This window comes from Rutilus rutilus, assembly GCF_951802725.1.
Source record: "Rutilus rutilus genome assembly, chromosome: 24".
In the NCBI taxonomy this organism is placed as follows: Eukaryota; Metazoa; Chordata; class Actinopteri; order Cypriniformes; family Leuciscidae; genus Rutilus; species Rutilus rutilus.
Window position 1 is genome coordinate 19073867 of NC_140228.1, and position 243793 is coordinate 19317659.

The 243793-nt window shown below is 37.0% G+C and overlaps 6 protein-coding genes, 1 long non-coding RNA gene and 1 pseudogene across 16 annotated transcripts; 3 read left to right on the top strand and 5 right to left on the bottom strand.

Annotated features, from left to right (window-relative positions):
• Positions 1–15866: 15866 nt before the first annotated feature.
• Positions 15867–16683, top strand: LOC311284315. Its single transcript, XR_014626193.1, has 3 exons — positions 15867–16180; positions 16264–16361; positions 16574–16683. It is a non-coding gene; the product is annotated as an uncharacterized lncRNA (long non-coding RNA).
• A 37117-nt stretch (positions 16684–53800) lies between these two features.
• LOC311284359 lies at positions 53801–58583 on the bottom strand (annotated as a pseudogene). The gene has a single exon. The product of its transcript is annotated as an uncharacterized misc_RNA (transcript).
• Positions 58584–74319: 15736 nt separating this feature from the next.
• fam49bb (family with sequence similarity 49 member Bb) lies at positions 74320–121686 on the bottom strand. Of its 3 annotated transcripts, none has more exons than XM_084398636.1 (12): positions 121411–121686; positions 104409–104491; positions 90132–90214; positions 87410–87531; positions 86632–86737; positions 81685–81824; positions 78645–78722; positions 77018–77134; positions 76850–76929; positions 76588–76714; positions 76321–76391; positions 74320–75175 (listed from the first exon to the last, which is right to left on the bottom strand). In XM_084398636.1, exons 3-12 carry the CDS (start codon positions 90202–90204, stop codon positions 75112–75114), a joined length of 978 nt encoding a protein of 325 aa, XP_084254762.1. In that variant the 5' UTR covers positions 90205–90214; positions 104409–104491; positions 121411–121686; the 3' UTR covers positions 74320–75111. The 3 variants fall into 3 exon arrangements, with proteins under 3 accessions (XP_084254762.1, XP_084254763.1, XP_084254764.1); XM_084398637.1 differs by lacking the exon at positions 121411–121686 and adding an exon at positions 120236–120302; XM_084398638.1 differs by lacking the exons at positions 104409–104491; positions 121411–121686 and adding an exon at positions 103497–103573.
• Positions 121687–122565: 879 nt separating this feature from the next.
• Positions 122566–125027, top strand: eef1a1l3 (eukaryotic translation elongation factor 1 alpha 1, like 3). Its single transcript, XM_084398646.1, has 7 exons — positions 122566–122774; positions 122846–123025; positions 123136–123432; positions 123705–123855; positions 123940–124196; positions 124275–124509; positions 124587–125027. The coding sequence occupies exons 1-7, from the start codon at positions 122631–122633 to the stop codon at positions 124697–124699; spliced, it is 1377 nt and encodes a 458-aa protein (XP_084254772.1). The 5' UTR covers positions 122566–122630; the 3' UTR covers positions 124700–125027.
• Positions 125028–125064: 37 nt separating this feature from the next.
• Positions 125065–215718, bottom strand: asap1b (ArfGAP with SH3 domain, ankyrin repeat and PH domain 1b). 7 transcript variants are annotated; one of them, XM_084398640.1, is made up of 30 exons: positions 215578–215718; positions 215168–215238; positions 213315–213441; positions 175355–175427; positions 173330–173475; positions 165431–165505; positions 164835–164884; positions 163055–163184; positions 161142–161227; positions 158476–158551; positions 157998–158084; positions 156933–157033; positions 156763–156832; positions 155166–155253; positions 154880–154928; positions 152599–152762; positions 147130–147263; positions 146275–146366; positions 145872–146058; positions 141342–141427; positions 139336–139451; positions 137761–137828; positions 137491–137598; positions 137175–137400; positions 132458–132625; positions 130685–130763; positions 130317–130375; positions 128439–128947; positions 128226–128348; positions 125065–126468 (listed from the first exon to the last, which is right to left on the bottom strand). In XM_084398640.1, exons 2-30 carry the CDS (start codon positions 215221–215223, stop codon positions 126394–126396), a joined length of 3408 nt encoding a protein of 1135 aa, XP_084254766.1. In that variant the 5' UTR covers positions 215224–215238; positions 215578–215718; the 3' UTR covers positions 125065–126393. The 7 variants fall into 7 exon arrangements, with proteins under 7 accessions (XP_084254766.1, XP_084254769.1, XP_084254765.1 ...); XM_084398643.1 differs by lacking the exon at positions 132458–132625 and adding an exon at positions 134695–134763; XM_084398639.1 differs by having other exon boundaries at positions 156933–157036.
• A 3706-nt stretch (positions 215719–219424) lies between these two features.
• Positions 219425–222980, bottom strand: gimap4 (GTPase IMAP family member 4). The gene is made up of 3 exons (XM_084398970.1): positions 222848–222980; positions 220697–221470; positions 219425–220458 (listed from the first exon to the last, which is right to left on the bottom strand). Exons 1-3 carry the CDS (start codon positions 222873–222875, stop codon positions 220433–220435), a joined length of 828 nt encoding a protein of 275 aa, XP_084255096.1. The 5' UTR covers positions 222876–222980; the 3' UTR covers positions 219425–220432.
• A 718-nt stretch (positions 222981–223698) lies between these two features.
• On the bottom strand, positions 223699–231716 carry chmp4c (charged multivesicular body protein 4C). The gene is made up of 5 exons (XM_084398971.1): positions 231211–231716; positions 227859–228036; positions 227232–227340; positions 224468–224594; positions 223699–224350 (listed from the first exon to the last, which is right to left on the bottom strand). The coding sequence occupies exons 1-5, from the start codon at positions 231452–231454 to the stop codon at positions 224289–224291; spliced, it is 720 nt and encodes a 239-aa protein (XP_084255097.1). The 5' UTR covers positions 231455–231716; the 3' UTR covers positions 223699–224288.
• An 8574-nt stretch (positions 231717–240290) lies between these two features.
• On the top strand, positions 240291–242540 carry zfand1 (zinc finger, AN1-type domain 1). The gene is made up of 8 exons (XM_084399293.1): positions 240291–240357; positions 240583–240625; positions 240894–240933; positions 241059–241186; positions 241400–241491; positions 241693–241814; positions 241911–242066; positions 242191–242540. Exons 1-8 carry the CDS (start codon positions 240303–240305, stop codon positions 242365–242367), a joined length of 813 nt encoding a protein of 270 aa, XP_084255419.1. The 5' UTR covers positions 240291–240302; the 3' UTR covers positions 242368–242540.
• The last annotated feature ends 1253 nt before the right edge of the window (positions 242541–243793 follow it).

Here is a 243793-nt window from a genome sequence, read left to right on the forward strand (position 1 = left end):
GATTCTTATTGGATTGATGAGTTTCCCAGTGAGTAAGCTTCTTTTCACTGCTTGGCGGTCTGGATTAAACTAACCTAAAGAATGCTAGTGACCAAGTGTGTGAATGCAGATCCACAGCTCTCCGGGTGTACTGAAGAAACTTGTCTAGACTGTAATTAGGTTAGATTTAAATAGCCTGTTTTATAGCTCTCTCAAGGAGGTGGCCATATGTTGCTGAGCTCAGAAATCTTGGCTTCCCATATTTGTGATGGGAGTGTTATTCACTTCGGCAAGACAACATTAGAGCCAACCAGAAGCATTTTTTTCTCTGGCCAGGATAGGCCTGCTGGGTGGTGTGATGTTTACATGTGGCCAAAATCTGGAGAAAGAAAGGCTTGGACAGCTCTGGCTCATTTCTAGAGATGTGAGCGATAATAAACGGCCTACACCAAACTGAAACATCCTCTTGGCCCACTTATTATGCATCAATGAAGAGCCATATCAGTTGGCGGTGTGTGTGAGTACTGGCAACATGTAAGAAAGGCCGGTTCTCAAGAAAAAGTGAGGGTACGCTAAAGATTCGAGCACTAAACAGAGTACATTGGGCCCTATTTTTATGGACTTTAGATAGTAGCATAGAAGTATATATAGTAGACATCTCCATAGTCTGTCTTTAGCATCCATCCAAGAATGGAATATAAACAGCTTGTCTTGGATTGAATTGTCTCGTCTTGTTTTAAATCTTATTGTCAATCTGTTTCAAGAATAACTGCCACTAGTAGTGATGCTACTAACAACTAAGTAGCATGACAGAACCTTAGCTATTTTCAAAACAGAATTTATTGTACACAGAGCTTTACAGTCGAACAATTATGTGATTAAATGTTCTAAATTATCATTTAGATCATTTAGGACGTCATTTTTCTGCACTGTAAAAAAAAAAAAATATTTTACAAAGTTGTAAATAAAAAAAAATATTCTTTACAAGAATCAAAACAAAGTCTTTACAAATGTTTCAAGAAAGATTTTAATTCAATGTGTTGCCATTTCTTTGTAATATGTGAAATTTACCAATTTTCTTTATGAAAATTATTTCAAAGTAAATTCTACGCCAATTTCTTTCTCTTTTTTTACTATGAATCAGTTCATTCAGATGGTTCATTTAAAAATCACAGGTTAATGTGCAGATTCTGCATTTTAGAGCTTTTTTTGATATAGTACAGTTTTTCTCCTCCAAATGAATGTACTAGTTCATCTCAAAACAATTAACACAGCAAACTAAACACACTCTTATGTTGACCAAACAGTTCAATTTTACTGCAATTTATTCTATTTATAATGCATTTATCAAAAATAAATAGTAACATCAAAACTATGTGTGTGTTTTCTGTTGATTTGATAACAAATTCAGCTGTAGATACACATACATGAATGAAAATACACATTTTCATGTTCTTTAATCATGTTTCATCACAAGTTTTTTACTGTCGAGGTAAGTTGTGTAACGATGAATTTTCACCCAAAAATAAATAAATAAATAAATAAATAAATAAATAAATAAATAAATAAATAAATAAATAAATAAATAAATAAATAAATAAATAAATAAATAAATAAATAATTGTACTGCAATCATTGAATCAATGAACTTTACACAGTATATCTTGCCTCTCATTTACATCTGGTCAAAGAATTTCATCAACATCATAGCATATATTTTTCACGAGTCGTGCTAAAAAAGCTGTGAATGCTGGATCCATCAACTTCTCCACAGGACTCTTCCATTGCTTGAAGAAGACTTACTTGGTTGTAAGGGTTGAGATCATACTTTCCATCTCCAAGAGGAGAATATCCTGGAAGGCGCACCATCCTGAAATGTGGATGATGCTCAAACCACTCTTGCACCAGTGCTGAATGGTGAAATTGGAAATTGTCCCAAACAACAACGCTCAATTTACTCCTGATCACCACGCGGAAAGTGGATTTCATGGGACATCCAGGGACATTTTACATTTAATTTGAAACCTGTCTGTACCCTATCCTTCTATCTCTCCTCCCTCCTCTTACACCTCCTCTTCCCCTCTGTCCATGTCTTCTTATATTTTCTTCTCTAGCTCTTTCCTCTAATACCATTGCCTTCCACTCTACCATCTCTTCTCCCTCTACTCCTCTTTCTACATCCTCAGCTCTTCTTGCTTCACCTAAATCCTCAACTCTTTTTGCTCCATCTTCTCTTCCTATACCATCCATTCCTTTCCCCTCATCTCTTACCACCTCTTCCACTGTTCCTCTCCCTCTCAATATTACCCTTCCTCTATCCTCTCCAAAATCTCCCACTCTTACATTTCTTCCTTTTCCCATTCTTCTTTTTTGTAATTTTTCTTTCACCCTTTTATAGTTTTTGCTTGAGATAGCTGTGTATTTGCATTTCCTGTGTTGTGTGTATTACTAACTCAGCAGATATTTATTTGGGGCTAATTGAGAACATTCCAAGTGCAATTGAGGATTTAGCAAATAACATAGTTTTGTTTATTGTGTTTGGAAAAATTGTGCACAAATGATTGTGCTTTATGTAAAACCAATAAAAAGAGCTGCAATTGTTTTTTCCTGATATATTAAAGTTTTGGTTGGCTGTATGAACTAATGTGAAAACATTTGAGAATTGTATGCAGTGTTTTGAAAAAAATTATGCATGTGATTTGCAATTTGCATGAAATTAAGAAAAATGTACAACCTGTTTAGGACAATTACAAAGTGTTCAGATCACTGTGTTAACTGTTTTGAGAACAGTGACCTGAGTTTGGATAAATATGTTAAATAAAAAATGTTGTTGAGTATGTGTGTTCGAGTTTATTTTTGACCTGTTTTCTGTTCATGTCTGAGTTTCTTTGTTAGGCTATGTTTACACGGAAATGATCTGAAGAGAAAACGCAAAAGTGATCACTTTTTATTCTGCGTTTAGACGAGCGTTATGGGGGGGAAATCTGCGTGCATATGGTGACGCAAAAGTGTGTGAAATTCAATGTAGTATGCACTCCAGGCGGCTAGGTGGCAATGTGAAGCACTGATCGGTGCCTTCACTGTCTAGCAGACTTTTGCGTTTGTACCGTTTAGACGGAAACGCGACGGCGGAGCGTTTTTAAGAGGGTGGTTTCACTTTTTTGCGTTTTTAAGCCCCAAAAACGCCGTCGCCATCTAAACGAAAGGCACATCTGATAAAATATTTTTTACGTTTTCACCCGCGAGCGTTCTCGTGTAAACAGGGCCTTAATCTTCTAATCCATTGATTGGTTCAGTTGTGTTCTCTCCCTGTTTGTTTCTATGGTTACTGATTGAGTTATGTTCAGCTATGTCTAGTTAATTAGCCCTCTCTTGTTTTCTGTCTATTTAAGCCCTTGGTTTCTTTCAGTTCATGCTTAGTTGGTTGTTCTTGTTCCTGAGATTCTGTTTTGTGAAGATTTGAGTTTATTTCTAAATAAAAACTGCTGCACTTAGATCCCGTTTCATCTCTGCTGCAACCAACGCTGACATATTGGTGGTATTTTGTTTAAACTGATCTGTTCAAATGGTGTTTAATACTGACAACTTAACTGAGGTACTTTTTTTGTGTCAGATAGATGCGTTATTTGCAAAATAATCGAATAAAATAAAAGAACTTTAATGTCGTTAGTTATAATATGAGCTACTAACAAAAGATTGGTCTCAAAAGGGTAGGTCTCATAGATTATTAAAAACAAAATGTTTCTGTAACAGTTCTGCCCTATATTTACTTGCACTAATGAGATTGTTAAATGAACATGGTTAATGAATCAATTTCTAAGTCCATACTGTACTGTGGCAGTGGTGTTCCCTTCACTTGCATGTGAAATGAGCTTTTAAATGTCAAAGGCAAGTTTTAACAATTAGCCTGTTAATAATTAGGAAACAGATTGTTTGGGCTCATTAAAACCAGACACATGATGTAGTTAACCAATGTAGACAGGAAAGAGAACTTTGGGCTATGACATAGCCTATAGTAAACCATGACTCAACTTGCAAATAGCACTTTAATGAATAAATTTTTTTTATATATATATATGAGGAGTTCAGATGCAAAAGCCTCTAAGTGCCATCTGAAATTTTCTTCTAGAATGATCATTTTTATCAAGCTTGTATATTTAAATTCAGTAATTTCACAAATGGCTATGAAAATGACCTGTCATTTGCATTTAAGTGAAATTACTGAATTTAATTATAGGAGCTTGATAGAAATGATCATTCTGTAAGAAAATCTCAGATGGCACTTAGAGGCTTTTGCATCTGAACTCTTCATATATATATTATACCTGACTCAAAACTTAGTGGAAACAGCCCAATAAATGACTTAGACTTTCTCAAACCTACTTTTGTTCACTGACTCCCACAGATCTACTCCAGGTTATAGAGCATTAAGAGTTAGTGAATGTTCAGTTGGAACTTCACTAGCTTCCTAAAGCCCACAGAGCTGTTGTCAGCATGCTAACCAACCTCTGCCTTAAAGCTCAAGGATCAAAATGGCATCAATGAAGTGAACAAACTGGAGCAAGATTCAATCATTACAGCTCCCAGCAATTTAATCCAAATCAACAATGAACATTTCAATAGTGTAGAGTTGAGCTATGCATTACCATTAAAGGGATAGTTCACCCAAAAATGAAAATTCTGTCAGTAATTACTCACTCTCATGTTGTTCCAACCCCGGAAGACTTTCGTTCATCTTAGTGTAACAGTGCAGCGCTTCTGGGTTGTACGTCAGAACGTGGGCTCACTATTGGCCAGCATCACACACATGACCAGCATCAGCCAATAGTGAGCCTACGTTCTGGCGTACAACCCAGAAGTGCTGCGCTGTTACACTACGTGAACTCACGTCAGAGGCCCACACAAAAGAAAATGAATAGTTGAATAAAGTCATTATTTTTGTTTGTTTTTTGCGCACAAAAAGAAAATCTCGTCGCTTGATAAAATTAAGGTTGAGTCACTGTAGTCACTGAGACTATTTTAACGATATCTTTACTAACTTTTCTGGACTGGCAGAATGAAATTACATGGAAGCCTATGAAGGAGTGAGCCAGCTCTCAGATTTCATCAAAAAATATCTTAATTTGTGTTCCGAAGATGAACGAAAGTCTTACGGGGTTGGAACAACATGAGGGGGAGTAATTACTGACAGAATTTTAATTTTGGGGTGAACTAACCCTTTAAGGCAGTAAAGGGAAGAATTAGCAATGGAAGGGGATGATTAACCTAATACCTCCAAAAAGCTTTGGAGAGAGGAACAAAGCTCATTACTAGAGCATAATAATACTGATGTACAGACTTTAAGTAATTAAGGCTACTGAGACATAACTTCTGGGTTTAAATGCTTTTATTGGACAAACAAAGTAGCATAAACACTGCAGTTCAGATCGGCCTTGACACATGATTATTTCCATCCACCGCTTCTGTAGTAATTAGAGATGACTTTAACCTACTGAATAGACACCCTGGTGTCCGCTAATGAAAACAAAGTCTTTTGTTATAGGAGAGTAACAGCATAACTAATTGAATTTCCCCTGCTACCACTCCAACAAATGACCATGTCACAGCCCTCTCTGAGAAAATTTGGCAAGCTCAAGATGTGCTATAATTGAGGTGGACGGAGGAACAATTACAGTAGTCTTATTCCCAAACAATCCATGATCTTCTCAGAGCTGAAGGAGACCTTTCACTGATGGGGTCACAGGGGCAAATAGTTGAAGCATAAGAGAGTTGTGTAAGAGAAACCCCAGTTTAAGATCAACATACTTTGCAGATACCATACCACAGATTCTCAAAATTTCTTGCTTTTGCCACATAGCAAGCAGACAGTCTTTGATTTAATAGCGTATTTAGGTTTATTACCATGTGTTTAGAAACTTTTAATGGTCGCAACATTTACAGGTTGTAATGTGTGTTGATAATAGGCTTTTTTACTATCTGACAATAAGCTTTGATGGTGGGTGATTAGCAAAGGTGAAAGGTCATCTAATTAACAACAATTACTTGGACAAGTGGTGAACATTTTCAAGCGTCTTTACTTCTATCGCCTTGATGTCAAATCAATCAATGAACATTAATCTATTTTATTGATGTAGTTTGTTTGGAATGATCATAAAAAAAATTTACAATAAAAAAAAAAACATTTTTATAAGGCACTTTAGACGGCTGTTTTAAGACAGACAAACATGTTAAGCTTACAAAACTTAAGCATGTTTATCAGACATCGGATTTAAAATGTATTTCTATTTAATGTATCAAATTTCAACACTAAGTCATGAGGTGTCATTGCTATAAAATAAATTACTGTATAAGCAGAAACCATTCATGCTGGATAGACAATTCTACTAACCGTTTAATTAGGCTATTTTTTTAAATGTCAAACAAATTGAGCTTCTCTGAAAACTGCAGGCTGATGCAGTTCTCTATCAAATTAACATAAATCAATCAAGCCTCTGATAAAAACCGTTGTAAACTAACTAAAGAAATTTTACAAGCAGGCTTCATTCAAATCTATGACCTATTTACTAGTCTACTGTCTGCTGCGCCTCATTAAAGACATAACTTAAGGGCTTCCCCTGGCTTCTTCAGGGTCAAAGGTCATAATTAAATTAGCCGCTTGGCTTTATCTTCCACTTCAACAAGAAAATCGAATTTGTTTTGTATGTATTTTTGAAAAGATTTTTAAATAGTGAGTGTTTTCAATTTCAAATCAGATTATTTTGTTAAATGTATGCTTCTTGCATCAAAGTACAGTCCAAAAGAGTGGTGATGTAGCTATTAGTGGTAAATATATGGCAATGCATTAAGTAACTTCATTCACATGCTGAATTACTTCCAGTAAATAAATCTGATCTTAAGCAAGTGCTTTACTTTAGATGTCTGTCAGAAAATTTTGAATCGCACTGTACATATGTTGACAGTTCAGAAATGTAATTATATTTTATGTGGGGCAATGGAAATACATATGCGCATACATGTATGTGAGTCCACTGAGGCAGCAGAAGTTCATGGTCACGGCACATGAAGCCAGTCAGATGGAAGCGATGGAGACGTATGGTTGAAACAATTATTTAATTCAATGCACTCATTACTGTATGTACATACATTGTACTTACATTTAAAAATACCTGCATGTAATTTTTACATGTACAGTAATCTGTGGCCAGTTGCATAAACTACTCTACGACTAGTCTTACAAGGTAGTAATTATTATTATTATTATTATTATTATTATTATTTTAAGACTCGTCATAACATTTAAGTCAATTACATAAAAACATAGATTGGTCTAATTTAAATTCGAAAAGTGGAACTGCTAGTTTGTCAGACTAGGTATTAGACATAGTCTTAACATAGTTGGTATGCAAATGACCACTGCAATTAATTTCTAATATTCTAGTGCGTCTATAATTACACTGTTGATCATACCCCTACCATTGTACCCACCCTTAAACCTAATCGTACCATCAAACATGCCCCTAACTTCAGAGACCCCATACAATTTGAACACAGTAATACATTGTACCAAACTAACATTTTTTTAAATATACAGTAAGTAGTAGTTAAAGAAACCTATAAAGTTAATTATAAAGTTAAATATAAACCTATAAATGATTAATATAATACAATATAAAAAATGTAGAACAGTCTGAAAACTCTGGGGAAAAAAGTTTGAAGATTAAAACAATAATCTACGAAATAGTTACGACTGCGCACAATTTGTAGGTCACTAATCTGAAAAGTGATTTTGTGACACTGATGGTATATGCTTAGCTGGAACTGTTTTCATCAAACTCCCAAAGAGAAATTCATAGTTGCAGCATTTTCATGGTGCACGTTCTACTGTTTTTCTCTATACTGTATTTCACAGACATCCATCAAATCAATTGTCAGTTTTGCAAGATCTCTAAAATTACAATTTCTTCCAGAAGGATCCCAAATGATTATGACACAAAGATGAATCTACACTAATTTATCTGTTTTCCAACCCAACACTTTAGGTTAAAAAAACAATGACAGTCAACCTCTACGATGAGCTCTATGAGTTATGGCTTTTCTCAAGTGTATGCTGACAATGTTGCACTAAAGCAATTATGAATGTTGTTGCATAAGGCCACTGGGGAGGGTTTGAAGATATACAGTCATTAGATAAGACAGGGACCTAATGTGCCGGCTCCTCAGGCGACATTCCCAAATCTCTCTCTACGCTTGTTCCCTCCATCTGCTAGGTGCTCTTTATAATGTTGCAAGAGTTTTGTTACACAATCATGTAATATCACACGTGAACCCATTTACGACTTCTGTTCTTACTTCTAGTGGGAAGTGCATGGTGAAGAGAGAAATAAAGAGAAGGAAAATAATGTGACTAAGAGCCCTAAAAAATGAATTCTGGAATGCAAAGGATGGATAGACTACCAGAGTAAAATAAAGCAACTCTGAATGCTGCTATATCATAATAATTTGTTGTATACAACATACAACAACCAATTTTGGTCCTCGAATTTGATTAGTTGTGGGAATTTTTATACCAGAGGTGGGGACAAGTGTCTGTCAAAGTAATTGATTCTTTGAATCATTCCTTCAAGTGATTTGTCAAAATTTTAATTCAACCTGGAACAAAACAAGTTACTGCTTAGTGAGTCATTGAATAATCAACTCAACCAATTAGTTCAAAAAACTGAATCGTTTAGGAACTAAACACCACTACGGTGTAGAACAAGCATTATTATGTCTGAAATTAAAGTTAGTCAGCATGTAGTGACAGCAGATAGAATTGTTGAACTATGAACTATAAACGCAATCACATGCAAGTGTACACTGTATTAAATATATTGCTCAATCATCACTGCATAGCAGTACAGCTCCAGCTGGCTGCAAAACCTTTAGAGTATATATATTTTTTTATATTTTTTTTATTATTAAACGTCATATTTTACAACACGTGTGCTTGCATAAAATGCTGAATTTCAGCTCTGTAAGGATTTTTTTTTTTTTTATCTTGACCTGACTTGCTTTCTAAGTTGTTGTGCAATTTGTCTAGTCTTAAAGCAATTCAATCCTTTGTGCACCACATGGCGAAACTCATACTTATGGGATCAACAAGGCATCAATTTATAACTTTTTGTATCAAAGATCAAGTAATAAGAATTTAGAAATCATGCTATTATACATTTAGTTTGCTTTTGCCCAATCTTTTAGTGAAGCAAATCCTAGATCTGCATGGTTACCTTATTCATGGCTGTGTGGAAAGATGATCCTGCAGCTGTTTTTACTAACACATCCTGTTGTGTCAGCAATGTTTCACTCTCTCGGAGTGTGTGTAGAAGAGCAGAAATAGGCCAAACATCACTGATACAACACAGGCTCAAAGATGAGAGGGGAGATAAACCTGTGTAATATACACAGACAAAGATAAAATCACAGACACATATGCAAACACATACTGTTGTGTTTGCAATATAATATTTAGTTTTGTTGTTTAACATGCATGCACAAGGGGCCAAAAAGTAAATGTAGTTGGACACTTATGTCACACTTTAAGTATGTATGTCATTATTAACAACATATCAAACCAAGTGGCATTTCTTTTAAATCAAGGTATCACAAGCACACTTTTCAAGATAAACATTTACAAGAAGGAGTCTATGCTTTCAATTATAAACTGCTGACACAGACATACTGTTTAAAATTAGAGATAAAGTATTTGGATACTCCATCAGAATCTTGCCTTGCAGTAGGTCATCCATGTATTTTCCATCCAGTTGGTTAATTACAAAATTTGCTTAGAAAAGTCAACTTTGTTCTGAAAATAGTTATAATACGATTTGTTTGCAGATGACACTACGGATTTAAAATCAGGATAAAATGAAAATTCACCTTTCTAAATGCATGTTTTATCTTATTGTGAACGATTCATCCATACATTTGGTTAATTTTTACTTTAGAGTTTTATAAATAATGTTCAATCAAAATGTCATCAATGGATTTTACATTGAAATGACAGACTTCACTCTGGTGACATATGCAGGACTTCTCCAATCAATTAGACTGCTTAAATCCCGACCCTTCGGCTGCATGCTAACGTTCAGGTCTGCCTCCATTCAATAGTGCTGTCCGTTTCTTGAAAGAATCGCTCTTTTAAGTTGGTTTACTTCCAGGTTGCTGATACAAGACGCACAGCCTGTTCAACTAACTGTCGAGTTTGCTGAGGACTACTGAGGAGTCGGACGAGTGAGTTGCCGAAACTATGCACATGCGAGTCTGAGGCAAAAAATGTAAATAGGATTATTATGACTATATTGTGCATGCTGATACATTTATAACTAAGCTATTTGTTAAGCTAAATCATGGAGTTTACAATATTAGTTTATTCTTATATAGTTCTTCAATACACGCTTGTGCATCAATGTCTGCATGTAGGAACTTACATATATAAAGTTACTCAATATGTGTCAGTCTATTCGACATGCAGGATCACAAAATGAAGCTGTGACAATTAAGTCAATGAAAGGAAATAATCAGCAATATGCATTCACACACATGACTTAATTTGAATGTCTCAGCATGATCATACCATGACACTTGGATGTCAGAAATATACATACGAGTGAGTGACGCCATTACGTGATTGAGTAAAGGAACGCTGAATCAATTTTGAAACAAACCATACAAAACAACCAGTTTGCAACCATTCTGCTTTTTTTTTTTTTTACATTTACGCATCAGAGTAAAAAAAGAAGAAAAGTTTGGTAAAAGCCAAACTGACGTTTTTCTGACTGTTCTTGTGAGAGTGAACAGAAGAGTGATCATGGAGATGTGGGAAGGGTTTTTCACCACAGCAGCTCTGTGGTTTGACAGTCCTCACTTTAATCCTGTTAGAGCTTTTCAAAACTGCTGCGTCCACTCAGATGAGCAGATAGAAGCCTGTCTGCCTTTGTGTGTAAATTCCACCTGTAAGGGAGGGTAAGAGAGAGAGCAGAATCACACAATGATTCTTCCTCCCCTGCCCCCTCTTATTGTCCATTTAAATGAGCTAAATCTGTGCCCATGATGGTGGAGTTGCTGGTTCACCATCAGGAAATCATCTATTTATTCAGTTTTGGGGGGTCCCAGAGACTCCAATGATGGACGTGTAAAGTTAATGAAAGTTACCTTCTTATTTTCCCTTCAAAAGGACAAAATGTTTCTCTGACTCTGTCAAAACCAGTTTGTTTGAGCAGAATAACCTCTTTTCCTTTCCAATAACCTATTTCTGTCAGTTATTTTAGTTTGAAGAGACACCCTTGTCCAAACAGCCAAAGGAGATTAAACAACCTTTCAATACGTACAAATTGAAATCGACAATATAGCAAAGAAACATCCCGGGTGATTTGAACAACCTTTAACAAGTTTATGCCCTGTGTCAAAAGAAATACACAATCTTTTTCGCTTGCTATCAGATTACTTGCCTTGAAAGGACAGCTGTTCCTATGAAGGGAATGATACAGTGCGTGGCTTGAGCTCTCAGATATAACAGCATTGTGTATTGGATTTCCACACAGTTGGTTGTTGCAGGGATTCCCGGAATCCGAGCGAGCAGCATTACAGGAGCCATGTGTCATTATTCCCGTGACCAAAAACTGGGCTTTAGTCTCATGGAAGCCTGACAGCCAATTATGGATGTGCTAATGGTTGAAGTGTTATTTCAGTTCACTTCACGACAAAATTAGCTTGCTCGAGGAAAACCGAATAATGACTCAAAAAACCTAATAGTCATGTCAGCAATATTCATTTCCAGGGAATGTTTATTGGCTGTTTTATTAACAATCAAAGCCCTGCTTAGTGGTTTTGTGGGCAGTGCATAGTGAGAATGATGTAACTTTATCAAGCAGACTCTAATGTAAGACTTCCATCCTTAATTGGCTTTAGAACAAGATCCCTCAAGCCTGGCTTGTACCCTGTCAACACATACCACATATAGAGCCAGCACAAGAGATGCTGCCAATGCCTGGACACCAGCCAGCTCTAGATCGCAAAGATTTTAAATGGGTTTTTCCTCAACTAAAGCCACAGTTTTTGTCCCAGGGGTGACTATATATATATATAAAATGTTATATGAAGGCCACATCTGAACTTTCACTCTTAGGGCCCTATCATACACCCGGTGCAATGCGGCATTAGACGCGACGCAAGTGTTTTATGCTTGTTTCAGCCCGACGCAGTTATCATTTTCACGTCCTGCACCACGTTGTTTAAATAGCAAATGCATTTGTGCCCATTTGTGCGCCCATGGGCGTGCTGGTCTGAAAACGAGGTGTGTTCAGGCACATTGTTGGCTCGTTGCTATTTTGAGGCAACTGAAATAGATTGCGCCATTGACCAACAAAAACCTGATCTAAAGTCAATGGCGCAATATTGTTTTGGCGCGTTAGTAATATGCGCCTATAGGCGGGTCCACAACGTGCGTACACTTTGTCTCGTAGATGGTATGCTCGCGCGCTTTAACCTCGCGCACAAGCAGATCCGTTTCCTCGCTGCAGAAGCGTTCAGTTTTTCCGCCTGCAAATTCCTCCATGTAAATAGCGAATCCGCTATGGCGCAAGTCCAACTGGCTTTTAAAGGGAATGGGAGATGAGACTCTGATTGGTTTATCGTTACGCCCAAAACACACCCATTATTCATTAAGAGAATACGGACAACCCTTTTAGACAATAAGCTGGGCGCGCCGACCATTTTTCCCATCGTTAAACTAGCAAAAGTGGATTCGGACACGCCCTATGTGCACTTGCGCCCTGCGCTTTAGACCATGCGCTTGGATCTTTAAAATAGGGCATGAAAGTCGGCATGAAACAGAAAATGTGCCTATCTATTCTTTTCTGTTGTAACGTACATCCGAAAGAAACCGCTTCTCGAATGAGAAATAAATGTAGGTCAGGACTTGATTTTGTCCATAGGGCCCTCGTGCCGTTGGTTGCACACATCATCAGAGAAGTGATGTCGTTGCAAGGGGGAGGGTAAATTAATGTTTTTGATTAAAAGATTACAAAGGTATATGAATTTTAAAAAGTTGTGCATGGATAAATCATTTATAATAAACACTGTAATATTTCATAAAAAATAAGATAAGTCAATTTAGATTTCATGGTGACTTCAATTAATAATAATAATATTACATTTTTAAAATTACACTATTCTACACAAAGAGTTAAATAATTAAAAATCATTTCAGTATGTACTGTGTGAAAATTAGTTATAGGCCAATCAGTTTTTACACAAATTATGACTTTTGTGTGCGTTGGAAATGATGTTCAAACTGACAATGTTTGCTAAAATTAGCTATTTTTAAAAGTTAATCTACATGTTTACAGAGAAGACAAAAGTGTCAGTAAGAGCATGCTTAAGATGAAATATGAGATGTGAAGAAAACATACAAATCAAGGTAAATTTTAAATGTATTCATATTTTAATATACATAAAATATTATTTAATTGTGTGTATTTAGGGTATATGAAATACTAGCTATGCATTTATCAAGACTGCTATTTAGTTCCAAAAATAATATTACAACATTTTTAAAAATGACACAATTCTGGGATGCCTGTATTTTACATTCACTGTTGAACAAATTAAGTAAACTAGTGAGAGTGTGAAAAGTCTGTTTTAAGAAAACATATTTTCTAGTGCTTAGCCGACATTCAGTCACAAATTCTTCCACATATATTTAGTATATAGTTTATATCCGTATGACGTGTTGGAATGATGACTATTGGCATTGGCACACATTCCCTGGTCAGCAGTGAGCAACACATCAGGCTTGTCACACATTTAGAGGGCAATCGTAATGAATGGCAAAGCTAATCCAGTGAACACACTGATTTATAATTGAAAAGTCACATTTGTCCTGTCTCTGGAGTTTTACATTAACAAATTAGCTCTAAACATGAAATGCATGACCTGAATTGGCAAAACTAAAATAGACTTGACCTCATTGATGCGCCAGACAGGTCCATACATTTTTTTTTAACTCATTATGTTATACGTAGACAGTAAAGCCTAGCTCGGTTTATATACTCTAATGAAGTTCAAACATAGGTGTAGGTATATATGTGTGCGTTCACGTGTGTCTGAGTGCAATGTGATCAGGCCTGCATGTGAAGTTCTGGCTGGTGAGCGCAACATTTCTCACTCTCCCATTAATCAGCCTGTGTGTCAAGTTTGACAGATGTGTCCTAACTTAGCAAGCTGCACTGCTGCCTCTGTTTCCAAGAAGGCACCAGAACCTTTCTCCTACTTTTTTGAAAAGGTATATCAAATTATGTCTATAGGATTATTGGTAACATTTTATTTTGTTGGTCCCTTTTGAACATTCTGTTGACTATAGTAACTTTGTAACTACATGTCAACTAACTCTCATTAGAGTATTAGTAGACTGTCTGTGTCTCCAAACTCTTTATTGTGATGCTCCCCCAACAGACATTCTAGTAACTTTGACAATAAGTAACTTTGCAACTACAAGTCAACTTATTCTAACCCTAACCCAACCAGTCTACTAATACTCTACTAATACTCTAATGAGAGTTAGTAGCTGTAGGTGCAGTGTTACTTATAGACAACCAAATGTGTTAAAGGGACCATCAAAATAAAGTGAAACCGGATTATTATTATTATTTGCTCATCTGCCAGGTGTAAATCGTTAAAGTTGGCATGAAACAGAAATTAGGATAGTCTTTTCTTACCAATCATGACATACACTGTTAGACTTTTCTGTAATTTCTACAGTTATTTACTTTAAATCCCCCAGTATTATACTGCTATTTCTCTTTACAGTAAATAACTGTGATTCCAATTGCATCATAGGAATTTTCTGTGACGTCTAACACCACATACAGAGACTTACTGTATTTTTTAAATTTGCTGTATACTACTGTATTTGATGTAACTGCCTCTCTGGCTGGCACCATTCCACCGTGCTTTTTATTTCCTAATTTTTGCCTTACACCGCGTGTCTACAACGCTATAATAGCCAGAGGCTGTCTATATTGGACACATTGAAGCGACCGGACCTTTAAATGCAAACCTGTTTATCCCTTGTAAGAACTAGCGCGAGCGCTTGGACTCGTATCGGACTACGTCTGAAATATAACGGCCGCGGCGCATCACTACACTGTTTGGGATTTGTCGTGTCGCGTCAGACAGACATCCAGTGTAGGTAATGGGGTCTGTCTTTTGTTGGATCGCGACGTTCGTGTCTGGCCCGGGGAAGAGACGGAATTCACTTCACCGAGAGAGAGATCAGCAAGCAAGGTAAAAAAAAAAAAGAAAAAAAAAAAAGAAAGAAAAACATTCTGTGTATGTTGACCATAGACTGGCTGTTGACAGGATTGTGACCAGTTTAACGCATGTTATAACGTTAACGCTAGCCTAACGTTACTCGTCGTCAACATGGCGGTAACGAACTTTACCATGGTAAACTGATCGAGCTAACGTTTCATTTTACACACCTTGTTAGATTATTGAATTGTCGAGTTAAAATATGCCAACGAGCAACGCGTTTACATTAACAATAAATGTGAATAAACTAATGTGAAATTCTGTTTATAGCCTAATTTTGGCCTACTGATGAGAACCTTTATAGTTTTAGCATTAGTTTGCAAACTATACCATATTATAGTTTTTTTAATGGAATTTAATATTTACTTCCATTTTTGTGTTTAAAGGCAACTGCAACAAAGCGCCAATTCGCGTCAGTGACTTAGCAAGATTCCAGAGGTAGGCCAGCCCATTTGTGATATATTTTGAGATAAGTTTGCTGAAATTATTAGCATACGCTATGTGAAAATTGCTTTTGAGCCACTGGTGCAGACTAGGTAGCTTACAATATCTTATAAAATCTCTATAAAATTGGCTAACTTTATATCAAATAAGTGACCTTTGCATTATGTCTAACTTTATTACACAGCAAATGAACCAATCAGAAGATGGACCATTGTCTTTGTTCAGTCTCACCAGATTTAATGTATCCAGGTAAGCACTGCAGTAAAACTCTCACTAATTCATTCAGACCAAATCTAGCATTCTAAACAACTTAAGTTTATATTTTTGCATTATTTTTATATTTTATTAGCCAGAAGACTCTACCATTGCAGTTCCACCTGACTAGGAAGGTCCTAATATCAGCGCACAGGTGGGTTAACTACTGTAGGAAGGAGAACGATCATCACACAGTGATTTCTTGCATGTATCTTACTGTGTATTTGTCTCAAACAGGTACTCCTTCACTGCAGACAAGCTGAAATGGGCTAAAATCATCTATTTCAGTCGTTCTTTCTATGGATCTCAGCATTTTTGGACAGAATTTAGGATTTGTAAGTATTAAAATTTAATCTGGCATAATTTAATTTAGTTATTTTGTATGCTATTTATTGGCAAAAGCTGTTTACAAATATATATTCTTAAGTTTTTGTGAAAATAATAATAAAAATTAACAAAAAAGGAGGTTAAAAATAATGTGACACTAATATTCTCTCTCTCTCTCTCTCTCTCTCTCTCTCTCTCTCTCTCTCTCTCTCTCATATAGTTTTGGAAGCGGGATCTCCTCTGAAGGACTGAGTACATTTGTGTTTGTGGGCACGCATGCAGACCAGGGAACACTCTGATGTTGTCAATCAAGTTCTGAACAGGAACCAATCTTTGGAGGAGTTCATTTATTCACAAAGGTGGTCAAAAACATTGTGTTGGCTTTTTAAAGATTATTTTGATGATGACTTTTACTCCTATGCTGTAGAAAAGATGGAGTAGACAGTCAGACATTGATAATAATAAGAAATGTTTCTTGAGCATCAAAGAGACTTCTTTCAAAAACATTACGACACTTAAATAGCCTACTTCTTTTGGCCACCAGTGTACATGAATCCAACACATTTTTGGAAATAAGTGAAATTATTTTTAAGGTGGGGTTATGTGTCTTGTATTGTGAAAAGAACTGTGTTTTGTCCTGTTTTGGACATTTCCTTTTTGAATGCTTAAAAATGTATTTATATTCTGCAGTTTTATGAATGTAATGGTTGATATTTCATTATAATACTTGTATAAGCTAAACAACCAATGACTCTACATTCATTTAGTCAAATGCTAATGTTTTGTTTATGGTTTTATGTATGTTCTCAAAAATGTTTGCAGTGAAGGACAGCACATAATGTGTTAATTTAACACGTTTACACATCTTTGTGCTAACCTCTCTGACATATTTACTTTGTTAAAATCATTAACACAATGAATGAGTTAAAATTAACACAAAAAATGTCGTCTCTAAACTCACCCATTAATGTGTAAAAATTTCACACATCATTTCCAGCATTGGCATGTTTATTTTGTGATATATATGAAATGTTTTAAATAAAAAAATGGTATTTTGTGATAACTTTGTCTAATTGGTTTGTATGAAAGTAGTACTTATGTAGGATAAAAATAAAATTAATCATATATCAAAATGATCAAATTTAATTTATATTTAGTACAAATAAAAATAATTACAGTAGTGTACTGATTAGCTTTGTTTTTACAGTAATGCACTGTACTGATTAGCTTCGTTTTTACAGTAATGCACTGTATTACACAAAACTGAAATACGGTTTGGTACTGTAACTCTTAATTACAGTAACTTACTGGCAACAGTGTTGCCAGTAAGTTACTGTAAAAAACCCTTGAAAAGTCTAACAGTGTATATCTGAGTGAAATGGCCCCTGGAATTAGAAAAATAGGACTTGGGCTTGTCTGTCAAAAAATAACATCCACAATACACGGTATAGTATTTACGAGAAGCAATGGTCCAGCGACACACATTTCCAGGAAAACCCACACTCCCGGATGTTTTGACTTCATCATTGCTTTCGAAAAAGAGGGAAAAAATGGTGGCCTGAGCAGCTTCAGCTTCCTGTCTATCAGAGATTTTCAATAATTTTATATTCTTGACTGATCTTTTTATTTTATTTAATTTTTTCAAATAATTTTGGCAATAGATAAACGGTTAAGTGAGTGATCTTGAGATGAGTCCCTAGTCGTCCGATTTGATATGCTAATGTAATAAATATTATAAACTTGACAGGTGATTTCTAAAAAATGTAGTTTGATCACTAGCTTTCTGAGTTGTTTAAAAAATGTACGCAATTATTAAAGTTTGATCAAATGTTGGTTTTTTGGAAAATTAAAGATGATACATTTTCACATGATTTGCTACATTAATTACCCCATAGCAGATTTTGACTCAGATCTCAGTTTGCAGTAGTTTGTTTAGGATATTTTAGGATACACACGTCATGAAGAGAGCAGACATTGTTTCAAGGGGGAGAGGAGGTTCACGTTTTTGATTAAAGATTATGAGGGCATTTGAATAAAATAAAAAAGAATGATGTGCACGGATAAAATACACAATAAGCACTGTAAAATTCTCTTAAAAAAAAAATCCATAACCCTTTGCAAAATCTGCATGGGGATATCGTACTTGCCAATTGCGTGGATTTCTTTTAAGATGGCGGGATTTTGCTTACAAAAATTTGCAAAACAATGGTAAATGTGACCCCACCTTTAGTCTGATCACTTAGAAAAGTGATTAAAACAATTAATGATTATAAAACAATGATTAAGCAAACAATTTAGAACAAAATCTTGCAGTAATGACTCTTTTACAAAGGTTTTATAAAGGTTTTCTCAGTACAAAATATTAAATTGACATCCAAAATTTTGAGTAAGCCATGGAGTGTCAAAAAATTTAATAATATTGACAAATTACTGAATTTTGTTTTTAAAACATTCTGTAGGAAAGGCGTACGAGTGCTTTTATGTCAAGATTTTGGGTAGCGATGCACATTTTATTTTTTTATGTTCTGAAACTATATGAACAACAGATATGTAAATGACATTGCTCAGGCTCACATATTAAATTAAATTATTTTATGGAAAAAAACATACTTTTGTAACAATTCCGACCCCCTTTTATGCATTCTAGGGTTACAACTTTGTTCAAAACCCTAACCCAAATATAGGTAATAGTGATGGTTGGCTTAAAACACACAGACATACACGCACACACACATTATTTTTTATGGGTACTATCCATAGGCATAATGATTTTTTATACTGTACAAACTGTAAATTGTAGCCCCTAACCCTACCCATAATAGAAAACTTTCTGCATTTTTACATTTAAAAAAAATTCTTCTGTATTCCTCATTGGGAACCAAAAAATTTCCCCACAAGGTCAAGGATTTTGGATATTGCAATCTTTGTGTGGACATTTCGTCCATATAATGGTTTACCTAAACCACACAGGCACACACACACGCACTTGCACACACAGACACACACACACACACACACACACGGGTCTCTAATTGGGAAACTCCTTATCCAACTGACAAAAATCCCCTCTGAATTATCTGTGTAGCAGTTGTCTGAAGCCACACTTAACTAGAACTGATAATGCTATGCAGTGTGACTATAGCCTACATGCTAACAATAAGCCTTATGCATGAGCAGTATTATTCATAACACATGTAGACTGTGATTATAACATTTCTTTGCTTCGTTTGGGCCGAGTTATGTGTTGCATGGTGAATGAGCTGAATAAAACAAAGAAAAAAAAGCCCTCCTCCTTTAATGTCGATCTCTAACCACCATTTCTGTGTGAGCCTGAACCACAGACACTTAGCATAATGCTAACGAGGTGTCGACTAAGGACTTCAAGGAATTATTATGAGTTTACCACAAAGGCCTGACCACAAAAAAACGCTGATTTGGCAGTGAATGAAAGGGGAACTACATCACTTAGCTAAGCCGCCTGTATGCAGGTCTTTAGGGAGGAAATGTCTTTATCACTAATTAGCAAATGCGCCACAGCACCATGGACAGCAGTTTCTGGTGTCCTAGTAACCAGTGCCGTAATACAAATTGCAGTCAAGGGCTCCAGGCAAAGGAAATAGGAAGTCACAAACAAATTTTCCCAGCAGGCAGTATAGAGTGATGCCTTCTGACTCATGCTGACATGCTGTCATTGATGTGACTTTTCAAGAGTGTAATGTTAACTCCATACCACCATAGATTATCCCCTTTGACACTTTCTCATAATTCTATATGACCATATCCTCTTTATATGTCATCATGTTTTTATTTTATTTTATTTTATTTTATTTTATTTTATTTTATTTTATTTTATTTTATTTTATTTTATTTTATTTTATTTTATTTTATTATTTATTTTATTTTATTTTATTTTATTTTATTTTATTTTATTTTATTTTATTTTATTTTATTTTATTTTATTTTATTTTATTTATGATGCATTCAATTCAGCATGTCTGATTAAAGTGGTGAGGCTCCAGAGGCTCCAACCTTGGAATATTTACCATTATTTTCTATTGCAATATACTAAAACTCATTATTTGGGGAAGATTTTGTTATTTCTGTTTTGAAGTAAAGAGAAACATTACATTTTTTTTAATAATTTAAAGATTTAACAATGCATTGCATACATAAAATAAATAAAAATGTTTTCAAATTAAATTAAAATAAATTGGAAAAAAAAAGACTTGTATGCATGGATTTAATTATAATGTATTTTTACTATGGTTACACATAAATGAACAAATGTGTAATTACATGACATACTTATCGACATGCTACAAAATTCAATAAACATATTTGAATATTTATGTAATAAGAAATACATAAATTCATACATATATAAATACATACTCCACTTAAGCGTATCTGTCGATCATCTTTTTATATCCTATGTGCAATCTTTTTCATCCATATTTATTTGCTTATTACACAAATGCAAAGATGAATAAAGTATAATATAATTAGAATATATAAATGTATTAGTATGTTAATAAGTCGAAAGTAAACGTCAACATTGTACAAACACTAGTTCTGTTCATACGAGACTTCAGGTATTTATTTGCACTCTGGCATATAACTCTTGGCTGACCGCTACATGATGGCTTCTGTTTGCAATAAGCACTTTCCCATTTACCTTTATAGCAACTCCTTTGAAGTATTACAACCCTTTCCTTCCACAATATACATATAAAACACAATATGCTTTTCTTCTCTGACTTTTGTCAGGCAGGAGCGCGGAATTGGGAACCTTGAGCGAAGCCCCCCTGCAAAGCTCCCTTCATTTCATAAAGCGGTGGAATTCTCCTAAATGAAGGGAAAAGCTCTCACTTCCCCCGTAAACGACACAACTGGGCCGTTTAACAATCTCTGCTCAAATAGCCTCCAACCAAAGTAAATAGCCTTGATTGCTGGTTAATTTATTAGAGACAAGCCGGGTGCTGAGATCAAACAGGTCGTGGTCGCTAGCAGCACCTCCACTGCAATGAATTTGCTGACCCTGCAGCCCTCAGCATTTTTCTAAAGGGGCATGTGAGAGACAAAGCCAAAGAGAAGAGGAGAGGATTGGGGTGAAACCCAAGGGAGAGGCTCACATGTGGTTTGGGTTTACAGTTTTTTTGCCTTTTAATGTTGAGGTCTCTTTTTGATCAAGCAGGGTCGAGAGCTACTGTTACATGCTAACAGGGAACAGAAACACTGTGGAAGTAGGAGTAATGATGCCATGGTGTCAGGTTAGCTGAGAGAAACCAATTTTTAGTTGATAAAAGGCACAAAAATGCCCAGGTGCTGTTGTATATCTTCACAAAGTGTTGGGTACAGACTCAGCAGGACATGCAAACATCCAACAGAGCTAATGTCTGACATACATGCACAAATACCACACACAACTACTGAAAATTCAAGTGTAATAAAGTTGTACAAGTTGACTGATGGCCTATTAACTTTGGAGCGTTTGGTCCTTGGTTTGCTAAAGCCATTATCTGGTTTCATTAGTGCTTGTTTTAATAGATGGGTTATGGGTTGAGTGAAAACACACGCACACACACACACACACACACACACACACACACACACACACACACACACACACACACACACACACACACACACACACACACACACACACACACAGTAGGCAACTATACAAAGACTCAGGCTTTCATTTTCAGCATCAGAAGTCACATTGTTTAGCCGAAGCTTGAGGCAGAATAACTGTAAACTTCAATTTTGTGGATCACTGCTCTGAATTTGCAATGTGTTATCATAAACAATGTTACATTCATGTTGTGTAAATATTAGCACTGCGAAGTTAACATGTTAATGTGTGTTCTTAATTTTCTTTTTTTTTTTTTTTTTTTTTGCATTGTTAATGCATTTATTTATTTGACATACCTAGTGTTGTGTGAGATTTTGACTGATGGAGCTGTTTTGAACCAAACACACAGGACAAATTAATTTCATAATTCTTACAAATCTTTATTCATACCCTTGTGGGAAAAAATTCACTTAATTGTATTAAATGTGTACTTGTAGTGCACTTCAAATCTTAGAAGTATATGCTATATACTTCTTTTTTTTTTTTTTTTTTGTGCATGCAGATAATATGATATTAATGAAATAAAAGGCCACTTAAGTGTAGTATACTTTCATGACAATTAATGTCCATTTAAAAGTTTTTACTTTGCAACATCATCTTTACAAATGTGTAATTACAAATATATTAAATGACATTTCAGTTTCAGTAGAAATGACATTATTGTTTATTTGTCAGTACATTTGGCTGTACAGTTTAATCATATTTTAAAGACAATATAATTATGAAATTACATATAATTACATATAATTATAGTTTTAATTTATTTTAAATGCAATTAGCTGAACTTTAGAGTGCTTTTTGATGCTATGTAGTGCATTTAATATGAATGTATAAAATATAATATATTGTGATTAACATTAAGTGTCCCGAAAACATTACAATCAGTTCACACTTTAGTAGACTATATTCTTTAAAAGTATATTATTTCCGTAATAAGTAGGGCTACTCTTTTTGAAAGTATGCTTTGAAAGTTGTGCTTCTTTTTCAAAGGCTGGAACTCGACACACACACGCTGCTGCACTCTACTACTAGAATGGAAATCAACCTCAGCTTCAAGAAAAGAGGTTTACGTATACTTCAGTGTCTAGTTTGTCCACTTTCGACCATTTCTGTCCTGCTTTCTTCGAGGGGACATGTCTATGTGTGGTTAAATGTAAGGGCTTTTCTTGATCTTTCGATCTAATAGATGAAATAAGCTCACGCAATTTATATATAAACACGATAGGAGATGACGGAAAAACATACGAAGACGAGCAGCAGCAGTTTCTGCTCTGCAAGACTATGCCAAACGTGTTAGAAATCAGAAATGCTAAGAGAACATTGTGCTTGGTATGTTTTCTTCAAACCAAAGTTAGGTCTTCAGCCGACAGTTTAGATCCCGTCTTGCTAGTGCGCTTCCCATAATGTTAACGCATTAGTTCAGTAGGTGAAGAGCACCGCCTGTTGTAGTTGTTCAAACACATTCGACCACATGAGTGTCTAACACCACGAAAGCAACCTGGTCGAATGCTTTTACGACTACTTCAAAAGTGGACAAGCTCAACATGTTTTAGACCCCATTTACATTTGTATTTAGCGTCATCCACTTGTGATTGGATTGACGAAAACATTTCTTGATACCAGGTGTAAACAGGGTCTAAAAATCCCATGGTACTTCTCATAAAACAGTAGGGATGTAACCCTGGTGTCTTGGTCAAATTCCCTTAATTGGCCCTTATCAATCATGGCCTCCTGATAATCCCCATCAACTGAATTGGCTCTATCACTCTCTCTCCACCTATACTGTAGCTGGTTTGTGGTGCCGCGCAACACGGCATTGGCGCCGATACACTGTGGCTGCTGTCAAAGTCCAAGTGGATGCTGGTGGTGGTGGTGGTTGAGGAGAGACCCCTGGTATGATTGTGAAGCACTATAAATGCCTCCACTCATTCATTCATTCGGTTAATTTAGTGATAATGATGAGCTGGATAGATCATCCAGCTTATTGCATGGCTACCAACCAAATACATAAATAAATGTACATTAAATATTGATTTAAGTTGAAAAGGGAGATTGTGGAGACCATAACTGTATTCAACAGAATATATATAGTGTTAAAAACACATTTTAGACAGTATTGCTCATATTGTTTTAAAATGATGTCTCAATTCAGATGGGCCTTGCCACTGGCACACAGTACTCATTGTTTTACATTAAGCTACACCTATAAAACATCTTCTATTGCTCCTTAAGGGGAACCTTTCAAAAGGTTTTATAACCAAGTGATGTCATTTACAGTCAACAGATGATCATCGTTAAGAGCTGTGAGCTGAGCAGTTCATTGAAAGATGCAATGCCTGAAATACAGAAAATATTTTCAGGTATAGTAATAAATTAAATTAAATGAAATTGAACCATTTTCAGTTTTCAATCAGTCTTAATCAGAGACCTGGCCGACAGATACTCCGGAGGAAACTCTGGCACAGAATGAGTCACTGAGGCCCGCAGCCCTACTGTAAATTACCCAATACCACTGGAGGAATGCTGATAGTAAAAATTCCAGAAAGCAGCTGGAATGATGAGAGAGTTAATATGACTTGGCCATATGTGGGCAAGATGGGAAATGAAGCATTCTGCTTTCACAGGCCCAAGGAAGGAGAGTGTTCTGTTTCCCCTCGCTGCTGTTCAATATCAAAGCCCTTTGTCCCTCTTAAAGGATCTTTTCCTCCTCTGCTGTCATGGTTATTTGCTCTCATTGTGCTGGATAGGTTTCAGGAATAGGTAAACGTACTTATATGGTGATACTTTTGCAGCCAAGAGCTTTGAAGGGGATTTTACTGAAAATGAGAATACTTTGTGCTTCTACGCTACTGAAATCAAGGATTTCCAAAGTGATACAAACATCCTCCTTATCTAGTTGGCCTGTGAGGTTTTTAAAAGATTTGTTAGCTTTCAATTTCTGTGTATATCTTACAATAAGAGATTTTCCATACAAGTATAGAACTTTTATGAAAGACTAACAACAACATACAAGGGGTTAAAGATTAAATGAATACCCTTGAGTCTTCAAGTAAAGTAATAATGAGCACTGTTTTAAAAGAAATTATGGGGAAAAAGCACAACATTTCTTCTGTCCATGACTAATGATACTTTTATGACCATTTTGTCAGCATAATAATAATCATAAAGATTCCTGGTAACAGTTTGATATTCATGCATTACGCTCCCACAGAAAACCTCCTTAGCTTTTCCCAGCATGCATCTCATCAAATATACAATCTTTTAATAAATAAGTAATCGATCATTTGCACAGCAGTCATTTAAAAATAGTTTTCAGATCATAGCAAAAAACATAATTAATTTTAGACTGTGAACCTGTGTGGGATGCATTTGCATAGGATGCATGCTAAAAACAATGCTATAACAGATGATACAATTATTCACACTTGAACCAACTGTTGAACTTGTCCTTCTTATTCTCTTTTCCTGCATGATTACATCCAATTGATAGAAAATATACACTATTGTTTTACACTAAAACAAAAACAGAAATGGCCTGTTAAAATAACATCCTTAGAATATGATGAATTTACTCAAAGTGCCTAAGATGTCAAATATATATATATATATATATATATATATATATATTGAATCCCATCTGCAAACAGTTTTTTTGTGCATGTGTGTAAATGCAACAAGTTTTTACTAGTGTTTATGCTTACAACAATGTCAGTGCGAAATAAATAAATAAATACTGAAATAAATACTTAAATACAGAAATACTAATCAAGACGTACAGTACTTAAACTAAAAGCGAAAAAGTGAACTACTGTTCACCATCCCATAATCTTGCTTTCAAGTTTTCCATCTGAAACTATAAAAGACATGTGTTTGCCTAGACTAACCCTCATTTCCCTCCTGTGCACCTTCTCATTACATGCTTTATAACAGTCTGTGTAAAGTCAAACCACTTGTCGGCCTTCAGTGGTTTAGGTGACCGTGTCACTGCGACTCTAACACTCTGTTTGGGGAGGGCAAATAGGAGTGCAGTCCTGACACGGCTGGATTATCACCGGGACGAGACCTTTAAAGAGGAGGACTGGTCAAACAACAGAGGAGGAGAGGAAGTAGACTCAACATGAGTGGAGCAAGGGGTAATTAGAGCCATAAATATTAACCCACACAGACACACGCAGTTCCACAGCCAAACACACTTTTGCCGATATACACTGCAAAGAATAATTTTCTTTCTTTGTGTGTGGAATTTTGTCTTGCTTTCTGTTAAAATATCTAAATATTTATTCTAATTTTTATTTCAGTTGACTTTGGGTTGGTTTAAATATCCAGCATTACGTTAACTGCATGAGGAAAAGGGAATGGAAACTAACTCAGGTGTTTAGAGGAAGAACATGACATACATGGACGGAAATGTTGCATGTTCATTCCGCTTTTAAGAAGCTTTATTACACTGATCTGTCTAAAAATGGAAGAGGATGAGAGAGGGCGGACGTCCAACAGTCTGACTCCCAGAACCAGTCACAGCCCTCTGGAGCACATCATATGGTGTTTGGAAAGAGTTAGTGCAGTAAATTAAACTCAGTGAGGAATCCTTGCAGTATTCACATCCAGGAGTGTGACATGTTCTTACTGATAAAAAAAACTACTGCCAGAGGAAATAACTGCCAGAAAAGTGTGTATGCAAACCAGCCATGAAATTGCACAAAACCCAAAGCTGTTCACAATGTTAGCCAGGACCGCCACTAATGGGAAAGGTGGGAATGAATCTATGTGTCTCATCCAGGGAATGTCCACAACTATTAAAGTAGGATTGATGTAGGATCCAGTTGTTGAAAATGTTGAATAGACTCCAAATCCCTGAGAAGGGGAATGAGACACTGCATCTGAACAAGACGTTATGCCTACAGCGTGACCAGTGTCTGAAGCACGTGTCTAAATGCGGCAATTGCATTGGCCGGCAACAGCCTATGACGTCACCATAGGTATAAAAGGGCACCTGTAATCCACTTCTATGACTGAAAGGGATGTAGCAGGCATTCCAGAAGCATGGCAACGAGACTCAGTGTCTCTCGAATGGGAACTCGCACTGCGTCTGGGGAACGAATACCCACTCTGCCATGCTGAAGAGAATGCATGCCCTATCGGCTGTGAATAAGCATTTAAAAACTGACTCTACCGACCTAGCTGATAGAGTCAGATTCCCCAAAGGTATGCACCAGCGAGCTGTCAGTGACAATATTCCCTACAGCCACTGCCCAAGCTACATACCCTAAATGGGGGAAGTCCCGGCCATACGCCTTCCCTCCTTTCCTCGCAGGGCTAAGTGGTAGGGCTTGGCCCAAGGGCAGATCTCAAAGGCTTGGAATCATACCTACTGAAAAATTCCTTTAAGGGAATATGGCCAGGCAAAAAAATAGACCCTGGCCTGTCACTCTTAAGGAAAAAGCCTATAACCTGTCTGTCAAGCAGAATCTCTAGATGCAATACTGTCACATAGGCCTCCAATGAGAAGGCATTTCAAAGAGGCAATAACCACTCCACACCAGATTCTAGAGATGAAAGTCCTAGAAAGTAAAGACTCAGCATATGACCCTCCAGCAAGGGGAGTAACTCTACTTAGCCCGAATAAAGGTTCTACGGGACCTATACAGCACATAAACAAAGCTCTGAGGGAGTGGAATACTCTATATAATGACCCTCTAAAATAAGGGAAGTACTAACCAAACTTAACCTGAAGTAAGTTTATCAAGGAGGCTCACAGAGAGTCATTCAACTCAAAATTCATCTACAGATCTCATGGGAGCGGAGTACTCAGTATAACAACCCTTTATATCAAAGGGGAATACCAACTAGGCTTGACTTGAAATCAGCTTGTCGAGGAGGCCCACAGGAGGCCATCCAACTCAGCAGCTATTCACATAGCTCTAGCTGAGCGGCTTCATCAAGGAGGCTCAAGAAAGCCTACCAACTTGACGGTAATGCTGTACATAGCCCCAGGGAACAAAGCACTCTGCATATCAACCCGCTCAAATGAAGAGAGTACTACACAAGTTCGACCATGAAGACAGATTGTCCAGAAGGCTCACAGAGACTGATTCAACTTGACAAAATTGCTGTAAGGGCTCTAGGGAGCAGGGCACTCTGCATAATGACCATCTAGAACAAGGGTAGTACCAAACTCAACTTAAAGTCATACTGTTTAACTACTTGATATTGAAACTTAGCAGAGCTTCTAGGGAGCAGAGTACTCTGTAAAACAACCCTCTAAAGTGAGGCAAGTACTAGCCAAACTCACATTTACCTAAACCAGATTTACCTTATCAAGGATGCTCACAAAATAGCCCTACCATTTCATACAAGTCAAGTCAAGTCACCTTCATTTATATAGCGCTTTTAACAATATAGATTGTTTCAAAGCAGCTTTACAGTGATAATAGGAAATTAAAGTAACAGAGATTGTTTTGGCTTTACAGCTGCTCTAGAATAAAGTTATTGTCCAGCTAAAGTTAGTTTTGATTGATTCCCTTCCGTTGCAAAGATCATTAGTTATTAATGATCTTACACGCTTACACGACACCTGCTCATTTGCACAACAACAGTGCCTGGTGGCTCGAGAAAGCAAACCTTGAAATAGGTTCCAAGGTGCAAGCATTGAACATTTTTGAAAAACATTATCATCTCCGTGTAAACTTAAATTGTAAACTGACAGAGTGTGTCTGCCTCCCGGACAATGTTAGGAAGACTGTTCCAAAGTTTAGGTGCTAAATAGGAAAAGGATCTACCGCCAGCAGTCGATTTTGATATTCTAGGTATTATCAACTGGCCGGAATTTTGAGATCGCAATAGATGTGAAGGACTATAATGCGTTTAGAGCTCGCTCAAGTACTGGGGAGCTAAACCATTTAGTGCTTTATAAGTAATCAGCAATATTTAAAAATGTATACGATGTTTAATAGGGAGCCAATGCAGTGTTTATAGAACCGGGCTAATATGGTCATACTTCCTGGTTCTACTAAGAACTCTTAACTGCTGCGTTTTGGACCAGCTGTAGTTCGTTTATTAAGCGTGCAGGGCAACCACCCATAAGAGCATTACAATAATCTAGCCTTGAGGTCATGAACGCATGAACTAATTGTTCCGCATTTGTCATTTAGAGCATTTGACGTAATTTAGATATATTTTTAAGATGGAAGAATGCGGCTTTACAGATACTAGAAACGTGACTTTCAAATGAAAGATTGGTATCAAAGAGCACACCCAGGTTCCTAACCGACGACGAAGGTTTGACAGAGCAGCCATGAAGTGTTAGACAGTATTCTAGGTTATTACGTGAGGAAGTTTTTTGTCCAATAATTAGAATCTTTGTTTTTTTCAGAGTAGTAGTAGGAAATTACTAGTCATCCAATTTTTTATATCAGCTATGCATTCTGTTAATTTTGTGAATTGGTAAGTTTCGTCAGGGCGTGAAGAAATATAGAGCTGTGTATCATCAGCATAACAATGAAAACTAATGCCATGCTTCCTAATGATATCTCCCAAGATAGATGCACAAGGTAGCATGTACCGAGTGAACAGCAATGGTCCTAGTACTGAGCCTTGTGGTACTCAATACTGAACTTGTGTAACGGTCAGATAAGAATGATTTAAACCATGCTAATGCAATTCCACTAATGCCAACATAATTTTCGAGTCTATTTAAAAGAATGTTGTGGTCAATGGTATCAAATGCAGCACTAACATCGAGTAACACTAATAGAGAGATACAACCATGATCGGATAATAAGAGCAAGTCATTTGTGACTCTAATGAGAGCTGTCTCAGTACCATGGTACGGTCTAAATCCTGACTGGAAATCCTCACAGATACCATTTCTTTCTAAAAAGGAACATAGTTGGGAGGATACTGCCTTTTCTAGTATCTTTGACAGAAAAGGTAGATTCGAGATCGGCCTGTAATAGACTAATTCTGTAGGATCAAGTTTTTTTAACAAGCGGTTTTATAATAGCCAGCTTAAAAGTTTTTGGTGCGTATACTACTGACAAAGATGAATTAATGATATTAAGAAGAGGATCTATGACCTCTGGAAGCATCTCTTTCAATAGCTTAGTCGGTATAGGGTCTAACATACATGTTGTTGATTTAGATGATTCAACAAGTTTAGACAATTCTTCCTCTCATATAGCAATGAATGAATCAAATTTTTCCTCAGGGAGACTACAATGCACTGTCTGGTGCGATACTGTAGTAGACGGTTGCATCGATATAATTTTCTCTCAAATATTATCAATCTTGTAAGTAAAAAAGTTCATAAAGTCATTACCACTGTGCTGTTTGGAAACGTCTGGGGTTGAAGCTTTATTTCTCGTTAATTTAGCCACTGTTTCAAATAAATACCTAGGGTTTTGTTTGTTTTCTTCTAAGAGGGTTGAAAAATAAGCAGCTCTGGCAGCTTTTAAGGCCTCTCTGTATGCAATCGTGCTCTCTCTCCATGAAATGCGAAAAAAAAACCTCTAGTTTGTTTTCTTCCAGTTTTGCTCCATTTTTCTGGCTGCTCTCTTAAGGGCCTGAGTGTGCTCGTTGTACCATGGCGTTGGACTATTTTCTTTAATCTTCTAATACAAACATGTACATGCAAGTTGTTCACATATTATGGTAGCCCTGTTTGTGCTAAATAGAGTGAATTTACACCTTTGCCATTAATATGTTTATAAGCAACTGAAAAAAGCACAAATGTCAGGGCATGTCAGAACATCTCAAGGACCCCAAAAACCTCTCAGACCCCAGAGGGTTAAGTGCAAAGGAGCAACTGTGTCTAAAGTGCTGGAAAAGAGAGAGTCAAAAGTTTATTTCGCAATATCGAGTTCTTCTAAGTTATCTGGGATGCTGAGGAGATTAAACTGATCAGGAATATTATTAATAAAGCAATCTTTTGTGGTAGAAGTGATAGTTTTAACATATTTGTAACACAGAGTCGGCTTTACAACCTTGGCTAAATGGACTATACACAAGACTAGATAATGATCTGAGATGTCATCGCTCTGCTGCAGAATTTCAACGCCATCAACACTGATTCCATGTGATAATTTTAGATCTAAAGTATGATTACGATAATGAGTGGGTCCTGACACGTGTTGTCTAACTCCAAGAGAGTTTAGAATGTCTCTAAATGCAAATCCCAATGCGTCTTTTTCGTTATCTACATGTATATTAAAATCACCAACAATTAGGATTGTATCTGCAGCCAAGTATACACATAACTCTTAAGGAGTAGAGTACTCAGCAAAATGACCCTCTTGAGCGAGGGGAATACTAATCACGCTCAACCCAAAAAAGATCATCACTAAGAAGAAGCTCTAACAAGCCTATCTACATCCTATGCTAGAAACAGCTGCATCAAGGAGGCTCAGAGCCATGCAACTTGATACCGCTATCCAGTCTGGGGAGCGGAAGCCTCAACAGAATGACTATCAAGAATGAGAGGAGGCCTAGCAATACTCTACTCCAAAGACAGCCGCAAAGGAGGCTCACGTAGACCATTCGTGCAACTGTATATAAAAAGGGAACTTTACGGAGTGAAAAAACTCAGCAAGACAACTCTCTGAAGTGAGAGGAGGCCTGACTACACCTTATACTAAGGACAGCTCTATTGGGAAGGCTCACACAAATTATGCCACTCGATACTGCTATCCAGGCTGAGCTTAGAGGAGCGAGGGCCTCAGCAGAATGACTCTCGAAGATGAGAGAAGGCCTAACTGCACCACGTACTAAGGGCAGCTCTATCGAAGAGGCTCATAGAGAGCCATACCACTTGAGACTACTATCCAATGGGGAGCTCAAGGAGGCCTCACCAAAATGATTCTCGAGAAGCCTAGCAACACTCTAAAGATAGTAGCCAAAACGGCTCAAAAAGAGCCCTACTGCTAAGTGTCACTGTCTCAGAACGAGGAGCTCTAAAGAGTAGAGGCCTCAGCAGGATGGCTCTCTAAAATGAGAGAAGGCCTAACTACACCACATACTAAGGGTGGCTCTATCGAAGAGGCTCATAGAGAGTCATACCACTTCACACCGCTATCCAATGTGGAGCTCAAGAGGAGGCATCAGCAGAATGATTATTGAGAAGCCTAGCAGCACTCTACACGAGGCTCAAAAAGGGCCTTACAACCTATCACCACTATCTAAAAGGAGGAGCTCTAAAAGTGGAGGCCTCAGCAGGATGACTCTCAAAGAGATAGGAGGCCTACTCTGTGCTAAAACCTTCAGAGTTCTGGAGAGCAGAGGCCTCAGAAGGATGAATCTCTAAAACGAGAGGAGGCCTAACAACACTCAACCATAACTAAGCTTGTCAAGGAGGCTCACAGAAAGCCTTTAAACTTGACTCAAAAAACGGAACTCTAGCTTTCTGGCCGTCTCTGGTCCTGTGACTAATGCCGGGGACACACTTGAAACTAGCTGAAACATTCTAAGACTGAACTGAACACACTTACAGACTGTTTCCAACGACTGCAGCAGACTTTAAACACCAACTGTGAACAACGACTGAACGCAACTGTCTCTGACTCGGCGTGTTTGGGCATGATCATTCCTAAGTATCAAATTACATTCATAATCGGCCTTAAGTGTGTCCCCGGCTTAAGAGACCCGGTGGTCCCGGACTGGCTAGCTTTCTGAACTTGTCTCTGGTCCTGTAACCAAGAGCTTCTTACCCAAACAAACTACGCACAGGTCGTGTGTGTCATCTGGAGTCAGATAACGTGGACACGGATCCACACCTGCTGAAACTTTTGCATAGCCATAATCATTTATTACCGACACGTCACAACAAATGGCCCCTGAAGACGAAGAAGAGGATGACGTGTTCCTCAGGCGCCCTTTTATATTCACGGTCGCACCGGTGGTGACGTCATTGGCTGTCGCAGGCAATTGTCGCGTTTGGACAAGAGACACCAATCATACTGGAGGTGTTCCCCATTGCGCCTTGTTCAGACCCAGTGCAAGTTCTCATTCGAAAGGGAACATTGACAAACCTTATAATTAAATGACTACAGTTATATGAATACATAATTGTATATAATCCAGCTAAAACAGAGTTCAAAGAAATGATAACGAGGAAAAAAAACATAGAAATATTGTGAGAATGACTTAACCAAGATTCAAACATTTTGCCCACACATTAGCTTCACCACAAAAAGTACACAGCCATGTCCCTGTCTGAACTTTAACAAACAAAAATGTGAAGGGCCCAGATCAATTTACAGCCAGGGGGCCCAGAATTTATAGCTATGGCCCTGATGGTAGCAATATGTTCTCAGATTTTAACATTTTCAAATGGAGTGAATAAACATATGCTAAGCACATCAGCCGAACAGCATTTGAAAGTGAAAGTGACATGTGAAGGCCAAGTATGGTAACCTATACTCGGATTTTATTCTTAACCCATCCAAGTTAGTGCTGGAATCTAACCAGCAACCTTTGGGTCACCAGTCGGACTCGCTAATCATTAGGCCATAACTGCCCTTTGTGTCGCCACTTAAAATCCCTGTTGGGTTCTTCCACGCTGCATGGCTGCTATAACGTATATTTAAAAATTTGGCATATGGTTCAGAAATTGCTTGGGCTTATCTCCAAGTATGTCCATCTGCTCAACCGTCAATGTCATGGCTTATTGATTTTAGATGTGCTGGTGATAAACCAGCTGTGATGTTCTTCCAGAATAACAATAATTTCAACCACTACAAGGTTCTGGAGATATGGAGACCAGCTGATTCTGAAGTTTTCAAAGAGAACAGAGAGCAGTGCTCATGAGAAATGCAGACCTTGCCTCTTTACACGTTTATTTATCATTCCTCTCTCTTTCAAGCCTGTCAGAAAGGTTTCTCTGTAATGGGGTCATCTCATTTGGATGGAATGAGGACATTAGGCACTTAAAAAACACTTCACATATGAAATTGCATTTGATTTCATTTCCTTGTTGTGCATTTTATTAAATTACTATTAAAAAGTTTAAGAAATAAAGCCAGTCAGGGTATTCAAACAATCAGAGCAATGTTTTTAAATTTTCACAGAGCAACCATTTTTTTTAGGTTGCAATGACATGGTAGCGATAGTTTCTGAATTGTGGCGTACATTCAAGTAAGACAGGTTATTGGAAAAGAAAAAAGAAAAAAAATCAAGGAAATCAAGTGGGGACTTGGTTATATATGAATCAGTTGTTGATTTGATTTTGAAATGTGGGTGTTGCACTGAAAAATAATTGCTAGCTTGAAATCGATTGTGGAAGGGTGGGGTTTAAGTGGACTAAATGATTGTAGAAGTCTGGCATACATCACCAAAGAGAACTTGCTTTTACCAGAAAAGTTATGACATTTTGAATAATAATTATGAGGTAAAAAAAAAAAAAAAAGATGGATAAACTTACAAATGTTTTACAGTTGTTCCTGCATATTAAGCTGAAATAGGGTAAAAAATAACACACTTCATCTAATAAATCTTGCTTTAAAAATGTTTTAAATAAGATGTTAAATAATTGACAAATATTGATAGAATGATAATTGTTTGGCAGAACTCAACAGATTAAATGGTTACTTTTAGATAAAATTATCCCAGAACAAAAGATTTGTCTTTTGGTTTTGTGAAGATACACAGAGCAAAATATCAAAAATCTCTCTGCACCAAAACCGTCTCTCAGCTTTTCATCTCAGATAAAATACTAGACTCAGATTTAATCAAGCAGAAAAGATAATGCCATTCAAATGCCAAATAGGATGTTAATTTGTACAAAGCGGCACAGACTGACTGTGAAAAGTGCGCTACAAAATCTTGCTAATTGCATTAGGACATGCAGGTTGCTTTGTGGGACGGGTGGCGAAGCCAAAGGTCACTGGCAGCTTGTAACAAACGCCACGCCACATTACACCCAACAAGAGAAATAATCAGCCTCTTCACCAGGGCCAATTAGCAAGCCATACCTCTGATTGACTTTTAGCAGCGTTGACATGGCAACACAAGCCAAGCCTCTGCGTCTGTTTTGGTCTTGATGACACAGCCCTTTTTGATCATTAACATTTGTATCATTATATTAAAGAGACTGCCTATTGTACACGTAGGGCTTGAACGTCAGTGCTGGAAATGCCTGTTGCAATAGTTGGAGACCATATTAGAAACCTAAACTGTTTACCAAAGATTTCATCCTTAATTATAAAACAGAACATTTCCAGTCCAGGATGATGATTGGACAGTACCACGTTTCAACCTGAAATACATGATATAGTAAGAGCTTTTTATAAAATAATGTTTTAATGTACATTTCACATATATTTACATTAATATTTAATAACATTATAATAATAATTATTATTATTACTATATTTATATTTACATAGCAACATTTTATTAAAGCTAAAAGCCACTTGAGACCATGCAGTATTGTATATAAAGCCACAGCTGAGAGGGTCATGTTATATTTTATTATATATACACTACTGTTCAAAAGTTTGGTAAGATTGTTTTTAAAACAATGCAGTGCTGCATTTATTTGATCAAAAATACAGTAAAATCTCTAAAATATATATATTTTTTTAAATCACAATTTATAATACAATTACAATACAATTTAAAATTCCTTTTCGTTCAAAAGTTATGACGGTGTGAATTTTAATACTGTTGACCCAAAATTAGATTCGATTTTTATTTTATTTTTTTGCTATTAACTTTTGAATGTTTGTGAGATAATCATAATCTAAAGGCCTGACTTCTTAACTGGGTATTTAATTGGGTTATTGTTAGTTTAACTGCTTCCATTGGTCCCCTCATTTGTAGGTTGCTTTGGACAAAAGTGTCTGCTAAATGATTAAATGTACATGCAAATGTAATTCCAGTATTTATCACATTTGAGAATCAGGAAACATTTGAGAAGATCGGGACTTTCTTTATCCATTTTGAAATCTATATCACAGATTTCCAGACCCACAGAAACAGTCTAGTCTAGAAGCTGAGAGGTCAATTATCTAGCAAGAGCTGCAATATCACTGGATGTGAACAGTGGCCCTTAGGAATTTGATGGCAATGTGAAAAAGGACTGGTTTACAATCCCAGGATCCCCTCACTGGTTTTTGGTTGGGCATCGAGAACCCAGCAAAGTGCCAATCCCGAATTGGGCACAATGCCCAAGTATTTATAGAGCCCTTACACATGAGGAACGATTGCAACGGTTAGTCATGTCGCATGTGATAAAGGACCCTTCGTCGATCAGATTCAGCAGGGTTGCTGGGGAAGCTGCACAATTGTTGAATGAACTACTTTGTTCTGGCTGCTGACAAGGCAGAGATGGTGTGTGATAAGCCTGTAAGCCCAGCTCTGCGTGTTCAATAGGTCTGCTACTTCCTGCTAAATAATAGTGCTCTACTCTGTCCATGTATATGGGCTAGTCAAGTAAAACCTATTTCCCTCCGCACCATGCCAAGTGCAGTATTCCAAGAACAGACTTTTTCATTCAAGGAATGAAAGGATATGCCGTTTCATATTTTTGTCAGCACAACTTTGAAAGCTCCAGACAGCTGAGGAACACAATTCAAGTTATGTGTTCATGAACACTTGTATAATATATTGAGTAAGCTTTCAGTCAGGGAAAAACTAGTCCAAATGAAAAAGCTTCTGCTAAAACGGTCAAAAACTTAAACCATTTCTTTAAATAAGATCACAATTTTCTTAAACAATAAGCTCCGTACTGCTTCTGCTTATCTGTTGTACTCATTAATAATGAAACTGCTGGCTTTTATCATTGTTTTGCAGTGATACAGTACAGTACCTTTCATCTACGTATCACATCAACTGACTCTTTTAAAATCAAAGTGAAGTATAAAAGTTTATGGTATTACAGCACTAACATGACCAGCGGAAAGTCTTACATGAATTTCCTGTACACTTCTTGTAATGCCATCCTACCATCCAAAGGTCTATTACGGGAAAGCATGTGGTGTGTTTTATTATCTATAAAACAGTGGTAATGGTGACATTCTAAAGAGGCAATAAAATAAATGCAAACAGGAAGTGGGTTTGGCAGCTAAAGAAATCAGTTAATCTGTCTTTGATCTCGCCGGCACATAAATTGCTCATAGGGCAAATATACTGAATTAATATTCTGCTCTGTTAAATTGGGTAAGTCAAATTTAAATCAATGAGAATGTTGGGTAATACTTATATGATGGTCACCCAACAGACATACTAACTATAAGTAATTTTGTAACTACATGTCAACTAAATCTCATTATACTACAGTGCTGAATGTTTGAATCTGACTGGTTGATGAACGTTCTAAGGTGTGCAATTATTTTCAGGGATACGCACAGCTAAAGTATTGACAAAAGTAACTTTGCAACTCCATTTCAACTTATTGTACTAACCTGAACCCTAACACCTAACCTAACAGTCAAATAACAGTATAGTAATACTCTAATGAGAGTTGACATAGTTACAAAGTTTGTAGAATGCTTAAAGTGGACCATCGAATTAAAGTTTAAGCTAAATTAACTATTATATTATTTAAAGCTAGAAAGCAAAAAAAAAAAAAAAAATTATATATATATATATATATATATATATATATATGGCAACTTGGTATGCTTCATAAACACCGCATAAGTAAATAATTAGACACAAAATATTAATCCGAGATGAAATATTTGGTCTTTAATCACAATGTAGAGAGAGCAGTTGCCAGAGCAGCAAGTTCAAACTAGACAGTACAGTCATACCACCTATTACACAGCATTTCACCACAAATAATTATGGTGATAAGAGATATTGATTTGAGATGAAATTGTTTTAAAATCGTTCCTGTTTGTTATCTTATAATCCAACAGTGTACAATGCCAAAGTTCAAGAATGCCATTGAAATTCTGCAGCGGAGCGATGACATCTCAGATCATTATCTAGTCTTGTGTATAGTCCATTTAGCCAAGGCTTCAAAGCTGACTCCATGTTACAAATATGTTAAAACTATCACTTCTGCTGCTAAAGATTGCTTTATTAATAACATTCCTGATCAGTTTCATCATCTCAGTATCCCAGAAAGCTTAGAATAACTCGATATTGCGACAGAAACTTTTGACTCTCTCTTTTCTAGCACCTTAGACACAGCTGCTCCTTTGCACTTAAAGAAATTTAAAGAAAATAGTCCAACGCCATGGTACGACGAGCACACTCAGGCCCTTAAGAGAGCAGCCAAAAAAAGGGAGCACAACTGGAGTTTTTTTCAGCATTTCATGGAAAGAGAGCACGATTGCATACAGAGAGGCCTTAAAAACAGCTAGATCTGCTTATTTTTTCAACCCTATTAGAAGAAAAGAAAATAAACAAAACAGTGGCTAAATTAATGAAAAATACAGCTTCAACCCCAGACGTTTCCAAGCAGCACAGCAGTAATGACTTTATGAACTTCTTTACTTACAAGATTGATAATATCAGGGAGAAAATTATAACTATGCAACCGTCTACTATCGCACCAGACAGTGCATTGTTGTCTCCCTGAGGAAAAATTAGATTCATTCATTGCGATAGAAGAGGAAGAATTTTCTAAACTCATTAAATCATCTAAATCGACAACATGTATGTTAGACCCTATACCGACTAAGCTATTGAAAGAGATGCTTCCAGAGGTCATAGATCTTTTTCTTAATATCATTAATTCATCTTTGTCATTAGGATACATACCTACAACTTTTAAGTTGGCTATGATTAAACCGCTTGTTAAAAAACACAACTTGTTCCTACAGAATTAGTCAATTACAGGCCGATCTCGAATCGACCTTTTCTGTCAAAGATACTAGAAAAGGTAGTATCCTCACAACTATGTTCCTTTTTAGAAAGAAATGGTATCTGCGAGGATTTCCAGTCAGGATTTAGACTGAACCATAGTACTGAGACTGCTCTCATTAGAGTTACAGTACAAATGATTTGCTCTTATCATTCAATCGTGGTTGTATCTCTCTATTAGTGTTACTCGATGTTAGTGCTGCATTTGATACTATTGACCACAACATTCTTTTAAAATAGACTCGAAAATGATGTAGGCATTAGTGGAATTGCATTAACATGGTTTAAATCATACTTATCTGACCTTTATCAGTTTGTATCAGTAAATGAAGAGATGTCTTATCGATCAAAAGTTCAGTATTGAGTACCACAAGGCTCAGTACTAGGACCATTGCTGTTCACGCGGTACATGCTACCTTGTGCATCTATCTTGGGAGATATCATTAGGAAGCATGGCATTAGTTTTCACTGTTATGCTGATGATACTCAGCTCTATATTTCTTCACGCCCTGACGAAACTTACCAATTCACAAAATTAACGGAATGCATTGCTGATATAAAAAAACTGGATGACTGGTAATTTCCTACTACTTAACTCTGAAAAAACAGAGATCCTAATTATTGGACGAAAAACGTCCTCATGTAATAACCTAGAATACGGTCTAACACTTGATGACTGCTCTGTCAAACCTTTGTCGTCGGTTAGAAACCTGGGTGTACTCTTTGATACCAGTCATGTCGTTCATGACATAGAAGCTAGATTATTGTAATGCTATTATGGGTGATTGCCCTGCATGCTTAATAAACAAACTACAGCTACTCAACTCAACTACTCAACTTGAGTCAACTACTCAAGTTCTTACCAGAACCACGAAGTATGACCATATTAGCCAGGTTCTGTCAACACTGCATTGGCTCCCTATTAAACATCGTATACATTTTTAAGTATTGCTGATTACTTACAAAGCACTAAATGGTTTAGCTCCGCAATACTTGACCGAGCTCTTAACGCATTATAGTCCTTCACGTCTATTGCAATCTCAAAATTCTGGCCAATTGATAATACCCAGAATATCAAAATCGACTGCTGGCGGTAGATCGTTTTCCTATTTAGCACCAAAACTTTGGAACAGTCTTCCTAACATTGTCTGGGAAGTCTCGGAAATCTAGACTAAAAACACATCTCTTTGACCTAGCGTACACATAACACATTATAAACTTCTATAATTCAATGTTAGGCTGCATAGATTAGGTCAGCCGGAACCGGGAAAACTCTCCATAAATCCTGATGTACTCGTTACATCATAAGAAGAATGGCGTCTACACTAATATTAGTCTCTCTATTTTTCCCGAGGTTTACCGCAGTCCGCCGGATGCAGGCTGTATCCAGATCTGATGAAGGACCTGCGCCTGGACACGAAGACAACGCAGTCCTGAAGTGTCAACTGGTCTCTCCCCTGTGAATGGCCCCTTCTCCTTCCCTTTACCTCTGTACAGACAAAATGTTGTCAAAATAGTTCCGGTTTACATGGCTACTCGGAAGTGATAAATAATTCTGCAAATGAGGGGGCCAGAGCGCGTTAAGGGTTTTCTGTTAGAACGGTGTCATGTTAGCGGCCCCTACAGTAAGTTAATAACTAATGATCTTTGCAACGGAAGTGAATCGATCAAAACTAACTTTAGCTGGACAATAACTTTATTCTAGAGCTGCTGTAAAGCCAGAACAATCTTTGTTACTTTAATTTCCTATTATCACTGTAAAGCTGCTTTGAAACAATCTATATTGTTAAAAGCGCTATATAAATGAAGGTGACTTGACTTGACTGTACAAGACAAAAGTCTCAAAATGGCAGCACCTGCATTTGTATGAAACAAGAGAGAGCGAGTCCACGATACTGGATGACATGATTAAATAACAAAATATTGATTTGACTGAGTTTTAATATTTTATTAGCTCATCAAACGTACAAATTTAATATTTCCGGTAACTTGTCTTATTTTCCAGTAAATATTTCTAAACAGTCTTAAAAAAGATACATTTACTAGAGTAGTAAAATTGAATGAAGTTATTAAAGCCAGATTTAATGTAAGTAGAGACGGTTTTCTTTCATATCATGATGATCATCAGAGTAAAGATGCTGGGTTTAAGCAGCCTAAATGATTGGTTAAGTCTGGCTTACATCACCAGAGAGAAGTCTGTTGTTTTACCAGAAGACTGAGTTATGACATTTTGATAAAAAATTATAATGTCAAAACAAATAAAATAAAATAAAATAAAATAAAATAAAATAAAATAAAATAAAATAAAATAAAATAAAATAAAATAAAATAAAATAAAATAAAATAAAATAAAATAAAATAAAATAAAATAAAATAAAATAAAATAAAATAAAATAAAATAAAATAAAGAATGATATACACACATTAATTGTACACAATAACATTAATTTAGAAAATAGAAAGGTGAATTTAAATTTCATGTTTACTTTAATGTGTTCCTCTATGTTCTATAGCAGTTTTATGCACAAACCTCACTCAATTTAAGTGAACAAATCAAGCAAACAACAAAACTTCATCATTTTAATAGAAAACATATAAATGTATATTTTTGTTTTGCTGTTTATCAAATAGCCTCTCCAGTCACAATGTGCTTAAAGTTGAATGTGCACACTCAATATTCAACAAACATTAAATCTTAATTTTTTTCTTGAACAAGTTATATGCATTCATGCGCAATGTATTTCAGTGAGAAAGACAGACAGTATACCTGAAATACCAAAAATATGTCCTGCGGAGTATATAATGTCTGTAAATTCCACAAATAGTTTAACAAGGGAAAAATTGTCTTAAGGCAAACTGTTTTACCTTGAGCAATTCCTTTGCATAACTTTAAAACTTGTCTTTATCCCTTATGACAACTTTCATCTGTAGCCCATGTGACTCGAGACATCCTTTAAACAACTGCCTGATGGGAAAGTTGTAATTAATGTCTAAAAGTATTTTTCTGTTGTCCAGGTGCTCCATAAATCAATTACAACATAACACATATGTGGTGCCACTGTAAATTAGGGGTTGAAATTATTTCAAAACCACTCATTTTGTCAAAAGCAGCACTGATGTGAGGAATGAGAGGCCTCTTCGTTTCATTCTGTGGCTCGAGAGGCGTGTTTGAATTTTCTCACAGTTAGATCAGAAGGCAGATAAAGACATGAATGATGGTCCTTGCGGAATATCTGACTGCATGCCTACAGCTAATAACATAAATCATCACAATATATATATATATTTTAGAATTAATAAACAGGCCTTTGAAAAGCAAATACAACTGATTCACTAGCACTGAAAATGTTAAGGTGTGACCCTACTGATCTTTTGTATGTAAATCATTTTGTGATTGTGATATGGGATTATAATACAGTATGACATGCGCATGTGTATTGGGACAAAGACACATGTGCTAACCTTGTGAAAAGGAAAGACAAAAGGTAGATAAATGGGTTGGTTTGGAGTCAGTAGCAAAACAGGACAATGGCAAAAGGGATTCCATGATAGGATCATCAATCACATGAATGTGCACACATGTACATGCACACACAGCCCTCTGAAAGACAATGCATAATTACACTGCATCTCTCAAGTGCATTTTCACTTCCTTGCAGGGCGCAGTGCTATGCTACACCTATGGCCTTTTAGAAGTTATGTGCTATAAATAAAGCCATCTGACCAATTGAAATAGTCACAGCGGGGGCATTCCAACTAGATATGCCACAGAATAAAGTTCTACCACACAGAACGGTGTGTAAAGTATGCCCTCGTGCTATCGATACGCAGAGCCAGGAGATCCGGTTGACTGTTCTTATACATTGTGTTCATGTAATAAATATTCACAATTCATCCAAGAATGTAAATTCTGTCATCATTTACTGTTTAAACAGTATAAAAAAGGTTAAATTATTCTACAATTTCCCTCCATTTTAGGGACCAAAACAATAATTAAAACAATTTATACAATTATTTTGGCAAGTACATAAACGTAAATGTGAGCAGAATTGAATTTTCATTTTGTAATAAAATAAATAAAATAATAATTAAAATTTAAACAAATAAGCATAAAATTGGGACGTCAAGTGCTTTTTCTCACTTTCCTACACAGTTTTTGCACTCATAACAAGACAATGGGTTGTGAAAAAAGGACTGAGGATAGACACTGTGACTGGGATACACTAATGCTTCATAAGAACGTGATTATATAATAAATCATAACTCTTTTGCCACTATGATGTACACTGTCAGAGAGACCATGTTTCCCAGGTGATCTTGCATCTGTTTTGATAGATAGATAGATAGATAGATAGATAGATAGATAGATAGATAGATAGATAGATAGATAGATAGATAGATAGATAGATAGATAGATAGATAGATAGATAGATAGATAGATAGATAGATAGATAGATAGATAGATAGATAGATAGATAGATAGATAGATAGATAGATAGACAGACAGACTTTGAAACTCACTTTCTCATGTGTGTGTAGATGCCATCTGAAGGTCGATAGTCTCCTAGCAACAGTGCCAACAGGAGCGCAGTGACTGGCCAGTCAGATTGTGTTTACTGGTTTCTCTGCTGACAAGTGTTTGGGTGCTGAGGGCAGAAATTAGGCCATGTCTAGTGACGTGAAAGAGACAGGGCGAGATGTGGGCTTGGGTGGGAGGGAGGGAGGGAGGGGTACTGTAGGTTAGAAGCTGAAAGTGAAACAGTAAAGAGAGTGAAAGGAAGACCGAAAGTGGAAAGCCCGAAAAGTTACAGAGGCCGCAGGGGTATTTATTTAAAATAACAGGAGGATGAAGGGGACAGATAGTGTAGTTGTGTGTGTGTGTGTGTTAGAGCAGTTCATTGGGTTAGTGTGTCACTGTGTGTTTCTCAGATTGAACTATAATCCTGCCCATATCGGCTTATGATACCGCTGTGATCACGCAACAACATTGTTTTTGTTTTGATTCATGTTTGTGACTGTGCGTGCGATTTGTTTTTTAACCGGTTGGATTAAGTCTCTGAGGAAACAGTTTTTGAGAGTTTTTATGATCTCAAAATGAATAATAATGTGATTTAAAAGTGATTGTAGAGTACCTTCTGCGATGAAGATTTTAAGATAAATGTTTTTGGACTGATATGCGTTGCATTCTTAGCTTTAGCTTTTTTCACGCCCTAACATGTTTCAATTAGTTTTTCATTGACAGTGCTTAGAAGCACTCTTTTGTCATGCTCCAACGCTATCTCACGACCAATTCGTACGAATTCGTACGAATGATAAAAAGTTGGCTAATTCGTACTAATTCGTACGACCTGACTCGTACGAATTTGTACGATTTGTCTAAACCCACGTTTATATTCACTGTAGACAGTGCATGTAGTTACGCAAACATACTGCATACACTTGTTTGTCGACAATCAAACACGAAGTTTGATAAGTGAACTGCTACTGCAACATCCTTACATATAGCAACAATCCATCAAGTTACAGTCAGCTGGTTATAAATACCTACACAATTAACTAGACAGGGGTCTTGTATCCAGAAGCGGTTTTATTTTGTGAAACTGTACCAACAGACACATGAAACTAGCACATGTAGGAAGTTGCCACGTACAATGGTCAATTATATTCTGTAGTTTATCTTTCATTATTCAAAAACATTTTATTGCAGACCAAACAGAACCAACAGTATGACATCAAATATCTTAGATAATTTGTTGTATAAAAAATAAGATCCTTTATGATTATACTATTTGGGTCACTTTTGGCAAGTGTGATAAATGCCATTTGAGTTCTACCAGCTCATCTTAAATTCAGATCATTGGTTGGCATCTTCTTATACATTTTTCATTGTTGGGCTCCTGCCCTTGTTCTTTGGGCTGTGAAAACCCTTTGTGGAGCTCCTTGGTTTTCAGCTCGGATATTAATCTTTTAATGTGTTCCTCTCTCTCTCTCTCTTTCGCTCACTCTCTTCACGGCCTCCACCTCAGTATGAACATAAAGGTTACGGCGTTTTAAAGTGACAGCTTCCCCCCCTTCACCCCACCATCTATCCATTGCACATGTTTAGGCCTCACGCTTTGATGGCCGGCTGTTATTCCAGGAACGAGAGGGTTGTGAGGCTACAGGACGCTCTTAAATCTGCAGTGGTGAGAGAGGCCCTGTTTCCTGACTCTTCCTAGAATGGCTTTCAAACGTGCCTGAAATGCTCCAGTGCCGACGGGGGAAATGGGTGAGCGGAGGCATGATCTTATCTGCACCGTCATAAAGCTTTCACACCAATTAAGTGGGAGAACCGTTTCCTTGTCACTCTCTGTGTCTTTCTCAGGGCTACCGCCTGCTTTAAAAAGAGCTTTATAGGATGAGTGGAAGAAATCCTGAGGGATATAGGGAGTAAATGTGCAGTGTCACAGTAAATATATCCATGATGCACTACTGAGCTACCTGCCGTTTTGGGGAAAGTTACTTTTAAAAGTAATGCATTACAACAGGGGTGCCCAATCTGTCCTGCACAGCTCATCTCCAACCCTAATCAAACACACCTGCCTTTAATTTTCAAGGGATCCTGAAGATGTTAATTGGTTGCTTCAGGTGTGTTTGATTAGGGTTGGAGATGAACTGTGCAGGACAGTCGATCGGCAGGAGCAGGATTGGGCACCCCTGCATTACAATATTGCATTACTCCCAAAAAAAGTAACTAATTGCGTCACTTTACTTTTGTGTTACTTTTTCACACCTGGGCTGGGCTTGCTTGTTTGTATTTTAATAACAACAAAAAAAGTTATATTTTTGGCAAATGTTAAAGCTCTTTCACACCAAAAGTGAAATTAATAAGCCTCAGGTTGAAGGAAATGGCTGTTTAGCCTTTCTGGATCAAAGAACAATAGGATACAGGAGAAGGAAGTTCAAAACTCTTATTTCTAAATCTAATCTAAAGTAATTTTTGCTTATTGATATGGTTGAATTAGATCATTGAAGGTCAGCAGCAAATACATTGGTTAATAAAGTGAGATTAAATACATAAAGTATATTTGTGTAATTTAATATAGTTAATTATAAAAGGTCTGCGTAAAATTCTGAGATTGCATTTTACTGTTTTTATTCATTTTGAGGAATACTGAATGTTTTCATGTTTACACAGCGCACACAACACCTTCTCACTTTATTTCTCTCAATTGGGACAGGGGAGCTGTCAGTCAATAAATGTGAAAAAGTAATTAGCGTTACTTATTTGAAAAAGTAATTTGGATATTTTGTTGTAAATTGAAAAAGTAATGCGTTACTTTGCTAGTTACTTGAAAAGGTAATCTGATTACGTAACTCAAGTTACTTGTAATGAGTTACCCCCAACACTGGTTACCGGTATGCACTAACTTTAAAGAGTGTTTGGCCTGCATTGATATAAAACGCAATGCAGGAGGTAAAGATACAGTAAACTAAACACTGAACTAAATACTACAAACACATCTTTATTAAAATAATTTGACATATCAATATATAAAAAGGAAACAAAAAAAGTATGATTTGATCAAATATACAGGGGTACGGGAAGAGAGAGCTCACAGAATGATTGTCAACTATTAAACACAATGTTTGGCAGTACATTAAGGACTTCTTTGAGGTTGTGGACTTCCTGTTCTCTCTGAGACAGAAAGTAACAGGTGCTCCTGGCTCATAAAGGACATAACGCAGTGAAACATGATTGCTTCGCACACCCACAGGCACTAGATGAGGCTCAATGGCTCAGGATATAGATTCTTAATGGGGGAGACAGCTGTTCAAGAAGTTTAATGCAATTAATCATCAAGTCCTAATCAGAAAGCTCTTGTTCATTCATAAATACCTATACATTACATTTACATTTTTCTTTGTCTTATTGTTATTTTGTAGGAGAATATAAACTTGTCTATTAATTTCATAATAAGATTAACATTTAAACTATCATTTTGATGTACATAAATACTACTATAATAATTCTGTTTTAATTTTTTGAATGGATGGAACAAGTATAGAAAATGTAAATAGAGTATATACATATAAAGTATATGTATATATAAAGTGTATATATATATATATACACACACACACAATTTTGTATGTATAATCCATTTATTATGCAATTTTTCTGAATATGAACTTACATTTTTACTTGTTTTACTACTATACATAATTTTGCTGAAAAAAAAAATAAAAAAAAAAAATAAATAAATGGACGTTTAATATCAAGTTCCACTGTGACAACTTACCCCACACAACGTCAACATGTGTTCAGTGAACTGTTTTTCCTGGGCTGTAGCAGTGATACTGTTCAATAGCTTGTGTCTACACAGAAAATGACACACATAGAAGAATATTCACTGGAATAAAATATATATACATATATATATATATATATATATATATATATATATATATATATATATATATATATATATATAGTCAGTTACTGAATGTATTGTTCTGTTTATTCTTTCATTCATTCAATGATTAATTAATTTTTGCTCTTTTGGGAGCAAATTTATTCTAATGAATTATGCATGTTATGCAAATAGACAAAGCAGTCACAACGGCTTTTTAAACAACTCTGCTGAGATTCATGATTCATCTTAGCAGCTCTGTTCAGGACACAACCCTCCAGACTAATGCACACTCATTCATAATGCCAGATAACAAGCTGAAATGAAACATGCTGTACTATTCCGATTAAGTATCTGTCCTCCATCTATTCATGCTACGGATGATATCTCGGCTGCCTTGGAAACCATTGACTCAGGTAAAGAATTCACCTTCAAAGAAAACAGCTTGGTGTTGTTTCTGCCCGACCTGCCTGAAGAACGTTAAAAGCCTGAGGAGATCCTTCATTGCCCGATTTCAAAGAGACCGTGACATACTTGAATGTTCAGGCTTTCTCATGGGGAGCACTTGAGGCTCATATGCAATGAGAGACACTGATGGAGGCCTCTTCATACGCCACAAAGGCAGAAAGAGAATTCTGGGTTTTTTACAATGGCCAGACAAAGACAAATACTTTAATACTATACTATGTATTTGTATTTGTAATACTTATTACAAATAATATAATTTTGTAAGTAAGAGACAAAACAGAGCTATCATGTACACAAACAGAAAGAAAAGCACTAAATGAGCAACACCTCAGTATTTTCAATGATTAGCATTCTTATGGATTTTTACGTAGAATTACACACGTAGGCTATATACATTTAATTATGTTTGCATAAAACATTATAAGTTAAACACCTCTGATAAGCATTCAAGAAATGGCTACATTGCTCAATGCTGCAAAAACACATTGTAAATAGAAACCTCTGAGGCAAACACAGATAGGCCAATTAACGCTATCTCAAGACCAATATGCAAATTTGTACGACCTCACTCGTACGAATTCGTACGATTTGTCTAAACCCCAGTGATAGGTAGGTTTAGGGGCGGGGTCAGGGGTAGGTAATTCGTACGAATTTGCACAAAATGGTAAACTCATAAAATAAGTACAATTTAAGTGCTATCTCACGACCAATTCGTACGAATTCGTACGAATGATAAAAAGTTGGCTAATTCGTACTAATTCGTACGACCTCACTCGTACGAATTTGTACGATTTGTCTAAACCCACGTGATGGGTAGGTTTAGGGGCGGGGTCAGGGGTAGGTCATTTGTATGAATTCATACGAATTGGCCAATTCGTAAAATATGTACGATTTTGCAAAAATCTTACTAATTCGTACGAGTCAGGTCGTATGAATTCGTACGAATAAGCCACCTCCTAGAATTTGTACGTTTTCCCGTGAGATCGGGCTCAATTAGCCACCTCGTAAAATACGTACAAATTGCTGTGAGATCGGGTTGGATAAGCACTGGAGCATTTGCCATATCTGTTTCGTCAATATGCTATTATTATGGAGAAAACTGATCCTAGACCAGCGGTTATGGGCAGCAGGCAGTGGTTTGAGTGAGAAAATCCCATCCTCTCCAGTCTATGGCCAGGGGAAGACTAAGCTCTCTGCTATTATTATCTTTATGATCAGTCATATTTATTTAATGGAGTTGGTCCGTTTGAAAGGATTATATAATTTTAAACAAGACTAATCTTTAAAATTTTACAATGAATAAAAATGTTGTAATTGTTTAAACATGTACTCATAATACATTATTTGCTAAGGGACACAGCAGGGGTTTTTTTTTATACTGTGACTCAAAAACAACAACAAAAAAAGACACCATGAACACAAACGCACCATAAAATGATCATAAAAGTGCACTGTAGTTGATTTATAGTTAAATGCTGTCAATACGTCCCTATTGTACGTTTCAGCTTGTATCCAGAAGTACCAACAAGTTTGTTTTTGTTTAAATGTTACATAGAAATACCTACCATACGTATAAACAAACAAAAACATTTTTTAATGTTTTTTATTATATCAAAAGTGTGTGTATCTTTTGAAATGCCTTAATACCAGGATCAAACTACCAACAATAACTGTGAAATGTTGTTGAATGTCACAGAAAAAAATATTTAATATAATCACAGCCACAAGTTAGTAACGGTACAATGCTGCGAATTAATGTTTAATATCCTGTGAGCGAAATGACACATGGTTGTGTTACTGACTGACCCTGAAAGGAAGCTTGGTAAATTGATTATTCCTTTCAAACAGAGTGTGTAATCTAAAAATACGACTCAAAAACAAACAGATTTTTCAGCAGGTGGTTTGTTTATCTGTATTTACCTTTTTATCTGCTGGCCTTTTCACCTTTCCTTCTTTTCACTGCTCATCTCTCTCATTTGGCTGTCCACTCATGCATGGGTAAAAACGCGGTCTGTCACTACTGTTGTCAAATAAACTCATAAATGGCTCATTACTGAAATAAAGCAGAAAATATCTTCCGTCATACTCAGCGATTATGTTTGTATTGTAAACAGGCTTTCTGCTTTGTGGTTCCATTATCACTCATTTGTTGTCAATACAAACACACCTTGTTTGTGACCCATAATCACTATCACTTTGTTCCAGTTTCCGGCTTTACAAACTTTATATCAACACTGCCAGTAATCTAAACTCTACACAAACATGCCGTGCCCCCATTTAAGACATGTAGGTGAGAGTTGAGGATTTACAGTAGGCCAAATGACAGCTAAGTGTAGAGACTCGTGCTCTGGTAAGAAAGCTTTCACACTTTCATTGAAGCTGTGTTATGATCTGAGGTGAATAATGACTCATGTACAAACAAACTGAGCACTCTCTCACAGGTGCCAGTTCAAGCTGTGAAAAGATTCAGTCTCTAACAAAATTGTTCACCAGACCCTCCAAGACTCGGATCTGAATCAATACTAGAGCCCATAAGACCCAGACCAAGACCAAGTCCAATATCAGACATGACCCAGAGTAGCATGTAAAATTTCTAGGGACAATGGAACGGTCGCAAAATGACGTCAACACTCTGCGACATCTTTTTTTAAAACTTGATTCAACATATGCAGTCTACTCCACTTTACTGCAACAATTCCATCATGCAGATTTGAAGTTAGCATTCTTTTTTCCTTTTTCTTTTTTAGCATGACATTAAGGACTTTTTTTTCCCTCAAATAATACAAATAAATTTTTTTTCAAATAATACAAACAACAAAAACAAAGACAGATAAGCAAACAAACAAACAAACCCCAAGCGCTGCAAGTTAAATAAAATGTACAATATACAAATGTGTCTGTTTAGAGAAAACATAAATCAAAACAAGAGAAGTTAGCATTCTTTTAATTGAACTAAAAGGTGGAGTATCAAACTTCTATAAGATCCAGATTCAGAAAAAAAATATATATATATATATATATATATTTAAGATCCAGACCAATTATAATACAACCCCACCCCATTGATCTAGATCAAGACCCAGATGTAATTTTAATTTCTATAGATAAAATTATATTTTAAATTCAAACAATTTAAACATGCATTATGTTTTCGCCTTATTTTCCATATTGAATTTTTCCCCTAAAACTGGCATTTTACATATTTATAAAGAAAGTTATATTATAATAATGCCTAAATAAAACAGTGTTTTAAATAAAGAAATCAATCAATCAATTAATCATCAATCTGACACCAAAGGTATAGAGTTCCAATTATTAGTAATAGACTGTAGTCTTGTTAAGGACCGCAAGCTCTGGACCAAGGTCACATTTTAGTGGTCTCAGTTAGTCTCAAGATCTGTCACATTATGTTCAGTTAGTTTCATTATCATGGACTTTTAGTTTGTTTTCATTATGTTCAGTTTTCCCGCTCCTCATTGTTAGTTAATGTGTCAGCTGTGTTCTATCAATCATCCTCATTTGTGTTTGCTATACAGTAAGTCATAACCCCTCACATTCATTCTCTGTCCGATCACCGTTACGTTTAGTTGTGTTTGCTATCACCTATCTTCGTGTTCCTGCCGGAAAACACAACGTGAAAAGATCACACTCTGTTAGTTCAGGGTTTCCCAAACTAGGGTTTGTGAGAGAACTGCAGAAATACATTTTCAAATAAAAACAAAATAAAACATAATATATATATATATATATTATTTGTTTACCTGCACATCACGAGACCATGCATGAACATGCAAATGTGTTCAATTATAAATGATTGAAATCTCAGGGAGTAAATATTTTATGTCAAAAGGGTTCTGCTGACAAAACATTCGGGGTCTGGTTTTTAACCTTTGACCTTTTGTGAACACACCTGATAATTCGAAACACTTTGGCGTTTTGTACGTGTTGAATTTTTTTGGGCATTTTTTTGTTTGTTTGTATTTCCAGTGTGGCGGTTAAGAATGGAGGTCAAGGATCGTTGGCAGCATTTGTTGTGTATAAACAAACTACTTGCATGTTACATAATGCAAAATAACAACACGGCTGTCAGCACGAGATCAGCCAGAACACTCAGAGTGATTGCGTGTAAGGGAGCATCTCTGCGTGCATCTGCACATGCTCACACACACATCAAAGTCTAGACACCTGTTGCTGCCCCATTGATGTGAACTCATCCATGTGATCATTAATCACAGCAGAGAACAGTGCATGATGGGACAGACAAACTGTCATGTGATAAATTTGCTTTGTCAACCTTCAAAGCCAAAGCAGTGCCACTGGAATCTGCGTTCTGTTTTTAAACAAGGAAAAAGTGTTTGTTTTGAAACCGGTCATGCAGATGCAGAGTGTACAAAATATTTAGCGGCAGCTGGTTGTTAGTTTACTAGTGGTCAGTTGAAATAAATGCAGACATGTTATGACTTATTTAGCTTTCGATCTGTTTATGCCTTAATAATACAGGTATAACATTAAATAAATAAAAAGGTAATTTGTTGGATAAAGTTTGAAATCATATTGTGAGATAAAAAGTCGCAATAAAAAAATAAAAAATAAATATATATATTGAGAAATAAAGTCAGTAAGATAAAAAATAACATACGAGATATAAAATCACATTTTGAGATGAGAAAGTAGCAAATTACAAGAAATAGTCACATCTGCAAGATATAAAGTCGCAATCACAAGAAATAAAGTTACTTTTTTTATTATTTTTTCAGTTTTTCTAAATCTTGTCCAATTTTATGTGGTAATTGCTAAGCCAGGCATCCCTTTTAATATTGCTCATTTTGGATTTGAACAAACATCAAATATTATTATATTTCAAATCAATATTATTACAGCCATTTTTACATGAACAAGAGGCATTCAAAAATGTTGTACTGCTAGACAAATGATATAGGTCCGTAAAGGATCTACACATTTTCTTTAGGTTTTCTGCACCGTTTTGTGGGGGAAAATCTGCGGAATAGATTTAAATACGCTAAAATAATGCTAAACTGAGTTGCGCTAACATCTGTAACTAAGTATGATTATTCATTTATTTAGGCCAGTTTAATAAATAAACCTTATTTACTTAAGACAACGAATTTGTAAGTTTGTCCATGATGGTGGATTTGAGGGTGCAGATTGTTCAACTAGTGAGTCAGCTTCTGTGTCTTCTGCATTCCAGAATATTCCCTTGGGATTTGACCCTTGAGTTCAAAAAAAAAAAATTCTCCATCACGCCTTTGACTTTGGGAGGAGTGACAGCAGATATTGACTTTGAGCTCTGCTGTATGAATACATGCGTGACTCCTCTGCCCTCAGAAGCCTCTGATCCTTCACGCTGAAAGGGACACTAAAGTCACACCAAATCTCCCTGGAGAGGGATACAAAGGGACTCTGAGGTCAAACTAACAGTCTCTGGAACGACATACAGCGATAAGGCTCAGTCGTCTCAGACGAAATCAACGTTGCGACGGAGCTGTGGCCTACGACATCACCGGGAGTGATGAATAAAACATCCGATGAGCGTGTCGACACAGCATTGACTGCATTATTCATGCTCACTGCTGCTGCTGTGTGTGCATTTCTGTGTGTGTGTGTGTGTGTGTGAGAGAGAGAGAGAGATGCAGGGATGAGGTGTGGCTGAGATGCAGCATTAGATGAAACTACCACTTAAAAGGTGCCTTAGTTGTCTTTCTTTTAAAAGTGTCTCTCGCTCTCCTTTTCACATCTTATTTGACATTTAGTCTGTCTCACTAGTTATGTGCGTTTAGCTTTCCTATATCACACTTTGTCTCACACTGTCCCAAAAACATGTGATTCATCAGAGACAAATCAGTATGATATGCTCACAACAACAAGCCTCAGACTGTGATGCTCAAAAACTAATTCAGAAATTTCATATCATGTGTGAGATAAAAAAAGTCACAATAAAAATTTTTTTTTTTTAAATCAATATTGAGATTTTTAGCGGCACAAAAGCCATGCATACATACATACATGTTGTTGTTTTCAAATATTTTTTCAATACAGTTTTAGAAATTTTTTGTTTTTTATCAAACACACAGAAGCATCACACAGACATCATGATTCAATTCATTTCCAATTCAAAAGCTCTTTATTCAATTCCATACGAACCTAGTTCAATTCAATTCCAGTTTATTTTGATTTGATTCAATTCCATTTCATTAGGGCAGGGTTTCCCAAACTGTTTGTGAGGGAACTGCTGGGGTAAAAATAAATATAAATAAAAACAATCAAAAATAAAACACTTACCGGTACTAAAAAAGCTGAAATATTTGATTAGTTTGGAGAATTGTAAACATGCAAATGTGTTGTTAAATTATTGAAATATTTACTTTAAATGTTTTTTGGCACGTATTTTATGTCAGAAGGGTACGAAAAAAAGAAAAAAGTTTGAAAACATCTGCATTTTAGTAATATCATTTGATAATGTCAAATCAGTATTTTTTTTTTATTTTTTTTTATTTTACTATTTATTAAAAGAAACCGATCAAAAAAGTCATTAGTTTCAGTAACCAAGCTACACTGGTCATGCTGTATGATAACTACAATCAGAATTTTGAGATTTACAATTTGAAATATTCAACCACTAACATGTACACCTATACCAATACATCAACAAACTGACTGTTGTGAAACATAACTGACAGCATCGCTAATTTATTTATCCATCCTATATTTCACACATGATTGCCTTGGCAGCGTTAATAAAACTGTTTAAGATATATCACATGAGGCCAAGTGAGGACAGATCTCATGGCAGCTGGCACTGTAATGTAAATGACAGAATATCAGTGCGGTGTTACGAGTCCCTATATGACTTATGGAGATTTCACACTGATGTGTGTAAAGCATCAGTTTCATTTGTGTGCGTTACTCTGCTGAGTGACTGAATGGATGTGTAAGTGCTGAATCAGTGTTTTCCAGGCTCCCGACTCCCTATAGACCAGACCAGAGAGACTGACAGAGAGAGAGACAGAGTGAGAGAGATGGAAATAGAGAAACATATAGAAAGAGTAAGAGGAAACAAATGAACAAAGTTGGTGTGACTACTCCACCTGCAGGCCCCAAATGTATATTTAGGTAAACGTATATTTGTGAGGAAATTCCTCCTATTAGTAGGTTGTAACACAAAAAAAAGAAGAAAAAAATGATACCCTCCCACTGTACAAACAGCATGACAGCGAAGCAGGTCTTACATGCAACACTGGCCATTTATATAGGCAGTGTAGGAGTCTACCTAACTCTAATAGACGTAATTGTCCCCATTTGACAATATTAATTTTACTGTAATATTATATTACTGTTACTGTATTTTTTAATAAATGCAGCCTTGGGGAACATAAGACTCTTCTTCAAAAGCATAAAAAAATCTTATTGAACCTAGATTTTTTGAACGGTGGCGTTTACATTCAGCCAGTTTTAAATTGAAAAATAAACTCATTCAGGAGAAACAAGAACTGCTTTGCATTGCAACAATAATGGCCAGCTGACTGTTAATTGTCTCTTATACACTCACCAGCCACTTTATTAGGTATCGCTTGCTGATACCTAATGGACGCTATTTTGCCTTAAGAACTGCCTTAATTCTTAATAGCATAGATTCAACAAGGTGCTGGAAACAATCCTCAGAAATATTGGTCCATATTTACATGATAGCATCACGCAGTTGCAACAAGTTTGTTGGCTGCAATCCATGATGCGAATCTCCCATTCCACCAAATGTGCTCTGTTGGATTGAGACCTGGTGGTGACACTGGAGGCTATTTGAGAATAGAGAAATCATTGTCATATTCAAGAAACCAGTTTGAGATGATTTGAGCTTTGTGAGATGGTGCGTTATCCTGCTGGAAGTAGGCATCAGAAGATGAGTACACTGTAGTCAAAATGGACATGGTCAGCAACAATACTCAAGGGGCCAAGAAAATGGTGGGGGATCCATTACACCACCAGCCTGAACCGTTGATGCAAGGCAGGATGGATCCATGCCTTCATGTCATCCAAATTCTGACCCTACCATCTGAATGTCGCAGCAGAAATCGAGTCTCATCAGACTAGGCAGCATTTTTCCAATCATCTATTGATGAATTTTGGTGAGCTATGCGAATGTAGCCTAAGTTTCCTGTTCTTAGCTGACAGGAGTGGCACCGGTGTCTCCTCTTCCGCTGTAGCCCATCTGTTTCAAGGTTCGAGGTGTAGTGCGTTCAGAGATGCTCTTCTGCAGATCTTGGTTGAGTTACTGCTGCATTTCTATCAGCTCAAACAGTCCGGCCATTTTGCTCTGACCTTTGGCATTAACAAGGCATTTTTGCCTGCAGAACAGGATATTTTCTCTTTTTTAAACAATTATCTGTAAGAGAGATGGTTGTGTGAGAAAATCCAAGTAGATCAGCAGTTTCTGAAATATCCAGCTCGTCTGGCACCAACAATCATGCCACGTTCACTTAAACCACCTTTCTCAGTTTGAACTTCAGCAGATTGTCTTGGCCATGTCTTCATGCCTAATTGCATTGAGTTGCTGCCATGTGAATGTAGATTTCAAGTGTAGTGCTACAAATAAAAACCTTCCAGAGTAGGGTGGCCTCAATTGTCTGTGGGGGTCGAGAAATCTAGAAAATAACCTGAATACTGGTCATACTTTTAGTCACATATTCTATAGTCAGATTAGAAAAAAAGTGTATCTTTATAGTAATATGACGCATCCAATTGTAAACTCACTGCAAACACGGTTGTTAGCCTGTTTAAAGGTCCAATGGCGGTCTCCAATAATACGGGTGAAGGTTTCTGCGCGTTACTGTCTTTCCTTTTACGCAACACAAAAAGATTTTCTCATATGTATGTTATTTCATCTGACTCCATAAACGAAAAAGGTTTTAATGATATCTGAGCATCATTAAAAGTGAGCGAATGTTTGATTACTCTTTTTATCTCTTTAAGTATATTTTACCCGTTCAGATTAGGAAACTGTGTCGCTCAGAGGTAATTGCTATATACCTGAGATCGGTCACATTCATGTTTACACAATCAAAGATACTTTGGTATAGCCCCCATGGAACTGCATACACTTGAATTTAACTTAACGCTTACTTCAGTAGAGGTATGGCCACTATTACAGATATAAGCTGACCAACATTACTTCTCTTATAATAGCTTTGGATTGGCCATGCCGTGGTTTCCTACATACTCTTATCTAAAGTAACATTAAATTAAAAACAGAGGTAAGACACAAGCAGCATTTGCTGTTCTAAACGGAAATTCACTTCTTGTCTTTGCAAACCAAGTACACTTGAATTGGTGCCAAATATTAGTCGTCACTAATCTGAACTCTAATTTTTTTTTATATTATAACAAATTTTTATAACTAGAGAGAGTTCAAATGTTAATTCTCATGAGACCCTTTTGTTTTCTCAAGGGGTAGCCCAGACTTGCTCGCACCATTTTGGCACCATGGGCCACTCACAGGGTTTCCTGCGGTGTCACTTCAGTCTTTGTAAGGTGGGCAGCTTTAAGGGGCTGAGAGTTAAGATAGTGTTGGTGGATGCTTTTACTGATCTGATGAGGTGTCTGAAGTAGCAACATTGGAATAGCGTGATGGAGAAGATGAGTGCGCTTCCAACCGCACAACCTTGAAGCACCCAGTCCCACCAGGTGTATGCAGTCTGTGTCGATCGGGTAGATGACCTAGACAGAATCTGTGCAGTCTTTCATGCCAAGTTTGTCTCCACTTGCGCTTGAGAGAGGTGGTATTCTGTTTGGAGGATGACGCTCTGTACCAAGTCCATTGTGTCGACCAAAGCTTGTGTTCCGTGTTCATAAAAGGTGTTGTCCCACCATGGGGAGACCTCTGCGTCCTTTGGTATCCTTCCGAGGATGTTGATCTGGCCCATAGAAAAGTCCTCTGTCACTTCCAAGCAAAAGGAGTGATTAGCAGGGCAGGTCAGTCCTCCATATGTGAACGAATTCATCTCACTGATGATGCACCACTGTGTACGAGACACTTGAACAGCATTTGAATAGCCATGCAACGATTCAACATTTATGAGTTTGCTATCATTGGGAAAGAAAGGCTGCAATGTGTTACATTTACAGACAACACATGACAACAAGTGCGACTGGTAAACAACGTCTCAGTACCCTTCAAAGTCATATATCCAGTGAGGGGATCCCATTTAATTACCTGATCTTTAACTACCACACCAATGGAGTGAATAGTAGTGGAATTTGGATAAACTTGATCTGGGTGGATTAAAGGAAAAGTGGCAAAAAACCCAATGCAACCAATACATTAGTTTCCAGTATACATCATAATTGTGGATAACAGTTCTGAATATTTAACATTTTTCATTTTTTCTGAAGAGAACCATCTATGAAAGTCTAAAACCTCAATTAAATCATTCAAAACATGTCTCGGGGTCTTGTGAAGACGAAGGTCTAAAATTTCCTGTCTTGTTGCAGTGAACAAATCTTGTGCATATGATCTGCAGTCTAAGTCACATTCGATGGTACGGGTCTGGTTGAACAATGTGTGGCTGATCGTTAGAAGCGCCTGCGCTTCGGATCAAACTACTTTGATACTCTTATCATCGCTATTGGTGATGTGTTGGAAACCAGCGGCCATCTGGTCTGTCAACCACGTGGAGAATTGGGATTGTTTGGCTATTTTGTAGATGTTGGCTGCTGAATTAATTGATCCGAATAAGCCTGCCATACTACTGAGCAGGTCTCGTTTTGAGCAAGTAGGTGGAATATGGGACGGCAAGTCTGTCTTTGTAATCAGAAATTAAGTCATCGATTCGTGACTGTAGCCATGCATATGACTCATCATTAACATTACAATGTTTTGTATAGGCAGAGAGTAGGTTGGAAATGTTGTAAGCAAATTTACATCATGTAACAAAGTCTTGTTAATGTTTCCTCTAATCAGTCCACCAGGAGGAATTGAGTGCAATTCTGGACACTTTTTGGGTTTAGTGTATCCACAGGTGGTCAAATTAAAACAATACGTAACAGTCCATGAACAGTTGTTTGGATTGCTGAAATTGTCTATGCTATGTGAACATTCTCCATTCATACGTTCCTTCCTTTCGGTTGGTCCACTCAAAAGTTTTTGGTTTTGGCTCGTTAGGTGTGTACGATGTGAGATCGTACATTAACTCTGTGAATCTCATATGTGTGTCATTATGTGTTTCTGTATATGTGCACCTATATATGTTGCAGGATCCAAATGTTTTACATGATAGCACAATGTTGGGTCTATGCCATTGTTGTTGTTTTCGTGTAGAGTGTACATGCTGCCTATTGTGTCACCTGGATCTATTTTAAGTTGATACCAGGCAGTGAGGTTGTGCATGAATTTTGGTGCTCGAGTGTATCCTGAAATGTTTCCTGTAGGTGGGTGGGTGCTACCTGAACTACAGCAAATTTGTGGTGTGCAATTTGGATCCGGTACTATACCGGGAGGCCATAATCACAGTCGTACCCAAAGATACAGCTCTTTGGGTACAACTGTGATTTTTAGTGTGGATGGCATACACCGTATTTCCACACCCACCTACTACATTTTAGGTTGTGTGCGAGTGAAATTATTTGGCCCAGTCTGACGCACGTGGGCCCGGACACTTTTCTTTCATCCGGCCTCCATGGGATCGCTGCAGTCGACCTGGAAGGCAGGAAGAGAAGACGGTGACAGTTATTTATTCTGTGTACCTTTAAATGATTTGCACTGAGACATGTGGTACCATCGCAGTTTCCCTTGTATGGTTGTGGCCACACAGCTGTTGCATAGCTTTAATTTCATATGGGCCATGCCATCGGGGTGTGAATGCACCTTGCTAACGCGAACGCGTACCATTACCATGTCTCCTTCTGAGAATTTCACTTCAGAGTTTGGGTTGAATTGTGCATCATTTAATAAGTCTGATTGCTGTACTTCGTCAATGAGTAGCAAATGATCGTCAAATGTTCACTCGGTCGTGATAAGTATATCGTCAACGTAATGAATCGCGTTTCTGGTCCCTGTCAGTGAACTGAGCGTGTCTTCTAATGCCCTGATCAGCGCGTTTGATTGGGATGGACCAGAAACCGTTCTTTACATCGAGCACTGTAAACCAAGAAGCTTGTGTTGAAATCTGCGATAATAACATAGATGGATTTGCCACTATAGGTGTAGCCTTGGGCAAAATTTTGTTGAGACGCTGATAATCAATACAAAGACGCCATTTACCGTTCGATTTTAGTACTGGTAAACACGGAGAGTTTGTGGTCGAACTACATCGCCGGACTATTCCTCTGATTTCAAGTTGTTGTACAATTTCATGAACAGCTGACTCGGCCTCTAGTTTGATGCGGTATTGTTTTTGTGGGGGAGGGGGCTCCCCTTCAATGCACACAACAGTCAAAGTCAATGAGGCCGCAGTCATGTTCATGTGTAGCCCAAGTGTAATCGTGTTTGTTTACCATCTGTTGAATGGGATCTGGGGTGGATATGGACATTTAGCTTGTTCTGTTTTTTGGTAGGCAAAACTCAATTTGCTTTTCAAAGCATAATGCATAATGTCCATTCCCAGCACAGTCCCTTCACTGTTATTAGGTAAATACCAGAGGGGTTCTTTCAATACTGTCACGCCTAAATCAAGTTGAATTGGCTGTGTTTTTGTCGCAATCATTAACGTGTCGCCGATGCCTTTGATCTGAATAGTTTAGTTGGTTAAAGGTAATGGAATGTCTGTACAGGAGCAAGATGCGCCAGAATCAATAAGTACGTCAGCTAACCTGCTCCCTACGGTGATGGAGGCCACGTATCCCTAATGGTGATGGTATTTTTCAGACGTTCCGCTCGCGTTGTAGGCCGCTCCATTTTGACTGTTTTGTTTTTTCTCAGTGATGAATTGTTTCAACAGTTCAGAGTCGTCGCTAGAGGGAGTTTTTTGGCAATGTGTTGAGCGTACTCTTAAATCTCTTTCTCTTTTTTGGCAATCTCTCATGAGATGGTTAAACTTTTTGCAATAGTGGCATTGCATCTTGCTTGGAGATCTTTGGTTAAATGTATCTGGGCTGTTCCCTTCTGTTAACCACTGTGCGGACGCAACGCTATGGGGTTTTGATCTCCATCTGTTTTCTATTCTTGAACCCCAGTCTACTATTGCTCTGAACGTGTTTTCAGTCGGGTCGACGCCATTTGATAAAGCCTTTTGAACTGGAATGCCAGCATTGTTCTTAACAAGTTGTAATAATGCATCATGGTCGCGGTTTGCATTTTCTAGGCCTGAGTGTTCTCTGTATGTTATCCATAACCGCTCAGCGTACGTTTCAAATGACTCATTACTCGCTTGTTTGATTTCTAATATTTTGCTCCAATCTGCATGTGTCGGTCCCCTCATGTCTAATAATGCCTGTTTTAGACGCTCATAGATAATTTCATCTCTGCAGTTAGTTTCGGTCTGAGCTCATCAGTAGGGTTGAAACGGGCCTTTTCTCGCAATAATTCCTACGACTTGTTTATGTCTAGAGCATTCTTCGCATGTTAACGGGCGGCTGATTGTTGTGATTTCATCATCCGCATTCGTCATGGTTTTAAGCACAGCGATTTTGACTGATTTATTTGGCAAGTCATTCGATTTTGTTCGAGTCTTTACTGGGCTTAGCAGGTTTGGTTCTTCAGGCCACAGGTTCACATGAGCTCGGTTATGAGTTTCTCTCTGTGGCCTGTATCCTAACGTGGCATCATCATCGCTATCATTTTGAGATCCAGTGCTGCTTGTTTAACTGCAGCTACTGGAAACCCTGATTTAATCGCAGCAATCTTCGAGAGCAGATATGTAATTACTGCCGGTTTGAAGTTTTATTTGAATTTGATACATTTTTGTTGCCATTTCTTCGTGCTGTCTAGCCACCCCTGTTGCTCGTACGCGAACATTTCGACTTGTGTTCTTAACTTTTGTAATTTGTCAGATCGCAATCTTTCGATTTCTTTGATATTTGCTATTGTTTGTTCGTTCTCGGATATGGTCTCGAGGTCGTTACAACGAAGCAAATAAACAATTGCATTTTCTTGTATTTTGAATTTAGTTTTGCACCCTCTGCAGATTACCATGATATTATTTTGTTGTTGCTCCACTTTAACTTGAATCCCTTGTCGCTTAACTGAACAAGGAGGTTTTGTAATTGCATGCCTAGAATCTCCATTATCTCCTCATACTGCTGCTGTGCTTTCCCTCGAAAGACGTGTTTCCCGTCTAATTCTTATGCCCATTGCATTTTTCAGTTCCGGTCTAAACAGAGGATATTCCGACCCGTACTAAAAATGTGTCTATATGTGAAGTGCAAACAATTTTTCCCTCAACACTCCAAAAAGGCAAAAAAGATTGACTTCACCACAGCAGCTGGAGATAGATGAGAAGGAGATCAAACCTCATGTCCCAGGCAGGGATCAAGTTGAATGTCGTGCTGGAAAGACGTTGCTTGTCTTGTTGCGAGATCACGTCGGGGTTACAAATAAAAGCTGCAGTGTTGCTTTCAAAATATGAGAGAATTAAAGAGTTTATCAATTAATAGTTGCTTCATCGGTTTGTTGGACCACAGGTTTGGGAAGTGTTGCAGAAACCTCAGAGCCACATTGCATGATACAGTACATAAATGGGCTCAGCAATATTTCATAATACACACAACGGAACCATAAGGTGGAAGTATGTTATCATTTAGGCATGAATTTCACAATTCACTGTCTTTTAATAATTGTACATACGATTAAACTCTGCTTGCGCTTCAGTTTTTGAATCCCCCTCCCTCACTTTTTTTGAATGATACAGTTCCTTTTCACACTTCCCCCCTGTGGTCTAACATCCTCTTTTCTGATAGAAACTGTTAACTTACAGGACACAGAGCCAGTAGTGAGACAACCACCAAACAGGAAGGCCCATCCACAGGCCAGACCCTCTCCGGCTTTAGGGAGCTGGCTTCTTTCTGATTTCACACATCCTTCATTACCTACAGTGGCCCATTCATGAAATCGGATGTGACCGAGATCCAAAATGGCTGCCCAAGTGCCGCAAGACACGGTTTGCACAGTCATCAAGGCCTCTCCCAAAGATTTATATGCTTTTGACAGACGAGTAACTGTCGCTGCCTTCTTCCTAACCACAGTGTGTGAAGAAATACTCTGACCTTTACCCACGATTCAAGCCACTACTACGACATCCGAGCATTTAAGAAAAAGCTAATATTGAAGGAACAGCTTGCATTAAATGAGAGGTCTCAAACACAAAATGCATGGGCACTACAAATATACAAACAAATTCAAATTCATAGTTATTGGTGCAGTTATTGATGGAAGGACAAACCTTTAGAGTTGAGTGGCTCATCTCTTCTTCATTCGTTGCATTCACACTGTGGTTAGGAAGAAGGCAGCGACAGTTACTCGTCTGTCAAAAGCATATAAATCTTTGGGAGAGGCCTTGATGACTGTGCAAACCGTGTCTTGCGGCACTTGGGCAGCCATTTTGGATCTCGGTCACATCCGATTTCATGAATGATGCCTCAAGATTGTATTCCTTGAGAACTGCAATTTTCTCCATGTGGATCAGGCAGGTACCTGTAACAAGAAACCAGAAATATCCGGCTTCAGTTATAGTCTATAAAAGGATGCATAATCAAATTATATATGATTTTTCTGGTTAAAAAGTATATATATATATAACATTTTAGTTTTTTGTTTTTTTGAAAATTACAGATCGTTTCGCTAGATAAGACCATTATTCCTCGGCTGGAATCGTGTAGAGCCCTTTGAAGCTGCATTGAAACTGCAATTTGGACCTTCAACCCGTTGGTTCCTGTTGAAGTCCACTAAATGGAGAAAAATCCTTGAATGTTTTCCCTCAAAAACCTTAATGTATTTTCAACTGAAGAAAGAAAGACATGAACATCTTGGATGACATGAGGGTGAGTAAATTATCAGAACATTTTAATTCTGAAGTGAACTCCTTCTTTAACACTTCAGTAATGTTTGCCTATTTTTAATTTAATGCAAAAAAGCATTCTTCATTTATACTATACTATCAACATATAGCCTACTATCATGTTATTTATTGAGATACAAAAAATAAGAAACATTAACAGAGACATTTTTTGGCATATTGATTAAACATGGAGTGCATAAATTAAAATAAAACGAGTCCTGCATTAAACAAATAAATACAGTAGCAGTTTCAAATGAATAGGTGAGAAAAAAACCTGAATTGTTAATAGCAATTTTTTGAATGTTTAATGAACTTGCTTCATAATTACACCTTTACTGTAACTAGAACATCTGAGACAGGAGGTGTCTGGGTGGGTCTGTCACAGCTCCTAAAGTTTTTCTTTAAACACAGGCCTCCTTGAGATAAGATTACAGGGCACAAACTGAGCGTGACCACTTATATTTCCTTAACTAAATGACAAACTGGTTGGGAGTAGAAGCAGCAGCATAGATGACAAATTCTCAGGGTCATGGATGAGAGGCATCCCTGACCCATGAAAGGGATGGAGAGGATTTAGCTCTTGTCGCATCTAAATCAATATGGCACACATGAACTGAACACACACACACCCCTGTTAGCAAGCTGGCAGGGCGTTTGCATGTGTGCTGACAACTGGTGTGAAAAAGGCATGTGAGGTCAGGCAGGGTTGAGCCAAGACTAGTTGAGCCTGGCCAGGTTTAGAAAGATCACTCATCTGAGGACGTTCTAGGCTGGTCTTTAAAGTCTTTGAAGAAAACTCATACTCTGGCAAGATGGATGGTGGGAAAGATCTGAAGTTCACCCTCTGTTTCCTGAAGGAGGAAGAAAACTTGTTATTGGACTCGCAGGGAACAGATCTTCTTTAAAAACTGTATTAGACCAAGTCAAGTCTGTGATTTACCGTCCATTGCCATTTAACTTATCGCTTGGTTTATAAATGCCTCAATTAAATTATTCATATGCAGCTACCGACCTTTAGCAGAATGAAAAATAATAAAGCGTGGAAGTATTTAACACTTTTGTGACCTTCTGGAGGACAAAAGCAGTGAGATTAGAGGCCTTAAGGAAGCTGTGAGGTATATTGGCTGTCTGTCGAAAGCCCACACGCACTGTCATTTTGGAAACTTTTCCTGCTTCCCTAGACAGAGATAATGATGTACTACTGTTTACCTGAGCTGTAATTAGTCTGGGCACATCGTTAACTGACAAAAAATTAAGCTAAAGAGAGGCACAGCAGCAAACACACTGACTAACACAAGTATACACAATCAATCATTGGCCAAAAAAACCCACTCTATGAATCTAAATCTGTGTAGACGTTATATTTAATTTGACACAAAGAAAAATAAGGCTGAAAAGGACAGAAGTATTTTGTAAATGCACCTAAAATGTTTTTCCAACCATTTCTCTGGTGACTAAAATCTTAAAAATGAAATGTTTAAGACTTATTAAACAGACTGTATGTCTGTTCCTCACACCTTTGTTTTCATTTCAGTCCAACTAAAGGTGAAGAGTGTAATTTCTGTGCCACGCTCAACATTAAATGGAATTTGAAAGAAATAATGATTGGTTTCAAAATGGTTTCTCTGGCAGAAAACTGTCCCTGTCTGCTATTGGTCAGATAATCAGTTGGCCCCGCCACAAACTCACACCATTGGTTGCAATGCTTTTCGGGTTTTTATTATTTACGTTTTGTAAAATTAGATGTTTTAGACCTAATGAACAGATGTAATATCTGTCCCTCACACCTTTTTTTATTTGCATCAAATTGAAGGTGAAGTGCGATTTCAAACAGAACACTCACCCCATCTGGTTGGGCCAAGACTGCTGCTATTGGTTTAATAGTATTTTGATAATGCCACAAACCAGAGTGTTTATACTTTACTAGAAAATTAAATCTTTCCCTGCCATCTTAAAAAAAAAAAAAAATTTTTGTCATTTTCATAAAAATGTCATAGGCCCCAGGATATTTTTTTGTAGGAATATCTGAACATGCAATATATCAAAAGAAAGAACAGACCCTCTGCTTTTAAACAACAACAAAAAAATCTGTATTATTCTAGCTTTTGTTTTAAAACACTTAAATGTAGGTAAGTTTCATTAAAATTCAGAATGATGATCAAAACATAGATGGTCTATCAACACCCCCGAAGCTTGCACAGTCCTATACCTCGTCCTGGGTCAACATTTCATTCTGTAATGTTAGGCAGTTTTGATTTATATGCCATTTAATGTTGATGATCGCGTTATTTTACATATGCATCTGCTTATATACTATTGAACTGCTTCTTTTTTGCCTGTGTTTTGATCCAGGGATTCTGTACTCTTTCAGAAGATGCCTAATAGCGCCCCCTAGCTTATAACAGTGAAAACAGGGAACGACGTACAATTCCGTCAATGCCGAGATGCGTTGTCTCCCAAATTATTGAAAATTCCGTCAATGGCGGGGAAAGGGTTAACCTAAAATGTATTATTTTAACACAAAAAATTTCACACTTCACCTTTATTTATTTTTTCGCTGATTGAGGTCCTATACCGTAAAAGGAACAGAGTTTGAATTAGCCAGTCATGATCATCATCTTTGCTGCTAGAGGACCATCTGATCTAAAATTCCAGATTATGTGAACCAAAAGCAAGATTGTAAATTTTCTTTATACCATTTTATAACATTATATCACCCTCTCCTCAAAGAAAACCACAATTGTGGCATTCCTTACTGGTACAGAGTAAAGCCGTTGAAGTTTTGACATCATTGATTAACTGTTGCATGAAAGCTTCACTGATTAATACAACGAATTACAGGAAGTGGGTCTGCAAGTGTCAGAGCGTTGAGGGGATATCAGCAGATAGCCGTTGTCATTCTTAGAAGAGTACACCCAGGAGAGGTGGGGTTGCAATGTGTAAGGGCATTGTGGTTTGGCTGTCAAGGTTGGCTCCCACAGTCTCTCTCTCTGCTCTTCAGCAGAATTCCCCCAAAATGAATTTCAGTGAAACCAGAGGCCGTTTAACCTCTTTATTGGTTATGTGGGCTCTTCACCAATAACTGTTTTTCTGTGAAAAGATGTCATCTGCTGTTTGCTATTATTTCATTGTGTCTTTCTGGTGGGATTCAAAAGTGTTGAAATAAGAAGTTTTGTGTAGAGGTGTTGAAGATTGAAAATTTACTCAGATGACTTAACATTCCCCAGTGCATTGTACTTTATAGAGCAAAGCATCAAGCTACAACAATTTCAGCTTTGACCCCATTACATGCTGACCTTTCGAAACAGATAATAATTGCTGAAGTACAAGATCCCCCGCAGAACCCCTAACCCCCTTCCCCAATGTCAAAAACATAGTGCGATATCTAGTTTATCAAAAGATAATTAGCACTATGCTAAGCTAGTAGACTGAGCTGTTAGCTTGTTAACCAAACGCTAACTAAAAACATAAAGAAAGGGAAATATTTGACCATTACTATTTTACTTCAGTAACATAATTTGATATGTAATTTAAAAGACTAATGGCCGGTTTGACAGACAAGGCTTAAGCTTAGCCACAAACTAAAATGCATGTTTGAGCTGTCTTAACTGTAAGAAACTATCTCTGACATATCTTAAAATACGTCAATGTCATTGTTTTGTCTCAAAATTCACACCAGTAATGTTTTTTTTTTTTTTTTTTTAAGGAACATTTATAAAAGCTACTTAAATGTCCCAATTAAACTACGGCCTAAGACTGGTTTAATCTAAGCCTTGTCTGTGAAACCGGGTCATATTTTCATAATTAATAATAAATACTGTGCACACCATAGCAATTTTCTATCATTTCTAATCAGACACTTATAGACTATAAACAATTTATCTCAGCCAAAAGAGTGCAACAGTCGGGTTCCATAAATTTTTTCCATAGAGGAATTACTTTTTAATGACAACTTACAAACATTTAAAAACAGACCTACTAGGAGTTATGGGGTTGTTAATGATTGGTTGGTATATGGTTTTGTTGAAGCCTTTATACTGCATTATTTTTATTTATTTTTAAAATAATTGTGTTTGACTGTGGAATGCTCTCTGAAAAACTACATTCTGCAAAGAAATCTATACCAATAAGAGAATTGCAACAAGCAAATTACGTAATCAACGTAATTCTCTTTTTAAAGCCGTTGAGTACAGCCTTGAACCTTTATCTTTTTGTTCAGATTTCAAGTCCTTTTTTGCATCAAATCAAAGTTTGTAATGTTGTAATTAGCGGCCAAGCACCGAAGGTCCGATGGCACCTATTGTGTCCATTAGTTTTCTTCTTATTATTATTCCGCTTCTTCTTCTTCTTCTTCTTCCTCCACTCTTGAAGTCTATAGCAACTTATATAACCGTATGGTAAAATGTTGTGAAATTTGGCACACAAATAGAGGACAGTCCAAACATTCACCAAAGCAAATTTGGAGTCTCTAACTCAATCCCTCTAACGCCACCAACTGTCCAAATTTTCACTTACGTTTAAGTAAATTTTTGAACCGTAAGGGCTAGAAACAAAATTATTTTAAAAAATGAAAAAAAAATTGTCCTCTGATTCCTTGGCTCAAGCTGATTTGATTGCACCCTATGAAGCCATTTTCCGAAAAATGTCCCGCCATTTTAAACATTTCAGAAAAACCTACTTTTTCTAACTCCTCCTAGACAGTTTGTCTGACTTTCACGAAAATCAATCCAGATCATCTTCAGACCATGCTGGCAAAAATGTATCAAAAGCTTTTTGATAAACCCAACCATTCTCGAATAATGCGTGAACACATTTGACGAAGCGCACACCAAAGTGGACGCCAGGCTATATCTCTGCAACATATTTAGACCAAACTTGGTACATATCATCACAAGCATAACCTGAGGCCACTTGCAGCGTTTCAACACAGCACCACCTACTGGTCTGGAGATATGAAAAATGCTATTTTTGCTTATAACTTCTGAGTGGTTTGCCCATAAAATTGGTCTCGTTAGAATTGGTACTACATGCCCGGTCGAATGATACCCACTTTTCCCATATCGGCCATTTTGAACGTCGAGCATTTTGAATTTTTTATTAAAATGCTGTATTTTATGAATGCATCAGCGTATCGTTACGAAACTTGGTATGGGTCATCAGCGTCATGCCCTGAAGGAGCCTGAGATGTTTCAGGTCAGCGCCACCTAGTGGTAAAAATAAACATTTACATTCTTGTAACTTTGGATGAGGCTGACTTATTTTCACAGCAGTTATCCCAGATCCTCTTCAGACCATGCAAAAAAATAAATAAAAAAAATAAATAATAATAATGTATATATATATATATATATATATATATATATATATATATATATATATATCAAAAGCTTTTCAAATGACCAAGCCATTCTCGAATAACATGTCAATGAAATTGTAGAAATGATGCCCAGCTCATTCTGAGGCAGAAACTCTGCAACATTTTGGCATATTGCTACCAAACTTTGTATGTGTCATTGTCATCTCACACTGACCACTCTATAATAATGTGATAACAGCGCCTCCAATTGTTCAAAAGGGATAAGGAAGTTAATCATACTACAAGTGATTGTATTTGTGATATCTCTGCCATTTTGACTAAAATGTCTTTAAGTACTCATTGTTACTGAAGCTCACAGCCATGCTTGCATGTCTCATTGGTCCTTTTTGGGCTTGACCCCAATTATTGCAGCTTGCAGCTATATTTCACCTTGTAGCTAATTGGTTTGGTTCATGGCTTAAAATCCAACACAAAGTGTAGATTAAGTATATGCAATAGATATTCTATGCAAATTAAAACTAAATACAGTAGCAAAATAGTAAAAACACCCATCTGTAATGTTATCTGCAGCACTTGTCATGTGGAGGCCAAAAGCGGCGGAAGGGCCGTTAGCCAAGGTGGTTTTATCACAGTCCTATTTGAAACGTCTGTGCTACTAGCACTTGGACTATTCACATGATAAGACTCTTTAGAAAGCTAGATATTCACAAAACTGTGAAAAACAGACTATGACTTAGTTACAGTCCCAGTTGTGGAATCCCATAAGTGAGTGGGTGTTAAAGGAGAGTCTTGTTGAAGTGTAAATTGCACCTCTGTCTATATGCTGACAGCACTGGCACTTTGTGAGGGGCCCCATGTCAAACCACATCCTCTGTGGCATTCAGTGTCCACTCAAACAACAGAGACCATGCCAAGTCTCAGTCACATCACATAATTATGAATTGAGACCAACATGACCAACATGACACATAGACAGAACCTCTGGTCCCTACATGGGCACATGTCCTCAAAAGGTGCATTTACACGGATGGCAATTAACTAGAGTACACATTCCTACTTGTCTCAACTTTGCTGCATTGCTATTGTTTTGTTTTTTTAAATGACAAAAATATGCTATTTTAATGGAAAATGAATGATTTCTAGGGGTCTATTGCTGCTAATCACTATCAGCGTGAACATCCCTTAAAGGGATACTCCACTTTTTTGGGAAATAGGCTCATTTTACAACTCCCCCAGAGTTAAACAGTTGAGTTTTACCGTTTTCGAATCCATTCAGCCGAGTTTCTGATATTCAGAAGAATATCAGTAACCAGACAGTTTCTGGTCTCATTGACTTCCATAGTATATATTTTTTCCTACTATGGAAGTCAATGAGACCAAAAACTGTCTGGTTACTGATATTCTTCTGAATATCAGAAACTCGGCTGAATGGATTCGAAAACGGTAAAACTCAACTGTTTAACTCTGGGGGAGTTGTAAAATTAGCCTATTTCCAAAAAAAGTGGAGTATCCCTTTAATGCGGCCTCCTAAATTAAATCTCATAAGCAAGACTTGATTTCAATAGTTTGACATTAACATGTTGCTAAGCTAACATTGTTAATTTGCATAGATATACATAGAACTCAAAAATGAATGTTTCTTTATTTAAATTGAATTTATTTGAATCATCAGTAATTAAATATAAGTGATTTAGTAGCTCATTAGGTTTTGGAACTGAGCAAATATGTTCGTACCCGATTGAAAATCAATCAGTAGGACCCTCTCCACATCAGACAGATCTGAAAATTATGAATGGGAACACGTTTTATTTTCCTATGTCTACCCATGTGAATGTGACTTGTAGAAGAACAAGACCTTCCTCTTCGCAAAGTCTTTTAATAAATACCAAAAGTTGTGAGAGTTGGCAAGTAACAGTTTTGTGGTTTACCAATTTCTTGTGTCATGAGATAGCATGTCCTTCTTCTTGGCTTGTGAATTCTCAGAAACCGTATAGTAACAGTTTCATATTCCCTTACCACACGAGATCACACCAATCCATGACATTTAAAAATAAATAAATAAATAAATAGGGAGAGGAAAGTAGGTTTATCATTTTTATCATTTTAATAATAATAAAAAAAATCTAAATTCTGTCATCATTTACTTTAGACATAAATTATTATTTTAAAAACCTTGCATACAAATGTAACAGTCGCCCGCTCATTTAAAAAAGAAACAATAGAAATAGTAAAAAGTTCATACCTTAATGCTTAGGGTAAGGTGAAACCTGAAGAAAAAGGTCCATATGTCTGCTATGAGAAGATAGGCCTGTTTGAAGACAGTTCACTACATCAAAAACTGTTCTGAAGGTCACTGATAACAACGATTTTGAAGCCATTTACAGAATTAACAGCCACCAGAAGAACTGCAGTATATTCCTCCAAACACTTTAGCAAAGCTACTCAAATGAATAATGTTTAACAGGAACTTTGCAATTTAAGTTTTTATCTATTAATTTCAATTGCTTAGTGCTAATCACACTTACCTCGTGTATTGTAGTTCATTTTTTCGTAGGCCATTCTCCTCTGACCTCTAGCATCACCAGGGGCACAGTTTGGGGGAGGTAACCCCCAAGGGAGAAAACATCATTCTGCACCAACATAAATTAGAAAGCTTTTTAAACTACTCATGACTACCTTTACCAGAATTTATCACGTTCTATTTTATTTATTGTGGTACATTTTGACAAACTTGCAGAATTTATAATAGATTATCTGTTAAAGGAACACTCCACCGTTTTTTGAAATAGGGCTTATTCACTTTCTTTCCAACATTTAGATAGGTGGGCAAATGCATTTTTGTCTCAGTGCATGCGTTGTTTTAGTTTGACAGGGTCGGCTCTAGCTTAGCTTAGCATAATGAATGGAATCCTTTGTTGCCAGCTAGCATGTCCTGAGTAAAAGTGATATAAAAAATTATAAAAACCCACCTAATTACTTCTTGTGGCCTGCGTATTCACAACAAGTACAAATAGTGATGCAGATTAACACTAGGCGATTTCCTAGGCAGATATTGAGTTATATATTAAGGACTATATTAAGGGGAAGCACAGGCGAAGCACTGCTACTTGGGCGTGATATCTCTGCGCCCAAGTAGCAGTGCTTCGCCTGTGCTTCCCCCTAATATAGTCCCATGTCAATATCTGCATAGGAAATCGCCTAGTGTTAATCTGCATCACTATTTGTACTTGTTGTGAATACGCAGGCCACAAGAAGTAATTAGGTGTTTTTTTTTTTTTTTATCACTTTTACTCAGGACATGCTAGCTGGCAACAAAGGATTCCATTCATTATGCTAAGCTAAGATAGCGCCGACCCTGTCAAACTAAAACAATGCATGCACTGAGACAAAAATGCATTTGCCCACCTATCTAAATGTAGGAAAGAAGGTGAATAAGCCCTATTTCAAAAAACAGTGGAGTGTTCCTTTAAGGGAATATATCTTTCACTAAAGATTCATATTACAACTGTGGCATGTTGTATAGTTTCTGAATGTGTAAGGTTGCTATTTTTCATTACAAATGCTAGATAAAAAAGAAAAAAAAGAAAAGAAAGAAAAAAGTTAACATTGGCCTTAGCATGGTAGTGAGGAGCCATCAATGATCTTACCTGTAATCCGTATTGTAACAAATGCTATAGTTAAACAATTACAACTACTATGCTACTTTTTAGGCCAATTACAAGTTAGAATCAAGAGGACATTCTTGAATTATTGACTAAACGATTGGTTTTCCCCATGTGTAAAATGTTTTCTGCTAATAATGACAGATATTAGCAAAAACCTGGCTTTTAGATATTTCAATAGATGACAGGAAATTAACATTTTCAATATAAGAAAATGTTAAGTAAAGTTAGTTTGACCTACCATGGCACTTTGATTTAGAAAATTGTTAGGTGCTTAAATAAAATACATTATCCTATGTAAACAATTGTTAACTAGGCTATTACTTTATTGCAGTTATGTTATCAATGCATGTGCGGATGATACCACAAAAGACCATTTTGCAAAATAAATCAATAAACAAACAATCCAAATGTTCAAACCAAAACTATGCCCTTGATCTTCACCAAGGCATTTTTGCCCACAGAAATGCCGCTCACTATATTTTCTCTTTTTTGGACCATTCTCTGTAAACCCTAGATATTGTCGTGCATGACAATCCCAGTAGATCAGCAATTTCTGAAATACTCAGAAATACAACCATGCCAAGTCACTTAAATCACCCTTCTTCCCCATTCTGATGCTCAGTTTAAACCGTCTCAACCATTTCTAAATGCATTGGCACATAATTGGATGATTAGATATTTGTGTTAACAAGCAGCTGAACAGGTGTAATAAAGTGGCTGGTGAATGTGTGTGTCTGTCTGTGTGTGTCTATCCGTCCGTCCATCCATCCATCCATCCACACACATAAAAAAAAAAAAATTGCTGATACATTTCATGGCAACCCAAAATTTCACACATCAACCAAACCAAAATGATATGTGCATCATCTTTTCTCGACAGCATTTCAGTGGTGCAACTGCCCCACCCGACACGACCATTACACGACCTGCTTTCCAAAACTCTTTTTCAACATCAGCACTCTTTGTCCCTCAATCCAGAACTGCTGCATGGATACAGGACACACCCTAAACCTCTCTCTCTCTCTCTCTCCAACCCCAAGAGTTTTACTGACAGAATGCAGAGAGCCCTGCAGTGTGTTTCTCCATCCTCTCTGACCTCCATACATGCCCCTACTGCAAAATGACTACGACCACACCCTTCTCACAGCCTGTAAACCCTTGAGTGCAAGCATGTTAAAACCGTCTGATTTCATTCCAACATAAGTCAATAAGAACAGAAAAGATAGATCAGAGCAGATCTTCAATGGTAACACATTAACAGACTACATTGCAAAAAAAAAAAAAAAAAAATCAGTTCCAATCTGATAGGGTGAAGTGATGCGGTAATCTTTTTGACCAATTTTGATCACAAAGTCTAGACACATTATTCGCCATTTCCGTTGTTTTCTAACTGTTTGCACAATTAATATTTTTCCGTGGTAGTCGATTACTGTGACATAATCCATTTCAGATACACCTATCCCTAAACTATAGACTTATTAATATTTCAGGATAAAAAAATAAAAAAAAGCTTCAGACGATCTTGTGAATAAGCTGCACTGTTGACCAGACTTTGTGCCAAAATTCAAACATGACTATGTTATGCATAATGCCACAGCTTAATTGCATATCACCAGATGTGTGCTAATCATTAGCATACACCTTAGCAACACTGCATTTGAAAAAAGTAAACATTTCATAATAAAAATGAAAGCATTTTATTTCCTCTTAAGATCATGTTGTCATCACATCTGACACAGATTACCATCTATCACAGTTTTTGAAAGCTAGTTTTCAGATCAAAAAAAGAACAAAAACAGAAAATTATAACACCTATGAAAAAAAAGACTTAAATCAAGAACTATAAAAAATATAAACCTTGACAAGATCTATCAATTAATCTCCATTTTTCATCTCCAAGTACCTTTCAAAACATAATTTAAACGTTTCCTTTACACAAAATCAAACACACAAATGAATTTGAAACATTAGTTTTCTTTTAAATAGAAGAAATGTAATCATTTTGCCATGCAGTGGATGTAACATTAAATATTAATTCAAACAAAAATAATATATTTCTCTCTTTTTATATAATTGTGTGTATTTAGATCATATAGATAATATATAGATATTTATATTCAAGTCAAAACACACCCTCCCTTTATAGGGAAACAAGCTAAATTAAAACATTTACCACAAATATAATCTAACAATGCTTTCATAGCTGCCATCAGTAGCATGGCTGTCTTTTAGGAACATTAAAAACAAGGGATTTCAGCAAAACCATTTTGGCACAGAAAACCACACATAACGCCAGTAGCATCTGCTTTGTAAAAAGACAAGGAAAGATTAGAGAAGCTGATTTTTTTCTGTTTCATAAAAAAAAAAAAAAAGGAAAAACATTCTGTGCATCGCTTTAGTCCAGGAGAGAGAGTGTATGTGCATCTCCTGAGCATTTGCTTGAGGCCAGTGGTGTATGTCCCAGAGTTTGTTGCTACTGCAGCATGCTTTTAATGGTCTTAGTGGTTGACTCGTCATTAAGATGTTTTGTTGTGTACCTGCACAGAAGACATTAAGTATTAATTATATTTGCTGCAGTATTTTGCCACACGTCAAGCCATCTTCAGCACTGTTGCCAAACAAGTATTATTGTTCAGCAGAGCATAATCATGATCCAGGATGCATGAAAGTGCATATCGTCCATAAAGTGCATATCTCATGACACTCTATGTGGAATATTCCTCACATTAAGCCACCAAAACAAAATCTAAATGTGTCTTCATGGTTTTTGTAACAAGTGCAGTTGTGTGATGGACACTGACTCTTCCTACATATGATGCTGAGAGTGACACAATGACAAGTACTACTTATTTTAAAGGGGCTATATGTCTAACCCTCTTTTTTTAAATAATTTTTATGTATGAATCACTTTTTTATGTATTAATCTGAGATCTTGTGCAAACATATCCACATCACTATGATCAGATGCTTCTTAACTGCTGTTTTCTAATTGCTGTCATTTTTGTTGCGTTTGTTTTGTTATTGAGAGTTATTACAGCACATTTAAATGTTGCTCTCAGCAGCATGGACGACATCAGGATGTTTGTTAAAAGTATATAGCTGTGAAGGTATTTTCCAACCTTTTTAGTTCTAAGTGAAAAAGTACAAAAAAATAACTTTGTCGTAAGTATGTGGGGACCCTGAATCACATTCAGTCTCTTGTACGTTGCATATGCACGAGTGCGAGCACGAGCAGTAAGTCGCTGGCTACAGTTCACATAACGGCCACCGGTGTCGCTAATAACAAGGGTTTCTGAATTATACATATAGCCCGTTTAATTTAAATTAATGTAATTTGAATTCATACATAACTATTTAAATTATAATAATAATTATTTGTTTGAACTTAAATTTATATAATTTCATTTATTAGTATAAAAATACCTTTATGATGAATAAGACTTGTTTTAATAGCATTCATTATTAGTATAAAAACATCTATTTAAATTATAATAATTTTTTTTTGTATTTTAAATTGATTTAATAACAAATATTTATCATAAAAATTACTTTTTAAAATAATTTTTAAAGCAAAATAAAATAAAAAATAAGGCAAAATAGCTCTTTGTAAACAGGAATGAAAAACTCAAATGGTGAGATTAACTGAATGAGCCACTGAATGTTGGCTTGTTGAACACAGTACCTGAGAGCATTTAGAAGACCTTCCACACTGTTTGGTGGCTGATCTCTGAGCACTTTAATGCAGCCTTTCATCTGTTTGGGGGGGAAAAGCCATGGTTAGAGTGGCACAGTAATGACAGCACTGAACCTCATGAGTCATGACGCTGCGAGAGAGCCATCACCACGTTTTCTAAGCACTATGATTATGAGTCAGTCCTAGTGCCTAGAGGGAGGGGAAAACAGTTAGGAGATGGGTTTGCAAGTAACGGGAGATGATGGTTTCACTCACGTCTATTTTGGAGGACTTTGCGAATGCGCCGACAGGATGGACGTAGTCGTAAAGTATGATGACCCCGACCATGACACGCAGACAGAAGGAAACGGTTTCATCACTGCTGAAGCGGCTGCGATACTCTCTATATATCCAAACAAAATTAGAAAATAAGCACATTATTTACCTACCAATTTCTAGTGGATTGATTCTACTTTAGTTTTTAATAGACTGCAAACTTTATGGTGTCATCGGACAGATGAGAAAATGGCAAACTTACGGGGTTTCCAACATAACTTTGCACACGCTTGCCATGGTGCTCAATACATCTGTGGTGTTTTCAATGGGCAAGTTTTTATTCTGTTGGGCAAAAGGCAAATAATTAGTTATATATACAAGTTATATTTTGAAAATATCACTGAGAATTGATTTTAAACATTTTTGTTACCTCAGAAACAAATTTTGTTGTGCCATCACTTAATGTCTTCAGCATGGGCGTGGCATCAGCATAAAAAAGAGATATCCGATTGGCCAGCTCATTATTCACTTCATTTTCTCCCTCTGCCTATATAGACAGATACCAAAAACATTGTTAATGGAGTTAAGCAAAAAGGAACACTAATTTTATTTTAGGAAGAACAGTTTAGAACAGATTTTTCTTTCTGACCCCTTTCTCAGAAGTTGTCACAGTCAATGCCTCATAAAAATGATTAATAGTAGACCATAAAGGGAACAATGTGAAGATGGATAGGCATCAAGAGGCTTTTTCTCCTGTGCCCCAATTTCTAAGGTGAAAAAATGTGTCAAAAATGCTAATACATTATTAATGTACTGCATATTAAAAAATTTGTCTTTAAAAAAAAAATGGATGGATGTTTCTCAACCCTTTTGTTAAATGGGGAGGGAGTGTATATCAGTCAAAGTTTTGCAAGTCCACAAAGCTGGCATTATAACAACTGAATATCCTTCAATACCATAAGTCATTTTGGTTAATGGGATAGATAGGTTCTGTCGAGAAACAATGATTTGGGAGAAAGGTGGGAAAAGTAAAAAAAGATTTAAACAGGAAGTAAAGTTTTAGTTATTTCTCAAAATATGTGATACATAATTGTAAATTCTTTTCAGTGCTATTAAATCTGTCTAAATCTACTGATTTAGCAGTTACTTGAAACCGCATTTCATAAAAGCAAAAATATCAGTTTCACAGTGGGAACAGCCAGACAACAAATGTATTTTTTATTTATTAAGAAAGCAGTTTAATCTTAAACTGCATTCACCTGCACATTCGGGTGTGTCAGATCTAAAAATATTAAACTATAGTCTAAATTGGGGCAAGTGGCAGATGTGGAGATGGGTTTCCAGAGTGATGTATTTAGCTTTCTTTCAGTAGTAGGGCCCTGGGGAGCCACAGTGGGGCTTCTGAATTCAGTCTGGGAGAATATGAGGGGAAACCCAGCGTCATTTCACTAAACAAGGTATGAAGACTGCATGGTGTCCCCCAGGGCTATGTATGTGGCCCGATCTCAGATCAGATATTTAGTCCTAGGAGGGCAGGACGTCTCTGGGGAGGACAGGCACAAAAGCTGACCACAGATCAGGTGTCACACTATATTGGTGCACCTCAATGCACTTCAGTGAGCATCTCAGAACTCACTCGCTCTCCCAGTGGGAGACCATTTTCTGTTTGGGTCCTCAACAGTCCCCTGAGGGCTGGTGTGTGCAAGTGGCTGAGTGCTTGAGTTTTGTGTGAGAAAGGAAAAAGGAAGTGTGTTAGTTATATGGAAGGAGTTTAAATAAAATCAAGAGTTGCTTCAAAGATGCACTTTTAATTTAAAGATTTTATAGATAGATAGATAGATAGATAGATAGATAGATAGATAGATAGATAGATAGATAGATAGATATTTGAATATATTTGATTTGTGTGTGTGTGTGGATAAAAAGTTAAATGGGGAGAGAAATGTAGCACAGAATGATGATTAGAAAAAGAGAAAGAGGGAAGAGGACGAGAGAAAAGACTACAAGAAAGTCATAGCAATAGAGAGGTGACAGTTTAAATTTTCGAGAAAACTCACAGGAACGTTATTGATCCTCATGCGACTTAGAGTCCTCCTGTAATAACTGAAGTCATTCTGAATAGCAGGATTTGTCATCTGAAAAAGAATGAACACATTTTGAATTTCTATCCATTAAAGAACCTTGAAAAAAAAAAAAAAGTATAAAAAAAAAAAAGTACCACAAAATATTAAGTATTATATATTAAAATATTATATTTTTTTTCGTCTGCTAGGCGGTAATCACAAGTCTGACCCTTTAGAAAAGTAATAGCTCATCTCTCAGAGTAACACAATGAAGTTTAATACTCAAAGTTATGGGTTTATAAACAACCCGTAATTCCAAGTATGAACAATATTAACAATGATGCTTACTTTAACAAGAACCATTAATAAAATTAACCAATTAATACAAAAAATTGTGTATGTAAGGATGCTTCAAAGGGAGGCAAATCTCCATGCAGTTGCTGGTGTGGCAGGACTGAGGTAGACAAATACAGGCTGGTAGCCTAGAAGGCAAAGAACACTTACAGGATTAGCTAAAGCTTTACTTAAATGACTAACAGTTCCTTTAGGTAATCAGAGCAATCTTTATCTGTCAGGACCCATGGATCCCCTATTGAAGTATTGTTTAAACCTGAAGAGTAACGCAGCAGACTCGCAGCTTGTGACAGATGGATAAATATGCTTTAATGAAGAGTCATGCTCAGTTTAGTGTTGGGTGACACATTTTTGTGACAAAGGAGGGGGTGATAATCAAGACGACAGACCACAAGCTCACACCTCAATTTTATTCAGAGGCCCAAACAAAAATATGCAATATTGTACAGTTGCTGTTATATATATGGCCATAACTTAGGATGAAATTATGATGGCTTGTTTAATCTAAATCAATAAGATCTTTATAACAGTACAGACTACTTACATGAAATGCATATAAATATGAGTTGTCACTCTATATCTCCCAATAATGTCTTAAGATTATATTTAAATGCTTAGCTTTAAGATCAAAGCTCTGTAGTTTTTATTGTGGGGGCAAAACATAATGCAATGCAATACAATAATAACTGAGAGATCTGAAAGTCTGATGTAAAATATTTCATACATTTTTCTTCTAAAAAGGATGTATGGATGATCAAGTAGACCTAAGTTGCTTCAGTCCAGTAATTGTTCATCTTGAACGATTGATAAAAAATATCACAGCAAAAAGACATGTACATGCGTTTACTTGCTATTTGTATAAACTATCAATCAGAGGGGATGTGGCAGATTGTGTACAACAGGTTTTTCCAAAGTTGAATTACAAAGATGAAAGGAATAAAATGTTCTCAATTGACATCCTTGTCCACAAAACTAATGCAGAGCTGGTATTCAGTCCATGAACCGTCAGACCAGACAGATAGACCCTTCCTATCCCATCCCTGCAGCGTACGGCACTACGGCATTGGCGGGCTGAAGTAGGTCACTGCGCCAAGCTGAGAGGAGGGCATGGTTGGATGGAGGTTGGCATGCCACCTTACACCCCCTACTTTCTCACATTTAGCAACCCCATCTGGGGGGGGGGCATTTTAATTGGGACATCCCAGCTCCGTGCCGCAGGGCGTCGGGGTGTATGTGAATGCTTGCATTAGAAAGAGCAAGAAAGGCGCTAGTGTTGGTGCTGAGACGAATAAGAAAACGGCTAGACGAAACATGATTTGATTTTTTTGGACACATAACCGGGACAAATTAGGTGGTTTACTGTTCAGTCATTTAGGGTTGTGTGAGCGTCTGAGGTTCTGACATGGTCAGAGGAGTGAAAATCCGAGCACAATTTAGCTCAGAGTGATGTCGTCTTGACATAAGCACTTTTAACTGTCCTCCATTCTGCATTATAAATTTGATGTAAAAGAAACAGCAGGTGTTTAAGCAGAGGATAAGAGAATGAAAGAGAGCCAAAGCTCAAAAGCTTCTATGATCTTAAATGTCAATAAAGGTTTGGCAAGCACCTGAGGGAGCAAAAACTGGCTGGTGCTATTGGAAAGTAATTATTTTCTCATTAGCTGGTTTCTAATCACAATTAGCATGTCATTAGTGAGAAGGGGAAGCTAGTTAAGGCATCACATCCAGGTCAGTCTCATCTATCTCATGGTAATGTGTAATAGCAGGCTGCATGTTAAAATTCTGCTGACTTACATGATGAGCTCATATTTTAATCATGCATTTCATTTCACTAGAGAACATTTAACTAATGAATAATTTCTACTCATTGACATCAAAATGGGTGAATCACATGAAAACAGGTTTAGGTCACATTTAACCGCAAAAATAAAATACATATATATTTTACATAAAGAACTGAAGAATGTTTTTAGATCCATTAAGATTTTTTTTCATATTGAAACTTTTTAATGACAAGAATAAGGGATATTTTCCCCCCAAATACAGATTACCTTATCACATCCGAACGTTTTCATTTTGAAAAAAGTTTGAGGTTTTTTTCATAATTCTTCTTACTCTCAAAAGCAATTTTCATTAGATTCTCATTACCATATTTTTTTTTAAGTCAGTATAAATTAAAGGCAATATAACATTAGTATGTTATATTGCCTTTAATTTATACTGACTTAAAAAAAAATATGGTATGTGCTAGTGCATGATGTATGAATATTATTAGAATTTTTTTTATTATGATGATAAGGATTTAGATGGGTGCAATGTTATTATATCATGACAATACATACATAATTTTAATAAATACAAAAGTTAATGGTTCAACAAGTCTTCATTTCCTTTAATAAAATATAATTTCTTATTTCTATGACTCAAACATGTTATCGAAAGGTTTCATGAGACCCAACTGACTTTTGACTATTGAATCAGCTGTCTAATATCAGTGCACATTAAATTCAAGAATTTCAGATGCAAATTGATTCAATGATCTGAATTGATTTTATTCAGTGCAAATAAATAGGATTTACTTGTATAATGCATTATAGTTTTGCTTTTATGCAATGTTTGCAAAAATATATATTTTCCCATTAGGTAAACAAAGGAATATTTATTGAGATATGGTCCTCACCTTGAGCTCATCAAAACGCAGTGTGAAGTGTAGGATCTCAGCGAACTGTTTGGCGAGGGCCTGCTCTCTCTCCAGATGCTGTGTGGGGTCATCGTATGTCTCACTAGTGAGTGCTCTCAATAGACTGTGCAGTGCTGCTTCTGTAGAGTCACACAGGGGTCAGTTCAGGTTCATTTGGTCTTCACTGAGTAAAAACTAATGGTTCCATGCAGTATAAGATTCATTTGAGCAGCTTATTGATTTAATAAATTACTTATAAATAAATGGTTTAAAATTACATGTAAAAATATTGTTAAATATATATTCCGGCAAGTAATTAGAACCCATTCAAGGGTGGCTGTTTATGATTGGCAAATAATTGGACTCATTCTGAAATCTGAACAATATACTAATATATTTCAGTTTTAAAACAAATTTTGCATAACACAACCCCTGAATAAAACACATTTGGCTGTATGTCAGATTCTATACAATTTTCAGGTTTACTAAATGGTAAAACTGATACAAAACACATGCTAAGAATGTATGTGATATGCTGGCATATTGATTCATACTAGCTGCAGACCAACAACAAGAATCAACTTTGGCAACAAACAACATAAACATCTGGTATCATACATAACCTAAATTAATAAACTAATAAAGGTTCTTTAATATATAAGATCAAACTATTTGCTCAGATGCACACCAAGCGTGCCGCACAAGCCCTGAAAAGTGAAGCCAAAACGTCTCGATCGCCCCCCGGTGACTGGTCCTAGTATAGGTTATAAGCCCCGCCTCCCCGTGTTATTCAACGGGACGTGAGACCAACTAAACAATTAAATACACTTCAAATATCTTTTTTCCAAAGGTGGTTTCTTTCATTTGCTGTCGTTTATATCACGCTGATGTAAGTTCAAGTGTCTGTTTCAAAAATAAGTTGGTTTTTAGTTAGTTACGTGATGCGGTGGTGTAACGTCATGATTGACAGCTGTGATTGACAGGTTCTCTGAGCGAAGTAGTCACTGCAGCACCAACGGACATTTTTTTCGGGATCTTCGGAGGACTGAGGAGATTGTATTTACTTTATATTAACAAGCCTCTTGTCGTACTGCAATAAAAAAAAATTAAAGTGTGCAGAATGCACTCTCCCTGAGTGCATTCTGCGAGAGTTGAGGGCAGAGCGTTGATTCCGCGGCTTTACTTCCTGCTCACTACTGCGCAGGTCTGGTCCCGAGATCGCTACAGCGCAGACTCAAGTTCCAATATGTCAGCGCCATATCGGGACACTGGCAGCTTCAGTTCTCATCAATGGAAGAGAGCGAAGGGGAGTCGTCCATCTTTTTTTACAGTCTATGATGCACACACATAAGGTCTCCTCCATAAGGGCCTAATCTGAAGTTTCTAAGATGTTCTCCACTAACACAAGGTGACGTTCTGAGCCCCAGTAGATGCCTCAATGACTTAAGAGGCTGTTCTTAACCCACAATTCCCATTCTCGTTCTCTCCATTACTTTATTGAGGCAATACAGTACACAGCAGCATGTTAGAGCAATTACATTACATAAGAGTCAGTCCAGCAGCCATAAAGAGTTTATGGTTGAGGTACAGTATGATCTCAGTCTGGCCACATCGACCCAAGGTCCAACTACTTTTTAATTCTGATCTCATTTACAAGTCTTAAAATAATATACATATAAACAAAACCAAACAGAGGTGCCTTTACAATGATTCATGTTTTGCTGTTGCTAGTATTGCGAAATTGCTCAAGTAAGTCATGCTGCATCTTTAAAGAAAGCAATGGAAAGAAGAAAGCAATGGTTGGGTGATGTGGCTTTAAATCCATGCATCAACAACAGTTGATGAACAAGTGAGCATTCAGGTTAAGTCTGCTCTAAAAGTTAAAACAATATTGGGGGTTTTCAGCTTTATTTTTATTGGCTTGTTTGGAAATTGCAGCAATCATTCCCGTCTGAAGAGGGTATGACAAAGGGTAGCTTTGTCAATAAACCTATTTTTCCCATATGGCTCTGAAAAACCAAGAGATTTCTAGATGTAAAGTTTTACACAGTCAAGCCTGTACACTCATACAGGCTCCTCTCCACAACGGAGAGAGAGAGCGAGAGAGAGAGAGCTGGTGACTGGGGGGGGGGTATTCAGGCTGGTGACTCAAGCGGCAGCAGTATGTAGAGTAAATTGAGCAGATTTGCCGTACGGTAATGACCTCCGTCTGCTTTAGTCAGCTTGGCAGGGCAGAGGAGCTGATTAAAAATGGCCAAGGAAGCACACTACTCTCATCCCAGTCAAAACAGAGCTAGAGACGAGCGGCTTTTAAGAGTGCATGCTGAGAATGGAGCGTGAGGACGAGGCCGGCAGATGAGAGGAATGAAAGGGTGGGGTGAGGGAGTACACGTCACATCTCATCACATCATGAGAAAGCGAGAGAGATGACACGAGATACGCGGGCAATGTTAAAATGATAGATATACTGAAGAATGACAGTAGTTTAAGATGAACCAGTTAACTTATATAAAAACATAAATAAATAAAAGTTAAAACAGAAAAAAAATGGCAAGAAATTGCATTAACTAAATAAAGCATAGGTTGTAAATACATTTAATTTTTCCAGTACATAAATTATTCAAAAACAAAACTTTAGTAGATTATATTTAGTCATCACTTTTTAGAGTTAAAAAAAATTTAATTACATATATTAAATTATTATTTCTTTACATACAGGTTCGTCGTCATATGAAAGAACTACATGCCAAGTGATCAGTGTAGATTAGCAAAGCATGTCAGGCATGAGAGATTGCGCCAAAATTAGTGTTCAGTGTTCTGGAGCAGAAAGAGCGGGAAAGCAAGATGACCCAGTTCGGCGAGTTATGTAATGTATGGCAGACACTTGGCGAGGGGCTGCGCTCATTGACTACTGGTTCAAAAGCCATTTCATGGACTTAAAGGACAGGGCTTCAGGGCAAGATCACCTTCAACCCACTTGGTCTTATTAAGTCGCTAACATTCCTGTGTTTTGATGGGCAAAACAGCTAAGGAAGCCATTAGATATCATGATCATTTTTGTCTATGCATTTCAGTGAGAGGTTTGTAACATTTATAGCATTTAAGCCCATCCGTCAGCTAGTGTGTTCCCCCAACCATTGTTACCCAGTGTTTTGCATGAGATTATGAAAAGACCAGCTGTGGTACTTCCCAGGGGCAGCTCAGGTGTTAGTGTGTTTGCACACAAAGTGTTAGTGTGTATTTAATTTGTAAGATGTTTACAGCTTTAAAAACTTGCTGAAACAGATACTGCCAATGGCTTTTAAGCACATTGAAAGAGACCGTTCACCTAAAAATGACAAAACTGTATGTAGGGCTGCATGATTAACCAAAAAACAAAACTCACGATATGGCGTAGTAAAATGATCAAATCACAAAGACTGTGATTATTATTGTTATTATTAGTATTACTTTATAGACATATTGATACATAACCACAAAACTTTTGGCCACATTGTGTAGCCCTACAAACAAGCGCATCAAACTTTTTTAGTATTATTTTTAAATCACATTCTATAATTTTTCATCAGAAAAATCACCATAAGGCCATTTTTTCCCCTAAATCATGCTACCTGCATAAATTGCTTTCTTCTACACAACATAAGAAAAGATGTTAAGCAAAATGTTTATTTTTTGATTTGTTGTCAAAATGATTTCTTGTAGACGGGCAAATGAAGACAATTAATTTCAACAGTACTTATGGTGCTTTCTTGACATTTTTTGCAACTCTGTGCCCATTTGCTTTCATTATATGGAAAAGAGCAGCCTGGACACTCTGTTAAACATATCCTTTTGAGTTAAATTGAAAAAAATCATCAACTTGAATGACGAGGGTAAGTAAATGACGGCAGAATGTTCACTTGAAATGTTGCATAACTACTAGGGGTTAACGATACATGGTTATATCGAGATAAAAATGCAACGATATGTATCGTTGATGTAAACGATATGATTTACGATATAGAGTTAGTTTTATCCAAGGCTCAGCTTACTGTATTTATAAAGTATAGGCTAATTTACCCAAATTTTGGTAATTCTGTCATCAAGTAGGCCTACTCCCCCTTAACACAAGTGAAGATATTTTTTATGAAACCTATTTCTGTCCCTCCATTTAAAGTCCATTCCCCTAAAACTTAAAAGATCCAAAAAATGTCACAAAGGCATCGTAAATTAATTAATTGAGTGATCTAATCCAAATTCTTCTGAAGAGACACAATAGCTTTATATGATGAACAGATTTACAACGGTGTGCATACTGTAGTAAAAACAGACACTCAAATGCTTGCATGACGTGTGAAAACAACATGAGAGTGAGTAAATGCAGAATTAAAATTTCTGGATGAATTAACCATTTACAGTTTGGGAATAGTCATTTTGACATGCTTTCTTGCGACTGCTATTGATTGCACTGACCATCTGAAAGGCACTCCTCAAAGTGAAAGCGCAAACATAATTTAAATCACCATATCACATTTAGGTTTAGCAGTATGATTATTCAAAGCGGTTTAGATGGTTTATTCTTATATATAGTGCATTAATAGCCGGAGAGACGGGACATAGCGAGTCTGTGTAAGAGATCCAACAAATGCCTGCATTGAAAGCACGAGTACTGTGTGAGGAAAAAAATAAAGTTTACAGAGTTTCAGTGACATTACTACATTAAACTTCTACTGTACATATAATGTTGAATTTAATGTATAATAATGCATTGGGGGAATATTGGTGGGTCCTGATAATAATACAATAATAATAATAACAACAATAATAATAAAAAAGAAATAATAGTAAAAAAACTCTTTATTTTGGCTTAAAATATTGTGATAGTATCGTATCGTGAGTTTTATCAAATCGTGACACGAGTGTATTGTTAAACCCCTAATAACTACTTAGAAAAATAGGCTAATATACCTAATCTCTGTGAAAATTGGTAGAACTTCTTTAGTTTGCCTACTAGTGGCACCACAGCAGCCCACGCCTGGTCTTGTAATGCCTCGTCATTAGGGTTCTGGATTGCCTGAAAAAACAAACATCACAATAACACAAACATCTGGCGACTTATAAATAATGTTTCCACAAGTCTAAATGGAACATATTATTTTATGACATCATGAGAATTGTGTACGTGGGATGAAGCTTTTAAATGATGTGCTCTTGAGGGGGGCAATTTGAGGATGTAAATGATGATCAAATCCAAAACCAAATACACAAGATGTTTTTTCTTTCTTTTTTTACATGAAGAACATCTAGTTAATGCTTTCTCTCTCTACCTCAGTGTACTTTCCAATTTCCAAATACATGTGGCTCATTAAAATAATTACTGAGTGTGCTGACATAAAAGGAATGCACCGTGTTCCATTGAGCAAATTAGAAAAAAGAAATAAAAGAAAACATTCACTTTCATTCTTCAGAAGACACCAGTCCTTAGCAACTGTATCTATATAGCAGCAGTATCCATGGCAACCAGAGTATCAATCACACTGACACTCACTAGTACAGAGGCGTGATTGAGCGGAGCAGAGAATTTCAAAATAACGCACACACAAGATGAGCTGTTTTAAAGCCACCAATATTGTTCCCTCAACTCATTTTGAGTGAATTTATTGACTCAAGTAGACACATTTTATTTGAACAACTGTATGTATGTGCATACATAATATGAGTCAAACATAACAGATCTTGTGTGTACCTCTCGTATCTCTTGGCCCGCGCCTTTATATGCCTGTAGTTCGTCAAGTATTCCCAGAGCATCCTTCAGGACCACATCCACTTCTTCCCACGTTTCCCGCTCTGCTTCTGTTGGCTGGGCATCTGGAGGTAGAGAGAGAGGTAGAGGTAGAGAGAGAGAGAAAAGGGAATAAATTAAGTAGACTTCAAGGTCTTTAATTAAAAGGTCTTTCAAGGTCACATTTCGTCAATGTCTGACACATTAAGAGTGAACATACTGTAGGTATGCAACTCATGAACAGGAATCAGAGCTTTATACCTTAGAGATTGAGGCAAGGATAAAAATGAAGGATAGAACAAAGAAAACGGATTACTTAGTGACACTTTGTACACTAGACTTAAGCATTTTAGTTGCTGATACTATGGGCAAATTCCACTATCACTGTGCCCTACCAACTCCAAATAGTGAGTACTCTGAAGGAAGAAGGATATTACTGTAACATTTGGTACATCATACACATTCACTACCATTTAAAAGTCTAGGAGACTGCAAGATTTTTTTAATTTTATTTTTTTAAAGAAATTTATACTTTTTGTGACTCGTTAAATTGACCAAAACTCAAAAAAACAAAAAAAAAAAAAACATTAAAAAAATATTTCTATTTAAAAAATTACAAAAATTCTTTTACTTTCTCTTAATATTTAGAATAAATTGCTGTGTCGAGCAGGACGAGTGGCGTGATTGATAATGAGCGACACCTGCGCAACGCAGTATCTCGTATCTCTCGCGGAGGAGCGGAAGAATAAAGGAGGAGCGACGACAGTGAAGATCGAGAGAGGACAGGCCTGGATTTATGTTGTGTTTTGTAATATGTGACAGCAGTCGTCCGTGAGGGGCTGCTGCCTTTGCTTTCATTTTGTATTTGTTTATTTTACGTTTATTAAAGTTTTTGAATGTTTGCCGGTTCCCGCCTCCTCCTTCCCACAACATCTAACCTTGCTACAATAGCAATTTTAAATGTATTAAAATAGAAAACATAGTTATTTTAATCTAGACAAAAACATAAAAAAAGATAAACATAAAATAAGACAAAACATTGTTTAGAAGAAAACAAGAACTGCGCTCTTACTAATGGCTTGCCAAATAGATTTGTCATTTATGCAGTGCAGCGATTTTCACTTAAATTATGTTGCACGTATTAGAAGATTATTACAGAGGCAGCTGACATTAAGGGAAGATTTTGCAGCTTTACTTGCAAATTACAATTCCTGTTCATCAATAAGGTGAGAACCAGACCCGTTATAAAAATTATTTGAAAGGTGTACTATCCAAGTAGTAACAGAAGATGCTTGTTGTTGTAACGGTGACAGTAACGCAGCCTAGTAGCTACACTAGTAGCAGCCGTTCCGTTCTGGCGTAGTTACCATTCACACTACATGGTACCTCAAGTTCAAATGATCTCGTGCCCAAGCCCACCTCTTCAAGCAGGCCAGGGCACGGTACAAAGTGATCACACTAGTTAAGTGAACTAGACTTAGGGTGCCAAACGTGCTCTAGAATGGCTCCGATCGCCTAGTGTAAGTACACCCTAACAAACCATTTGTTAAGTGATTTGCTTGCTCACATTTGTTTGGAATGTTTCCTCCTGTAGTGCTCTTCAAAGTTGCAAAAACAGCATCTGAAATTTGCTCATAAGTTAACTACACTCAATAAGTTTAAACTTGGAACATGAACATTGCATATACATAGTCCAAATGTGACATCACTATCAGCTTGTTAAAGTGTTTGTCAGGCCATACAGACTCTTCTGTAATAGAAAAAAAATGACAGTATTCAAATTTTGGGGTGAATTACTCATTTAACAGAGCCTAGCTGGGGCCTTAAAGAGTATTTGAGTCAAACCTCCACAGCTGAGCCAGTTTCATATGCTCAAAAGGCAAACTGTGGAATTTTAAATGGTGGAAACTTCAGGCCCACATCTAAAGAGAAAACTCAATTAGACATTGGCAGCTGTTAACTACAGCTGGCTTCAAGTGCAATTTAAGAAATGAAGGGCCACCTCCTTTCTCACCAAGCATTCAGATGCCACACATTAAGATTGCAATAGTCTTTCCGATTTTATGTTCACATCAGTAGGTCCTGTTCCAGTGCTCTGTGTCTTGGAGTCTCTCGCACTCCCATCCTCTTTATTAGTGTTACATAACTTTTTCTTACTCGTTCTTATAGGTGTCTGCCTGTTGACCCATGAATGAGCCAATGATTTCGAAGTGACTTCATATCGCCCCCTGTCTTTCTTCAAAGAAACAGCTACTGTGATTAAAAATCGAGACAAACATTGTAGGGTGGAAATGTTCTGTGGGCGAGGGCAATAAAAGCCAGGAAACTCTTGTTTTCCACTGTCTTCTTTTCTTTGGTTCATTCACCTTCCTTTGCTTTGAAGGGAGTTTTTAGGTTCAGACAAATGAGATGGTAGCAGATTGTTTGTGGTTCATGAACCAGTCTCCAGGGGAAAGGAGTTTTAGATAGTATCAAGTTCCAAAGAGGAACTGGCATTATTTATATGATGACCGGGTGATGACCTACACATCTTAATGGCAAAGTTGATGACAAAGTGCACGAACATACCAACAAGGACACATGAGATACTAAAGTAGTGCATATTGTGAAGGAAGCTTTAAGAATGGAAGACTGTTTACAAGTAATAAATGAAAGAGAGTTTATAGAAAGGGGAGAAATATCTCACTTTCAAAATCGAGGAAGAAGTTGGGCTCTTGTTCAAGGTCTGTGCATGTCAAAACTTTGAGGAGGTTCCCCATGACAACGTACCTAAAGGGAAAGAGAAAGAGACAGAGTTAAGTGACACATTTTGAACAGAAAGCATGATTCTGGCGGTCAGTTTAAGGTGGGGGCACTTAAGTGCTCTACTTTGATTCCATAATGGAGCTTATCTCCCCTGTTATCGGTCAAGAAACCATCGCCCCTCCAACCACCAGTCGACGCTCCTTCCCTTTACCCCACAGCTTCCACTCTCCAGACGCAGTGGTTTTCCTGTGCAGGGCCTTGGGTCGACCAGATGTCACTACTGTAACCCCCCTCCTTCAGCACACACACAGAGTTACGGGAATCCCTGCGCTTAGGTGGCCAGTGCCAACTGTGCATGTCATGCCTACTGCTCACGTTCAGTTCCCTATTGAGGGGCCCCAGGCGTTCAAAGTCAAGATTTAGGAAGTAGACTAGTGTTTTTAGATGTAAAAACAGCCCTCTAAAAACCATTCATTCTCTTGGGATAACTGAGGCCATTGGGTTTAACATTTTGCTTTTGCAAAATGTGAATAACAGTAGACACTGACAGTAGACAGGGGTGCAGTACAGAAGCAAGGCCAAACAATCCTTCCACACAGCTAAATCGAGGAGGGAAAAGTCACATTCCATTCAATAAAAGGGTACTTTTAATAGAAGACAGGACTTTATTTACTGAGTTACTGACTTATTACTGAACTAATAAAAAGTATAAATGGTACTATCTTCGATCCCAGTTTAAAGCACAAACACATATTGAAGCCCAATATACTTCAGGTAGAGTACAGTGTGCATTCGATGCGCATGAAGTCAATTTTATCATCAGTATATGTGTGCAAGCCAGTGTTTGCCTTGTTTGTCCACAACGAGATAACGCTATTTTGGCCCGTTGTTTTACAAACAAGAAAGAAACGGAAAAGACGGAACAACAACATCTTCAAACTTCTGGATGTCGTGTTGATGCGCACAGTCATAACTTCTGGAGAGCAATAGTGCAGACATTGGACAAGAATTACATTTTCTAGTGCGTTTCTTGTAAAGCACCAGTGTTCATGCACGCTATAAAAATGTACATTAAATGCAGGGTTTTTCCTACTTTGTAAATATTTTGCCAGCTGCCAAAATTAATCTTTGTCCTGCCAAACCTGCCGTTCTTCAGTACCGGTACCCGCTTATAGTCAGCTTCTTTAAAATGCTCCAGTGAGTGTTTGGGTTACACTTTATTTCGATAGTCCACTTTAGACATTCTACTAACTATAAGTCACTTTTAAAATACATGTCAAGTAACTCTCATTAGAGTATTAGTAGACTATAGTAGACTGTCAGTAGACTGTTAGGTTATGGTTAGGTGTTAGGCTTCGTGGACTATCGAAATAAAGTGTTACCAGTGTTTGTGTAAGTGCTCTGTCAAGAGCGTCAAAGGTTTCTATTTACAACGTGTTTTTGCAGCGTTGAACTTTGTAGCCAATCACAGACATATCTGTTGAGCGTGCAATTGCCAATCAGATGTTTAAGTTAGTCAGAATCCGTTTAAAATGGTGGAGGTTTTGTACAGCGCGAGTTCTGCACGCTCACGAATCCTTTCATTAAAACCAAAAAAAGTATAAACACGGTGTCAATGCAATGCAAAACAATAGAGCTGCCACTTTTTGTATGTAATATATTATTAACAGAAAGAAGCTAAAAGAGTTAAAGCTGAAAGAAGATAAAAAAATTAAAAAACATGTTATTATGACTATTTTGGAAAACCTTGCCTAAAACTGAAAGTGGACTTCTAATATTACAGATCTTTACAAAATCGCTCCAACAGTTATAAAAGCACTGTGTTTTAGCCTGTTAGAAAGTAAACTGTACAAGGACGATTCTGAGAAATCACACAGAAGGAAAAAATCCTTCCTTCCTAGTATACCAGTGTCCTCTAAAACAGTCACCTGACATAACCAGATAAAACACTGAGAATTGTGGTGGAGGCATTTTCCCATCGGCTTACAATGATATTTCTCGGTATAAAAGTTATTTTTACCAAGAACTCCAGTGGTCCTGTAGGTAAGCCTCTTGCTTTAAGTGACAGGAGTATCTGATTTGAATCCAGTAATGTAATTTTTTTTTTTTTTTTATACATTTACCAAATGCACAATTAAGCTGCAGATAATCTATTAAAACTACGGCAAAAAAAAAAAAAAAAAAAAAAATTGTGTGTGTTTTTATTATGTTTATTTAAGACAAAATTTGAATTTTAATATCGATCATAAGCAAGTAATAATTAATGATGGCCCATTGAATTATTAGAAAAATAATGCACACCCCGAGGTGGTAATGTGGCCACGATGCAAAGCAGACACATTTTTTGTAGGATTAATTTCTTATACATCTCATCCCAAGGCTCCATTGAAAATTCCAAAACATAATTTTTGAGCTATTAACGGAGGCTTGACTCTTGAGCCATTGATATACAGGCTAATTTCAGGGCTATCTGGGCGTGTGCTTTGAATGCATGCACAAAGAAAACTTCTCACATATCATGCGAGTAACGAATTGAGTTCTCTTTTGCACCTTATATAATATAATATAATATAATATAATATAATATAATATAATATAATATAATATAATATAATATAATATAATATAATATAATATAATATCCTTACTACACTCACACACAAAGTATTGACACAGATGTACACAATGTCATGACTACCTAATCCGTATTGTTTTGAAAGCTTGTCGTAAAGGTAGCTGCATCATACATACAGGCTGAACAACAAAAAAGACTGGGTTGTGTTTTCTTTCACCTAGTACAAAAGATGAAAGAGGAGAAGCAAGCAAACAAGAGGGAAAGGGTCAATCTAGGCCATGACAACAGCAGCGTATTACCCATGATTCCTGCGCCTCTGGCGGGAAGGGAGAGGAGTATAAAAACACACACACATAAGCATGCAGACAGCTAGATGTAGGTCACAGACATAAGTGTTTATGTGTGTATATGAGTGTTATATAATCTAGCTGATGGTGAGACAGGACACTTCTAAAAGAGATGCAAATCTGGACAGCATGGGAAAAACAGTCACTCCTACACGCCTGTCATTACAATTAACGTTAGTCATAGGGGCGAAGTATAAATAGCAGATCACTGAATGTCTTGGAGTGAATAAGTGAATTATATTGGCTGTTGGTTTATGTAACTGGTTAGTATGTGTTGAGTCATATACCGTATATTTTCTTAACATGCAAGAGTTTAGGTTAAACGTATAAGGGAAGGTGTAAAACTTCCGTCCTTTAATTCATCACCATTTATTTTTACATTTTCACTATTTTTAATCATGAATTTAAGAACAAATATTCCATGTATTCTCTCAGTTGATGTAGAATTATAAAGTAAGGCTGAAATTATAAATTATAATGAACTACATTGACAGCCTTACTTAAAAGTAAATGTCAATTTAACATCTCAATTTAATGTGACTAATAATTAAAATAAATAAATAAAATCAGCTGAGAAACAGTGAAGTGCAATACAATGACCAAATATGTGATGGCCAAATATTTTACAAAAGACCAACAATTATATACAGTATATAAAAACAATAACATTTAAAAAGTAAATCTTCTAATATACTTCTAAAGTTTTTTGTCTTGTCAATGATTTTGTCTGCTGCAATGATTTCTTTGAATTAACTTTGATTTAATTTACTATTTATATACTACTACTACTACTACTACTACTATAATATAATATTATTTATGTTAAATAAATAACATTAATTGATATATTTATTGGCTTAATTAATTTACATCATGCAATTAATTTAATTATTACATTTGGTATTAATGTAATCAATCTGTTCATTTAATCTATCATATCCCTTATAATAATTCATTTAAAAAAATTCATTTCATTTCATTGAAATGAATTGTAGCTATAACACTGCTGGAATTGCTTGAAATTTCATGTCAACTAGTCTCGTGCATGTCTGGGCTGGGAACACAGCAGAGAGATGGAGAGGGCGTATGTAGAGTGACAGGAGACAGGCTGCTGACAGGTGGAAAGTTGAGACATGAAGAGGTAGACAGGTAAACAGGCAAAGATACAGTGGGCATGAGATTTGACGAGGAGTGACGCAGGGGTTGAAGTCAGGTGAAGTGTCTGAGTTGGGATCGTCTGTGTGTGAGGGTCTCAAACAGTTACAGGGACTGGAAGATACTGACAGTAAACCAATGATCAAAAGCACTCTAACCCATACTGACAGAAGAAAAACTCATCTGAGCCAGCATACTCTAACTGATTCAGACATTCACACTTTACAAAGAGACACATGGACACATGGTGAGGGACAGTGACACGTTAAAGTTACACAGAGGATCATGTGGAGGTCAAGGCTTAGCAAAGCTTAGGATTAGAGTTCAAGGTCAGAGGTGTGAGTCAATCTCACGAAACAACCGCTGAAGCAGTGCAAAATAGTAGTCTTCCCTTCCCCCAAAGGTTACGTTTTTAGGTGTGCAAAAGTATGTTACAGAGAGCGTTAATTTTATGGACAACCAAAAACAACAGAAAAACCCAAAACTAGAGAAATCTGAAGAACAATGAAATCCAAAAATCACCTTATTAATATAACATAACATAACATAACATAATATAATTAGTGCTGGGCAACGATTAATTGCATCCAAAATAATATATGTGTGTGTACTGTGTATAATTATTAATGTGTATATAAATACACACATATGCATGTAAATATTTAAGAAGTATTATATTGTATACTATATATATATATATATATATATATAAATATTTTATATATAAATAAATACAAAATTCTTAAATATATAGGCATACATGCATGTGTATTTATATATACAAACAGATATATGATGTAAACACAAACTTTTATTTTGGATGCCATTAATCGTTGGCCAGCACTAAATATAATATAATATAATATAATATAATATAATATAATATAATATAATATAATATAATATAATATACCGTAACATAATATAATATAATTTAAACTATATATAATGCTTTTGCGCCCGCTTTACTGTGTTCATACTGATGGAAAGTTACTAAAAATAAATGTGATCTGAATCCAAGCCATGCCAAAGATGTACTGCTGCCAAGTGCGCCAACCCCAAATCCCAGCCAGCGCTCCCTCTAACCATTAGGGGGTCATTCCAAGGACGCCCATCTCAAAAATCCAATATTGCACCAAATTTTCACTGACAATCATATTTCGTATTAAAACAAAAAAGCAAACAAAAAACGTAAAATATTTATTTAGAGAAAGATCTTTTTTTCATAGACAAAATACATAAAGTCAAAAGTTTTCATTTGTGGTAATGATATCATTGGCTTAAAGGTCCTAATTACTCCTCATGACAACAACAGGGTATGTGGGCCACACTGAGGCAAGAGTGAAGATTATATTAGGCTCAGTGCATTTGCCTCTCAGCTTCATTCACAGCGGTCCCAAAGGGTGAAGGCGAGCTCCCCATACGAGCGCTTTCCGACAGAGAGAGGCTCTGACCTGGTTGTTTTCTTTTGGAAGCCTCCTACTGGGAGATTGCGTGCTGGAGGAGAGGAGCTACGATGGGATCTGGAGAAGGAGGGGGGCAAAGGGGGGTTCATTTAAGCCTGCTGGGCACTTACCATTCACTACTGCATTTTGATTGGCTGCACGCAAAAGTTCTCCTTCTCCTGCACTCCACTGTATCCATGGAGCTGAAAAAAAGCTGGTGCTACCAAAAACACGCCGACAGCCAATCAGAAAGCGAATGGCGAGGTGGAGGGGAGGATGAGGGCACTGGAACAGTAGTCCCGACTTAAGAGCTTGCGTATGAATATATGAATAGGGATGAGGTAATGCGCCAAAATGCACAACTAGCGCAACAGCGACACACTGATTAATCACGGAATTCAACCAATAACTGACATTCCAGTCTGAGGATGCAGAAATACATCATCAGTTATCCTGGTAAAAATTTAAAATAGAATGAGCTGCTTTTATGCCCGCTCCAATATTTCACAGTAATCTAAATGCATGTATGCAAATCAACCGATAACATATGGCAGGCTGGAATTCTGCAGGAGCACTGCAGCATGGGAATCCACGTGCTCCGCCATACTACGCTATAGTTGTGGCGGCATAGAAAAAAAAAAAAAAAAAACAATCTCCCCCTCCGTCACGTGGGCACGGCCGTGGAGTGGCTAACCGGCTGCCTGGGGCATCGAGGGGGAAGGGAGCGAGTGAATTAGTGTGTTTTCATGTGCTTGCTTATTTGAGTGAGTGGATGTAATAATCCAGTTATGTATGTGGTGAAGTATGTGCAGAATTGATCCTAATGGGAGAATATTGCCAGAAGAGCGACACTTAACGTAGCAGCCTTGTCTAAAATCAAATTTATAGAGGCTTAGCCAGAGATTTATGCAATTCAGGCTTAAAATACACATTTATTGACGATCAATTTCCAAACGCCAAGTGTGTGTCTGTGATATCTGTTAAGGTATGCTCAAGTATGAGTAATGTGTGCATGCCTGTGATGCATCATGCAGTGTCACTCTACAGCAGCATCACTTACATCCTTGTCTGCAGTTTTAACTTGACCTAAATTTCCCGGGGCGTGCCGCCACATCGTATTAGCCGAAAAGCTGTGCTCTGATTTCACCCCGAACCCTTGAAACCCACCCAGTCAAACAGAAAATGGGGGCGCAGATACCCTTCTTTCAGCCTAAAAATCTTGCCTGACCTGCCTGACCCCACCCGGCTTAGTTGATGAGTTAAATAAAATGAAGGAATCAAAAGGATGATGGATGAGGGGAAGCGTGCATTTGTTTTTGACTTGTAGCTCCGCCCACACTGGCCACACTGGAGTAAACAGCCGCTTTAATGCCCTCTTTAAGCACAAAATCAAAACAAACTGCTGGATAAGCCAATGAGGTTGCGGCGCTCTTGAGGGATGTAAGCTATTGGTGCCTCTGGTTTGAATTTTACTGCAACAACACTGTCAAATGACAACCGTGACATTTGTAGCTTTGATGTAACCTGCACCATGACAAATAGTGACACACAAACAGCGTGACGTTACTGCTGCTCACTTACAATTGTTATCATTTAAAGAATTTGCATAATTCTCAAGTAGGTGGTGGTGTATGGTGATAACCGAAGAGGTTGAGAGTAGGATTTTTGGTTAATCTCTCCTACAATAGGACCTCTTAGGCGGCGATGTACCTTTCACGATCAAAGCCAGAAACCATGGCAACCGAATATCATAAGCCAAAACAGGGCACCTCATCTGAAATGTTGGGAGAAGGAATTTTAAGCCTCCCCATTCCAAACGTTCAAAGTCTGTTTAATCGACAAACATGCATCACTTCCATTTCTGAAGCTGTTGAGATTAATGTAATCTTTCAAAGTTCCTTATGTTTTGTAAAGGAACAATGAGTTACACCAAAAAAAAAAAAAAAACGAAAACTGATAGACAGAACTTAATGCATCCTGCCTCCTAAATGTAGGTGGTACGTCCATGTTCGCTTCAGAAAACAGCAGATCTGGAGAGAATTCATGTGTTGGTGTCCTTCATTTACAGTGAAGGTCTTTAAGATCTGAGAAAGTCATTTGGCGCAAGACAAGCGCAGGACGTTTAGCCTCTGCATACAGATTAACACTGGCTGTGGCACTTTCGCAGCCTCAAGATGGAGATCTTGGCTAGGAAGTTTGCATGTGTAAGAAATACAATGTCTGACCCCCTTTTTGAAGCACTGATGTCTCTCTTGGCTATCAAATAAAATAAAATAAAGACATTATTTGACAAAAAGAAAATGTCAAATGGTTGTTTCAGTTTCTTTCGGTTTGCTTAATTCAGAGTAAGTGTGTGGCGGTCAGGAGAGTTGTTCGTGCGGAGTGTGAAGGGTGGGGCACTGTCAAACTGTGATGGGATTTTTGGGGTTGTGTGCAGCATGAGTTGGATTTACGCTAAGAGGCTTGAGATGGATTTTTAGGCACAGAGCACCCTCTGCTGAAAGGTGTGTGCAGTCGACCACTCCCTATTCTCTGGAAAATAAAATAAAATAAAATAAAAATGTATTGCATCAAGAAAATGCTAATACCCACAATTCTTAATCTAGGACTGATGTAAATTTCATAATAAGGTAAGAAAAGGGTAAAAGAAGGTGAAGAAGTTTATCATGAACAATATTTTTTTAATATTAACCATTGGGGACTGGACTGATTAATTGGGCACCAAGACCAAGAGTATGTATTAAGAAACAATATAGGAAGCCTGCACTATTTTCATAACAGACTTAATGATGGCTTCATAAAACTTTAGCAAAAATGGTCAATGGAGAATGATCTTGACATTAACACAGCAGGGGAATGACAGCGTCTGTAAAACGTATGTGGTATGCATGGGTGGGCGGTAAGTGCAGTGTGTATATGACACACGGTAAATGAAAGGGGAGCTAAACCAATGAATATTTAACTAATCCTTCCTCTCCCTTCAGCTGCATCAACATGTCTCTGAGAGCAGGCACTGACTGACTCACAAAACACACTGCCATCCTTCTCATACCTAAAAGATGTCTCAGATCTCAGTGGATGCGTCTACTCACTCAGCACCACTTCATGTCTTAAAAGGGCAATTATTGCCAAAGGTCAATGGAAAAGCAAAAGTGCACTTAAAAACACAAGTGTATCCAAATGCAAACTGAAATATGTATATTTAGCTTTGTTGAATGGAAACTTCTCTTCATTTACTTAAGTTACTTTCTACTTTGTAGTAGAATTAAAAGGTTAGCTCACCCAAAACCTAAAATTCTGTCATCATTTACTCACCCACATGTCGCTCCAAACCCGTAAGACCTTCGTTCATCTTCGAAACACATATAAAGATATTTTAAATAAAATCGGAGAGATTTGCGTCTCTCCATTAACAGCCCACGTAACTACTACTTTGTCGCTTCAAAAAGTTCCTAAAGAGATCGTAAAACTAATCCATATGAATGGAGCGGTTTAGTCCAAATCTTCTGAAGAGACACGATTGTGATGAACAAATTTTATTTATGTATTCAAGGATAAACATTCATTAACGCATGTATCAGTTATGGTAAACGGAAGCTCAAGCATATTCGCATGACATGCGAGAATAAATGAGGTTCATTCTCGTGTGTTACACAACACGTTTGAACTTCTGTAAAAACCAATGAGGTTTGTTCTTACGCATCAAGCAAGTACGGTTGAGCTTCTGTTTACGTTTGCTGAGCAATGTTAATGTGAATAAAAGCCTAAATCCAATCTGTTCATTATATAAAGTGATCGTGTCTCTTCAGAAAATGTTGGACTAAACCGCTCGATTAATATGGATTAGTTTTACGATCTTTTTTATACGTTTTTGAAGCTTCAAAATGGTTGTTGCCTAGCCGCCAACGGAGGGACAGAAAGCTCTCAGATTTCATCAAAAAGATGTGTTACGAAGACGAACGAAAGTTTAAAGGGTTTGGAACGACATGAGGGTGAGTAATTAATGACAGAATTTTTATTTTTGGGTGAGCTAACCCCTTTAAGTCGTAGGACCCACAGCTTTGGTCAAATGTAGTCAACTATAGGCATCATTTGAAGTTTTGCCCCCCAAAAAATTACTTTTATTGTCAATTTCACTTATTTATTCTCATCATTAGTTTAGTTACCTACTACAGTATGGAGTTTTCTTCAGCTTGTCATTTGTTTTGCTTGTCTGACAGAGAACTAATGTCTTGTAGATCTTGGGAAAGATGAATTGTTGTGATAGTAAAGACATTCTAGGGCCTTTCTTTCTAGAGTTGGTCACTAATGTCCCCTCTTCACTGCCCAGCTAGTGACAGGTGGTAGTAGGCCTACAATGACATTCAGAAATACCACCCATACATTTATTAAGTTCAAATCGGATTCAATCATCTAATTCAAGTCAATCTACAGTATAATTTTTAGGAATGAATATAGTTACCAAAATAATACACAAGTTGCCTCTTTCAAAAAGTGATGAAAGTGTCTAAAATCCAGAAACAACACACGTGTAGGACAATAACTTATAAGTTTGCAAATGGCGCCACCTGCTGTACAAAATAAACAATTACTTTAACACTCCAACACCACCAAATGCGCATTACACCAACCATTACCATAAATTTAAATTAGAAATACCATGGCAGAAAGCTCAAAATTGAATCAAAACTGAATCAAACACACAGATAAATATGGAAAACAACAGAGTTTATTTACTACACACTAGATTCAATAGTAGATTTTCCCTGTAGGACAATAAAAGAGGCAAAACCACAAACCATGTCCAGAGAGCAGAATATTAGTCATTTGGGATGGACCTTCTTTGTTTTGTTTTACTACCCAGACAAATAGCAAGGCATTAAAAACATCTTCTAAACCACAGAAATGGAACCTGGAAACCACACAGAACACCCTAGATTTGTGTCAGGGCATTCACATTCATCCTAAAACTATCTGCATATTCTACTCTGTCAATCAGGGTTCCAACACTTTCCAACACCAATGAATTTTCATGATTTCTAGTCATTCATGGCTCTTCCAGTCAATCAAGCTAAGAGATTTTTTTAATCATTTCATAGAGATATAAGAGACAAGTATAGCGGTGATTTTTAGTTGAAGAGATATTTTACAACGAAGCAGAATCAATTACACGACTGGTCAAATGTTTGGGGTCAATACGATTTTTTTTACGTTTTTGAAAGAAGTCTCTTAGGCTCATCAAGCATAAAAATACAGTGTAAAAACAGTAATATTGTGAAATATTACTACAATGTAAAATACTTAGCATTTTTTAAATTTTAAAAAAATGAACAGTGTTGAAAACAGTAGGCCTATAGGGCTGCTTCATATTTTTTTGGAAACCATGATACATTTTTCAAAACAACATATATTTGAAACAGAAATCTTTTTTAACATTATAAATGTCATCACTTTTGTTCAATTTAATGGATCCTTGCTGAATAAAAGTATTAATTTCTTTCAAAATAACAATCTTTTAAGATTTTATTTATTTTTATTATCATTTCAGACCTTTGAAATTCCCTGGACTGTAGGAAGGCAGTTCAAGACACCAGTTTAATTATAACTAGTTAGTATACATTACACATGATGTGGAAGTTTGATTATTATCTAAATAACCAGCAATCCAAACTCATTTCTAATCAAAATGCAGATGGACAGACTTGTAACTGTCTAACTGATACCGCCAGACATCTGAAAATAATCAGGCATGAATCATACAGTTATTCCAACAACAAACAGCTCAGAGCAATCGTGTAAATCCTATTAAAGTGGTGAATCCTCTTGTAGAGGCAGTTTTCAAGATTACCAGACAGTGGCAGCATTGGCTGATATGCAGGGGGAGGGGCTGACACTGTTAAAGATGACCTCAGGCTCCACTGTTAGGCATATATAATCCATCCTCGCCTTAGAAAACTACAAGGCGTTTTCATTGGCTCCCAGCCACAAGATTTGGAATAATCCAAATGCTAAAATAAAATTTCATTTTATGAACTAGGTGTCTGCTTACAGATAGATGTCAAGATGAAAAGGGTGTGTTCTCTACCTCGAAGTCAGCAATTAAATGTGCACCAGCTTGTCAATGTATCCATGGAAACAAAGGCAAAAATAAACATGGGTGGTTAGGGGAAGGAAATAATAAAAATAAAATAATTTGGGGGAGGAAAAAGACACAAGCTAAAAAAAGTCATAAGGGCGGAGGCATGTTGTCATCTAAAATAAAAGTTGTGGTAGTCTTTTCTTCCCTATTGTGACGTACATCCAGGTGAAACAGATTCGCGAGCAAGAAAAAAAAATGTGTGCCACACTTGCCCATCGGCCCATCTGAATCGTTGATCGTTTGCTATTGCTGAGATCTCATGCAAGTGACCAGACAGACAGACAGACAGACAGACAGACAGACAGATAGATAGACAGATAGATTTTTTCCAGCTTTGGCAAGTTAAAGCTGACTGAATGGTTAAGAATAATGGGTGATATTCATTAGTTATTTGTTTATGGGTCATTATCCAGCTTTCTGCACACTTTAAAGAGATAATTCAACCAAACAATTAAAAAAATTCTGTCATCATTGACTTCCTTCCATTTGTACTATGGAAGTCACTGTGGACCAGCAACTGTTTGGTAGCCAATATTCTTCCAAATAGCTTTTGTTTTCAACAGAATAAAGAAACTCATACAGGTTTCGTACAACTTGAGCATGAGTAAATTATTACTTAATTTTTTATTTTTGGGTGTACTATCCCTTTAAATCTGGCACAAAGTTAAAGCATTGCACTAAGATTGCATTTATTGTAATTGGCCAGTTTGTTGAGATTGTTTCAGTTATTTACAGAAAATTACTTTTATATTTAAAGGTGTTAACTATATTAATCTTACACTGCAAAGTACAAAGGATTCAATTAATCACAACAATTTGTGACAATTATTTAATGAACGAAGCACACCAAAAAATGTAAGATAAAGCCCTAAAACAGACAACTGATCACCATAATCGCAATTATTTCTTTGACAATTAATCGTCAGCCAAATTTCATAATCGGGACAGAACCTAGCCCTAATAATCCCCTCTTTCATCACACGACAATGCATTTCTAATGTATAACATCTTAACATTCTTGCCCACCCGACTGAAAACTGGCACGCATTCAGTACCCTCTCCATGCTCTGAGAGAAACCACAAACAGCTATTCGCTTGGCTTTAGACTCTCCTCCATCATGCATATAAATGGGGCCACCTTCTCTAAACTCTGACACTATGATTACATAAGCCGCCATCCTAGAGGAACAGGAAGCTGCATTACTCAAGCCTTCTTTATGTCCCACAATGCCATTCACTTCCGCAGTGGCCTTGTTACACAATCTGGGCTCACATCTCTGTTGGAAAAAAATGCAAAGCAAGACGTTCTCTCTCTTTTATTAAAGCTTGAAAAACAATTGTGACAGAACTACATGCCATCAACTGCTGGGAAAACTGCACTGCTTTCTCAGATGTCAGAGTATATAGTTGAAGATGATCAAGTATAAGTGTATAAAACAAAACAAAAAAAAACTGAATCAAGTAAATCATAAAACAATAAACACACAAAAATATTTGCTGTTTGTGTCCAAAGCTTAAACGAAAGAACCCAAAGCTTATCTCAACGCTCAAACCAATTACAAATACTAAGACAGATGATAAACTCAAAGACTGCTTTGCACCTGCAACACATCAACAGCCGTGAGAACAGGAAAACTCCACATACCAGAAAACACTGAAACAAGAATGTCCCACACCCCAATCCAGCAGCCCAGAGCAGAATCATATGAGAGCTAGAGCACCAGGACACCCAGAATGCTGAACTGACAAAAGAGACTCATTGCTAAAATATCAGGGGAATGCAGGAGAGAGGAAGTTGTTTCTGGACAACTGAACTGTGGTGTCATTCAGATGTGAAGGTCTTGCAATACACTTAATAAAAACAATTTACAATGAAAACCGAACACCTTTACATGTTCAAGATACAGCACATGAACACTGTTCAAAACAAATGTAATGCGATAAAACAGTCAAGTCATTTTGACGGTCACATTTTTTTGTTGCACTGTCAGTAGCTCCACCCACAGTAAAATCTCATTGGTTCAAACTCCTGCTCTGCGTGTTTGTATTTTAAATGTCAAATATGTTTTAACTGGCTGTGATTTTGTTGCAACAAACTTGATGCTTTGTGCCTAGCTAGGAAGATGTGTAATATGAAAAGCAATTACAGCACAGTAACTGTAATATGGCAGTGATTTTAAAGGGGTCATATTTTACCGTACCATGTTAATGTAAGAGCATTTTTAGAATGAGCTGATTTTTGTGGTTTAGTTTCAACAAATTCTTCATGTTGGTTCTGAAATTTAGATTTAGTAAGTGTATTTATTTACACTACCAATCAAAATGGTCTTTGCATTAAATTGATCAAAAGTGACACTAAAGACTTTTACAATGTTACAAAACATTTCTATTTAGAATACATTAGTGCCTTCTTAATAGGCTAATTATCCTAGAAAAAAAGATTACAGTTAATACACAAATTTGAACAAAACAGTTGCTACAGTTCACATCAGTTAAAATAGTAAAATAACTGCACAGTAGTTGTAATAGAGCTGTGATTGTGTGTTGAGATGCTTACCAGCAGAAAAGCAGAGGAGGTGACAGAAGGGAGGCCTAGCCAGGCATTCGCCAAGGTCGCAATCCTACAGAAGTACTAACAATCTGCAAAAAGAGAAGAGAAAAATTATTTTTCATTATCACTGCTAAAAATAAAAAAAATAAAAAGAAACAGAGCTGTGATATCAATCACTGAATGTGCTTTTAAGCAGCATTTCTCCTTTTCAATTCCTCTAAAAATGTGTCTGTTACAGTCTTTCTCCCCATTATTTCACAATTCAAAGCCTAGAATAATCCTTAACATACTAAAGCCAGACTAATGTATTCTCACAACCTAATCACACAGTGTGCATTAAGTTCCTGAATTTAAACTTGCTTCAAACGTCCTTCAATTTCATGTAGGTTTGTTATACCACGCCTGAATAATTAGCCCATAACCACAGAAACAAACAGAGTGTCGTCTTGTGTCAAAGTTATCAATTTTTTTTTAAAAACTACTGTGCGCAGCTTTGGTCTAACGGCTGCAGTGAATCAAGCCCTCATCATACCACAAGACTCAAGCTTGCAGATGTGTGATTTGATCAGGGCAGGGGATGTGCTAGATTTGTAATAATTACGTTCTTAACATTCAAGCTGACTTTGTCCCCTCTTCATGTAATGCCTGTAGGCTGAAAAACGGCCCTAGTGGTAAAGCGCTGGGAGGTGTTCTGGCCACTTCCTCTTGTGCAACACTTCCTCCCATTCACGACAGACTTCAGCTTTCCATTGTGCTTGCTAGCTTCACCCTTACCTTGTGTCAGTGTAGACCATATAGTGCTGTTATTTTACAAACCCTAACCCTACTAGACATCAGTGTGTAACATCCTGCATCGTTTGTGCTAAGAATGTGGATTATGCTCAAATCATGAAGTTTGTTGAGAAGAGTGTTTTATAATTTTTCTAAACAATCAAATTAATGATTTTTGCATGGTTGATAAGAAAACACACACACACACAATTTAAGAAGGGACCAGAGCCATGTCGAGACCAGAATATCATAAAGACTACTGAGCTCATTTGACTTGGGCTAGCAAGAAACCATCCAGAACACACTAGCAACCACCTAGCAACTTTCGAGAACACCCAACTGCTACTTAGAAACACCTTAGCAGCAACCATCCAAAACACATTAGCAACCACCTAACAACCATCCAGAACACCCTAGCAACCACTAAACAACATAAACATCCAGAACACCTTAGCAACCACCTAGAAACCCATTCAGAACACTTCATCAACCAGTTATTGACAGCCTACCAACCAACTAGCAAGCAACAGCCCAATAATCATCCAGAACACCTTGGCAATCACCTAGACCTAGCAACACCCTACCATCCAAAATGCCCTAACAACTGAATAACAATGCAACAGCATAAATCTGGTTTATATTCATATCCTGTTTTTTTTATATATATATATTTATATATATATATATATATATATATATATATATATATATATAAATTATACCATTCAGTTTCTTTAGTGGTTCTTGAATGTCTTTCTAAAGCAGATGTCTGAATTCTTTCTCAGAAGCACTAAAAGAACGATTTTTAAATAAATATAATTTAGTAACTTAAAATTAAACCAACATCATGAAATTCCTTACAATCCTTTTGTAAGCTTTTATTCACTATGAAATTAAAAATGTAAATGTAATATAAAATGTCAACTTAGTTTTAGTTCATTAGGACACTAAATCAAAATCAAAACAATACACACCATCCCATGTATTCACATGGGCTTTTAAAGAGTTAGATTACACAAAATATTTTGTCATCATATATTTCACCCATGTCATTTCAAATAAGTATTTTATTCATCTTGGCTTCTCCAGGCTTGCTGCTCTAGTCGGTGTTACCGGTGTTACAACAGTACACTGATTACATTCAGAGTCACAGCACAGTGCAGCAGGAGTCAGATTTCACTTATCACATGACAAGAGGGATGCAGTGTTGCCAAGTCTGCGGTGTTCCCGTGAAATTGGGCTACTTTCACACTGTTGCCGCAGGTGGTTTTTGTAGGTAAAGTCTCGGAACGAGATTTTTACCAGGAGATCCATCCCCCTGGAACGCCATTGGGCTAGTTTTGGCCATGATTGGGCTAGTTTTGATTAGCAATTGGGCGGGGTTTATTGTGTAGACCTGACAACTCTGGAGAGATGACTGACAAGACAATGGCAGAGATCTAAATTTCGTTCGGATCGAGCTCAATCGGATCGATTAAGGTATTACATGAAGGCTTTTCACTCCGATTGAGCCGTCAATCCGATTACTAACGGATTATTTGGTTGCATGTAAACGTAGCCAGTTTACAATTAAACGGCTTCATTCATATGAGCTATGTTTACAGTGCCTTGATGAACTTCTTCCTCAAAGTTTTAGTTGTGTGGACTTTGAATGGAGGGACAGAAATCTCTCAGCTTTCATTTAAAATACTTTCATTTGTGTTTCGAAGATGAACATGATTAAATTCATACAGGATTGGAACGACATGAAAGTGAGTAATTGACAGAATTTTCATTGTTGGGTGAATTATCCCTTTAAATCTGAATAAAACATTCAACCTATTCTGAGAAGTGTGAAAAGCAAACGTCACCAGAAAAACATCCAGGGCTCTCTAAAAATGCTTGACAAACTAGCAACTGCGAATTCCTGACCATGTGTAATGTTACTCTTTGTAAAATACTCTTAGCTTGACAGATTTGTCAGAAGGTCAGATAAAGGCAGTTAAAACTCTGCTTGCACAAGAGTCATGTTTCCTTGAGAGGTGTCATCATTCCATCCCTCCTAAAACACATCTGAGGTCAGTAGGTTCAAACTGGCAGTTTCTTTGCCACTGAAATTGCAAAAATGTCCATTTGCTCGTTTCACAATCTTCAGTCAGTCTAACAATAATCCCCAACATGATAAAAATGCTGAAAATTGCTCAGTTTAGATCCAGCAATGAGAAAATGTAACTCAACAGAGCAGATCAAGCCATGAAAAAGAGCATGCCTAACCAACCATGCTGTATGTCACGACTACACATTGGTTCGGTGGTCAAACAAAGGGTTGCAAGGACATGGTCATCTTGCTTTAATAAAATGGAAACCAGTTCAGATTAGACAGATAAGACGGATTCACTGGCATTGTTGTGATGCTTTATATTTAGCTAACAAACCATCATTACAGGATATAACACGATTCTATCATGCGTAGACAAAGATGGATTTCTGAGTAAAGAAGGCTGCTGAGTGGTAGAGGAAGTTTTTAAACTAACAGCTCCAGATATGGTCTCTAGATCTCTACAAAATCTAAGAGAATGTAGATTTAGATAATTTGCATGCATGGATCACTACATGGGAAAGTCTCTGAGGCTTATCTAATAGATTTTTATCTTTAACTAAGTTGGCACATTGGGTGTGTTGGTTAATGGGTTTAATGGGCCTGTGCTTTAGGAGACACAGTCTAGCCTAAAAAAACCCACATTAATGATGTTAAACGTTAACCTTGCCTTCTTGCTTCCATACTGAGAGTTGAGGAAATGGTCTATATAATATATGCTGTGACATATAAGTTGGCCTATACAAAAATTACACCCAATTGAGTTAACAAGCCTGTTCATTTCCATTAGCCTAAACTCTAACAGATAAACCAGGCATCCAGCACAATCCAAATATCATCCAACATCTGTTCATTCCTAACAATGTTGATGGAGAACAGCAGCGAAATCCAGTCACTGCAATTAGCAGAGCAGTGGGAAATGCTGGAGTGCAACTGGACCATCAGCTGCCCATTGTGTCGATGCTTTGAGAGCATGCTCTACTCTGCAGGACAACTAGATCTCACATTAGAGTGAAAATCATTCAATGGACTGCCAGAGGCGTAATGCAGATCATGCTTTGTGAGCTTTGCATGGATCACATTTTCTCTTGCATGTCTACAGCATTACATACATGTAAACATTATGAAGCCAAATACACATACTAAGTGTTATGGTCTATGTATGCAGCATATTTTTCTTCCACAAGGAAAATTGAGAAAAAATCTTTTGTAATGGTAGATAGATCAAAAATATTTTAAAAAATGCTTTGCAAAGCACACCAGTCTTGCTTTATTTGCTCTCTAAAAGACAACACAAAACATCTCTAGTTTCTTAGCGCACAATTCTCTTGAAATACTTACTGTATAATAATAACAACAACAACAATTATTATTATGCATTGGTGTCAAACTAACAATGAGCAACAATTTTTACTGTTAATGTTGATTTACAAATACATTTTGTTTTTACCAATTCATTAATCAATAATACATGTTTGATTCATGTCATTCATATACACACACACACACACGTTAATGTTTATGAAAAACAGACAGCAGGGTTTTAACGTCTCTCCCAACATTTCCTTCACTCTGAATATTCATTTTCACCCTGAAATGTCACATTACAAAAGTAAAGTGCATTACAAACGGTGTTCAAGTCTAAACACACACCATATAGAATATATATTTTTTCCCCATCCTGAGTCTCAGTTTTATGCCAGCATACTAAATGAATCATCTCCATCATTGCATAAGCTCATTCCTGTGGATGACTTTATAATCATCGTCACTTGATCGAGCCTGGGAATGCTGCGTTACTATGGCAGCTGCTGAGATTCTGACACCCTAAAGGTCTAATGAGAATTCAGAACTCAAAAACACGGAACATCATACTTGGAACGTCACCAAGGCAACAGCTTGGAACCCCTTGCTGTGAGGGGCTGGAGCTCTGGGAGAGGACGGGAATCATTATGCCTTTTATTCGACGAAGTGAAGCTAATCACTCTGGAAATTGACTAGTTTAGTTTACATAAGAATCACAGTGTAAACGCTACTGAGTGAGTGAGTGCAACAGAAGGCAATTTATTAGCATAATACAGAGTTGGCAAATCCCATGAAATAATATAATTAGTGGTGGTGTTTGCTTATAACATCACTATACCTACTGGTCACATTTACACAGTAAAAAAAAATATTTTCTTAAGTTGTATACAGTACCTGTTAAGTTTGGAAACATTACATTTATTTGTTTTTTTGCAAGAAGTCTCTTAAGCTCACTGAAAATTCAGCTTTATCATCACAGGAATAAATTACATTTTTGAATAGAAATATTCAATTATTTTATACAATTATTTTAAATTAAAATAACATTTCACAGTATTCCTGTTTTTACTGTATTTTTGATTAAATAAATGCAGCCTTGGTGAGCATCAGACACTTCTTTTAGAAACATTAAACAATTGTAAGGTTTTAAAAATGTTGACAATATTTTTGGATTAGGTTTTAGAAGAAAACACTATTTCAGTCTTTGTACTTCAAAATGTAAAGTTTAATTTGCTTCATTGTAATTACTAGTGCTCAAATACATAAGTAAATTTGAATGGAAATTCCAAAGTAATATGTACTGTATTTTGTCATCTAATCAACTGATGCAAAAAAACTGACAAATGCAAATAAAATCTATGCTACTTCATAGCTGAGAATTCACTCTTTTGACATTAGAATTGGTGCACAGAGAGAGTCCACTATCAGGTTTGCCCAACACAAGTTTTTCCTCAACGATTTAGGAGACCTTCCTTAAGGAAATAGATTTAACTAACCATGGTAAATGATACATGAACATTCAACTAATAAGCCAACTTTATTATATTATTTAGTTTTATTGGTAGGTACAAAAGAGAGAGGACATTTTTTTTTTTTTTATTAAGAGTAGAGTTGCACGATTAATTGTTAAAAGATTACAATCTCGATTCAAACACCCACGCGATCTTATTCCTAAATGCAGATCCAGCAGTCTATTTAACCTTTGTCAAGTACGATCACAGCAAACATTCAAATCTGCGTTCGTGCTGCCGATGATCCAGAGAGCAGTATCATTATTTCTGTGTTACAATTATATAAATCATCAGAGGTACCGGGATAAAAGTTTATAGCTCGGATATAAACACTGATGTCTATGGTAGCGATCAAAATACACTAAAAATCACCTTTTCAAAGTAATTTGATGCTTCACATAAAGATTGTATACATTTTTCAAGAGATTTGTACAAAAAAAATAAAAAATTATAATTATGAGTGAGTCATTGAATCATTCACTCAAACAGATTTAAAAAGTAATTCATTCAAAGTAAATATTATTTAAATAGAATAAAAGCAATTAACATTTTGTCAATTTATCCAAAATGTAACTCAGGGGGAAAAGGATCAAGAAATGATGCAGCCGGATTTAATCCTGTGCCACTCGTTTGAGCGCCACAGCTCATCTTGGAAGAATTACACACAGATTGCTGAAGGACAGAAGGATTTTATTCACTGTGATCCATATAAAATTGGCCTAAAATCTAGCCAATATTAAAGAGTTATCTAAAAAAAAAAAATAAAAAAAAAAAACATTTCCAGGAAGCTGAAATCATTTACAGAATGGTTTCTTCTCTATGCCTGCGGTTCAGAGAACAACAATACAGATGATTACTATTGCAAACACATGTATATGAAATGGAAATGGAAAATCAGCATCTCTAATAATTTCTCTCATCGGCTTGTTTCTGTCCGGTACGGTACTGTTACGGTACAGGAATAGCTCACCCAAAAATTTTAATTCTTTCATTTATTCACACTCATGCCATATGATTTACTTCAGCAAAACACAGAAATTCAAGTCATTATTGACTGAAACTTTCACTCCATCACAGAGTTTAACTCTAAAAGCAAATCAGGATGGTATTCCAGAAAGCAAGGTTATCTTACTGTCAAACGGTAACCTCTCGACTGATTAATCCAAACCTTGCTTCCTCAAGGTATGCTGGTTCCAAAACCGCGTCTGGGACTTAGTTCAGCCAACCCATGGTTGAGTATGTTAACGGTTAACACACAAGACATTATCAACAGAGCGACGAATCACCATGGAAACGGACGCTAAGAAAAAGGGGTTTAGGGGTAGGTTCAGAGTTAGTACCTAGTTGTTACCCAGTTATTGTAATTACTATAACAAGTACATAGTATATGTACATGTGGAACAGGACTGTAAAATAAAGTACTACTTTTTTTTTTTTTATAGAAATACATGATCTATAGCATAAAAAAACTTCAATTTTTACGGCAATGTTTATTATTCAGATTATTCGCTAAGAATTGTGTTTTTTTTTTTTTACCACCATTCTTCAAATAGGCTACCCCAATGCATATCACAATTGATGAACTCACATACAGAGTGCACAGAGTGCTCACAAACAGTGTTGTGTGTTACTGGCCACTGATTTACTCAACTTGCGTAAAATGCAAAACACATTTCTATGGATGTATTGGATATAATTCGGCGCGGTGATGAACAGCAATGCATTGTTACAGCAATGCTGTAACTGCGGTTGCCTATGCTGCTGTCGTGTTCTTCGCTGGATGAAGGTAAGTTGCACATTGAATTGTGTTGGTAGACCATAATGTTTACATTATGTAGTCATTCACTCTGGATCTGTGAACTGGATCAACCGATTCATTGAAATGATCTGATTCAAATGAATTATTTGTTCACAAATCGAACACAAGAAAAGAGCAGATATCAAGTGAATAATGACTTTTGGTCTGTTTCTTTCCATAAAGACATACAGCTCAGAAGTCACATGGTCTACTATTTTGGTAAAATGCTTGGTGTCTTTTTTGAAGCTTAAAAGCTCTAGTCCTGTTCATTGTATAGTTGCATGGAAAAAAGCACCCAGTACATCATACAAAATGTTGTCCTTTTGTATCCCACAGATGAAATGAGGTCATATGGGTTTGGAAGAACATGAGTAAATGATGACACAAATTTTGGGAGAACTATCCCTTTAAAGTGCAGAAAGTACACACAACTGCACAGGCCTAAGCCTACGCTAACTGTAGGCTTTTATTTACCCAAGACAGACCTTGTCTAGAAGATAACAAATGCAGAGAAACTGCTTGCAGTGGGAGGTTGAGTCATCTAACAACATTATTTACTGCCTTCACAATTACTGTCTTTACCCCCCACACCCCTAGTGCTGTCTATTTGCTTTGACCCGCACTAAAACAGTGTGGTTACTGTCCCTGAAGGTGAAATCGAAGAGGTCGGTGAGACAGCAGTATGGGTTAGAAGGAAGCTGACATAGCAAATATAAGCACAACGAACAGCTGACAAAAGCAACAGTAAGTAGAGACACGCTCACATGCACGTCATCCGTAACGGTCCTCAGTATATTATATACGACATAAGAAAACCTTTTGAAAAATGATCATCTACGTTTCTTACACAAAGCATTTGAGTACCAGAGAAAGCATGTGTACCTCTAAAACCTCAACCTGGATTAGGGTGACTCCTAAAATGGACCATAGAATGAAACTGAGTCTGACAAACGCTTAACTATGAAGATTATCTTGCAAACAACTGAAGCAAAGCAACTGGTTCCATTGAACAGTCAGTGGTGTACTAATATTTAGTTGAGTGGAAATGATACGACCAAGAATCAAACAGGTTGAAACTCATGTTCTCTTAGGTGGACTGTGACTGTATCCTGATGATACAGAATGAAAAACCAATCAACAAGGTGTGTGTTATTAAATCTCCTGATGATAACAGATCAATAAGCACTTAAACACCTAGTGAGGCACTTTCTTCGCAATATGACCAATACAGAATCAATGGGTGTTGGATTTTTTTCTTCTTTAAAATGGTTTCACGTTTACCCTCAAGTACATTGAAGTTTGAAATAAATAAATAAACAAACAATGTACTTTGTAGGGCAATCTGAAAAGTTAGCATAACCGCTGCTCCCTCAACATCGTTTTTTGGATTATTACAGAACGTATGCTCTGTGATTTGCTATATGTGTGGTTTTAAGTGTGGTTATCATGAACTAAATGTATGCTACTATGGAAGACCAAGGGTAAATTTTAATAGTACTCAAACAGTCAGAATATTAAAATTTTACCATTTAAAAATGAGCTGTTACAATTTTTACATGTCACTGTTTTTGTTAATAAACAGAAATTTACATCTGCATCCTAACACAAGCTACTACTATTACTGTCAACTCAAGCTACTCTCAAATGTGCATTTTTAAGAGACAAAACATGTAATATTATTAATATTGCAGCCTGCACTGAAAACTGTGCTGAAGATACGTGTCAAAGTCAGGCAACACAAACACAAAGATTTGGCATTTATCGTAATAAATTATTATCAATATCGACTGATATAAAAAACATTTTATCGTGATCATTTTGTGGGCCATATTGCCCAGCCCTAATACCCGGACAGTTAAAACTGCATTTTTTCCCTTACATTTTATGGTTTTAGGTTAAATACTTTACTTAAGTATTTAAGTATAAATTTGTTTTATTTTTACAAATACTAGCAGTATTTTTACATACTTTTACATTACTAGCTAAAATTATTTGATGAAACATTCTAGTAAGTGTGAGTCTTTATAGGGACCTCACAATCCGAGTCACGATCCAATTCCAAAACCATTCTTGATCTACTTTTTATTAGTTTACCGACTTGAAAATCTTAAAAAATTTTCTTTATTTAACTACGTATGTAATTAGAAGTACTTTTTAAAATAATTACAAAAGTATAAAATACAAAAAAAGTATTAAAACAAATGTTTTAAGAATTTAAAACAAACTAATATATAGCTTTAAAACAAAAGCAAGAAGTAAATTAAAAAAGAGGAACAAAGACACATTACAGCAATAAACAAAAAGTGCTTTCAGAATCTGAACGTTTTCTAGTCAAGAGCAGCGAGTGATTTTTCTCTCTCACATCTTTACTGTTGTTTGATTATTACTAATGACATCATCGACAGCGGGAAATCTAATAAGCTGCATTCACACTAATGCAGATCTCTTTTGAAATGTAAGATGTTTTTGTCCTGTCTGTTTAATCTCAAGACATAACTGACTGTGTTAACGTTAATTCCGCATCATTAAAGCATTTTGAGATGCAACTATAGTACATTTAACCACATTTAGTACGGAGTCGCACACACAGACACGTACACAAGCACTATTCACAAAGCGAAGTGAGCATTTGAAATTTTAAGCAGCCTTCTGTCAGTAAGTTTCATATTTTTTATATATAAGCCTGCTGCATTACAAACTACATAAACGATGCCTCCGTAGAGCATTTGAGGAAAACACCAGCAGGTGAGACTGCACACTGCAAGCGTAACATGTCAAGCAACTGAAGCAAATGAAGCCAGCAAATGTCTTTGTAATTCTCTTCAACCTTTCTGAACTTTATGAAAGATTATTTTATGCCAAGTTCGAGTGGTGTGTGAGGAATTGGAAGCAAGCAGAATAGGTTTCTAAAGCACACACGCGGTTAAATTCTCAGTATCGATCCAGAATCGGTGGAGAGAGATTCACGTTGCATCGATATTTTTCTCCCACCCCCAGTAAATTCACACATAAATGTTCAAATGTCTTAACGCAGATTAGTAAACCTTTTCTTTTGGGCAAAAGAGTAAATGTGAAGCCCTGGGGTGGACCATCTAAAACCAGCCAAAGCCTCAAGCATGAAGAGTCATGAGCTGACTAATAAGGCAAAAACAAGCTTGACTCATATCCTCTTTAGGCCCTGGGACACCTCAGACATCACCTCAGACAGCAGTCACTATGCTGCTTTTATTCAGCTGTATTTAAGTCACTCATGTTTTCTGACTGAAAGCAGAAAGTCTAGTATTCTGCTTTACTGAAGATTGGCATGTTAAAGGCAACAGATGGATATCGTTGGGTTTCCTTCCCAACTGTTGGCAAGTCATCTGTGCCAGTTGCCCTGTTCAGCCATCCTCACCATGGAAACGAGTGGGAGGAGACGCAGTGGGCACACAATATATGTAGAGTGTCAAAGTGACACAGCCGAAGTGAAATCTGAAAACAGGCTCATTGTTGCCAAACAAAAGAAATGACAGAACTGCAATTTAATTGGGCAATTAAACTCTAATTTCCCATTTAGCAATTTTCTGCAGGTCTGACTTTTACCAAAAACATTTAACTAAATCTACAACATGACATTTTATATTGTGTCTGTATTTTTATCTTTAAAGTCATGAATTGGCATCTGCAACATTTAACTTAAGAAATGTATTCTTTTTTTTAAGGAATACAACACAAGGCAGGGCTTAAATGTGTTCACCAGGATTTGGTTGGGTTGTGAAAAATAGTCTATAATAAAATTGGTTTAGATTTCTCTCATCTCCAACCGTGCAGCTTTAGATAGACCAGCAGAAAGAAGTTGCTGGAAATTGCCGTAACTATAATTACGAGGTGGCAAACTGTGACTTTCAACCCGGAGCTGTTTACGTGTTTCTAGGTCAATGTATCAATGATGAAATGAATCTGCAGCAGTCAGGTGGTACAAGTAAGAGCTCTGTAAGTAGTTTACGTTCAATATTATTGTAATGTTATGTGCTTTGAGACATGAGGTCATTTAAAGCCGTCTCTCGTCTTTGCAGACTCTGCTGTTCATGTCTTCTGGAGGAGGAGTGGCTTTGGAGAGCGTTCTGAAGGGAGAGTGGGACCTCATGCTTTCAAAGCTTGCTATTGCTAGCCTCTCTGAAATTGCCTACCAAAACAAACACGAAACACTAAAAGGATCACACCCTGATTTTGATGCATCCGCCCCAACATTCACGTACACGCTATGCATGCAACACACACAGTGAACGACTATGGCATAATCTGCCGATGTACAGTACCTGCCGCCTGAAAGTATGAGGCCATCAATAGCCGCTTTTCCACTGTCGGGCCAGTGCGAGTCATGGCTTTCAACGGGCCGGGCTGGGCTAATAGCCTCAGACCTGTAGCACCGAGCCCAAAACCATGCTGCGCTTCACTAAAACCAGCCCGTTACACACCTCTCTGGAACAACGTCACACAAACTCATAATTTCACCCAGAAATGGAAGTTTTATCAGAAAACTAATCAGAAAGAAATCACTGGAAACTAGTGAAACACCTCTTAATGTTGTGGCGGTATTACCATCAAGAGGTGCATCAATTTTTGGTCAAGATCTTGTGGCGAGTCAAGCACGCTGTAAAATCTACTCCAACACATCCTAAAGACTTTCAATGAATTAAGGTCTGGACTCAAAGGTGCCATTTCATGTGTGAAAAAGATTCTTCATGCTCCCTCCCAACCATTCTTTCACAATTTGAGCCTGATGAATCTTGACATTGTCATCCTAGAATATGGCCATGATGTTCCAACATAGTCTTTTAAGAAACAAAAAGCTGAACACTTCATCAATTAGGGTTAGAAGAACTGTTGCCAAACATATGACATCCTAGAAACATAGCCTAATCAAAGCAATAATGATTGACTCTTAAGCATTTGCCCATTTAAATCCAAACAATCCAAATCCAAATTTTGTTTTGCAAGGCAGTGAATTTATTCATATTTTGAATCAGTTTTTATTTTTATATTTTCCATTTTTATTTTAATCTTAGTTAAAGGTAAAGTAATAGTTTGTGTGTGTGTGTGTGTGTGTGTGTGTGTGGGGGGGGGGGGGGTTACAGTTTTTATTCATTTCTATTTCATTTTTAGTTATTTTAGTACATCAAGTTAAATAAGAATAATGAAATGTTGCCTTGGCAACTAGCTTAGATAAAATTATTTTATTTCAGTTAACCATTATTTTATTAGTAGCGATGGAATTTTTTTGTATGCTTTTAGTTTTGGTTACCTATAATAACCCTGAGTGGAAGAGAGATTGCAAAGTTCACGCCTCCTTAAATCAATAGTAGTTGGAAAAAAAACTTATTTTCTTTTTCATTTACTTTCAAGCACATTTGTGTGTGTCTAATGTTTTCATTTCTATTTAACACTTCAAAATTGAAATTTTAGAATCCCGATATGGCAATCAAGGGAAATCGCACTACTGAGCTCAACAGTTACTGGTTGACATGTGGAGACATGACATTAAGACAGACATTACATGCTTCTGCAAGACAGAGTACAGAGATCACCTGAGGTTAAAAAAATCTATTCAAGTCCACAGGGGCATTTATATGTGCTTGTGAGGCTTAACAACACATATCAGTTAATGACGTAACACTAAAACATCATTCAACCTTCAACATTCTTTAAAAAATATCTACAAAACGTAAAAAGCATTACTAGACAAGCACACACATACAAAATATGATGTTCATTTCCAGTGGTAAAGGCCAATGTGAGGTAAAACAGGAAGTTTCACGAGCCAGTTCAGAAGAAAGATTAGCTCTAACAATAAGCTTCCTTATGTCTTTCATAGGCAAATTCTACAGATTAGCACTCTTAAAACAACAGGCCTACAGTATTGAGAGATCACACTTATCCCACTATAAAAGTTGCTATGGTTTAATTAACTAAACGCCCAACACATAATTCTTCTTATAAAATTGCTTAAATTAATGTTAAAGAAAATGAGGAAAGAGTACACTGCTTCAATTACAAAATGTACATCGGCCATCACCGATTTGTACACTGCATTCTTGTGAGAGTTTTACAGCACCAATCCTTCACTAACCTCCAAACTACACAAAACACTTTTCTTAGAACTAACATTCTTACTGGAATGAAAAGATTAGCAATAAGTGCCAATTACAATAATGTATGCACACTGGGGCTTGTGAAATAAAAAATGGAGTACAGTGACTGTGGGTGCATCTGTTAGCTTTGAGGACAACTATATAGTGCACACCTGAAATTACACTACAGTCAAATGTTTGGTGTCATGTTCTTTTTTGTTTTTGAAATCTCTTACTCGCCAAGGCTGCAGTTTAATAACAAAAAAATACAGTAAAAACAGTAATATTGTGAAATTATTATTACAATTGTACAATAAGCATTTTCTATTTTAATGCATTTAAAATGTAATTGATTCCTGTGATGGCAGATCCGATTTTTGCATTTAACTGATGCATTTAGTTTATTTTATGAACAAAGTTCAAAAGTCTCTACTGTCAAAAATCTAATTTAATTATTGAAGTATTTTAAGTATTTACTTTATTTTCTTTCTCACTGATTGCGAAGGAAGTGTCTCAATGTATTTTTGTTTGGTCAGTGACAAACTACTGTATATTTAAAAAAGGGATCAGCTGTCCCAATGCAATTTCCTGTTTCAAGTGGAAATGCATCAACACCAAAAAGAAAACAGAGCTCATCATCATACCATTTCATGGGGTCTCTAACAATAAAAAATGATTCATGAGCTTTCCACAAAAAAAAAACAGGTTTGAATTCACTTAGTTTCGTCAACAAAAAAAAATAATTCTAAGGAATTTCCACTTGCAGCTAACCTGCAGATAACAATGAAATATGCACTGCGCAAATATTACAGCTGATAGTTTAGCCATGAATCAAGAGCACAGGGAGCAGTATAGTTTAAAAACCCAACCACTTTAAAGGGGCTATATGTAGAATTCAGAAACTGCAAGAAACTAAACGTGATTTAAAGTCCCCATACTCGCGGACAAAGTTCTTTTTCGTTCTTCGCTTAGAGGTAAAAAGAAGTACCTTTTCAGCGATATACTGTTAATGAACATCCTGACGCCGCTCACACTGCTAAGAGCGACGTTTAGATGAATATGTAAATATGTGCAGCGCGCTTTCATCTCAATAACAAAATGAACAATAAAAATTACAGTGGTGAGAAAACAGCAGTTAAGAAGCATCTGATCATAGTGATGTGGATATGTTTGCACAAGCTCTGCAATTCAATGGCATCATGTCGACAGATCACGTAATTAAATTAAGGCACTGTTAGGTTAGTTTTTATTATAAAGTAGCCTATATTTAATACTATAGACTATAAACATCTGGCTATAGCCTATATCAGACAACAGTCTGAATTAATCCCTTTTCTTTACATGACACATTGACATTACAGTGCATGGCTCTTTCGGCATTACCCTGAACACTGTAAAACCGTCCTGAGTAATACATAAAAATCAGTCTACTACAAGCTTTAAATGACCTAGGGAGTCTGGGTAGGTCTCGTATTAATAACAAGCTGTTCACACACGGACAATGAAAAAAGCAATTAATACATGAATTTATTTATTATACTGTATATAGTCCCTACAGTTAAGGTCAAAATTCATTCAAAGCTTCTTCAATTGTGGACTGTTAAATACAATTGTATACCATTAATCTAAATGCTTACTAAGGCAGTCCTCTCTCAAACAAGCTAATGGTCACACCTATCACTTCCACATCAGATACAGAAGCAGATTACGAGTACCTTTATTCACGAAATCTGTCCGTTAAACAAGCAGACCCACAATGTTTACACCTCATGGTCTGACATGCAGGCAAAGCAAAGCATGCTATGCCTGAAACCTGGTCCAAGTTTTGGAAAGAAGCCTTGATCAAGTGACTTGATCAAAAATAAAGTAAAAACAGTTTTCTATTTGAATACATTTTAAAATATGTATTACTCATTTATTCCTGTGATAGCAAAACTACATTTTCAGCAGCCCAGTTGCTTCAGTGTCACATGATCCTTCAGAAATCAGTCTAATAAGCTGATTTGCAGCTCAAAAAAATAAAATAAAATTCTCATCATCAAAGTTAAAAGTTGCGCTAAATACGTTTTGGAAACCGTGAAACTTTTTTTTTTATGATTCTTTGAGTAACAAAGAAAAGCATTTATTTGAAGACTATTTTTAAATCTTACTTCTGAACAATTTAATGCATTTTTGCTGTTTTTTTTTATTTTTATATGCGTCTATATTGTGCAAGATTATATCCATCATCACCAAGCCCATTATATTTTTATCAAACTTACCTAAATGATGATACATCCAATTTACTCCCTGCACAACAGTGATATAAAATGCAATCCCAGCAGGCAACATTCTCCAACACAAGCAAACAGGTTACACATTAAGAAAAAAAAAATAAATCACAATATAGCTATGACTTATAATGTAGGCTAAGTGTGCAAAAACTGTCAAAAAACACCACAGAGTCTTCCTGTATGCTTGACTTCAAGCCTCACCTACATACCATAAAAGGAAAGAGAGGTGATCAGATGTTAATCGAATGATATGAACGCAGTAGCTCCACATGAATAACTATCTATTGATGACAGATATTTATCCAATGGTATTCATTTGGAAATGCCAGCGTAATACATGAGGAGGTTTATAAAGTGCTAAGACTATATTCATCATTTTGATTTACATACCAATAAATACCTACATCAAATTAATGATTTTAATAAGCCAATCAAACAATTCTGACATCTTAATCAGTTTGGAAACAACATGTTTTGCAAGTACTTTCATTAAACTGCATATGGATAAATGAGCCCTACATTGAACATTTAGTGCACTGCATTTGAACACTAGATTACAATATACAGTAACCACTTGGAATCTGTGCAAAAGCATCAGATGGACCTTTGACTAATGAATTTTCACGATTGGTCAATACTTTTCCAAATAATTTTATATTAGACATTTCTAGCCAAAGAAATGTTGTAGACCTGAGCATGACCAGAAAATGTGCAGTTAGACATTTACATGTGTTTTTTAAGATACAAAATAAAATTCCATGACGTTTCCTTTCCTATCAAATTTTTTAAATATCCTGATATTTCAGGGTTTTCCATGACAATGGAAACAGAACAGCAATAGTATCTATTTCTGCTTATGAAAAGTGTAAACCCTGTGTTGCACAATGCATGGCAGAAGTTCCACAGCATTGCATTGTATGACACAAATCTGCTTTACTTCTTTCCACCCATAAATGCATTTTAACATCGTCATACAATAATATTTCATTTGTTCCTGTCTATACGCTTTCAAACAACGGATAGCCACGGGTGCCATCGTGCTGAAAGCACACGTACCGCTCAGTCACATGCTGTACTACAGCAACCATGCATTGAGTTATGAATATACACAATAAAGCGCAGTACGTGCAGCATAAAGATATAAGAGTGGAACGAAAACGCACCTTTGAATTCGAAGCAATGAGGGAGAAAACGTATGGAGTCCAGGTAGCACACTATAAGCTCCAGGGAGAAGGCTTTAGATCTCTCTCTCTCCTTCTCTGTATCTGAGCCTCTCTCGCTCTCTCGCTCTCAGCTGTCTTACCGACTGTTATTTCCGGGTTAATAAAACGTCATTGTGTTCTTGCATTTTAAACCAAACGCTTAAATCAAGCACCACACATCATCATAAAATATGAAAACCAAGGACATGACTTTAAATTCTATATATTCTCGTGTGCATTAGACACGCGAAGATTTGTTTTAATATAACTAAAGTTAATGTAGTTGTTTCAACACGCCCCCTGCCGGCCAACGCTTATGCGACACACCTGACGGATGAACTCATTCCTGTTATGTAAACCTGTGCAAATGCAACAAGTTTTCTGTCACCCAATCACACATAATGTCATATTCACGTGACGAGCCATAGGCTACTTGAAACTTTGATATAATTCCCATCTACAAAATAATAATAATATTCTACTACCGGGCAAGGTTTCAACTAATAAAAGAAACATGGACGTTTAAATCTGAATGTAGGAATTTGTGGTAATCAAAGTTGCTTGTTTAAAATATACTTTTTTCATGCCATTCATTACATTTACAGCCATCATGTATTTATAAACATTTCAATAAAAAATAAATAAAACAACCTATTAAATAGTCAATCAGTTACAATAAAACAGTAGCAATGATCACACTTTTTTTATTTTTTATTACGACGCTTAATCCGAACCTGAAATAAAAGCATGAGAAATACATTATTTATTAATAGCTATAATGGAATAAAAATGGAGCTGGTATAGCCGCCACTGCCGTCAAGAAATAAAAAATAAATAGGCTAGATGAAAAATGACAGAAAGATTGTGAATGTTACAGTTATAAGGAAATAACAAACTATTTACTTTGATTTATGAAGAAGAAGAATTTTAGTAGGCCCATGTGTGTTGAGAGAGAATTATGGATATGATATTTTTATAATATAGTAAATTGTAGCTTTATATGTGGTCTTTATTTCAGCGGTTATTGATCACACCAGGACTCAATCACCATCATCCATAACTAATCCTTCCCAATTAGTTACTATATAAGCTCCACTGTGGTTTGAAATCACGCTAGGAACAAGGCATACGTTTGAAGTTCTGTAGTTGTTGTCTAAAACTTTAATTACTTTAACTATAATATGGCCAAAGAAAGGATCCACATTAACTTGGTTATCATTGGCCATGTGGACAGTGGTAAATCGACAACCACTGGTCAACTGGTTTACAAATGTGGAGGAATTGACCATAGAACTATTGAAAAGTATGAGAAGGCTGCAACCCAGGTTAGTATAAACTTAAATTGCCTATTATGATGTTTAGGTGGTAGACTTTCACTTCTCTTTTTCTTTTGAAGATGGGAAAGAGTTCCTTCAAGTATGCCTGGGTGCTGGACAAATTGAAAGCAGAAAGGGAACGTGGCATTACAATTGACATTTCCCTGCTGAAATTCAACACTCAAAAATACACTTTTACCATAATTGATGCACCTGGCCATCGTGACTTTATCAAGAACATGATCACAGGAACCTCTCAGGTATTGATGCTATTCAGATGTTGACCTCTTGAGTGTTTATCTGGGTTTCTTTACTGGTATTACCTATACAACCTAGTTGAATAAAATGGCAATCTTTCTTTACTACTCAGGCTGATGCTGCTCTACTGATTGTCTCTGCTGCAAAGGGTGAATTTGAGGCTGGGATTTCTCGCAATGGTCAGACAAGAGAGCATGCTTTGCTGGCGTACACCCTTGGGGTCAAACAGCTCATGGTTTGCGTCAACAAAATGGACCTGACCGAGCCACCGTTCAGCCAGAAACGCTACGATGAGGTGGTGAAGAATGTTTCTGTGTTCATAAAGAAGATTGGCTTTGAGATTGGTGCTGTACCTTTCATACCTGTTTCTGGCTGGATTGGTGAGAACATGATTGCCCCATCTCAGAAGGTGAGGCCACTCTACGCACCCCATGAAGATCTAGACAAGAGTGCCTAAATCCTGTTCCTGGACTACTACCCACCTGTAGAGTTTAGCTCAAACCCTGCTTCAACATACCTGTCTGTAATTATCACATGCTCCTGAAGATCTTCATTAACTGGTTCAGGTGTGGTTGATCAGGGTTGGAGCTGAACTTTGGAGACTGGTAGATCTCCAGGAACAGGATTGGGCATCCCTGATATAGAGCTGCTGATCTTGATTGCTTGTATGTTCTGTTTCAGATGCCATGGTTCAAAGGGTGGAAGCTCAAGAGGAAAGAAGGCCATTCAAATGGTCGAACCTTGTTGGAGGTGCTCGAATCCCTACTTCCTCCAGTGCGTAATGCGGGCAAGCCACTGCGCCTTCCCCTACAAGATGTCTACAAGATTGGTGGTGGGTTAAACTGCCAAGTGGGCAAGGTCTCAATTTAAATCCGGATGGTTTGGATGGTACCCTTGACACATGCTATGCCCCCAGGTGTTGGCACTGTCCCTGTGGGTAAGATTGAGACGGGGATCCTGAAGCCTGGAATGGTTCTGACCTTCTCACCAGCGAAGTTGACTGCAGAGGTCAAGTCCATTGAGATGCATCACCAGGGGCTTCAGACTGCCCTCCCTGGCCACAATGTGGGATTCAACATTAAAAACGTCTCTGTAAAAAATCTTCGGAGAGGTGACGTAGCAGGGAATGCACAGCAGGACCCTCCGTCGGATGTCAACAGTTTTATTGCTCAGGTAGTTATGCTTGTTTTGACATTGTTTTGAGCTTTGGCTAACAAACTAGTGATTTAATTCTCTTGTGCATTTCAACAGATCATAATGCTGAACCACCCAGGCAAAATCAAGGTTGGTTACTCCCCTGTACTGGACTGCCACACGACCCATGTTTCCTGTCGTTTTGCTGAGCTGAGGGAGAAACTAGATCGGCGTACAGGGAAGAAACTGGAGAATTGGCCCCAGTACCTGATGTCAGGAGATGGTGCCACAGTCAAACTCGTCCCTAACAAACCCCTATGTGTGGAGAGCTTCTTTCATTATCCACCTCTGGGTAAGGTGCTGGATTTAAGTGCTCAAAATACTGCTGAAAAAAGCCATGTTTTAAAGTTACTTTTTTCTTTCTATCAGGTCGATTTGCTGTAAGGGATTTAAAACAGACTGTTGCTGTTGGGGTCATCAAATCTGTGGAGAAGGTGGACCAAGCCAAAAAGACGTCACAAAAAGCTCCTGTATCAAAATGAGTTAATCATTTTGTCCCTTTTATAATTTCTTTACCAGCAGTCTGGTATGTGAGCCAAAAGGTTCTCTTTAAGTTGAGTATTTTTGTATAGTTTTATGGAAACGCACTATGTTGCCTTAAAGTGAAGTCTTTTTAAATGTGTTGCTGATGTATTCAATTGTTTGAACAATGTGAGGCCCAATATGAGGTTTGGTATGGCTGTAGATTTAAAAAAAGCATTACTTTTTGTTGCTGGACTGCAAATAAATTTAAGTTTTCACTTCAGTTTGTCATGCTTGTGTGGTCTTGAGTCCACTTGGAGTTGCTGTAATCTGAATTGGTCACAACTTGACCATAATTGTTAAACAGGACACTTGAGACTTGGAGTCTTGTTTAACATGAAGCCATTTTATTGATAATGGAATGAGGAACATGTTTAGACAGTGGACACCGTCCTCAAAATCTGCAGTTTAAGACACCTGTAGAACATCACGCTTCTCCCATCTCTTCCACATATCCTAGGTAGGTGCAGCAAAAGGGGTTAATCTTTATTTCAGAGTTAAGTAACTCAAGTTGTAACTGTGCTAACTTTGACTTGAACTTCATACAATGCTCATTTAAGTTGATGGATAAACCTGACATGATAGAACCTTGATTTGTTGCCTCAAAGGATTGGATTGACCAAATTTCACATTAGAAACTGGTTGTCAGTCCATTAAAAAAAATTGAGCGGCTAATGAAACTGTTCTTGAACTATGGGTTACTGGCAACATGGATGAAAATGGCATATATTCCAATTAAAATACAGTACATCCATGTCTATCACTTAAATTATAACAACTATAAACTGAGTAAACGACTTAACCTATTTTCAAAAGTATTTCAAGTAACCAAGATCTCTCAAAACAATATTAATGACAAAGGATGACCTTTGTGGAACACCACTGGATTACAAAGCGCTGTCCTTCAGTAAGACGGTAGTAAATGTACTTGGATAAAACACTGATATGGGATCACAGAGGAACATCCTGTTCACACAGGTAATTGTGTAAGCATTGCAGAGGTTAATTATTTTACACTAGGTAGCAAGAACAAAGAAACAGCAAACACAAAATAACATTTCACTCTGACATGCTTTAGTGGTGTTAGGAAATGTGAAGGTAAAAAACATGTAAACGAAAACCAATGTAAAGTCCAGTTGTTCCATCAGGAAGAGAAGTCGACTTCTATCTGTCCCTGCTATAGATGATAGCAATGATGGACACATTAATAAAACTTATTTGAACAAAACTGGCCCCAGCCGTAACGTACTGGCAGGTAGAGTACAAGTTCACAAATTTACTTTTCAGACCAACACAGGTTTCTACATTTACAGAAAAAAATGATCACACACTCATCCTTGTGTGAAACACACACGCACACATTTATGTACAATCTTATATACAGAGATACAGTATCAGTAATAGTGGAGGGAAAGTGCTGGTCTTTTAAGTGGGTGCAGTCTAGCCGTTGTGCGGTAGGCTTTATAAAACGGTACGGATAACAGCGGTACAGTTAGACATTTTATTTACACTGTCTCTGACGATGGTAAGGTGATGTGTTTTTCATTGTGGTTCCATCTTAAAACTTGCATTGTTGATTCAGCAGCTAAGTCAAGTGCGTCCCATAGCCAGAGGTATTGCACTGGTTGGGAGGTGGAGAACCGACGTTTGTGTGTCAATCAGACAAGATATGAACAAAAGACATGGGAAATACACCTTTCCTCTCTGGTTGCCCCTCGATGTGCCCAATCTGAGGACAAAAAAGAAAGGTTACAATCATGTGGCTCTAAATAAAGTAAGGAAAAATAGATGAATATCTGAAAATGAACGCACACCAGAGGATTACCAATTCATTTTCAATAATTCAAAGGCCAGAACAATTCTGCTTGTAGCATGGTTAGCACATGTACATGTCCATTTAAAGAGTTTATGACGAGCAATTTTTCAGGTTTTCATCCTTTAAAGGTGCAGTCTTGTAAGAATGACAACTAGTGGTCAAAATAGGTACTGCAGTCCAAATTCAAAATATCGGAGATCGTCGTTTCTCCCGCCCCCTGCTCCTCAGACTGGACGGCACTCACACGGGTTGCCAGTTTGAGCACACGCAACAGGAACTAGCGCAATGGACAATGACAATTGGCAATGTGCAGTATCACAGACCAAAACAAAAACAAACATTCCAGCCTGGAAACGCACATTTCAAAGTAAAATAACTGGCTGTAGAAGTTTTTCAGAGAAACGAGGTCGGCCGTCTGGCAGTTTTTGTGCGTCGGCCGACTAAGTTTTCTCAGTGTTTTCCACACGGTTCCGCACAGTCGGCTGAAATTAGTCCTCGTTGGCTTTTTTCGGTCGATTCGACATGTTGAATCGGCGTCGGGCCGTCGATGACAGAGAGAACTCTGATTGGCTGTTCAGCTTAGTGACCGAGTCAGTGCACGAGAATAATAGCAAAACGGCGAGCAAAGTCAAAACGGTACAGATAGAAGGCTGTTCTAATGTAACGTCATCTTACCTGAGTGTTCCTTGGCGAATATTACAATATTAACATGAGCCGAGTGGAATAAAGAAAGTGTTTAGCAGGACTGATATTCAAAACGGTAAGCACGCACTGCTTTGTTTATGGTTTGTGTATCTGCAGCGTCGGTTCCCCCTTTTGAATGACAAATATAGATGAATATATCTTCAGAAATAGACAGTTGTCTCATTAACGCGCATTCTAGCTGACAGTCGGCTGTAGTTCTCTCGGTGTGTTCAAGTGCAGCTTTTTTTTTCCCGACACAGGCGATGCGAGGCGACAACACAGTCGGCTTTCATCAGCGCTAGTTCTTTAGCGTCAGTTTGGTGTGTCCCGGGCTTAAGAGGCCCATCTATCACTGTTTTCCATGTTTGTAGAGTTAGTTTGTGGAGTAAATATATAGGCTATAATCTGTGTTTAAATGGCTTCTTTTTTTTTTTTATGGCGGGTACTGGTGTTTCACGTGCGTTTGGCCAATCAGTGTACACTAACGTCATTGGTAGTTCCTATAGTGCTGGTTTAGACCCTACTCTGAAGTAGGAGCTAAATTAGTTCCTCCAAAAGGAGCTCCTAGAACAAAAAATCATTCCTAATTCCTGTGGTACGAACATGCCAAAATCCGGGAACTTCCGCCAATAGTTCTAGGAACTATGAAAAGGTTCCTCCAGTGCGAAAGCCCCTATTATTAGAATTGTGAATTGAATTGATTCTCTTTTAACGCAAAAAAAAAAAAAAACAGCCTTAGTAGAACTACTTTTAATGTCTACAATTAAGTGCCTCACTTACTTAACCAAAATAAGATCAGAATAAATGCGGTGATGTGGTCAACAAACCTTACACTATTTAATAGCCATGAACTATGGGAACTATTTCATAAATCATTAAATCAAAACATTGGAACGTTTGTCAAACATTTCGAATGAAGAATCTGTTGCTTCTCAAGTCTCATGCTTTGTTGCATATACTTGAAAATTTGGAGCGGTTACACTTACCCACCACTCCTGATCCTCTTCCCCGGTTACTATGATGACCTCACCCTCAACGAAAGTGAGCTCATCATCGTTATCCGCCTGACAATCATAGATGGTCTTCACCCTTCGCATTTTACTCTTAATCTGCAAAAAAAATGCAAGACTCGCTTGTTAAAAGCACCGTGTTACTGACTCACATGTACTTATCTGAAGCTTCTGAGACTGAATCCTCACCGGATTTATTTTCCGGGGCAACGGTACAGGTGTCTCCTGTGCTGATGTTGGACTTCCATTGGTGTCTTCACTAGACTGGACCGGCTGAGGTGACAGTTCACCTTGTTGGATGATTGTTGGAGTATCTGGGGGTTGGGGCTTAGGAGCCACTTCTCCAGGAGGAGGTTTATGGAGGATCTCAGTGGTTACAGGTTTGGGTGGGGAGACATCTGTCAGTTGGGGTTTGGGCGGGAGATCTTTCAGCTGAGGTTTAGGCGGTAGGTCACCCAGCTGGGGTTTAGGGGGAAGGTCGGACAGCTGGGGCTTTGGAGGTAGTTCTCCTGGTTTAGGGGGTAATTCTGAATGCTGTGGTTTAGGAGGTATATCTCCAGGCTGAGATCTATCAGCTAACGGAACTTTCGGTGGGGTGTCTGAACTCTGCAGAACCTTCTGGAACAGCACAGGTTCAGGAGGCTGGTTAGTTTTGTCCATAGATGGGTGATGGATGGTGTCTATCTTACGCAGGGCAACTATTGAAAAACAAGATAATGTCAGCAGATTAGTTATGTTTTTATTTTTTTTGATATAGTTTAAGACTATTTTGGAAGACAAATGAGGAAATATTTCCCTCACAAGATGTTGAGCAGAGCACACTAGAAAAGGGGTGTCCAAAAAGTGTAAAAATAAGTGTTAAAATTTGACATTTGTAATATTACTTCATATTTTATTCATTTCGTTTTCTAGGTTTTTTTTTTTTTTTACTTTTGTTAGTTGTAAAAGTGCATTTATTCTGTGAATAAAAATGTCATTCATTTCTAAGTGTAAAACTTTCAAGAAAACACTTTTGCTTTTAAAAAAAGTTTCTCAGCATCACCATCAGTGTTCAGTGGTAGTTCTAAGGGAATATTTTGTGCTGATGTGAAACAATATTTATTGTGAAAAATTGTATAACTTAATTTACTAATAAATTCTATATAAAATATATAGAACATTTATTTGAAAAAGATAAAGAACAAAATACACTCTTAGCTTAAAGGAACATTCCACCGTTTTTTGAAATAGGGCTTATTCACCTTCTTTCCTACATTTAGATAGGTGGGCAAATGCATTTTTGTCTCAGTGCATGCATTGTTTTAGTTTGACAGGGTTGGCGCTAGCTTAGCTTAGCATAATGAATGGAATCCTTTGTTGCCAGCTAGCATGTCCTGAGTAAAAGTGATAAAAAAACACACAAAAAAAACACCTAATTACTTCTTGTGGCCTGCGTATTCACAACAAGTACAAATAGCGATGCAGATTAACACTAGGTGATTTCCTAGGCAGATATTGACTTGGGACTATATTAGGGGGAAGCACAGGCAAAGCACTGCTACTTGGGCGCAGAGATATCACGCCCAAGTAGCAGTGCTTCGCCTGTGCTTCCCCCTAATATAGTCCTTAATATATAAGTCAATATCTGCCTAGGAAATCGCCTAGTGTTAATCTGCATCACTATTTGTACTTGTTGTGAATACGCAGGCCACAAGAAGTAATTAGGTGTTTTTTTTTTTTTTTTTTATATTACTTTTACTCAGGACATGCTAGCTGGCAACAAAGGATTCCATTCATTATGCTAAGCTAAGCTAGCGCCGACCCTGTCAAACTAAAACAATGCATGCACTGAGACAAAAATGCATTTGCCCACCTATCTAAATGTAGGAAAGAAAGTGAATAAGCCCTATTTCAAAAAACGGTGGAGTGTTCCTTTAATACAAACAAAATTAAATTAAAATACATACCTGAATGCAAATAACTATACAATTATGATGATTAGGATTAAAGTTACTGACTAAATGAATTATTTCAACATTCAGATGTTATACCATTGCAATTTTCATAGGCAGAAAGAATGTCACCTACCCTTCTGAGGTAGTTTGGGAAGGACCCGTGGACCAAGTGTGGGCTTTGTGGTGTTGAGACTAGAAATATGGAACATATGTAAAGCTCAAAGATATGTTCGATAACAGGTTGCACGCTCTGTAAAATCAGCCATAAAGTATTAAAGAGAACTGTTTTGCATTCCCAAATACACGATGACAAATTTACATGGACATATTCAAATGAATCACAAAAGGCCATGTATAAATATGCAGTCTAAAGTTTGCTGACATTTTTAATGCAAATATAGTTCTAAAGTTCAAGCTTGTTCTACAAAACTGAATTCTTAATCAGGTATGTTCGGATTGTTTTATTTGCTACGTTAGAAAAGTTGTTAGAAGATGGGTTACCTTTGATGGTGCGGAATGCCTTCAAATCTGTTAGTCAAAGGGGACATCTTGTTGACAGGAGGTGGCGTTGAATCACTTCCTGCAATGATGAGTTTGAGTTTAAATATATTTTAGTGGCAGAGGCCTATAGAGACCTCCTAAGGTGACATTAGCAGAAAAAAAAGAAAAAAAAAATTGGTGGGAATTTCTGACAGTAAAACTAGATATACACTGCCGTTCAAAAGGTTGTGGTCAGTAAGATTTTTTTTTTTTTCAATGTTTCTGAAAAGAGACTCTTGTGGTCACCAAGGCTGCATTAATTGATCAAAAATCCAGTAAAAAAAATAAAAAGTATATTGTAAAATAGTATTACAATTTGATGGCAAAGCTGAATTTTCAGCATCATTACTCCAGTCTTCAGTGTCACATGATCCTTCAGAGATCCTTTTAATATGCTGATTTGCTGCTCAAGAAAAATTCCTTATTATTAATGTTAAAAACAGTTGTGCTGCTTAACATTTTTGTGGAAACTGCAATACATTTTTTTCAGGATTCTTTAATGAATAGAAAGTTCAAAAGAACAGCATTTATGCTGTTTTGATCAATTTGATCAATTAAATGCATCCTTTATACACAAAGCTTTATCCACATAAAAGTTTGTGTACAGATGAAAGTCTCCAGGAAATTTTTTCAGCAAATGTCACAACTTTGTATTTACTTATTAAAGCAAACTTCTTAAAAAACAAAAAAACAAAACAATTTTATATATATATATATATATATATATATATATATATATATATATATTAGCAGAGGTAACAGCACCAGGCCATGCTCAATAATGGTCTTAAATGCATCTCACTACATCTCAAATTATGTAATTATGTGAATCAACTGGCAGTTAATTAATATGGGTTATATCGATACAGATCATGTGAGGGGATATACAAGATGCAATGCATTTTAACATGTCTTTCACACAATAATATCTTCCAGACCATTATTTTACCATGCCTTGCTCTTTGTCTTTACCCAAAATGTTAAGCATCATGCAAATCACTAGGGCAGGGTTCAATACAGAGGTCAAAATATTATGGATGGGGTCATTAGGCTGAGCCTTTCATTGGCAACAATGTCCTCTCAATATTTAATTTTTTTTCATATCTAAAATGTTATAGAGTTTAACATGTAATGCCACCACAGAATGAATGGGATGCAAATGATCTGGTAATATACTGCAGAGATCAAACCAAAAATAAACACATTCATCTTGGGAATGTTAAAAGGTACTAAGGAGGATTGACTTAAAATTGATCAAAAGACCATTTCTTGGAAGAATTTAATCTAAAAGACACTAAATTGATGTTTCCACTAAAAAAAAAAAAAAAAAATCGGTAACACTTTAATTTGATAATCCACTTTAGACATTCTACTAAATGTAAGTAACTTTGCAATTACATGTCAAGTATAAGTCATAAGAGTACAGTATAAGTAGACTTAATTTGATGGTCCCCCAAAAGACATGACTATAAGTAATATTGCAAGTTCATGTCAACTTATTCCACTAACGGGAACCCTAACCAAACAGTCTACAAATAATCTAAAGAGAATTAGTTGACACGTACTAGCAAAGTTACAATAGCTTAAGTGGACTATAGAAATAAACTGAATCGAAACCATTTCATGTGGATCTGAGTGAATGAAAACCTGGACAAAAATAAATAATAATAAATAAAATTAAAACAGAAACCCTAGTAATCCAACAACTAGGGTTGTTGCTTAAGTGTATCCCACCTTTACAGAGCGGGGTGTATGACAGCGGGGTAGGGGGGTCTGAAAGCGTGCGTTTGTGTCCCGGGGGAGGGGGCGGGGGCCTCTTCTTTGACAGAGTGGAGTTGCCAATAGCGGGGGTCTGTGTGGCAGGGGCAAGGGTGGAGGTGGGCAGGTTTGACAAGGGAGGGGCTGGAGGGAAAACAACAACATAAAACAACAACATGCACTGATGTCAAGGTGAAGAATGGACACTGTCATTTAACATGGGTTCTTTGGAGGGTGCGGGAGGAAGGAAGACAATAGAAAGGGAAGAAAATAAAGAGAAAGAATGATGGTGTGGGTAACCAGTAGGACAGGACAACAACTGTCACTGAAAACGAAGCAGACCAGATAAGTGAGGCGCTTTAAAGTGGAAGTGGAGAGACTAGAGGAGTGACTTCAGTTGGAGATGGGCATCAAGGGGGTTAGAAGAGGACATCAAGACACCACAAAAAATTCGAGTGAGCTCTTTTCTACATTATAGATTTTAAAAAGACAGTCAACAGCCAGTGAAAAGCTCAGTCAGAGATGCTTTGTATGAGAAATAAGAAAATGCATCAAGGTAACAACTTCAGCAAATTCTGGGCTTTGGTTGTTACTATGGAAAGTCAAATTAACTATTTACATATAATAACCAAACTGTAGCAGAATCTGAAGGCTCCAAATGAAAGTATATCAAGCAAAAAGGGAATCAGATGAACTGAATGATTGGATTGACCTGATGGTGGATTCAGTGATCACAGTGTCCAAAACCAGAAATATGTTGCATTTGAAAGCATAAAGGCATCAAGGCATGTACAAATTAAATGTATGTGAAACATGCTATCTACTAAGATGCTTATATCTAGTTGGTTTTGAATGCAACATATGCATTCACCACCAGCTATGATTACAACAATTCTGTATGTGTGGATTAGTTGGTTTAAAACATAAAAAAAAATTGTCTTGAAATAAGTAAATTTATTTATAAATATTATTATTAATATTACAAATATATATGTTTAATTTTGACAATCTGTCAAGCTAATTTGCACTAGATAAGGGTTGCAGGACTCAGTTCCTGGAGGGCCACAGTCCAGCAGAGTTTAGTCTGCTCCAACACACATTCCTGGGCTGTATCATATGAAATTACCCTGTACTCACATTGGACCAGCGGTTTGGAAAATGAATGGATGGATGATTCAGCTGCGGGTGCCATCTTCTGGCGAGACCAGGGAATTCATTCGGCGTTACCCACACAGTGGATTATGGGTATTCTCTAGCCGTTGAGTGTACATTGGTTGTACACTCGTTATTGCGGTGCATTATGGGATTGAATGAGTGCACTCGATAATGTCCACAATGGTTTCGGACACCACAACAAATGGCTGTCCCCTCTAATAGTGCCCTATTTAGGGTATGGGGGTGATTTCAGACACAGCCCTTTAGTTTTCAAATGAGCCTGACAGACTTGATGAGCTGGATCAGGTGTGTATAATTAGGGTTAAAGCTAAACTCTGCAGGGCTGTGGCCATCCAGGAACTGAGTTTTGCAACCCTGTTCTAGATCATTCAAATAATATGAAATTAGTTTCTTTAGGAGGTACAATACCATTCGATAATTTGGGGTTAGTAAGATTTTGTCATGTTTTTAAAAGTCTCTTATGCTCAACATGACTGCGTTTATTTAATCAAAAATACAGTAAAAAAGTAATTTAGCTAAATATTATTACAATTGAAAATAATAGTTTTCTATTTTTTATATATTTTAAAATGTAATTTATTCCTGTGATGCAAAGCTGAATTTTCAGCATGATTACTCCAGTCTTCAGTGTCACATGATCCTTCAGAAATCATTCTAATATACTGATTTGCTGCACAAGAAACATTTCCTAAAATGTTGCAAACAGTTGTGCTGTTAAAGTTTTTTCTACAAACCGTGATGCATTTTTTCAGGATTCTTTGCTGAAGAGCACTTATTTGAAACCGAAATCTATTTGACATTATAAGTGTTTTTACTGTCACTTTTGATCAATTTAATGCATCCTTGCTGAAATATAACTATTAATTTCTTTAAAAAAAATATCTTTAGCTTATCTATAGCTTTAATTTAAAAACATTAATTTCACATTGCAGTAGCCTTCAGTTCGGACACAGTTATAAAATGTCATAAGATCAAATAATGAGGTCATTAAATAGATGCAGAAAGGGTGTATGCAAACAAAAAAATTAGATAGTCACTGATGTATGGTCGAGTGCTAGCCAGAGTAGCATAGTGGGAATGAGAGCCAAGGAAAGCCAGAGAAGGAGCTGTAAGAGAGACGAGACAAAGAGAGAAGAGAATAAAATAAAAAATAAAAGAGAGAGAGAGAGAGAGAGAGAGAGAGAGAGAGAGAGAGAGAGAGAGAGAGAGAGAGAGAGAGAGAGAGAGAGAGAGAGAGAGAGAGAGAGAGAGAGAGAGAGAGAGAGAGAGGAGAAAAGATGGAAAAAGACAAGATAGCATTTTACATAGTTTTGCCTGTTAATACCATGCCATATCAGAAAGTCAAACCATAAACAAAAGTATCAAATGGAAAAATAAAGAAAGCTGGAGTCTATGGCAAAGCATCAGAAAAAAGGTTAAAATCCCGACACATATACACAAATATTACAGTTACAGGCATACAGTTGTTACAGTTTTGTTGTCTTTTCAGTAGAATATAAGTAATTAACATATAAAAAACATTTAAATAGCTCTCTGGATAACTTGATTGTTATTGGTCAAGCATTGCCATTCTACAGAATTGGTGCAAACTGCTATCCCACAAAAAACACATTTAAAAAGCATTTAAATATTAGATGTTTTCTAAAATCATTCTATTATTTTTTGAATCCCACAATAATATTTAAAATATCAGCAAGCTTAATATATATATATATATATATATATATATATATATATATATATATATATATATATATATATATATATATATATATATATATATATATAATTTCCATTGTTGTTTTAAAAAATGTATTTTTGATAAAAAAAAAAAAAATAATAATAATAATAAAATATATATATTTTATATTTACTTTGTAAATCATGAAACTAAGTTGAAAAATGTGTCCCGCATTTTCATGTCACTACCGAAACAGTTTATGTTTTAGTCCATTGGCTGAGACATTTTTGTCCCCCTCTCTCATAGCTACATGGTGACATAGATAGCTACATACAGTAGATAGGTCTCATCATGTTGAGGTAAATATATTCAAAAGTCTGAAAGTCACTACTAAACACCTTTTTTCTGCAATTAAGCACACTTTTTTGGGTGTTATTCCATAAAATTTAGTTTTTATGTGCGTACAACTGTTCAGAACTGTGCTAGGTCCCATGTACTAATTAGCATTTTTGAGCTAGGCTCAAAAGTATCTAAAATTGTCACTACCGAAACAGAAACGTGGTGAAGTTTCGGTTGTGACATCATTGTTTTGGGGTTATTCGATAAAATGCAGTTTTTGTGTGTGTACAACTGTTAAGATTAGCATCAGTGAAGTTTCAGTTGTGATATCATTGTTTTGGTAGTGACAAAAGAAACACATAATTGTTTATTTGGGGGAAATAAACTAAATTTTACTACAGTTATGCAAATCACTAGTATTTTAGTATGTTTTAGTAGTGTTTTAGTATGCAAGTTCAAATTCTGTAATGTGTTGTGGTCACTACCAAAACATTACTGTCACTACCGAAAACGTGCAGTCATGATCGAAACATGGGATGTTTTAACAAAAATAAAGTATACTGAATTATCAACTAAGATGTTATAATAGTGTTCGGTTCAATGTATATTCAAATTAATGAATCCTTAACTTTGAAATTAGTATGATAAACTTTATACCTTTTACAAAAAAAGATTGGATTCAAATGCAACAAATCTTGAAATATGAATTACACTTGAAATATTGTTAAAATTGTAATTGGTATTGATTTACCTGTGAATACTTTTTAATAAAATAGCAAAAAATATATTTACAAGGTAGATTAATCGGTCAATATAAACCTTCTTATTAAATTATGCTATTGTGTTTCGATAGTGACAAATTTGGGGAGAGGAAAATTATTCAAAAACGTTCTGAAAATACAATGAGAATTAACTGCACAATTACTAGAAATGTGTACCGTAGATATTATACAATTTGCATACATACAAAATGTATGATGTTTACAACTCTGACTTTGAACCAGTTCTGTAGAATGGCCCATATATGGAGTTCCAAAAATAATAACACAGCATATAATAATACTAAAAATAACACTGCAAGTTGCTATATAAGGAGTACAACTACCAAAAGGATGTTTTTTAGAATTGTTGTATTTCTTGTTTAACAACTTGCTTGCAACATTTAAAAAAATCATATTTAAGGTATGATTCAAAGTAATTTATGTTGTAAAACAAAACGTGAAAGTCTCTTCAAAGGTGCTGCCTAAAGTCCTTACTCTTTAATCAAAAACCCACTTGAAACTCCACATAAAGGAACAAAAGTGCACAATTTTCTCCAAGTTTTAACACTACAAACTGAACTAAAATGACAGAAGCTAGGAGTTTGGTTCATAAATGTATACATACAAATATAATTATTGAAATTAACACAATTATGGAATTCACAAGAACATGTGATTGGTTAGAACAAGTTTTATGTTCTGTGGCATCTGATTGGCTGTTGTGTTTCTGGGTTACCTTTGCCTGCATTCCTGGGTGGCAGAGGTGGAGCATCTGCGACGGGAGAGGACGGGCAGTCAGTGGAAACGCTGTACATCTGATTCGTGAGTGCAGTGTATGAGAGGCGCTGCTTATCACGCTGGCCAATGAAACCAGGCAGAGAGAGCTTGTCATGAGGAGAGAGACTGTATGAGTGACAGAAACTCTGCGGACGGGGAGAACGATCTTTCTTAATGGGACTGGGCTGGGAATGAAAGACAATGAGAAAATCTTTTAGTCTCTGAGTCAGAGAAGTTTGAATATTTTAAGATAGGTTCAAAGGGTAATGCGCTACTTTGTCGTCCAGATCATCGTCACTCTCGTCAAGCTCTTCCAGTCTGAGATTCCAATCATATTCCACATGGACTTTAGTATTAAATTTTCCCGCAGCGGCTTGTACTAGCTGAAGCACACAAACACACAAACAGTTAGATCTTCAAAAACAACCACATCTTTACACCTTGGGGCCTTCAGCACATCTATAATACCCCCTATTGATCTTGAAGAACATCCATTAACAGTTTTTATAGGAAAGATTGTATCTTCTGACCCAGAAGTTACTCACCGCTTCCTCACACTGGATGATCTTCATCCGTCTGGCCACATCCAGAGCGGTTTCTCCATTCTGATTGGCTGAAACATGAAGTCACATTTTTAACCGGACCATATTATATGGTATTTCTGGTGCTGCTCTTTCTTGGTTCTCTTCCTATCTCTCTGACAGACAATTCTACATTTCAGTACAAGATTTTCGCTCACCTACTGTCCCCCTGAAGCAAGGTGTGCCCCAGGGATCTGCTTTCGGGCCATTATTATTCATAATTTACATAATACCTCTTGGTCAGATCTTCCACCGTCATGGTTTTAATTATAATTTTTACGCTGATGACATCCAATTATATACCATCTGTACACCGGCTCCATCTGTCACAGCCGACAAAATCTCTGCTTGTGTGCATGAAATAAAAGATTGGCTTCATTCAAATTTTCTAAAACTTAACATGGACAAAACTGAGATTATTTTTGGAATCTATATTTGTGGACCTCCGTCACTCACTAGCAAAATTCCTAAAAATTTCACCAGTGAGATTGCTGGCTCTCACATCAAACCATCTAGTACTGTTAAAAATCTTGGTGTAATCTTTGACTTCTCTCTCTCTTTCCAGGCTCATATTAATTCTATTGCCAAATCAGCATTCTTTCATCTACTTCGCATCGCCCAGCTCTGTCCCTTCATCACTATCAAAGACGCTGAAAGTGTCATCCATGCATTTGTCACATCACGTCTTGATTACTGTAATGCCCTTTTCATTGGTCTATCAGCTAGCTCCATTTCCAGATTGCAATACATTCACAACTCTGCTGCTAGAATACTTACCCACACCAAGCGTTCTGCCCATATCACCCCAATTTTGTACGATCTTCACTGGCTTCCAGTGGCTTATCGTATTAAGTAGAAAAATCCTCCTGCTCACTTTTAAATCTCTGCACAGCTTGGTTCCCCCCTATCTTTGTAACCTGCACCACCCCTACACCCCGACTCGCTCTCTACGATCCTCTGACTCTAGCCTTCTTGTTGTCCCTCGGCATCGCCTAGCTTCAATGGGGGGCAGATCATTCAGTGTTGTTGCACCCAAACTATAGAACTCTCTCCCCCGACCACTCTTAGGTTAGTTAGGTTAATAGGTCAATAGGTTAATACTATTTCTGAATTTAAAACTATGCTCAAAACTCACTTATTTTCTGAATGTTACCATTCTTAAGTTGTATTACATTTCGTTGTGTCTGATTGTATTCTGCTGTGTGTTGCCCCATCTACATAATTCTCCTTTACTGTACTTTTACTCAAGCTTGTATGTATTTGGTGTCTAAGTAAATATACTGTATATGCAAGTAGTGATGCAAAGATATTAAAGTTCTATAATAAATAAACCAAAAATAAAACACTAAAATCAATCATTTGAAATGCCACAAGTAAATTCAGGCATCACATCACTATAATATACAGTATGAAAAATGGATATTCCTTTTGAGATTTGCTAAAGATTACATTTAACAGCGTTTTTTAACTATTTGCCTAAGCATAAGTATATAAGTATAATAAAACATGAACAAAATAAAAACAGCATGTGTAACTCACTGATATCAGTAGCTGGTTTGCCTCTCAGCAGTAGTTTGAGGCATTCATGTCTCTCATACATGCAGCAGTAGTGCAGGGCCGTGTTTCCTCTCTCCGTCTGTTTATCCAGATTCCCACTGGACAGAGACATGAGGAATCAAATTTTCCTTGATCTTATGACATATAAGAGTGTATTGTACTATAAAAAAAACACACTGTACATGTTAGAACTGAAAACGTCCAACATAAAGCAAAATAAACGTATTAAACCAATCTGCAACAATTTTGGTGGTGAACATGTTAACAAAATCATCTGAGCACAGATTTTCAAATTCAAATCTTTCCTTGAGGCTGTTACATGAACAACATTTTCACTCTTAATGAGCTGCTTCATACCTTCATAATCTACATGAATTTGGGTCAGCAGTGACTAAACTGCACACATGGGGAGAGAGCAAGTCAATGACCTAGTTCTGTTTACCTAGTGAGACTACAGAGAAAGTAAGAAACAGAGAGAGGCTACACATCTACACCAGTATATCCCGATAGGCTACTTCATCCAAATAAATTAGGGGTGTAACGATACCCTCATGTCACGATTCGATACATATCACGATACTGAACTCACAATACAATATTATTGCAATACTCCAAGACATATGGTAAAAGGTTAACAATTTTTTTTTACTGTTGATTAAAGGGCTAAATTTGATATTACATTGCGGGTGTAAACGAATTAGCTTGGACTTGGTGCTGATAAACCAAAGCACAGGAAAATAGTGACACCAGAATATAAATATTGATGATTCTGAAACTGAAAATACAGAATTATTTTTGACGAATATGCTTGCACTCTGTCACTGACTAGATATATTTAAAATAATGTAGGCCATTTTTTACTGGTAACATAAGATATTTGGCATTATCAGGACCCACAAATACTATGCTAGACCTAACAAGTCGTAGTTGGCAAAAATAACCGTCAATTCCAGTCAAATTAAGTGCTGCAAACATCAATGACAACTTTAAATCATCAATGCTGGCAAATGACCATGGTATAAGCGACATAATCCATGGCTAGCTATAAACAAACTAGTATTTGTTTTCATACTATGGAAAACAATGGGGGCCAGCAATTGTTTTTGGTTACCAACATTCTTCAAAATATCTTCTTTTGAGTTCAACAGAACAAAGAACCTCAAAGAGGTTTAGAACAACTTAAAGGTGAGTAAATGAAGACAGAATTTTATTTTATTTTTGGGTGAACTATGCCTTTAATATTACATCATCAAACTAATCACCCTTACAACTGTACGGAAATCGCACAAGCATGATTTCACTTCATTTTAAAATAACCCCCTGAAAATTGAGCTAATTTGGAACTAACTCGGACGGGGTATATTTCAAATGTGATTAGGGTGAGGAGTGGGGAAAGGAAAACCTGAAGTGGGGTTGGAGCAGAGTGAGCCAATGCGTTCAAAGAAATAATACAGTCCCAGTTGTCTGAGTTGGATTTATTTCCCTTCTGCTGTCATATTTCTCTTGAACCAACCTTCAGTGCAAACCTGGAATCGTTTCAGTGTTCCAGTTCTCAGAGAAACTAAATTATGATTATTTACTAGGATGTGAGCGAAGTATAGTTCTGGCTCAGGCATGACGTGATCTTCCAATGTTGTTATGCAACTTTAATCCACACAGCAGAGAGCAAATTGAGCCAAAGCTGAACTTAAATTACTCTACTATCTGCATAATAATCCCTTCAAAAGTTCTAGAGCTTGTACATGAACACCTGTCACCCTAAGAAAAAAAAAACACATTAAAAACTCATCCTGGTTAACCATCAATCTCTGCATTATAACAGTGATGGAACAAAACAAGAGGTGACTGTCTGACAGCTGAGGACACAAGGTAAGGAGAAAACGAATGCTGAAGATCATTCACTGCAAAATACATAAAACTGATAATCCAAACATGGCCAGCAGTGTATCCTCCCAGTTATTTTGTGGTAATAAGCAGGTATTTAATACCTGTTTTGGACGAGGAAGTCGACCAGGTGCAGAGAGGTGTGGTCAGCTGTCCTCACGGCGTAGTGCAGTGCAGTCTCTCCTCCTTCCTATAACATACAAGAACACACACACACAAATACTCATTCAGCATGTGTAAACCCATTTTACTTTCTTAATAATTGTCTCGTCTTATGGTGTAAAATATGAGGGATTTTTAGCATAACCAGTAATAAAATTTAAATAAAGAAATCTATCAATGTATTATTTAAAACTGCTCATTTAATATACATTTAAAAAAATGTATGATCCATTTTTATTCAACTTTTACATTTAATTTAAATTGTATGTATATAGCATGTATGTATGTATGTATATATATATATATAGCACAATTTGTCTGTGCATGTTATATTAAAGACAAAAATTGGTAGCTGATAATTAATACAACAAAGATGCATTAAACTGGTCATAAGTGACTAGTAAAACCGTTATAATGTTACAAAATATTTATATTTCAAATTTTTTTAAACTTTCTATTCATCAAAGAATGTATCATAAAAAAATGTATAATGGTTTCCACAAAAAAATATTAAGCAGCAAAACTGTTTTCAACATCGATAATAATAAAGAAATGTTTGTTGAGCACCAAATAAGGATATTAAAATAATTTCTGAAGGATCATGTGACACTAAAGACTGGAGAAATGGCTGCTGAAAATTCTGCTTTATCACAGGAATAAATTTAATGTAATATATATTCAAATAGAAAAAATATATATTTTAAATTGTAATAATATTTTACAATATTACTGTTTTACTGTATTTTTTATTAAAGCTGCAGTCTGTAACTTTTTTTTGTTCAAAATGTACAATATATATATATATATTAAGCGAGTACATCCATTTTCCAAACAGTGTTTTTGTCTTATCCTGAATCACTACGGTACACCTATAAGTGTTTATATTCAGACTATTTAGACTGCAACAGTTCGTACCACATGTATTGATGACGATGATCCACTAAAAATATATGGCTGATAGTGTCTCTGACATGGATATTATGGATGGACACTGCTTCATGTTTGATGATTCATAAAAAGATAAACCAAAAATCAGCTGATGCCCTAGCCAGAAGCTACATAATAAAAAGCGAAACCGAGATGATTTTAGATTGAGGATGTTTTTGCGACTGCACCCACTCAGGAGCAGCTGTTCATCTCAGAGTCAGGCAGCAGCACTATCAGTAATCATCTGAAGGAACCAATGGTCTCTCAGTGCTGAAAACTGGGAGAAGATCAAGGCAGAGGATTCGAGTCACGTCCAGAGTGTCTGCTTTCTGATATCCACCAGACCTCAAAATCTGTGCTCATCAAAGGCTCTGATGTGAATGGGTCATCCATCATGTCAAGTCATAGTTCGGGTCACACTCTATTCCTGTGGACCTACTATCTCCTCCCAGAATCCTTGGTATGTTCCATATTCAAGCTTTAATAAATCAGGGCTCCAGACTAACTTTTCCACTAGTTGCACTGGTGCTACCAACTTTCTCAATTGGTCGCACCAGCATATGATTTGGTCGCACCTTTTTTTTTTTTTTTTTACATGCCATGGGATTAATCAATGCATGCTGATGAATAGTGGTCTTAATCTGCATACCCTAGTTTTGCACTGATGTAAAAAGACTGACATGACACAAGACCTCATGTTAGCAAAATGTTTTAATCTTTTAAAGCTACAATATGCAATAATTTTTTGCCACTAGAGGGCGCTACATTCCAAACAACAACAACGGCGTAGCTTGATGACGATGTGAAGGAGTGTGGAATGATGGGAACTGTCGTTTTAAACTCCACCGTGGAAGTAAATCAGTCAGACGGGAATCGAAAAATCATGTTCATGGATGAGGCTAAGTTCTATTTTTATAATGACATGCTTTTTGTGGCGAGGGGGGTGTGGTTCAGCACGGTCTGTAATGGGAGAGAGAAGAGACGAGCGGGACGCAAGTAGGTCAAGTGCAAATGATGAACACCTGTGTCTTATTGCTGTGATCCGCGTGGAGAGACCGCTTATAAGCCGCGCGCTAGAACGAGAGAGAGACTGGAGAGAAAATTGGAAGCAGAGAAAGAAAACCGGTGGATCCGAGCTCTCATTTTTGAACTGTTTTGTGCCGTCGCGGTTGCCACGGTGAATGCGCGTTGTGCACGACTTTTGTTTGTTTTGCTTTATTTTAATAAAGTACGAGTCCCAGTCACGCCAACCCCTGTCTTCTTCCTTCCTGACTCTTGAACCGCATCACACTTTTATTTCATTAAAATGAATTAACCGCAAGAAAAGTAAGGTTTAATACTAAATTGGTTATCATATATGTTACTGTATGCCGAATTCATTGATGTGATAACGCGGCGCAGTTTTACGTGTTCTAAACAATTGTTGTAAAAGTACATTCGAACATACCCACATCATTTGCCAAAATACTGATTAATCTTTATGTATAACACATGCTATATTTATTTACATGGCCATAAACTCCAGACGTGATAAACAATGTCAATAAACTAAACACAAATCTAAAGCAATAATACTTCCCTTACATAAACATAACTATTACCGAATGCTACATTTGGAAAATATAAAATTAAGCATGCTTTGTCGACAGAACCAGCTGCAATCGGTACAGAATAATTGTGTTCCATAACGACTGCAAGAAACAAGCTAACGTGTGTTGCTTGGTAGACGCTACAACTACAACTTCCGCATTTGTCCAGGACTCCACGCAGTACGAGCGGAAACCGAGGGTAACGGGGATATGACGCCATTGACTGGCGACTCCCAGCTCCCCCCTGCTCTAACGCCCCGTTTCCTTGGTTAAAATCGCAATTTGCTCACGATTTAAAAATAGTTGGAAACATTTGGGATATTGTAAGTAATCAACTTAACAAAATATATAACACTGGCCTTGAGATTATGGGATATTTTAATGCAAAATTCTTACATATTGTACCTTTAACTCTCAAAAAAACTATTAAAAAAACATGTATGTTCTTTAATGTTTGATTATAATTTTACTGTCTTCACATAGGGATGGGAATTGATTTTATCAATATCAATGCCACTGACGATTCTGCTTATCGATCCGATTCTTTAACGATTCTCTTATCGATTCTTGATAGCACTGTCTGGAAAAATGTAGTCATATGCTTTTCAAAAAAACAAGTGGTTTTATTTATTTTAAAGCTTAAAGGTTGTATCAGTGATTTCAGGCCCAAATTTTTTTTTTATCACATTCATCTAATCTTTCCTAACGATCCGCTAGCTGCCCTCCCCATAAGCATGCCGTCAAAAAACGCGTCTCTGTAGGCAGCCTAGGCTCTGAGATCTGCACACAAAAACAATTGGTTTCACCAACCACTCAAAACCAAAACAAATAGTGTTCCAACCAATCACCGACAGGGGGAGGGTGTTGTGAGGTTTTGAGCCAGCTTCTTCTTCAGCTCCGACTTCGCGTGCAGCCGTGCACGAGCACAAAACCTCACAACACCCTCCCCCTGTCGGTGATTGGTTGGAACACTATTTGTTTTGGTTTTGAGTGGTTGGTGAAACCAATTGTTTTTGTTTATGTAATAAATAGAACCTTATTGTAAAGTGTTACTGATTAGTTATACACCGATTCAGACGTCTCCTGAGTTCACTGTTGGAAAGATCAGTTGTTTTAACCATTCATTAAAATTAATCGGTTCAAAGGTTCGCGAATTGGACGTGTCATGCGTGTTGTGTGATTATCCCAGCAGTTAGGACATGGACATCCAAGATTTCTGTCAACACAGAAACCATTTCATCACTGGATAGTTTTTTCGTTTAATTAAAGTGTTGTTTTATGTCAGCTGAATGTCCGGAACGCTTTTCAGAGAAGATAAGGCAACTTATTTAGCACAATTCACACCCAGTGGTAATTCAGGAAAAAAAAAAAATCTCTGAATGCTCCACATGAAACTTTGGTCTTCTGACCTTTTACCACCGTGTCGATTTATTTTGATTAATATGTGCGAGGGAGAGAGAGCAAGACAGCGCTTAGTTTGGAGACGGTGAAGTCTTGTTTACACTTTCGCCTGGCTCCGAAGACAGAGAGATTATACGCGAGATTATTAAGCGCGCGACCGGCTCTCTCTCTCTCTCTCTCTGCTCGTTCTTTCAGTTAAACGTGCCCTGTCACAAGCGCAGCAGTTCATCTACATTACTCACCGATCAAATAAGACTTTGGCGGGACAAAAATTCACTTTTGGGCGCTAAAACAAGTTCACTGCAGGAAAATTCATGCGTGAATTTAACTGAGTAGTAAGCTACATGACCATGCACTCGCACAAATGCGACCACATAAAATTTTAACTCGCACATTCTCCAAAAAATTTTTTTTTTGCAAAATATGCGACCATTTTGGTCGCAGTCTGGAACCCTGTAAATCCTTTCAGAGGCCACTTAATTGATTTTTCAGCCAGTAAATGGAAAAAGTGTCTATGTGTTAATGATAGATTTGATCTCAGATGCTGTCACTCACCTGTCCTCCTTCAGGTAGTGGTTCCATAAGTTCCACCCCCTCAGCATACACCTGGATCAGGCCTAGCAGGTCATGTGACCTGACAGCTTCAAACAACTCACTCATCTTGGCTGCTGCTGAGCTGCAGGTTTTTCTTGCAAACTTATGATCTACATACTTCGCATTGATGAACTCCTTACGAACAGTCCTAAGCTCGACGTAAGAGAGGGAGAAATGAAAACAGTATTTAACATTAATATCCAAAACATTCAAAAATGTTTGAGAAACTGCAACCACATGAAACAAATAGTTGAAAATTTATTTAATTTACATCAAATATATTATAACAATTAAATGTAAAAAAAAAAAAAAAAAAAAATCCATGCATTTCCCTACGTTCAGCACGTTTGCCAGGCATACTTACATGTCACTAGCAGGAGTGGGTTTAGGAGAGGGGCACGGAAGACTTCCCTCCATTATTTCATTAAAACTACTGTTCCCCACATTCTTGGCCAGCTGAAAGCAAAAAAAGAAGAAAACAAAATGAAAGATGAATAAACTACAACATATCTAATTCATAAACATATGATTCACTTAACTATTCAATATGGAATAAGTACATTGTCATCGGTCCACTGCACTGACTCCAAATCTTTTATATGAAAAGGCTTTTATATTAACAGTATATATATTGCATTTACCCCGGTTATGATGTTGCTTACATAGCAAATAAATAAATAGAAAAACTTTTAAATAATAATTATTGATTTATACAGAAGTGTTATTTTAGTATTATTTATATACTATGATAGTTTGTATTGATATTTACGTATAAAATTTTGTTTTTTATTATAACTATTTAGGTTTCATTTATTTTTTATTTGTTTTAGTTTTCATTTATATCCAGGTAGAAATTTTCAGAAAAACTTTCAGAAAAACATTTTCCATCTAATATTTATATTTTATTTCAGATATATTTCAATTTACAAATGTTTTTGAATGTTTTAGTTAATGATAACCTGGTAGAGTAATATATTTTGCACAAAGAATTTCAATTTTACTTGATACATTTTAATGTAGGAGGGACATTGAAACATTTAGCTGAACTTTAGCTTTTTTAACTTTGGTTAAAGTATTTTTATTTTTTTTATGTATATTTGAATTTTGTCACAAAAGCACTTAAACAATAATTGTCAGACCCTCTGCAGTACCTCCCTTGGGATCCCCTGTTTGATCTATACTGTGTTTGAAAAGAAAATGTTTCCACCAACAAACACACCAAGAGTTCAGAGGTTCCCAGTTTGTCTAGCTCCATAGACTGGATGCGTGAGATGTGAACGCCCATCTCCCGATGAATGCCTGAACATTCGATGCACGTCAGGATTCCGAGGTTAGTCGACAACCATTTGGGATCTGAGAACATAAAAAAAAAAAAGAACATGGGAAATTAGGAGGCATGCAAAAGCAACCAACCATTTTATTTATTTATTTTTTGTGCAAAATTATTATTATTATTTTTTTATTCTTTACCACAAGGGGTCCTCGTTGGACTCATGATTTAATGTTCTAGAACAGACTTGGAAACCCTGGCACCCAACTAGAATGTTTTAAATGAGTCACTAATTTAAACAGCTGATTCAGCTCATCAAGTTCTCAATGTGTTGAATAGGGAGACATTTAAAGAATTCTGGGAGGTGGACCCGAGGACTAGAGCTGAGAAACACTGTTCTAGAACATGGAGTTCTAAATATTGTAGGAGTTTAACTCAGAGTGGCATGTTATCAGTATATGAGAAATTATTTATTCGCGTGTCAGTGTTGACGACAGGTGTGTATGTGGCTCCATGAGCGCCAATGATGTCTCCAGTGTAGAACCAGTGACAGGGCGACAAAGATAAGAGGACCGACACATCAGCTAAATATAGATACAGGTTTTCTTCAGCAGCACTCTCTGCATGCTCAGTAAATCCCAGATGTACTCATTCTTTATTTCTCTCATTCATTTCTTCTCTGAAACACTCACAATCAGGCAGCATCAAATGCATTCATTCATGTTTTAGAAGTGATTCATTGATCAAACCTGTGCTCAAACAGATGAATCACTGTGTTATAAGTCATGTTACTTGACACAGATTAGACTGTTTAACTCTCAGCTGAGGGGCTAAACAACAGCTCAACACAGATATATAAGAGTATTACAGTCATGGCGTCACAGACAGCCTCCTGTCCTGCATTTAAGTGTTTGAATCACTGAATCAGTTTGCTAGATTGATTCATTTCAAGGAGTTCAAACATTGATTAATTTGAGTCATCAGTCAAAATTCCCACTAGTCCCACTATAGTATCACTATTATTATACTTGGTGGTAGGGTGTTTTTTTTTTGGGGGGGGGGGGGGGGGGGGTTGTTTTTTTGACATGCAACTCAACCCACATTGTTTACATGAATGATACATAAAATGATCTGACTAATTTTATACGCAAGTGCATAAAATAACCACCCATAACACCTAAACAACTGAGCAAAAGATAGACCTGCTAACAACTTTAGTTACTGCATAGCAATATAGCAATATAGCAATGTGATAACCACCCAGAAAACCTAAGAAACGGAACAGGAAGACTCATTTTATACGCAAGTGCATAAAATAACCACCCATAACACCTAAACAACTGAGCAATAAATAGACCTGCTAACAACCTTGGTAACAACTTGGTTACTGCATAGCAATATAGCAATGTGATAACCACCCAGAAAACCTAAGAAACGGAACAGGAAGATAATTTAACAACCACCCAGAACACATTTGTTAAAACTAGGGGTGTCCCTGACTATGGATTTTCATAGTCAAATCAGAATCGTCAAGTCTTGCCTTAGTCGAATCATGTGTATGGGGATGGGGGTGGGGCTGGGGGCGGGGCTTTAACATTTCAAAGCTGCGATGTACAGAAAAATCACACAAAGATATAGAAGAAAATGTATAAAAACATTTTGGATTAATAAAACTAAGAAATAACATAAATAACTCCAGAAAGGCCACACTGCAGACAGGATTTGCATTTCACATGCAAATCCAATTAAATCGGCTAAATTACCTGTGCGAGCAGGCTCTAAGTACAGCACAACATCGATGCACCGAAAAAATAAACAATTAATTTACAAAATTAAATTAGAACAGAATATACCTTTCTAATAAATAAAAATACAAAACGAAATAAATCAGAATCAAGTCACAAGATGAGCAAATGTATGCAAAATGCCTAAAGTGCAGGGGAACATATATTCAAAACACAAGCCACAAATAGTTAGATTAGATAACCCTGACAGATTAATAAATAAAATAAAAATAAAGAAATTATTAAAATAACGATAGTAGCTAGAATTTTCAACTTTGTCTTTTTAACTGCAGAAACAACAATAAATGTCAATAAATGAAACAAAAAGTATTTTTAGCTAAACATGTTCACAGCATCCAAAAATAAAATTAGAACCGGCTGAAAAGTTTTTAAATCACTTGTACCCTACCTGATCGAGATAAAAAAAATCCAGTCTTTCTCAGTCTGTGTCCGTTGGAGTCTTTTGTGCGCACGGATAAAATACACTTAACGTGAAAAACGTTTAACGACTTAATCTCCTAAAATAGTTCAATTGAAATATATAATTATGTAAAGAAAACGCTTTACTATAGGAGGAACACATTGCGTTCATATTCTGGGTTCATCTGCTTATCTGCACATAGTATGGTTTCTTAATAAAGTGTGTACTGTGTACATGCATTAAGCCACGCTAAAGTGCCTTTTAAGCGTTTTAAAAGCTTTTTTCACGTTAAAGGTATAGTGGAGGATTTTCTTTTTCCGGGTGGATCATCAAGACTATTGGTCCTCCTAGTTGTCAATCATTCTGGTGATATGTTTACGTAAGGCCGTCGTACGTGCTCGTCCCTAGGTAGTTTTTCGCTTTCTGCGCATGCGCACTTTCAGGTGTATATGTGTGGTGAGCCGTTTATATACTGTCTATGGTGGTGAGCTACGGTTTCAGCCATTCATTGAAGCTCGCCGTTCTCACCGGGTTTTTTCAAAATGTCTGAGGGTCGCAAGAGAAAAAGTGTCTACGAATTGTATGACAAGAAGAGAAAGGCATCTGAAGAAAGAAACAAGACCAGAGTGTTTTTGGGAGAATATTTCACACACTGGCGTGCGCTAAAAGCACAGGTTGGGCTTCCCACTGATGCCTCAGTCGCAAAGTTTCTACTCGACAGGTAAAGTTTGGCATGCTATTTGGAGAAATCCATTTAAAATCACTGCTAGTAAAAGTTAATGTAAGCTATGATTAGCGATGCTAGCCCTGGCACAAGTCACGCACCGACAGCGACTTGTAAACAGAGCATGCACGAGGAGAACTAGGCTCGTGCATGCTCTCTCGTGCACACGTTCAATAGGCGTTCCCTCTCGGGAGCAGGTACAGTGTTGCGCATGTGCATTTTTTCAAAAAGTGGAGAGGGCGGTTCTTTTCAAAAATTCGGGAAAATACTCCACTATACCTTTAAGCATTTTAGAATATCCCGTGGAAAACCAATTTGTTAACGTTGGCCGGCTGAAGTGCGATCATGGTTTTCCTGATGCTAAATCCAGCCTTGGAGAATATCCTTTCTGATGGTGTACACTTTAGATTTCCTTATCCCAGACATTGTTAAAGATTTAAATCCTTGCCGCCAAGACGCTCCTCTGTCGGTCACGGATTGAAAGTGAAACTTAAATCTGTCACGGGGTGTTTGGATTTATTCACGCACGTTAAAAAATATTTATTAAAAGCTTCTTTCTTTGCACATTTTTATATGCAGCATTATCAAAATAGGCTGAATATTAACGTATTGACAGAAAACCGGTAGTTCTATGTGAAATCAGACATTGAGCGCCCTCATATAGCCAAAGTGGCATGATCCTCGTTTCATAACACCTCTGCGAAGATTCGACCGTGAGATCGGTAGTCAAATCAGGCTGCTCCAATCGAAGCATCGAATCTTCGACTATTCGGGGTCACCCCTAGTTAAAACATGCTAAAAACCACCATAGGAACACAGCAACACTCTAATATCCTGTTTCCTGTGTTTATTTAGCACATAATGCACTGGTTATCAATATAATAGGCCTAGATTTAAGGAAACTAAACAAATGTTTGAGTAAAGGAATCACAGAAGGTCATATTTCCTTAGGTTAGAATCAGGGTTAGAAGTTTATTCAGTTGATAGGGCCCTGGGAAAATGAGTCCTTACCTTTTAAAAAGTTTGCTGGGTTTTTCCGGCATTGAAAATATTTTTTCCGGCCGTCAAAATCAATCTTTGTCCTGCCAAAGATTTTATTGTTTGTGACAATACCTGCCTTTCTGCAGTCCCGATTCTCTCTGATAGCCGGCTTCTTTAAAACGCTCCTATGAATGTTTGTGTAAGTGCTTTGTGAAGAGCGTTAGCGGTTTCTATTTAAAACGTGTTTTTGCAGCGTTGAGCTTGGTAGCCAATCTCAACGCTGCAAAAACACGCAAATGGCAAATCAGATGTGTTTTAGTTGGGCAGGATCCGCTCAAAGTATAAACACATTGTCAATAAAAGATTCATTGCACAGCGTAGCTTCATTGATTATAACAGGCTTTTTCGCAAGAGTGCAGTTTTGTGTAGCTTGTATTTACTGTAACTGAAGCAGTTGACAGCTTCAGTTATTATTCAGTCACAGATGAGCCAGCGAGATGCGCACAACAATTTGTCCTCTTTTGAACTCTGATATGCCTCCTATTATGTTGTGTGGATTGCAATATTTTATGTACTGCTGTGCTATTCAACTTTCACACTCTGCTCTTACACACTCTCCTCTGTTTTTTGTTTTTTTAGTTTTCGTTAGTTATAGTTAGCATTATAATTATCATCCTTGGTATGAACAACCATTTATACTGGCACTATTTAGTAGCGATGGTCATCTAAAACGATAGCATCAAATATATTTTCATTAATAACCCTGAAAATGTATTAAAACACATTTATATGTATAAGTACATATTTCCTAGATTTATGGATTATTCATTGATTTATCTATTACAACAACTTAAAACAAGTATAAAGCCTCATGACCCTTTACTGGGCCTCTTTACATCCTCTTGTAGAGAGAGAAAACAAAGAACGAGAAAAGGGCTGATCAAACAATCCCTGGAGCAGCAGTCGCCCTATCAGAACATTCAGCACAGCTTGCATGAGCCAATTACATAAGAGCGTGATGTAACAACGCTCGTCTATTCTGACTGCCTGATCCTCACACTGCTGCTGCTTCATCATGAGAGAGACAGACTCATTTCACTGGTAATGGAGTAATAGAAATAGAAGTAGGGATTTAAGAAAAATAGAGACAGATTGCTGGCAGAACACAAGTGGAGAAGAGACTGAGAGGAGAGAGTGAAAGGAGGCAGAGAAACCCAGACAGACAGACAGACAGACAGACAGACAGATAGATAGATAGATAGATAGATAGATACTGTATATGGCTGGATAGATAAATGGATGGATGGCCAGACGGAAGGGCGTCTCTCTCTCTCTCTCTCTCAATATATATATATATATATATTGAGAGAGAGAGAGAGAGAGAGAGAGAGAGAGAGAGAGAGAGAGAGAGAGAGAGAGAGAGAGAGAGAGAGAGAGAGAGAGAAAATGTGAGAATTTAAGCATTTTGCATGACACTTTATGAGTTGAGGGCATCACAACATCTGTACCTGGAGCTCCACAATCACAGCACACTTCATTTCCGGGCATGCGTAGCACATCGTCTATTATGGCTTTAGTGAGATCTTCCAACCCATCATCTCCTCCACCCTGCTCTCCTCTGAAGGCCATGTTTAACGCCTCCTCCTTACTGTTAGTTAACACTGAGATCCATCTGTAGAGGCAGAAACACATCAGCAAAATACTAGAAGCAGCATTCTATTTTGTTTGTTTAGTTGTATGACATCCAAATAAACTGAAGAGCACAAAAACATTTTTCTTCGAATAACATGCAACCAGAAACGTATTAGGTAAGTAAATTGTATCCAATTTGATTGCATGGTGATTGTACATAGTTGCTACTGTAAACCCTCAAAGTTGCTTGTCCCACCCTCTCCATCTCTAATTGGTCCATTGTTTCAAAACTGACACTGATTTGCTGCATAACAAAAAGATGGACTATTTCTAACTTGGCAAGCAGGGTCTTAAAATGCTCTGCCACATGATGCTGAAATACCAGTGCGCAAACCAGACAGCGTTTCGCCTCAGAAAACAACAGCTAAATCCTAAACCAACATGTAAGCCCTTCTTTCAGACCCTTTCCTTTCCATTCCTATGTTTGTCCGGTTTCCATTCATTCCTAAATAAGCTGTTTTACAAAAGATGGGGCGATATTACTGTGCACAAAAGCATGCCATGACCCCTTATTAGCTAAATGAAAAGGCCGGCTTTTGGCTTTTAACTTTTGTATTATGTTGCAGGTCAATTTGACCCATTTCGATTTTTAAGTTGTCTGAAATACAATATAAAATATTATTTTCTTGACATATTGTACCTTTTTCTCATTAAGTGTCAAGAACATGCATGCAAAGTGAGGATACACTGATGTGTTTTAAAGTGTACACATCATTTCTATTATGATTTTGATGTTTGCGGGTCAATTTCTATGTGCCAAGGCAACTGTACAGACCCAAAATAAAAACATTTCCTGGTTTTATGTTGGTATGGTGTTTTTTTGTTTGTTTTTTTTATTACCCCATGATAGCAAAAATGAGCTTTTCCACACTTTTTAGTACTGAAAAAGACTTGTCATCTTTTATTTTAATCTATCTGAAAGAATATGATTTTTTCCACATAAAATTGTAACCACTATTTTTAAAACTGTCACCTGACTAATATTATTATTTGTATCATTACTGAAAAATTGTGGGAAAAGCAATTTTTTTACCATCACAGTATAATAAGAAACCAACATAAATTTAATGGTGTACGTCAGGGCTCTTCAACTCCAGTCCTGAAGGGCCAGTGTCTTGCTGAGTTTAGCTCTAACCTTATCCAAACAACACTTGAATAAGCTATTTACGGTGTGCAGAATTACGTACAAATTGTAGATGGGTGTGTTAAATTGAGGTTGGTACTAAAGTCTGCAGAACACTGGCCCCACCAGGACTGGAGTTGAAGAGCTCCGACATACAACATGGAATCAAATTTATGTTGGTTTCTTATTACACTGTGAAGGTAAAAAAAAAAGAATTGCTTTTCCCACAATTTTTCAGTAATGATAGAAATAATACTATTAGTCAGGTGACAGTTTTAAAAATAGTGGTTAACATTTTTTGTTATTATAAACCATAAGTTCTGATATTTATTTTTTGAAATGTGTGAAAAGTATGTTTGCAAGTTATGCTTGTTTTTCATAGTGTGATTTGGGGGAAATTGTATTGAATCCAATGTGGGTCAATTTGACCGGCTCCATAAAAGTTGTACCCAGAATGAAATGACTGCAGAACTGACATATAAAGGGGTTATAGGGCCTCATTTTGATCAATGCCTTCTAAGAGTGCTATATAATGGTTGTTAAATGGCTCGTGAGGGAGTTTTCTGACGGACACCAGGGAGTTACGGGGTACGAAGCAAAGCCAGCAGTTATGGTGCATGCTTTGCTTTTTGTGAGAATGTTTGCATCTAAAGGAGTCTGGGAAATGTCATTGTGGTGTCAGTGACCCCAATGAGTAAGTAGCAACTTCAGACAAGTAAACGCCACTGCACAGACTACTCACCGCACAATACTCATCAAGTAAAATATGTAGGTGAGAGTTAAAATCTTAATAAACTTGCTACAATTACTTGTTATTAACTAATTTGCCATAAAAGTATGGCAGTTCCAGGCAGATTGCTATAACTGTTAAATTGCAGAGGAGTAAATACCATAATTGGCATATAAACCATTTCTTAGACATCACTGCATTCACAAAGAAAATCCCACAAAAAAATACAAAAAATAATTCTTACATCAGAAATTCCTGCTCATCTTCAGCCTGGAAGTGATATGTGCGGTTATCTGAAACATATGACAAGTAAAATATGAGCCGTTTCCACATGAAGTGACTTCCACTAATTAAACACCAGAAGACAGACTTCGAGTCATAATTCACAATAATGGTACAATTACACAACTATTTAAAAATGAGTTTGACGATTTTCTTCCAAGATTCGGTATGGTAAAGTAAACAAACACATTATCGTAAGCTACCAAATCACTCATGTGGTTTCCCACAAGAATCTCTTCTTGACTCACGGGAAATGAGATCGAAGCACTTCCTGTCCTCACCGCTGGGCTTGACCTGACATGTGAGCAGGTTGAGTTTGACCGGCTGCCTGTTTGACTGAAACAAAAAGTGACAATAGGAGAAATACATGTTTGACTACTTCATATTCCTGCTATAACTTCCAAACAGCATCAAAAAGCGTTTAACTCACAAGCTTACTTGGGGTCTGCAGCCCAAAGAAGTTTTACAATCAAGTTTGTCAGTCTGTCCGGGGTACATTCAGAACAGAAAGTGTTTCTGCACACCATCTGCACTATTTTATTTATTTATTTATTTACATTACTGGTCTATGTACACACATGTGCTAGATGGATATCTTAGGCAGTCTAATGTTTTGCAGCGTCTCGTACCACATATACTAAGTCAAGTCAAGTCAAGTCACCTTCATTTATATAGCGCTTTTAACAATATAGATTGTTTCAAAGCAGCTTTACAGAGATAATAGGAAATTAAAGTAACAGAGATTGTTTTGGCTTTACAGCAGCTCTAGAATAAAGTTATTGTCCAGCTTAAGTTAGTTTTGATTGATTCACTTCTGTCACAACGATCATTAGTTATTAACTTAGGGGCCACTAACACACGACACACGACACTAAGTGCATAGATAAAAAAAAAAGATAAAAAAGAAACAAATCTTTACAAAACCCTTGGACGTAACTTGCAAGGTTTGTCATTAAACTATAGGAAACCTAATACAGGCTCAATCGCACAGAGTTGTGCATACTGGCTATTGACTGAACAAAAGTGTCGAAAAAACGCAACGCATATGTGTTATATTACACTGTCACTGACAGAGTCCAGTGCAGACAGACTGTTATGCATATGTCTTGATTTGATTTGATAATGAAATGTGAGACACAGGGCATCATGAGTGAATAAAACATCATGTGGGAAAAGAAGAAAATTGATGACATATGATGCGGAGAGTGAGAGCATGACCTTAGACTGAGAAAGAGATGCTAACAATGCTGCTTGTTCAGTTAAACTCTGGTCATATTTATCGTTGCTCTGTGAAATTTTGCTGGCAAAATCCACTCATTTCAATAGGAATCTCTGCGAAAGGGAGTTTCACGTAAGGGCGAAAAAGTTCCCCACACAGTTTTGGTAATGCAAATTTGCTAGTTGAACAAAAGAAAGCTTCTTGGTTTGAAAGTGACTTCTGTGTGAGCTGTGCTTCATGTATTACTACACTATTGACAATGCACTTTTATTGTCTGAGAAATGTAGCCAAAATTTCGATAATGTAACTGGTACTGTGTCCAAGACATTGATGTTTAGAATGCAGTAAAAGCCTTAGCACACCACATTTGACAGGAAGTGAATGAAAAGGATGATATGGAGGAGGCAAGATAGTAAATTTGATAAAGTGGTCAACACTCATTTTCCCAGTGGGCTGTTAAAGAGGGACAGCGGGATGTCTGGGTTGTTATAGAAACATCCAGCAAAAGTTCAGAAAGCTGATGAAGTCTTTTCACTGTAAATGTTAGACCTCTGTTTAATAGGCTGATTATAGGATGACATGGTTTATAGTGAACAGAGTAAATCACATGTGTCTGAGATACTCACAGTGGCATGAGAGATGGTGAGAATTCCTCCTTTAACTGAGCACTTCCTCCTCTGCCACACCTTCCTCAACCTACAACACAATTGTACTTCTTAACACTACTTATAGCAGACAGCAGGAGCTCATATCGATCAAAAAGCTCATATAATTGAGGGTGTGTGTGTGTGTGTACCCATCACTCTTCTTCATTAGATAGCCTTTCTTCTCACAGCCAAACTCTTTGTTTCCCTGCAGCTGGTGCATACTGTAGCCACCCTGCTTGCTCTGAGAGTCCTGCTCGAGTACAAACACACACATACACACACGTGCTTTAAATAGCTACATGCAGACACCAATCCAAACAGATTCTGTATACACAGCATTTTTGGAAAAGATATGAACAGATCTTAAATATTTTTCACCAGATTTGCAACCTTTTAAAAACAACAGACAACCAGACAACTGACAACCACTTATTTAATTTGCACGCACATAATGATCTCCATCACAAACACAGGTCATGCTGTACATGTTGAACACTTACTCTTCTAGACTTCAATCCACACAGGAAGCGGGTGAGAGAGAAAAGAGGGTGTGAAAAGCATGTGTCGGTACTACTGAATCATATAAATACACTAATGCTAACTTACAAAATAGCTGCTCCTATGACTTAATGTAAACTTCTGCCTGTAAAGTAAAGTAATCACTGTAAAGTTACAGTGATTACAAGCAAATTTGCTGTCATGACAATGTGTTAACAACAATTATTCATTAGCTAACTACCAATTAATTGTCATTTATTTTAAATGTCATTTATTAAACATGATAGAGTCAGCACCTTTTCTCTGAGCAACCAGTGGGGCACAACACTGGTTACCAGCAAGCCCTATTTCATACTGGCTACCAGCATGGTACAGCACTGGGCACTCCCTCTCACACTCTCCCCTGTACAGGTCGAGCATTAGGGAGGGTTATATATTAGACCCACAGATGTACTGCACAATTCAACCCATCATATTTCATTCTGTATGGTGTCATGCCACTGAAAAATGAACTATAACTGTATATGTGTACATTATTCTAAATATGAAGTATATACACTCTGGCAAACCATATGTAAATGTAATCATCACTATTGAAACTGTTTAATCCCAAACAAGTCACTTGGTTGGCTTTCACAAACTAGTTTGGGCAATTAATTGAGAATTTGCCTTGGTCCTAAGATAGAGCCCTGAGGCACACCACACCATACACCTACCTCCTTTTGTTCCAGCTGTAGAGAGGATTTAATGAGATCCCTTAGTGCAGTGAGCTGCTTTTTCTCTTCATCTTGTGTTTGTTTTATCTAAATCACACAAAAGCAAAAAAGAACTTGTTACACACGTACCCACACACCATTAGGGGTGCAGGAAAAACAATGATATTGTAAAGTTCTGAATTATTTTACCTCATAATACAGTTTTAATATTCTCATGCCAAGAATCAATTTTTATTTGGACCAAGTCCAGCAAGGTAAAACATGGCAAATATTAGTCAATGCACAATTATTTTTATTTGACCAACAATCTTAGGGAAAAATATACAGTATATAACTGTGCACAGCAGCTATAAGAGAAACAAGTGAGTATAAGACTGCAATATAGTTTTCTCAGCCAGATCCCATCCATAACAAACCAAGCTAAAATGTTTTTTACTCAATCAAATAGTTTTAGGATAAAGTAAGGTGAGGTACATACGTTGTAAAGATCAGCTGCTAATTTCTCAATGTACTGCTTCAGCTTATCTGCTGTCTTCAAGCCATCTTGGAAAAAGCTGATAAAAAAAAATAATAAAAAAATAAAAAAAGAATTAACATTCTTTTTCTATTGCAACCAGCTATCATTAAAGATCATACATATTCTGTCAATACAGTCAGGGGAAATTATAGACAATTTCACAGTCTATACAACACAGAAACTTGCAAACATCAAGAAGAGATGGAGTTACTGAAAGTAACTTTGAAACATTCAAAGCTTTGAAATAAGCAAAAACATGCCGTTTTTGAGTAACTGTGGTGGAAATGTCCAGTTTTAAATACTGGCAGGTGACTAATATAGTGCCAACACTAACAAACTGCCAAGAGTGTGAGTCAAATTGGATGAGTCAGTGGTTCAGACACTGCGGCCACACGTTCTGCTATCAAGACCCATCTGATGTTTATGTATGAGATTTGAGCATGATTCTGCATTTAAGTGACCTTGGGGTGTAGAGAACTAAGCAAAGTATGCATAATGCCTTCGCTACAACTTCGTTAAAATGTTTTAATTGCGATTAAGTAAAAAAACAAAACAAAGGTAACACTCAACAGTCCACTTTAGACATTCTACTAACTAAAAGTAACTTTGCAACTACTCAACTACCAGTCATTAAAGTATTAGTAAACTGTCTGACTAATATCTGCTAACATTTTATTTTGATTCCCCCAACAGAAATTTTACTGACTAGGTAACTTTGCATGTCATGTCAACTTTCTACTAACCCTTATACCTAACCCAACCCTAACCTAACAGTCTACTAATACTCTAATGAGAGTTAAAGCCCTGCATTTCAGCCCGAGCCCGACGGGCCCCGACTTTTTTATGCCCCTAGGGCCGGGCTTCGGGCCAATTTTCACGTCATAGTTCACATGCGGGCCGGGCCTCTGGCTTTTTTTGGGATATCCTTCTTTTTATATTTTTAGACATTAATTAAAAAAATATGAGAAGTTGACGTCGACGATAGAAAAACAAACATAGAAAGACGTTTAATAACCTCATAACTTTCATAATATTATAATTACACTGACATATGATTGACATGACAGTCGCACGCACGCACGCACACACAGAAGGTTTCCCGTCAGCGCGACCCACGATTCACCTCATGTGCAAATAATGGAGAATATGAGAAAAATCGCGAGTGATAGAAGAGGACTGGGTTAAAATCTTCCACTGTGGATGCTATTCTTTTTCTCCACGATGCTCTGTAAGAGACTGGTCTAACCTTTCGTTTGGTTTTCGTTTACACTGTTGGAAACTACTGATGTTTTTCATTTGATTGGACTTTATTTTCGTTCAACTGTTGGAAACTACTGGAAAAAAGAATGGCCATGTTCTGTGGTGCATTTTTGAGGTAAGATAACCTGCAAGTTTGTTTTTGATTTATTTAATTTAATTTGTTTAGATTGTAGGCTGCTGCTCATTTCGTTTGCGAGCGCTGTTGCGAGCAGCCTGAGCCTGCCTCACTATTTCAAAAATTTTTACTCACTGTGGTTTAATAAATAAACATTAAACTAACTGTCTGTGTGATATGCTTGAAGTGTTTTTATATCTATGGATTTTATTGTAGCTAAGTAAAGTATTAGCGTTGATTTGAGAGGCTAAATTGATCAAACATGTTTTACTCGCTGTTGGCTCGGCTTGCTGCTGGGAATTTTATTATTTTATTTTTTTTAAATGCTCCAAACATTTGTCTAAATTAACTTAATAAAGAAATGAAAAGAAAAGAAACATAACTAACAAAACGGACATATTTTAATGGCAGTCTGCCGCTGTGAAAAAAAAAAAAAAAAAAAAAACCGGGCTCGGGTCGGACTCGGGCTGATAATTCTGATGAGCTGTCGGACACGGGTCGGGCTAGGGCCTGAGCGTCTCGGGCCAGGGCCGGGCTCGGGCCTAGATTTGAGGCCCGTGCAGGGCTCTAATGAGAGTTAGTTGGCATGTAGTAGCAAAGTTACTTATAGTTAGTAGAATGTCTTAAGTGGACCATTGTTTTTTGTTTGACACATTCAGTTACTTTTAAAAGAAAAGAAATCTGAAAACTTAACTTTTAAAGTTAATTATCTATTAAAAGGTAATTTCCCTTAATTTACTGATAAACGGGTGCTCCACTAGAGACGTCAGTGCTTCTGATAAGTTTTCTTAGAAACCACATAGAACACAGTGAAACTGTTAAAACAGCATTAAACAAATACAGCAATAAAAATATTTACTTAATCGCAAACATTAACTTTGTCTTAATAATGACCCCTGAAAGTCTTTAAGTGCAAGGTAAAGCTTGCAGGTTTCTGCTGATGCATCTATAGGTCAATGACAACACTAGCTCAGAATAACCTTAACCTTTAGAGTGAGAGGGAAAAAAGTGCAACACTTTCAGTTCTTTCTTTCAGATCATCACTTTTTTTCAGACCTTCAGGCCAGTGACACTTGCAAGGCTACATGGATCAATAACACTTTCAGTTAACAATTTTCTCACATGTCCCATACACATTTATTGTAACAGTTCTACAAACTAAATGTATGATGTATGGACTTCTTATTTAGTATACTGATATTGCAAATATCTGTCAAGGAAAAACACATCTGAACGCAAAAATGTCACTTACTTGCACTGCGCGTGGTAATACTTGATCAAGTTCTGAAGAAGGTCAACCCCTTTTTTGGTCTTTATTTCATTCACTTTGATCAGGTACTGCAGAAAGAGACATAATTTGATAACAACACAAGTCAGTATCCCAAAAGTAGAACCAAAAGATATTCAAGGATTTTGAATGCTTAAGTGATTTGACATTTTATTTGTAATACATGACAAATCTACAAGCATCATTCTGGGGACACATATTTAGATGTAAATATTTGATTGAACGATTATGCATAACTGTTCTTATTTCAATAGCAACTGAAAAGGGACAAAAATCTTATCTTCTAAATCTGACACGAACATACAGTGACAAACCAATCCCACAAAACAAATGAATTAAACATCATCGTAATCCCGGTTTATCCCAGAGGGGTATACTCCAGAACATTGCAAAGTCTTGCCAGCTAACAATTTTTTGGCTATGCTCAGAAACTTAATCCGTCCTGTTTGGCCCCTTGCATGTCAGAATATATATTGGGATGAAATGGCACACATTCCGCTCATCTTAGAGTGATTTTATTTGTGCACAACCTTTGAGTCACAGTTGTTTCATAAACAATGTGAGTCATATTATTTAGTTAGAGTGTGAGCTTATCTTTGTTATATTCAGTATAACGCACGTAGTACGTATCTGTATGTGTTTGCTAAAGTTGTCATGAGTTTGCCATTTCCTTTGATGCTTCCTGTATCTGAATGAGTCATCTCACTATATAATGAATTATTCATTGCTCTCATATTTGGATTTTCATGTGTAACCACCAAGAAAGGACAACAGGAAACAACCAAAAACAGAAGACTGCTAAATTATGAAAAAGTCAAGACAATCATAAATAATGTCATTGATTTTCAGTAATATGCAAATGCCTCTTCTACATTAGTGCTTATTTATAAGGTAAAATGGGTAATTGAATTAAAGTATTAGATTGTATCATGTGATTTGGTCCAGGAGCATTTGAAAAGCAACCTAATAAACCCTTGATGCACAATTAAATTAATTCAAGATGCAATTCTACATTATAAACCCAATTCATTAACATGTTAAATAACCCACAGCTATCCTCCCTAATGACCAAAAACAACATTGATGATAATGAATCCATAAAACAAGCTATCACAATCTGAGTCATCTGCTCAAATGCTGAGGGAATCATTAAACTGTAAGATAAACAGGCCATTTTCACTAAAATTGAAGCATTACAAACTCCTGATTTATATTAGGAAAACCAATCACAACAGCTAGTGATGTGACTACTAATACAGCAACCTGTAACAGTCAAAGATCCATTTAAGGGCTCTGATTGGCTGCATCTGTGGTTTTATGAATGTTAATATCATTAACAAAACCTGTGGTCTTATGCTGATGAAAATTGCTATATAGACAGATCTGTAAGCTACATTATCAGTACAAAGTGTTTTGGGTTGTAAGGAGCACTAGTAGAAAATATCACTGACCATGGCTTGTACATGTATGTAATGTGTAAGCCTTTAATCTGGAAAAGATATTTAAAAGCACCACAACTATTGAAATATTCCAATATAGGCTACATGTATTCAGCATAATCTAAAAACAAGAAACAGGAAGATAATTTTTCTGCTATTCTCTTCTGGAAATATTAAAGATGCTCACTTGCCATTTAATATGCTGCATTTTAGTGACATTGATCCAGACCAAAATTATACAGTATGTTAAGTGTCCAAAATTGTGTTTCTTGAATAGCTTGACTTTTCACAACTGTCTGTATCTATTACCATTCAAAATGACCTGAATATTAATTTATATATCAGTAAACAAAGTTACAAGTTTATATTCCGAATATGATATGGCATGTATAGCATGTTTCTGGTTAAATAAAAGGACAAGTTGAGTGCACTACAGACCTCACACATCTGTAGTTGGAAGAGCCTCCGTTCTTTCTCCATCTCCTCTGCGATCTCAGCACCAGTGATCTCTGTTCGGATCATCCCGTGCTGCTTGGCGTGCTCACGTTTTTCCTTCTCGATTTTTGTACTGAAAGATTGAAAGAAATTTGTATATTTAGCACAAATTCATCGGAGTTGGTTGGCAATAAGAGTACTGTGTTTATTTCACATCAATCTCACATCTGCGGGGGAGAAAATTATCTCGCTCATGCTTTTTGATGATGCAGTTAAATTACTGATAATTGCAACAGCCCACAGACAAAGTAATCGGTCTGAATGGACAAAAGTGTATAAAGACACAATAGCTCAGTGGTTTTCAATCCTGATCCTGGGTGCGTCTCAATCAGTTCCCTAGTTCAGTAATCAGGGCACTGATCAGGGAGTCGGGCATTTTAAGGGCTGTCTCAATCGCAAAATCATTCCAGTGCACTGAAAATGTTGCTCCCTAAAACGTCCCACAATGCACCGTGAAAACCAGTGATCATCGATGCTCTCACTATGTTCCCTTAACGGAAGTTAGAAACATAAACCACATGAGCCAACTCTCTACACAATGACACAAGATATATGTTCTTTAAAATACAAACCATTATTTCATTATATTTCAGCTTAAACATACATCACTAGTAATGAACAATCTAGCTAATAATTATAATTTATTTACGGCAGAAACGTTGCATGTATATATAACAAGCAAAGTATTTATCATAATTTAAATAGCATTAAAAAAAAAGTTCAGCTTTTGTTCATAAATACCAGTAGTGATGTTGTACACTGAGGACAGTGTTCATGTTGCTAGAAATAGAGTCATCAGTGTGCCAATGTGTAGTGAGCCAGGGTCCTTAGACTCCTTACTGTACTTACCAGTGCCTGAAGTCGTGTAAAGCTTTGTGTTTTAAGTTGAGTAGTAAACAGGATAACAAGTGTTTCCTCACCTTATGTGGTATATATTACAGCATTTCATTTTGATCAATATTCTATTGTAATTTGTTATTTCATGTTAACTATTGTGTTTACTAATGTTAATGGGTACAACTTTATTGTTAGTGATGCATTTTTTATTTTATTTTATTTTATTTTTATTGTCAAAAAAGGTTTATGGTTGTTTTAATATTGGTATTGTCATCACAAACACTAATACTTTACCTCACGGTTGCCATGGGAAAAAAAAAAACATGTAATTGGCAACACAATAGTAATTTAATAATAGATATTATATATAGCTAAATAGATTCATAATTATAGCCTAAAATATTATCTTACGATTTACATCAAAGCTGATACATTTTGCCCTTTCTTAAATTCTTTCTCCTTTCTCCTATCTGTTGTTGGAAGTACGGCAAAACTCCTCAAACAGTAAATAAAGTAAAACAATTACAGTCACAAAATACATTTTCTTTTCACTCCGTTTACAACTCTACTAAAATTCACCTTTTCATTCAGAGCTTGCGAGAGCTGCGAGTTGTGTGTAATGACGCTGTAAACGTGCTGGCATAGCAACGTTATACGTTCAGTTTCCCTTTCCACACGTTGTCCTACAAAGGCCATCTCGTTTAATTCTACTGTACTGTAGGTTGAGGACACTTTGCATATGTCAACCTACAGAGAATGTGTCCTACCTAGGATACAACCTTCGAAATGAGACACAGCTAGTGTTTCAGATAAACACACAGTGGTGGGTCCCCAGGACCAGGACTGAAAACCAATGACTTAGCTAACATTCATTGAGCAAACTTACAACTTCGTTTCGTAGTCCTTCCAAGCCTTGTCAAAGGGTTTTTTCAGGTCCTGAAAAAACACACACAAAAAAACCTAATGAGCCAAGTGCAGTAGTTAGAGTGCCTCGTTTTCACAACAAAGTAGATGTCAAAGACTAGGTAGTGCACAAATCCATCTGCATCAGCGTTGAAGGATGATATCTTTCCAGCAGTAAGGTAAACTGCACATTAGAACCACAACAGCCTCATTACATAATTGTTTTGATAAATATCTAAAGCACCAATTGTAGATATGACTATTACAGTTACTTTTGGTAACTGACAGATCCCTTAGTGGGTTCTGATTGGCAACTGGTGTCTGATCTTCTGATAGACAAGACATCAAAAATAGCTACACTTAAACCACTCTCAGATTCAGTTCAACTGCAGTGGGCTAGTCTAGTTTGTGATGTAATGAAGCTATTTACTAGAACAGAGCTCAGGTACTTCTACAGGTCTACGACATCTTCTTTCAAGATATTATTTATGTTTCTGGGTTTGTATCCAAGTGCATTTGTATTTAGCCTCTGCAGGTCTGACGTTCTATGAGACTTGGTCTGAAAAAAATATTTCTCACCCCCTTCACGCCTTTCAGGTCGCCTTTCAACAGAGAGTCCAGAGTGAAGATCACATTATGACTCAGATTCTGGAGCTGCAGGAAGAGACGGTGAAACAGAGCAGAGACTGTGTTAATACGATACATGACACTTGGCACAGCATAAGCACAGCACAGAAGAAATAAGAGAAAACATATCAAATACAGCCATCCACACAAAGAGCCTGTTGAGAGAGAGACGGAACCGTATCAGGATGAGCAGACCAGCATTGTCATCCAATACTCCGGGACAGATCTTTTAAATTAATCAACATTAATGTTTCAGACCCAAGAGGCCCGATAGTTTGGAATCAAGTAACAAGATGAGACCCACTGACGTACTACACTGTCTTATAAGAGCTTAAGATAGTGATAATAATGATAGATTGAGGACCAAGAAAGAAAGATGATCAAAGGCGGATAACTGATATATTGTGCATGAGTGCATCCCAAATAAAATATATTATGGCCGACAACTTAAATGACAATCACTATTATAAATCTATATAATTGTGTCTGCTTTTAAACAAACAGCATTAAACAAACGGTAAAACATTAAAATATAGAGCAGGGATCCTCAAAAAGCAGACCACGGTCCGGTTCCAGACCCTGGCTTGGTTCCAACCAGGCCGCAAGACATCATGACAACGGTAGCACTATTTTACATTTTCTACTGTTTAAAGTGAGCAGCTTCATAATAAACAATGTTATAAAAGGGAAAATAATTGTGTATACAGTATCTTTCTGTCACATGGCCTTCAGTGCCATACATGGGTATCTAAATGCAAAAATAATAATAGCCAGATAAAACATCTGATCTTACCCTTTAATATTCATATCCAATTGAGCTAAAATGATGAACTGTACCAATTTTTTTTATTATTAATCTTAGACACCACTGCTTTGGCTCTGAAGGCCCAATATACACATCTTTGATGACTATTTTGACTGTTTATGGGTTTTATTTTATTTTATTTTATTTTTACAAAGTACAACTGCTGCCCAGATTTAATTATTTATAAACTAGATTACATTAAATATTAAACATATATATATATACAGCGGGGGAAATAAGTATTGAACACGTCATCATTTTTCTCAGTAAATATATTTCCAAAGGTGCTATTGACATGAAATTTTCACCAGATGTTGGTAACAACCCAAGTAAGCCATACATACAAAGAAACAAACAAAAATAAGTTCAGAAATTAAGTTATGTGTAATAATGTGAAATGACACAGGGAAAAAGTATTGAACACATGAAGAAAGGGAGGCGCAAAAAGGCATGGAAAGCCAAGACAACTGCTGAAAACTTACAGTAATTAAAAAGCAATCCAGCCCCCTGTCAGTGGAAATTAATAACAGCTGGTTCAGTCCCAAATGATGGCCTACAAAAAGGTCTCATTGCCAAGGTGTCACACAAGACACATCTCATGATGGGTAAAAGCGAAGAGCTGTCTCAAGACCTTCGCAACCTAATTGTTGCAAAACATAATGATGGCATTGGTTATAGGCGCCATTCTAAGCTTCTGAATGGTCCAGTGAGCACTTTTGGGGCCATAATACGGAAGTGGAAAGACTTGTGACTTATAGTGGAAATTTCACCATAAATTTGCCTCGACCAGTGCTCCTCGCAAAATTTCTGATAGAGGAGTGAAAAGAATAATCAGAAGAGTTGTCCAAGAGCCAACACCAAGTTGTATGGTGTTTTTAGGGTAATGTGCACTGCCATTTCTCCTCCAAATATGGTGTGTATTATGGCATCCAAACAGTTAAATTTTGCTCTCATGTGACCACACTATATTCTCCCAGTATTTCACTGGCTTTTCCAAATGTTGTGAAGCAAACTTTAAATGAGCTTCAACATGCTTTTTTTTCAGTAATGGAGTCTTGCGTGGTGAGCGTGCATACAGGCCATGGCGGTGGAGTGCATTACTTACTGTTTTCTTTGAGACAACAGTACCTGCTATCTGCAGGTCTTTTTGAAGCTCTCCACAAGTGATCCTTGGCTCTTGGACAATTCTTCTGATTATTCTTTTCACTCCTCTATCAGAAATCTTGCGAGGAGCACTGGTCGAGGCAAATTTATGGTGAAATTATTGTCTTTCCACTTCCGTATTATGGCCCCAAAAGTGCTCACTGGACCATTCAGAAGCTTAGAATGGTGCCTATAACCAATGCCATCATTATGTTTTGCAACAATTAGGTTGCGAAGGTCTTGAGACAGCTCTTCGCTTTTACCCATCATGAGATGTGTCTTGTGTGACACCTTGGCAATGAGACCTTTTTGTAGGCCATCATTTGGGACTGAACCAGCTGTTATTAATTTCCACTGACAGGGGGCTGGATTGCTTTTTAATTACTGTAAGTTTTCAGCAGTTGTCTTGGCTTTCCATGCCTGTTTGCGCCTCCCTTTCTTCATGTGTTCAATACTTTTTCCCTGTGTCATTTCACATTATTACACATAACTTAATTTCTGAACTTATTTTTGTTTGTTTGTTTGTTTGTATGTATGGCTTACTTGGGTTGTTACCAACATCTGGTGAAAATTTCATGTCAATAGCACCTTTGGAAATATATTTACTGAGAAAAATGATGACGTGTTCAATACTTATTTCCCCCGCTGTATATTTAATATTTAATGTAATCTAGTTGCTATAGTTGGGTTAGGGTTATATAGGGTATATATATATATATATTCCCAAAAATTGTCTGGACCTCCGCACGGAAGGAAATGTAGAGACCGGACTTCTTGGAACTTCATTGAATAACCCTGATATAAAGTATAAAAGAACTGTTAAGCACTTTTGAAACATGGCATAGAAAATAACATACTGTTCGAAATGGAAAATGTTCTTTTGTTTTCATTATTGGCAAAATCAGATGTCAAATATGAAAAAAGCAACTGCTCCAGTATATTGTGTATACAAGAAGTTATTGACACTTTTTGACATATGCTTGGATGACGATTTATTATTTCATTTACTTCATTTCTATTAAATAAAACATAAAATATTCCAAATGGCATTTTGACACAATTGAGAGAAAAAAAAAAATCATAAAATGGAAAATAAAAAGACCAGTGTGCAAAGTAAAAAAGTTAACTTCTAAAGTCACCTGAGATGTGTGTGTTTAAGGTCAGAGTGCAGATAGTGAGATAAATGTGTTTAAACAGAGTCTTTTTCTTTAGTGTGTGTGTGTGTGTGTAGTATCTGATGTGATGAATAGCTCGTCTGGCTGATAATGCTAGTGGCAAACAAACACCAATATAAAATATACACTGCCCCACAGAAAGGCTGGTTAACAAACCAACAAAGAGCAGTCCTCATTGAATGTCTTCATCATTTCATATAAATGTGAAACTTTCATAAATGAGGTTTGTTGTGATCGGGAGATAAACCACAACGTAGCACTTCTGTTCACTTCCTCTCTGCCTCACTATTCTTCATTCTCTCTTAATGGATGCTCTTGTTTCAGAGTGATAAATACCTCAGCTTAGTGCCAAAGCAGTCTAAAAGCACCGCAGCCAGACAACAAAGTGTCTCTTTTGAGAGAGAGAAGAGATAGCAGAAGACCAAAACTCTGCAGTTTAACTCTGTTTCATACAGATAAGTTATTGACAGCTGAACTATTTTAAGTTTGAACGAGTATTTCAAGCCTCAGTTGCAGGAAAAAAACAATTTGCCACACAGCACAATGTGAATGCTGATAGCCTGCTGTGTGTGTATTGGTCCATCAGCGTTCCAGTGAGGCTATGGTCCTCAGGAGGGTGTTGTGGAAACGGAGAGGATATACTGATGACACAGGAACCAAAGGAAATGAATCAGGGAAATGTTAATGCTGTTGTCAGGAGAGGATGACAGCAAGACCGAAAATACACACACAGGAAACCGTACGTTAGTACACTGGACTGGTGGAAAATCATGAACACATTCCGTACAAAAGTTAACCAAATTACCAAGATAAAACTGTGGTAGCTTGGTATAAGATGCCTCTTTTATCTGAGGTTTGGAAAGTTTTTAATACAGGACATTTTGCAGTATTATATCTTAATGTATTATGATTTCATTGGTTGTTTAATGGTCGACAGATATGGGTTATTTTGACGGCGGATGCTGATGAAGATTTCTTATAAAGCAAGGTGGGCGATAGGGCATAGGGTTGGGTATCGTTTGAATCTTAACGATTCCAATTTCGATTCTGCTTGTCGATTCCAATTCTTATTGATTTCTAATTTCGATTCGAATAAGGTAAAAAAAAAAAAAAAACTTAGATATTCACATCTAGTCTTTTGCAAAACATTTAATTGTAGCTGAAAATCATCTAAAAATCAACAACTAACATACACAAGGAACGTTTGCCTGTGGTTTAAAAACACCACAGAAAAACAACTAGCCTAACTAATAAATTTCAAGCATTATTAAAGACAAGTAAACACTTGGTAGTTAAAAATGAACAAATAAAAAATCTGCAATCGCAACAAATAGATACCCCTGAACAAAGATACAAATGAAATAAACAGTACAGTAATAAACAGATTTTCAGGTTTTCAGGTACAGAAACTGTAATCAAATGTAAAATAATGCTGCACTTTATAGATAAAATATACATTGCAAATATAGCTATGAAAGTTATTCAGTCAAGAACTAGTGAATTTTCTCTTTGTCTTTTGTTTTTGACAAGTGTTGTTATAGAGACCGCAGCTGCTGTCATTTTAAGAGTTGCCCAATATAGTTACACACGCCTGCAGCACTGAAAACAGTGTGCACGTCTTCTCACAGTTGAATGGTTTAAAGTCATATTGATATGCTCACAAAGGAATCGATAAGAGGAGCAAAAATTTTATTTTATAACAAGTATCCGATTCCTGACCTCAAGTATTCGATTTCAGAATTTTGATTCCTAACCCTAATAGGGAGTGGGGGGGAGAAATCGATACAGCATATTATTGCGATATTTTGTGTGGGGAGATTGTACATAGACGCCAAGAATCTATATTTTCGAGGCCTGAATTTTGACTCAGTATAACGAGTATTGTGCATAATTTTACAAAAAGCTTTATGCGTATAATGTGGGAAATAATTATAATTTCAAATCTTTCTTTCAAACTGTAATTTATTTTTTATTTTATTTTTTTACATTTTCTAATGTAAAAAAAGAAATTACATTTAAAAAAAAAACATTTTGTATTTTACTGAACATCTGGCGCTGTAAAAATAATTAAAGTAATCCAGCTTAAGATGGTTTGTTGGTCTTAGTTTGTTTCCAATCTGGTCAGACTGCTCTGGTTTATTGGATGCAAGTGTGGTTTTGAGCACTTGTCAGCTGTTAGTTCCATCTTTTTAGATAGACCAGCTGAAAACCAGCTTGTTTAATATGCTTTTCATTAGGGTTATGAAACATTAAATGTTTTTATTAGGAATAGGAATTTATTGCATACTGTATATAGTATTACTGTATATATACACTCACCTAAAGGATTATTAGGAACACCATACTAATACTGTGTTTGACCCCCTTTCGCCTTCAGAACTGCCTTAATTCTACGTGGCATTGATTCAACAAGGTGCTGAAAGCATTCTTTAGAAATGTTGGCCCATATCGATAGGATAGCATCTTGCAGTTGATGGAGATTTGTGGGATGCACATCCAGGGCACGAAGCTCCCGTTCCACCACATCCCAAAGATGCTCTATTGGGTTGAGATCTGGTGACTGTGGGGGCCATTTTAGTACAGTGAACTCATTGTCATGTTCAAGAAACCAATTTGAAATGATTCGAGCTTTGTCACATGGTGCATTATCCTGCTGGAAGTAGCCATCATAGGATGGGTACATGGTGGTCATAAAGGGATGGACATGGTCAGAAACAATGCTCAGGTAGGCCGTGGCATTTAAACGATGCCCAATTGGCACTAAGGGGCCTAAAGTGTGCCAAGAAAACATCCCCCACACCATTACACCACCACCACCAACCTACACAGTGGTAACAAGGCATGATGGATCCATGTTCTCATTCTGTTTACGCCAAATTCTGACTCTACCATCTGAATGTCTCAACAGAAATCGAGACTCATCAGACCAGGCAACATTTTTCCAGTCTTCAACTGTCCAATTTTGGTGAGCTCGTGCAAATTGTAGCCTCTTTTTCCTATTTGTAGTGGAGATGAGTGGTACCCGGTGGGGTCTTCTGCTGTTGTAGCCCATCCGCCTCAAGGTTGTGCATGTTGTGGCTTCACAAATGCTTTGCTGCATACCTCGGTTGTAACGAGCGGTTATTTCAGTCAAAGTTGCTCTTCTATCAGCTTGAATCAGTCGGCCCATTCTCCTCTGACCTCTAGCATCAACAAGGCATTTTCGCCCACAGGACTGCCGCATACTGGATGTTTTTCCCTTTTCACACCATTCTTTGTAAACCCTAGAAATGGTTGTGCGTGAAAATCCCAGTAACTGAGCAGATTGTGAAATACTCAGACCGGCCCGTCTGGCACCAACAACCATGCCACGCTCAATATTGCTTAAATCACCTTTCTTTCCCATTCTGACATTCAGTTTGGAGTTCAGGAGATTGTCTTGACCAGGACCACACCCCTAAATGCATTGAAGCAACTGCCATGTGATTGGTTGATTAGATAATTGCATTAATGAGAAATTGAACAGGTGTTCCTAATAATCCTTTAGGTGAGTGTATATTACTGTATATATACTGTATATATTAAGTACAATACTATTTTATTGCCATACAATCATATAAATAAACAGGGCTGCATGAATGTTTGAATAAACATTTAAAATGCAATTTAAAAAAAGGTTCAGGTTTGCAGTGTTTTTTTGTTTGTTTTTGCAGGGCCACAAAAAAATACCAATAATAATAGTTATTATTAATACAAAATAAAAATATAAAACAAAATAAATATTAATTTTGTAGTATTTTACTGTAAAATTCATATGGAGTATTTAATAATAATAATAATAATAATAACAACAACCACAACAACAACAGCAACTATTACAGTACTCATTTTTATGGTTATCTTAATTTCTTAATTTTCTAACACTGAATCATGAGCTGTACGCATATAAAAGAACACAGTGTCACGCTTCACTCTGAAACACGCAGCGCATATATTTAATTAAATCACAGCCTTTGTGATTTAATGATCGCACTAAGCCATATCGCGATTTCAGTTTTATTTAGATTAATCATGCAGCCCTACAAGTTAAGTATTTTGAAAATGAAAACGTATGTTAAGATGGAGCATTGATAAAAAGTTAAATGAAAATGAAAAGAATAAATTTTCTCCTTTTTCCAGCAGCTGTGCAGTGCTGGAACACTGAGCCTCCGCTCACACAGATACGACTTCCCTTCCGCAGAGCTCGCCAGCATTCACACAGTGATTTAGGAATGTGTGTGTTTGTGTGCGTGTGAGGGGTGAAAAGGAGACGCGCTGTAGCTACTGCAACTCCTACACTCGGAATTTATGGCTCTATCTCCACGTTTCTGCCAGGAGGAGAGATCAGGATAGATTACAAAAGCCCCTCTAACTCACACACATCCACTAGACACACAATTTTCACACATTTCACACATCTCTGAACGCATCCGCCTCTGACACCAACGCAGAGAACTCTACAACCTGTGTAGAAGGACACACACTTTAAGCTCTTTAACACTTTCCCAGAGGCTGATTCACTTTAAAAGGATCTAGTATGCTGTAAAGCCTTAAATCTGTCCCTACATTGGGCTTGAACATAAACCAAAACAATCTTTTCTTTTTATTTGTATGATCTAGTATCATAGAAAAGAAACCCGCTTTTAAGTGCATTAAGTCTTGGATGTCCATTCATTGTGGTTTAAAGATCTGTTCACGTAGAAGACTCACCAGGTTCTTGAGGAGGGTGGAAAGCTCTTTAGTCAGAGTAGAGAACTTAACAAAGGCTGTGCCCAGATCTGGATTATCCCGACTGATGAAGTTACTGCCAAACTTATCCAACGCTTGGGCGTACATCTCCTCATTTTGAATGTGATCTGACAAAAGAGCACAAATGAACACAATCATGTCGTATTGTTTATGAATGTCATGCATCTGAAGAGTACACATCCTCGCTCAGGTGTTGGTAGCATGTTGTCTGGTTCCTTAAAGACTGTATTAAATCATTTCATTCCTAGGTACAATTCCCTGGTGTTAATGGATATCATTTATCAGTGCAAAAAGTTTTCAGTGTCAATGCATTTTTATGCAAGGAATGTTTGGTTTCATTAAACTGCAATAACTTTCTGCACCTCTGAAACAACTTATCTGCTTATGTAACCAAGATCAAGTTTCTTCATAATAGGGGTCATTCTATGAAATATGCCTTTTCCAATGTCATAAGTATTTCAAGATTAATCAGACAAATAAATCGTATTGTGCTATAACAATCTAAATTAATACATTGTAATATACACTACCGTTCAAAAGTTTGGATCAGTAAGATTTTTTTTATTTTAAAAGCCTTTGCATTATAAAGGTATTCATAATGTACTTTAAATGCATTATATCTTTTCATAAATTGTAACCAGAGTTAAAATGCATTTTAATATTTACAGATTCCTTGTTACATCTGAAATGATTTAATGCATTAAAAATACTTAATACATTATGTATAAAGGCTGTAAGTAGAGTGTTATTATTTGTTTATGTTTTTGAAAGATGTCTCTTATGCTCACCAAGGCTGCCTTTATTTGATCAAATACAGTAATACAGAACAATGCAATACAATACAATACAGTAAAAACAGTAATATTGTGAAATATTATTAAAATATAAATAACTCTTTTTTACTCTTTAATATATGTTAAAATGTTATTTATTCCTGTGATGGCAAAGCTGAATTTTCACCAGCCATTACTCCGGTCTTGAGTGTCACATGATCCTTCAGAAATTATTCTAATATGTGACCCTGGATCACAAAACCAGTATGGGGAAAAATGATCGATTTTTCTTTTATGCCAAAAATCATAAGGATATTAAGTAAAGATCATGTTCCATGAAGATATTTTGTAAATTTCCTACAGTAAATATATAAAAACATTTATATTTGTGAGTGAATGCAGCACAATCGTAAACATAAATGGACAACTTTAAAGGCAATTTTCTCAATGTTTCGAATTTTTTCCACCCTCAGATTCCAGATTTTCAATATATTGTCCAAATATTGTCCTATCCTAACAAACAAAACATCAATGGAAAGCTTGTTTATTCAGCTTAAATTTATTCAGTGAAAAATGATTTACCCATGTGACTGGTTTTGTGATCCAGGGTCACATATACTGATTTGGTGCTCAAGAAACATTTCTTGTTATTGTCAATGTTGAAAACAATTGTGCTACTAAATATTTTTGTGGAAACCACGATATATAAAAAAAAAAAAAAAAAAAAATCTGGATTCTTTGATGAACAAAAAGTAAAAATAGCAGCATTTATTTGAAATAGAATAAATTATTTTGTGAGAGAGAGAGAGAGAGAGAGAGAGAGAGAGAGAGAGAGAGAAATATAACCAAACACATACATACCCGATATATATGAATGTGTGATATGTATACGTGTATAGATACACACCTGAACCGCAGCAAGTATCAGTTCAGTATGTGTGTGCGAGAGAAGTGTGTGGGTGTATGTGGGGGTGGATAAAACTAGCTGGCGTGATGTCCGCCAGGAACATGTTGATCATGCTAACTGTGATCTAGCCATTTGTTTTAACAGTCTTACAGGCAGATTTATCTACAATCACTAAAATACTGCACACCACCATATCCATGATACTGCCTGTAAAACATAAGTCACTATGATTTCAATAAGTGTGTTTATTTGTATTAAATCATTAACAAAATCAGAATTTGTGCGTGCGCGTGGTTGTGTACATACCTTGGCCGGAGTTATAAATGGCTTTGACTGACTTCTTAACCTTCTGCAATGAGTTTCTGTCCTGATCCAAAGCCTATGGACAAACAGATAAGAGATGGAATCACTGAAGCTGTACACCTGTGATGTGACCTAACAGGAACGTTATACTAGAAACTATGAATAAAATGTAATAAATAATCCACTTATAAATGCTTAAGCTCTGTTTGTGCTGTAATAAGAATTCTTCCCAGAATTGTGCCATACTGACCCCATAGCATTGCTTTCAACCACTTAACTGCGGAACAATACATCAAGCAAACAAAATTATTGATTTATTCAGGGCAATTTCCTTGCAGCAGATGTAGAAAAACAGTTTGAGGCACAAGATGTTCTTTATACAAGTATGTGAAACGCATGCTACTAGATCAGATGCAAAGCTCAGTTTCATGTATATTTCATATTGCTATGCTACAGCATTCTCAGCATTGACACAAGGGACTCTATATCAAACATTAAACTACACAGCTATAGTTTGTAAGTTAGTCATGCCTGCAACATGTTTATAGCTAGCTAGCTACATCAAAAACAATGCATCCTGTTTAATAGTACCAACATTCGCAAGTAACAATAGAACCCTTTGTGTCATAGAGTATGTATGTTTTTGGCCAAACTTTTTCACAATTTTTTCTCTCAACAGATAATGAACAAGTCAACCAGAAATTATTCAAAATCACTAACTAATCAAGAGAAAAGTTGTGTTGCACTAATTGGTCATGATGCATCAACAGTCCCTAATTAGAATTTTGGTTTTATCCAACACACACACACGCACACACTTCACAAGACTACACTGTGAGGTTCCAGCACAGATTATGCATGATATTAAAAGCTGATATCAGTCAGTGAGCAGTGTGCCATGGGAGGATCTCCTAAGTTGTGTTATTCCTGCAATGACAAGAACATTTAACCCCTCGCTCTTCTCTGAAAGCTCAAAGTATGATCTTCTTCCTCTAACAATAAGCCACAATTTGCCCATATTGCCTGCTATTGCTACTGGATTCCTGATTCGATTGGATTCTGACTCACAAGCTCTCAATTCGATTTAATTCGGATATGTCATACTTCAATTATAATGTTTATTTTGCTTGCATATGAATAAAAATTCTCTCAGCCAATGAGGAAATTCATGTGTATCAGTTTCCACAAAATTATTAAGTAGCACAACTGTTTTCAACATCGATAATAATAAGAATTGTTTCTTGGGTACCAAATCACCATAAATGTAAATAAATTACATTTTGAAATGTATTAAAATTAAAGGTTATTTTTAAATTGCAAAACATATTTCACATATTACTGCTTTTACTATATTTGTGAAGAGCCTTGGTGAGCAATGCATATCTGACTTTTTTCAAAAACATAAAAAAAATCTTGCCGACCCCAAACTTCTGAATAGTAGTTTTGTAAAAATCAAAACATTTGTCTATTAAGTGTATTTTATCAAAATATTCCTCACTGAAAGTAACTTGTTGATTCAATAACTGCTCTGACAGATTTAGTAAATGATCCATCAGAATTTATTTTTTAAGAATTGATATCAGGATCACTCAAAATGAAGATTAATCGGAAAAAAAAAATCTAAATTTAAACCCATTGATAATGATAATCTGGTTTGAACTGAGCAAGGACATGTAATTTACTCAACAACAGCTTGATTGAAGCTAACATTTATCCGATTATGAACCCGACTGGAAATTGGGCAATTAAATAAGTGACAGATGTTTGTTTTCAGAGCGTACAGTATAGTATTCCCATCTCACAGAGGCTGAAATTAAAAATATCCTGATGTCATGCCTCTATTTTGGCTGAGAGACAAAAAGCACACAACACATGACTACACAAAGCCTGTTTAGATCTTCACCTCCTAATGAATTCTGAAACCTGACCTGCTATTTTCATTGTTTTGCAGAAGGAGTGCAGAAGAGTTTCCCTAGCAACACAGTAGTAGATGACAGGAAGAGATGCCTTGGTGTGTGTGCACTTTTGTGAATGAGGTTATTGATATGAATACTTTCTAACGAATTCATCCACTAAAACTCCACTGAGGACCAGGGTTTTGAACCAATGCCATTTCACTGTAGATAGGACCACAAAATCTGCATAATCACATTCAATCAAAAGTTAGCTTTCATTTGTTTGCACATCTAAAGAAATTACACTGCCATGCCTTCAACTTCTAAATCCCTTAATCATCGAACACCGAAAAAATCAAGTGTTTAGAAAAGTCAAATGAATCATCCCTGTGCGAACAAGCAGGTGTTAACATTAAACAATTTTACATGGAACTTTCCAATTAGAAAATAAGTGTTTGTCTATACTGGGGAAACAATGGCTACGTCCGTAATCGCCCCCTATACCCTTGAATAGGGAAAAATTTAGGGGATAGCAATTTGGTGTCCGAAACCATAGTGGATGTTTTTGAGTGCGCTCATTCAATTCCACAATCAACACAATAATGCATGTACAACCAATGTCCGCACAACGGCTAGAGAATACCCATAATGCACTGTGAGGGTCACGCCAAATGAATTCCTGCTTCTCGCCAGAAATCATCCATCCATTTTCCAAACTGCTGGTTCAATATGGGTACAGCATAAAATCATACAGGTATTTATACCTTTTTTAATTGATTAATAAATTGTTGAATTAAGGTTTATACAGGCTGGTTTCCATGACAGAGTTCAAGATAAATCTTTTCATTACTATTTTGGCCATATGAATACTGGACCCCCAATTGTGCCTAGTTTCTCCCAAGGTTTTTTTCTCCATTCTGTCAACTGATGGAGTTTTGGTTCCTTACCACTGTCGCCTTAGTCGCCATTGGCTTTTAGCTTGCTTAGTTGGGGACATTTAATTTAATATTCAACAATATTATTGATCTGCCTGCATTGACACCATTATATGAGAACTGAACTGAGCTGGACGATGACATCACGGTTTTCTCCAGAGCGGCTATATATAAAAATGAACTAAATTAATTAGGGATGCACCGATATGAACATTTTGGCCGATACCGATAACCGATAAATCTAAATACATTAATAATTTTTGAGAGCCTGATTACAAAAACAAAAGTCTCACCATTTAAAGCCATGTTAAGCACACAATTATAATGTTCTCATTGTCATTTTGTGTAGCCTATATGACAGATTTGCGCTGCACATGTTGCACTGAACTGTTTTTAGCTTTTTTGAAGTAATTCCTATCATATTTCAAGCAATTCAAAACCATCATGGCGAACAGTGCGCATCTGAAGAGTCTCAGCTGAAGGAAATAATCCATTATTTACCGGCTTTAATATATAGGTTGATAACGATTACATAAAAATTTACCATGTATCGGCCGATACCGATATGGTGGCTGTTTTTAGATACCGATATGGTGGCTGATAAAACGTGCATCCCTAAAATTAATAACCTTTTTACAACAAAAATGAAACATCACTGAACTTACTTAAGATGGACTATGACGCTATTGTCTTCTGGAAACAAACTTTGTTGCATTATTTTCCAGTTATCTCTGTAAAGCTGCTTTGAAACAATCAGCATTGTAAAAAGCGCTATATAAATAAAGGGTACTATATTAGTGGAGTAATAGGGAATAGTGAAAAAGGGTATAGGGGACGATTTCAAACAGCACATGTACCTCCAACAAACTCTGTGCTTTTATTCTCATTGAAATGGCATTAGCAGCTAAAGCTAACATAAACCTAAAAAACAGGGCTGCATTTATACATATTTCTCTTGTTGTAATCCATAATTGCTTTTTTGGATATTGCCTTTCACGTAGTGTGTTATGTAGCTGCTTGTGAATGTAAAAGGTCTGCAAAGCATGCATTTTGACGATAAGAGTTATCGTCTCCCAAAGAAAGAACCGATTCGGAACTACCTGAAACGTGTCGTCATCTTCCTGCACAAACCTACATTAGTTTTTAAGAACTTTGAATTGGCCGATGGTCTTCATTGGCTGCCAGCGAACAACGTCTACAAACAACATTTGGTTTATGTTGCTGACTTGACATGTAAAGAAGACTCTTTGTCTAATCTAACTCTTTTTGAAATCTAAAGAAGATTTCTGAGCTGTGAAAACAAATCCACTTTGCATCCACTTCCAAAGAAAGAGGCCTTGTGCTTGAATTGATACAATAAAAGCGATGCAATCGTTACTGTTCATATTACTGTGTATACAAGTGCTGAGGAAGCCTCCTCCAGAGTTGAAAATCAGATTTGGTAATTGGTAGGGCAGGGTATTTTCATGTATCTTAGTGCATTCTTTATAGTGGAATTGGTGGAAACTAGTGAGCTGGGTTTGCTAATGCTAACGTTAGCAGTGCACACTTGCGCTACTTCTTTCTGTCACAGTTTACGTTCAGAAATAACAACACAGAAATAACAGCCACTGCTTTGTGAATCTTGGATGTAAACAAATGAATTAATTAAATATCAATACAGTGTTTCTGAGAATCAGTACAGTATTGGCAAACATAATATTGTGATCTTCAAGTGTGTCAATATTTTCTTACAAGCCTAACCGCCGTTTCGCTTCCAACACGTGCTTTAAGCTATAGACCAGACACAGCAGACTGGGCCATCTGACCAATCAGAGCAGAGTAATCTCTCAAAAAGGAGGGGTTTAGAGGATTCGAACCGTTTCAGACACTGCTGCAGTGTATATTATGAAAAAATTTAAGTGTTTTTTGACCTTGGATGCATGTAAATCTATGAAATTATTGCATCACTGAAAGTAACTTGACATTTTTTATTATTTAAATTGTAATGGTAAAAAAAAAAATACTGTTGTTCAGTGTTCAACGACCAATTAGTAATATCCAAACTATACTGTAAGGCTTCTCTTCAAATTGTATAATGGTATTATATATAGTCCTGCTACTTCTGAAAAATTATTTAGTGACATTTCAATGTATGGTTTCTAGAGATAACAATAAAACAACGACAAAACAAAGGCAGATGACATTTCTTGACCACTGAATGTTTAGTTGACCACAAAGTTTAAACTGTAAAGAGGTCAAATTCACTGATGTCAAAGTTCACTGGTGAAAGCTGCCACGTTTCCTGCTTACAATCTTATCCCGTCAACGCAGAGCAGGCATTTCCTTCCCAAACTAGAAATAAGTGCACAAACCCAACCCAAGTCTGACAGCATACTGTCACACACACACACACACAAACAAGTTTACATACCCTCTTGCAGAATGAGCAAGATGTTAATAATTCTAACAAAATAAGAGGGATCATAATAACTGCATGTTATTTTTATTTAGTACTGTCCTGAATAAACTTCCATATGATAGATGTTTCCATATAGTCCACAATTTTACACAAATTAACCAGTTCAAAAGTTTACTCCCTTGAATCTTAATATTGTGCGTTGTTACCTGGATGATCAACGATTGTTTTTATGTCTTGTGATAGTTGTTCACGAGTCCCTTGTTTGTCCTAAGCAGAAAAAATATGAACATTAAAAGTCATTGATCATCCAGGTAAACTAAAAAAAAAAAAAAATAAATGTAAACTTTGATATTTCTCAATAACAGCAAGCATTTTAATATTGTTTTTTATAAGTTTTTTTGTTTTTTACGTTTTTTTGTTTTTATATTATTACATTGTTTTCATCTTTGTAATTTTCATTTTACTCTATATTTGTAAAGTTTAATACTGGTTTAATATCAGAATTCCTAATTCAAATTTAACTCATAGAATTAAAAGTCTAAAATACTAAATTTTGCTGCATAAAAATGGGTTTAAAATTGGGATAAAATCTACTAAAGGACTTTTGCCCTACAGACTTTCCTGAATAGAGACCATGGTAGGGCCCTTTGAAATCATAATTGTGTGATATTCCTTATAAAATGGTTTAATTAATTGCTTTATTATTAAGTTGAGAAGTACATTCTACTGTACAATAGTAATATATTTGTACATTTCTTCAAGTTAAACTGAACTTTGGTGGGTTGAAGTGAAGCTTTTGGTTTCTGTGTGAATTTGACAATAGTTTAATCAAATGAAATGGTGAAATGATTGTTAAGTGACTCTTAGAGCAGCTCTAAAAATGAAGTTCATATGTTCATTTCATCATATAGTGAAACGGCAGATGCTAAAAACTAGGGCTGCAACGATTCATCGAGTTACTCGATTTACTCGATTACAAAAATTCCTCGAGGCAAAAACTCTGCCTCGAAGCCTCGTTAAATTCCTATGACGCGCACTATAACGCGCAGGGATCTGATTTCACACGGACCGTTGTTCAGTGTTCAGGAAGCACAATAGCGCGTGATACATTTTGAATTTAGTTGGCGCGATGGCGGAGAGTAAAGATGTCCATAAAGTTTGGGATCGCTTCCTTCCAGCGTCGCTGAAACAAGGTAATGATTCTGTCCCCTGCATTTTTTTTTAACCCAGCGCCAATATTTCCGCCCGTGCCGAAGCCTATACATTGATGTTCGCTGATTTTACAACTGCAAGAGAGTATAGCCTAAAAAAGAACCCCTTCACACACACACACACACACACACATGCACCCTCGTCTCTCTCACGCGCCAGTCAGACCAATTGCGGCAATGCATCACATTTGCTCAAACTTTTTGTAGCCACGCAACAATAATTTCAGCATGCATTCACTGTATACACCGGGACGTGATGGAGGAACAAATATTGCATTGCAGTCTTTGCGAGACCTTGTTTGTTACGTCTGCCAAATAGTTACAGACAACAACAAAAAATGAAACTCCCCAGCCTGCTTCTCCAAATCCACTCGTACTTTTGGGGAAGACATAATCGGCTACCAAAGTAATTGAGCATAGAACATTTTCAGTTAACAAAAAAATATAATACTACAAAACGTGCTAATATACTTCAAATAGCCTAAGCGAGAAACAAAATGCTGTTCTTTTTAACATATTTGCAATAAAACATTCCCCTTTTTAAAGCTACACTTATTTTTTTATAAATTGTATACATTGTGTACCTGTTTGGCTTGATATTTTATATACATTTAATTTATTTTTGTTCTCCAGTGGGTAATTTGCAGAAGGTGCAATCCTTTTTTTGTAATGTTGTATTAAGAAGACAAAACTAAGGCAAAATGGCCTTTACTATTTAAGTTTGTATTCATAGTTTTACATGTTATACATGTTTTACAGTATAAAGTTGACTTAACTGTATTGTTATATAATTGTTGGCACTGGCACTTATAAACACTAAATGGGTAAAAAGTACAATAAATAGGCTTAGTTTTGGAGCCAAATGTTGGAGTTGGAATAAATAGCTCTGTTGTGTTTTTTTTTTTTTTTTTTTTTTTTTTTTTTTTGAGAAATAAAAGCCAAATGCTTGATTATTTTACAGCCACATCATTTTCGTTATGCATTATTTGTTTTGGTTGTTTAAAAACACACTAATTTTTTTTATCCGATTACTCGATTAATCGATCGATAAAGTGCTAGATTAATCGATTACAAAAAGAATCGATAGCTGCAGCCCTACTAAAAACTCCACAAGCGTCACGCCTTGCGTGCTTTAGTAGGAGTAGGAGATGAAACTGCGCTGCTCATTCACACAGACTTCAGATTTCAAAGTTAGTATTTTTATTTTTTTGGTTTAATATTGGACATAAATATAGACACTAGTCCGCATTGTACAGAAAATTATATTTTTATGACTGGATTCTCTTTCCATGTATTCCAAATCGTGGAAATCCTAGGTCCCTACTCTGGAAGTCCACCAAGTTTTCTCCAAAGCCTGTACCACTCCACCCAGAGAAAATGTCCCATACATATTTAACATCTCATCCAACAATGGAAGCAAACCTCCCCTGACAGAAAAATGTAGGAATGTGACAAAGAAAGCAAACAATGTATTTAGCATCCAAGATCTACGACACTATGAATTATCGTTTATGTTTCCACTACTTTCGCAAACGAACATCCATTTCAAAAGAACACAAGAAAAACATCCAAGTTACTGCCAAATCCTCTGAGCTGCGTGCGTTATGGGCGTATATGACATAGATTTTATGAAGAATCACTTGCATTCCAGCCTAAGAGTTTCAGGCCTGATGCATCTGTGTGCAAGTGCAAGTGCGAAACACAGGAGGAAGAAGCAAAAGAGCACCTTTAAAAGGCAGCAGGCATGACGCTAACACCCTCTTTGTGCCAAGGACACAACAGCGTTCGAATTTCCATGCATAATGGAAATATTTGATCTTTCAGAAAAACCACTTTGTGTCTAATGCAACACACAATGAGCATTCATCCATGCATCACTCTTTAAATAGTTAAAGGCCAGGGATATTTCACCGCTGGAAAGATGAATGTGTATTTAAATTGGGTCATTTATGTAGTAGAAATGTGAAATTATTTTAGAAGTTGGTGCCTTCTAGACTGAGAAAAGCCAGAAAATGTATTTTTGGCTCATGTGGATGAAAGACAATTACTCCCAGAATGCACTTGCTTTGCTGCCCTACGAGGCCACTTCCAAGCCACGCCTACCGGTTGCAAAGGGCAGTAGCGGAAGAAATGATACAACTAGGCTACTAGTTGACTCGAAACTGAAAATACAGCGTTTTATCGTGAGTCTCCTCCATCATCCGCAACTGTTCCTCGCTGTATTGCGGCTCGTACAGGTAGCCACGAGCATCGGATTCGCGCACCAGATCTTTAAAATCCCCTTCTGCCATATCATCTTCAAAACTACCTTCTGCCATCGTGGTTAGCCTAATACTCCGCTTTCTCCACAGAGCAAAAGCCTGTTAGCTTAGCTTAAAAAAAAAGATGGCTGACACTATTTGTACATTCTGTGAGTGAGATCCCACCCCCTATGGGAGGGGTGAAAACATGTGGAACGAGCTCCTACTACTGGCTGTATAGTACTATGGCTTATAATAGTATTTTTGGATGCATTAGGAAAAGATAAGACAAGAGTGAGAACTTGTATCCAAGGAGATTGGCATGCTGGTACTACAAGACCACTGACCACATCCTCTCTGAAGATAGATGTGAAATTACTGAGTGTGTGAACTTTGATGGTTTCAGATGGATAGGAGGTGACCAGCAGATTTTTCACTGGTTAAACTGGTTTGTATTTCAGATATTTCTAAATTTGATTCCAATTTATGCCTGAAGAATGCTGCACAGAAACTACAGGAGAAATTGTACTTGCAACTACAAGTTGTCAAAATAAATGACAAAATTCCCTTTACCATTGGAATTTCATGATAATTGATACAAATTGTAATACTACAGCAAAAATGAATATACTATTTAACAATACTCCTTTGAGTTGGCCATAGGCACTATTTGCATGTTAGCAACAACCCCCTGGAAATAATGGCATGACAAAGAGGAAGAATTGAAAATATTAAAATTCTGCCACACCACAAGATGAACAACAACCATGTTGTGGCTTACATCCCTAGCTGGAATATCTGTTTACTTGGCTTCCATGACTGAAACTGCAAAAGCTATATATATCAGAGAACATCCGAGTGGAAAGCCAAGGGAGGAACGAGTCTGATTAAACTCCAAATCACACAGAAAGCTTCATTCTACACGCTCTATTAGTTTAGACACGTTTGCGAAATGCAGAAGAAATGGATAAATCAATATTTTACAGCAGAAATGTGTTTACATATTTCATAAGCAAAGGTTGTATAAAATGTTTAACTAATTTTTATCCATGAACACACATTTGCTCTTAAAGGGACATGATTTTTAAAACATGACTTGTGGGTTTACTCCTCAAGATCTGTTCTGTCAAAAGATGTAAATATTTAATATAATATATTTAAATAAAAAATATTTAATATAATCATTATTTTAAATGAATGAATATTTAATTATTCATTAAAAAATAAATATACTAATATATTAGTATATATAAATATACAAGATTTAATATACAAATACATTAAAAATGACATAAATACAAATAAAAAGTTACCAATAAATGTATATACATTCATTTCACTTTGAAAATTACTGTAAATAATAATAAAACATAAAATAAAAAACTGCTTCACGAGAAACAAGCATGACTAGCAGCATGACTAGCAACTTGAAACTTCAGAATAAGGCCATTATAAACCGTTTCTCAAAACCTGCGGTTTCGCTTACATTGTAAAACCACTAAATGTAGAGTGCAAAATATAACTGTTCTCTTTTGACCAGGGTGACCTACATTTCCTCAAAAAATGTTGATTGTGTATCCCTACACATACACAAACAAATTAACATAATAGGATGTAACCACTGAGAAATAAACCAAATTCTCTGGCACATTAGTGATATAAAAGATTCATGGTGAAACACATATAAGATCAATTGGCTTCATTAGCTTTTTTGCTTAGAAAGCTACAACAGCAAGTCTCTAGGGGCCACATGAATGATCCTCCATGGGAGCTTGTTAAACTAGGCTGTGCTGTGCTGTGCTTGCTTAAAGAGGAAGTTGGCGCTTCTGGATTCTGTGGTGAAGCCTCAAGGCAAGTGACAACAGTCACCACTAGCGTCTCCACCCAGATGCTAAATCCAGCACGAGGCTGACACAGAAGGACCTCGGGCTGAACCTCCTCCTCCTTCATACCGAAAGCCACGCTAATGCTAGCGGACACTGTTTACGCCCCAAGCATTAGCAAGCCTGCAGACGATTGAACTGCATCGCCCAACCAAACATAATGCTAACAAGCTATCTAACAACACTGAAAAGACTAAGAGGGACAAATCAATACTATTAAAATCATTTACTTTCACCGCCACTGACTGAATTGTCTGGCTTTCAGTGTTTTCACTGTTCTTAGCCTTCAATTAAAAATGTAGCTTTTTTTTAAATGAAACATACCTACATTTAAGTGTTGATAAAACAAGAATGCATGAAGCTTGAATAAAATTTGATTTATTTACTTATATCAAAAGAATGAGTCTCTGCTTTAAAAATGAATATTGGATGTTCAGATAAACCAAAATATTCTGGGGGCCATGACTTTATTATTAATCAATACCTTACTGGTTTTTACGTACAGTATAGGCAGTGTTATCTTCTTATATGCAGAGTTATAGTCCATGTAGAATGGACATTATTATTGTTATTATTATTATTAAAATAATAATTTCATACAAATGGGAAGTCCCTGCTGCAGGTAATATGTCTTGTTTTCCATTTAAATTGTTGGCTAAATGACAGCTACAATTTGCCAGCTTGATCATTTTAGTTAAACCCCTTCTTATCAACCTTACTGTGAAACACCATGTTAAGTTCAGTGGCAGTAATTTGTTCAGTGATAAAATGTAAAACAAAACTGGCAACAAGGACCAGCAGATGAGCTGCACTCAGCAGGTGTCAAAATGAAATGTCAGTCTTCTTGATTTCCCTGCTGTCTTCATCACAAGTGTTTACATGTTCCTCTTCTGAATTGGGGATGCTGAAGATGCTTTTGACTTCACACTCTCAGGTCTCCATTAGCCTCAAAACACTTCAAGTGCAAGACATGATACTTTCAGTTAATTAGTCGATTTTTACCCACTTTCTGAAAGATATGCGAGTGGTTCTTGCCATTGTAAAACTCAGTTCACCAATGCTTCAAGATGAAAGCAACACCTCAAACGAGTCTGCTTGGATATAATCAAATAAACAAATGTTTGCTTGTTTCTATTAGGCAATGGCTTTAAAGGAAAAGTTCACTTCAAAATGAACATTGTGGCATCATTTACTCACCCTCAAGTTGTTTCAAACCTGTATGAATTTCTTTCTTCTGCTGAACACAAAAGAAGATGTTCTGAAGAATGCCGGTAACCAAACAGTTGATGAACCCCATTGACTTCCATAGTTTTTTTTTTTTTCCTACTATGGAAGTCAGTGGGGTCCATCAACTGTCTGGTTACCGACATTCTTCAAAATATCTTAGTGTTCAGCAGAAGAAAGAAATTCATACAGGTTTAAAACAACTAGAGGGTGAGTAAATGATGACAGAATTTTCATTTTGAAGCGATTCATCCAGCCGTGAGTTGCATCTGGCTGGCGCAGTCCAGGATCGGTCACGAACGACGCTCAGGCTGATCCTCAAGGCCAAACCTTCTGACCTTCTTTCCTCGCTATGAATGCCTGAATCTGGATTATGTTCCTCATGGATAGAGTTCCCATCTGCAGATCTGTCTGGCTCATGGGGTGGCAGTGATAATCAGATGCACACAGACAAACACAGCTGTTCGGCTAACACCACTGCAAGGATGTATGTCACACAAGTATTTCAACAGAGAGGATGGATTATGCCGCCCCACACGCCAACCCCGATGTCTCAGCCTTAGCAACAGCCGTATGCCATCTCTGCACAAAAATAACAGTTTACATGTTGACACTTGAATGCTTATACAATGACAAAATGTTCATTTTGGGGTGAAATTATGCCTTTAAGGACAAATAAGTATGCGCATATGTGTGATGCAAAGCATTCAAATCCAAGCATGCAACGTCAAATCCCGACTGAGCATTACACGCATTAGGTAGAAAGAGATAAACATGTCTGACTTTTATGTCGGTCCATCTATCTCTCTCTCTTTAAAACACTGGCGAGGCATCAAAAGCTTACATGGCCTAGCATGACATCTGGCATTTGCGCAGATGATAGCTTTATGGGATGGTGGATCTAATTTGAGTGCTGACAGAATGACAGAAAATGGGTACTGAGGAAGAGGAGACCTTTAGGAGGAGCAATATGTGGCGTAGCTATTTCTGAACGGGCTGTTGAATCACCATCTGACGTGTATTTGTGCTGATGTCTTATCACCAGCAGGACTCAAGGTATCATCATCTCCAACCAACACCGCTGACAAACAACAGTTCAGCAAGACCGAAAGGAAATACACCACGTTTCTCTTCATAACCATTGACCAGTGTATTTTTCGCAACATGACGATAAACTCAAAAGTATGAATTCATTAAACTGCCATTGGACATTAAATATGTCAGTATGGGTCAGGAGGATGGTCAAATGGTAATCTAATCCAACAGTTGACTATTAAATTACCTAGTTTAGTGAGATTTTTCTTTTCTTATCGTTAAAAGGTACACTTGCGTAATATCTGGCCCTCTAGCGGACAAAAAAACAAAAACTGCATGCATTTTGGGGAAGAACATCGTTTTAGTCGTGCGTGACTATGTGTGACTGTGCAAGATGAATATGGTTATCCTACTGCTCATATAACATTCACTACTAGGCTTAAAGAACCCTTAAATCAAAATGTAAGTTTTTTAGCTTTTAGTATTAATATGTTAGCCTTAAGGTTAAGAATAAGCTGGTGTGTTCCAAAACAATGACAAAATTCGCATTTAGGAGACATAATAAGCATTCAAAACTTACAGTCTCTCATTTCCGCTAAAATGGAACACAAATTTTTATGACATCACAGCGGAGTTCAGCTTCGCATCACATCTTCTGTCCAATCAAATGCTCTCTAGAATCTAACGTATCATCAGCGCGTACCACTAGCAGTCTGTGAGGTTAACTAAACGCTATTGGCTATTTGAAAAGGAGGAGGAGCCATTCAATGACTAGCTTAAGATGTTAGTGTAGCTATACCCGTAATGAAATGACCCTTCACAATGCATAATGTTTTAGAATGAACTCTGTTAGAGAGCTATATATGGCAATTTATTCATTCAATAATATACCTTACCCACCTATTGAGTAACACATTTTGGAAGAAGGATTGATGATATATTCAATGTGTTTATAATTTTTTAGCACTGCTACTTTAAAGGAGATGAATTTATGATGAACAACAACAACAACAACAACAACAACAACAAAAAAACAAGGTTTAGACAACCAACCAAATTATTTAACCAGAACATTTAAGGTTTAGAAAACCAACAGAATCAATTTTGAAAATGTGTAGTCTGGTAAAGACAACTCCTATGAATGATGTCATCTTCATTTTGCCCATCTTTAAAGTGACACTGTAATTAGCAAATAAATCAATGGTTTAATCTGGGTTTCTTTCAAGCACTTACTGATGATAAATTACAAAATTTGGAAGCATTTACATCCTTGTTTGTGCTGGGTGTCCACATCACTAATTCCTGCAATAGTGACTAAATTAAACCAGGAAGTGAGAAAACTCTATATCATCAGCTCTCTCATGGCATGTGGGGATGACTGAGACTGCATGCACTAAAATAAAGCACTTTAATGAATGCAGTACACTCAAGTCATCAATAATTCAGCCCTTCACATCTGTCCCTGTGGCCAGAACTGCAGTCATGTTAGGTAAGAGGCTGAAAATAGCACGCTACCGTCTCGTCACCAAAACGAGTGCGTGCCTCAAAAACAAATCCTGAGGTACGCAATGAAGTGGAGGGAAAGAGAGAGAAAATGATAGGGAAGAAATGGCTGTTCTTAAAATAATTCACTTCATTGACAGTGCGTCAGGCACATGTAAACCGTACCCACTTTATTCTAGCCAAGCTGAAAAATAATGAGCACTTACAAGACACTAAAATAGCAGCGCGTTAAACATTCAGTCTGGGGATTTGCCAGGAAACAGACACAATCAAACATTGAACAACATATTAAGGAGACACGCCAAGATGAAAAATTTAGGTCTTTGTCAGTTCAGTATTGCAGATATCAAAAGAGCTCAGAATGCAGAACTAACAACGTTTCATCAAAAACATTTGAAGTAAGAAATCCCATGAAGATCAATTAAACACTGGCAGACTTTATGCAACTTCCTGGAATAAGGCCACATTTTTGTTTAGTGTAAAGAAGGTACTTCAGGTGACATGGCAATCTTTAGAAATATTGATAAAACCAGACCTACCAGAATACTTAAACGGTTAAAGTAGAAATAAAAACTGTATGTGTAGGCGTTTAGGTTTGATGTTTACTTTTTCCATATCAGATTAATGAGAAGAGACTTGTCTAAATGTGTTTACATAGCCAAATGAGATGATAACTGCCATGTAACCATGTCTGCTTTGACATGCTTTCTAGGTTTCTTATAGCTAGAGGACTTTCTCGTATTTTGCTACCTAAATAGTCTACAATATGTCCACTTGCTATGAGAAACTAAGAAACACTTTATCACCTTTTAGTTGGGTTCATGCATTCTCTCTATAAGTGTGTTTTCACTTATAGCAACATTAAATGGCATCTGCAAACCCTTTTATGTTCATAATGTGATATGTATTTGTGAGTGAAATTGTATATTAAAAAAAAAAGGGCAGTTTTTTTAATTCATTGGTAATTGATTAGACTATAAAAAGTGGGCATTACAAACTAGAATACCATGATATCATTCTTGATTCATTTATTTTTTGATGACTATTTTTATTTTTTATACAGTTAGAACACAGGTCTGCACCAAATGAATTGTGCATAATAAGACCAGAAATATTTATATAAAATGTTTAAATATTACCATTCAAAAGTTGACTGGAGTCAGTAATATTTTTTAACAAAATTAATACTTTTATTCAGCAAGGATGCATTAGATTTATCAAACGTAACAGTTCAACATTTCTACTCATCAAAGAATACAAAAAATACAGTTTCCACAAAAATACAAAGCAGCACAATTTTTTTTCAACATTGATATATAATGTTTTTATAATAATGTTATAATGTATATTAAGGGATGTTTTTGAGCACCAAATCAACATATTTCAATGATTTCTGAAGGATGTGACACTGGAGACTAGCTCAATGGCTGCTGAAAATTCACAATAATAAATAAAAAAATTCATATATTAAAAAAGAAAAAAGTTATTTTGAAGTGTAATATTAATTTACAGCCTTAGTGAACATAAGAGACTTTTTTTTAAATAAACATTTATATTCTTACAATCTTACTGACCCCAAACTTTTGAACCACAATGTAGGTCATTTTTTATGTTTTTTTCGTGTTAAGGCTTGAACAAAAAACTACGTAACTGAGTAAAAAAACTTCCTAGCTTAACTTAACTTGCATCCATGAGGAAAAGTAAAGCACAGAAAATGGTTTCCTTTTAGACAACAATGCCTCACTGTGTTTTAATCCAGGGAGTGGGCTTCTTTCTTTCATCAGTCACACACATGATAGAGGCTGTTGGCTTTCACGACAATGCGGCTCCGGCATGACTGGAGGATTCAGTCCCGTTCTGGAATGCTATGACGAGCATGTGGTGTGGGATGACACAGACTTGAGGGAGTTGTTGAGTTGCGCGGTTGCCTGGGCGATAGAGAAGACCATCTGTGAGGCGGCTGACACAGACATACTGCGTCACTCCCAAACCATGGGCACAAACACACACACACTTCAGCTCTAAACATTAGGGAAGTCTGGTGTTAGCAAGATCCTTCAGACAGTACTAGTGCAGAATGGTGTCGCATTCCAAATGAATATTACATCAAAAGGAACAGTTCACATTTTGGATGAACAATCCCTTTTTTTAAAGTGCAAAAAAGCTGGCATACACTACACCTTATTTTGTCCAATGTTAGTCAGGGTTTCTTTTACCATAATTTAGTTGACATGACCATTTATATCCCTCTCTCTGACCACAGATTGTTTTTGTTACTATACCTCAAAGTATAGGTAAATTACCTCTATTATGATTGGATGGTTTCAGTGCAATGGATTCAAGGAGCTCATGAGCCGTCTTGGGGTGATAACTCATTTTGAATTGAATTAAGGTAGCAAACAGAATGCAGAATACAGCAATTCAAAGACATGCATATGATGGATGGATGGATGGATGGATGGATGGATGGATGGATGGATGGATGGATGGATGGATGGATGGATGGACGGACGGATGGATGGATGGACGGACGGACGGACGGACGGACGGACGGACGGACGGACGGACGGACGGACGGACGGACGGACGGACGGACGGATGGATGGATTCAGCATAAGGATGAAACATATTTCTGCTGTTTAGGCCATAATAAATCAGCTGTCCTCTGCAATAATTGCAAAAAAATTCCAATTTACTTCCACTATACAGCGGTTTTAGTTTGTGAAAGGTGAAAATAACAAGATTTTTTGCTTAAAAAATGTGTATCATTTTATTTGTACTACAGACATGAATGATACCTCAAAAACTGTATTTTAAGGTAGGACCAGGTATGTCTTTTGATATGAGCTAGCAACGCCCCAGCAACCGCTCTGACAACGATTTAAAACACAGTAGCACTGCACAAAAATGTCAAGTTCAGCACAGGCTATCATCACTCACATTTTCTTCTGGAAGCGTAAAATCTAGTTGCTGTAGCTTCTATGCCAAAATAAATAGATGAAATCATTTGTCAGAGGTCAAATAAAAGTAATAAAGCTCAAACAAATACACCATGAACATTAAACCACATCAGTTGCTCTCGTCTCCGGGTGTGTGAAATCCCCTCTCTCCATCAAACACACAGGGGTCTGTTTCTCTCCAGCATGTAGTATTGGCAGAGGCCACGGACAGACCAGAGCACAGCAGTTAAATCTGGACAGCCGCCATGAACCACTCATCACCGGCAGACCGCCTGCCACCCCGACGGGCCTTCAGACCTATGCATCTGTAGGGGGTGTGCGAGGAATCCACAGGTTTTTCTTGGTGCACTGCCTTCCTGCTGATGCTTTCCGAAGGCTATACGGTTCACATGAACATTTGTAGCTTTCACATGCTGGGACATTGCGGCTATTTTTCACCCTCATAACAATGTTTCTGTTCTGGCCTGGATGAAACACAGGCTTTTACAAGATTGTGGGATGAGCGAGTGCCTACATAGGCAACATTTCCGTGACCCGTTGAGTTCTGTGGTTTTATAATGTGAACTCAGAGGTCAAAACCAATGATTCACTGCTGGGGGATTTCATTCAGTCTGATTTACTCGTGGCTGGTCAGGGCACAAACATGATTTGAGCACAAGGCAAAGGTCAAAGCGTATGAAAGCATGCCTAAATGACTGAATAGATTAATTCCGATTAAACCGAAGGACAAGAAAATTATTGTGCGTATAAAGGCCTGGGTTTTCATTTTCATGTGATTAATTTGATACATGCATGAATCTACAGTACAAATATATGAATAATGTTACTGTTTTTGTACTTGGACTGAGACAAAAGGGTTGACTAGTTTTTGATGACAAAAACTACAGCAAAACTATACTGACCTTCTTGTCAACGAATAAGAACGAGACGAATGGATGGTTAGACTTGACTTTGCATTTAGATAACGTCCTGATCTACCTGGCAGGTTAATAGCATACGCTTGCTGTTGCTGTATGTCTCATAAAACATTTAAAAATGTCCACATCTGTGAGAAAGAGAAAAACAGACATATGGATACATCACATCTGACGTCAAGGAAAACAAGACCATTTGTAAACTGTGTGGAGCTACAATCTCCAGGAAACAAAGAAATGTTCGATGGTATGTAGGCTATTTGTTCTTATTTTTGTTTCTTATTTACTGAATGTTAGACTAAATCTATTGTAGATATTTATTTATTTATTTATTTATAAGACTAAAACTAACAATTTAGATGACCAAAATATGACAAACTAAAATGGCGTTTTAGTTCAAAAGATTGACTAAAAATAAATAAAATCTGCTGTCAAAATGAACTGATTATGATTATGATGTTACATAACTTTTTTACAGCACGTTCATAAACACTGGTCTATGCTGTCTGTCTAAAAACCTTCTGCAAACTGGAAAGTGGAAAATTTGATTTGACAACATTTATCAGGTTATATATAACATTAACACAAAGCAGCAGAATACTGAATACAGGAATGGTGGGAGGAAGGGAAAAGACAATGATATCGGGACATTAAAATCACAGATTCCATGCTAAAATAATAGCATAATTCTAATCAAAACATCATTATGCAACTACCACCTAATAGGGCTAAAGTAGCAGTATTAACCCATAATGAACATTAAAAACCATATATAGGCTAATCCAGGAAGTGTATTGTGCAGTATGTACTGCAGTAGATAGAGAAACTCAAAGAGGGGAAACACACACTCAGAGCGGGTGTGCCAAATAATCAGACTCTTTTTACACTCATGACATCATGTCCTGCCAGCGGATTATTTAAAGCGTGTTTTATCTCAACATCTTGTATAGTCCCTCTTTTGTTGGAAAAACTACAATAATAGCAGGCAGCAGACTGATCGGAGATATAGACGGTTATAAATAGGCTGTGTCGAGCCCTAACAATATGTCAGCAAACGTGATTTAATGAAATAGAGAGAGTTTTAACAAGCCATGTAATTGTGATCCGATCAGATCTCATCATGGCTCATTTACTGATAAAAATTCAATGAAAAATATTTCCTACCTGATGTCACCTAATAATACCTGACAGTGCATTAAAGGTAGGGTAGGCAATTTCAGAAAGGCTAGCAACAGCAAAGCTAGCTTTGAAATCCTAAGATCCCACCTTCGCTTCAGAGGTCAGATGTGGAAAGCAGATTTACATTTTTCAGTGAACTATCCCTTTAAACTATTTCAACCGATCTCCTAATATGACATTACAAGCTCATCAGAAGACCTTTATTACATTATATTTTATGATCGTTTGTAATTGCTTAGCTCTTCTAGGAAATGGACACTTTAAAGTGAATTAGAAAAATGATCCATCTTCGATTAGAGTGAGGGATTGGGTGTCCTGTAATTAATCTGTCATTTGAATTCACAGGCTCTTCCAAGCTCATGGAAATTCATTTTTGTGTAATACTGCCAATTTATAGGCTCCAAGTTCTAGGATGTTATCTACTCTAAGATCCTATTACCAAGTCATCATATAGTACAGTACAGAAGAGACCTGGCTGAAGTAGTGGATGTGCTAATGGTTCCCATGTGGGCCTGTTCCAGACCTCAGGTTACACCATTAAATATTCACTCTGTACCTCTGCATAATTTACCCTGTCAACACACAAGAGAATGACTCTGCTGAAAAAGAGACAGCTGTCCCTAGGAAAAGAGAGAGAGCAACTGCATTTATGAATACTGTCAGGAGGAAAAGCCATTGTAAAAGTGCTGAAGTGAAGTTCTGAAATAGTAGAAATACTCCCACATACATTTTATTTTCCACATAAATGACATTTTCTAGACCAGTGGTTGTCAACTGCTTTTGCTTCAGGGTCCATTTTCACATTGGAAATCCAAGTGAAGAATGTTTAGAGCACAAAAGAATCAAAAACAATGGTTTCATGCTTTTGACAACCTATCTGCCACTGAAACCACAAATGTGGTTGGCAGAAACCATGTGCATTCTTGCAGTAAGGTCCCTTTTTATTTACTTTTAAATATTTATTTATTTATAAAACTTTAAATATAACAGCACATTCCTTGGAAGTAGGAAAAAAAAGAAAAAAAAGAAGAAGTTAATTGCAGCTTTTTATCTCACGGTGGAACGTTTAGACTGTTTTCAATGCTTATTTTGTGCATACAAAGTGGATAACCTACAACCGTTAAATATGTCAGCTGTCTGGACACTAGCTCTGGATTGACAACATAGCTACATTTTTTATTGGTAATAATATGGTTTCTTAAATCTAAAATGTTTAGTCTATAATGTTTTCTGTTTGTGCTGTTTTAGTGAACAAAACTTAAATGTAGTGCGCCTGCCACCCAATAATCGCAAAAAGCTTTGTCCTTTGTTACTTTTAATATGAAGCAAAGTCTCAACTTTAAAATCTGTCAATTTTATTATGAAATTCAAACAATAAATTACTCTTTGATGCTTTTTAATACAGTGTGACAGCCAATAGCCGCCTCACTTCAAGTGGCAGCATAGATCAAGCGCTCGTGAACAGATCATCTCATCTCCTCTTTACTACTAGATACAGTACGAAATAAACATGGGTGAACACCAGAAGGCATGAAAGATACATTACAACTTATGAAATGTACAACTCACCGAAATGAATCCTGTCTTGTGATCGCACAATCAATGTTTCAACCGTGGAAAGACGTCAATAAAAAGCTTGTAATTATTAAAAGCTATTATTAAATTATTAAGGTCTCGGCCAGCTTGTATGGCAGTGTTCACACTTATTCAAATAAACCGCACTAACAGAGCAATCGCACCTGAGTTTGTTTTAATTAAACCAATCTGCCAAGTGTGAACACAGCCTTAACATAATGTCTGTTACCATGATGGTGTTTTGGGTTTGTGTGTATAAGCTAGTACACAATATATAACTTGTGGAAAAGCTGCGTGAGACAAGCTTTTATTTATCATGTCTCACCTGTTTTTTGGTTGATGTCAATGCATTATAAAGGTACAAAACAGATTTTAGAAGGCTACTTCAGTAGGTTGGTATATTAACATTATCAGTTAATGAAATGTGTTTTTTTACTGTAAAGTTAAATCCGTAAAAACCTAACCTTAGAACAAAACTTTGATCATGATGACCAACGATTAGAGGACCATCAATTTAAAAAGTTGAAAGAAAATGATTTATTAACTGTCAAAAAAGGTTGATGTACGAGTAGAAAGAGCAAGCATCAACCTCACACTGCCTTTTTTAACCTATAAAGATGCCTACGGGCAAACACAAACCTCAGTGATGAGTTCCTTCTGTAAATGCCTTCTAAATCTCAACATTTTTCTATCATCGCTTTTACAGGTTCGAGTCCACAATACCGGATGAAAGCTGGAATTCCGCCTGGTCTTTACAGGGTCAGAGGCTATAAATTAGAGCCACAATGAACTAACATCTGCTCGGTTTAAACAGAGCTAACATTACACTACACAAAGCTACAATGGCCCCAAAAGAATTCGTTTCATTGCACTTTGTGTCGAGAATGATTTCTTCAAATGAGCTCAATCCCGGAGGACTGGCTTATTGTTTGAGACAGAAACATGTTATGCCTTGCCGGAGCTTTTCTTACAGACAGCAAAAAGAGCATGTCATGTGATCTCTTGGCCTTCCACGCTCAAATTCTGGGGCAGCTATAGTCACCAACGCCCCGTGCACATGGCGGCCCCCTGAATCTAACAGATGGTTTTCGTTTAGGCTGTGGCCTGCAGAGCTAGCAGGCAACCAGCCAGAGAGGTGATTCATCAAGTGGGCTTTTCCTCATTACGATAAAAAACGAGGGCAACAACAAACTGTAGAGGAAAATTAGGCATTTAATCCAATTGAGAATGTCAATGTTTTATGCACACACAGAGCTGTGAGACGACAGGGCAACTGTGTTGATGTGAAGATGTGATCCATTACACGAGAGCATGACATCACTGTAAAAGCAGAGCACATCTTGTAAGAGAGAACTTGGTGTCGGCAGTAAGAGCAAAATGAAACGGGGCACTTGGGTATGAGGAATGTTCAGACCTCTAGCATTAAAAGCAGGCATGAACCACATTGAAAAAGTTTGCCTAAACGGTAACAATACAGCCAGTTGTGCTGTATTGCAATTCAAGCTCTCAAAAGACGCCCTCGGCACTTAGCGGCCTCCTCTTTAAGTCCACACTTTGGGAAAGTAATGCTAAACTGTAGAGTAGAATTTGACTGAGAAGTAGGGCTGCACGATATATGAAGTTTGCGCAGACATAACTTTAATTTTTTTCAAAATTGTTCAAGGCTTGCACCTTGGAGCCTATTTCAATGTTTGCGTTCTCAGGCCGCCAGGCACTGTTGTTGGGCAAATGAGCGGGCCGGAGCGCGTTAAGGGTTTTCTGTAAGAACAGTGTCGTGTAAGCAGCTAATGATGGTTACGACCATAGGCGTAATTTGCGGGTGGGACATGTCCCCACCACTTTTTGCCAGGGTCGATATTGTCCCCACCACTTTTTAAAACATCTCAACAGAATGTAAAAATTCTGCAAATAAATAAAACATCTCCAGTTAACTGGCAGAGCATTCATTTCGTTCGTTTTTTAAATAAGAGACGATCTAAAGCTGAAATGTGTTTTTTAAATCAAGTGATCAAAGTGCTCGTTGCCGCTGCGATTAGTTGCGCGGATACAGTGTTTTCTCGTGTGGCTCGCACACACGCCACACTGTCTTCACTCGGACGCGCGCTTCAATCCGTTGCGGATACTCTATTCGTTCTGGTGAAATCACAAAACATAATGCACACAAATGTGTCCATGCTTGATATACAACCACTGATGAACATAATCGGTTTTGATGAGGAAAAAAATATATACGAGAAAAAAAAAAATATATGAATGCGGATTAGAACCCAGAACCTCTGACACGATTGGCGAAAGTTCTACCACTGGACCATTAAGGTACACGTTATTCAAATAGGCGGATCTATGTATTTATTCACACGAAGATTCTCGGCACTGACAACATATATTAGGCTACATCTCATTAAACGACAAATTAAACCCCATGTAGCCTACTATTTAAATCGATTGCTGGACATCGTAATGTTATTGTACATATATCTGATTTAGCATTGTATTAGCAACCCCCACCCCACCTGTCCCACCCACTTTTTAAAACAAAGTTACGCCACTGGTTATGACGGAAGTGAATCAATCAAAACGAACTTTAGCTGGACAATAACTTTATTCTAAAACTGCTGTAAAGCCAAAACAATCTCTGTTACTGTAATTTCCCATTATCACTGTAAAGCTGCTTTGAAACAATAAATATTGTTAAAAGCGCTATATAAATGAAGGTGACTTGACTTGATTTGAAAAAACTGACACTGTGATTTTTTTTATTTTTGCGATATTAAAAAATATCACCAGATGATTTGAATAGCTCTGTTTATGAGAATTAATCATTCTAGAATGACTGGGGTGATTTTGTAGGGTAGTGCATCAGCATAGAAAATAATAAACAAATTACAAGAATAGATAAATACAATAAAACAAAGATACAAATAAAAATAAGCAGTGCTTTATGGTTTTCAGGTCAATCTAACTGTATTCGGGTACAAATATTAAATAATCAAATGTAAAATAATACTGTGTCGTAACGTATGCCGTTAGGGACCAAGGGAGGTGACAGGAAGGCATAGGCGTAAACCAGGATAATCCAAAGAGAGTGAATTTTATTATTCAAATATAAAAAATTGGGGTACAAATTACAAGTCTGTGAATACGAATAAAAATAAAATAAAATAAAATTATGAAAAAAAAAAGAATATTTACAAACGATTTACTCAGCGCACACCATTTCTAACAAAGAACAAAGTAAATTTGCTTTAAACAGCACAAACGCAACCTCAGCTTAACTCACTGACCCCCTTCCTCCCCAAAGGCTGAAAAGGTCTGTCTTAAATACTCTACATTCCCACCAGAATAGTAACTGGACTAAACCAACTCTGTATCCAGATAGTGTAAAAAAAAAAAATGTGTACAAAAAATTCTCTTGATTACAGAAGACCTGGACATCTGTGGTAACAGAAAATGACAAATACTGTATATGCAATCATTAAATAATCGTTTGAAATATTTTCTTAAACAATACATTTGTAAAAGAAAAAAAACAAACATTTGGTACCACCCACCCCTTTGGGAAATCCCCGATCTAACTCGGAAGTAAACACTAGCATCAAAGCCATGGCAGCTGACAAAGGAGATCGTCTCCATTCATCAAACTTTCCAATAAACTGTAAAAAAAAAAAAAAAACAGTAAAAAACATAGTAAAAAACAAACAAATGTTTAATGTCGTTATATCATGAAACCTAAAAACCAAATTGGCAAATGAAGTGTGTTGAGATATTCGTTGATATATGCACCTATCACCGAACATACACAACAACGTCTTCATTCCCCGTTGATGCACTCTAACCAAAACAACACAACGAATGACAAAACCAATTAAACCTTCTGAAATATAGACTGCTTTATCATCTGGGTGTAGAAATAATAACCATAAAAGAAAATTGTGCCTTCTATCACACGGATCAGGTGACGATATAATAACTGCATCTCATCGTCACACACTGCATAGTCTTCACTGTATAAATGAGAAGCTGCAGGTATATTAGGATGACTTTATGCACGGATCCAATATAATTGATACGCATCCATTTTCTTTCTCAATTCATTACAACTGGATGGGAATTTTGACTTAATTTTGCATGCACGTTCTAGCTCAAAAAAAAAAAAAAAAAAAGCAAAAGAGAACTGAATTTGGTGTTCACGTGCTGTATGCGTGGCTCTGTGTTAGCGGATAAGTTCCAGTATTCTTGTGCTTGATAGTTAAACTAACATGACTTAAAACGCATACAAATAATAAACTTTCACTCTATTATGGTTAAACTTAGCAATGAATCCATGAATCACAGGCTTTCTGAACCCCCTGACCCAGACCGATCACAGATCAACTACAATCCCTATACTTGAAATCGCACATCCTGCGATGTGACTATCGCGGATGTGCATATCACAATATCGATGCTAAAATGATATATTGTGAAGCCCAACTGAGAAGTGAGATGTTACTTTTAAGATGTAACAATTTAAGAAAAAAGAGAAGTGAAAATGTTGTCAGGGCAAGTAAAAATTTTAACATCTGCCCCAACCAGGCCAGTAGAAAAAATCCTTAGCGTTGGGCCCTGTACATACTTGCGTAAAGTATGTTCCTGGTCTTAGGGCAACTACTTCAAATACTTCAAACTATAAACTAAACATGAAGAATCGCGATGTTAGTGTATCAGCTAAATATCATCGTATTGTATTCCAGCTAATAAGTTCATTTTGTCTCCAAGGGTTTTACAAATGCTCTACTAGTTACCAATACTTTTCTGAAAAACCTACATTTCACATTAGTTACAGATGTGTTGTGCTGATGTCTGCCAGTACAGAGTGTGCAGCAGATGTCAGTGGGATAACCATTAGTTTGGACCGAAATTAACCCACATGAATATTTTTCCACTCGCACTGACCAAAGAAATCAGGCCATGTTTACATTTCAGCAAACAGAGACAAAACATCCCAGTGAGTGAGAAAGTAAAGACAGAGCAGCGTGAACTTCAGTGACACGCAATGAGACACTCTCACTGAGGAGTCTTATGTTCACTAGCAGTAGAGACAGGAAATGCAGCTTGTACAACTCTCTAATCCAACTGTTGTCTTTTGCTGTAACCTTTTGACACATGATGAGAAGGGACAAAGATGGCGTGAGTCCGAGAGGCCTCCCCGTAGTGCATGAATGCCTGTGTTGATTAGCGTCCAGCCACTTTGCACCCCCACATTGTGAGCTGGATGTCATGTGACCTGACTGAGTGTGTATGTGTTTATATTCCATAAAGAGAGGCCGTGAGTCATTCGACTAAGTCTGTCTGCTCTGACTGAAACCATTAGGACACTGTGTATAACGTTACACCAAGATGCGGTTAGGTTAGTGCGTTGCAGCAGGACATGCAGGCTTAATCTGGATGAGGAGAAGAGCTTTGGCTGCCAGATATCGCCTATATACTCCTCCACACTCCCACTCTCTCCTCTTCTCACTCATTTTCTCTCAAATTCCACATTCTGTTAGCCACATTCACACTGCAGCTAAAACCAGATGTCACTCCTCTTTTGAATGCTATGCCACTGTTGCGTCGTACTGCATCGCATTGCGGTGCAACAACTAGAAGCTGTCCACACTGGACATGACAAAGCGACCGTAACAACTCTATTTGTCCTTTGTGCGCAAGTACGTCAGAAATAGAACAGGGCATCAGTTTACCGTCTGGAATTTTTCGTGACGCGCCACATCCAGTGTAGATAGCATCACTGATTATAATAGCTTCTATTAGGGCTGCACGATATATTGAAATTACCGAAATATGCGTATCGCAATGGCTTGCGATATCTGAATGATTTTAATAGGCTACTTCAAAAAGATGCAAAAAGTTTTAGGTCGATGCATATAGCAGAGAATAGAATGGGCACGCAACTGTTACTTACATGTGACTTGCTAGATGTTTAAAAGAGTTAAGGGCCGTACACACCGGGACGAATATCGGCGCGCGTTATTCGCCAGCGTTTTTCAACGTGTTTTTTGTGTTCACACCCAAACGATTTTCGCTGACGATGAGCCGAGTGAACATGCAAATTCATTCCCTGACATTAGATGGCGCTTAATGTAAAACAGAAATACCCCACTGTCGCGTTTGTCATATAGTTCTTTATGTTCCGACACCAACGAGACCTGCAGCTCTACATTCATCTTGCCTTGCATCTTCCTTGCCTTATTTCTTCCCGGCAGTGTAGACGCTACTTGGCATATATCTTCTTCGCCGTTATGTATGTGTGCTCGGCAAGACCGTTTTGTGTTTGAGCGCCCCCAAGTTGTGTTTTACTGTAACTTCAGAAGCTCCAGACACGTGAGCAAAAGCGCCAATCTCATTGGTCGGAGAGTTTTTGACGCGGCGCATCAAACGAAAAAAACAAACCAGAGGCGTTTTAAAAAAAAAGCTTTTACGCGTGGCGTTTTTCACGTCGGTGTGCAGACTCACATTGGCACCCTTTGCTTAGTCACGAGGCATTAAACGTCGGCGAATATCGCGCGCGAAATTCGTCCCGGTGTGAACAGGCCTTTAAGCGCAATAAGCTGTGGAAAACAACTTGAGAAGGTTGACACACACACCTGAAGTGCACGCACAGAAAGGCGCCTCTCAGACAGAGTGCGATCCCAAATTAATTTCTCTTTTGCTGCTTATGGCACTCAAACGGTCAAATACACAGTTATCTCAAAACGCCTGTCATGTCGAGTATTCATGCTAACACAGTCAGTTATGTCTTAAAGGGATACTTCACCTCTGGAAAGGTGTATTTAAAATGGGTCATTTATGTAGAAGAAATTTGGAATTTGGAGCTTTCTAGACTGAGAAAAGCCAGAAAATGTATTTTTGGCTTATGTGGATGAAAGACAACAACTCCCAGAATGCACTTGCTTCGCTGCCCTAGGAGGCCACTCCCAAGCCACGCCTACCGGTAAGAGAGCGCAGTTTAAAACAACTGCGTCTCCGTGACAAGTCAGTCTGCCCGGGATTTCGAGATCGGCCAAAATGTCCGGGATTCGGCTTTTGTATTCTACAGTCGCCATTTATTATGTTTACCGTGGCGAGCAGGACGAGGCTAGGGCCGTGGGAGAATGACGCGAGGCCGGTGGCGTGATTACTGAGACGCACCGGTCTCGTATCTCTCACGGAGGAGAGGGAATTTTCTTAGCAATGTTAAAACGCACATCAACCGATCACTTGTTTAGCGTTCATGTAAACACTACATTCAGATTCACCAATCGGAATGAATTCAGTTAGATTGAAACAAAAGGTGTGCAATCTGTGCATGTAAACCAATGAATGGCGACTGCAGAAAGCAAAAGCCGAATCCCGGACATTTTGGACGATCTCGACGGCCGGACATGTCCGGGAAAAAGTGGATGGCCCCTACTACTCAGCTTTCTCCACAGAACAAGAGCCTGCTAGCTTAGCTTCCAAAAAAAGATGGCTGACACTGTGTGAGAGCCCACCCTCTATGGGTGGGTTGAAAACATGCGGGACAGCCCCTACTTCTGGCTGTACTCTTTAGCCTCTGGCCAAAAAATCCTCCGATGACGCAAAATGATGATTTTTGCGCCATTGGAGGATTTTTTTCAGACAAAAAATACATAAATCTCTCGTCTCAGGGGGATATGAGGGTGGAAAGCACGGTAATTCGAAAATACTACAGGTTTTCTACTAATACAAAGCTTAATGCTAAATAATGAAGTATCCCTTAAAGTGAACATAAACAGTTGGGAAAGAAATTGGATGCGTATCAATAGGATCCATGCATTGAAGGGTTAGTTCACTCAGAAATGAAAATTCTGTTAGTAATTAATTACCCTCATGTTGTTCCAACCCCGTAAGACTTTCGTTCATCTTTGGAACACAGGTTGAGCAACTGTAGTCACTTGGACTGTTTTAACAATGTTTTTACTAACGTTTCTGGGCCAGCTCTCAGATTTCATAAAAAATATCTTAATTTGTGTTCCGAAGATGAACGGAAGTCTTACGGGGTTGGAACAACATGAGGGTGAGTAATTACTGACAGAATTTTTTTTGGGGGGGTGAACTATCCCTTTAAGTCTTAAAGTGACAGCAGCCAAATACAGTTTACCTGCTGCTGTCTATCAAACAACAAAAGATAAATAGAAAATCACTCACTGCTCTTGATTGAATAACTTTTGTAGCTTTAATATGAATCAATGTATATTTAATTTATGTGAAGGCTACAGTGTTTTATTATTACATTTGTTTATTCAGTTTCTGTATTTTTTTCTTACTTGAATGCTACTGTTAAATAGATCTAATTTAGGCCTTACCTGAAAAACATGATGCACTGTTTATTTAATTTGTATGTTTGTTTTATTGTATGTGTCCTATTGTTTGCAATTAATTTGTGACATTGCTTTTTATGTATCTATTTTATGCTTTTCCCAGAAAGAATGTGACATATATACAGTGCCCTCCATAAGTATTGGGACAGTAAAGACAAAAGTGCTTTCTCAGCTGTAGAGTCAAGAAATCCATAAATATAATTAAAAGATGAATATGAGATAAAAGTACAGAATTCCACATTATATTATTGGCTGTTTCAACACTTTTAGAGTTTCAAAAGGCTGCATGAACATATCAATGTTGAGAAAGCAATCACGTCACTAGCTTTAAATATGCAACTTCGCCAGCTAATGAATGCATACAAATGACCAGCTGGATATAAACTAATGCAAATAGATTGTAACAATTGCGACATTAAGCATTTGGGTCAGGTTTGCTTGTGTTGTTTTTTCACATTGTTTTAACCGCTTGAGGTACTAATGTTAGAGTATACTCACAGCTTTGACGGCAAACATACTTCTGTTCTTTCTCTGCTAATGCAGCATCTAATCAACAAATTAATTACTATATAATGATATGGCATTGGCAACATGGACTGTAGTGTTCCATATTCATACCGTTTCACTGTCTGTGTTCTAAATGCGCATCTGAAGTGTCAGCGCTCCCAGTGCAGCTTGTGATCTCCGTGCTGCGCGGTGCCAGTGATAGTTTGTTATTTGGCCTCTAGCGGCCACTCTTGCTCTGTATAATGCCAGCAGTCTCTTCTCAGTGCTCTGATACTGTGTAATGACTGCGCACTCTTCTGAGCAGCTCCAGCAACGGACGCAACCCAGAAAAACTATCGGTATGGATTTTTGCCGATAACGATAGTTCCACCAATCAACTATCGGTACCGATATATCGGCAAAACCGATAAATCGGTCGACCTCTAATAATTTTTTTCCTCCAGATTTTTTTCAGAATAGTTGATTAATTCTTTGGTTAATTTACCAATAACCAATAATGACAACCGTATTCTAGTGCTGTGTAAAGTTTCACTGTAATGGTCTAAATACTTACACTGCCGTCTCAACGTTTTGAGGTAGGAGAGCCCTGGGATGTTTTCTTCTTTTCAAATGCTCCTGCACAGAAGTTGTGCTGATGTGGTTTGCCATTTTGGTTATACAGAGCTTGCAGAGCACTCTGACTCTCTGTTTTCCAAAATATCCACACTTCAGATGCATGCCCAGGAGGCACCGTCATTGGGGAACATAAACAGCGCAACGAATTGTCACATTCCATGCAAAGCGACTAATTTACGTAATCGATATAATCAAAAACCTGAAGTCACAACCGCATTCTAACTAACCATGGGAGTAACCATAGCGACAGCATCAAACATGGCGGTGTCCATAAAACCGTGAAGTTTTACCACGATTGACAGCGCATAATTAAATAAATTTGCCCAATCGAGGCGTGAGTTCATCCATTAGATATTTTTAATAACCAACAACAGCGTTAAATGCTTTGTAACCGGTTGCAGAGTACATTTGAGCCGTGTGCCATCAAGTGATGGGAAAGCAAAAATGTGGAGAAAAAAAAGGAACTGCAAATGATCCTAACTAAGCATACAACCTCATCTGTAAACCATGGTGGAGGTAGTTTCATGGCATTGGGCATGCATGGCTGCCTCTGGAACAGGCTCACTAAACTTTAATGATGACTTAATGAATGATGGCAGCAGCAGAATGAATTCAGAAGTTTACAAAACCATATTGGCTACTAATATTCAAGAAAATGCCACCAGACTCATTGGGAAGCGATGCATATTGCAACAGGACAGTGACCCAAAACACACTGCTAGTGATAACTCAAAGGAGTTTATCGGGGGAAAGAAATGGAAGGTCTTTGAATGGCCAAATCAATCTCCAGATTTAAATCCTATTGAGCATGTATTTCAACAGCTGAAGAGACGACTAAAGGCAGAAACTCTCAAAAACAAGCAACAGTTGAAAATGGCTGTATTAAAGGCTTGGAAAAGCATTTTTGAAACCAAGAGTCTACTGCTGTGATTGCATGCAAGGGATTTGCAACTAAATACTATTGCTTTTAAGCTTGTACATTTGCTTTAGGTTAAATTGTCCCAATATGCTCACATTAGATAGAGGGATGAATCTCTAAAAGTGCTGTTCTTCTTAGTTGGTAAAACATGTGTTGAAACAGCCAATAAAAAAAATGTGACATTCTGTTCTTGTGTCTCATATTCTTTCTTTTCATTAATCTTTCATCTTTCTTGAAAGAAAGCATAGCATAGCAAAGACTCCATAGCAAAGAGAGAAATTTTGTCTTAACTGTCCCAAAACTTATGAAGGGCACTGTATAGCAGTTATATCATTTTCAGTTTTTAAATATAATTTAAAATCATTTTACACATAATCGTATCGCATATCAAATATTGCATTATTTATCGCATTTTTCATCAATATTGTGCAGCTCTACCACTGTTTATGAAGGAGCTGCCTGAGCCCTGCTTTTGCCTCTGACACGGAGAGCATATAAGATGAAAGGGACAGCATGATCACCAAAATATTCGTTTTTTATGTTTTACATTCATTCATTTATGTAAACACAATGGGCAATGTATCGTTTCATCAAAAATGATCGATTTGTCCATATATTGCGCGATAAGTCGATATATTAATTATTGAGGCAGGCATAACAATTAGAGATGCACGATTGCAATTTACTTGGCCAATTCTGATTTCCGATTTTTTTTTTTTAAGTGTGACCTGCCATTACCGATTTTTGCAGATTCCAATTTTTTCAAATAACTATAGGCTAATTAACAGCATACAAACAAACATCTACTTTTCTTCAAACCAAAATTTTATTTTCATTAAAAAAACAAGTTAAAAGACAGTAATAAAATAAGAACAAATAAACAAATTCATCCAATAGGATTAAGAGAGATATGAAATAAACACGGCTTCAAGTTTTTCCGGTTGGTATACTCATTCAGATAAGATATACTATAGAAAGGAAAGTAATCAAATGTAAAATAACACTGGCTAGTCTTCATTGTAAGAGCAGAGAGTGATTTTCTTTGTCTTTTGTTCTTTTATTAGCATGACAGACATCAGCAGGAATAGGCAGCTGTCACGTTTAAGAGTATGCAAGGAACCAATATACTGTTACACAATTTACGTTATCTTTCTCAAATAATTAGGTTCCAAAACGGACTGTGTTTAACTGAATACTTGCCAAAATGGGCATTTTGACATCATTTTGTGTGTATTTGACCGTTTAACCGCAGAGTAAGCCACTCAATTTGGTACTTTTGTGCGCTGCACTTTTACAGATCAGTTTGCACGCACTTTTGCTGTGAGAGCCAAACCTGAGGAATTAGTAAAATTATGAGCAACACAAGCACTACTGAACCAGACCGAATGAGGCAAGTGAGTGAGAGGAGGCGGCGGGTGTGTGTCACTTCACAGTTGAAGAGAAGAATGAAAGAATGCACAGCTGACGTTATTGCCTGTGCCGCTGGCAACAAAATGGACAAGCTCGGAATCAGAAAGACGTGAGACTGACCGGCCGGTCAAGGGCCAGTCATGCGGAAAATCCAATTTCAGTACCTGGCCGGTCGATCTGTGCATCTCTAATAACATTCGGCCCTTCCATCGGCTGTTTTTAATCAATTGGTAAGTGTCTGTCCAATAGTGCGCTGCAGATATTTGCTTTTATCGGCCAATACATTGGTGCATTAATAACATTCTGCTAACTCAGTTGTGTCCACCAATATCTATCAGTCCTTCTGAATCTGCCCTGCATTTGTTTTTCTGTTTCTGTTGTTTTCTCTCTCTTGCTCTGGCTCAGGCTTTGGGTTTGATGGCACTGAATAGATCATTGCTGTGAGGACTGTGTGTTGCGTAATAGAGCAAAGCATCAGCCAAGCTGGAAGCTTTCAGCACACATCCCCCCTCCTTGCGTCTGTAACATCAGCACACTTCATGGACACACACCACATAAATACACTGCCAGAGATGCGATATGCACCAGGAGATTCCAAATGCATCATAGCACTTGACACACAATTGCCTCAATTAATGATCAGATGACAATGTATGCAAGATAAACAATGTTTGATGTTCACACAATGTCACTGATTAGATTGATTGATTAGACATACAAATTGCAAACCACATGGGATATTTGACCAAGCTATTTAATAACATGACTAACTCTAACTTGCAGCTTGGATCCATCTGGAATTTCATCATCTCCAATCTCCACATTAAAGGCTTGGGATACACACTGATCCAATGAATACCGGTAACTATGGCATTGCATTTTAAATGTAAGATAAGACTGATGTGTCTGCAAAGTGTCTGAATCCTATCAAAATATCTTATCCATTGGAACCTAATCATGTTCCTCACTTAATTTGATCCTTCTGCTTTTGACACCACAGGTATGATTTTAAGCATGCATTTTGAGACTACTGCAGGGTTTTTCCTGGGTCAAAAATGGTCTTCGGTGGTGGCGGACAAACATGGTCATACGGTGCAAAGTACCCAACACATGTAAACTGCGAACCCAGTACTGACAATAAATCCAAAATAAATGCAAAGAAACAGTTTGTAATATTAACGTATCCTGTTTATTAATAAAATAAAAAAGAATCACTGTCAGGAATGGATAGATCATAAAACTATTTTAAATTAAAAAATCTGTAAAAAGGCACTGAGTGACCGATTTGAAAAGTTAGTAATAAAATGAACAACAAAGTAACATTACACACAGAAAAAGTGGCTAGTCTGTTATTTTGCATTTACACTCCAAGACTTAAAGCACAGATAATTTGACAGACAGTATCAGATTGTTTTGTTCCGACCATTGCTATGATTCAATTGGTTTCAATCGCATTCAAATATGGTTGTCAATCCAGAACTTTGCCATGAAAAATATATATTATACACAGAAAGAGAGCAAAGATCAATGCATTATAATCATTGAAGCTGTCAATTACAATGCAAGGTATAAGCTGCACTCTTGCGAAAAATCCTGTTATAATCAATAGCGGTGTAACGATGCACGTATTGAACCGTTCGGTACGAGGACGGTTGGACCATTTTTTCTAGCAGTCGCGCGGGCGTGACCACCACAACAACGTTGCCCAACATCAAATGTCAAACGTAATGAAAGCAGAACGAAACCGCGCTACTAATTATTTTGTGCTTCACGGACCGTTCATGAGTTTGGACCAATGTCAGTGCAGCGCGAGCCGATCTTGATCAAGCGACACTGTTACTACACAGCGCTAAGAGATCCAGTAAAGAAAGCATTTGAATTCACCACTGAAGTAATAACAACACCGCTGCGAGATCTAGTGAGAAGCATTCAAATTTCTCTGTTATTAACCGTAGATCTCTATTAGATCAAACAGCGTTGACGTGGAAACCAGGAGAAACATTGTGCCATGAATGAACTAGTTATATAGCCTAGAAACCTAGCGGCAGCAAATTTTATTTTGCAGCCAGGGTGGTCTAGCAACTCTCCGTTGGCTTTCAATCTGGAAAAACCAAACTCTAGTCAGGCCAATCACATCGTGTATAGAGTCGGCGGGCGGGCTTAACATAATGACGTCAAATTATATCCCATGTGGTTTACAATTTGTATGTTTAATCAATCAATCTAATCAATGACATTGTGTGAACATCAAACATTGTTTATCTTGCATACATTGTCATCTTATCATTAATTGAGGCAATTGTGTGTCAAGTGCTATGATGCATTTGGAACCTGCTGTGGTGCATATCGCATCTCTGGCAGAGTTGTGACGGTTCCCTGCTACTTGAAACAAAGAAGATGGCTGCTGCTGCTGGCGAACAGCGGTCTTTCGAATCGGCTTTGGCTGCGACTCTGGAGGACTTGGAGTTAAGCTTTTCTTTGAGAAAACAACAAAGAACGGCACTGAAGTCATTCTTAAAAAAGGAAGATGTGTTTGTAGTTTTGCCGACCAGATACGGCAAAAGTTAAATCTATCAACTAGCTCCGCAGGTGGGAAAACGCTCTGGTTGGTTGTAGCGCTATCCTATAGACCTTATGTAGACCCGCCACTTTTCAGCGCTGCGCTCGTTGTCTTTTGACTTCCGGTCTGTATTTTCACAGCGATCTTACGTATTTATGAATGAACGGCTCGTTTTAAAATCTTCCCGGTCTACTGACATTTGTTAAGACATCTGCTTTAAACATTACAATCCTCATGATAACTTTCGTTAACTTTACATTAAGTAAGTCCACTTCAAAAGCTAATTACTCCTGGACAGCAATACCATAGAAATATACAGAGCGACCGCAAAAACGGAAGTTCAAAGACAATATTCGAAAGATGGCGGCACCCTCGTTTCTCTCAAGGGGGTAATCTATCAGCCGGAAACTGAAGCTTCCCCGGGGGCCGCCATTGATTAGCAGACCATCACCTGCTGTTAGCATTCCATTGACTCCTATTCATTTTGGCGTCACTTTGACAGCGAATAACTTCACTTTGAGTCTGCGCAGTACGCTCAGCCATCAGGAAGTGAGTGCTTCTAATTGACTTCACTTTTCTCCGTTGAATCCAATGGGGTCGCTGTGTCCGTTTATTTTACTGTCTATGGTTTCTCTGGCGCATAAGGTCTATTGCGTGCAGAGGGAATTTGAAAGACAACTGTTTATCCCGCCCCTCGGATTGAGCCCTGCCAAAGGTGTGTTTCCAGACCCAACATCTTGATGTGGGTCTGGCTTGCCAGGCTACTAGTTATAGGCTCAGTCCACAAATCAGCAGGAGTAACACTAATTGTAACCATGGAAGTTTGGTAGGAATAGTAAAATGCTTTCAAGTATGTCACACATTTTTTTCCAGCACTTCAAAACTCAAATATTATTATATATAAATGTTATTTTTAATGTGATGACCAAAACATTATTTGTTCATCCTTCAAAGATTACCCCCATTTATAAAACTAAAAGTTTCAAGATGTAGGAAAAAATCACACTATTTTCAATGCAGAAAAAAAAACCTGTACTGGCTTTGTGTTGTTGAAGATGGTCATCTCTACTTACTTTAAAAGGGAAGTGGTGATTAAAGTGGCATTTCATCACTCTATGTTCAAGAACACTTCCTGTCTTGCACGTACATGCAGAAGTGGTACAATTGCATGCTGCTAAATGTTAAAAAGATGCTATATTGCTTCTAGTATGATATATGTTGATATACATTATCCACCCTCTTAAAACCCATGTATATGGTCAATATTTTGCATCGCCCAAATCATGTCTAGAATATCTAGTTAAACAGGCAGAATGCCTTTTGCGATTGGAGCAGGTGTTCAAAGTAATCTTAGCACAGCTATGACTGACTCAATAGGCTATTTTAAGAATTATTTTAAATAACAAGGGACTATGCCAAACAAACACACAACTACAGAGAAGCAACTTAAAGTAAACTAAAGATACGTGAGAATCCACCCAAGTAAACTTTTCCTGCTTTTAAATTACAGAATGTCACAAAATGAGATCATCCTATGAAAAGTGAGTAGCTCCTGAATCCCAACAACACCTTAATTTGCATTTTAAATAGATTCATGCACAAATACATGCTCTCAGGGGGCTTTTATCATAAATTAAACTCAACCATTCTATACATCAGTTGCTAGTTATGAATCACAAAAACATCCATATCACTTCCAAGATATGACTCTCAAAGATGGCATAGACTTCTAACTGTTGTACACCCAATGAATCATCAGTGGAATCAGAAGCCAGACCAGCTGGCTGAACAAAACTGCAGCCCACACTGCAGACTGTTGCTCACTGCCTCTCAGATTTCATATGCACTGAAAATATGCAACATATTAATGAACTGTAAAAAAGAGATTAAATGTACTAAAGCAAAATAGCAATGAAAACAAATATGATGTACCAATGTAAAGTGATGCATGTGTGTACAAATGCAAAACACCATTGCAAACATAAAAAAAAAAAAAAAAAAAAATTATAATATTAACTGACACAATGCTCCAATATAAACAGATGCAATAAGTACTAAAGTAAAAAGATGCAGTAATGGCAATGCAATAATATACAAATGCACTAACTCAAAGTACCAAAAACTAAATGTACAACTACTGATACAATGTACAATGTAAACAGATGTAATAAACTAATATACAGATGCAATGTACAAAACGCCAAAGAGCTACAATACATTGATGCAAATTCAAAGAAACACAGTAAACACACGCAATGGACCAATTCAAAATAGCAAAGTTATTAAATGCATTGAACTATATGTAAACAAATGCTTCTAAAGACAGATCCAATACAGTAATGCGCCGTCACTGTAAAAAGATGCAGCTGACAAATGCTAGATGCAATGAACAGATGTAAAAGACAAATGTAAACAGTAGTGCACTAATAAAAACAGATATTATGTACTTATGCACCACTGTAAAGAGGAGCAGTACAAAGTAAATAAATGCAAAGCACGAACATAATCAGATGCACAAAAAAATACTGCAATGTATAAACGTAAAGAGGTAAACAGACGCAATTACAAGTGCAAAGTACCAGTGTAAACAGATGCAATCCACTAATGCATTGCAGCATGAGAAAAGCAGTTTCGTACCTCCTCCAACACGCCGACTGTATTCCTGCAACTCTGCAAGCGGGTGGTGAAACTGGATGTAGTGGGAGAGTTGTAATCCTCTGTTGTTTCCGACAGAAACTCCGACACCGATATTTGATCCGGCATCCTAAAGCGTGGGTTCGTCCAGAGAATAGATAGAAATGAGTGTTCAGACGACCGAAAGCATTAAAAGGAGAAAAACAAACGAACTTCCGAGGCCGTAGAGATGTTGAGCTAACGGTGCGCGAGATGTCTACTGCAGCAGCACGCGCACAAAACAAACTAACGTTACTAGCACGCGCTAAGCGGTTCTCCCTCCGGAAAACACAACGACCTGTTATATTTGGGTTCAGTCGCTCCCCCTGGGACTGGGATAGCACGCTGTCTCACCCCTTACCCCTCGAACGTGAAGCTCGGAGTTGATCTGAGTTGTTTAACGTTAGTTGCGATTCCAACAGCACGCGCCGTGAAATGATGCCCACATAACGTTCCCCCGTGTGATGTTTACGACAAACACTGCTGTTATAGCGTCGAATAATGTTGCAGTGCATAGGTGTCAGTGAATGCATTCATACTCCGCTGTTTGTCAAACGCCTGCCTGACCGCTCACTGCACTCAGATCGTGTGAAATGCGCAAAGCGGAGTGTATGACATCCGCGCGCGCACACACACACACACACTCGCGCGCTCTGCTCTACATTCGCCCACCCACCCCTCTGCGCATGCTTCGACTCTCACTAAACCCACTCACACAGCCAGGCTCCGTGGGCAGCAGTTCAGTGTTTGGCATCGTGTAGGCTATCTGTAAAATGTTATAAAAGTGTATGTTTCTGAAATAGCTAGACTTTTGTGGGAAAACTCTTGATCAACGTCACTAGAAGTTAAAGGGAGTTAAAGGGATACTTCACCAAAAACACATTTACTGACTCTCTGGTTGATCCAAACCTGTATGAGTTTCCTTCTTCTGCTGAACAACAAAAGAAGATATTTTGAAGAATGTTGGTAACCAAACAGTTGACAGTAGCCATTTACTTTCTAGTAAAAAAAAAAAAAAAAAAAAAAACTATGTAAATCAATTCCTATACCATCAACTGCTTGGTTATCAACATTCTTCAAAATATCTTCTTTTGTGTTCAGCAGAAGAAAGAAATTTATACAGGTTTGGAACAATTTAAGGGTGAGTAAAATGATGACAGAATATTTATTTTGGGGTGAACTATCCCTTTAAGACATTTTATACAGAATTTTATATTTTATATCGTCAAAAGTTACATTCTTAAAAAGAGGCTAAATAGCTAAAGCATTTGCTTCTAAACTGGCAAAGGTTTTCTAGAGTCAAGTCTGTAGAAATTGTTTTTAATTAAATATATGTAAATATACTAAAAAAAGTGAATGGAATCCTGAATTAGAATCTACTGAATCTACACTGTAAAACACTGAGTCAGTCATTGCTAATTTTCTGCATATAATATACAGTAAATACAACCTGTAACACTATTACAGCAACACAGATAAATGAATTAAAAGTAAATAAGTTTTCCAGTCTTATGGACTGTTTCCAGTCCACCCCCACCCCCCACGGTGTCTTTCTTACTCGTAGTTGTATAATAAATCATCAATTTGAGCTTTAGTTTATGTATGTTTACATATGTATCCAGTATTGTTAATGTAACAAGTGCGACTTCTACAGGTCAAATAGTGAAATGCATGTAAAGTTTACTCAATGCATTGTATTTTTGGCACATTCCTGTGAAAAAATGGACAGTTATCACACATTTAGAGCTACCTTTTTATCAATATATTTAGTTTTAAGACATCTGATCGCTAATATATCTAAAAGCAGAACTCCTTACCGGTTCCATATTGGTTCCTTCGAGGAAAAACTGAGACGAGAGGATGATGATCTCATGACTTCAGCTTGTAGCTTTGATGGGGAAAAACACAGATCATAATGGATGAGCTCTTTCTTTACAGATCTATCTTTACTTACATTCCTAACCTTATAGGCCTATATTAATTTTATTCTAAAACAAATAAATCCGACTTAACCCACTCAAGAACATCAGTTGTATTTTTCATAATTTGCATTATGCTCTAGATTTTTGTACTTAATATATTCTTAATATATCAATAAACTTCATTTATGAGACCCTTTCATTCAAGCAATAGCTCAAAGAGATTTGCATGCAAAGTAGCCTACATGTAAAGTACAATATTTGTAACCTTAACAGAAATATTAAATATGCTATAGTAGCCTACTCACCAAGATTAATCCCTGAGTTGTGCTGCCATCCTCTCTTCGGTGAGTTTAGTGGGTGTTGGGATAGTATCTGCCCATGGGTCCCTTCCCTGCTCGGAGAGGAAGGGAGAAGCGACCATGTGTGCTGAAAAATAGCCTGTTACAATGGCTACAGGATCCAGAACCTAATGACTCAGGAACTACGGAAATCCAGGAGACCTGGGACAGGAAATGTGAGATCTGTGTAAACATGTGCCTTCTCAAGTGAGGTACCCTCACGCTCACACAGAGTGATATACCACACATGGCTGTGTTGGATGGGGAGCACAGGGTCACGCTTGACTCTATGTAGAATAATAATATTAGATTCAGCATTTTTTTTAAAGTATTTCAGGTTAGATTATGCACTTAAAACTGAACTGACTCATGCGTTTGTACCAATAGAGTTTTAAAATATACTTTACTTAACAGTTGCATAGACCTTGAGGATTTGGTTCTTTCATGAAAATCATGAAGATAAACCCCATTGTGATTCACTGCGCATCAGATTTATTACCTATTTTATTCTTTTCTCAAATGAAGTCACACAGCAGTGGTATTTTGTCTATTTTCCATTCTGTGTGTGTCATTTTCCTGTTTTTTTTTTTTTTTTTCCAGAGGGTTACTATTTCTTTAAAAGGGAAATTGTGATTCCAGTCAGAAAGAATTATTTATAAAGCCAAGATGATAACACATGGTCATCTAAAGAGGAACTGCTGAGGCTAAGGGGTTCCTGGAACCTGTAATTTTCTGACAGTTTTATTGGGAAGTACCATAGTTAAAAGTAAATGTTTTGTCTGTGCTGACTCAGACGGGATAGGGGACGAGGTGGGGAACTGGGGGTCAGAGGTTGTCTCTGGATATTTTCTCTGAGCTTGGCCGTTATGTAACTAGACTACTATTCATCAAATAAGTAAATACTTGGTCATTAAAATATTGATTTGAGTCTAAATAATAATAAAAAAAAGAATAATTTGACCTCTATAGCAGTTAAAAATTAAGATTATAAAGCTAAAAAATAAAATTAAATAAAAACTTTCTCGAGTGAACAATTTTGTGAGAGAGCGAAACACTTTTGCAAATGAAAGCAGTTTTTTGTGGGAATGCAGAGAGAGAGAGAGAGAGAGAGAGAGAGAACAAACGTTTTGCAAGCAAAATCAATTGCACGTTTTGCAAGCGTCAAAAGCACCAAAATATAATTTTTCCATCCATCTTATATTTTTCCATGACCAGGCCCGTTTTCCAATTGAGAGATCTTTGTTGATAACTATAGACCATCAAAATCTTCTAATCAAACACAGTTGTGCATGGCCCTTCCGACAATCCCAGTCTAATGGGAATACTTGAATTCCTCTTGCCAATAACTAAACGGCTTCCCTCATGTTTTCCAGCTATAGAATGTCTCCTCAAATCTCTGGGCTACAAAAAATAAATAAAAAAAATGCTGGAATGTTGAAGGTCTTGTGGAATCCTTATGCTATGAAGCACATTATTTGATCTTATGGAAAGACAACAGGCTGCTAATTGACATTTAACATGCAACAGAGCATTCACTTGCTCTTAGACTTTGGAAATAAGGATTTTAAACAAATATATGTACAATACAGAAAATACACTCCTGAGAAAAACATGGTAGAAAAACATGGCACGGTTCTGTTTGCATTTGTTTTAACTTTTAAGTAGCCCAATGATACCTTGTCCATAGCTAAACAACTTCCGTTGTTTTCATCTTCCTATCCACTTATCCATGATGTCCACAATAATTACAAAAAAACTGCTATCCCCATCAAACAATGCTGAGATTGTGGCTAATCAATACACTGCAGAGAGTTATGGCTAGAGTGCTTATGCATTGATTTTTTGATCTACAGTGGACTGGAAAATGTTTCTGTAATTTTAGAGGTCCTAATGGACTATAGATTTGTCTTGCTGTTCTACAGGTCTAGTTTATAACTGATCTTTGTTTACAGCATATGGCAACTGTCACAATACACACAAAATCTGAAGGGAAGACTGAGTATTTTGTCCTCTTTGTTTTTACTGACATATTATTTTATGTTCTGTATTTATTAACTTTGCTCTTAACCATTTTAATGTTGCAGATTATATTCAGATAAATGTAGAATAAAATACTATTAATAACCAGAAGTCCTTTCTGTGATTATAGATCATGACAGTAAAAATCCTTGACAACATTTTGATAATTAATATCACCACCTTGTGGTTATAAGCGGTAAAGATAAAAAAAAAAAAAAAAAAAAAAAAAAACATTTATGTTCCTTACTGACTCAATTTCTGTGATGTAAGATGATGGAAACAGTTATACAAAATAAGTCATTTTGAAAATAATAAAAGAGCCCATTGAACCTGTAAAACAGTTTAAAAGCTGTTCAAACAGTCATAACGATATTACTTTTTTAATTCAATTCCATCTTGTATTTTAATCAGTAACTTCTCATTAATGAGTGAATGCACAAAAGTTGAATGTCACCATGTCTTACCTGCTAATTACTTAATTTACCACATTTTTATTAATTATTATTTTTTTAAATTCTTTGAAATGTAAATTTTTTTCAAGAAATATAGCATAAACAGTGTGATGCAAAAAAAGAAGAAATCTTGGTAACACTTAACAATAAGGTTTCATCTGTTAACATTAATGTATTTACTAACATGAACTAACCATGAGCAATACATTTGTAACAGTATTTTTAATCTTTGTTAACATTAGTTAATAAAATATACAGCTGTTCATTGTTTGTTCATGTTAGTTCTCAGAGCATTAACTAATGTTGACAAATACAACTTTTGATTTGAATAATGTATAAGTAAATGATGAAATTAACATTAACAAAGATGAATAAATCATGTAGAAGTGCAGTTCATTATTAGTTCATGTTAACTAAAGTGTTAAGCTACCGAAATTGTATATATCATTAGATGAAATTTATAAGAAAATATAAAATGAGAATTGCCAGTATGAATGTAATTAAATTCTTTTAGAACTTATATCTCATGAATGCTCAAAACAGTCTAAATTTATGAAACCTACATATTATTTTCTAACAAAACATCTATATTTTCTAAATGTTTTCAAACAAAATATATTAATTTTACTTTAAAAAAAATAACATACAAAAGAAAAATGGTAAAACCAACTTGAATCTCCTTTTTACCCAATGGGTTATTAATAGGTGGTAGCAAAAGTGAAATGTGGACTTTTGAACTTTTGTTCTACAATCACATTAATTTGTTTTTTGTCTTTTTTTTTCAGAATTATTGTGTGTGCATGGATGAGCATGTTTATAAACAAAATGCAGCCCCAGTGGGAAGGAAAAAAATGTGTGCGCGCGAGTGTAGGAAAGAGGGTAAATGTATTTTATATAAGTAATTTGAGACAAATCTAACTAATATAAAAAAAGAAAAGAAAAAAGAAAAGAAGCAGCAGCAGCCAACTTTGATGTGTAAAGCCACAGTTCACTTTCGGGTCAAAATGGACCTGAACGCAAGTTTAAATTGTTAAATCTGAAAAAATAAATGTGTATTTTGACAGGACAGTCTTAACAAACTTACAAAGTTTAATATTCATACTAACAACTATGGATTTTTAAAAGATTTGTATGTACCTCTTCCAGGTCAAAATGGACCCAGTTGAAGGATATATTTTTATTATCATTAAAAAAACAACCACAATAGTAATAACAATATGAATTCAAAATATATAAAAAAGGAATAATTTGGTAACATCTGTTGAAGTCAAAAGTGAACCATAAAGTATTTGACTGCAGGGAAGCATTAAATCCTCATGATAAGAAAAGGTCACACAGACGTCTGGGAATTAAGGACATTTTAATGGTTGTCAGAAATGTCAACAGATCTAAAAAAGGAATGCATTCATGTAAATCAATTAATAGAAGTCAATCAAGCACCATAAGAACTCATATATTCCAAAATTAAAACAGTGATGAAATTCATTCATAGTGCTTATAACAAAACAGTTAAGCAGCAACAGTTTCAGGAGGAAACCATTTGTAAAGACATTTAATCGACAGAATGTAAAAAAAAAAAAAAAATCCGAAATATATATATTTTTTTTTAGAAAGTATCACAGCAATCCTAAAACAATCAGTAACTTCAGGGTGATGAAAATATTCAATATACACTCAAATAATAAAACAGCAATAATGATATTATTATAAAATAATATCATTATAAAACATCCATAAATATACTTTTGATAAGGATTGGGGACGTACTGCATCTAAAACACCTAAAACAACAGCTATGATGTGAAATAAAATGGAAACCGTAACATTGGTTTTTGACCATTAATAAATCCATAATAACTGTCACCAATGTAACTAACCCATGCTATATTATAATGACTAGACTCCAATCTCTGATAACTATTAGTGCATTCGTTGAGGCACTTTACCAGCAATTAAGTGCAAATAATTTATGAGTGTGGAGTGTTTCTGTTCTACTAGACACCATTACTGTACCTCAATTTTCTCTGCATCACGTATAATAGTTTAAAAGGACATGGGTGATTGAGTCAGTGTGTAACTATAGTAGTGATATACTTTTAATCAGTATTGTACAACTGATTTACTAGCACAAATTTGTCTTTTGATGATAGTTATTTGCGCTGCGTCTTATCCGTTATATATCTAGGTTGAGAAGAATAAGCTACAGGGACAATTGCTTCCTATAAACCCTACTACCTGAAGCTGCTTGGACTGGTGGACTGATATGTGGGTATGACTAATAATTTAGGCACTATTAGGTGCAGTGGAATTGAGGTAATGAATACAGAAGTACTGGAACTGTTCACACAGCATCAGTCACTCACTCCTCCAACCAAACCTGCAGAGATAGAAAAACAAAGAAATGACATCATTCAACTGCTATGCTGTATCATGCAAAAAACACTATGACACCATATGCTACCAATTTTCGACAACAGCGTGACACTATGACATGATGTAAGCTTGATAAATTCAAGCTTTAATTAGAACAAAGGAGAAGTAAACAGTGTATGCAATAATAGACAGAACAGCACTGTGAATGCTATTGTGTATTATATGCTATGACATGCACTCACTCTGTGGAGGATCCACGTCCATGGCCCGCAGCGAGTTGCAGGAGCCGTTCTGTTTGGGTCTAGCGCCAAGCTCCCTGTTCTCTTTTACTGAACTGGTGTTCAGACTCTGAGTTTGACTTTGTGTTTTAGTTGCATCTGCCTTCAGGATGAAGTAACCACCTTCTTCAGCTACAATCTTCTCAACCTTCTCCATCAGCTGAGGCAGCTGCGGGTGCTCGCCAAAAATATAGTTATTGATGACGTGGTACCTCTTCTTACACTTGTCCACCACCCACTGAAGGTCACGACCTTCCCTTCGTATATGCCTTTCTATGGACTTGTCCTTCAAAATCTCTGCCCAGGTGAAGACCACCAAGGTGTGCTTCCACACGTCCTCTCCGAACAGCGCCAAATTCTCCTCTATACGAGCCCGGTCCGTTTCGGTGAACATGCCCACCGGTATGACCAGCAGGAATGCGTGGGGTCCAGGTGTGCACATACTTACACTTCGGACCATCTCCTGCTGATAGTCTGCCGGTGTGGTCTGGGATGAAAACCAGCCAGGAGTGTCTATTACTGTTACTTTGCGCCGATCCACCTCGGTTTCGCGCTTCACGCTGAATTCGGCGGCACGCTCCAGACGAAACTCTTCACGCCCCAGGATGGTGTTGCCGGTTAGGCTTTTCCCCGGCCATCTCCAGCCCAGCAGGATCAGACGGAGCTCAGGGAGACGGTTAGCCTCACGGGCGGCTGCCGCCAACCGCTTCTCTTCCTCAGGGTCGAGTTGGTCATCAGCTGTAGGGTACCAATACATTATTATTATTACGAGGGTCAAAAATGGCACCCTGGAAAATTAGGGGTCGGTAAGACTATTCTCTCCTGTCGTGTTCTACAGAAGAAGAAAAAAAGTCATACAGGTATGAGGGTGAGTAAATGATGAAAGAATTTTACCTGTATGAACTTTTTTTAAATTCAGATGAACTATCAATTAAAAGGTATTTACTAAACTCGCAATTGCGAGAAATGTCATAATTGTGAGGGGAAAAAAAGTCATAATTGGGAGATAAAAAGTCAAAATTACCTTTTTATTTTTTATTCAATGGCGAAACAAGCTTTCATAATTTTATGAGTTTGTAGTGGGTAAGATGTTTTAATGTTGTTGAAAGAAGTCTCATACTCACCAAGGCTGCAATTACTTCAGAAATAAAGTAAAGACAATTAGGCTATATTGTGAAATATTATTGCAATTTAAAATAACTGTTTTCACTTTTAATATATATTTATTCCTGTGATGACAAAGCTGAATTTGTCAGCAGCAATTACTCCAGTCTTCAGTGTGAGATGATCCTTCAAAAATCATTCTAATCTAATGATGATTTGGTGCTCAATAATTTATTTTCATTATAAAAGTCATATTAGTCATATTTTTCAGGATTCTTTAATGAACTAATAATAAATATTTATTATTATTATTATTATTATTATTTTACTTACTGACCCCATCTTCTGAACGCCAATGTAGGTTTGCTTAATATTTTAATCCTTATGTATAATATATTGAAAAACTTTTGGATATAATGATAACTGGGAAAACACATAACGTCAAAAAAGCATTGCCCAGAATGGATTTTCCCAGTGATGTAAACTCTGAAAAAAACAGGATGTTCTTATCTGAAATATGTTATGACATCTAGTTTCTCCTTCAGGCTTGAGCAAGGAGGAAATAGATGACCAAGACCTTAATATTCACTTAAACTGCCAAGCAACATTAATATTAAAGCAAAACACTTATTCCTATAAAAACTCGCTTTTTAGATATTGTTTGTAACTTGTATACAGTATTTCATCGAAATAACTAAACGGACTAAATGGTGTTTATGTGTATAAGTCACAACAAATTACTCTTTAATATAGCATATTCGTTGATAAAGAATAACTCCTTTCACATGTAACTACTTTTCACATGTTTTTCGTCATGTGCGAGGGTCTGTTGTGACTTTAGTTCACCTGTGAGCGTCATACCTGTCTGAATGGGCAGCGGAAACAGTGAGACGTGTCACATTCGCCCGAAACATACACACCGGCTACATTAGTGCGCACAAAGCCAAAATTAAAGTATGAGTGTTGCGTTATAATAAGCATTGTTCAACAGTATATTTTAAAACAACTTACCAGTTGAATTTGGTCTGTTTGAGCTCATGACGATGCCGTGTTTGTAACTTTAGTCGTGTCAGTAATCCGGGAGAAAAATAACGATTTCCTGCTTGCTTCTTGAAGGGCGCGGGAGGGAGATCTCTAATATTCGTGAACAAGTCTTTTGATTCGGATCTTTTCAATGAATCGGTTCAACCATAGTTCGCGGTTCTTGGTCAAACCGTTCATCAGTTTTCTCGAGATGTTATGAACAAAATATGTAAATATGCGTGTGCCTTGAATGTGTTACTGTTATCAACACACATCTTTTCAACACAGAGATGGAAATGGCAGTATTTCTTTCAATTTGTTTAAAATAAAATTACTTTAGTTTTATGAGCTTAATCATGGCCGAACTGAACTGGCACACATGGCATTACAATAAACACTCTTGTTAATTAAAACGTAATAAACAATGTGACTAAAATGGTTTTACTGTGTATTTAATCGCGTAATTAAAAGATGATTCAAAAGAACCGATTCAGAACGAGCCAGACTTCTCATCACTAGTGGGAGGCGTCTAGCATTTAGAGAGCGCAAGGGTTCAGACCATAGAAATGTATACGTAGGATACAATTTTGACCGCTCCAGACACGTCTGCGCGCCCGCCATCTTGGAACGGTCTACGTGTCGTCACTCACAAGAATCATGCCACAACATTGCTCAGCTTCTGGTTGTAAAATCTACGATTATAAATTTCCAAAGAAATTGGATTACCTTTCACAGGTGGGAATTTGTTGGTTTGTGTTTTTATATGTATTGAGTTGTTTAACTACTATGGTAACTACTTTTACTATGGTACTTTGTCTTACTGTATTGTGTTAGTTTAGAAAAATCATCGGCTGAACTATCTATTCATGTTACTAACTACATTTGCAGATGCTCAGCCAACTATAATTACTAGAAACATTTTCGTCTTATCCGCAAGATATTTAATTGAACTGCCAAGCAGATATTTTTTGACATAACTACCGTTTTGGAATATAGGTAGGCATACTTGTAGTAACTGTAATGCAAATGTGTGTCAAAACCAAGACTTAATAATATGGAATAAAACATTATAAAATCACTCTTAAATTATGTATTTGATAAGCAATACATTTCATATTTAATGTTTATTTTCATCCAACCCTCAGTATTTTACATTTAATTAAAAATTAACAGTTTAATATCCTTTAATCATAAATTGCTACTATTTACACCAGGTTTCCAGCAAAGTAATCCTTCATCTTAAACATCAACACATAACAAAATAATTAGTTTTAATACAATATACAAATGTTAAGCCTGATTTCTTTACTTTTTTCATTCTTTTTTTTTTCTTACAAAAAGCTCTTGCAATTCTTTGCAGGATGTAGAGCTAAAAGTGAAAGTGAATGTAAAGTAGAAAGAAGAAAGAGCATTTGTTATGCACTGCTGCTTATGAAGCCCAGGCAGCCAACCTCTTCATATCATGATCATCCTCCACTCTCTTCTTGGAGGCTGAAAGAGTGAAATAACAGACATTTCAATGAAGCACAGACTGTATGGGCCTGACTGGTCTTTTGCCAAATTTTAAAAGTGTAGATACTGAATGTGTGGGTGTCATTGCACACTTACTTGCATTGCGGCTTGGTCTTGTGCTAGGCAGTTTGGTGGTTGGTGCACTTGGTAATCTGCCCATATTCTTCATACTTTCTTCATGTTCTTCCTGTTCCAACTCTGCCAGTTCTGCCAACAATTCATCCTGTAAAAATATAAAAATGAGTACAGAACACATCATAAACTGAAGGCTGTCAATTGATTAAAACAATGAATCATGTTTTGTTTTAACAAATTATCTTGAAACTGCTGAAATGTTCCTATAAATATATTTTCTTTCCAACTGTGCATTCTGAATTATAAATAAATATATTTCCCCAGCAGTCTAGAGCTCGTCTTCTCATAACAGTGTTTTTATCTTACTGATCATATATGTTGAGTTTACATTTTTTAATGAATTTGACTGATAAAAAATTAAATAAAATTAAAAATTGTGCACTGGTGCTCTTATTCCAGCCTTTTCAAATATTTGAAAGAATGAATGTGCCTTAAATAAATGTAGCGATAAATATTTAACTAATCTAGAGGATGACAGTCAACTACCTTGAATATTAATTAAGCATTTTGGGCATATACATGTACATTAGAATGGTGATTCAAATTTTTTAATTAAAATAAATAAATGTCCATACTGATCTTATTCATCAGGTCTCACAGGCACTTTAGCATCGTGGCCACTAGTTTAAACGAGCACTGACACCCTGTGGTGAAATAATCGTGTATATTTAACAACTTCTGCTTTCTCAGACCGGCTTGGGTTGGACTAAAACTTCATGTTCTGTTGAGCAAGGAAAATTCTTTACACAGTAATCATCAGATTATCTCTTCTCCTGTCTCTGAAAATGTCCAGATTTTTTAAGGGGTCATCAGATGCAAAATTCACTTTTAAATGGTGTTTGCAATGGTCTTTGCAGTGTGTGGACACAACCACCATACAATGAAAAAAATCCATTCACTCCTTTCTTTTTTTATCCTCAAAAAGTCTAAACACTCAATAATCAGGCCGTTTGGATTTTCTGAGCACTATGATGTCATAATGCTTATGCTCCGCCCACGACCACTGACGGACTGTCCCGTATTAGCATATTTTTGCCCTCAGTCATTCGACACCCCCCATGGAAGAGAGGGGTGGGGTGAGCAGTTTTTGTTTTTGAGGAGGTAAAAAGGGTGTTGTTTTACACAACCATTGAGGAATTTTAACCAAAGTATATTACAAACTTTACATGAACACCCTAAAGAATCATACCAACTTGAGGAAAATGGGCATCCGATGGCCCCTTTAAGACAATAGATGATCATGGGTGCTTAGCAACATCACTTCACCGTTATAATGAGATGAATTCATTAAAGTATACAATATACCTTACTCATTTATATGATTCCGACATAGTATTTGACCACGGCTGTTTCTTGTGCCTTTTACCTCTGTAAAATTAGGCATTGGCAACAACTGGGTAATGATGTTGATAGGCTACTCATCATTTCAAGGTAATGGCATCGCTAAATTGGATTAGTTTGGATGGTCACGCTAAAAGTGTGTTGTTTTAATAAGGGTAATTTAAAGGGGTCATATAATGGTACATGCACTTTTTCAAGTTGATTGTACTGAAATGTGTGTTGGCAGTGCCTGTACACAACCATCATAAAATGATAAAAATCCATCCAGTGTTTTTTTTTTTTTATCTTCTTATATGTTTTCCCCCATCTCAAATCAAGCCGTTCGATTTTGTGACGTCACAAAATCGACGCCCCTCCCACGATTGTTGATTGACAGCAGCGTTTCAACACAGACCCGCCCTCGCTCGTGAGCGAGCTGTCAATCATAGTCCGCGCGGACCGGCACGGTCATTGTTGATACGCTGGAGCACTGTCTATGAGCAGAATGGCGTCTAAGCGATTGTGGTGTTCTGTTCTTCAACTTGGGTGTAATAAGGAACACAGCAGTCATTTTGATGTTCCTAAATCCAAACCGCTGAAGACGCAGTGGCTGAGTTTGTTTTCGAAGGGAATATTCCCCACAATCAACGTCAATGCTTTCATGTTTGCGCGAATCATTTCACACACCAGACTGCTTTACAAACGAGGTCAGTATAAAGCTAGTTTTGCTAAGAAGCTACTCCTGAAAAAAGGATCGGTACCAACTATTCGTGTTCCTGCTGCACCTCCAGAAGAACTGAAGTGAGTGTAACATTTTATTAACCTTTATATTAATATTTATATTAATCTTTGCAAATCGCTTGCTGCACGCTTCACGATGAATGCGGCTGTTTACACTCAGGGTACATTACGGCATGTTTTCTATGTACGACGTTCTCAATATAATTCATAATCCCACGTTTATAACGAACAACGCGTTATGGTTATTGTGTTATTAATACAAACGGTGTACGCACAGAACAGAGGGGCGGGGTGAGCAAAGCTCATTATCATTTAAAGACACATGCACTTAAACGGCGTGCTGAAAACAGAGCTGTTTTTGACCAGGTAAAATGAGTGTTTTCTTACAATACTAATGAGAATTTTTAATTAAAGTATATTACAAACTTTTAATTTAGACCATAAAGAATCATATTAGCTTGTACAAAAATGGCATTATATGACCCCTTTAAGGCTTTGAGTTGGGGAAAAAAAATATGATTTAGTGTGTAAAAAAGGACTGCAATCTTGTATTATTCCTGACCCTGATTTGATGTGAAGCAAATGGAGGAGAGGAGTCGATTCTGTCGACTTCTATGGTTCGGTTTGGGAGTTTGAGTCGAACATCCCTATTTGTAATATGTACCTCATCAAACTGATCACCAAAAGGTTTTGAGATGGCATCACTGATCTCCTGAGCTACTTCCTGTTGTTCTGTAATGTCCTGCATGAGGGAGTCAATGTTATCCAGATCTCTGAAAGTGAGATAAACAGAATGACTGATTATTTGATGACATTTGCTAACAACTGTTCAACTGGTACATATGAAGATGTATGCAACAGTCATTTATCAGCATTATACAAAATATATTACTACAGACATCTGTAGTTTTGTAGTGTTGATCAATCAAAATCAAGTATTCCTGAGAACCATGTAATAAGCAATGATTTGTTTTTTTTGTGAATAACTGAGCGTAAAGTACAGCAATAGGTGCCTTCACACTGTCGTAATTACCATAATTATGAAATTTCAACTTGTAAAAAGCATTGAAGAGCTTGTAATTACAAATTTTCAGATTGCTCCTACTTGTACCACGTGATTGCTGTACCACCTGACCACTGCAGATTAATTTAGGCATTGATAGTATTGCCATAGAAATGCATAATTCCCAGTCCAAGGAAGTGAACAGCTCTGAGTAGAACGTCACGTGTTGGCATCTCGAAATTACGGTAATTACGACATAGCGTGAATGCAGCAAATGATGAAACGCACATGTTCTGGTGAACCCCTTTGATGGCTTTAGCTGCGTAACCCATGTTCTTCAGAACCTCTGTGTTTGTGGTGGCATTCTCAAGAGCCTCTCGCTGGAACTCAATAGTGGACAGGGTCCCGTCGATCTGAGTCAGCTGTTGCTCGAAACGTTTCTTCCTCTTAAGAGCCTGAAGTGCAGCTGAGGAAAAAGATTTTTTATTGTGGTCAAAATCATCAAATATTTTACTGAAGAAGTCAAATACTTAATTCAAATGATATTTTCCCTCATTTTTAGGGATTAATGCTGTTAAAGGATATTTCACCGCTGGAAAGATGAATGTGTATTTAAATTGGGTCATTTATGTAGTAGAAATGTGAAATTATTTTAGAAGTTGGTGCCTTCTAGACTGAGAAAAGCCAGAAAATTTATTTTTGGCTCATGTGGATGAAAGACAACAACTCCCAGAATGCACTTGCTTCGCTGCCCTATGAGGCCACTCCCAAACCACGCCTACCGGTTGAGGGCAGTATCGGAAGAAATGATACAACTAGGCTACTAGTTGACTCAAAACTGAAAAGACGCCATTTTATCATGAGATCCCACCCCCTATGGGCGGGTTGAAAACATGCGGAACTAGCTCCAACTACTGGCTGTAGTCTCTCGCCACTGGCCAAAAAAGCCTCCGATGACGCTAAATGAAGATTTTTGCGTCATTGGAGGGTTTTTTTCAAGACACACAATACAGAAATCTCTCGTCTCAGGGGGACATGAGGGAGGGAAACACAGTCATTCGAAAATTCTACCGGGTTTCTACTGATACAAAGCTTAATGCTAATCGGTGAAGTATCCCTTTAATCATACTGAACGTGATCAACTGCATTTTATGTAGCATACTAGCATTTTGAATACAATGTGCCTCTGTTTAAGCTGTATACCTGTATGAAGAAAAATTGGAAGACATTTGTTTAAGGATTTTTTTTTTTTTTTTTAGAAAGAATGGATAATATTTTACACACAAAATTACTTGTAGGTTTACTTTTATAAATTTTGTAAATTAAAGATCACATAAGCTCATAGAAGGTGATCTAAGACAAGTGAAGAAGAAAGTTAAATTAGTTTGACTTCACAGGACAAGGAACTTGAATTATAGACATTTTTTAATCTTTAAAATGAATGCTCAAAGTATTTGAGCAAATGTAATTAGTTACTGTACTTAAGTATCTTTTTGGTTACTTTGAGGCTTTACAGAGTATCAAAGATATTCACAACTTTTACTACAGGTTTGAATAAGTAAATGTACTCTTTACTACAGTATATTTGTATTACTCATTACATTTTGCAGTTTATTTCTGCTATAAAGTAGCGATATCACCATCTATAAGGCATTGAAGGTACTAACTTGTGCGCTTTTCCCATACTTACCAAAACTTGTCATCAAGGCTACTTTACATGAATGCGAGTACATTACCAGGTAGTTGCTGAATCACAGGCGTTTCATATAAGATGAGGCCGAAACCAGCACGTCAAGTGCAAGTAGGCTTTGACTATTTCATTTTACTTAACATTATTTTATTTATCCATTATATTGAAGCAACCTTTTTGAAGGATATTGGTTTACTATACCTATTTTGAACACTTGAGCTCAACTTAAACTTGAGTGTTTGTTATAGTTTGTAGTGTTTAAGAGGCTTTTTGTCGACCTTGATTTATTGCAATTTTGAGGTGTTCGGTATTTTTGTTTAAGAAAATAAACACATTTACATTTACATTTATTCATTTAGCTGACGCTTTTATCCAAAGCGACTTACAATTGCTATATATGTCAGAGGTCGCACGCCTCTGGAGCAACTAGGGGTTAAGTGTCTTGCTCAGGGACACATTGGTGTCTCACAGTGGATTCGAACCCGGGTCTCTCACACCAAAGGCATGTGTCTTATCCATTGCGCCACACCAACACATGATTGCTCTCCTAAAAAATCAGCTGTTTCTTGTTTTTCACTGGAATAATGTGTCTTGGGGACAACGGACCAGTGCATCTTTGAGCATACATTCAGGACAAGTAAAATACTTAAAATCAGATAGGCCTACTCTAACCCCCGGTTTCACAGACAAAGCTTAAACTAGTCCCAGACTAAAATGCATGCTTGAGCTGTTTTACCTGAAAGCAACTTGCACTGGTATCTTAAAATATGTCAGTGGCATTGTTTTGACTTAAGATGCACACCAGTAATGTTTTTAAGATATGTTTATAAAAGCTACTTAAGTGTCCTTATTGAACTAATGCCTAATCCTGGCTTAATCTGAGCCCTGTCTGTTAAACCAGGCCTAAGGCGTTTTTACTAAAGTCGTATTGAAACTGGGGACATGTAACTTGTAATGGAGTCATTTTAGCTGTAAGGTATCTGTACGTTTACTCAAGTATGATTACTTTTCAGGTACTCTGTACACCTGACTCCACCTGTGATGCCTGGGTGTAAACGCCATGCTCGTGGTAATGCACAAGTTGACAACTGTAAATGAGGCGTGTCCAGATGCCTGTTCTAGGATCAACAGCTGGGTGTCACTCCACATAAACAAAAGCCATGTTTTATAGACATGTTTCAGTGGGGTGTTGTTACACTTTCAATGGCAAATTATGTAACCAACAGGCAACAGTTTTCTCTTAATCATTTAGTTTAATACAGAAAGAGTAAAACAAAATGTCTTGGAGATTTTGTATTATTATTGCAATTTTCAAGTGCTGTACTGTATATAAATCTTTTTAAAATAAACTATGAAAATCCATCATAAAAATATGAATTACATGTTTAAAACTTCCATATCTAAATGAAGTGTGGAATAAACCAACACTTTTGTGAATTCTTTTTTTTTTTTAAACCTTCACATTTCTGGTGTCACAGCTCTTGTGTCATTTTCGCCAAAAAAAATAAAATAAAAATTATATATATATATATATATATATATATATATATATATATATATATATATATATATATATGTATATATATATATATGTTTATATATATATATATATATATATATGTATATATGTATATATATATATATATATATATATATATATATATATATATATATATATATATATATATATATATTACTTGTGACCACAATAATTTTATTTTGCATCGTTCAATGCCTAATTTCACGATAGGCTACGCAAAATATCAGTTATCACTACAAACGAGGCAGCTAATTTGTTCCAAATGTAATTCCCATCGCTGCCATGACCTTTCAAGGGTAGCCTACACAAATATAAAAATTGCAGAAGAAACCTATCTTATGATGTAAAGACCACATATCAAAAAGTGATTATAGAAGTAGAAAGTCCCATTCTACATAACGTTACGTTACCTCTCTTGTTTTTTGTTCCATTCTTTTTGGCAATGGCGAGCTCCTGCTCGATTCTGCTCTCCAGGTATTGCTGTTTTTTCGTTAACATTGCCTCTGTCTCTCTCAGTTTGTTGATGGCCTCCTGTGGTGATGCACCCGACCGGGACCGGTGCTTAGATCTAGAACTGGATCCAGAACTAGAACTGGGCCTGGTGCTAGATGAGCTTGATGAGCTCACTTTAAAAATCTTTGAAATTTTACTCATTTTTTCCCAAAGGTAGGCTGTTGCTTGTAATTCTAGTTAAAGATCCAACGAGCTTAAAATCTAAATTCTTAAAAGGATCGCGAGAGAAAGTGGCAATTCTTGACAGTCTGCTTTTCAGATTCAATTCAAAACACCAACGTAACCCTTCCTGAAATTCAACACCTGTGCGCACGTAAATCCACAATAGTCTCTGAAGACACGCCCATTGAATAGAATTAGCCGACAGAATGAAGTCACACAATGGGCGAGGCAAGGTAGACCGAATATTGCCTTTCATTGGTCAGGTATAAATAATAATTCCTTTATTTTGAGGATTTCCTCACTGGACGATTCGGCACTCAAAACTGGTGTAATCAAGTCGAATGACACAGTAGACTTTTCTAGTCAAAATAAACCAGATGGAGTCAGTTTTCTGATATTCATAGCCATTGAATGAACATTTAATGAAAACGACAGTTTCAGGTTGTCACATTTATTTAGACAAAAAACAATATCTATAAAAATGGAACATTTTAATTACGTTCATATTTAACTTCCATTGTTAAGTCATTAACCATTAAATGGACAGGAACATATGCTATTTCAGAAATGTTATTTTCCAACACATAAAGACTCAAATTATAAAGTCCCATCATGTCTTCCTCAAAATATTGCTTAAATGTTTTACAGTTTATATTTCCTATTAAAATAGCAAAAGATTTGAAGGTTACCTTAATCTCAGTGGTTTCCAGAAGTGATCTTACATAGTGTTGCCATGAATGAATTTAACTGTCTTCATTCAGAAAAATTTTACTACTGAAATTCAAAGCTAGTCAGCTGAATACTGAAATACTGAAAGACTACTGACTACAGTTGTCCAAAGATTTGTAATAATATACAATAATTCACAAGTTCCATATAAGGTTAAACATATTTGGCTTGCTGTCCGCAGTGTATGGGCTCAAGGAAGCAACTTCAACTCAAGCTTAGTTAAACCCTCCAGTGGGACTACTAATGTTTCGAAGATGAGTCTGGTAGCAAGATACCTAAATTATGTTGGTGGAGTTGGGGGATTCTAATTCAGTGATATAAGTTTAATTCAATGGCTTTAATTATGTTGTCTCAAGCACAAATGATAAGTGACTGATTCGAAGTGACCAGTTTTGGGTAAAGTAACTTTTAAAAGTAATGCAATACAATATTGCGTTACTCCCTAAAAATGTAACTAATTGCATTAGTTACTTTTTATGGAAAGTAATGTGTTATGTTAACATTTGCATTACTTTATCCTTGCTTGTTTTTTGTTTTAAACAAAAGTTCTATTTTTGCCAAATATAAAGGCCCTTTCACCCCAAAAGTGAAATGAATAAGCCTCAGACTGAAGGAAATGCAAACTCACACCTGTATAATAGCGAGCGCAGCTCAAACAAACCTTTCAGCTGTGTTGCCATGCTGGATTGCAGAAGAATAGGACACAGGAGAACAAAGATGAATCAACACTCTTACTTCAGCAATGTATAAAGTATATTTAGGTTTGCGTAATATTATTAGTTTGCATTTGACTGTTTTTATTCATTTTGAGGAATACGGAATCTGTTTTTGTGAGATGAATAAATGCAAGATCACATTTAAGTCAAGTCAGGTCAAGTCACCTTTATTTATAGCACTTTTTACAATACAGATTGTTTCAAAGCAGCTTTACAGTGATAACAGAAAAATAATGCAACAAAGTTTGTTTCTATAAGAAAATAGCAAAATAAGTTCAGTGATGGTTCAGTAAGTTTTTTTGTTGTAAAAAAGTTATTAATTTAGTTAATTTATATATATATATATATATATATATAGCCGCTCTGGAGAAAACCGTGATGTCCATTCAGTTCAGTTCTCATATAATGGTGTCAATGCAGGCAGATCAATAATACTGTTGAATATTAAATTGAGTCTAGAACTACATAACCATCATGCTCACAGATTTCTCTCAACATGGGAACAGGAGAAATGTCAGTCAATACATGGGAGAACAAAGTAATTTGAAAAAGTAACTCAGATATTTGGTTGTAAATGTAAAATTAATGTGTTACTTTACTAGTTAGGAAACTACTACTTTACCTTTTACTACTTGAAAAAAGTAATCAGATTACGTAACTCGAGTTACTTATATATAGTGACTTGTTTGTACTTCAGTCTTAGTCATTCTCTCATAGCCTAATTTAGGCATAATCCTGATTTTCATATTCAAGTAATTGCCAGTAATGTAACAGAAAAAAAATAAAAAAATAAATGATGCATGCAATAAAGAAAGAAAGAAAGAAAGAAAGAAAGAAAGAAAGAAAGAAAGAAAGAAAGAAAGAAAGAAAGAAAGAAAGAAAGAAAAAGTTTACGGACACATTAATCACATTATATACTCCAGTCTGTTTATAAAACACAAACAGATGAGCCTTTCTTTACTGTCTATCTGTTTTACCTGCAGGAAATGGATGTGATCGTGTGAATGTGAATGTGTGTGTGTGTGTGTGTGTGTGTGTGTGTGTGTAATCTGCTCCAGCTCAATGTCTCTCCCCCTCAGATCATCAATCTCCTGCTTCTGTCACTTCAAGCGTCCTTCAGCTTGACTCACCGCAGCCTCTTCCTGATCTCTGATCAGCTGTGTGACCTCAGAGCGGCTTCTCCCAATGGAGCGGATCCGCTCAGTAAAGATCCACTCACTTTCCTCCACTGATCCCAGTGCTGTTATAGCTGGGAAGGAATACGTGAAAAATCATGAAGATTGGGCACTTCTGGAAAAGTTTTTGATTTTTGGCAGGGTATGGGCCTAAGGTTTTTAAAAAACCATGGATACAAGTTGGGGTGGTCCCCCTAGTGGCCGGTATCGATAAAAACCAGAATGGTGCCTGCATAAAAGAGAACTCTTCACCCCTCACTACACTCTAGCTCAATATCTTGACATTGCCATTCGGATAAGCTCTGTTCTTCACGTCACGCCCGTCCAGCCTGCTCTTCACGTCATGCCTGCCAAGTCTGAGTATCTTCACGTCATACCTGATTATCACGTCATTCACGTCATGCCTGTTCAGCCTGAGTCTCGTCCCGCCGAGACCGCCCTGCCAGAGTTTCTCCCTGCTGAGCCTGAGCTCCACGTCAGCCCTGCCGAGCCTGCACTTCACGTCAGTCCTGCCGAGCCTACGCATCACGTCGTGGCCACCGAACCACACAAGAAACTGTTCACGTCCCGTCTGCCGAGCCAGAGACTGTTCACGTCCCGTCTGCCGAGCCAGAGACTGTTCACGTCCCGTCTGCCGAGCCAGAGACTGTTCACTTCACGTCCGCTGAGCCAGAGACTGTTCACGTCACATCCGCCGATCCAGAGACTGTTCACGTCACGTCCACCGAGCCAGTGTCTCCGGACAAGATGGCTGCCGCCGAGCCAGTGTCTCCGGACAAGATGGCCGTCGCCTGAGCCCTCAGCAGAGATGGCCACCACTACGCCTGAACCCTCAGCAGAGATGGCCGCCGCCACGCCTGAACCTGAGCCCTCAGCAAAGATGGCCGCCACCACGGTGTCTGTCCCTGAGCCGGTGTCTGTCCCTGTTCCCGAGCCGGTGTCTGTTCCTGTTCCTGAGCCGGTGTCTGTTCCTGTTCCCGAGCCGGTGTCTGTTAGTGTGTCCCTTGACAGGACTATGGAGGCTGCACTGCCATGGCCTCCCGAACTGTCTGGTCCACCCTGGCCGCCTGAAGGGTCGTCTCCTCCCTGGCCGCCTGAAGGGTCGTCTCCTCCCTGGCCGCCTGAAGGGTCGTCACCTCCCTGGCCGCCTGAAGGGTCGTCTCCTCCCTGGCCGCCTGAAGGGTCGTCTCCTCCCTGGCCGCCTGAAAGGTCGTCTCCTCCCTGGCCGCCTGAAGGGTCGTCTCCTCCCTGGCCGCCTGCCCCGCCCTGGTCGCCTGCTACGCCCTGGTCCCCCGAACTGCCTGGTCCACCCTGGTCCCCCGAACTGTCTGGTCCACCCTGGCCGCCTGAAGGGTCGTCTCCTCCCTGGCCGCCTGAAGGGTCGTCTCCTCCCTGGCCGCCTGAAGGGTCGTCTCCTCCCTGGCCGCCTGCCCCGCCCTGGTCGCCTGCTACGCCCTGGTCGCCTGCTCCGCCCTGGTCCCCCGAACTGCCTGGTCCACCCTGGCCGCCTGAACTGCCTGCTCCGCCCTGGCCCCCCGTCCTGCCGCAGTCTCCAGGCCCTCCATCGCAGTTCCCCGTTATGTTGATTACTCTCCCCAGGTGTTTCTTATTAGCCACGCCCCCTTGTTATCTTGTTCAGCTTGTTTGCCTGTGTATTTAAATCTCTGTGCTTCAGTTGATGTTTGTCGGTCGTTGTAGATGTAGCTGTTCCTTGTTCCTGTCCTGAGTTTGGTTGTTTGCCCTGGATTTCCTGTTTGTTTCATTAAAGTAGTGCTTGCATGTGGGTTCTCTCTCCGCTTCGTCTTTGCCTCACCGTTACACCTTGTATCAAACAAAATAGAAAAAATTACATTATACAACAATTTAAGACTAAAGGAAGCTGAGATATAACCTTTTATCTTTTCGGCGGGGGCCAATTTGGATTTTATGGATAACTGCCACTAGGGGGACCACCCCAACTTGTATCCATTGATTTTTGAAAACCTTAGGCCTATACCTAACACCCTGCCAAAAATAAAAAACTTTTCCAGAAGTGCCCAATTTTCATGAATTGCATCCTAGCTATTAGGACACACATCACAATCACCTCATACTGCTGCTATCAGTCTAAAGTATGTCTATCAGACTATCAGTCTAAAACTGCTCTTCTGTCTGTTAAAGGTGCTCTAGAACCTTTTTTTTCTTGCTCTAGATTTTTTGTCACATACAGCAAACATCTCCTCACTATCCGCTAGCTGCCTGTCCCCTGAACACACTTAAAAAAAAACAAAAAAAACACGGTCTCTGTAGACAGCCCAGGCTCCAGAAACGGCAAGAAAAACAAACTGGCCCAGCCTTGGCCACAAAACATAACAAACAGTGTTCCAGCCAATAACCGACAAGAATGATTTGGGAGTGGGGGGTTAGTGCGCGTGCACATGAAGGGGGGTGTTGTGTGGAGTGGAGAAGAGAGAAGCATGAAGAGGGAGGTTAGCTAGAGGAGAGATGTCCTAACAACGACTAACGTTAAAATGGTATATTCTTGAGAATTTTGATATGGCTAACACACGACCAAAGAGACGACGTTCTGATGAACAAATAACAACGAATAGGGAAAAGGAGAAGGAACGCGAAGTCCCGAATTTACATCAGAAAAGCATTCAAAAGGTGGCGAGAACTCCGCCGGCAGAAGGGCTTCCAATCCGACATTCAGGTGGCTCTGTTTTTGCTGGACAGGTGGGTAAATCCAGTTTGTTTTTTCTAAATGGTTCATGACTGTTTCAGGAAGCACGGAAGGGAGGGGGAGGGGACGGGATGAGGAGGAGGGAGGGTCGAGCTAGCCTCCGATTTGTTTGACAATACTTTGAACGTCAACAAGAAGTGACGTTGTCACCCAACATCGCTTAGAGCACCTTTAACTGTTGTTCCACTCAAACTTAGGAGAGTCCACAGCCTGTCTCAGCTCCTGAAGCTCCTTCTCTATCTCCTGGATTCTCTCATCATATCTTATCTGAGTCTCTTTCAGAATCTTCTGTTAGAAAACCAGATAACCACAAACTTTAGCTATACAGCATAAACTTGAGTAACTAAATAATGAAACCAGCATTTTCAATCACTGTCAATATTAATTTATTAATTTATTGTGTTTATCCATTGTACACAGATAACAAATGCACTACTGGTCAGTAGATTTTTAGCTGTTCATCATGTTTTGTGAAGATCATCTCTTGTAGTCGTCCAGTGGCATCAATCAATTTGTGTTTCTTACTTCTGAAGAACTTCTTATGTTGTTGCAGGTGATTTTGACAGTAAGAGTTCAGACACACAGACAGGATTTGACAGCTTGTATTTTCTCCCAGTACAGACGTCACACTCCACATCTCCAGATCCAGTGTAACAATCAGCAGTTTGGAGTCTCGTTTTCTTCAGTTTTTCTAGGATTTCAGCAAATATTACATTCAAAACAGGTTTTGGAGTGAAAGTCTGTATGCACTGAGGTCAGCTGTAAACTCCCTTCTGATCCTCCTGATCCTCCTGATTCTCTCTCTCTCTCTCTCTCTCTCTCTCTCTCTCTCTCTCTCTCTCTCTCTCTCTCTCTCTCTCTCTCTCTCTCTCACACACACACACACACACACACACACACACACACACACACACACACACACACACACACACACACAATCACAACAGCCCTGAATTGCTGATTTCCTCAAAAGAGAAAGAGTTGAAATAGTTGTAAAGACGTGTGTAAAACAGTTGTTTCTGGAGGGACTTTGACCTGTTTTCAGTGTTTAAGATGTATCTCAGGTCAGTCTGAAGAATGTGCTTACAGCTAAGATCAGCCACATAATATAATATAATATAATATAATATAATATAATATAATATAATATAATATAATATAATATAATATAATATAATATAATATAAACAGTCATTATTGAAATGAATAAAAACATAAGCATAAATACAATATGTTGTTATTGTATCCTGCTGAAAAATCCAGCATTGCTGGTCACAAGCATAATTTTTCTGGTTGGTGTAATGTAAACCTCACTCCCCTGACCTCAAGAGGTGCATTAGCAGTCGGTCTTTGGCGTCCCTGTCTGCGCACCCACCTCCCATGCCGGAGACCCCACTTTGAATCCCGCTCGGGACGGGTTGAGTAGGACTGGTTACATTTGGTGCCTTTGACCCGGATGGGAGTGAGGTTTAGGGTGGTGAGTGAAATGAACGTAGGTCTATGTGTAAACTTCACTCCCCTAGCCTCAAGAGATGCATCAGCGGCTGTGGTCTTTAGTGTCCTTGTTAGGCCCTGTTTACACGAGAACGCTTGCGGGTGAAAACGTAAAAATATTTTATCAGATGTGCCTTTCGTTTAGACGGCGACAGCGTTTTTGGGGCTTAAAAACGCAAAAAAGCGAAACCACCCTCCAGAGTGGAAATCTTAAAAATGCTCCACCGTCACGTTCCCGTCTAAACAGTACAAACGCAAAAGTCTGCTAGACAGTGAAGGCACCGATCAGTGCTTCACATTGCCACCTAGCCGCCTGGAGTGCATACTACATTGAATTTCACACACTTTTGCGTCACCATACTGTATGCACGCAGATTTCCCCCCCATTACGCTCGTCTAAATGCAGAATAAAAAGTGATCACTTTTGCGTTTTCTCTTCAGATCGTTTCCGTATAAACGTAGCCTTGGCCCGCATCCCACGCTGGAGACCCCGGTTTGAATCCCACTCTGATAGGGTCAAGTAGGACTGGTTACACTGGGACCAGCATGGGAAACGGGAGTGCTGGTGGACCAGCTACACCAGCTCAGTTTTGCTTGAGAACAGCGTGCCTATGGCTAGACCAGCACTATATAAGTTAACCATGCAGCATAAACCAGCCTGGACTAAAATGAAATTCATGCTGTATTTTTCAGAAGGGTATTTTTCAGCAGTGTTACCTCTGATATAGTGCACTATTTTTGAGTAAGATATTTTGTTGGAAACCATATGGAGATCAATAGTGCACTCATTCAATCCTATAATATACTGTTAGGGCCTTGTTAAATGAACATGTATGAAATTGTTTATGTGACAACTCCACAGACATCCAGCACACATTTACACCAATGTCAGAGTTTGCTACTCCTGTTTGTGGCCTCCTTTCTCATGTAGTGGACTATATGATATCATGTAGTGGACTTGTAGATATGCATCTGTCCCTTCCTCACTCAAGCGTCCTCTAAAAGCTTCCTCTGTCCTCCTTTCTCACCTCCTTGCAGTGCATTTAGAGAATTAATAACTTATTCATAATGGTGGAATTTGATCGGTTTCCATGTGACTGGATGAAGGAGAAGCAAAGCAACAAGGAAGCGTTTTAGTTTAGGTTTAGTTTTTCAGTCACATACTGTAACTCCAGTGTTTGCCCTGCCTTGTACTTATTCAGTAGCAAACTTGTTCTTATCAGAGGATGCATAGAAAGGATGCATTTCTAAAAGCAATGACTATCACATTGTGGACAAAACTGGCTTATGAATCACACTGTTCGCAGAGACCATTTTCGTTCTCTGTCCAGCGATTATTATTGTTATTAAATTGTTATTAAATTATTAATGTGTTATGAAAGTTATTTCTTATAATCTTGTTTCTGCCAGAATAAAAATTTAAAAATCTAATTGCGACTTTTTATCTTACAATTCAGACTTTTTTCCCTCACAATTGTGAGTTTACATCTCACAATTCTGACTTTATGACACACAACTGGGAGATAAAAAGTCAGAATTGCATGATATAAAGTCGCAATTAAGTGTTGTAAAGTCAAAATTGTAAGATATAAAATTACTCAGAATTGAACTTTATAACTAGCAATTATTTCTCAGAATTGTGAGATGTAAACTCACAATTGTGAGATAAAAAGTCGCAATTATCTTTTAACATTTTTTATTCCATGGCGGAAACAAGCTTCCATGAATAGCTGCCTGTACATTCTTCAGAATTTCTCCTGTCCTGTTCTACAGAAGAAGAAAAAAAGTCATACAGGTGGCATGAGGGTGAGTAAATGATGAAAGAATTTTACCTGTATGAACTTTTTAAAATTTAGATGAACAATCAATTAAATAGTATTTACAAAATAGCAACCACATGCACATAGGCGACACATGGAATTAAATCAAATAATTTGAGACTTTTTTAAAGAGACTTTTATGTTGAAATTATTTTGTGACGTCATTTAAACATGGCTGAACTAGACGTTGGAAAACATTGTGAAATTAAATCTTGCAAACAAAAAGGTATGCTCTATATTAATGTCATCCAAACAGCTGAAAAATTCCAGTACATCAATAATTCGGTTTCCACGGTCTTTATTTATACAAATAGCCATTGTAAACATAGTGTTAACTTCACTGGGATGTGAGTCAGCAGCACAGCAGCAGCCATCTGCTCTCATACTAATTATTTTTGTATTCATAAACATACGAATTATTTTAACCATTTTTTTTTATGTTTTAATGCAGATTTTCTACCATTCGTTTGTAGCAGCTGTTCTGGGGTGTTTTGGTAAGATTTTGTGGCGTTGGTTTTGAAAACTCTCACAATTACAATACAAGTTAACATCAAGATTAATAATTACGACAAGGAAATGCCTGAACAGAAAAAAGTAATTTGGTCCTACCATGTGTATTGGAATACATACCAAAAATTTAAATAATACCATGTTACACGAATAGGGTAGTCATTTGCTGGTTGCTACCATTGCATTTGAGACACTTCAATTTGCAATAACTTTATTTTCAATGTAACATTTTATCTCCTCTACTGGTTAAAGTTTGGAACACAGAAGCCGGGACTCCCATTCTTGTCCAGAGGTGAGTGAGAAATGTCAGGTGGTGATTACTGACAGTTTTACTAAAGACCGTAAAAAAAAAAAAATATATATATATATATATAATCACTGAGTGACTGTTTTGATGATTATGGATGATTCTTTTAGGTCACAGTGAAGAGAGAGATCTCTGTGTCTGAGGGAATCTCATCATATCCGTGCAGCTTTGAGGACTGCAAAGGGAAAGAGTTGCTGCCTGTCATCTGTCCACACTGTGAAAAACACTTCTGCCTCATGTACAAAACCTCTTACAAACATCATTTTAATAACCCTACATTTTTTACTTTAAACTGACTTGCTGAAAGTCTCACCCTAATGGACTATAGTGGAAAAACAATAAATATTATTATTTTGTGTATATAATCACAGCAGCTGGAGTTTTAGGTGGTGTGTCCTAATCTAATATGCAGTGCTCTTCTACATACCTGACTGTTTTTTTCTGGTCTCAGACATCGGCATCAGGATGACCATAAGTGTGAGAAGCTGGAGACCCCGAAGCCTCGCATGGCTGCAACACAGGAGCTGGTGCAGAAGATAGTGGGTCAGTTTTTTTAGCAGTAGACTGCAAACTTACATTTAGGTTTGCCACTTGTTTCATATTGGCTTTAAGTAATTTAGATTGCATATGATGTAACTTGCTCTTTTTGTCCACATGAGGGCAGTAGAGTCTCATTTTGAAGAGCTTTTGATGCCAAAGAATTCTTAGAAAGCCAAAAAATAATCTCACCTTTACTTCCAACAGAGTCAAAAAAGAATGCACCACCAAGTAAAGGTAGAAAAGGAGCGAAAAACGCTGCAACTGCTGCAAAAGTTGCCCTGATGAAGCTAAAAATGCATGCGTCAGGAGATAAAGGCCTGCCACAGGTATTAGAGCAAAACTGATATTATAAATGTAACTTCCATTGCATTATTTATGAGCAAATATCTCATAAGAAATTCCTCTTCTGATGTCCTCTGAAGACAGAACGGACATATTTCCAGGTGTTTCTGCCCAAAGAGGCTAAAGACTCTAGTTTGCCCATGTTCTTCTGCTCTAAATGGAGTGTCGGCAAAGTAGTGGACTTTGCTGCATCTCAGGCCAGTCTAAAGAACAACAACAATGTGCTCACGGCTAAGGTCAGCCACACAGAACTACATTAAACTTTGTTCTGTAGGATTAGAACTGTTACATAGGTTTAGCCTATTCATTTATTGTTTGTTGAATACAATTTGCATTAACATATCTATATGCTCTGCACAGAAACTGCGTTTGTGTCACCCCGAGACGGGTGAAGCCTTTAAGATGGACGCTAGCCTCCAGTCGCTGCTTTCCCACACAGACTGTCCCCTGCACAACGGAGGCAACATCATTCTAGAGTATCTGGATAATGAGAGCTCTGGACTAGATGATGTTACAGCCTATATTCCATCCTCCTGATAGAAAATCCCACAACCATTCAGAAGAGTTTTATAGTAGTTTGAGGAAAGCAGGAAATAAAGGGTGTTAGATTGGTAACCAGAGGATTGTTGTATCGTAGACTATAGTCTGTCTATTGTATTGGTCTATTCCACATGATTTTCTGCTTATTTCTAATAAATGAGTCAATGACATGATGCTTATTCTTTTGTCTCATGTTTCATGTACGAAATTACTTGAATACTCTCTCTCTCTCTCTCTCTCTCTATACACATATATACAGTATATATATACACATATATATATACATATATATATATATATATATATATATACAGTATATTGTGCACTAGTCATTGATCCGAATAGCTTTATGATCACGATTATGACTTGTAAATATAATTAGTTATGTTATAAACAAATATCTCAGACACAGATTAAACTAAGCTCCCAATTTAATTGACCATGCAAGGTTTCAGAGTAAATGTATAAATGCAAAGGAGCTTGGTTTTAGAAAAGAATTTACACACTTAAGCCATGAGAGAATGGTACATTGCTGTCAGGTAGAAATTATGTACTTATCCTCTCACAATTTAAAGCCATTAACCAGAATGTGTCACATTTATGTGTCCCCTAATTGCCTCAAATGTCTCAAGGCTGCCAGAGACAGATGTTTTCCTTCTCTACTTTTCTTTGTGTAAAACAGAGGTTTTGTTCACACGATGAAATGGTATAGACTGCATTCTGCTATATAATACATTTTGAAAGTTAATGTGTGAATTAAATATGATTAAATAACGCAATGATAAAGATCTGCTTTTAATCAAATCCCTTGCCAGAGCAACGGAACAATGTAAACTTACATCAGATAATTTGACATTTTCGATTTTCTCTGGACCTCACAGATTATTTGATAACTACAAATTTAACTTTCCAAGTTCTAGATTTTTATATTAGATACATTATAGAATGAAATTGTAAAGTTTCCAACAAAATGTTTTAGAACTGCTTGTTATTATTCTTATTTTTTAGTCGCTTTATTAACAGTGTTTGCTAAATGTATATTTATATAAATGCCAAAAAGCAACAGTTATGTTCTTCTATAGAGGCCCTCATACCTGACATGATAAACTAGACGTCAATAACTGGCACTCCTATTGACTTTTATATTTTCTATTGAGGAAGGTTAGGAATATTACCTTTATTGGTTGTTGCAGGTCATTTCACTGTTGGTATATTAAAGATCTGTAAATTAAGGGGCATAGTGACATAAACTAATTAGGTAACACTTTATTTCGATGGCCCATTTTAGACATTCTACTAACTATTAGTAACTTTGCAACTACATGTCAGCTTATTCTATTAACCCGAACTCTAATACTTAACAGTCTACTAATACTCTAAGGCGAGTTAGTTGACGTAGTTGCAAAGGTACTTATAGTAGTTG

Coding starts and splice junctions, on each gene's coding strand:
- fam49bb (XM_084398636.1), bottom strand. CDS start 90,204: ATGGGGAACCTCCTCAAAGTTTTGACATGCACAGACCTTGAACAAGAG. Junction 77,135..78,644: donor TGAGGATCAATAACGTTCCT/GTGAGTTTTCTC, acceptor CTGTCTATATAG/GCAGAGGGAGAAAATGAAGT. Junction 76,715..76,849: donor AAAGTTATGTTGGAAACCCC/GTAAGTTTGCCA, acceptor TTGGATATATAG/AGAGTATCGCAGCCGCTTCA.
- eef1a1l3 (XM_084398646.1), top strand. CDS start 122,631: ATGGCCAAAGAAAGGATCCACATTAACTTGGTTATCATTGGCCATGTG. Junction 122,775..122,845: donor ATGAGAAGGCTGCAACCCAG/GTTAGTATAAAC, acceptor TTTCTTTTGAAG/ATGGGAAAGAGTTCCTTCAA. Junction 123,433..123,704: donor TGATTGCCCCATCTCAGAAG/GTGAGGCCACTC, acceptor GTTCTGTTTCAG/ATGCCATGGTTCAAAGGGTG.
- asap1b (XM_084398639.1), bottom strand. CDS start 215,223: ATGAGATCATCATCCTCTCGTCTCAGTTTTTCCTCGAAGGAACCAATA. Junction 156,833..156,932: donor CTAATGAAGAAGAGTGATGG/GTACACACACAC, acceptor ATTGTGTTGTAG/GTTGAGGAAGGTGTGGCAGA. Junction 130,764..132,457: donor ATACACCCCGCTCTGTAAAG/GTGGGATACACT, acceptor TCATCATTGCAG/GAAGTGATTCAACGCCACCT.
- gimap4 (XM_084398970.1), bottom strand. CDS start 222,875: ATGAGCTCAAACAGACCAAATTCAACTG. Junction 221,471..222,847: donor AAACAGACCAAATTCAACTG/GTAAGTTGTTTT, acceptor GGTACCCTACAG/CTGATGACCAACTCGACCCT. Junction 220,459..220,696: donor GGACGTGGATCCTCCACAGA/GTGAGTGCATGT, acceptor CTATCTCTGCAG/GTTTGGTTGGAGGAGTGAGT.
- chmp4c (XM_084398971.1), bottom strand. CDS start 231,454: ATGAGTAAAATTTCAAAGATTTTTAAAGTGAGCTCATCAAGCTCATCT. Junction 228,037..231,210: donor TGGAACAAAAAACAAGAGAG/GTAACGTAACGT, acceptor CTTTTTCCTCAG/CTGCACTTCAGGCTCTTAAG. Junction 227,341..227,858: donor AAAGGGGTTCACCAGAACAT/GTGCGTTTCATC, acceptor TCTCACTTTCAG/AGATCTGGATAACATTGACT.
- zfand1 (XM_084399293.1), top strand. CDS start 240,303: ATGGCTGAACTAGACGTTGGAAAACATTGTGAAATTAAATCTTGCAAA. Junction 240,358..240,582: donor TAAATCTTGCAAACAAAAAG/GTATGCTCTATA, acceptor GTTTTAATGCAG/ATTTTCTACCATTCGTTTGT. Junction 241,815..241,910: donor GAGATAAAGGCCTGCCACAG/GTATTAGAGCAA, acceptor TGTCCTCTGAAG/ACAGAACGGACATATTTCCA.